At 42.9% G+C, this 265950-nt stretch overlaps 3 protein-coding genes, 3 long non-coding RNA genes, 4 other non-coding genes and 2 pseudogenes across 17 annotated transcripts; 9 read left to right on the top strand and 3 right to left on the bottom strand.

Annotated features, from left to right (window-relative positions):
- Positions 1 to 15203: 15203 nt before the first annotated feature.
- LOC127681968 (uncharacterized) lies at positions 15204 to 15321 on the bottom strand (annotated as a pseudogene).
- Positions 15322 to 29512: 14191 nt separating this feature from the next.
- Mos (MOS proto-oncogene, serine/threonine kinase) lies at positions 29513 to 30544 on the top strand. The gene has a single exon (XM_052175418.1). The coding sequence runs from the start codon at positions 29513 to 29515 to the stop codon at positions 30542 to 30544; it is 1032 nt and encodes a 343-aa protein (XP_052031378.1).
- A 14400-nt stretch (positions 30545 to 44944) lies between these two features.
- Positions 44945 to 45080, top strand: LOC127681951 (small nucleolar RNA SNORA17). Its single transcript, XR_007977287.1, has one exon. It is a non-coding gene; the product is annotated as a small nucleolar RNA SNORA17 (small nucleolar RNA).
- A 5199-nt stretch (positions 45081 to 50279) lies between these two features.
- Positions 50280 to 50386, top strand: LOC127681816 (U6 spliceosomal RNA). The gene has a single exon (XR_007977178.1). It is a non-coding gene; the product is annotated as a U6 spliceosomal RNA (small nuclear RNA).
- A 5481-nt stretch (positions 50387 to 55867) lies between these two features.
- On the top strand, positions 55868 to 56216 carry LOC127679762 (oligosaccharyltransferase complex subunit OSTC-like; annotated as a pseudogene).
- Positions 56217 to 74757: 18541 nt separating this feature from the next.
- Positions 74758 to 75882, top strand: Rps20 (ribosomal protein S20). Its single transcript, XM_052176027.1, has 4 exons — positions 74758 to 74884; positions 75081 to 75180; positions 75387 to 75460; positions 75665 to 75882. The coding sequence occupies exons 1-4, from the start codon at positions 74882 to 74884 to the stop codon at positions 75845 to 75847; spliced, it is 360 nt and encodes a 119-aa protein (XP_052031987.1). The 5' UTR covers positions 74758 to 74881; the 3' UTR covers positions 75848 to 75882.
- LOC127682010 (small nucleolar RNA U54) lies at positions 75242 to 75310 on the top strand. Its single transcript, XR_007977314.1, has one exon. It is a non-coding gene; the product is annotated as a small nucleolar RNA U54 (small nucleolar RNA).
- A 42137-nt stretch (positions 75883 to 118019) lies between the features above and the next one.
- Positions 118020 to 118155, top strand: LOC127681936 (small nucleolar RNA SNORA17). Its single transcript, XR_007977274.1, has one exon. It is a non-coding gene; the product is annotated as a small nucleolar RNA SNORA17 (small nucleolar RNA).
- A 4960-nt stretch (positions 118156 to 123115) lies between these two features.
- On the bottom strand, positions 123116 to 231028 carry Lyn (LYN proto-oncogene, Src family tyrosine kinase). Of its 6 annotated transcripts, none has more exons than XM_052176017.1 (14): positions 230797 to 231028; positions 202396 to 202493; positions 175830 to 175966; positions 172150 to 172195; positions 170676 to 170781; positions 168784 to 168882; positions 168574 to 168677; positions 167015 to 167164; positions 164842 to 164994; positions 157021 to 157203; positions 155198 to 155274; positions 130727 to 130880; positions 128890 to 129021; positions 123116 to 124454 (listed from the first exon to the last, which is right to left on the bottom strand). In XM_052176017.1, exons 3-14 carry the CDS (start codon positions 175959 to 175961, stop codon positions 124252 to 124254), a joined length of 1539 nt encoding a protein of 512 aa, XP_052031977.1. In that variant the 5' UTR covers positions 175962 to 175966; positions 202396 to 202493; positions 230797 to 231028; the 3' UTR covers positions 123116 to 124251. The 6 variants fall into 6 exon arrangements, with proteins under 6 accessions (XP_052031977.1, XP_052031980.1, XP_052031976.1 ...); XM_052176020.1 differs by having other exon boundaries at positions 175893 to 175966; XM_052176016.1 differs by lacking the exon at positions 202396 to 202493.
- On the top strand, positions 139961 to 140286 carry LOC127680519 (uncharacterized). Its single transcript, XR_007976965.1, has 3 exons — positions 139961 to 140128; positions 140165 to 140200; positions 140237 to 140286. It is a non-coding gene; the product is annotated as an uncharacterized LOC127680519 (long non-coding RNA).
- A 126-nt stretch (positions 231029 to 231154) lies between the features above and the next one.
- On the top strand, positions 231155 to 234102 carry LOC127680517 (uncharacterized). The gene is made up of 2 exons (XR_007976961.1): positions 231155 to 231723; positions 232013 to 234102. It is a non-coding gene; the product is annotated as an uncharacterized LOC127680517 (long non-coding RNA).
- Positions 234103 to 245867: 11765 nt separating this feature from the next.
- On the bottom strand, positions 245868 to 252349 carry LOC127680516 (uncharacterized). Of its 3 annotated transcripts, XR_007976959.1 has the most exons (7): positions 252181 to 252349; positions 250714 to 250852; positions 250312 to 250466; positions 249244 to 249398; positions 248233 to 248317; positions 247593 to 247725; positions 245868 to 246537 (listed from the first exon to the last, which is right to left on the bottom strand). It is a non-coding gene; the product is annotated as an uncharacterized LOC127680516 (long non-coding RNA). The 3 variants fall into 3 exon arrangements; XR_007976958.1 differs by lacking the exon at positions 248233 to 248317; XR_007976960.1 differs by lacking the exons at positions 248233 to 248317; positions 249244 to 249398.
- Between the last annotated feature and the right edge of the window lie 13601 nt (positions 252350 to 265950).

Raw genomic sequence — 265950 nt, 5'->3', positions numbered from 1 at the left:
AGTTCCTTAGTGAGTTTGTCTTTTTATTCATGCTGTCAGCAGCCAGGTCTACAACACAACAGAGCTCAATTGTGTGGGCCTATATAAATACCTAAATTGTGTGGTACTCACAGAGCACTCCTTTGAGATTATGCAAGATAATGCCTTCGTAGCAGACACAGATCACCAATAAGCCTTTCTACAATGTTAGCAGCCCCTGGGGATGGAAGGCAGTGTCTTTTGATGAGCTGTTGATCTCTAAAGATGACACAGAATTGTTCCTGATGTATAAGATACTTCATCACCTAAGCTTCAGTGGTGCAGATGAACCAGAATGAATGTCTGTCTTCTCAGAAGCCCTCCTTCAACATATGGGATCATGCTGCTACTGTCACTTGGGATACAACTCTTCATGGTGCTACAAACTTCTGTCTCATTCAGTTGTATTTTTTTATCCATAGGAAAAGGACTATAGAGGTGTAAAGGTGTACAATATATTTTTATACTGTGACTTTAAATTGTCATTAACAAACTTTTACACCACCACAATGTATTCATGTGCGCTTGCAAAAGGAGATCTTGGATGTGCAAATGTTACCAGAACAAACCCAGCTTTTGTCTACAAAGTGACTGTAACTCAGAATGGAAAGTGGTCTTGACATAGGGTGTGGAGTGAAGAACATGCTGTAAGTTACTAACAGCCCTTTGAATTTAACAAAAACTGGGAGTCCATTAGAGAAATGGATTGCATCATGCCTGAACATAAGCTGACTGCTGAATTTTATTTTATTTTTTTTAGCTAATGAAAAAGTGTTTGGACTAGTACTCTAAAAATGTTCTAATGGTAAAGTTTTGAGTCAAATAGAAATGAAAAAACTCTGCATTCCAGACTGAATTTTGTATATTTTTATTGCATTTTAAATTGCTATTCTGTGATATTGGGAAATCAAGTGGCTTATCATGTATATCATGTCCTTAAAATGTATTCACAAACTGCTGTTGTATTTGTATAAAATATAGACAAAGATTGTCTGTGTGTGTGACTTCTGTACAGCAGCTTACGTCATGAAACTTCAGTGACACTGTGTCTTAGAAACCTACATCCAAAGAAGGAGGCTGCTTATTGTCCAGACACCCACCTGTCCATGCTCACTTGCTGCTACTTATCAGCACAGCTTATGGCCTGCAGTGGAATTTGCTGTAAGGGAAAAGATTTATGAATTCTACAGAATATTGGAAAAGAAGTACAGAGTAACTTTAGATACTAGAGATCCACCCCAAATCTTCATAGATGATATTGTACTGTAACATTTTTCTTCTACTGTTTTAAATAGTATTAATTCCTTGAGAATTTACACACAGACACACAGAGACAGACAGAAAGAGAGAGAGAATCAATCATATTTCCCCTTAACTTCTCTCGGAACCATTCTTTACTCTCTCCCGAATATATGTCCTTTTGTTTTTGGGTTTTTTTTTAAAAAACCATGGAGTCTGCTTTGTGCAGTCCATAAAACTCATGGATGGAGGATCATCCACCCACAGCTACTATCTTTTTTCACTCACTGATAAAAGGCTGGAACTGCAGACTCTAAAAAGTTATTTGTTTTATATGAAATAAAACAATTCCGGGACATTTGGGAGAGGGTGAAGAGATTACTCAGCAGCAAGGAGTCTTGCAGAAGACCAAGCTCCATTTCCAGCATACGTGATGGCTCACAACTGTTTGTAACTCCAGTTCCAGAGGATCCAGCGCCCTCTTTGAACCTCCACATGCACCAAACACACATAGCTACTTCTCTGTGTACTTTGATCGGGTAAAGGAAATAGGGGTTCCAGTATTTATAATTTTGCCTTTCATTTAATCTCAGCAAGTATGGAAGTTTCCCACATTAATCCTTAGAATTAACACGATATATTCTTATATCAATCTGATCATGTGAGGCACTTCAAGGGAAAATGTGGCTTTTTTTCCCCTTGATTTTTTTTTTCCCAGAGTATTCTCAAAGGCAGAATACTCTGAAAGGGGACAGCTAAGATGAATTTGTTTAAGGCATGATCTCCGCTGTGAAAACTTCATTAGATGTGTAGTTTTCTTCTTGCATCTCAGACTCAGTGGTGCCAAATCTTTGGAACTAAATGACAAACTCCTAACCACAGCTCATCACTAAGAAGAGCAAAGGCCAATCCAGCTGTGTAGCCAGAGCTGCCAGGGTTTCTTACTAACATTTTCCCACCTGTGCCTGAAGGGCAAGGGCACTCACTGCTTAGCTACATCCTGGAACTCCAAAGAAATCAGTTTCATCAAAAGGAGAAATGCATTCCTTGGTGAAGTATCCAAGGCAGGTAGCAGAGTCTTTCCTGGAATCAAAATCCAAATGTTGATTTGAGCCACTCTGAAGGATCATTTTTCCTAGAGCCAAAGTGATTAAGAATTTGAAATTTTGGCCTAAAGCAAAAACATCAAAATATCTTCATTACAACTCTATTGTCCTCCATAGAGAAATCACATGGTCACTCGACAGTCTATTTGACAAGGCTTGGTAGTCTCTGGTCAACCAATCTAGATGTCACATTGACCATATATACATAGTTAGTATTTGAATTACTAGATTTGGAGTGAAGTTACTCTTCATTATTTCAGTAGTTCTCTTGTGAGGTCTCACAGCGAATGCTGCCCCTGGACAGCGATCAGCCTCCATCAAGAATATGAGCTCCTCCCTGGCTCTCCCTCCTCACCTACCCTATAAATTAGTACTTGCCAGCCCCTAAATGGAGCCAGTGCTTTAACCACACGCCGATTTGTTTTTCTGTAGAACCCTATTACAGCTGGCTTTAACTCAGTTTTTAGAGGGTACCTTAATGAAGTAAGTGCCACTGCTTTGCTCTAATATCCTGTGGCAAAATACACCAATCCCCCAGGTTCTGTCTGCTTCAGAAAACACATAAAGCACAGTGTTTTGTGCAGTTTGTGTGCACAAAGGAATTCTCAGAATTCCCTTTTGTACTGGTCATAGGCTGCCTTTACTGCAGGTGAAAATAATTTTCTCTTAATAAGAAAAATAATATAATGAAATTCTGTCCCTGGACAGCATCAGGTGTGCTCTATCACTTGTTTTCCTCAGTGCTTGGGAATAAACACCAATGTGTATTATAAATATGTAAGTGAAAATGTCTGTGAATCAAATGGTTTTTTGAAACCTAATGATTCATTCATTACAATGCTGTGGTCAAATGGGCTGAGGAGACAGCAGAGTGAAAGTACTGGATAAGCTTGAGGTCATGAGTTCAAGTCCCAGCACCAGAAGGGGAGAGGGGAAGGAAGGGAGGGAGAGAGAGGGACAGGGAGGGGGGAAGGGAGAGGGAGAGAACGAACTGCATGTATCTGTAACCCAACAATGGTAGGTGGGAACAAGCAGATTCTGAGCTCTCTGGCCAGTCAGTCAGCACAGCTGAAATGAGATTTGACTTCAGCCAGAGACCCTGTCTCGAGAGTCTCAAGAGTATAAGGCAGACAGTGATAGAGCACACCTGACGTTTGTCCCTGGCCTCTGAGTGAGTGAGCATGGGCCTGCACAGTCAACATACACACACCTCACATACAACATAAAAATGAACATTACAGTCAAGACCCCAGGCTTTGGCGAGGATGAGAAAGACGCAAAGCTGTTTTCGTTTATAATATTAAAATTTCCAAATGATTCTACCTTTGATCTGTTTATTCTTACAGAACTTTAATCTTCCTTGGAGATCCTTTCAAAATCTAGCCTGTGCTGTCAATCATCTTACACGTTAGCAAACTGCTGTTTCTAAAATAAATTTTCTCTAATGATGGCATTCCTACGCAGGTTCCTGTAATCTGCTTTTTATGTTCTGGGAATGCTCACTGTCTGACAGGTTAAACTCTTGGCTATGGTGCCCTGCGGAAAAATTGTAAGACACAGCAGCCTTCCTACACCAGAATGAGCCCATGGTTGTAACAAACACAAACTATATGCATTTCATGGTGGCTTTAACACAACCCTAAGTACCTTTTGCAAGGGTAAAGTACTACTTAGTACTAAAGTAAATTTTCTGCCGTAAACCCTTCCATGGAGCATGATCATGTGTCTTCCTAAATGCTAGCTAGAGTTTCAAGTTAGTGATTTAAATAAGTCCAGAATTTTTCTTTCATTCTTAGCAATATCTGCCCATTTCTTCTCTTGCTGTCCCTGCATATTTACTGTCATTTCATGGAGTAACTCCCTGGTATTATAATAGACCCTGAGTTTTTCCAACACTTTGTCTTCAGATTGCCTGTTCTCCATCCCTGGGATGCATTCATTCCTTCCTCCTACCCTGGAATTACACATGCTAAAACTTGACTCATCTGCCATCCAAATGATTCTTCTGTAAAGATGCTTCTGGTCTCACCTACTGAACAATGATTTCCCTCCAGACATTACCTATTATCTAATCTTCAGATACTGTACAGCCCAAGCACTTGTCTACACCTATAACAGGTATAGAAGAGAGTGAAGACTCCCAACATAAAGGGCCAGTAAATATCTTCAAGAAAATAACAGAAGAAAACTTCCCTAACTTAAAGAAAGAGATGCCCATGAACATACAAGAAACCTACAGAACTCCAAATAGATTGGATCAGAAAAGAAATTTCTTTTGTCACATAATAATCAAAACACCAAATGCACTAAACAAAGAAAGAATATTAAAAGCAGTAAGAAAAAATGGTCAAGTAACATATAAAGGCAGGCCTATCAGAATTACACCAGACTTCTCACCCAGAGACTATGAAAGCTAAAAGATCCTGGAGGGATGTCACACAGACTCTAAGATAACATAAATGTCAGCCCAGGCTACTATACCCAGCAAAACTCTCAATTACCATAGATGGAGAAAACAAGATATTCAATGACAAAACCAAAATTACACAATATCTTTCCATAAACCCACCTCTACAAAGGATAATGGGTGGAAAATACCAACACAAGGAAGGAAACTACACCCTAGAAAAAGCAATAAAGTAATATTTGAACAAACCCAAAAGAAGATAGCCATGCAAGCATAATCCCACCTCTAACAACAAAAATAACAGGAAGTAACAATCACTTCTCCTTAACATCTCTTAATATGAAAATTAATATTACCAACATATCCTAATCAATTGAAATTCAAATGTTGGTCTTGCTGTGTACCACATAATGGTCTTGAAGTCATGCTTCTCCTATCTCAGCCTCCCTATTAGTTGATTTGATGTTTTTACACTGTACTATGGTTTTCAGAACACTTTACATATTTCAAAATTATTTATACAGCCAAAGAAATCGAAGACAATTAATTTGGGAGGCGGCTTGTAAGAGAACAACAAAGAGTGAGACTGAATGTTTTGCTTGATATTTATAATTATTGTATCAACTTTGGAGAAGACCCTATAAGTTACTCTTTTTTTTTAGATGAATACTTTTCAAAATCATCATAGCCAATGAACCAGAATCTTACCCTCACCTAATGTCTGCGCCACCTTCCAAGCACCCTCCATTGTTCATTGAAATAGTTGATGAATGACTTCATGGATAGACTATCTTAATACACACAACATTTCTTAAATGTAACTTGTTCCCTGTGGGCTGAGAATGATAACAATCACTCAACCAAATTGCTTTGACCATAGCAGGAAATCTCTATCCAAAAAATTGTGCCTACAATTCATTCCTTGGTGCAACAGAACTGTCAACTCTGGATAAACATCACCTCAGGATAGCAAAAACTAAGAACTTCTTGACAGAGGAATCTCTAGTGGCCAAGAACACTTAAAGAAATGTTCAACATCCTTAGTCATTGTGGAAATGCAAATCAAAATGACTCAGAGATTCCATTTTACACCAATCAGAATGTCTGAGATCAAAAAACAAGTGACAAAAAAAAGTGTGGAGCAAGGGCAGCACTCCTCCTTTGCTAGTGGAGTACAGTAACTTTGAGATCAAGTTGGCAGATTCTCAGAAAATTGGGAATAGTTCTTCCTAATGACCTAACTGTACTACTCCTGAGCATAAACCCAACAGATGTTCCACCATACCACAAGGACTTGCTCACTATGTTCATAAATGCTCTGTTTGTAATAGCCAGAAACTGGAAACAACCTAGAAGTTCCTCACCTGAAGAATGGATAAAGAAAATGGATTAGAATTACACAATGGATTACTCAGTATTACTAAGCTATTAAGAACAATGACATCATGAAATTTCCAGGCAAATGGTTGGAACTAGAAAAGATCATCTTGAGTGAGTTAATTCAGACCCAGAAACAGAAACATAGTATGTATTCCCTTATACAAGGAGAGCTTAAGGGTGGATTCTTGAATCTCACTGAAAAGGGGAAATAGATTAGACATGAGGGGTGGGTTGGAGGGAGTGAAGGTACTGGTGTAGGGGAGGGGTGGGAGTGGGAACAGGAGGGAACCAGTTAGGGGAGGATGGGGAAAGAGAGTACTCAAAGAGACAACTGCAATGGGGGGGGGGGGGAGAGGCATCTCTGGGACAAGCTAGAAACCTAGGACAGTGGCAACTCCTGTGAATCTTTGAGGGAGATCTTAGCTAAGACTCCTACCAACAGAGGAGTGGAACCTGAAATGGCCATCGCCTGTAACCAGGCAAGCCTTCCAGTGGAGAAATGAGGACACCAAGCCTGCCACAAAACCTTATTCCTGCCTACAAGAAGTGCAGGGGTAAAAGATGGAGCAGAAATTGGAAGAATGCCCAACCCATGACTAGTCCAGCTTGGGACCCATGACATGAGAGGGAGTCCAGCCCTGACACTATTAGTGATATTCTGATATACTTGCAGACAGGAGCCTAATATAACTGTCATCCGAGAGGCTTCACCTACTGATGGACCCACAGCGAAATATTAGGTGGAGCTTAGAGAATCCTGCAAAAGAAGGAGAGGAAGGATTGAAGAAGTCAGAGGTTGTTAAGGACACTACAAGAAAACCTACAGAATCAACTAACCTGAGCCCAGAGGTGGTCATAGAAACTGAACAGCCAATTAGCATACATGGAATGGACCTAGGCCCTCTGCACATGTGTTCCATTTGTGCAGCTGGGTCCTCATGTGGGACTCCTAACAGGTGCAGCAGGGGCTGTCCCTGACTAGCTTTGGATCCCTCTCTCCTACCTTGGATGTCTTATCTAGCATCAGTAGAAGATGAGCCTACACGGCCAACCAATAGACTGAGCATAGGGTCCCCAATGGAGCAGCTAGAGAAAGGACCCAAGGACCTGAAGAGTTTTGCAGCCCCACAGGAAGAACAATAAGATGTACCAGCCTATACCCCCAGAGCTCCCAGGGACTAAACCACCAACCAAAAAGTACACATGGAGGGACCCATGGCTCCAGCTACATATGTAGCAGAGGATGGCCTTTTCAGACGTCAATGAGAGGAGAGATCCTATGAAGGGGAATGCCAGGTCAGGAAAGTGGGGAGAGGGGGCTGGTAAGCAGGAGGAGGGGGATTGAAATAGGGGGTTTTCAGAGGGGTAACAAGGAAAGGGGATACCATTTGAAATGTAAATAAAGCAAATATCTAATTTAAAAAAAAAGATGAGCCTAATCTTACTGCAACTTGATATGCCAAAGCTGATTGATGTCCAGGGGAAGCCTCCTGATTTCTGAGGAGAAACAGAAAATGAGTTGAAGGTGGGGAAGAGAGGAGAGATGAATGGAATGGGAAGATAGGAGATAGGGGAAACTGTGATTTGGATGTAAATAAGTCATATTTAAAAACAAAATACTCAACAAACATAATTGAATTTGAACATGGAGAAGAGGAAAGATAGATTGTCCACATGTTCTGCATCATAGTAGATTCCTTGCCTATAAAGCACCCATAAAAAAAAATAAAAAAGCAATAACCATATAAATAAATAAATAAATACCTGTACTCCACTAAATGAGAAAATCTAAAAGAAATGGATACATTTCTCAGTACATAACACTTACCACAGTCAAATCAAGATCAGATAAACAATTTAAACAGACTTACAGCCCCTAATAAAATAGAAGCAGTAATTAAAAGTCTCCCAAACAAAAAGGAGGGGCAGACAGTTTTAGCACAGATTTCTATGACTTTAAAACAAGAGTTAATGCCAATACTCCTCAAATTATTCACAAAATAGAAACAGAAAGATGTTTCCCAATTCACTTTATGAAGCCACAGTTACCCTGATAACTAACTATAAATACCCAATGAAGTGAAAGAATTTAGATGAATTTCCCTTGTGGATTCTCCCTCTCCCTCTACCTTGGACCCCCTCTCTCCCCAGGGTTTTTCTGTAGCCCCTGGCTGTCTTGGAACTCAATTTGTAGACTAGTTTGGGCTTGAACTCAAGAGATCTGCCTGCCTCTGCCTCTGCCTCTGCCTCTGCCTCTGCCTCTGCCTCTGCCTCTGCCTCTGCCTCTGCCTCTGCCTCTGCCTCTGCCTCTGCCTCTGCCTCTGCCTCTGCCTTCTAAATGCTTGGATTAAAGCTGTGTACCACCAAGCCCCTCAATAAAATACTTGCAAACAGAATCCATGAACACATCAAAAAGCATATCCATATATATCCATACATAGTCAAGTAGGCTTCATCCCAGAAATTCAGGGATAGTTCAATATACAAAAATCAGCTAATATAATCTACCATATAAAAAACTGAAAAAACACATTATATGCAGAAAAGGTCTTTAACAAAATCCAATACCTCTTCATGATAGAAGTCCTGGAAAGATTAGGGATACATAGGATATACCCAAACATATTAAAGACAATTTATAGCAAGCCGATAGCCAATATCAACTTAAATTGAGAGAAACATAATGCAATTTCACAAAATTAAGGAACAAAATAAGGCTGTCCATACCCTCCATATTTATCCAATATAATACTTGAAGACTTAACTAGAGACATAAGGCATCAGAAGGAGATCAATGGAATATGAATATGAGAAGAAGTCAAAGTACAGTTCCTTGTGGATGATATGATGATATACATAAGTGACCCTATAAATTCTACCAGGGAACTCCCACATCTAATAAACAAAAGCAAAGCAGCTTTACTTTATTAAGATTCACTCACAAAAATTGCTACACCTCTTAAATACAAATGACAGACTGAGAAGTCAGAGAGACAAACACCTTTCACATAAAGTGATCAGGAGATAAAAAGATCCCCCGTGCTCATAGATCAGTAAGACTAATATAGTATAATGGCCGTCCTACTAAAAACAACCAAAAGATTCAATACAGTTCTCATCAAAATTCCAACACAGTTCTTCACAATCCTTGAAACACACACACACACATGCCCATGCCCGTGGAGGCAACAAAGAAACAAAAACAAACAAAAAATTAAAGCAATGGATGGTTTAAGCAGCAATCCTGAATAGTAAAAGAACTATTGGAGGCATTGTCATCCCAATTTCTACTTGTACTACTGAGCTATAGTAATAAAAATACCATGGTGTTTGGACAAAAACAGACACTTGATCAATGGAATTGAATTCCTAGATATAAATCCACATACCTATGAATATCTGTTGTTTTTTTAATAAAGAAGCCAGAAATACACACTAGACAACAGGCCGCACCTTCAACAAATGGTGCTGGTCAAATTGGATGGCTGCAAGTAAAAGAATTCAAATAGATCCATACTGCCCTACACAAAAGTCAACTCCAATTGGATCAAAGGCATTAACATAAAACCAAATACACTGACCCTTATAAAAGGAAACACTAAGATCAACAATTAATAAATAGGACCTCAAGAAACAAAAGCTTCTGCATGGCACAGGACAGGATAATTTAGACATAGCGGTAGTCTACGGATGGGAAAAGATTTTTCCAACAACATATCTGGTAGAGAGCTGCCATTCATCATTTTTTGTTTTGTTTTGGGGGGGGCGATTCCTTAGTGAATTAACAAGTGGGTCTATGATTCTTGTATCATTTCTTGGGCTCTTTTCCTTCTTTTTGTCTCTGTTGTCAATTCTGACGTGTTGGGTTTTTCTTACTTTTATCTTATTTTATTATTATCCCTTAGAAGCCTGTTTGCTTTCTAATGACAGAAAGGAAGTGGATCCGGATAGAAGAAGTGGGAAGTGGGAAGGAACTAGGAGGAGCAAGGGTCAGAAAAAACACAATCAAGATATATTTTTTTTAAAGATTTATTTTATGTATATGCATACAGTATAGCTGTCTTCAGACACACCAGAAGAGGGCATCTAATCCCATTATTACAGATGGCTGTGAGCCACCATGTGGTTGCTGGGAATTGAGTTCAGGACCTCTGGAAGAGCAGTCAGTGCTCTTAACCACTGAGCCCTCTATCTCTCCAGCCCCCAAGGTATATTATTATATGAGAAAAATATTTTCAATAGAAGGAACAAAGGAAAAAAAGAAGAGACAGGAGGGGAAGACAGGGATGAGACCTGTGGGAAACGGAGAAGGGAGAGAGAGGAGGGGAGGGATGGGGAGAAAATTGTTTTTTTTTTTTCACATATAGCTTACCATTATTGATGTTTACAGCTCCTTTACACCTAGTCTCTGATTATTAAGCATTTCTCGCTTTCTCATGCTGTATTTTTAGCAAGTCAGCAACTGGTAACCATCCCACTCACCCTTTTGAATTTTGATGGCTCTTTGTCAGTTTTCAGCCAACCCGGCACTTCCAATCCCTATCCCCAGGTCTTGTCATCCTCCGTGACCAATTTTCCTTTTATTTGTAAGCAAAAGCAACAAGCCACTGATGGAGACACTGCCCACAGCACAGCCCCACTTCACTTCACACCTCCTTGCCCCCTACACAGTGCCAGGGCTTCCGAAGCATCCACTTAACACATTGTTAACTCTCAATGTATATATATGGTAGTAGTTTGGCTTGCTAATGTAGTTGCAGTGCTGAGAACTGAAGCCCGAGTCACATCCATGCCAGGCATGCTCTCTTCCTGACCTGACATCCCAGCCTGTGCAATGGTTCACTCTAGTCGTATAATTTTAGGTTCTAGAACACTTCAGATCTTTTAATAATTTCTTTTTCATTATTGAAATTTACAGCTGCTTATTCCATATACACTGTTTTTTAGAACCCGTTTACTAATTCTGCTGACTGTTCCTTCCCGGAGTCAAACTCCACGAGCCGCCTTATTTGTGGCACATGGGTTCCTGTTTCTTGGTATTTCATTATTTGATTGTTTCTCTAAAGCAGTGAGTGGTTCTCAACCTGTGAGTCGAGACCCGAGGAGATCACATCAGTTATTTATATTAGAATTCATACCAGTAGTGAAATCACACTTATGAGGTAGCAACAAAATAATTTTATGGTTGAGGGTCACTATCATAAAGGGTCCCAGCAATAGGAAGGTTGAGAACCACTGCTCTAATGCGTGTAGAGGGTCATGTTTGCTTTAGACTGATACCTCGGGTAGTGGGCTGCTACTCATACAGAAGTTCTTTTAGCCTACCTGTGGCTGCTTGGAGTCTGCCCAACACAGAAGTATGCCAGGAATTCACAAGAAATTTGGTCAGGGTAAATGCAAAGAATTTGTCTGAGAATTTCCCTTTCTGAGATTTTCCTGCTCAAACTATGCCATCCGGTTTTTCATGGAGGTAAGACTAAATCTTATCTCTATTTTAGTTGCCCATGAGATTGTCTGATACTTTTAAAGTGAGTTTTATTCACCTTGGTTCATACTATCTGCATCTGAAAAGGCTATGGAACCATTAGGTCTTAGGAAAGCTTCCCTGATTTTGTGGGTGTAACCTTAGTCTAGCTTAGCCAACAACATGCATAACTAGATAATAATACTAAATAACAATAATAAAATTGTTTTGTTTCTGTTGTCTTCTGTGTAATCCAGCTTGTAGCAAAGATTCTGTGTCACGACTAGGTTTTAGGACTGTGTTTCCTTTTGTGATTATTTTTTTTATCACAGATTTCCATGCATCTGTTTTCTAAAGCACTCTTCCTTGTCTTGCCCAATAAGAGTTCTTGCTGCTTTGCATCTTTGTGGTGTCTAATAGTGTCGAATGTAAGGATTTCCACTATATTGTCTCATTGTGATTTTCCTTGTAGTTCTCTTTTTTAAAGATTTATTTATTTGTTTGTTTGTTATTTATTTTGTTTATTTATTTATTTTATGTACACTGTTGCTGTCTTCAGACACACCAGAAAAGGGCATCAGGTCCCATTACAGATGGTTTTGAGCCACCATGTGGTTGCTGGGAATTGAACTCAGAACCTCTGGAAAAGCAGACAGTGCTCTTAACCGCTGAGCCATCTCTCCAGTTCTCCTTTGTATTCCTAATTACAAATGATGCCCAGGACTGTCTCAGTTATTTGTTTGCCAACTGTAAAAAAAATAATTTAGGGAAAATGTTTCTTCAGATTGCTTTCCCATTTAAAAATATTTTATTAGATTAATTTTTATTGTTGAGTATTAAGAATTCTTTAACATTGCAGGCATGATCAGATAAGTGATCTGCACATATTTTCTCACATCTGTGGCTTGTGTTCTCATTTTGTCAAGTCCACTTACATGTTTCTTATTCTTTCTTGAAGTTCTATTTGAATCTAAAAGGTCATCACTAAACGTAAAGTTATGCAGATTTTTCCTTAAGTTCTCTGTCGAATATATGTAGTATTATATTTTCAATGTAAATTTATGATCCACTTTAAATGAGTTATTTGTTTATATGTATTGTTATTTTTCCCTACATGTATGTCTATGTTCCATATGCATGCCTGATGTCCTCAGAGACCAGAAAAAGCTGTTAGATCCCCTGGTGCCAGAGTTACAGACAGTTGTTAGCTGCCATGTTGGTGCTGGGAATTAAACCTGGATCCTTTGTAAGAGCAGCCAGTGCTTTTAACTGCTGAGCCATCTTTCCAGCCCTAGGATTCATTTTTATGCAGTATTTATAAGACCTATGGTACATGTTAAGAACCTTTTAGACTTTTTTGGTTAGTTGATTGGTTGGTTGGTTGGGTTTTTTTATTTGTTTGTTCATATTTCTTGTTTGTTTTATAAAAGATCTCACTATGTCAACCTTGCTAGCTTGGAAGTCATTATGTAGACCAAGGTAATCCTCAAAGTCGGAGAGGTCTGCGTCTCCTGAGTGCTGGGATTATGTGCATGCACTAGCACCTATTTTTTTTGCAGTTCACAGGATTTGCAGCTGAGTAGCACTGTTCATTACTTCTCTTCCACAGTACTACACACAGCACCTTCTAGCACTATGAAAGCTACCCATTTAGGATGAAGCTTCCCGGTCATTGTCGGGTGAATTTCTCTGTGTTCCTTGTCTCAATACATGTTAGCTTCAGCAATAAGTTTTTACTATCAACAATTCTGTAGGATAACCAAGAGCAGTGACAATCGCCTGTACTGTTTGTGGAGGTCTACAGAACCTCACTGACCAACAACTAGAAAAGAGGTAACCCACACCTAGCACCATGTTTTTGCTTGGTAGCTACAGAACCTAGCAGAGCCATTATGTCCTATGCAGGGCAACTTTATTTAAAATTTTGTTATATATGAATATGGACATATTTAGAAAACTTGTAAGAGTGTTCATGTGGCTTCTTCAAAGGTCTTCAGTGGTAGTTATCCTGTGGTCCTAAGTTAATGAGCAGAAGAACCTCGTGAATGTTAATGTTAGGTACTGTGACCTTGTGTTCTTGCAACATTAAGATAGAACCCAGGGGCTTTGTGTCTAACTAAGCAAGCACTCTACCTCTGAGACACTTTTCCAGCCACCAGATCATATTCTCTTGCTGTGTATGTGTTTGTCAGAGCAAACCTGGGGCCTCATATATGCTAAGCAGCATGTCGTTATACTTGGGAGTTCCAGGAATTCTTTATGTATATCTTGATTGGAGGTGACGGTGTCATTTCTTACTTTCTAGTCTATCTGCCTCCAAATTCTTTTACGAGCATGTCGCCTAAATTACTTGAAGTTAACACTTTGAGTATGATGTTAAATGTGAATAATTTAAGATTACTCTCCAAATGGGTCATTTAAGGTATTTTTGCCTTGTTCTCCAGGTTTACAAGAAAACATCTAGTATCTCACCATGAGGATTGTTTACTGTTTTTTAAAACAACTATCTTTTATTATGTTAGGAAAATAATCTGTTCATATTTTATGATTTTTATTATGCTGTCGAATAATAAAATGTCGAACGTTCCTATTTTAATTAATATGATTGTGTTTCTTCTCATTTAGTGTTCTATTAATATGGTGAATTATATTCATTGATTTTTTTTTTGAGACAGGGTTTCTCTGTGTAACCCTAATTGTCCTAGAACTCACTCTGTAGACCAGACTATATTCATTGACTTTTGAATGATTGACAACACCTTGAATTCCAAGGATAATGCTGTTGTGAGGTGTTGTCCGTTTTTATACACTGCTAGATGTGATTTCTTAGTATTGTGTTAGGGATTTTTATGTCTAGGTTCATAGATTTTTTTCTTTCACTTTCTTTTTTGTAATAATATATGCAAAACATATGTAGATATTCATCTTAGTTAGGGTCACTATTGCTGTGACAAAACACCATGGCCAGAACAACTCGGGGAGGGAAGAGTTTCTATGGCTCACATTTCCACATCACTGCTCATCATTGAAGAAAGTCAGTACAGGAACTCAAAAAGGACAGGAACTTGAAGGCAGGAGCTGATGCAGGGCCATGGAGGGATGCTGCTTACTGACTTGCTCCCCATAGCTTGCTTAGCCGGCTTGTTTCTGCTAGTGAGGATTCTCATTCTAGATATAGATTTTCTTCCCTGCATTGCTATTGCTAAAGTTACCATCTATGAACTGCAAAATGTTTTAACCACTGCCATAGTGTCTCACATAGTATTGCTTCCGGTCAAAGAACTCAGTTCATAGCAAAATAAACTTGATAAGGTCTCTGGGACCTCTGAATGTCTGCAGTTGTCTCCAAAGTGATGTCAAGAGTGTTATACCCAACTCATGCATTATGGCGATGAACAGAGGTCATCTCAGGTACGGTCTGTGCCCCACCCCCAGGCCTATGCAGCGTTGACTACTGATCATCTCGGGCTTGGTTTCTTTCTTTCTTTCTTTCTTTCTTTCTTTCTTTCTTTCCTTCCTTCCTTCCTTCCTTCCTTCCTTCCTTCCTTCCTTCCTTCCTTCCTTCCTTCTTTCTTTCTTTTTTTCCAGGAATGTCAGGCTACAAATCATTATAATGTTCATAGGTCAGAACACTGAAACTCTCCTCTCTGCCACCTACTGACACTCATGTGACACAGCAGTCACACTTGTAATGCCTCTGGGGTAGGCCGTTAAACATTTTAAAAATGGTTTTATTTGTATTTATCCTTTTTTATTATAATTTTTATTTTATATATTCTTTGTTTACATTCCAAATGATTTTCCCTTTCCCGGTCCCCCCCTCCCCATAAGTTCCCTAATCCCTCTTCCCTCCACCCATTCTCTTTTTTTAATTGTTTTTTTATTTGATATATTCTTTGTTTACATTTCAAGTGATTTTCCCTTTCCTGGATCCCCCCCTCCCCGAAAGTTCCATAAGCCCTCTTCTCTTCCCCTGTTCCCCAATCCACCCCTTCCCACTTCCCTGTCCTGGTATTCACCAACACTGCTGCACTGAGCTTTTCCAGGACCGGGGGCCACTCCTTCCTTCTTCTTGGACATCATTTGATATGTGCATCGTGTCTTGGGTATTACAAGCTTCTAGGCTAATATCCATTTATCAGTGAGTACATACCATGAATGTTCTTTTGAGACTGGGTTACCCCACTTAGGATGATGTCCTCCAGTTCCATCCATTTGTTTAAGAATTTCATGGATTCATTGTTTCTAATGGTTATTTGCATTTTTCCAATTTCATAAATATATATAATGACTTTTGTGCATTTTCACCCCACATTACCCCACTGAACTGCTTTTTCCCAACTAGTCCCTCTTCTAGTTCCTTATCTATTTTTGACAGGAGGGACTGGAGAAATGGCTCAGTAGTTAAGAGCAGGGGTCATAGTCAGTAATGAGTGTCTTCTCTATTGCTTGTCATTTTAGTAGAGATCAGCCTAAATTGTTGAACTTTTTGAACAGCTGCCTTTGTTCTACAGATGTTCCCAGTTGACTTTATATTTCTCTTCTCTCCTTCTGTATTCTCCCTCCAGGCTCTGTTGATTTTGCCTTTTCTAAGTTTTTGTGGTGAATTGTAGATTATTGATCTGAGGCTTTTCTTCTTTCGGGATATCAGCATCTAGTTACATTTTAGCATTGCTGTGCCTAACTATGTCCCACAAAAGTTGATTTACTGCAGGTTTTTTATTAAGTTTGGTGATTTTATATTTTTCTTTGAGATTTTCTTTCCCTCTGACATATAGTATACTTTGAAACGTGATGTTTAGTTGCCACAAGTTTGGAAATTGTCCATAATTATGTCTTCTCTTCTTTTCTATTTACTATTACTTTCTAATTGAATTCCACTGTGATCAAGGAACAAAACTTGCAATGGGTTACCATCATGTGTGCCAAGACCTCAAGAAATTTTTTTCATGGGCACAGATGCATAAAAAGAACATCTCTTCACTTATTGACAAAGTTTAAACATTTTTACAGAGAGCCACCATGCCAACTCACATTATGATGATAAGCTTTTGGCAGAATAAAATTCACAAAGCATGCATAGAAAGAGTTAGAACTCTTAAAAGCCATTTAAACAGCTTATACTCCTGTTGTTGGTGATAATGCAAAGATTAAATGTGTAGATTAGCAAGTCATAGCAAATAATTCTGGATTCCACATAGCTGAGAAGCTGCGTCCGAGTTGCCCAATTAAGAAGACTGAGAACAGGGATAAATAGACTCTATTTTGAGATGAGAGGAAGAACTTCAGAACTTCACTAGGTATTGATAAGATGCCTGGCAAGTATGGGAAACCATGTGGGCAATACACACAGAAGAAGCCTTGTTGAACACAGCTCCAGATGTACATTTCCCTGATACAGGATGGAGAAACAAACAAACAAAATCTCTAAAAAGTAAGCCAGGCAGCCCTGCTAGAAAGAGCCTGGCAATCCTATCTTCATAACAAGCCTACAGCCCTAACAGGCTTTAAACCCAGTCGCAGGTTTTGGTGAGAGAGTGATTCCTCTGTTGTTTTAGCAGTAGAAAGAGATACCACATCACAGAGCTGAATGTTGAAGACAGAAGGAGCCAGATGCTATGTTGAGAAAAAAAAAAAAACATAATGTTTGAAACTGGATCAACTTGCAAGTCTGATAATGGGAACAGGCACAATAGAGGAAGCCTGAATTTAACCTGTAGTCCCAAGGAAAGAAAAAATCCTGGGGTGGGAGACAGTTGTGGAGAGTGGTGGGGTGAACGGAGGATAGCAAGTGAAAAGCATAGATGGCTTAAAGCACAACTTGGACAATGAACTACCAAGGAAAGGGAATTTTGCCGTTGGTTGCTGGGAGATGAGATTAACGCTGGAGTTTAATAGCCCTGTGACAAAATTAAGCAGGTAGACCAACCTCCAGAGCCATCTATCTGCCCTGGCATTAATAGAGAGCCTGAAAACTCTAAAGCTCCAGGGCTCTACTTGATACCTATGGATGCACTTCTATCACGGTGACTGAATTATTTAGGATGTCTCAGAGGTAGGAAGACAGGTCCATTGCCTATAGAGGTCTCAGGACTGTGGTTGCTTCCTATACACATAGCACAACCAGGAAACACCCAAGCTGGATCATTAGCTATCTCAGGGGGTACAACCTGAGGAATCTAGAGAAGATGACAGAACCTGCTCGCCCATGGACCACAAAGCTAAGTGAGGCCATCAGAAACCAGTGATAGGCAGAGAAGGCAAAAGCTACCGAAAGAAGACAGTTCTGGAAGATCTCAGATGCTTTTTGAAATTTGGGATCAATACCAGCATAAACCATAGGGGAAAAAAGAGCCCACAAAGTTCAACTAGCCCTACCCCCATGATCATAATGAGTCTACTATGTCCAATAACCAACTCCCAGACAGCTTGCTCCAGCATCTTCCCCCTTTTCTTGCTCCTGTTCTTCCATTGCTTCATTACATTTTAGAATATTTTCCAGCACCATAGTTAATACTGTTTTTAATTCCCTTCTATACATTCATCTAATTTTATCATACATTTTTTCCTTACTAGACCATCTTATTTTCTTTGCTTTCTTTGATTTTTTTTCATTCTTGACACTTGTGAAGACTCCCTTCTCCCTTTCTGCTATGATTTTAGTAGTGTTATTGGGGGGGGGGGTGTTGTTATTGTTTTCTTTAAAATTCCTATTGTTATTTTGTGTTTCCTTTTTATTGATCCAATCTGAGGTTGAACTTATTGTTGAGAATCTTACTATTGAGATTTTTTCCTTGTTCTTTCTTTTTAAAGATTTTTTTGACAATTACTTTTTCTTTTTCTGTTTAGTCACATTATTCTCCTGTCCCTTTCTCGTGCCTCATTCATGTCCCCTAGCTTCTTCCATTTGGCACCCTTCCCTGCCCCCAAATAAGCCAAGCAATATATTCTACAGAGTTTTGCTACTTTGTTTGTAATCATTGGGATTTCTTGGTGATGTTTAATCAGTGTCACCTGTTTAATATGTCTTGTATAATTTGATGATACTCTTAGAATTGTTTGTCTTCTTCTCACTGAGTAGGCCTGGAGAATGAGACCTCAAAAGAAAGGTGCTCAACAAGAAGACATCCCACTCCCACCTCCCTCAAAAAAATTAAAGAGATAGTGAAATAAACAAATTACTTATACATCCAACAGAGGGTTAATATCCACTATATACAAAGAACACAAGAAGTAGACTCCAGAGAGCCAAATAACCCTATTAAAAAATGGGGTACAGAGTTAAACAAAGGATTTTCACCTGAAGAATATCAAATAGCTGAGAAACACCTAAAGAAATGTTCAACATCCTTAGTCATAAGGGAAATGCAAATCAAAACAACCCTGAGATTTCACCTCACACCAGTCAGAATGGCTAAGATCAAAAACTCAGGAGAAAGCAGGTACTAGCAAGGATGTGGAGAAAGAGGAACACTCCTCTACTACTGGTGGGATTGCAAGCTGTTACAACCACTCTGGAAATCAGTCTGGTGGTTCCTCAGAAAACTGGGCATGACACTTCTGGAGGACCCTGCTATACCACTCCTGGGCATATACCCAAAGGATTCCCCAGCATGCAATAAAGACACCTGCTCCACTATGTTCATAGCAGCCCTATTTATAATAGCCAGAAGCTGGAAAGAACCCAGATGTCCCTCACCAGAGGAATGGATACAGAAAATGTGGTATATTTACACATAGGAATACTACTCAGCTATTAAAAACAATGAATTCATGAAATTCTTAGGCAAATGGGTAGAAGTGGAAAATATCATCCTAAGTGAGGTAACCCAGTCACAAAAGAACACACATGGTATGCACTCACTGATAAGTGGATATTAGCCCAGAAACTTGGAATACCCAAGACACAATTCACAGACCAAATGATGTCCAAGAAGAAGGAAGAGCAAGGTATGGATGCTCTGGTCCTTCTTAGAAGGGGGAACAAAATACCCACAGGATGAGATACAGAGACAAAGTGTGGAGCAGAGTCTGAGGGAAAGACCATCCAGAGACTACCCCACCTAGTGATCCATCCCATATACAGTTACTAAACCCAGACACTATTATTGATGCCCGCAAGTACTTGCTGACGAGCCAGATATAGCTGTCACCTGGGAGGCTCTACTAGTGCATGACAAATACAGAGGGGGACACTCTCAGCCAGCCATTTAACTGAGCACAGAGTCCCCAATGGGGGAGCTAGAGAAAGGACCCACGGAGCTGAAAGGGTTTGCAGTGCCATAGGAGGAACAATAATATGAACCAACCAGTACTTCCAGAGCTCCCAGGGACTAAATCATTAACCAAAGACTTTTTTTCTGTGTGATTACACATGGTGTTACCCATGGCTCCAGACACATAGGCAGCAGAGGATGGCCTTATTAGACATCAAAGGGAGGAGAGGCCCTTGGCCCTAGGAAGGTTCGATTCAGCAGTGTAGGGGAAGGCCAAGACAGGGAAGTGGAAGGGGGTTGATTGAGGAACGGGGGAGGGGAGATGGTCTGGGGGGGAACCAGGAAAGGGGAAATGATTTGAAATGTAAATAAAGAATATATCTAATTTAAAAAAAAAGCAAGTTTCCATATCAAAACAAAAAAAGGTTAAATATTTATATTTTTAACCAATGTATCTGTCAATCTCTTTATCAATGCACTATATCTAGTTTATAATTTTCACAGTGTTTTTGTTAATAAAACTTTTATTTTTTTAATATTTAATAGGAATACATGAAGTATGAAAACCCAAGGAAGTGTAGCTCCTCCAAAGGACTGTAAGTCTTCAACCATTGAGTACAAAGATACTCAAAGAGATAAAGAAGGAGAAAAAAATTAAAATGTTCATAGTAAAAATGATCCATGAGTTCAAAGAGGATACAAGTAAACAAATGGATTCCCTCCAGAACCTGGGCCAGGGGATCAGAATCACACAGAAAAAAAGTCATAGAAGTGAATGAGAAAGCTGACATCTGGATGGAAAAGTCAACAAGGAACGTGGAAGAAATCTCAACAAGGAACTTGGGGTTTTAAAAAATAGAAAACCACCAAATAGAAATGCTAGATATAAAAAACCCAGTGAGCCAAGGCAAAACACAGTGAAAATCACCACAGACCTGATTGAGCAGAAGAAAGACTGCCAGCAAAGGAGACAAAGTGAAGAAAATGTGATACTCAAACTGTAAAGGAAAAAAATGAGCACTGTCCATGTGCCCAGAGAAGCTTTGTTGCTTGGCCTGATTTCTTCCTCAGCAACCCCAGGATGTATCGCTGCCATCTTCTTAGGTGTCCCATCTGTTGTGGCTTAATGCATTAGAACCCATCTCCAGTTTCCATTAAAGTCTTGGAGGTCAGGGCCTACCTTTAACTCACCCTCACTGTTTCCTAGCTGGACCTAGAACACCACCCTGAAGACATCTCAAACACCTGCTGCTTCTCCGGGATGCACAGGCCCCTTACCAGGGATTTCATTGCTTCATGGTTGCCTCACAAAAAGAAACATCATCATCAGAAATGTTCTGGATTTCCAGTGAATAAGGGAACACTAAGGTTATTGAATCAAGTTATTTATATCTGTTCATATTTGTACCACAAATGCATTAAAAACTCAAGTAAAACTTAAATAAAGATCCTTAGAGTACTTGAGTAAGGTAGTTGGGTGACAGATGAGCCTCTATATTTTATTTTTTATATATAGTAGTAGTAAAATCACACATTGCTTCAGAACAGAGATATAGTCTAAGGAGTGTCTGGACAGGTGATTCCATCATTAGAATGTACTTACATAACCCTGAATAGGGTGGCCAATTTTCAACATGGGCTCTTGATGCATTGAAGATAGTGAATCAGCCTTTGGCTAAATTCCATTTGGTTTTACAGGAAACTTCTCTTAGACACAGGCATTATTGCAAACTAATAAGAATAGTATAGCAGCACATGAACAAGAATTGCATGCTGCACCTAACTGTATTGCTTTCATCTTACATGGTTAAGAAGGCAGTAGGCTGCTTTCCGTTAGCATCACCACGGACGTGTGTGCTGTGCTAAGATGTCAGCAAATACTAGGAATTTTCAGTACTTTATAATCCTCTGGGCCCACCATCACATACATCATCTCTCACTGGCCAGAATGACACAATGTAGTGCATAATATAGCTGAGTCCTAACGCTGGAAACCAAGGTCTTTATTTGCACAAAGTGGAGCAAAGGAAAGCCTGAATTCATCCAAAAAAGGCTACAGATAAGCCTGTTGATGTTATAGAATTTATTTTTTTGTATATATATTTTTTTATTTTCTATATTCTTTGTTTACATTCCAAATGCTTTCCCCTTTCCCAGTCCCCCCCCCCCCCCGCCCATATGTCCCATAAGTCCTCTCTCTCCATCCATTCTCCTATCTTTCCCCCTCCCTTTTCTCTGTCATGGTACTCCCCTACAATGCTGGATCAGGCCTTTCCAGGATCAGGGTCCTCTTCCTTCTTCATGGGAGTCATTTGATATGCAAATTGTATCTTCAGTATTCAGAGCATCTGGGCTAATTAATATCCACCTATCAATGATGGCATTCCATGTGTATTCTTTTGTGATTGCGTTACCTCGCTTAGGATGATATTTTCCAGTTCCAACCATTTGCCTAAAAATTCATGAATTCATTGTTTTTAATTGCTGAGTAGTATTCCATTGTGTAAATATAACACAGTTTCTTTATCCATTCCTCCACTGAGGGATATCTGGGTTCTTTCCAGCTTCTGGCTATTATAAATAAGGCTGCTATGAACATAGTAGAGCATGTGTCCTTATTGCATGCCGGGGAATCCTCTGAGTATATGCCCAGGAGAGGTATAGCAGGGTCCTTGGAAGTGTCATGTCCAGTTTTCTGAGGAACCGCCAGACTGATTTCCATAGTGGTTGTACCATTTTAAAATCCCACCAGCAGTGAAGGAGTGTTAAAAAGTGAGAAATTAAAACTTGGGGCACCCCTGGTGTGTCCAGAAAAGGTTCTGGTGGTTACTTCCTGTTATAAACAAACACAAATGGAGGAGCGCTGAAAACTCCCCGCTGGTGTGTGGCAAAGTATTTTTTGTTACTCATTTTATTGAAGTTTTAGAACTAGTTTAACTAGTTAAGTATAAGCCTGTTAATGTCCTAAAATAGCTAGAGAGAAACCACCATGTCAAATAAACTAATTGATGATAAGTATGGAACGATGAGGTTGTAGCAATAACCCTTCCATAAAGCTCCTTCTCCATTTCTTGATGAATGATATTAAAAAAAAAAAAAAAAGTAGATGCTGACAAGATGGTTCAGTGGGTAAAAGGTTCATGTTACCAAGTCTGATGACCTGAGTTCAATCCCCAGGAGCCACAGAGTAGAAAGAGAAATCCTACTCCCAAAAGCTGTCTTCTGACCTACAGGTGGTATTGTGCACTTGGGTGCACACACACACACACACACACACACACACAGAGAGAGAGAGAGAGAGAGAGAGAGAGAGAGAGAGAGAGACTGAGATGGGTAGGGGAGGAGAGAGGGAAGGAGGGACAGAGGGGTGGGACTGGACTGATAGCTCTGCAGATAAAGCACACATACTTGTAGAGAACCCAGGAGGTGTGGTTCTCAGGAACCACATGATGGGTAACAATGGTCCATAACTCCCAATGCTCTCTGACAGTTTCCTGAGGCACTACACACATATGGTGCCCAGACATACATGCAAACAAAACAATTCATACACATAAAATAAGTAAGTCTTTATTAAAGAATTTACATCTACTTATGTTATTATGTGTTGGGGGCACACATGTGCCACACATGTGGAGTTCACAAAACAACTTGTAGGGTGTGCTCTTGCCCTCACCATATGAGTGCTGGAGAGAAAACTAAGGCTTAGTAGCAGCAAGCTGAGCTGTCTCTCCTATCTAAGAACCAAGACCTGATAAGGAGGTCTTCCTTCACCACTCCCCAAGCCCCCTAGACTCCGTGTGGAATTCTAACACATTTCCCAATGCTTGAACTGCCAAGATGCCTGGCATGGATGCTTCAAATATCACTGTGATAGTCCTCTTAATCTTGTACACATTAAACCCCAAATTATTAGCCCTAAAGTCCTCAAGGCATTAAGAAGGCAAACACTACAAACAACTAGAATTGTTTCTTTTGTCTAGTAAGGGCAGTATATTTGGACATTTTAGAAAAGATTAAAAGTAAAATCTCGTCTCAGATAAGTCTATATTGCCAAAAATCAGAAAACAAATCTTTGTGAAGAAAGAAAGGCAGAAGAACCATTGAATGAAATGTTTATGTATAAACACGCAGGAACAGGGAAGGAGAGGAAAAGAAATAAGGAGGGTGGGTGTGGCGAGAGGGGGCTGACATTGGGTTATAATAAAATTAGTTTAGAGAATCATTTTGTTTTCTTCATGGTAACATTTAGTGATGTGTGATAATATTAAATTGAGAAAACCAAGGCATGTGTTAGAAAGGAAACTCAAAAGAAGAAAAAGCAAATTTAAAATGCTTCTTACAGTTCCAGAGATGTTGTTGGTTAACTAGAAGGCAGTTTTGTTTTATTTTTTTTTTTAAAGGTAATGATTTTTAATGGTTTGGAGCCAGATGTGGTGGCACGTCCACAAGTCTAGCACCCAGGAGGCTAATGAAGGATTGCTGCTAGTTTGAGGCCACTATGCGTTACAGAGTGAATTCAGGACCTGGGGTAACAGTTAAACTCTGTGCTTCTCTCAATTTAATATAATCACACACCACCAAACATTACCATAATTATACATGCTGTATATCATGTGTAAGTTATTATGTAAGAAAATAATTTGACTGTACATCTTTAGTGACTTATGGTGTAAAGACAAAGTTACTGCAAGAAACCTTGAACTGTATTTATAGTTTCTGAGATAAAAAGCCGGTAATTATGTTGTATCTTCTTGGACTCAGGATGCTATCTATGACTAAGAACAGAGGAAGAAAAAAATAATAATGAACATATTTAACTGAGAAATATACTACTAAACCTAAATTCAAAAAAATCAATAGGAATATTTGCCTTTAAAAGAAAAAATGACTACGTTTTTCCAACTTTTGTTTCTTAAAGTGAAAGGAATAGAAGGGAGAATATGAACTTACCTCTCTAAAGTTTCCTCTGCAGTCATGATTTCCAGCTGCATTTTGCTAGGGTACACTTGAGAAATGGATTCTACAAGGTACTGTGAACCTTGCCCAACCCGCAATTAGGAGGATAAGACATAATTCCAGTCAAGGGGACAGTGCCAGACAAAGAGAACATCACCAAAGTGGGTCAGTTTGAGCTATAAAAGGTCATTATTACTGTAGTTCATTTAATCACATTGAATGCATGAAAAAGAATCATATGTCATATTAACACAAATGCAAAAAATGAATAAACATGATAAAGTGATAGCCTGTATTAGTTTTGAATCCTTTAATCAGAAATGTTATTATTTTGATTTACTTTCCATCAACAAGAAATAGACCTTATAAATATTAAATATATAGTGTTTTCTGGTTGAAAGATGCCAAAAAAAAAAAAAAAAAAAAAAAACCCTTAAGCTGCGATAAAGAAATTAAGAATCACCAAATTAAAGTCAGGTGTGTTTCCAATATCCATAAATAGCTATTTGTGGTCAAGAAGATGAGAAAATTGGAAGGTATCATTAAACTCGAAAGTCTATATAACAAATGTTGTTATAAAATCTGTAAATGTGTTGAAATCTTAGCAGGTGAAAAGATATCTCAATACAATGTATATCTTCAGAGTTAAAATAAAAAATTCTAGTGATCAGCCCAGATGGAAGCAGGTAACCCCTCCATGAGGGACAAAACAAAGTATTATGCACAAGTTCCAACCCTCGGGCTTGCTTCAGACCTACAAAATGTAGACCAGCCTCTGATATTCGAAATCTATCGCAGGGAAATGCAAATAATTCTATGTGCACTTCACAGTTTTGGAAACAAGTCAGTGTTCTATCCCTAGCCATAAAATTCAAATTTCAGAAGAATATTAATAGCATAATGTTTGTCATAAGTAGATTGAGAAATCAATGATATGTTTTCAAGTTTGACTCGAATCTCTGCGTTGGAATTTTTAGTACCGATGTGTATTTTTCTACGTTTCAACGTTTGGGTGTTTTGAAAAGTCAAGAGGTTTTCAACCGTAATAAGCATTTGTAAAGGGGACGCGGGGCGGGGGAGAGGGGGGCGGCTCCAAGGGCTCCTAGACACCACTTCTTCCAACTTTGCCATTCGGAAATCCTGCTGGATGTAACCTGAGCTCGCTGAGGCCGCCCAGCTCCCCGAGCAGCCTGTGTTCGGGACTGCGCGTGCGCGAACGTGGCGGTGGCCGGCTCCCCCACCCCACCCCACCCCCACCCCTCTCGGGTCTCGAGCGTTGTCGTGACGTCTGTGGAGTTTCAAAGCCTTTTAAAAAATGTCTGTCAACGGTTAGGCGACGACCTTGAGACGCTCTAGCCTGCACGGAAGGGCGGGGAGCTCCTCGGTGGCCTCTGCGGACCCCGGGGCCTTAGCCACTAGCCCCCGGGCCGGGCAGCGGCCATCGGGCGGGTCCGAAGGCGCCGCCGCTCGACTTCCGGAACCCGGAGCAGGAAGGAAAAGCCCGGAGGGGCTCCAGCCCGGGCCGGCGTCCCGGGAGCCGTAGGTGCCGTGTCTGTTGTCACACCTGATAAACGTGCTGGTGTCCGCAGATCTCGAAGACGAAGGAACAGATGTGCACACTTCCAGGGGCGGCCAACACCCACGCTGCCTCCGTTACCTTCCTGCGTCGCACCTGCCCTGTTACCTTCAAATGCTGCCTTTTGTCTTTGGAAATCACAAAGCCTTACTGCATCTGATCAGATTAAAGCTCTGTGAATTGGACTTTTACGGATAATACGGCGTGCTTTTCAATCTTTAACTTCAAAACGAAAGTGCCGGAAAACACACTTTAAACTTTTAACTTAACAATAAAATGAATTTATTTTGCCCCAGTAGATTATTTTAAGCTAGTGATGTTTAACACGTCTGTGTTTCTTACATGGTATAAGCCCCCAAATACCAGAGTTTTATTTCTATGAGTTTCATAAAAAATTAGTCGTTAAGTGCCATCTACTATAAATCCTGAGCAAAGGAGAAATTGGAATCTGTGAGTCTTCCTCACAACCTAAGGTTGGGTGTGCTTTTACTGTCTTTTCCAGGGATGGAAACTGAGGTGGTGGGACAGTGAGAAACCCCAGCCATCTAACCCAGAGCCTTTGTGCTTTATCTCTAAAACTAGGCTTTATGTATTTCTGAGATAAAAATTTCATTTCTAATCTCAGTATTTATCCAAAATGTAAGGTATTTGTGAAAGTACGATTCACATTGCATGCACAAATCTCAAGCCCGTTGCTTGAGATCCACAACATACCCACAGACCCAAGGACATTGACTGCCTGTCTGCTATTCCATCCGCACTCATTCTCCTTTACAGGTATTTGAAACTGCAAATGGGTTACACCCTGATTAGCCAGCCCCATCATAGGTTAAAAATACCAAAATATTGTATACATATGGACACAAAGTTAGCATTAAACAAAGTTAATTGAAATCACAATAAGAACGTATGTGATAAAGGAAAGAAAGTTGATAAATGGTGGTAGATCTTTTCAGAGCAAGAGCAGTAAAGTTTCCCAGCTTTCCATGGTTTGATGTGTAAGACTCCAAGCTACAGTGTTTTAACTTTATAAAGATCTGGCACCCTTATGCACTCAACAGACTTCTCTTGAGCTAAGGCTGCCCCTCCAAAGCACTGCCATGGGATCAATAACCACCTCTGACATTTGCTAGGTAAAGCATTTAATATATGCATTTCCACTCAGTGTTTGCAGCCTGTGATGGGGTTATCAGGGTGTAACCCGTCTGCAGTTTTAAATACCCACAAAAGGAAACACACGGAGAGCAGTGGACACGCCCTTAAACACCTTGCGTAGATGGCTCATGGGCGGAATGAGATCAGGTCTGTGCATACACAGTGACTCATACTTTCACCAATACCTTCCATAAATACTACACTGGACTTCAGAAGCAAATTGTTTATGAAGTTGTCTTAAAACTAGAAATAACGAGATAGTAAATCACATTGTAATGTATTCTGTGTGATACCCAGAAGTTTTTAAGGTGACCTGTTACTCGTATGCTCCTAAAGTCCACAGCTCGGAGTCCTGAACTATAATTTTATCTATGTGATAGCTGGACAAATATGCAGTATAATTCCAGTGCTTTTAAATTTTGTCATGCTCACCATTTTCCTTTATTATTTGAGTTTGATACATATGTGCAGAATGGAGCTTCTATTAAAATGGTCCATGGCTTACATTTTTAATATTTTGTCATCTCAATATGTTCAAAACTACTCAGCTTTTATTCTCTCAAAATGTTTACTTGCATTATTCGAATATCTCACATAAAGCATCGAGGCTCTAACAATTATATACTATGTAAAAGATGCCAGACTAAACCCTATCCTTATCATCAAGTAGAAACCTGGAGTTGGGTGAACTTTGAGTTGTTTATATAAATGGTTCTCTTTTATTAACTTGCCTTCTCAAAAGCTGTGTTTCTCAAGTCAGAAGGACACAGCTGTCACATGAAAAGTGATCACTTATCACCTGTATGCACAGGAAACCTTACCAAGTGGCTAAACCGTGTAACTCCTAGCCACTCTGAGAAACTGTTTTTGAATAAACAGAGCAAGTTTGTTGCTCTTCCCCACTCCCCCAAAGATACAGCATGAAAATGAACAAACGCATCACTACCAAAAAGATGAATGTGTGGCTTGATGGCCACACCCTGAACTTAGTATGTTCAGCGTCTGCTTTCCACAGCACCGATGGGTACCGGGGGTTCCGAGCCATGTCTGTTTCTCCTGGCTCGCTCCTGTTTCCCACGATTGCTGTTCTTTACAGCCATGGTCATCACAATCACCTTTGTTCCTTTCTTCCTCCCTCCAACTCTGCATTAAATTCCAGGAACTTGCTTGCTGTGAAGTCCAGAATGTGTCTTGAAGCAAGCTCACGGGGTGACCTAACTTGCCTTGGAAAGGAAGGGCTGGTAGGAGGTCAGTGTGTTGTTCAGGAGTCTTAACTTGCCGTGTCAACCAAACAGTGTCCGAATGCTCCCCTCTGACTGACCTCTGAGGTATGTGATCTGACTTCTATAAGTGATTGTATTTGCATCAAAGACATTAAAGTTACAGATGTTAATTCTTACGAAGGTTGCATCTAACAACCCTGGCAAGTAGTTCAACAAATGTCTTCTGTTTGTCTTGCAACTCTTGCAGCCAATAGCTGCTGGGAGTGATTTAATGCAGCTGGAGCCTAGCACTAACAATCATTATAGCCTGAAAAATGTGCACCAAGTTCACTGAACCTTTTTTTTTTCTCTCTTCGGTCTAAGGACCGATTAATGATCATCAGAAGGTAATGATTTTTTTTTCATTGTATTGTGATTAAAGAATTAGTTGGAAGAAGAAGTCAGCTTTAGGGCAGGCCAGTCCTGTTTAATGGGTGAGAGGTTGTTTTGCTAAGGATTCACTTTAGCTGTGAGAGAGCAATCTTTTCATCTGAGACTACCAGGCTTCCCCGCCCCCCGCCCCCCAACCCCAGCTGACTTTTTATTTTAAAGAAACACCTTGTTGAGTAGCGAGAGGGCTAGCACAGATGGAGCTGCTTTTGAGAATCAAGGAAGAAGGCGAAGGAGCTGTAGTGAAGGCAGGAGTCTTCAGCCGTGCTTCCCAACTTCCCTGGCTGCTCCTACTCTTTTCCCCCTAGTGTCTCATGTGACTGCCCCATCTGAGGGTGTAATGCCTTCGCCTCTAACCCTGTGTCGCTACCCCCCTCGTGAGCTGTCGCCGTCGGTGGACTCGCGGTCCTGCAGCAGTCCCTTGGTGGCCCCGAGGAAGGCAGGGAAGCTCCTCCCGGGGGCCACTCCTCCTCGGGCCCCTCGGCTGCCACGCCGACTGGCCTGGCTCTCCATAGACTGGGAACAGGTATGCCTGCTGCATAGGCTGGGCTCTGGAGGGTTTGGCTCGGTGTATAAAGCCACATACCGCGGCGTTCCTGTGGCCATCAAGCAAGTGAACAAGTGCACCAAGGACCTCCGTGCATCCCAGCGGAGTTTCTGGGCTGAACTGAACATTGCGAGACTGCGCCACGACAACATAGTCCGGGTTGTGGCTGCCAGCACGCGCACACCCGAAGGCTCCAACAGCCTAGGTACTATAATCATGGAGTTTGGGGGCAATGTGACTCTACACCAAGTCATCTACGGTGCCACCCGCTCCCCGGAGCCTCTCAGCTGCAGAGAGCAACTGAGTTTGGGGAAGTGCCTCAAGTATTCCCTGGATATTGTTAACGGCCTGCTTTTCCTCCACTCTCAAAGCATTTTGCACTTGGACCTGAAGCCAGCGAACATTTTGATCAGTGAGCAGGACGTTTGCAAGATCAGTGACTTCGGCTGCTCCCAGAAGCTGCAGGATCTGCGGTGCGGGCATGCGTCCCCTCACCACATAGGGGGCACATACACGCACCAAGCTCCGGAGCTCCTGAAAGGAGAGATGGCCACGCCCAAAGCCGACATCTACTCTTTTGGCATCACCCTGTGGCAGATGACCACCAGGGAGGTGCCTTACTCAGGCGAGCCTCAGTACGTGCAGTACGCAGTGGTAGCCTACAATCTGCGCCCGTCACTGGCCGGGGCGGTGTTCGCCGCCTCCCTGACTGGGCAGACGCTGCAGAACATCATCCAGAACTGCTGGGAGGCCCGCGCCCTGCAGAGGCCGGGTGCAGAACTGCTCCAGAGGGACCTGAAGGCTTTCCGAGGGGCACTAGGCTGACTCACTCCGTCGAGCCTGTGTGGAGATAAGCTTTTTGTTTCTGTTTATTTTTAAAGAAGTAACGATGGTGTGGAAGAAAACATACCCCTAGGGCATATTTTTTAGGAAATAAAGTTACCAGGAACTAAAGCCTAAAGTGCTTTTCCTAAGACTAATGAGGCTACAGATCTCATGGGCATCGCTGTTGGTAAACAACCCGAGCCTTTGTTCGGGTTCCTGGCCCTACTGTAGCATTTCTGTTGTAAGGTTTGCTTCCTGAATGAAAAAAGAAAGGAGTTCTGGGGAGGGGGAGAACATCCCTGCTCCTAGAAAGTTTCTTGTGAATAAAAGGGAGGCATACGGCATGTCAGAGACACAAACCTGACCCTGAGCTGTGAGAAGAGGTAGAATGGGAAGGGAGAAGGAAGAGAGGAGAATCAGGTGTAGCAGCCAGGAGGCCCCAAAGAGGAGGGGTAACTAGAATGGATTATATAGGAAAGGACAGGGAAGGGCAGTCCAGCCCCTGGGCTGGAGAAGTTTAGGGCAGGGGTGGGGTGTGCCAGCCAGGAGCACCCTGTAACTGATAGAGATTGAGTGATGCAGAGAGAACCTGGTACCAGGTTAAATAGGTACCTCAGTCATTTGTTCTGGGGTTGAACACTAAGTTAGTGATAAAGAACATTTTCCCAAAAAGAGAATGCCATTATAAAATGCCACATTTCCCCCTGTAGATTTTCAGGTGTCACATCCCCCCCCCCCCCCCCCCCGCCCAACACACACACCTAAATTCAAGCTGCGGTTTGCCTGCAACAAACAACAAAACCAACGCTTTTTAAAAGAACAGTTGTTAGCCAGCAGTGATGGAGCACACCCTTAATCGCAGCACACAGGAGGCAGAGGCAGTTGGATCTCTGATGGCTAAATTCAAGGCCAGCCTGGTCTACAAAGTGAGTTCCAAGACTACAGGCTACTACTGGATAGCCAGGGCTACACGGAGAATCCTTATCTCAAAAACAAAAGCAGAAACAAAACAAACAAAAATGATTGCTTTCCTTTCCAGTCCATAAGGAAAGGCCATTTGTAATCACTTTCACATAAATTTTACAAATTGAATTATTTTTTTCAAGCAACAAAATTCTAAATGACTTGTAATAGCTTACATTTGAACGTTGTCATGAGCAGAAACGTTGCAAAACCACTTCTACGCTGGGTTTCTTTTGCCTCACAATTGAGCCCAAAACCAGATGGTGAAAATAAAGTTGTGTGGTGGGGGCAAATAGCACACCCAGTGGAGAAGGGGGATCAGGTTGATAGAAAGAAGACACCAGTGAGATGGCACTGCTTCTTCTAGAAGCCACAACACTGGTCGCTGTGGATGGGGTTTAGAAAAAGGAAACTTGTCATTGGGACAACCGTGGCTTTCTCAAAGTGAGAGGAGTCCATCAGTGTCCACGTGTAGAGGGCCCAGGCAAGGACAATGTCTGGGAGAGCTGGTGGCACAGGCTTGGACTAGAGGCTAAGTGTATTGCAGAAAGGAGCGGAACCCTGAAGGAAGCAAGAGACACTGAATGTGCGGTGTGTGGTTGTTTGGTTCTATTTTAGGATGAAGAAGTAAGTTTATTTGCAGACAAAAGCTGAGGAGACAAAGGTAACTGGGAAGCTTTTCAAAACCAAAGAGATGAAAGATGGAACTATGGAAAGGACTGTAGCCTTGGAGAAAAGGGACCTCTCTCCCAGGGTGGGAGGGAGGTGAGAGTGGGGCAGAGAGTACAGATGTGCAGTACAGGTGTGTAGGGAAGAGGCACTGTGGAAGCTCAAGGCTCTGGGCTTCTATTCGTCCTGTCAGATGGTTCAGTGATGGCTACAGAGTGAAATTCTGGTCTAGAAGAATACTGAGAAACACTATATTCAATAAAATGTGAAAGATGCTCAATACTTTATCATTAAATAGATTTTGTTAGGGTATATGATTTTACCCAACTATAGTCCAAGTTAGTATTCTGAACCTGCTACAGGAAACTACGATGGTCAGTAGATCAGGTAAATTTTCAGTGATATTTTCAATTTATGATAGTTTTATTGGACCTAACACCACTGTAAGCTGTCGAACACCTACACTTCACTCCCCAAGAATAACTCAGGTAAAATGTTCTCCTAGAGTGTGCGTGGCCCAGCCCCAACTTCCAGAACTATAAAACTAATTAATTTAAAATATAATTCCTTCTGTTTATTTTAGCAAAAAGGACTATCATTTGCAAATCCTTAAATAGAATACATTAAAATATACATTACAATGAACCTGCTTCATTCTATGGTGTTAAAATATGATTCTAACTATATTGAATGTCTTATTCTCATATCATTGTCTGAGGTAACACATACCCTCAACAAGGGTATGTTTTAAATGCATGAAAATCCAGAATTGACTTCTAAAAGGAACTTGGCCACAACTGAGGTTAGGATATCTTCCTTTTGTGAAAACCATACCAAGTGACCAGTGAACACAGAATAATTAACTCTACATTCTGTAGCCATGGGTGCATGATAAATTCTAGAAGGCAGTGATACCCAATGACTAGACTAATTGCATAGAAGAATGTAGGGATAAGAGGGAAAGGGACCAAATGGTGACAGTTCCTAGAGATACCGGAAAAAAATAGATATCCATAGAATCAGAGCCCCTTGGGAAGTGCAAACGTGTGTGTTTGTGTGTGTGTGTGTGTGTGTAGGAGATTAACTCTGAGAGTAGAACTGAGCTTCCAAGTGTTAGTAGAGGAAGAAAGAAGTGTTAAGTGTCCTAATCACCACAGAGCACAGACAAAGGCAATGAAGAAAGGCTCCTGGCCATGACAGTCACCTTGGGGCAGGGCAGAGTATGAGAGGCTCAGAGGCCTCCTAGGCCACTTGGTTTTGAGAGAGCAGACCTGTGGCTTCAGTGAGGAGCCCTGCAGAAACACCATGTCTAAAGGAAGCCAGCAGGTGAGGAAGTCTGAGCTTTTGGAGCTCGCTGAGACCGAGTGTGAGCAAGGGCCTCAGCTGCTCCACATGCAGTGACCCAGCCAGATGCTGTCCATATCCGAGAAGTCAGCTCGGCATATCTAACCCAGAGATTTAAGAAAGGAAATAAAGACAAAACTAAATGTGTATCACAGTTAGAGAAAACAGAAAAACTGGGAGATTTTAAAAAAACGAGAATAATGTCAAGCATAATGAGTTTTTTAAAAGCAAAGCAAGTTTGTTAAATAAAAATCGACGTATATTCCACTGTAAAAAATAGTCACAAAAGTGGAGAATACAGATCAAAACAAAAATTTTTTATTAAGAAAAATTATGTTTTCATAACTTTGGAAATAAAACTAAACACCAATAAGGACATACAGCTTTCTAGGCAACGAACCCAAACTAACCCCAATGAACACAAATTACAAACTGAGAGTTTGTGTGGAATAAATAAAGTTATTCAACTTCTGGCCTATTTCTCCTATAAGACACGAAGCCACAAGTGCCACTAGCTTCTTCTAAAGGCTGATTGGCCTTTGCTATTCACATAATTCCAAAACCTTCCATTTCTTTAAACAATATATTTATACCAAAACCTAATTAAGATTATTTTAAGTTAGAAAAAGATAGAACTAGGGGCTAGAGAGATGGCTCACAGACACAATGGCCACAGAAAAACTAGTAAAGATGTCTGTCACTATGACAGGTCAGTCAGTGAAGAATGCCCGAATGTAAAGATCAGACAGTCAATGTACTGAAATAGAACTAGAAAGCATGTTTAAATCTTAGGTAAACAGACCAACAAATGCTTTACAAAAAATTATGGCAGAATCAAAATTCTATTTCTTTCCTCAGATAGCTTTTCTTCCAAACTTTATGAAGTTTGTTCTCTTGGCTGAGAGCTTTCTGGCATCTCCCTTCTTTAAGGAGTTCCAGGTCACCTTCCTCAGCTGATTCTGTTTCTAAATCCAAGTGATTTCCTACGAGTTAAGTAGCCTGGAGAGACTAGTTCTCTAGGATGTCTTGATGTGTTGATAGATCCATTACCTTTCATTTGCCTCAATGGTCGTGGGGATGGATTGTTACTGATGCCTAAAAAGTGAGAGATAAAACGTGGGGGGACTTCAGTGCCAGAAAATCTGTGGGTGCACACACACACCCACACACACCTGTCCCACTCCACAATCCACTCTACAGGGTTCATCCCCACAGCAGTTGGTAGCGCTACAAACCAGCAACCACTTCCACATTTTCACTGGCCGCAGCTCTCTCAAGATAAGTGTGTAATTTTTACAAATGAAATTCAAAAAGAAGAATAAATGAAATTTCCATTAACCTGATTCAACACACACGTATAACCAGTGTTCATTTCTTATTTTTATTAAATATTTCATGATGAGATAGGATTCATGAGCTAGTATTCATGAACCCTAAACAGAAGATACACAGTAATAATCTGTATTGTCTTCACGACTCTGAAATATTTACCTGTACATCTTTTAGATTTCCAAATATTTAAATTTCATACAAAGGGCTCGGAGAGATGGCTCAGCAGTTAAGAGCATTGGATGTTCTTCCAGGAGTTCTGGGTTGGGTTCCCTGCACCACATTCAGCTTACTGCTATCAATAACTCCAGTTCTAAGGGATTTGGTCTACTCTGCTGGCTTCTGTGGACACCATACACATTATGCACACACAAACACAAAATATTCATACACATAAAAAATTCACACACAAATATCAGCATAAGAGCAATTATCTTACCAGGAATCATGAAAGTTATTCTCACCAAATTTAGAAACAATAGACTGCCCACTATGCTGTGGTAGAGTTTTGCTTGATCAATAGTACTCAAAAGGAAGAAAATCTGAATTCTGCAACTCTAGCAAGGAGAAACAAATTCTGTTTGCAGATTCGTTTTTAGGATATGTACCTGGGAGAGGGTGAAATTAAAAAAAAAAAAAAAGCCAGAAAATTTCAGAAAGCAACAAGCAAATGGTAGCTGCTTCTATCAGATGTCAACACATACTATAAAGCCTGAGCTATGAAAGCACCAGGTAAGAAGGAGGACTAAGCAGGGCATGGTGGTTCACACCTTTAATCCCAGAGCAAGCAGGCAACGAAAACAAACAAAAGTTGTCAAAAAGTAAAGACGAACAGATACACACACACATACTCGCGCGCGCACGCACACACACACACACACACACACACACACACACAGGAATTCTGAATATGATAAACATGATGTGTGAAGACAGTAAAGAAAAAGACTAGCTTTTGTCTTAAGACATCTCTGTAGCCAACTGGAACGGAAAAATGTGTCTAGAACTCATACTACATAGCCAGGATACATTCTCAAAGGTCAGAATTTTTAAGAGTTAAAATATGGGGGCTGGAGACATGGCTCAGCAGTTAAGAGCACTGACTGCTCTTCCAAAGGTCAATTCCCAGCAACTACATGGTGGCTCACAACCATCTGTAATGGCGTCTGATGCCCACTTCTGGTATGTCTGAAAATAGCAATGGTGTACTCATATACATAAAATAAATAAATCTTTAAAAAAGGAGTTAAAATATAAAGTCATAAGAAGCACCAGAAGGCAGGTATGAATTCCTTTAAAATATCAGAGAGGTAACATCTTCCTAAAGCCATAAACAAACAAACAAACAATCAAAAAAAGCAACAAACATCAACAAGTAAAATCCTGGTATTTTCAACTACAAGAAAAACATAGGCACATCGGGGGAAAAAAAATCAACAGTGCTTTTAAAGCCAAAAGAAAATAACAAGTTGGGTCCTGCAGGATGTTACTAGTACAATCACAGATGGGCAGGTAGTCTAGGGAAAACGACCTAGAAGCATCTATTTACAATCACAAGATCCTTACTCAGTGACCCAGTAATTCTATTTCTGGGTGTTTAAGCTGTTACACTTCTCACGGACCCAAGTCTGTCTGTTACAGCACCTTCACAGCGGCGGAAGGTGAAGTACCTCTCAATAAGAACTGGCCATGACTTATCCCATCATAAAACCCTATGCACTGACTAAAATGAACAAGCTTTTACTTTGTAGGGAAGCTTTCATAGTTTCAATAAAAAAGCAAGGTAGAAGGCTAAGGAACACAGCTAGCATGCCTTTCTTTTGTGAAAGAAAGAGAAAACGCAACTGTCCCTATTTGTTTACATTTTCATACAAACTCCAGAATAAAACTAGAAAAAGGTAGAACATGAGACTGTTCATTGTGTATCTTTTATGGTAATCTGAGAAATGAACCACAGCTCCTAATTTTAAAAAAATATCATTTAACTGTAAAAAGTATTTACACACAGTCAAAGACCTATTTGTGAAAGCTTGTCTTACAACAGTTCCAACACACCTGCCCTGTTGCTGTTTCCTTTCTCCTCCATCAGCTAACAGTCTCCAATCATGCTCTGAAACAGGCCAGCGGCACCGATTCTGACCCCTTCCTCAGGGTCACAGCTGCAGATCCTCAGCAGCCGACATGTCACGGCCTGTGAAGGAGAAAGAGATGGAGACGTCTGGTGTCTGCCCTGCTTAACCATTGCTGCTGTACTGTCCTCTCCCTCATTCCTTAATCTGCAATCACCTTCTTTATTCTTCGTGCAAATCCCCTGCCATCACATGTCTGAAATGTATTATTATATGCCAAGAACTGTGTTTACTTAAGTAAATACTCAAACCACCAGTTTACTATTATTGTTTTTGGGGTTTTTTTTTTTTTTTTTTGGTTTTGACCTTATATTATTTTCACACTTTATTTTTTTGAAAAGCATGTTCTTTTATTGAAAAAAGAAGTAAAAACATATTATGATAAAATTGAAGATTTACATGGAAAATAGTTCTGATAAAATAGAAAAGATATATGGAAAAACACGTTAAAAAAGACAATTTTCATGGAAAATTAAAGAGTAAAGTGGTAGACATAAAAACATTGCTAAATTAATTGAAAAAAGAAGTAGAAACATTTTATGATAGAACTGAAGATTTGCGTGGAAAATATTCCTGCTCAAATTGTAGAAAAATGTAGAGAAACATGTTAGAATTGAAGACTATCATGGAAAATTTTATATAGATATAATAATGGTAGTTGATTGAAAGTGGAATTATAAACATTTTCTGATAAAGTTGAAGATTTACATGGAAAATATTTCTGATAAAATTCAAGAAATATATAGAAAAAACTGTTAAAATTGATGAATATCATGGAAAATTATACAGACAAAATGGTAGGTATATAAATAATTCTAAGTTGACTGAAAGTGGAATTATAAGTATTTTCAGGTAAAATTGAAGATTTACATGGAAAACTCAAGAAATACGTAGAAAAACATGTTAAAATTGACTATTTCATGGAAAATGATAGACAAAAACCTTTCTAAATTAATTGAAGGTGGAATTAAAAACATTTTGTGATAAAATCGGAGAATTATATGGAAAACATTTCTGATAAAATAGAAGAAATATATAATAAACATGTTAAAATTGAAGATTATCATGAAAAATAATGCAGATAAAATGGTAGACATAAAAAGACAATACTAAATTAACTGAAAGAGGAATTACAGACATTTTCTAATAAAATTGAAGATTTACATGAAAAATATTTGTTAGTCTATATCTTTTTATTGGAAAATTGAGTCCATTGTTGTTAAGAGATATTAGGGAACAGTGATTGTTGCTTCCTGTTATTTTTGATATTATTTTTATGTTTGCGTGGATATCTTCTTTTGGATTTATTAGAAGAAGATTACTTTCTTGCTTTTTCTAGGGTGTAATTTCCCTCCTTGTGTTGGCGTTTTCCATCTATTATCCTTTGTAGGGCGGGATTTGTGGGAAGATATTGTGTAAATTTGGTTTTATCATGGAATATCTTGGTTTCTCCATCTATGGTGATTGAGAGTTTTGCTGGGTATAGTAGTCTGGGCTGACATTTGTGTTCTCTTAGGGTCTGTATGAGGTCTGCCCAGGATCTTCTAGCTTTCATCATCTCTGGTGAGAAGTTCTGATAGGTCTGCCTTTATAAGTTACTTGCCCTTTTTCCCTTACTGCTTTTAATATTCTTTCTTTGTTTAGTGAATTTGGTGTTTTGATTATTATGTGCCAGGAGGACTTTCTGGTCTGATCCAGTCTGTTTGGAGTTCTGTAGGCTTCTTGTATGTTCATGGGTATCTCTTTCTTCAGGTTAGGGAAGTTTTCTTCTATAGTTTTGTTGAAGATATTCACTGGCCCTTTAAGTTGGAAATCTTTGCTCTCTTCTATATCTATAATCCTTAGGTTTGGTCTTCTCATTATGTCCTGGATTTCCTGGATGTTTTGTGCATTTTGCATTTTCTTTGACTGCTGAATCAATGCTTTCTATGGTATCTTCAGCACCTGAGATTCTTTCTTCCATCTCTTGTATTCTGTTGTTGATGCTTGCAACTATGACTCCTGAATTGTTTCCAAGGCTTTCTATCTCCAGAGATGTCTCACTTTGTGATTTCTTTATTGTTTCTACTTCCACTTTTAGATCCTGGATGGTTTTGTTCAGTTCCTTCAGATGATTGTGTTTTCCTGTAATTCTTTAAGGTATTTTTGTGTTTCCTCTTTAAGGGCTTCTGCCTGTTGACCCATGTTCTCCTGTATATTTTTAAGGGATTCTTCTGTTTCCTCTTTAAGGGCTTTTACCTGTTGACCCATGTTCTCCTGTATTCTTTAAGGGAGTTATTTAAGTCCTTCTTGAAGCCTTTTATCAGCATCATGAGATACGATTTTAAATCCAACTCTTGCTTTTCTGTTGTGTTGGTATCCGGGACTTGCTGTGGTAGGAGAACTCCTGGGTTCTGATGTTGCCATGTAGGGTCCTTGTGCTTGTTTTTTGCCATCTGGTTATCTTTGGTGTTAGTTGGTCGTGCTGTTCTGACTGGAGCTTGTCCCTCCTGTGGACCTGTAAGCCTGTGTCCCTTCTCCTGGGAGACCAACTCTCTTCTGGCAGGGTCTGTGCACAGAAGCCTGTGGAGCTGCCTGGCTCCCCGGTGCAAATTTCGGCAGGAAACCTTCTGTCCCAGCTGCTCCACTGATCCTATGCCCTGCTCACTCCTAGCTGTTCCCCTCCAGAGAGAAGGTGGATCTCTGAGCTCAGAAGTGAAAGCACTGCTGGGGGATCACTCTGTCCTGGAGTGCCATGCACAGAAGGCTGTGGAGCGGCCCAGCTCCCTGGTGCAAATAGTGTGGGAGTCCATCCCAGCTGCTCCACTGATTGTATCTATCATCATTATTTTGTTTTTAAATATCAGGATACTGAGACCCCAGTGAGGATAGCTTGTCCAGGGTCACAGACAAAAGATAGGCACATAACTCATGTCCCTAAACATCATATTTTTCCACCTGGGATGGTGGTCTTGGCAGGAAAAAAAAGAGAAGACAACAATTTTTAACTTCATTATTTCAAATGCTTAAAGAATATATCTGATTTACATGAAAATAAGGCAATTTTCTTGGTACAAATATTAAGGTACTTACTAGAAGTAAAACAGAAGGAACATGTGAAAATCATTCACATTATCCTGATCATAAAATCATTTTCCAAGTGTTTATATGCAAGCATGTAATTACCAAATATATATCCTCGACAACATTCGTGTGTGGGAGTGCTTACAGCCTCAGATAGGAAGAGAAGAGAGAGGCTCGGATCTCACATCTCTCTTCCTAAAGAGCCTAAGGAACTCCTAGCAGTCTTCAGGATTCAGTGCTTCTACAAGCTCTACCTAAAAACCACCCTAAAATCACAACGGAGCCACCTGGAAGCTTTGGAAGACACAAGCCACATTCAAACTAGAGAGCCTATCATCATGAAATATAAAAATAGTGGAAACAATGGCAAAGCCCCCAAATTAGATCCCAAGAACCAAAGCAAGAACAAGTCAGCTGCCAAAGATAAAGATGCTGAAAGGCCAATGCAGCTACTGCATCAGGACTCTGAGGAAATACACTGATCTGCATGTTCAACTTAGAACTTAGAACTCTGTGCCTTGTTACCTTTCCAGGTTGACGAACAACCTTTCCAGATGAACAGCGCCCCAAAGATGAACTCATACACATCCTTACTTAGGAAACTACTCCAGAAGATATTCTTCCATCACAAGAGCATGCACCAAGACAGAAGAAGACAAGAGAAGGAAACACGAGGATACAGATGGACAGGTGCTGTCTACCATGCATGGTGCAGCAGAGAAGAGGTCAAAGCAGGGTGAAACGAAGGGACCTTTAGATTTGAGTGAACTAGAGAACATTTCCATAGACACTCTGGGGACCATTTAATGATAAGTAAAAGAAAATAAAGCCATTGCATCAAAAAAGTATTAACTTTAGGAGGAACAAACTGTTTGGACATCGAGAAACAAAGCAAAGATGGAGTAATGAATGTGATCATTCAACACTGCATTGGAGATTCAACAAGCAAAACTGTGCAGTTGTGATTTCCTGCAAATAACAGCAGGAAAAAGTTAACTTTTGAGATGGCCTATTGCTGGTTCAAAACTTGTCTGGAGGGAGCTGGGGAAGATGGTTCAGTAGTTAAAGCACTGGCTGTTCTTCCAGAAGCACCTAGTTTGATTTCCTGTACCCACATGGGAGCTCACAACCGTCTGTAACTCCAGTTTCAGGGTATCCAATGCCCTCTTCTGGCCTCCACAGGCACTGCACACATGTAGGATACAGACATACAAGCAGGCAAAACATATACACATTAAATAAAAATACATAAATGTTTAAAAACCTAACCAGCCAACTCTTGTCTCAAATTTGCAATCTTCCTGACTCAGCCTTCCAAATGTTGGTGTTACAGATATGTGGTACAGATTTGCTTAGGTTTAGAAATGAGGAAAATTCCTCCCTTTTAAAAGAAAGAAGACACTAGATTATAGACAAAAAGGTCAGAGGATATTCATTTCAGTGTGTTGCTTGGAGGTAACCTGAGACACCAAAGCCACCAACTAGCATAGGGAGTGCTGAGCCTGCAGGACTGGTGCGCGCACTGTAACCTGATTGTGATTCTGTGATTCTGGTGTTTATGTATAACTGATGAAATTTTAAAGTAAATTTAAAACAAACAAAACTAAAAGCATAGGTGTGCCTTAAGAACGTATTTCAACACAATAACTTTAACCCTAATTCTGAACTATGAAATACTGTTTTGTTCGTTTCTACGACAGGGTCTCATTCTGTAGCCAAGGCTACCTTCTTTTTCTATAAAAGAATTTTTCACATCTTTTAATGAATGTGTGTTTCCACGTGCATACAGTTGCATATGCATGGGACCACAGATAACTTGCAGGAGTCAGTTCTCTCTTTCTACTATGTGGGTTCTGGGGCACAAACTCAGGTCTTTGGGATTGGCAACAAATATTCTGATCCACTGATCCATCTCGATGGTCCTGAGCTGACCTTTAGTTCAAATTCCTCTTGTTTCAGGCTCCCTGGCGCTGAGATTATCACCATGCCATGCTTGAATATGAGTTACAAGAAACAGATGACACTGCAGAGACAAAGAGCATTCTTCTCCGTTGCCTTGATATAAGTACACTGATCACTGATAACCACTCTTTCTACACATACATACTGCTACCATGGAGCCGGTTCCCTCCTAAGGGGAAAGCCTAAAAGATGAAAAGCCCACACTTTCAACTAAACAAAAGAAACTAAAGGAAGCTGGGGAAAATAAAACAAAGGGAATTGGATTGCAAAGAGGGAAAGCAGAGGATCTATGGGATAGTAGAGGGCATGCAGAAGACATGGAAAGAGAAAGGCAGGGGGTTAGGGAACAAGGCTAGAAGCTTGTGCTCTTCCAAGAGGCCAAGGTGTGGAGCTTCCTTGATTTAGAACTTCTAAATCAAACACAAAAAAATTAGGAAAATTAGGTGGATTTTCCTGCTTTCAGGAGCAGTGAAGCACAGGAGGATATGCGGTATAGTCAGTCCAAGAAAACATTTGTCAAATGCTGCCATAGAACCTTCTGAAGAATAAACCATATATGTTTCCTCTCATACTGTTTTAAAAGGGGTGATTTGGTACATCTTGCAGCCATCATTAAAGGTTCACTTCAGTGTAGTTTCCATAATCACTTATGACTTGCAGCTATTGTGATTTTAGCCATAATAATTCCCCACCAGGGCTATTCTGTACACACAGTCAGTTGAATTAGGTCTTGGCTGTCCAGGAAGAACGTTATTCCAGGGTTTCCCTTGGCATTCTTGGTACTCATGCTTTGGCTTATACTTGTTAGTATCTTTTTGGGATGTTAGAGAAAGTTTCAAATTTAGTCAACAATGTATTTTCTAGAGCAGCATTATCCTTTATTGCCTTTAATTAGGTTCAAACATTAGCTACTAAAGGACTACTAAGTTCTTTAAACTCTCTGTTCTCTGAAAATTTCATAGATTCTTCCTTGTCTAATAAATTCAATTTTAGCACATTTTATGGATCTTGCTTTAAACTCCCAGTCAGGGCTGCAATTGTTACTCACAGCTCCAGACACTGATGTGGGAGCAGAAAGACCATACATAGCACTGGTCACTAAGGAGCTGGGCTTGACAATTTCACCCACAATACTACTCCATATAAAAAATACATACATACATACATACATACATACATACATACATACATACATACAGGCAACCAGAAAATGGTTTCTCCTCGACCGGGGAGGTGCTCTTCAAGTAGGGAGGAATTTACCCATATGGCATGTTAACCCAGACAAAGGAAAGGAAACACCAGGATGTGCTGCTGGCCAGAGGCAGGACATCTCCAGGGGTTACAGGAGCATTTTCCTGAGTCTGCAGAGACCTAGGGTGGAAGGTGCCCCCAAGGCCAAGTGGGAAGATGTAAGGACACCAGTCATGTAGATTGTCATGGATACTGTCTCTTCCACACTATGGACTATAAAAGCCATTGTTCTTAAATATACTCGGGTTTCTAGAACCTAAGAAATCAGAGGCTGGATAGTCATGTTTCTGTCTGAGAAAGCCAAGGAACCCCAAGAGTGAATAAAACACGCTTCCTGTTTTCAAAGAGTCTAGCCTAGCACATCAGTTTTACTAAAAGTATTTTTTTCAATAAATACTTTGCATACCACATACCAAAATCATTTCCAGATGGACTAGAGGCCATATGTAACACTGGAAGAAAACAGAATGAAAGGTTATTATAAAGTCGGAAAGAAAAAGATTTCAGAGTATGAAAGCAATGGAAAAGCTACAGAAGAGATTGCCAGGATTAATTACACAGTGGAGAGGATTTCTGAACATCAAAATACAAATAAAACACGGCGAGTGCACTGAGAAAAGTATTTTGTTAAGATGTGACAACAGGGAAATGGAAATGAAAACTCATCTTGCCCAAAAAAGGGGAGTAAAGAAAAGTCTTGAAAAGTGGGTTCAAAATAAAGAAAATGCATTTAAGAGACGAACAGAAATCATAGGAAAATATCATCTCTCAAGTGCTTGGAGATTTGCACATTAAAAATAAGGTATTTTAAAAGACTCATGCACATATTTCTTGGTGCTGATGAGGCTGTGGTAAAACAGGATCTTCCCCACAGGGCTAAGTAACTACAACTTTTTGAAAACCAACTGCAACTTGGAAGTATGGCAAGGACTCTGTAGTTTTAGTACTCAGGGAACTGAGAGAGGGGGACCAAGAGTTCGAGACCAGCCTGACTATATTGCAAGGTCCTACCTCAACAAAACAAAACAAAAATTACAAGATCCCTAAAAATGTTTTGTACTCAGAACATAGGCTTCAGGAAATCTGTCCTGTGAAACACTAACTTTAACTAATGAGATATTCACCAAAAGCCACCTTATTCTGCCAAAATGAAACAACATAAATACCCAAAGTGGTCCAAGTAGATCAGTTGGTTCAGAATGTGATGGTGTCATAGTAACATAGAAATGGCTAATTTACAAGGTAAACTGAGTTGGGGAGATATTAAGATTATCTATTCAGTGTGATTATATGTTTCATTATTTACTTATTTGTTTTTTGTTTTGGTGGTGGTAGGTGGAGGGGTTTTGCTGCTGTTTGTTTGTTTGTTTGGTTGGTTGGTTGGTTGGTTGGTTGGTTGGTTTGGTTTGGTTTTTGAGATAAGATCTTTTGGTTACTTAGACTGGCCTGGAGTTCACTTTGTTGACCAGACTAGCCTCAAGCCCCAGCCTTCTTAATGATGGAATTACTGGTGTGAGCCCCCAAAGATGGATCTACACAAACATCATTGTTTTAACCTAGTACCTCATGAATGCTAAACCTTCTGCCTACAGAGCGACTTCCCATCTCTTTGCCCTTTTTGTTGTCAGCAGTGTTAATTTATAATTTTCACAAATATTATCCTAAAAGCACATATTTAAAAAATAAGTGACCTAACCCAGAGGCATTGCAGGTGTGGCTACTGTGCCACATGTGCGTCAATAGGTGGCAGATGGGAGAGAGGCTATGTCTATGCTCAGTGTTTTGACCTGCAAACACTGACCTATGAATGATTAGCAGCCTACAATTCCCTGAAAAAGTGAGCCTGAGACGACCAGCAGTCCAGTGCCAAGCAGGCCTAGATGGACTTCAAGGAAGGGGAGCAAGCTGGAAACTAGAAGCATTCCTCCTGGGACTTCCAGCCCCAGGTGGCAGTGAGCCCAAGCCAGACAACCACCATCAAAAAGGGCCACCTGGGTGGAATGGGCAAGTATAGAACCCAAGGTGACCACCAGATTAGCACCATAAGACCACTCCTGAGAAGATCCCAGGCACCACTAAGAGGAGCAAGTAAGTGGTGGAGAGACAGAAGAGAAAGAGAAACACAACAGTGTGTGCACTATGAAGACAGGCAGAACTGGTAGTGAGGAACAGATAATGTGAGTAGCCAATGACGCCACCCGGGACCATGATGGGGCTCTGGCCTGTACTGCAACGAGGAGCCACATCTGTGTCTGTGATGCTGCAGCAGCAGGGCTGTTACCCACAAAGGCCAGGCAGATGTCTCTGGTTTGCTCTACTGCTCAGGAACATGTTGATATCTGAGGACTGTGCAGAACTGGTCCCACCCCTCATCTGGGCATCATGGGAGATCTAGCCCTGAGGACAGGAGAGCTGACCCTGCCCCTAGCCAGCTGCAGTACTCATGAAAGCAGGTGCTGTACATTGTGGGTGTGCTAGCTCCAAGGATATGAGCATGGGAGACCTGGCCCTGGTGTCGTGGAAGCAGAAGAGCTGACCTTGCCCTTTATGAACTATAGCACTCAGAAGAGAGAGTCCTGTACCTGGCCAACACAGAGAGCTAGCTTTGGGTGTGGTGGTTACAGGTGAGTCAGCCTGCAGAGGCTCTTGGGCTCTTCACTGTTGGGCAGTGGCAAAGAGAAAGGTGCCCTTCCCCCCTCCCTTGTCCCTCACCATCAATGGCAGGTGGGAGAGCTGGCCCTGGGATCATGAGAATAGACTTGGCCATAACCCTCAACAGCTGCAGCAATTGGGAGAGTGTGCCCTGCACCTCCCCTGGGCAGCAGAATAGAGTTGGCCCTGGTTGCAGGGGTTGCTAGTAAACTGGCTCCTTGGGTGTGAGAGCAGAAGATCCAGCAGACTGACCAGCTTAGATACCTCTCAGGCCCAGATTCAGGGCTTTGAATCAGCCCACCCCAACATCTACCTCATCGATGAACTGCTGGAGTGCATGAAGGGGCTGGTCCTACAGATCCAAAACTACAGGAACTCTATGATACAGGCAACAACAGGATATACAAGAAGAGTCCCAGTGAGGCTCCAGTAATGATAAGAGTAGCAGAAATGAGAGGCCTTGTACCAGAAGAAGGGGTCATTGTAATGAACTCTTGCAAGCAAAGAAGTGTGGACAAAAGGGTATACTGTGGAATACACTACAGCCTCCATAATGAGACTTTTTTTCGGTTGGTGGGGAGGTTGCAAGGGTAGAGGGCAGGTGTGAGGGGAGTGGGGGATGAGCAGGACTGGGGTACATGTTGAAACTCACAAAGACCCAATGCAGAGTTAAAAAATAAGTGAATTGGGGGGGGAGGGTTTATATATCATAATAAGTAAATGAGCAAAGACTTACTTGTGCCTCTGTATGATAGTAGTGAACTACCAGAAAGAGATTTTAAATCTAGTTTCATTTAGAGAAATATCAAAAAGAATATATTTAAAAATGAACTTGACCAAAGGGGGAAAAAAAAGTCTTTGTTCTTCCTTTTTTAGAAACAGCCTCACCATTCCCCGAAGTGATCATTCTCCTATTGAAAGTGTGTTCCAGGGGCTTTCAGTGTATCCAGAGTTGTGCAACTGGAATGGAACTCAGCATTAGAATGTTTTCCACACTTTCCCAGCCGTTCTACTCCCTTGCCAGGACTAAGCAACCACTAACCCACTCTCTGTCTCGACAGAATTCCCTAGTTTTGACATTGTATATAATCTGATTGCATAATGTATGACCATCTATGACTGGCTTGTTTGACCACTGACTTTTCAAAGCTCATTCCTTTTGTAGCATGCCTCAGCACTCTGCCTTCTGAATATAGCACATTTTATCTGTTCACTGGCTGATGGGCATCAGAACTGTTTCAACATTGGGAGATATTATAAACAATCCAGATATGATAATCCAGACAAATATTTTTATAGGGAAATAGTTTCATTTCTCTAGAGTATATACCTAGGACCTGAGTGACGTTTTTTAACCAGACTCAAAAGGTGAATCATGGTATGCACTCACTAATAAGTGGATATTAACCTAGAAAACTGGAATACCCAAAACATAATCCACACATCAAATGAGGTACAAGAAGAAAGGAGGAGTGGCCCCTGGTTCTGGAAAGACTCAGTGAAACAGTATTCGGCAAAACCAGAACGGGGAAGTGGGAAGGGGTGGGTGGGAGGACAGGGGAAGAAAAGGGGGCTTACGGGACTTTCGGGGAGTTGGGGGCTAGAAAAGGGGAAATCATTTGAAATGTAAATAAATTATATCGAATATAAAAAATTTAAAAAAAATAAAAAAAATAAACAGGAAAAAAAAACTATTTTAAAATGCTTCCAAAGGCAGTTGAACTGACTTATATTACAAGGTATATGTGCCCCTCTAAAGGACCAAATCTTCAGATAATAGGCACAGAAGGAAAAGAAGAAATATTTTTCATCTTATTTCTTTAGAAAGAAAGGAACAAAGACAGAGTGTCGTCCACAAGGCATGCATAGTGGCCAGAGGAAAACTTTTGGGAATTGGTTTATTCCTTTTATCATTGGCTATCAAAGATTGAGCCCAGGTCTTCAGGATTGGCAGCAGGAATTTTTATGCACTGAGCTATCTCACTGAGCCTAAAGACATAGACAACATTTTCTTTTAAAAAGAAATAATTATAACAGAAAACATTCCAGTGTTAGAAAAAGAGATGGCAATCTAGACAAAGGAGACATTTAAGACATTAAGATCATGTCTGATTTAAGACACCAATCAGGCATGATCAGAGAAGGACCATATTATAATTAAAACACATAATATACTGGAAAATTTTTGTGAGCCCCAACAGAGAAACATCAAGTCACAACCATCAAAATAACAACAGATTAATCAACTGAAAATTTAAAAGCCAGGAAGCCTGGGAGAAATTACTTCAAGTTCTACAAGACAACTGCCAACCCCAACTGTGATCTCCAAAAATGTTAACTGTCATAATTGAAAGAAAAATAAAAGCTTTCCATGATAAAAAAAAAAATAGTCTAAAAGAATTCATGACCACTAAGTCAGTGTTACAGAAAATATTTGAAGGAATGAAGAAAAAAACCATAAAGCCACAGAAAAGAACCACATAAAATAATAGTAAAGCAAGAGAGGAAGAGGGAGTAGAGGAGGAACACTACAAAAATCAACAAAATTTCAAGATCAATATACAATATTCAGTTATAATACTGAATAATTAATGATCTCATTTCCCCCAATCAAAAGGCACAGATTAGATCAAAAATCAGGAAACATGTATGCCCCAATTATAGGTCTACCCAACTTCATAAAATAACAAGAAGATACAAATTAGCCATAGCACAAGAAGAGGGGAAATGTCAATATTCACTCTCACCAACTGACAGGTCATTCTAACAAAAAAATAGAGAGATGTGTGAATCAACAGACATCTACAGACCATTTCATCAAAACACTGGAGAAGAATTTATTTTTCTCCATTTAACCTTTTCCAAAATAAATCAAATGCTAGAGGGAAGGAGGGAGAGACAGAGACAGAGATAGGCAGAAACAGAGACAGACAGAGATAGAAAGATGGGGAGAGACAGAAAGACGGAGATAGAAAAAGGAGAAAGAACAGGAAGTTGGTGGGTAGGAGATGGAGGTAGATCTGGGAGAGCTGGGTGGTAACTATAATAAAGTGTATAGAGTTCTTTCAGAAATAATAAAAGTATTATTTAAAAAACAAACCATATATTAGGATACAAAACATCTCAACAATTACTTCAAAATTGAAATAATTACTTGTGTCTGACGACAATAGACAATAACTACAAATCAACAGCAAGAGAAACCCTAGAACATACATGTGGTAGTTTGAATGCAATTGGCACCCATAGACACGTTGGGAGTAACACTGTTAGTAGGTATGTGGCCTTGGTAGAGTAGGTGTGGCCTTGTTGCAGGAGGTGTGTCACTGTGGGGGCAGGCTTTGAGACCTTTTATATAATCAAACTATGTGTGTGGTGGAATGGTCTCCTGCTACCTCCATTTCAAAATGTAGAACTTTTGGCTCCTCCAGCACCATGTCTGCCCGGACACTGCCATGCTTCCCACCATGATGATAATGGACTAAACTTCTGAAACTGTAAGCCAGCCCCAATTAAATGTTAGCTTTTATAAAAGTTGCTGCGATCATAATGTCTATTCACAGCAATAAAACCCTACCTAGATTCATGGAGATTAAATAACCCTCAACTGAATCATGAATGAGTCCTTGAAGAAATCAAGAAGGAAAAAATTTAAATCCTATACTCAAATGAAAATGAAATACACAACATACCAAAACTTCAAGGGATTAAGCAAAAGCAGTCTTAAGAAGGAAGGTTTAGCTCTGAGAGCTTACATTAAGAAATCAGATTCAATAACAAAAGAGAATTCCAGACCAATTTCTCTTATGAATATTGATGCAAAGAGTATTCATTAAAATACAAACTGAATCCAAGAACACATCAAAGATATTATCCAACACAATCAAGAAGGCTTCATTCCAAGGATGCAAGAGTGGTTCAATATATAAAAATCCATCAACGTAATCCACCATATAAACAAACTGAAAAAAAAACACATAATCATCTCAGATGCCAAAAATGCATTTGACAAAATCTAACACCTCTTTGTAATAAAAGTCTTAGAAAGAGCAGGGATATAATAAAAAGATCTAAACATAATAGAGGCAATATACAGCAATATAGTCAACATCAAATTAAATGGAGAGAAAGCATTTAAAGCATTTCCATTAAAATCTGGGACAAGGCAAGGCTGTCCACACACACTCCCCATATCTCTTAAATATAGTACTTGAAGTTGTAGCTAGAACTACAGGAGATCAAAAAGATACAAATAGAATAACATAACAGTATACATAAGTGACCCCAAAAATTCTACCAGAGAACTCCTACAGCTGATAAATACCTTCAGCAAAGTGGCTGGATACAAAATTAACTCCAAGAAATCAGTAGCCATGCTCACTTCTGCAGCACATATACTAAAACTGGAACAATACAGAGAGTATTAGCATGGCCCCTATGCAAGGATGACACACAAATTGGTGAAACTTTCCATATTTTTATCATGGATGGAGAAAACAAGATATTCCATGACAAAAACAAATTTACACATATCTTTCCACAAATCCAGCACTTCAAACGATAATAAATGATAAACTCCAACACAAGGAGGGAAACTATACCCTAGAAAAAGCAAGAAAATAATCTTCTTTTAACAAACCAAAAGGAAGAGAGCCACATAAACATAATTCCAGCTCTAACAACAAAAATAAAAAGGAAGCAACAATCACTTTTCCTTAATTTCCTTTAATCAATGGACTCAATTCCCCAATAAAAAGACATAGACTGGATATGTAAACATTTTGCTACATACAAGAATCCCATTTCAGTGACAGAGACAGACATTACCTCAAAGTAAAAGGCTGGAAAACAATTTTTCAAGAAAATGGTCCCAAGAAACAAACTGGAGTAGCCATTCTAATATAAAATAAAATCAACTTTCAACCTAAAGCTATTAAGAAAGATAAGGAAGGAGACTTCATACTCATCAAAAGAAAAATCTACAAAGGAGAACTCTCAATTCATAACATCTATGCTCCAAATGCAAGGGCACCCACATTCATAAAAAAAACTTTCCTAAAGCTCAAAGTACACATTGCACCTCACATAATAATAATGGGAGACTTCAACAATTCACTCTCATCAGTGGACAGTTCATGGAAATAGGAACTAAACAAGAGAAACAGTGAAACTAACAGAAGTTATAAACCAAATGGATTTAACAGATATCTGAGGAAGTTTTTAATCATAAAACAAAAGAATATACCTTCTCATCACCTCATAGTACCTTCTCCAAAACTAACCATATAATCAGTAACAAAATAGGCCTCAACAGATACAAAAGATTGAAATAATCCCATGCATTCTATCAGATCACCACAGACTAAGGTTGGTTTTCAATAACAACAAAACAATAGAAAGCCCACATACACATGGAAACTGAACAACACCCTACTCACTGTTAACTTGGTCAAGGAAGAAATAAAGAAAGAAATTAAAGACTTTAGAATTTAATGAAAATGAAGGCACAACATACCCAAACTTATGGGACACAATGAAAGCAGTGCTAAAAGGAAAACTCATAGCTCTGAGTGCCTCCAAAAAGAAACTGGAAAAGGCATACACTAACAGCTTGACAGCACATCTGAGAGCACTAGAATGAAAAGAAGCAAATATACCCAAGAGGAGTAGGAAATAAACTCAGAGCTGAAATCAACAAAGTAGAAACAAAATGAACTACACAAAGAATCAACCAAGGGGGCTGGAAAGATGGCTCAGCGGTTAAGAGCACTGACTGCTCTTCTGAAGGTCCTGAGTTCAAATCCCAGCAACCACAATGAGATCTGATGCCCTCTTCTGGGGTATCTGAAGACAGCTACAGTATACTTACATATAATAAATAAATAAATCTTAAAAATAAAAAGAAGAATCAACCAAACCAGGAGCTGGTTCTTTGAGAAAATCAACAAGATAGATAAACCCTTAGCCAGACTAACCAGGGTGCCCAAAGACAATATCCAAATTAATAAAATCTGAAATGAAAAGGGAGGCATAACAACAGATACTGAGGAAATAAAAAAAAAAAATCAGACAAAAGCCTATACTAAACAAAACTGGAAAATCTGGATGAAATGGACAATTTTCTAGACAGATACCAGATACCAAAGTTAAATCAGGACAAGATAAACCATCTAAACAGTCCTACAATCCCTAATGAAATAGAAGCATTAATAGTCATCAATATTCTCCCAACCAAAAGAAGCCCAGAACCAGAGAGGTTTAGTTTAGAGTTCTATCAGACCTTCAAAGAAGACCTAATACCAATACTCTTCAAACTATTCCACAAAATAGAAACATAAATAACACTACCCAATTTGTTCTATAAAGCCACAATTATTCTGATACCTAAACCACACAAAGATTCAACAAAGAAAGATAACCTCAGACCAATTTCCTTTATGAATATCGACACAAAAAATACTCAATAAAATTCTCACAAACTGAATCCAAGAACACATCAAAACAATCATCCATCGTGATCAAGTAGGCTTCATCCCAGGGATTCAGGTATGGTACAATATATGGAAATCCATCAACATAATCCACTATATAAACAAAGAAAAAAGCCACCTGATCATTTCATTAGATGTGGAAAAAGCATTTGACAAAATCCAACATGGAATTTTGATGGGGATTGCATTGTCCCCTTCATGTCAAAAATCTTGGAAAGATCAGGAATTCAAGGCCCATACCTAAACACAGTAAAAGCAATATACAACAAACAGTAGCCAACATCAAACTAAATGGAGAGAAACTTAAAGCAATCCCACTAAAATCAGGGACTAGACGAGGCTGCCCACTCTCTCCCTACCTTCAATATAGTACTTGAAGTCCTAGCCAGAGCAATTAGACAACAAAAGGAGGTCAAAGTGATACAAATTAGAGAGGAAGAAGTCAAAATATCACTATTTGCAGATGATATGATAGTATATTAAGTGACCCCCAAAATTTCACTAGAGAACTCCTTAACCTGATAAACAATTCCAGTAAAGTGGCTGGATAAAGAATTAACTCAAACAAATCAGTAGCCTTCTTATACTCAAAGGATAAAGAGGCTAAGAAAGATATTAGGGAAACGACACCCTCCACAATAGTACCAAATAATATAAAATACCTTGGCATAACTTTAAACAAGCATGTGAAAGATCTGTATGACAAGAACTTCAAGTCTCTGAAGAAAGAAGATCTCAGAAGATGGAAAGATCTCCCATGCTCATGGATTGGTAGGGTTAATATAGTGAAAATGGCCATCTTACCTAAAGCAATCTACAGATTCAATGTCTTCATAGACTTAGAAAATTTGTCTGGAATAACAAAAAACCCAGGATAATGAAAACTATTCTCAACAATAAAAGAGCCTTTGGCAGAATCACCATCCCTGTCCTCAAGCTAACATACAGAGCAATAGTGATAAAAACTGCATGATATTGTACAATGACAGGCAGGTAGATCAATGGAATAGAATTGATGACCCAGAAATGCACCCACATATCTATGGTCACTTGATCTTTGACAAAGGAGTTAAAACCATCCTGTGGAAAAAAGACAGCAGTTTCAACAAATGGTGCTGGTTCAACTGGCAGTCGACATGTAGAAGGATGCAAATTGATCTATTCTTACCTCCCTTTACAAAGTTCAAGTACAAGTGGATCAAGGATCTCCACAGAAAACCAGATACACTGAATCTAATAGAAGAGAAAGTGGGGGCAAACCTGGAGCACGAGGGCTCAGGGTAAATTTTCTGAATAGAACACCAATAGCTTATGCTCTAAGATCAAGAATTGAAAAATGGGACCTTGCCGGGTGGTGGTGGCCCGTGCCTGTAATCCCAGCACTCTGGGAGGCAGAGGCAGTCGGAGCTCTGAGTTCAAGGCCAGCCTGGTCTACAGAGTGAGTTCCAGGACAGCCAGGGCTATACAGAGAAACCCTGTCTTGAAAAAACCAAATTAAAAAAAAAACAAAAAAAAAAAACAGGGGGCTGGAGAGATGGCTCAGGGGTTAAGAGCACTGGTTAAGAGCAGAGGTCATGAGTTCAACTCCCAGCAACCACATGGTGGCTCACAACCATCTGTAATTGAATCCAATGCTTTCTTCTGGTGTATCAGTAACAGGATGCTCATATACATTAAATAAATAACTTTTTTAAAAAAAACCAACCAAACCAAAAAAAAAACAAAAAATGAAAAATGGGACCTCTTTCTTATCTGAGGGATACAGGATGGCTGAGAAGCACCTAAAAAGGTGTTGAACATCCTTAGTAATCAGGGAAATGCAAATCAAAACAACCCTGAGATTTCACCTTCCAGCAGTCAAAATGACCAAGATCAAAAACTCAGGGGACAGCAGATGCTGGTAACGATGTAGAGAAAGAGGAACACTCCTCCATTGCTGGTGAGATTACAAGCTGGTACAACTGCTCTGGAAATCAGTTTGGTGGTTCATTTTATAATTGGACATAGCACTACTTGAGGACCCAGCTAGAAATGGAGAAAATAGAAACGTCTATCAGTCACCTTCAAGAACCACTGACTTCATTATCAGAAGCAGTACTGCAGGATAGGAGGGCTCTGTGCTGCCTTGGCTGAATGGCGTTGCTTTTATATAGACCATTCCGGGTTGTTAAAGAGTCAATGGCCAAGGTGAAGAAAGAGGTAGCCATGCGGAAAAGGGAGAAAACAGAATCAATGATGGTTCGAGACTTGACTTAACTCCTCCCCTACATGTCCTCCCTGTTAGGGTCCTTAATTGTTCTCCTGCTGACCTTTAGCCCTTACATTTTGAACTGCTTGGTCGCTATTGTTAAGAAACACATAGGTACAGTACAGCTAATGATCTTAAAGCAGAGATACAAAGAGCTAGACATAGAAGACAGGGAATATCAAAACACCAGCAATTGCTTCAGGATTGAAGCATGCACAGAGAAAAGGGAGGAATGAACGGGTCAGCTCAGGAACTTTGCAAAGGTCATAGAACACTTGCCCCTCCCAGAAGGTAGAGGCTAAATTGCATTCCTCAGACCACAGAGAAGTGCTTGTGGCTAGGGAAGGCCCAGAATTATTGAGACCATTGGCCACCTCCCTCATTCCCTAACAACCAATTAATTTAAAGGTAACACTGTTCGGCCAATCACATTGTGCCTAATGGCAGCTGCCCTGAGGACTGTATAAAGGCCCGCTGTGTGAGCTGGTGTGGTTTTTCTCTCCCCATGTGCAGGGCAACCCCAGCATACTGGATTAAATAAAATTCCTCTTGCAGTTTGCTTGGGGGAGAGAGAAGGAAGACCAAAGTGTGGGTCCTTCTTAGAAGGGGGGACAAAATACCCATAGGAGGAGATACAGAGACAAAGTGTAGAGCAGAAACTGATGGAAAGGCCATCCAGAGACTGCCCCACCTGGGGATGCATCCCATATACAGTTACTAAACCCAGACACTATTGTGGATGCTAACAAGAGCTTGCTGACAGGAGCCTGGTATAGCTGTCTCCTGAGAGGTTCTGCCAGTGCATGACAAATACAGAGGGGGATACTCTCAGTCAAGCAGTGGACTGAGCACAGGGTCCCCAATGGAGGAACTAGAGAAAGGACCCAAGCAGCCCAAAGGAGGAACAACAATATGAACCAACCAGTATCCCCAGAGCTCCCAGGGACTAAACCACAAACCAAATAGTACACATGGACTCATGGTTCCAGCCACATTATGTAGCAGAGGATGGCTTGTTGAACATCAATGAGAGGAGAGGCCCTTGGTCCTGTGAAGGCTTGATGCCCCAGTGTAGGGGAATGCCAGGACAGGGAAGCAGGAGTGGGTGGGTTAGTGAGCATGGGGAGGGAAGATGGGACAGAGAGTTTTCAGAGGGGAAAGGGAATAACATCTGAAATGTAAATAAAGAAAATATCTAATAAAAAATCAGTAGTCCTCCTCTATGCAAGCAATAAACAAGCTGAGAAAGAAGTTAGGGAAAGATTTCCAGGCAGCCCAGGAGGCTGGAGACCAGAGGGCTGGCCCTACCGCTGAGGACAAGGAGACTCTGTACCGAGTCCTATTCTTAGTACTCGAATGCCCCAAACTGAACCCGAAGAAACCACCCTGGGTGAACATGCCATTGGCTGGCAGTGTACGCCCAGGTGGCAGTATCTTATTTCCTCATTACCAGAGGAATAATCTATGATGATATTGTTGAGCCTCCAAGTGTTGGTTCAATGACTGATGAACATGGGCATCAGAGACCAGTAGCTTTCTTGGCTTACAGGGGCTACCTGATGGGCTTTTGAGAAGAAATCAGTGGATCCCCGATTTGCTCCTGTTAGTAAAGTTTTAAAGGCTGATCCACCCCCTTGTGCAATGTGGATAGAATGAAGAGCAGCATAAACGTTACATTGAGTGACATCCTAGCAAGCATATCAAAGCTAGGACTGGAAGTCATGGTATCAGAGACAAGTTCATTACAGTATTTTTTTCCTGGTGACCTATCCCAGTGTACCATCTATGTTACATGGCATTTTTTCTGAGGTTTTTTATTTCTTAAGGAAAATATACTCCTCCTAAAACTTTGGTATTGAATAAAGTGATTATTTTTTTACACACCTATCCAGAAAAAAAGTTAGGGAAATAGTATCCTTCACAATAGCCACAAAAACATAAAATACCTTGGTGTAATTCTAGCCAACTAAATGAATGACCCATATGACAAGAACTTCAAATCTCTGAAGAAATAAATTGAGGAATATATGAGAAGATGGAAGGATCTCCCTTGCTCATGGATTGGTAGGAGAAACATAGTGAAAGTGTCCATCTTACCCAAAGCAATCTTCAGATTCAATGCAATTCCCATCAAAATTCCAACACAGTTGAAGAATTGTGAAAGAACAAGTCTCAACTTCACATGGAAAAAACAATAAACCCAGGATAGCTAAAATGGTCTTGAACACTGAGAGAACTTCTGGAGGTATCACTATCCTTAACTTCAAGCTGTACTACAGAGCAATAGTAATAAAAGCTGTATGGTGTTTGTATAGAAATATACAGGTAGAACAAAGGAATCAAATTGAAGACCCAGAAATAAACCCACACACTTACTTGATTTTTGACAAAGAAGCCAAAACCATACAATGGAAAAGGGAGAGTATCTTCAACAAATGGTGCTGGCCTAAATGTCTGCATGTAGAAGAATGCAAATAGATCCATTATCTATCACCCGACACAAAACTCAAGTCCAAATGGATGGAAGATCTCAACATAAACCCAGATACACTCGATCTAAAGGAGCAGAAAGTGGGGAATAGCCTTGAACCCATTGATACAGGAGACAACGTCCTGAGCAAAACACCAATGGCTCAGATGCTAAGGTCAAGATTTAATATATGAAACCTCATAAAACTAAAAAACCTTCCATAAGTCAAAGAACACTGTTATCAGGACAAAATGACAGCCTACAGATTGGGAAAAGATCTTTACTAACCCTACATCTGATAGATGACTAATGTTCAAAATAGATAAAGAACTCAAGAAGTTAGATACTAACAATCCAAATAACCCTGTTAAAAATTGGGATACAGAGCTAAACAGAAAATTCTCAGCAGGAGAATCTTGAATGGCCAAGAAGCACTGTGAATGGGGGCAATCTCTAGGATGTGCCAAAGAACTGGCATGGGGAGAGGCCCCAGAGGGTATATGGGAGTTACCCTAGCTGAAACTCCTAGCAGTGGGGGAAATGGATCTGAAGTGGACACAGCCTGTAGCAGGCAGGACTCCCAGTGGAGGGATAAGGACAGTAACCCACCCACAAAACCTTCTACTCAAAATATGTGTGTCCTGCTTACAAGATATGCAGGGAAAAGGATAGAGCAGAGGCTGAGGGAATGGCTAACCAACGAGACCCATATCCTGCCAGGGAGTGGTGGTGCACGCCTTTAATCCCAGCACTTGGGAGGCAGAGGCAGGTGGATTTCTGAGTTCAAGGCCAGCCTGATCTACAGAGTGAGTTCCAGGACAGCCAGGGCTACACAGAAAGACCCTGTCTTGAAAAACCAAAAAAAAAAAAAAAAAAAAAATATCCTGGTCAAGAACCAATCCCTGCGACTATTAATGATACTCTGTTATACTTACAGATAGGAACCTAGCATAACTGTCCTCTGAGAGGGTTCACCCAGTAGCTGCAAAGAGATGCAGAGACTCACACTCAAACATTAGATGGAGTTTAGGGAGTCTTAGAGAAGAGTTAGGAGAAAAATTGAGGGACCCAAAGAGGACAGGGACTCGACAGAAAGACCACAGAGTCAACTAAACTGGACCCTTGCGGGCTTCCAAAGACTGAATCACTAACCAAAGAGCAAGCACAGGCTGGACCTAGGTCCCCTGAATGTATGTAGCAGATGTGCAGCTTGCTCTTCATGTGGGTCCCCCAACAGCTGGAGCAAGGACTGTCCCTGAACTTGCTGCCTGTGGATCCAGTCCCCCTAAATGGACCACCTTGTCTGACCTCAGTGGGAGAGGTTGCACCTAGCCCCACAGTGAAGGGGTACTGGGAGGAGAAGAAGAGCTGATACTGGTTTGTAAGGTGAATAAATAAATAAAATCAGAGAGATCTCAAATAAAGAGCTTATTGATCCCTGTTACTAAGATAGAAAAGGAAGGGTATATGAGACCTCAAATCAGTAGAGAGAAAAATATTAACATCAGGGCAGAAATTAATTAATGGAAAAAAAAAACACCCACAAAGAATCAAAGTAGCAGGAGTTTGACCACTGTGGATAAACAGTGCTTCCTCAGAAGACATTGGTTATTAAATGAAAATCTCAGTGGTAACTATGAGTTATTGGTCAAGGAGACCCCCCAAACAATGTAACCTATTGCTATTACTCTTGGCCGACCACCAGAACTAGATGGTAAGATCTTATTGTTAACAGATGAGTTGGTTTCAAGGTAAAGAGAGATATCACTCTGGAACTAACCTGAAAAGTTGACTCGGTGCTGACTATTTTCACAGTTCCCAAATGTGCTGTGTAGGCTGGTTGGGGGAAAAGCTGTTGGTACCCAATAGAGAACCGAGTGCTGGACTCCAACACAGGAGGCAAGATGTGTTCACTGGTAAAATATGGGGTGAGCAACTGCTTCCTGATTGGTTCTGAGGTCTGCTTCACAGCAGGGAATTTACATAGACTACTGTGAATCCAATCCAAAGCCCCTGACAAGGAAAGTCATAGGTCCTATAGTGGGGACCTACAATTGCTATTGCTAAATGGTCATGTTGTCAAATGCTCTTCTAAATATTTCTGTTTGATCCCATAGATTAGTGATGTGTGCCTTGGTCAGAGAAGCTTCTTTCTGCAGCAGGCCAGCAGTGCAGAGTCCAAGGATGGGGAAGATGCTGTGAGATGCTGTCTTCTGGACACGCATGGCTACTGTGCTCAGGAATTTACAGCAACTGTGGTTAGCTGCTCTCAGAACCTCTTGACTCCACGTAAAAAAGTCAACTGAGAGCTGAGAGGGGTCGTACTGACTACAGGGAAGCAGCTGAATCTCCTAATTTATGAACATAGCTATACATCTGTGTATCTTTGTCTTCTAAACTTCTTTCATAAACAGTTTGTAGCTTCCCAAGAATGACAGTTGGGCGGCCTTCTACAGAACTCACATTAAATTAACTTATTCTTATTGATGCTGTTATAAGTGCTTTTGTTCCTTGGCATTATTTTTGTGTTGCTACTGCTTATGGGGAGCAGCATGGATGACTTCTGAGTGCAAATGTTACAGTATCCATTGTACCTGTCTTTTGCAGTGTCATTAGCATATCCATTAGAATTTTCTGTATACGAGGTTATCTATGGTGCAAATTCAGATGACACTTCATTTCCAACTTTGATCCTGCTTACTTGGTCTTCTCATCTAATTACCCTGATCCGTGTTTCTGGTAAAATGCTGTAAGCAAAGGTCGAGCGTAGCCTCCATGTCTTGTTTCTGAACTTAAGGTTTTTTGCTCTTTTGCTTTTGAGTAGAATGTTCATTGTAGATTCTTTATAGAATACCCTGATGAGAAAGTCCTCTTGTGGGTCCATTTCCCCAGCTTATTGTGCTTTTATCATGAAGGAATTTTTTTCATTGTCTATTGAAATAATTATGTTGGTTGTTTGTGTTTTGTTTTGTTTTAGGTATGGTCATCAATGTCTCACAAGTTCCCATAGTCAGAATATCACTCAGTCTCAGAAAGAGAATTTCGTAACAAGAGGGATGAAGAGAGAGGATCTTGTGCTAAGTGAAATGTTAGATGCAGAAAGAACACAGCGCCATCTTGCTTCTGCATGGGAATCTAACGAAGCAAACACACAAGTACTGTAAGTAGATGAAAATAGAAAGTAGAGGGACTGGGATGAGTGTTCATGGGCATTTACTGTTCATGCAGAGGACCCTAAGACCAGCTCTAAATATCCATGTGGAGTTATTCACAACAGCCTGGAACTCCAGCCACAAAGACCAAGGCCCTCTCTAGCCTCTACAGGTACCTGCATACACATACACACACACATAGGCATGAATAAAAACAAAATAAATTCCTTTAAGAACAGCAACAACAGAAAGTAGAAAGATGGTTGTCAAGGGAGAAGGGGCAAAGGAAATGGGAAGATAGAGATAAAAATTTGATTTTCTGTTGCCTTCCCCATTACATCACAATAAAGCTCAATCTTCTTGCTGTGGCCTAAAACCCGCATGGTCTGAGTCTGACTGCATAGCAAGCAGATTTTGCGTCTTACCTTTCCTGTTGCATTCCCATCTATACGGTCCTGTCAGATGCCAACCATCCTGCCCAAGGAATGCTGACTTTCTCAAAGTTCATGCAAGTTCATGCTATCTTTCCTAGATATTCTTTTCCTAAATAGTTATTCATTTTTCTAAAACAAATTTATGTGCATGTGTGTCCTACCTATATGTATGTATGTATGTGTACCATGTATGATCCTGGTGCTTGTTAAGGCCAGGAGGGGGTGTCAGAGCCTTTGAAACTGTAGTTATAGATGGTTGTGTACTGCCATGGGGGTGCTAGGAACTGAGCCTGGATCCTCTGGAAAAGCAGTACTGAGCCATCTCTCCAGGGCAACATGCATACTTGCCCTGTATCATTCTCTCCTCTGATATCAGTCATGCCGCTGTATTTCCTTCTTATGGTTATGATATTTATCTTGACAGAATTTCATAAAGGCTAGGCTGACCAGCAACTGACTGAGGCTGAGGATAACTCTTCCTGCTTCCAACCCTGGAATATTGGAACTACAGTTTGTGAAACAACAGCAACTTTTATGTGATGAGAGCACTGAATCCCGGGCCCCCTGCAGGCTAGGCCAGCTCTATCAACTGAACTGTGTCCCCTCCTAAACTCACCTCATCTATTCCCTCATCTTTCTCAAAAAATAAAATGATTTCCTCTTCTTCATTAATATAATGAATGTAATTTCCCTGAAACCAGTGGCCTCAATATTGTCTAACTTTGAGTGAGATCTGATATACATCATTGATGTTCAGTTAACATTTGTGGAAGGAAGGAATGAGTTATATTTGTGAAAGATATAAAAGCAGGGTATCTTTCTTGAAACAACTCAGAGTAGAAAGGGAAATGTGTATTTATTTACTCATTACAATTACTTCTGAATGCATAGTACAAGGTAGGCATGGTAACAATCTCAAAATAGGTTTTCCTTATTTTAAAAAAGTCTACAAGATCACACTGTGTAGCCCTGGCTAACCTGGAGCTTACTATATAGACCAGGCTGGCCTTGAACTCACAGATGTTCACTTGACTCTACCTTCCAAGTGCTGAGATTAAAGCCATGTATCACCACAATCTGCCATAATTTTTAAGCTAGCATTTACAATATTAAGCTTCACTTTTAAAAACAAGTGTGGGGGAAGGTGGAGAGAAAAGAGAACTGTGTATGTCTGTGCATACCACAGCATACACACAGTCAAAGGACATCTTTGGAGAGTTGATCCTGAGATCCACTGTGGATTCTGGGGATCAAGCTCAGGTTGTTGGGCTTAACAACAAGCATTGCTGGCCATTGAGCCATTTTGCTGGTCTACATAATGGCATTTTCAAACAAAATCAGTTTGTGTTGGCTCCCTTTCCTCTGCTCCACTGTGCCCACCCGTCCCCACCAACCTTCTGCTTCCCTGCCATGTGTGTACTGTTTCAATGCTACCTGCCTTAATGGCTTTTTTTCTCCCTCTCGTGGCTTCCTTCCTAGTTTCATAGCCCATGTCCATACACACTCCACCTATATACATTCATATATACATTATAAGCTAGATTTTTAAATGAGAAAGACCTCTTTGAGTTTGTGTCTTCTCACTTAATATACTATTTCCTTGGTCCATCTATTTCCCTAATATTTCATTGATTTCCATTTTCTATATAGCTGAATAATGCCACGGCATGTATTACCTCATTTTCCTTATCTATTCATCTGTTGATGGCCATCTAAGCTAGTTTCATTTCCTTGCTATTGTAAATGATACACATTTATGAATACAAGGCTCTGACCCAGTTCTTCTAATAGCTGCTATTATAAACTGTTTAAGATGATTAAGTAACAAAAGGGCCAGATAGTAAATTCATGGTTATATTAGATTCTAATTTAATTATAATAAAGTATTTTCAATTTACTCAAGTAGAAATGGCTGAGAGAAGTTGAGGTTTAATAGTTCAGATATACTTTACATAGATAGTCTTCAAAAACATCAGAAATCCACAAAATGTGATATTTAATTAATGTTATTTCATTATTAAGGATCATTTGACAATGCTGCTCCTGACAGCTTCCCCGTTCCCCTTCAAAGAAGAATTTAAGCATTGAAACCTCCATATAAAGTCACTCTAGTTATGGCAAGGTAGTTACTGGACAAAAATTCCTCTATTCATCTACAGACAAAAAATGCTGTCCAAGAAAGGACACAATGATAGATAATTGACAGTTTAGCTCTGCCAATACAGAGCAAACTAGTCCTTCATAATTCCTGCTTCATTTAAGGTCTGTCAGATGTTTCTCAGCCAGAAGGCTGAAGACACATGGTCCAACCTTGTAAATTAGGGGCTGCCCAGGTAGTCAGCTATCTCTAAAATTTGTTTATGTTTTGGAAGTTATGTTTTTGTGCTTCCTGCATATTCAGGTAATAATTCATTCTCAAATTTCTGACGGGGTCGAAGACCAGTTATAGTCTCATAATCAAACTTAAGTTGTTTAGCATTGAGAGAGATAATGTAGATTTAAAATGATGTTTTAAAGATGGTAATGCAAGCTAAAATTAGAATGTAAGTTAGTTCTAGAATTGTTAGATCTTGAAGTTAGGATAGATGGTACTAATTAACAAATATGATAGACTAGATGTTAACTGTATATCATACTTTGTAATTTACAACTGCTATGGTTTTGTTCAATTTATATATGAGAATAAAGCACCTTTTTAATTGGACATAAAAGAGGAAATGAAGTGGGGTTGGCCTAATGCTACTTGTATTATAATGTTAATTTTGTTTCCCAAAACTGCTTACAGGAGTGCCTCCTGTAAGGCACTGAGGAACCCTGCCCAAGCTGGTTACAATTGGTAAATAAAGATGCCAGAAGCCAGAGCAGACAGAGGCAGGACTTTCAGAATTCCTAGGTGTGGGACAGATAGGAGAGAGAGGAGAAAGAAGATTCACCATGATTTGATGGCAAAGGGATTTAGGAACTACAGAAGAAAAGTCATCCAAAATGTAGGCGGAAGGGGGAAAATGGCCCAATGGGGGAACTGCCCAGAAGGTAACAGGGCAACAAAGATAAAACATAGAATTAGAAGGTGTTAAGCCAGGACTACCAGAGGGAAATATATGCCAACTGTGGGGAAGATTAGAGCTAGCCAACCAGTCTCTCTCTGGCAGGCGGCAGTGCACTGCCAGGACCTCAAAGTGGGTTAACTAAATTACCACTACACCTTATTGCTCACATGAGGTGCAAGACAAATCAGGAAATTTTAATAGTAATTTTTTAAGTCTGAAACAATGGTAGCTGTCTGGGAAAAGTAACTTAAGTTCCCCTTAACATATCAGAATAAACTTAGAATGATCAAAGAAATCAGCAAAAACAATGAAAATAGCCAACAAAACCATGGGGCTTTTACAGACTCTTCTGGAGACAAGCATGACCCCAAAGTCAGAGAAGAAAAGATTGATGGTAGCTTAAACAAAGTCAGAGTCAATTATGTGAGAGATCATTTTTACCAAGTCTGTATAGAAAGTAGCAGCGACCTACCAGAGATATGGTGCAGGATAAATACCCCACAGGAAAGGAAACAAAGTGGCTCCTAAATGTGCTGCTTGTGTAGCACGTAGCACACTCACATTGGTGGAAACAAGCCTTTGGGTGGATTCTGAGGTTAGGGAATAGCAGGCAACATGATTATCCTCGCTAACATAGCGCACATGCAGAACTTTAGAAGGAAAAGCATAGGGATGCCTAGTTGAGGATGCCACCTCTTTCTTCACTGGGGAAAAAAAAACCTGACAAACTATGACTGTTCAAAGAGCAGTATGTATTTGAAACTTTTCCTTTAAAATGCCTAGATGGAGAGCTAGAGGAATAGATGAATCATTAGAGAGTTTGTTCATGTGCGAGCATGAGCAGCTAAGTTCAACTCAAGACCCATGTCAAACCAAACAAAACAAGTGTGGTGGTACACACTTGCATTCCTAGTGCTGGGGAAGTAGAGGCAGGAGGATCACGGAACTCACCGGCTAGCCAACTGATATTAATCAGTGAGCCCCAGGTCCGAGTGAGAAACCTTGTCTCAAAAAACCAAGGTTAAAAGCTCCTGAGGAAAGGCAGCTGACCCTCACATACTTTTTCAGGGACAGATAACACACACACACACACTTGCATAGCATGAGCCTGTCAAGTAATAGGCAATTTCCAATTATAAAATATGAGCTTTCAGCTGGGCAGTGGAGGTGCATGCCTTTAATCCCAGCACTTGGGAGGCAGAGGCAGGCGGATTTCTGAGTTCGAGTCCAGCCTGCTCTACAGAGTGAGTTCCAGGACAGCCAGGGCTACACAGAGAAACCCTGTCCAAAAAAAAAAAAAAAAAAAAAAAGAGCTTTCAAACTCAAGTAAGAGTTTGGAAATGCATTTGCATTTGGAGAATGCATATGCCACCCTGGCTTTACCAGTTGCCTAGTACTCAAAGCTTTCCTCCTATGATCCATAGAGATGATGAAATGTGGTTTTTAAATGTGATGCCACGTCAACAATTAGACATTTGTGATTCAGGGATTCAATATTTACTTGATGACTAGTATTCTGTTAAAATTCCATGGACACGAACTTCCAGATTCTCACAGTAACCACATGTACAGTTTAAGTGTAGTTTGAGTAAGAAGTACTCATTGCTTTCTAAATAGGTGATTATGTCTTCTTCTCTTTGCCAAATACATATCCATGCTCACACAGACTTCCTACATACAGTTTATTTCAACCAAAGTAAAACAACTTGATCCTGAGCGCAGAGGCAGGTATGAAAACTGGGCTGTCTTTTGCAAATCATACAATAAGGAGATTTTCAAAACTATAAAGACAATACCACCCTTCTCACCAATAGTTTTGTCATGGAAGATATTTTAATTTGTTTCATAAAAAGTATTAATATTATAAATATGTTAGTAGTTACTGTGTTTCTTATTTTAAAAATAAGTTAACTTTGAATACATCTATTTCCCCCCTTTTTTAAATTTCCTATATTCTTTGTTTACATTCAAATGCTTTCCCCTTTCCCGGTCCCCTCCCCCCCATCGGTCTCATAAGCCCTCCCTCCTCCGCCCTTTTCCCAATCACCCCCTCCCATTTCCCTGTCCTGGTACTCCCCTACAATGCTGGATCAACTCTTTTCAGAACCTGGGCCCTCTCTTTCCCTCTTCTTGGGTATCATTTGATATGCTAATTGTGTCTTGAGAATTCAGAGCTTCTGGGCTAATTAATATCCACTTATCAGTGATTGTATTCCATGTGTATTCTTTTGTGATTGGATTACCTCACTTAGGATGATATTTTCCAGTTCTAACCATTTGTCTAAGAATTTCATTAATTCATTGTTTTTAATTGCTGAGTAGTATTCCATTGTGTAAATATACCACATTTTCTGTATCCATTCCTCCACTGAGGGACATCTGGGTTCTTTCCAGCTTCTGGCTATTATAAATCAGGCCGCTATTAACATAGTGAAGCATGTGTCCTTATTGCATGCCGGGGAATCCTTTGGGTATATGTCCAGGAGAGGTATAGCAGGGTCCTCCGGAAGTGTCATGCCCAGTTTTCTGAGGGACCGCCAGACTGACTTCCAAAGTGGTTGTACCATCTTGCAATCCCACCAGCAGTGGAGGAGGGTTCCTCTTTCTCCACATCCTCGCCAACACCTGCTGTCTCCTGAGTTTTTAACCTTAGCCATTCTGACTGGTGTGAGGTGAAATCTCAGGATTGAAGTGAACCCACACACCTATGGTCACTTGATCTTCAACAAAGGAGCTGAAGACATCCAGTGGAAAAAAAGATAGCCTTTTCAACAAATGGTGCTGGTTCAATTGGAGGTCAGCATGCAGAAGAATGCGAATTGATCCATTCTTATCTCCTTGTACTAAGCTCAAGTCCAAGTGGATCAAGGACCTCCACATAAAACCTGACACACTGAAACTAATAGAAAAGAAACTGGGGAAGACCCTTGAGGACATGGGCACAGGGGAAAAGTTCCTGAACAGAACACCAATAGCTTATGTTCTAAGATCAAGAATTGACAAATGGGACCTCATAAAATTACAACGTTTCTGTAAGGCAAAGGACATTGCCAAAAGGACAAAACAGCAACCAACAAATTGGGAAAGGATCTTCACCAACCCTAAGTCTGACAGAGGGCCAAATATCCAATATATACAAAGAACTCAAGAAGTTAGACCCCAGAGAACCAAATAACCCTATTTAAAAAATGGGGTACAGAGCTAAACAAAGAATTTTCACCTGAAGAAATTTGGATGGATGAGAAGCACCTTAAGAAATGTTCAACATCATTAATCATTAGGGAAATGCAAATTGAATGCATCTATTTTTAATTTTTAAGAGTGGTAGCCCATACAAGTTCTTTGTAGCCCCTAGCAACTTTTAAACATTCAAAGAATTCCTAAGACCAAAACCTTCAAGAATTGCTGTTCTAGCAAATTTTTTAATTATCAAAACTAACCACAGAAAGAGATACGGTGGGCTGGAGAGATGGCTCAGCACTTAAGAGCACTGACAGCTCTTCCAGAGGTCCTGAGTTCAACTCCCAGCAACCACATGGTGGCGCACAACAACCTGCAATGGGATCTGATGCCCTCTGGTATGTCTAAAGACAGCTAGAGTGTGTGTATGTGTGTGTGTGTGTGTGTGTGTGTGTGTGTGTGTGTTTACCTCTCAATAAAACATACATTCTACTAAATCTTTAAGGCACACATAAACATACTATACACTTTGGCACATAAGGAAATTTTGGGGTTTGTTTCTGTGATGCCAGGAGCACATCAACACCTATACACCTTCTTTATAAAAAACAAACAATTATTGGTTTGTTTTATGTATAATATGTATATGAGCACACCACCATTGCTCTCTTCAGAGACACCAGAAGAGGGCACCAGACCCCCCTCCCTATACACCTTCCTAAAGATCATGTTTATAATATGATATTTATCTAAAAATACATTCATTTCAGGATGCATAAATGGCTCAATACTAAGAACTCTATTGTGAAATGTTATTATTTATCACATTAATGTCCAAAAAATTCCTTCTGGCGAATGATGGTGATGGTGACCATAGCAACAAACATGTCCAGTTTCCAGGGACAGCAGAGGGAGTGGAGTCAGCACAGTATCTGGTGGCTATTGTTCAGCACAGCTGGAGTCAGAAGAGTCTGAAACATCGTCCTTGGGCCCTAGTTCCCACGGGGGATGTGCTCCTGTGATTGAACACCATAGGATTTTATTTCTCAGACTTGCAGCTGATGACAGTGAGCCCTTACTTACACTGACCCTACATCACTGCAGCTAAGAATGCATACTGACTTCTCCCTGGCCCCGAGCTGCCTGTTTCACTTAGCTTCTTCCTAAGTAGAATGTCGCCTCATATCGATGTAAGGATCAAGTGGATTGACACCAACACAGAGTACCTCTGACAGTAGTGCTGCGGGGCCTGGTGAACAGCCTTCTGCATCCTCACTGCAATTCTAGGTGCCCATGAGAGGCATCACTCTGGTCTGCTCCCTGACCTGACTGGGCAGCCACAGAGATTTACATTCTTTTTAGGCTTTTGCTTTTATTTTCAGACTGATTAAGCTTAAAATGTTTACTTAAATTCAAAAATTCATGAAGAAGTCACTATTTACACAGACTCCTCAATACTAATGTGATCATTTGGCCTCATCATTTTATTTACAAAAATATACAAGTGTTCTATGAATTGAGTGGTTTTCAACTGCCTTTCTTTTGGAAGGAATAGGATGATACTGTCATTGCCGCAAAGGCCAGTAGGTGGCAGTTCACAGACCACTGGAATGCACAGTGCAACTCTTCATAAGCATTTTCAAAAAGCATCAAAAAAAAAAAAACTGTTTTAAAAGACCAAGGAGAGATATTGAAAACATTTTCCATTTATCTCAAGACTGTTTCATAATTTAAAATTAAATGTACATTTAAATCTGATTTTTCCCACTTAAAATTCTTATTATGGAAGGATGTGTTTAGGTACAACCTCCTCGGAAAGCAAGTGAGTGATAGCAAACTGATCTAAAGCATTATATATATATAATAATTTATATATAAAATATATTTATATATATTTATTATATAATATAATAATATATTATAAGAATTATATATAATATATTATGCTTATAATATATAATATTATATATATATATATAAACAGTGCTCTCAGTGGTGCAGAGGAAAGCTCCTGTCTGTGTCCCCACAGAAAACAGTGGGCAGTGTCTGGACCTGTCACAGGTTGGGGGGGACAGATTATTGTTGGTATAGGGACAGGAGGTAAAGGACAAATGTATGACTAATTGCCCTGCAAAGACGACTCAGCAGGTAAAGGTGCTTGCTGCCGGGCACTGACAACCTGAGTTTGATCCCTGGATCCCATGTAAATAGAGGTGGACTGACAGCTGGAGAAATGAATGGCTCACACATTAGAGTCTGGACTCACAACCAAAAATAAAGGTGGAATGGGAGAATTGTTCTCTGACCTACACACACACACACACACACACACACATCATATATATATACACCATACACACATATCATACACACATATACACACACATACACACATATACACACATACACATACACACACATCATATACACACATATAAATGAACATCATACATACAGATACCCAGTAATAATTATTATAACAATAATTTTAATTAAAATATAAAAAGAATGAGGGAAAATATATATTATAATTAAATAGCCTTTGAATCATATTGTACATAGGATATAGGCCATATGTTTAAAAAGACATACCAAAGGTATAAATTGTTTATTTTGGAATGGTAAAAATATGCGTTTTCCTTTAGCATTTTGCTTATTGTTTTTTTTCAATATATTCTTTATTTACATTTCAAGTGATTTTTCCCTTTCCTGGATCCCCCTTCCCCGAAAGTCCCATAAGCCCTCTTCCTTCCCCCTGTTCACCAATCCACCCCTTCCCACTTCCCTGTCCTGGTATTCCCCTACACTGTTGCACTGAGCCTTTCCAGAACCAGGGGCCTCTCCTTCCTTCTTCTTGGACATCATTTGATATGTGAATTATGTCTTAGGTATTCCAATCTTCTAGGCTAATATCTGTTTATCAGTCAGTGCATACCATGAGTGTTCTTTTGAGATTGGGTTACCTCACTTAGGATGATGCTCTCCAGTTCCATCCATTTGTCTAAGAATTTCATGAATTCATTGTTTCTAATGGCTGAATAGTATTCCGTTGTGTAAATAAACCACATTTTCTGTATCCATTCCTCTGTTGAGGGACAGCTGGGCTCTATCCAGCTTCTGGCTATTATAAATAGGGCTGCTATGAACATAGTGGAGCATGTATCCTTATTACATGCTGGGGAATCCTCTGGGTATATGCCCAGGAGTGGTATAGTGGGGTCCTCTGGAAGTATCATTTCCAGTTTTCTGAGGAACCGCCAGACTGATTTCTAGAGTGGTAGAACCAGCTTGCAACCCCACCAGCAATGGAGGAGTGTTCCTCTTTCTCAACATCCTCACCAGCACCTGTTTTCTCCTGAGTTTTTGATCTTAGCCATTCTGACCGTTGTGAGGTGAAATCTCAGGGTTGTTTTTATTTGCATTTCCCTGATGACTAAGGATGTTGAAAATTTCTTTAGGTGCTTCTCAGTCATTCAATACTCCTCAAGTAAAAATTCTTTGTTTAGCTCTGTACCCCATTTTTAAGGGGGATATTTGGTTCTCTGGAGTCTACCTTCTTGAGTTCTTTGTATATCTTGGATATAAGCCTTCTGTCAGATGTAGGATTGGTGAAGATTCTTTCCCAATTTGTTGGTTGCCGTTTTGTCCTTTTGACAGTGTCCTTTGCCTTACAGAAACTTTGTAGTTTTATGAGGTCCCATTTGTCAATTCTTGATCATAGAACATAAGCTATTGGTGTTCTGTTGAGGACATTTTCCCCTGTGCCCATGTGCTCAAGGGTCTTCCCCAGTTTCTTTTCTATTAGTTTCAGTGTGTCTGGTTTTATGTGGAGGTTTTTGATCTACTTGGACTTGAACTTAGTACAAGGAGACAAGAATGGATCAATTCGAATTCTTCTGCATGCTGACCTCCAGTTGAACCAGCACCATTTGTTGAAAAGGCTATCTTTTTTCCACTGGATGGTTGTAGCTCCTTTGTCAAAGATCAAGTGACCCTAATTCTGTGGGTTAATTTCTGAGTCTTCAATCCTATTCCATTGATCTACCTGTCTGTCACTGTACCAATACCATGCAGTTTTTAACACAATTGCTCTGTAGTACTGCTTGAGGTCAGGGTCATTTTGCTTATTGTTAATTTTTACTTTTCCTTTGATGACCACCTTACATAATAACATAGAAAATTGATTTTTACATGGAAATTTGGGGGGCACTGTAACTGCTAATTTTCAAGAGAAAAACACAGCAAGAAGTTTGAAATGAAAACTAATAAAATTTAAAATACTGATTTTTGCTGAGCATCTCTCTAGACCTTGCTGTCCCTGGGAGCCACTCCTCTCCTTAGCCTTTGTGAGTTGGACCTTTAAGATGCCACGATCCTGACGCAGCACTGTTTGTCTTCCTGACTTCCCTCAATACAATGCCAACAACCTCATGGGCATACATCAAAGTTTCCTTTTTTTTTCTTTAAGAGCAGGTGATACTCCATCATATCCCTGTGTGTGTGTGTGTGTGTGTGTCCTTTTCTTTATTCATTCATCTGTTGATAGATACTTAAGTTGTTTCCATATCTTGATTATTGTGAATAACACTGCAATGAACATGAGAAACTAACTCCTTGAAATACTGTCTTTGGGTTTCCTTTGCTGTGGAGAGACACTATGATTAAGGCAACAGTTATAAAGGACAACATTTAACTGGGGATGGCTGACAGGTTTAGAGGTTCAGTCCAGTATCATCAAAGCGGGAGCATGGCAGCTTCCAGTGAGGCATGGTGTAGGAAGAGTTGAAAGTTCTGAATTGTTCGAAGGCAAACAGGAGAAGGCTGCTCTCACCTGTCTAGGAGGAAGGTTTCAAAGCTTATACCCACAGTGACACGCTTCCTCCCATAAGGCCACGCTTCCTAAGAGTGCCATTCCCTAGGCCAAGCATATTCAAACCACCACAGATACTGACTTTAAAAGTATTTACTTTTATTTCTGAACGCGTGTCTGTTAGTGTGTGCCACAGAGGTCAGAGGAGGGATTCCTTGGAGCTGGAGTTACGGCTAATTAAGAGCTCTCCAAGCCTGAGTTAGGTTGAACCAATGCTCATGTCTGCTGTGCAGTGCCCTGCAGTCAAGCGACGCTCTCAGGTAGTAATTACAATTTTTAAAATAAAATCGCCCTTGCTTTAAAAAAAAAAAAAAAAAAAAAAAAAAAAACTCTTCTTTAAAGATCTCTCTCTCTGTCTGTCTCTCTCTGCTGTCTGTCTCTCTCTCTGTCTCTCTCTCTGTCTCTCTCTCTCTCTCTCTCTCTCTCTCTCTCTCTCTCTCTCTCTCTCGCTGTAGAAATGTTTTGCCTGCATGCATGCATGAGTACCTGGTATCCAGGAGGAAAGAATTACAGGAGACCGTGAGCTACCATGTGGATGCTGGGCACCAAATCAGGTCTTCTGCAAGAATGCCAAGGCTCTTAACTGCTGAGCTAACACCTCCCTCCCTCCCCCCTCCCTTCCTTTCCCCCTCCTTCCCTCCTTCCCTCCCTCCCTTCCTTCCTTCCTTCCTTCTTTTTTTAGAGACAGAGTCTCTACAAATCCCTCTTACTATGTAGGCCAGGTGGGCCTTGAACTCACAGAGATCCACCTGACTCTGCCTTCCAAGTGCTGGGATTAACTCCACTCACATAACTCTGGGGTATATTTTACCCGTTTCTCACTGAACTTTCTTTCACCGCCCTCTTTCTTTGAGAGGTTCCATTGCTAAGCCACACCCCCAGCTTTTTTTTTTTTTTTTTGAGGTGGGTTCTTACTCTGTAGTCCAGGCTGATCTTGAACATGAGATTCTCCTGCCTCTGGCCCCCCAACACTGGGATTACAGACCCATGCCACCGAGAAGTAAGGAAAGTCTATGATTTGTTTTTGTCAATAATTCTTCCTGGGAGTGATTTTGTCCTCCTGTAATCCTGTAGCACTGGAAAAACAAGGATGGGAAGATCTTAAGTTTGAAGTCAACCTCTCTCTCTCTCTCTCTCTCTCTCTCTCTCTCTCTCTCTCTCTCTCTGTGTGTGTGTGTGTGTGTGTGTGTGTGTGTGTGTGTGTGTGTGTGGTGTGTGTACTTGTCTTTCTCAAGCACCCTGTTCAATCTCTGGCCAACTTTGGAGCATTGCTGTACAGAGCTCTGAAGTTGTAGTTAATACTAATTCAGATCACATCTCAGGAAGCTGGACTATTACATTCTTTATTTGTTGCAGATAACCCTATTAGTACATTAAACAGAATTAAAGTCCATGTCACAGCTAATAAAATAAAAATGCAGGTTTTAGCTATGGTGGTGGAATGCCTTTAACCCCACCCAGCACTCTGGAGGCAGAGGCAGGTGGATCTCAGGGTTCAGGTCAGCCTGCTCTACAGCATGATTCTAGAACTGCAAGGGCTACCCAAAGAAACTCTGTCTCAAACAAAAACCAATGACACAAATAACCAAAAAAAGAAAAAAGAAGTCAGACTTTTTTCTGCTATGAAATCTACTAGTAAAGTCTAAGCAGTCAATGGATTATATTTAAAAAATAATTGAACTTGAAAAATCTCCTAACTTTAACACTTACCTTAATTGTTCGGTGACAGCAGAGCTTGGAGTACATTGTGAGTCAGAAAGCCAGTTACTAGCTAGGTCGAATTGTGACCAAGTAAGTGAGTCAGTCAGTGCCTGTGCACCTAAAGCTCAGAAGAGAACTGCTTTCAAAGGAGTGCTAATCGGAGGGGAGTCTGTATCTGGGTGGCAACGCTGAGAACAAAACTTTCACTTGCAAAACAATGTTATTTCCTCCTGTTTTGTCTGTAACCCACCTCCGGGCTTGCATTCTATTTGACCACAGCCTTATCCTTGCATAGTGGGTAGTGTAGAGGGGAGATTAACCTGCACTGCTCTCTGCGTTTTAGGGCATTTGACCTCGCTTTGCTTTCTTTCTGCTGGACTTGGACACGACTTTTATTATGAGCAGATGCTCCGTTCTGGGGAGTCTTCGGAGGTCTCAGCCAATACACATTGTTCCCTCGCAACATAGAGGAGAGAGCATGTTAAAACTGGGTAGAAAACTGGGTTCCAGGCCACCGCAGGTGCAATGCCCTGTGACCCGACAGAGCCCTAGGCCTAGAGTTCTGACTTCTCTTAACTGAAAGAACAGAAGCTAAACCGGGGTCTTCTCCAGCAGATACAGACGTTCCCGGCCCAAAGTCAGAATATCACAAAAGGGTATTTCAGCTCTGAAAAACAGTTTCCGAATAATTTTTAGAATATAATGTTAGTAATTAATGGGGGGTGGAGGTGGGGTGCCACAGCTCTTGTCAGAAGACAAGAAACCAATCTCTTCTTCTACCAAGGATTTACAGGAACGAACTCAGGGTGCCAGCTCATAGCTGGATTGCTTTTTCCTGCTGTGCCCTGGATTCTGTCTTCAGCACCAAGTAAATAAATGCAAGCCCTTGGCTTGTCAGGATCATTCTTCCCCAAGGTCCGTGCCAGCTAAACTAAAAGAAAAAAATCTTTCCTTGTTAGACAAAAGCAAGTTGATCGGGCATGGATGCGAGGCATATTTCGCACTGTAAAGACCATGGGTGTGTATGCACAGAGCACCTAACAGACGTTTTCTCAGCTCCAGATTCTTCAGTCCTTCAGGTCACGGCAGTGACTCCGCCGAGACGCAAGGGGGCGCGCGCGTCCTCTCTTTTCCCGCCAACTAGGTGGCGATGCAGCCCTGCCTCCCGCGGCGACCTCCTCGCGGGCGGGGCGGTTCCTGTTCCGGGTCACAAAGGACCCGGATGCGAGCGTGCTATATAAGCGCTGAGCGCGCACCGCGCCCTCCTTTCTGAGACCGGGTGGTGCGTGCTGCGGAGCTCTGTCACGTCTGCTCCGTCCTGACTCACCGCTGTTCGCTCCTGCTGAGGAACAAGTCGGTCAGGAAGCCGCGCCTCAGTCATGGTGAGGTGGGGGACGACGCCACGCGGCCTGGGGCGTCGGCGGGGCTCGAGTTTCCGGGGCGCCGGGAGCGCAGACCCCGGGAGAGGGGCCCCCGCCGCGGCGAGGGCCCGGGAAAGGATAGGGTCCGGATGGCGGTTGTGTAGGAGTGGGCCGCGATTTACGTTCGCTGTTTGTTTTTCCGCCTGCGTGATAACAGGCATTTAAAGATACTGGAAAGACGCCCGTGGAGCCCGAAGTGGCGATTCACCGGATTCGAATCACGCTCACCAGCCGCAACGTGAAGTCGCTGGAGAAGGGTCAGTACGGTGCTCTGGGTGGGTGGGTGGGTGGTGCCTCGCGCCGTCGCCCTGGCGCAGTCGGCGATGAGGAGAGAACCTAGTGTGTTGAGCTACGGTGATAGTTGTTATACGCTATTCTGAGCCGATAAGGGTGACTTGTTGAGAACGACCCGAGAGTCGCTCTGGGTGAACTGAAAAGCCGTGCTTTCTTCCTTCGCCCGCAGTTTGCGCGGACTTGATCAGAGGCGCAAAGGAAAAGAATCTGAAAGTGAAGGGACCGGTGCGCATGCCCACCAAGGTGAGCGACAGGTAGTGGTGTCAACGGGTGGGGAGGGGAGAAATTCGGGGTTCGGGTGTCAAATGCTGGTGGTGATTGGGTATGCCTTTATTAAAGCAGCAAACTCTCAAGAGATCTACTGTCTGGTGAAAGTGGCTGAAACCTGTTAACATGCGGAGAGAATGGTTCAGGAGAAATGTACTAGTGTATTTTCTTTTATTGCAGACATTGAGAATCACTACCAGAAAAACGCCTTGCGGTGAAGGTTCCAAGACCTGGGATCGTTTCCAGATGAGGATCCACAAGCGACTCATTGATTTACATAGTCCTTCTGAGATTGTTAAGCAGATTACTTCCATCAGTATTGAGCCGGGAGTGGAGGTTGAAGTCACCATTGCAGATGCCTAAGTCAACTGTTTAAATAAATTGACTTAATAAGTTTTGATGGCGTTTATTCATGGTTTGTTTTTTTTTTTTTTAATGTTTGACTTTAAATGTATGTGTGTGTGTGTCGTAAGTATCCCAGCAGATGTTATTTTGAACCACCATGTAGATTCGGGAAACCCAACCTGCATCCCTAGGGAAAGAACAAAATCTTCAACCACTGAGCAAATATTAAAGCATTAAACGGCTTTTAGAAATGAAGGTGTGCTAACAGATTGGTCAAGTGAGAAAGAACACGTGTTGGATTTCCTAAGGGCACTGAGCCAATTTAAAGGCTAGGTTTGACTAATAGAGCAGATTGCATCCTTGATTATTAGGTCTGGGCAGGTGTTTTGGGATAGGATCTCTACAGAACAGGCTGGCCTCAGCAAATACCAATCTGATTTGATTGCCTTCTGCTTCCAGAGTACAGAAATAAAAGGGACCACTGTATTGGCCATTCTGGGTTCTTTAAAATGGATTCTGTCTTAATTACCAGACATGAGCCACTATGCCTGGTTTGCTTCTGTGTCTTGTAGAGGGTTACTAAAGTCTTTTGGGTTCTTTAGTCAAAAGACTAGTGTACTAAGGAATTAGACCCAAGCTACCCTTTGCTTTTCACAGTACTTAGGAGTATTCCGTTGCAGAGTCACTGCAACATTTGGTTTGGGGGCCTTGAAGCCTTCGACCACATTTACTAATCTCAAATTACGTCTGTTCAACTGGAAAATAAAACAGCCTAGGGAATGCTATGTTGAGTTCCGGTACATATCAAAGCAGGTTTTAGATAGTGAAGTGTGTAGAAGCTGGTTTTGAGTTGAACTAGTGTTGAGGCTAGGCTTAGGTACTGTAGAACTTTAGTGTATTTTATATAGTGGATAAATACATGAACTATTAGAGCAGTTTCTAGAAGTACTAGAAGGTCCTTCTAGTACTTCTCTTCCGAAGGTGCTGAGTTCAACTCCCAGCAACCGCATGATGGCTCACAACCATCTGTATAACTAGTGTACTCATACATAAATCTTGAAAAAATGTACTTAATGAATATGTAAACAGTACTATTTGGGAAAGTTATTTATTGAGGTTTCTCTATAGTCCTAGCTGCCCTCCAACTCTAGATTGGCATCTAAGTCAGAAATCTGCCTGCCTCCTGAATGCTTAAGTTTAAAATTGTATGTCACTATGGCCACCTAGCAAATTAATTTTTTACACAAATTGCTCTTTTTGCATGCCTTTGAATAATGGACCTAGCTAGGCTTTTGCTTTTGGATTATTATTTATTATCTTTACTGGCTTGCTTCCTCAGCTACATTATAGTCTTAAGCCCACTTGCCTGAGAATGGTACTTCCCCATGATGGGCTGAACCTTCCTGTATATCCATCAGTAACAGTGGAAATGTCTAACAGGTTAATCTGATGGAAGTAGTTACCATCCCCCCCCCATGTGTAAATTTGATAGTTGGCAAGAACTCACCTTAAACAGCTATGCATGTTACTCAGCATCTTGAGTTATTTGAAAGATTTTTTTCTATGAAAACATTTAGGGCCAAAGAATGTTTTTGTTTGTGGGTAAAGCTACATCTTTACCCATGAGTTGTTTCCATTTAATATGTAAAATGCATGGATTAATAATGCTTTAAAAACTAGAATTTAGGCCAGGCAGTGGTGGGACACACCTTTAATCCCAGCACTTTAGAGGCAGAGCCAGGGAATTCCTGAGTTTGAGGCCAGCCTGGTCTACATAGTAAGTTACAGGACAGCAAAGGCTACACAGAAACCCTGTCTCCAAGAACAAAAAACAAAATTCACAATTTGGTAACTTAAGGCCTTTAATCCCAGCAGAGGCAGGTGGGTCTCTAGTGTCAAGACCAGTTTGCAGGACAGTCTCAAAACTATTTGGGAATCAATACTTCTTGAAAAACCACTTTCAGAGACTTGAATCTAAGGATAAGCTAACCAGGAAGTAACCTTGAATCCTTGATTCTGTGACTCTTGTATGAGTGAGTTAAAGGCAGAAATTAACTTCCTCTGATTGAGAGCTCTGCTGTTTTAGAAATGCAATTACCAAGGGCATTGAAGCCACTTCTTTGCAGTCTCCAGTTTCTGCATCTGACATTGCTGGGACTTGATGTGTGTGGTTTATGGGTATAAAATAAAACAGGCAAAGGGATGTTGAATGGAAAGCTTTGGCTTCGGAATCAAATTCCAAATTTAGGTTCTTGGATCAGAAGGCCAGATCAAATTACAAGACTTCCTTATGACTAAATTCTTCTGTGACGTAGGATACTAATAGTATCTGCCTCAAAATACTGTCTCAGGCAGTATTTTCATTCTGCCTGAGACACACTTTCCAGTGAAGCCAAGATTGCCTCGCTGTGGGCATGGATTTCCTGAGGACATGCTAGCCTATGGTGTGAGTTACTTGAAAGGATTCTTTGAGAAATCTGAAACCCCCATCTTCGCAGTTTGTAACTGGATTATGCTCAATGGAAATTGGGGCAAGTCTAACTGGAGAGCATGGCACAAATGAGGTTTTATCTTTTGAAACTAATTAAAATGAATATGCCCTCGGACTACCATATCTTAAATCACACATTAAATGAAATTCCTGTTCCTTTTGTTCTATAAACAAGAATTTATTTCGTATTTTGTAGTTACCATTTTCATTAATAGCATACACCCTCCAATTGTGTTGCTAAAATTGTTAATTGTGACATTTTCATCAATCTATAGAAATGTTTTATATTTTCAGGAACCTCACATGTGCTAGGCAATTGGCTTATTTGTACAACACAGCACAGTGTGAGTCTACAAATGTAGACAGCATGTAAATGAAATCCAGGTAGGTTGAATTTGCATCATCCTTATGCTGCGCATCTTTGAATCACTCATACTGCTTTGTAAAATAGCAGTTATTCTGAAAGGGAGTCACATTTTTCTGTAAGATGCTGGAACTTAACTCCAGTATCACATTTGGTTCTGGTTATCCAATATTTTTATTTTCATTTTTCTTTCCCTTCCTAGCCCCTTATGGCCCTAGTCTCTCTCGGATTAGCCCTAGCTTCCACACATGAGAGAACTTGCAGTATTTTTCTGCGCCTGGTTTAATATTTTGTCCTCTAGTTCTATCCATGTGTCCACAAATTTGAGGATTTTTTTAGAATTTAGTTTTCTGGCTAAATACTGGTATGTGTATGTGTATAGTCTGCATGTTATGTTTACCGTTGGTTGCATATCTGATACATATGTGCCACAGTTTTTAATGAATATATTTAATGCATGTCTCTTCGTTGACCTCATTCATTCCTCTTAACAGTTTTGTAGGCATTTGCTATAAGCACGATTTCGATTAAAATGTTTTTTTTAAAAGATTTATTTATTACTATATGTAAGTACACTGTAGCTGTCTTCAGACACACCAGAAGAGGGAGTCAGATCTCATTACGGATGGTTGTAAGCCACCATGTGGTTGCTGGGATTTGAACCCAGGACCTTTGGAAGAGCAGTCAGTGCTCTTACTTGCTGAGCCATCTCACCAGCCCCCAAAATGTTTTTAATAGCATCTTTCCACTTGGATGTGTAAAGAAAGTATTCTTAGAAGTCTGAATTTTTGTTGCATTGTAGATGTGTACACTCAGCTATTAGAATTATAGGGCTGGAAAAATAGCTCAACAGTGGGTAAAAGCAATTTGTTGCCAGTCCTGACAGTCTGAGTTCAATCCCAGAATCTACAAGGTGGAAAAAGAAAACCAGTGCTCACAAGTTATCTGGCTCACACACATATAAATAATGCAATAAAAATTTAACCATTTAAAAACATAAGCATTGCCAGGTGGTGGTGGCACACACCTTTAATCCCAGCACTTGGGAGGCAGAGGTAGGCAGATTTCTGAGTTCGAGGCCAGCCAGAGAAACCCTGTCTCCAAAAACCAAAAACAAAACAAAAGAAAAAAAACCCCAAACCCATCCATAAGCATATAACTTTTGGGGGACATTTTTGGAGAAAGTTTCAGTAAAACAGCCAAAAGGATGCCTTTAAATGACTCAGTGCATTTATATTTCCACCATCGTCAGAGAGTGCATAAGATGGTTCTTTGATTTCTGTCTGTCTGCCACATCTCACTGGGACTCCTTTTAACATCAACCTTGTGGCCATCTAAAACTACCGCTTCCGTGTGTCCTTATAGTTTATGGTTTGTTTGTTTTTTTATTCAGAGAATTTTTCTTTTTGTTTTTTGGTTGGTTGGATTCTGTTGTTGTTGTTGTTTGCTTGTTTGTTGAGTCAGGGTTTCTCTGTGTAGCCCTGGCTGACCTTGAACACAGAGATCTGCCTGCCTCTGCCTCCTGAGAGCTGGGATTAAAGGCGTGCACCACCACCACTTAGGTGGAGATTTTCTTAACTGTCTTACCTATCATTTCTGTTGAGTTATTTTTCAACTTCATTATCTTGATTTCTTAAATATCTCACTGAAAGCTTCAAACATACAAAGAATGCTAAAATGGTTCTTTATAGCTTAGCTTCATAATGGTTTCTGCTATAGCTTAGCTTTATAATGGTTTCTGCTATAGTTTAGCTTTAAGGACTGTCAGTTGCTGCTGCTTGTATGTATGACTATCCACTCCCCTCAGAATATTTTGAATTCAAGTTCTCTCATAAAGATAACTTTTAATTTTATGGGCATGAGAGCTTTGCCTGGATGTATGTCTGTGTACCTGGTGCTCAAGGAGGCCAGAAGAGAAGTTTGGTAGATCCCTGGAGCTGGCAGGAGACTGCTGGTAATTAAACAAACCCCCAACCCTTAGAAAAAGAAATAAGGCTGGGCAATGGTGGCGCCCGCCTGTAATCCCAGCACTTGGAAGGCAGAGGCAGGCGAATTTCTGAGTTCGAGGCCAGCCTGGTCTACAGAGTGAGTTCCAGGACAGCCAGGGCTATACAGAGAAACCCTGTCTCAGGGAGGGGGTGGGGGTGGGGGAAGAAAGAAAGAAAGAAAGAAAGAAAGAGAAATAAGTGCTTCCAACCAGCAGACCATCCCCCCAGTCACTAAAAGATAAACCTAACAAGATCAAGCTAGCCAAAATTCTACAGTATAAAGGGGAGATTCTATCCAGGCTCCATCCCAAACTGAGGAGCTGTTGGCAGTTGATAGCTACTGAGGGAAAGAGAATCACTCTGAAGAGTTTCTTCTGGTAGGTTCCCCATGTTCCAGTAAATGACCCAAGCTCATGCACTGACTGGGTTTAGTGGGTTAGCAAAACATAGAAGGAAAAAAGATAAGGTTGGGAGGTAAATATGGTGGGAGAGATATAAAGGAGTTGGAAAATGGGGGTTAGATATGGTATTCCATTGTATATGAAAATCTCAAGAACAGAATTATAGAGACAAATTATGATTTAAAAAAATTCAGTATAATCAATACAGTGCAACAGATCCCCAGAATTTTTTCTCTTCTAAAATTGAAATTCCGAACCCTTAAGTCCACCTGGCACATATTTTACTTCCTGTTTCTGTGAGTTTGGTCATTATAAGATAGCTCATACCAGTGGAATCACAGGCTACTGTTTGTTTATCATAATGCCATCAAGGTCCACCCTTGTTGCATGGCAGGAATTTTTCTTTCTTTTCAGTGTTTGAGGAAAGTTTTACCGTGTGATTCTGGCAGGCCTCAAACTTGTGGCAATCCTCCTGCTTCAGTCTCAGGAACTCTAGAATTCAAAGCTTGTGACACCATTCCTGAATGTTTAGACACATCTTTGAGATACAGCTTTTCATATTGCATATGTCAAATGAGAAATGAGGTTGCTAGCATGTATGGTCTTCCTAGTTCTAACTTTTGAGAAATCCATGCTGTTTTCCACAGCTGTTGCATCATTTTACATTCTCACTTTTCTTGTTTTCGTTTGCTTTGGTTTGTGTTTTCGAGATGGTTTCTCTGTGTAGATCTGGCTGTCCTGGAACTTGCACCCGCTCTGTAGGTTGTTTTGCATTCTGTTTTCTGTTAACTTAATTGTTTTGTTTTCCCTTTGATTCTGTTTTATGAGCCAGGGTCTTCTATAGCCTAGACTGGTCTCAACTTGCTAGATAGCCAAGGCTAGCCTTGAACTGCTACAGTTCTTCCTGGCTCAGCCTTTAGAGTACTAGGGATAATAGATTATAAATCAATAACTCCAGGCTTGAGGACTCTGCCTTTGGTGTCATACCTAGGAAATCACTAAATATGTTGATGCAGCTTTTCCATGAAGTTGTATGTCTTACGGTTGTTTTGATAACCCATTCAACTAAAGAAAATGACCATTTAAACTTAGACTGTCAAAATGATTTGGGGAAAATTACTAGTCCATGACCTGTAAAATTCTTATGAAAACATTAAAGTGTTTCTTACTATTACTTTAGTTGTAAGGAGAAATAAGAAATTTTTAGAAGTTAATATTTAGTATGCTGTTATCTAAAACAGAACATTTAGGAAATATTCTATTTATAAAGATCTTGTATCTGGGAAGATGACTTAGTTAAAATAAACTGTTAAAGAGGACTTATTCTTGAAGAGGACCTGGGTTTGATTCCCAGTGTCTACATGGTTATTAACTCCAGTTCCCAAGGGCAAAGCATCATTTCTGTGACATGTTTGTCATTTCTGTTTTAATTACAGTTGTCCCCTGGTACCAGTGATGGATAGCTTCTGAAATTCAGGATATACCAACATCTAAAGATACTTAAGTTCTCTATAGAAAGCATACTGTTTGAATTAAACACAGATCTTCTAATATATTTTAGATCAATACCAGATTATTTGTAACACTTAATAAAATAGAAGTGCTATAAAAATAGTTGTGATAGTCTATTATTTAGGAAGTGTCTTAGTCAAGGTTTCTATTCCTGCACAAACATGACCAAGAAGCAAGCTAGGGAGGAAAGGATTTATTCAGCTTACAATTCCACACTGCTGTTCATCACTAAAGGAAGTCAGGACTGGAACTCAAGCAGGTCAGGAAGCAGGAGCTGATGCTGGCCATGAAGGGATGTTCCTTACTGGCTTGCTTCCCCTGACTTGTTCAACTTTCTTTCTTTCTTCCTTCCTTCCTTCCTTCCTTCCTTCCTTCCTTTCTTTCTTCCTTCCTTCCTTCCTTCCTTCCTTCCTTTCTTTCTTTCTTTCTTTCTTTCTTTCTTTCTTTCTTTCTTTCTTTCTTTCTTTCTTTCTTTCTTTCTTTCTTTCTTTCTTTCTTTCTCTCTCTCTCTCTCTCTCTCTCTCTCTCTCTCTCTCTTTCTTTCTTTCTTTTTGTGTTTGGTTTTTTTTGTTTGTTTTGAGACAGGGTTTCTCTGTATAGCCCCGGCTGTCCTGGAACTCACTCTGTAGACCAGGCTGGCCTCGAACTCAGAAATCCTCCTGCTTCCCAGAGTGCTGGGATTACAGGCGTGTGCCACCACCAACCGGCTTCAGCTTGCTTTCTTATAGAACCCAAGATTACCAGACCAGGATGGCACCACCCACAAGGGGCCCTCCCGGCTTGATCACTAATTGAGAAAATGCCCCACAGCTGGATCTTGTTGAGGCATTTTCTCAACTGAAGTGCCTTTCTCTGTGATAACTCCAACCTGTGTCAAGTTGACACATGAAACCAGCCAGTACAGAGAATGAGGACAGGAAAAAGTTTATGCATGTTCCGTACATATGCAGTGTTTTATTTTCTATCCAGTTGATTGAGTTCACAGCTGTAGAATCCACGGACACCTGGAGCCAACTCGAGTTTACTCATTCTTGTTTGTCACAGTTAGTCACGATGCACATAAAGTCTCCTGGATGTTGGCAGGGTCAACATGTTCATGGCTAACTATTTCCTATATAACAGCATTTATGACTGATTTAAATTTTGCTTCCAGAATTATCTGTTGTTTTTTTTTTTTTTTTTTTTGATGTATTTACATCTTTGTTGGCTGATTTCCTGTTCTGGCTGTCCATTTTTGTAAAGTGTCATATACATTTATGACTTGGAAACAAAGAGGCCTTACAACTCCACACTTTGCTGGCTCTGCTTTTCTCTGTAGGAACTGGATAGCAGATGCGTACAGACCTATTATCTGACTGAAAGAAGTGACGTGATCTATATGTGCATACTGTTTGCTTGAACGAAATAACTAGCAGTAAAGGTTGTCCTTTAGGCAGTTACTCAGTGTGATGACTGTTCTTGGTTGTTAACTGGAATGCATCTAGGATTAACTAAAAACTAACTGACTGGATACACCTTCTTAATTAAATCATTTGAAGTAGGAAGACCCATTTTAATATGGACCTTTTATTTCTTTATTTTGGTTACAATTTCATATATATATTATAATTTTACTCATATTTAAGGATTATGTTTTGGGTCTGGAGAGATGACTTAGTAATTAAGAGCACTGTCTGCTCTGCAGAGAATCTGGGTTTGGTTTCCAGCATCCATGTCGGCTTACAACCCATTGGTAACTCCAGTTTTAAGGACACCAGCTCCTTTTCCTGGCTTCCTTAGGCTCTAAGCATACAAAGAGCTCATACATAATACATACATACATACATACATACATGCATACATACATACGTACATACATACAGGCAAAACACGCATAAAAATAAATACATTTTTTTCTTAAAAGAATTGCATTTTGCTGGGAGCAGTTGCTCCAGGAGGCAAAGGCAGGTGTATCTCTGTAAGTTCGAGGCCAGCCTGGCCTAGAGAGCTAGTTCCAGGGCAGCCAATACTACACAAAGAAACTCTGGAGAGAGAGAGAGAGAGAGAGAGAGAGAGAGAGAGAGAGAGAGAGAGAGAGAGAGAGAGAGAGAGAGAGAGAGAGAGAGAGAAAGTTGAGTTTTTATGGATATGGTTGGAATCTTCCCTGTTCCTATGTAAATAGACCAGCTTTTCCTACAAACTTGTACTCTGCGTGGACTTCACTTTCAAGACCTCACGAGAACACACCTGCACCTCAGGAAAACACGCCTGCAGTAAGAAGCTTCCATCCTAATGTAAACCTTCAGCCATTCTTCCCAGTGGCCATTCAGTGTTGTAGATGTTCTCCCTTTGCCGAGTCTCGGGCCCACAGCATAGTTCTTTGGTTTTGATCTATAGTACGAGAACTGACCCCTGACCCAGTTTTGCCTTCTTCCAACTCCTCCATTTTGAACCCTACTTCTACCCCGAGCAGCCAAAGATCAGAAAGTGCAGTTTTGATCACCACTGCTGGGCAGCCTTCCCAGCCGTGGCCATTCTTATCCTTTTTCTTCCTTTGCTCAGCCTGCATTCATTTTCTGCGTTCCGGAATGGTGTGAAACTCACCACCAATCTGTTTATATTGTCTCTTTGCCACAGCTTTATTTTTTGTTTTCTCTGCATGACATTTCAATGTGTATAATCATGGGCTGAAATTTAATTGATTCCTAAAACTTCTCAAGCATTGTTTCTATATAATGTATAAATAGCCATCCAGGAAACTTTTTACTGAAAGTCAGTAGCACAGTGTCTCACCACCATAGGGCTCTTGGGCCAGACTCTGTATTAGACAGTCAATCCCGAACACAGGCTTTCCTGGCTGTGTCTCCAGTTATTATGCATCTTAAGTTACTTATTAATCTTTTCCCCCCTGACTTTTCAAGACTGGGGTTCTCTGTGTAACCTCTGTCCTGGAACTCTATAGACAAGGCTGGCCTGGAACTTAGAGACCTGCCTGCCTCTGCCTCCTGGAGGTGTGTGCCACAACTGCCGGCTATTAATTATTCTCATATCTCACTTTTCTTATCTGTAAAATAACAAAAGTACCTCATGGGATTACCTGAAAAATAGGTGAATTTTTTTCAGTATTCTTAACTTGAAATTTCTAGAACTATAACCTCAGTATGCTTTTCTTGGTTTTGCTTTGTCTTGTTTTCAAAAATTGCAGATATTGCCTGCTATATAAATACGTGAAAATGTATTAATCTAAATTTCAGGAAATGAAACACATTTGCCCTAACAAGACATTCAGGAATCTTGGTAGAAACTGAAATGACTTCACCATATATCCAAGGGAGAAGCATGAGAAACAACACAGAAAGGAGAACGGAGACACTCATGAAACAATTCCCAAATATCTGCTTCCTCTTGTGTTTATTGATCACTGCTTCTTCACATTACTGGAGCCATAGCTTGAGGAAAGTTAGGAACTTCATCTGTTTAAAGTCCAACAAAAAGAAGTTAAGACATTCAGCAAAAGGATGTGTCTAGCAAAACTATTTAAAAAATGTTTTTGGCAGAGTCTCTCTCTATAAGTCAGTCTGACCTGGAACTAACTACTATTCTCCTGCATCTGACTTCTGAATGCTGGGATTTGAGGTATACACCACTATGCCTAGCATCAAACTGCAATTTTTGAAAACAAAACAAAACTAAGAAAAGCATACTGAAGTTATAGTTCTAGAAATGCCAAGTTTTTGTCTTTCACTTATGTTCCTTAAAGTTTAACACTTTATTTATAGTCAAGTCTCAAGTGTTTTCATTTTTGAAAGGACTCAACACTGGTAGTTTAAATCTTTTTCAAAGATAAAAACTATTAAGTTTCACATAAGGAACCAGGAACAATAAGTATTTTCTCTTAAAATTGAGAAAAAAGATCTAGGTTAGTGTCAAAAAACTTTAAGTGCTATTTTTCATAATCCATTCAATTGTTGGCACAGTGCCAGAATATACTGGCAAGCACATGTGGTGGTTTGAACACATAGTCATAGGGTGTGGCACTATTAGGAGGTGTGGCCTTGTTGGAGGAAGTGTGTCACTGTGTAGTAGGTGGGCTTTGAGGTCTTCTATGATGAGGCTCTGACCAATTGGGAAGGCAGTCTTCTCCTGGCTGCCTTTGGATGGAGATGTAGAGGTCTCAGCTCCTTTTTCAGAATCATGGCTGCCTGGAAGCTGCCATGCTTCCCACCATGATTAAAATGAATTGAACCTTGGAAACTGTCAGCCAGCCTCAGTTAAATGTTCTCATTTATAAGAGTTGACATGGTTCTGGTGTCTCTTCACAGCAATGAAATTGTAACAAAGATAGCACATGCTCCTTGAATATCTTTTGTTTGTTTGTTTGTTTGTTGTTGTTTTCAAGACAGGGTTTCTCTGTATAGCCCTGGCTGTCCTAGAACTCACTCTGTAGACCAGGCTGGCCTTGAACTCAGAAATCCACCTACCTCTTCCTCCCAAGTGCTGGGATCAAAGGCGTGCGTCACGACCACCACCCAGCCCCTTGAATATTTCTTAATGCTTTTAGTTTGAAACCATCTCAGCTCACATAAAGTTACGTGAACAGTTCCCTATTGTTTTTGTTAGTTTTTTTACCATTTGGATATGTTGCCAACATGATGCACTGTTAGCCCCAAACATTTGTATTCATATGTTGCTTACCCATGGAGGCACATTCTGAAAGCTGCATTGGCACTGGTTATTGTGCAAACATTACAGTGTGTATCACACCCCCCTAAGGAGGCCATCTTGATCACCCCATTTGGCTTTTTGATGCAATCAAAAGACTTTTAAGGAACCTGGAGAGACCACAGAAGCTACACAAATACTTCAAGACAGATGATAGATTCTGAATGAACATGGAATCACTGAAGAAATCAGGAAGTAAAATGTTAAGTTCTTGGAATCAAATGAGAACAAAAGCACAATTTACTATACCCCCTGGACACAGATAAGGCCACTTTTAAGAGGAAGTTTATAGGTAAGAATGATCATATTTAAAAGTCAGATTTGGGGCTGGAGAGATGGCTCAGCAGTTAAGAGCACCGACTGCTCTTCCAAAGGTCCTGAGTTCAAATCCCAGCAACCACATGGTAGCTTACAAGCATCTGTAATGGGATCCGATGCCTTCTGGTGTATCTGAGGACAGCTACAGTGTACTTACATATAATTAATAAATAAATTCTTTAAAAAAGTCAGATGTCAAATAAATGATATAGTGTTATACTTTAAGGTCCTGAAAAAATAAGAACACAGTGGGATTAATTTGGGGATAGAGGCATGTTTAACATTTGTGTGCATGTTTAACATGTATGTGCTTGGTTAACATGTTGGTCCCCTAAATTCAACTCCCAGCAACATAAAACAAACAAATCATGCCAAACTGACACCTCAAAGAAATACACAGCAACAAGTAATAAAGAAATTTAAGACAAGAATAAAGAAAACTAAGGACAAGGAGACTAAAGGAAGATCGGCCAGAGAGTCAGTCTTTGAGTAAGTAAACAAGACTGATAAACCCCACTAGCAAAGAGAAAAGAAAAGAAAAACCCAGATTAATAATACAAGAGATAAAAACAGCTACTTAACCAGAGTCTAATAAAATCTAGATAATCATGGAATACTTTGAAAACTTATATTCCCTAATCTTGCAAAATATAGAAGAAATGAATTATATAACACTACATGACCTACTAAACTTAAGAGGCTATAAACAATTTGAATATCTTTCTAACAAGCAGTGCGATTAAAGCAGTAATAGGCTCTTAACAAAGAAAAGTCCATAACTGGATAAATTCATTCCTGAATTCTATTCAACTTTTAAAAAAAAGTCAACCAACTAGAAACCATGTAACAGAAAGGGAAGGAACACTGTGAGACACACTTACAAAGTTAACATTTTCCTGATGACAAAACAAAGAAACAAATCTCTAGGCCAACTTCTCTGATGAATACAGACATAAAAAATTTCAATAAAAGTCTTGCAAACTGGATTGAAGAACATCATACTACATGGCCAGGTTGGTTTCATTATAACGAGGTACAAGGATGGTTCAACATATGCAAACTGATAAATGTTACACAAAATAGACTAAAGACAGAAATATATTGTGTGAGCAATCAGTGGAGGAAAGAAACGTTCATCATTCTTCATGGTAAAGGACTTTAAAAGTCTAGGAATAGAAGGAACACACCCAAGTATAATAAAACCTACATACACTGAACCAATAACCAGTGTTATACTAAACAGTGAAAACTTAAAGCATTGCCTGTAGAGTCAGGAACAAGATGAAGACATTCACTTTGTCTGTCTTTATTTGAAATAGTGCTTTGAATATTTGTTAGAATAAGAAGAGACAAAATTAGAAAAGATACAGATAGGAAAAGAGAGTTAGAGGAAATCCTTACCAACTATACCATAGGGCATTAAGATCTGATACATCAGCCAGGCAGTGGTGGTGCACGCCTTTAATCCCAGCACTTGGGAGGCAGAGGCAGGTGAATTTCTGAGTTCAAGGCCAGCCTAGTCTACAGAGTGAGTTCCAGGACGGCCAGGGCTACACAGAGAAACCCTGTCTCGAAAAACCACAAAAAACAAAAACAAAACATACTGATACATCGGAGGCTACACCTTCCCATCCAATCAATAAATGAGTTAATGAATTGAATATAAGAAATTCAAATGGGGCCTAGAGAGATGGCTCAGCAGTTAAGAGCACTGACTGCTCTCGCGAAGGTCCTGAGTTCAATTCCCAGCAACCCCATGGTGGCTCACAACCATAACGAGATCTGACGCCCTCTGCTGGAGAGCCTGAAGACAGCCACAGTGTACTTACATATAATAACTAAATAAATCTTTGAAAAAAAAAAAGAAAGAAATTCAAATGGCCAATAAATGTTTGAAAAATTCTCAATATTCTTATTCCTTTAGGGAGATGAAGATGAATACTGCTTTGGAGGCAGAATGACTATTATAAAGAAAGCAAACAAGTGATAAAACCTGAGCAGTGTCAAGCGAGAGAAGAGGAACATAAGCAGCCACTGTGGAAATCAATATGGAGCTTATCAAAAACTGAAACTTTGACCACTATATAATGTAGCTACACCAGAAGTAGGAAGCAGCTCAAAGATTCTGTCAGCATCCACATTTACCGTTGTACTGCTGATGATAGCAAAATATGGAACAATGTCTTTCATGAGAAAATAGGCCAAAAAATTGTAGTGCACATACAGAGTTTTATTCAGCTGTATAAAGAAACTTTAAAGTTTGTAGAAAAATGGGTTAAATACATGGGACTCGGTAACTGTTTACAAAGCATGCGTACAAAATAGCTACAGAGAGGATGGTGAGGTGGTAGATCAGAAAAGTTAGAGACTGTGATGTAGGAAAGAAAGAGGATAGTGGAAGGAGGGCTCAAACCACAGGTGAGGCTCCAGGAGGGAGAGGAAGAAAGACATCTGAAGTTTTATTTTTGTTATCGTTACAATGAAGAAGCAAACGTCAAGTGTTGCTGGCAAGCCATTTCCCTTTTGGAGTCACTAGAGGTCAGTAGGTTTCTCAAGGATGCATTTGAGAGGGAAGGGGATCTAAAGCTGAAAGAGAAGAGAGAAAGTCTGAAAAGATTTAGGGGACAACAGAAGACAACTGACCATGAAACAAAAGACTTACTGAGGTAGTAAACCTTTGAGTTCTTCATGACACCAGTCTGAGCCATTTTTCTATTTTTCTTTCACTGCCTGGTGAAAAAGCAAACTGCTTAGTGGATCCAGAGTGAAGGCTTGCTTAGTCATGTCATGATGGAAGATATGACAAGTTGTTGGGAATACTGCAAGTGGGCTGTGAAAATCACTGAATGAAAACAGACTCATAAAGTGTGTATTGATAATGGTAACTGGAGAACGTGTGTGTGTGTGTGTGTGTGTGTGTGTGTGTGTGTATGTGGTTGATATATATATATATAATGACAGGGTATAGCATTCCCTTTGTCCAAGTGTGACCTTGAACTCATGGCAATCTTTTGCTTCTGCCTCCTGAGTGCTGGAGGGAATTACAGGTATAAGCCACTATGGACAGCTCAAATTGAGATGTTATATACCTATATCTTTACCTTTACCTTATATAAACAACCATTCCATAAGCATCTAGAAACGTAATAAGACTTGGCACTAAAAGTGTGAGTTCTGTCTCCAAGACTTTGCTCTGGACTCCCTGCAGTTCTCCTCTGAGACACAAACAGTGTAATGTAGACAGACTGGGTTTATTATAGAATAAGGTTCATTCTAAAGAGGTGAGACAACCAAAAAACCAGTGTGTCAACCTACATTTTTTCTAGACAGTTCTATTGACAGTAAATAATATATGTCAACTTATTTTTTATTTTAAAATATATGTAGCACTTAGGATAATTCTAAACTGGGACAAATATGTTTTCCTGAGGGCCATTTTTCCTGTCCAGGTAGTTATCAGACCAGTTTGATTTGACCCTTACAGGAGGGGTAATGACATGTCTGTGTCCTTTTCCAGAAAAAAACATTTACTGAATGTTAAGAGTTCAGTTTCTAGGAGTTGGTTTAGATAATTAATTAATTAATAGTGACCTTCTTGGCAGTTCAAGATATCCACCTATGGCCAGAGACTTCATTCCTTTGGGCAGTAATTAGGAGGCCGTGGTTTCATAAGTTGTTTACTATGAGGGAGAGGTCTATGTCAAATGTCCTCTAACAGGTAACATGTGTAACTCTAACAGGTTCTGTTCTTGTTCTACGCTCCCTCTCCCTCCATCCCTCCCTCCTTCCCTCCCTCCCTCCCTCCTTTCCTTCCTTCCTTCCTTCCTTCCTTCCTTCCTTCCTTCCTTCCTTCCTTCCTTCCTTCCTTCCTTCCTTCCTTCCTTCTGAAGTTGGTCAAGGCTGCCTTCCTTTTCTGCCATTTGTCTCACTAAACCTGGTGTTCCCTGATTGGCTAGATTGGTTGACCAACTCCTCCCCACCCCTGCTCCTCAGCACTGGGATTGCAGTCACTTCCAGGCCCAACTTTTTACCCAGGTGCTAGTGATCTGAGCTCAGCTGCTCATCCTTGCAAGGTGGATGCTTTGCCTACTTAGTCCTTTCCCCAGACCCTTTGTGATTCTTTTTCTTTTCAAATATATTTGTAATTATTCTTTGAAAATTTCATACATGTATACAATGTACTTTGATCATACCTTGATTAAATCTCTTAACCTTCGGCTTTATGATAACTTCCTCCTGTCATTTTAAGTATATAATTGATAGGAGTGATGTTATGATATGTAGTTATGAGAGGGTCTTTCTCTTGTTTTAGTTATTTTTTATTGTCTTGTTTGTTTGTTTGTGTGTTTGTTTTTGACACAGGGTTTCTCTGTGTATCCTTGGCCATCATGGAACTCATTCTGTAGACCAGACTAGCCTCAGACTCATAGGTCCTCCTAGTTCTGTTTCCTGAGTGCTGGGATTAAAGGCCTGCACCACGATGACCAGCAAAATTAATGAGTTTTTTTTTTCTTTTCCAGCAATGAATTACAGTGTCATCTTTTGTTTTATTTCTGTCTTGGTTTGTTTTATTTTGTTTTGTTTTGTTTTGTTTTTTGAGACAGTGTTCACTATGTAGCTCTGACTGTCCCAGAACTCACTCTGTAGACCAGGTCTCAAATTCACAAACATCTGCCTGCATCTGCCCTCCAAGAGCTAAGATTAAAGTTGTGTGCCACCACTGGGTTTTAGTTATGTATGATTGATTTTGAGACAAGATCTTGCTTGGCCAAGGCTGAATTGGGACTCCCTTTATAGTTGAGACTGACCCTAAATTCCTAACTCAGCCTTTAAACTCCACTCTGAGTACTGGGATTGCAGGTGCATGTCACTATAGCAGGCTCTTATACACAGGCCAGTGCTCTCAACCTACAGTTCAAGGTCTACCTGAGAAAGGAAATATATAACATAGAGTGTAGTTCAGGAATGCAGAGCCACAAAAACAGGGAAGCAAAGAGAGGGTCAAACGAAGGATAAACAGATCCCATACACGCTTAATGCCAACTGACCTAAAGACAATCTGGGGATGTTTATAACAGATGGGTAAATAAGACAAATGCAGGCAATATCTCATGGGGGAGGAGGGAGGAGCTGTGAACATTGTTCTGAGGCATCTGTATTTTACAGGAGGTAGTGTGATGTTACTAAAAAATGGATTTAGATTGATTGCAAAAGTACATTTTAACCCAGGTAGTGCTTAAAACTACCTTTCTGTTTTTCCTTCCTCCTGCTCTACTTCCTTTCTTTTCTTCTTCTTCTTCTTCTTCTTCTTCTTCTTCTTCTTCTTCTTCTTCTTCTTCTTCTTCTCCTCCTCCTCCTCCTCCTCCCCCCTCCTCCTCCTCCTCACCCTCCTTCTCCCCCTCCTCCTCCCCCCTCCTCCTCCTCCTCACCCTCCTTCTCCCCCTCCTCCCCCCCCTCCTCCTCCTCTCCCCTCCTACTCCTCCTTCTCCTCTTCCTCCTCCTTCTCCTCTTCCTCCTCCTCCTCCTCCTCCTTCTCCTTCTACTTGTTAGTTTTTTTGAGACAGGGTTTCTCTGTATAGCCCTGGCTATCCTAGAACTCACTCTGTAGTCCAGGATGGCCTCGAACTCAGAAATACGCCTGCTTCTGCTTCCCAAGTGCAGGGATTAAAGGCATGTGCCACCACTGCCCGGCCTTTCTTCTTTTTTTAAAGGGAATCTCACCCTTAGCCCAGGTGGCATGAGGGTCTTTTAAAATGTTTTTAAAAGACACGAGCAACATGCCAGAAAACAGAAATGAAACTTGGCTACATAATTATTCATTTAAAACCCGAGAAGACATAGAGAGAAGAGGAAAGGAAACAGAACAACTGTATATGTAGAAACGTCAAATGGTACCTGGGTGCATGTGTACATGTTGTAAGGGTCCATGATTCGCTGAATATTGATACCCCAGACTCAAATAGTATGTAATCACAAAGAGTGTCTTATTCTGTAGAAGTCCAGCATGCTGAGGTCTACCATCTACAGAGATGGAGAGACCCTGAAGTGAGCTAGCAGGCTGAATTTAAAGCACATTAGGGGAATTCCAGGGAACCACAGGTGACCTCTATCCTAATTTTGGCTCTGTCTCTAGGGACATGGCAGAACCATTGCTGGGACTGGGGTGGGGGGTGCTGGATACTGTTGTGGGGAAGTCTGGAAACTGTTGCACTACCTGGCTCACCCTAATTAAATTTGTGGGCCATTTGGCAGACTCTTGGAGGTCCTCCTTCCGAATCTGACAGTAGACCCAGCCTCTCCTTACCTTAAGTACTGTTAAAATCCCAGTTGGGTCCAGTCAAAGGCAAGGCTGCATCGATATCAGCCTGGACTTGAGTAGGCAGCCCATTTGTTCCCAGAACCAATTTCTGGGCAGCTTCCACGATCCCCTCTCTTTCTTCTGTCATAAAGAGAACTGAAGTGGAAACTTAAGTTAGATAGTGTTTTGCTGGGGCAAGCACATGAAGGAATGTTTCGTTAAAGTAGACACAGGTGTGAAAGACTAAGGCCGACTCATAAAGGAATGTTTTACTGAAAAAGACTCAGGAGAGAGGATGCTCTGCTAAAGCAAACACATGAAAGGACATATGATGAAAGATTCTTGGTAACGACACCTATGTATTGGTCTGCCTTACACTGAGTAGTTGAGCTGCATTTGTCAGGATACCACAGAGAGAAATGCACCAAAAATCTTCTGGTGGTGTATTGAAGTTTGCTGCCACTTCCAAGGACTCAGGCTGATTAGATGTGCATGCTGAGGCAAGACCTGTATGGAGGCAAGACACATGCTGAAGCAAAATACACGGAGGACACATGATGTTTGGAGGATATAAATAGGACTCCACTGAGTGACAAAGACAGAGCTTTGCTTGTTGGTACAGGTAACGGTGCAATGCTTGTGGGTCTTGAGTCTTCGCTGATCTTCTATTACCCTGAGAGAGGCACAGCTGAGAACTTCTGGTGTTCCTGTTGATCCCTCCTGCTGACTTGAGCTGAGGCTGAGCCTGGCTGTTTCTGCTAGGTTGTATCACCGCTATTGCTAACCCTGCTCTATTTGACTCTACTGGTGTAGCCACTAAGTGTTTGCAAGTGGATTGAGCTGCCACTACCTGCTGACCTGTGAACCGAACTGCTGATTTCCAGACAACACAGATAGGAATTGCTCCAAAGAACCTTTCGAAACGGGTCCACTTTCCTCACATCCTTTCTTTTATACTATCTCTGGTGGGTGGTGGGCTACAAGGAAGGTTAAAAACTATCATTAAAAATAGAACTTGAAAAAATTAAAGTTACAGAGGGCCTGGACCAGTTGCTGACAATCATCACATATGGGCTGGTGACTCAGCCTGATTGAATCTAGAAGACTTGTGAGATAGCTGATGATCTTTGTAAAAATGGGGGAGTTCTGCAACTTCTAATTGTAAAGATCATTACTGGCAAATAACACATATGTCAGAAACTGTCTCCTCTGAGCATCTGGGCATCCCATAGTCCGGAGGTGTAAGGCCATGGTAGAGTCGGCCCTCTGGGCCCCAGGTAGACTTTGAGTAGAGTCAGGAGAGTCAGAGGAGTCGGGGTGTCAGGGGATGCTCCACCCTCTAATTGTGCTGGCTGGGCAGGGACAGTGGCAGCAGGAACAGGAACACAGGAGGGGGACAGAGATCCTTCTCTGAAGCAGAAACGGGGAGCAAGGCAAGGGGCTGAGGCTGGCCCTCCTTCTGAGGAAGAAGGGTGGGGAGCAACAACGCCTGTGACAAAAAAGTTCTCATCCAAACAGGGAGGATGGGGGGACTTCTTGACCAGGTGTGGCCACGTGGTGATATATGGCACTTGGTCCTGGTGGCCCCAGGCCTCATAAACTAAATCTTCACCCTCTAATTGATGGGCTGATGGAAAGTCCCCTCCTCAGGCATTCTACATAAAGTATAGGTGAGCCATTCATTCAGACGAACAACCAGACCAGAGTCTTGGCAAAAGTCCTAAAAATGGTTCAGGACCAAGCCCAGTGAGGTGCTTTGTGCCAGTCCCATCCTAGGAATCAAAGAAAAATTGGTACAAGAGGACAAAATGCACAAACAGAATACACACAGACAGACACAGAAGGACATTCCTGGGAAAACAAAACCAAAAGCAAAAGTCTGTCTCACACTGTCTTCCACCCTGTGCATGGGGGGTGAAAGGATAGAAAATAATACAGCCTAACTCTAATGACCCCAAGAAGTCGGAAGTTTACAATGCTATCTCGCTTTGTTAGAAACTAGGTAAAAGGTCACATTCCAGAGCCCGCCCTTTGTTTAGACCTAGCAGAAAGGCCTTGAATAGGTGATCCTACCCCCACAAGGTAACTGGAAATGGGCTAAGCTTATCTTGCTTAAGCCATTACCCCTATACAGGAGTTCACGCAGCTATAGATATTCAAGAAAATAGGAAACTAATTGGTCCACTGAGCATGGGCTCCGATAATTTAAACTGATTGGCCTAAAAACTATGGAGTGGTACAAATCAATTGGCTTGCATTTGCGGACTCTCCATGCTAAGTAATGATTGGTTTGTGATTCTCGGGCTTTGTCATAAACTTATAAAAGCTGTCGCAATTTGGCACTCGTGGTCCACAGTCCTCTAGCCCTGTGTGGTGTATGGCTGTGGAACCCAGAATTCTGGAATAAAGAAAACCTCATGTTATTGCATCGAGACCATTTCTCGCGAGTGATTTGGGTGTCACCTTCCGGGGCATGGGGTGCTGGGGCACCCTCAGTTTTTGGGGTCTTACAGAGGCCCATAGAACTATAGCCAGTTCAGCATTCTCAGATGAAAACTAGTAATTTCTGCTGTTTCTGGTAGGGGGTCTGGAGTCCATGGCCAGTTGACAAAATATTCATCTCCTTTGTCCATCTCAGCCTCCAGATTAAACCCAAAACAGAAACACAGAGATGAACAAAAGACAACCAGGCACCCAGACTTACTGACTGGAAAAACACTCCACTATTTGGGTCAGAAGGTCTCCAGTGAATCCAGGACAAACGCCCCCAAATGTTAAATTTCCATGGTTTGCTGAATATTGATTCCCTGGATTCAAATAGTATGTATTTGTTTCATTATGCAGAAGTTCAGCATGCTGGTATCTACCATCTACAAAGATAGAGACTCTGGAGTGAGCTTGCAGGCCAAATTTAAAGCACATTAGGAGAATTCCAGGGAGAGGCAGGAGACCTCTACTTAATCTTGGCTCTGTCTCTAGGGACATTCCAGAACTGTTGCTGGGGACTTGTGGGGTAGGGGTGGGTCTGGAAACTGTTGCTGAGAAAGTCTCGAAACTGCTGCTGACCTATTGTCCTTGCCTCAGGCCAGTAGGCGGGCAGCTTCTAAGACCTAGACTTGACTGGACTTGCCCAGTTCTTGGAAATATATTTAGGTCTAGTCTTCTGAATTGTCAATTTGAAGCCTGCCGTGGAGTCAACCTAGCCTCTTCAGTGTGTGTACATGTGTGTACTTGTGTCTCTCTCTCTCTCTCTCTCTCTCTCTCTCTCTGTGTGTGTGTGTGTGTGTGTGTGTGTGTGTGTGTAAAGTGTCATAGTGGACAACTTTAGGTATCAGTCCTCAGGTAACATCCGTCTTTTCCTGGGGCAGGGCCTCTCAGTGATCTAGAACTTTGAAGTAGGTTAGACTAGCTGGCCACTGAGCCTCAGGCTCTTCCAGTCTCTGACTCCTCAACACTGAGATTATAAGCATGTGCGACCACGCCATTGTTTTCTATGTAGGGGCTGATGATGATAGATATGAATCCAATCATATCCATAACATTTTAAACTCTGAAGTGTTAAACATATAAGCTAAAAGAAAATTTACATTAGATTGAAAGAATGACATCAAATCCATTTTAAAAAACTAAGACTTAACTTATTTTTATTTATTTTTTAAACATATAATTTATTTATTTTATGTACATGGGTGTTCTGGCTGCATGCATATCTGTGTGAAGGGGTCTGATCCCAGAGTTCTAGACAGCTGTGAGCTGATAAGAATTGAACCCAGGAAGATCAGCCAGGGTCTTAACCAATGAGCTATCTCTCCAATCCCAAGACTTACTTAAAGGACTGGCCTCATTTGCATGTCTGCCTCATAGACTAGGCTTCCTTCCTCCATCTTTACTTTTCTTCCTTGTGTCAGGAATTCAAAAAAAACAAAACAAACAAACGAAATCACAAACAAACAAGCTCTAACCTCAAAGGTGAATTTATTCTGGAGCTAAACATGAGAGCTCGTAGTCAAGGAACAGATTCACGTTACCCAAATGCCATGTTCCAATACTGACCCAGTTTCATGCAGCTTTACAGTAACAGAACAGAGGAAGTTATAAACCAAGACTTTTTCAAACTCATTAGAGGAAGCATCAGGTTGACAGTTTCCAGAAAACCTGGGAAGCTCATCTATAGGCCACAGATGCTCGCTGACAGCCCCTTTAGGCTTCTGATTGGTGGGAGCTAGGATCTGTTCATGCATTCTGAAGGATTTACCTAATGGCCACACAGATGTTAGGTCCGGTACACAGGACTATAATAGCTGGCTATTAAGGAGGCTGAAGATGGCCCAACATAGTTTGCCTCTGGACTTGCAGCATTCCAGCCTCACCACATCATTGAAGTTCTAACCAGTCAACAAGGCTTTGCAGTCACAGTGTCTTCCCAGGAATTCTTGCTCACACTTGGGAGTTTTCAAGAGGAATCCAGCAAACCCAAATTCACCTATCCCCAAGCCCCAAGTCTTCACTCAGGATTTCACACCCCACACCACAGTCTTTACCGTGACTACTCCGTGGCCGGGTACTAGAAACCGTGGAGAACTTACTGTCGTCAAGCTGAGTAATCTCTCATCGAGTAGCCAGTCCTAAACCCACTTGCCCTGCACCAGCTCTTTTAGTCCCCATGGTGCTTCATCTCAAGGTGTCTGATTGCCAGGCACGACTCCACTGGGTCACAAAACTGTCTTTGTAATAGTAGGCACCCCCTCACTTGTTGGACTGACTGCTTTTATTAAGAAGTCAATTTTAGAATACTCATATATAAAATAAATACTAAATAAACGGAGAAGGGTAAACTCTGTTATAGTAATATGATCTAGAGTCACTATATTAAGTTTAGACAAATTGTACCTAAAAAAGATGAGGCTTATCAAACATTGTACAATGCTTTTTGTTGTGTTTTTGATTTAAAAATGTTCTAACTCTTTAGGCCAGGATGGCCTCAGATTCATGATTCTCCTGCTATCACCCCTTGTGCGCTGGGACAATAGGTGTGTGCAGCCACACCCATCTCCTCTGTAATTAAGGCTTCAACAATAACAGTGGTCTTTGTAATGTAAAGTTCCTGCTTTCTAACATAAAGCATTAAACCGGAAAAAAGATAATGAAAGCTTTGTAACTTAGACTTTCTGGTCTCCCAGCGTAAGGCTGGAAGACATACTGTGACTTTGTTTTACATTTATATATGCTGTGCATGAGTAAGAGCAGAGCTTCCTAGAGACTTCTCAGGCCTGAGGAATTCAGCCTGAGAACAATGGCACCTGAACAAGCAGGTGACCTGCAGAGCCATTGGAGGCCTATTAATCACACTGACACAGCCGGTGGGAACAATTGCCTTTTTATGTCTTATGTTAGCTGAGATTCAAATCCAGAAACAGAACCGAGTTTGACAGTGTCCTCTGTCTTGTCCTGACTTTCTGCTTGACATTGGTCAGGGACCCTAGCCAGACCATCATAGTGCCAAAGAGATAAGATTGGCACTATGTCTTAGATTTCAGCTGTTTTGCACCCCCTTTTATACACTCTGAATTCTTCAGACCAGCCCACAAAGGACAAAGCCATAGTTTTGTACATTTGATTGAGATTAAAGAAGCTGAGTATTTTACACTGGGAATGGTTGTATATAAGATTACTGTATGTACACGGGCATTAACTCTTGCAATAATGATCACTTCCATTAAATACATAGTACTAACATGTTCCGACTCTATATTCTATATATTACTGAGGCTATGTTGTACGTGCAGACAGGATCCTAACATGGTTCTCCAGTTTTATTTTGTAAGGTTCCTTTTCATTCCCAAGTCAATGGAGAGAGGGGAGAAGTAGGTAGGTAGGTAGGTAGGTAGGTATGTAGGTAGGTAGCGTTTATGGCCTGTCTCTTTTTCTGATAAGAACATGATTACAAAACTGAAGGAAAGCCCAAAGGCACCGCTGCCCACTGTCTGGCTCTCTACTGACACCCTCTGGGAAGAAAGTGCATCTGTAAGACTAGGAACAATTCTTCCCGTTGGACTTCATGTGGCTCCTCAGGTCTCCTAACAGCTCCTCCTTCAGTCAGAGCATGCGGCTGCAGTTCTGACAGTGGAGCCTCTCCTTGGCACCACCTGGCTTCAGACCTGCCCCCAAGTCCTCTCTTCTGTGTGCCATCACTCTCAAGCACCCTCTTGAGGTCCTTAGTCCTGGGAAAGAGCTCTCCCAACCATCATCTTCATCCATGATAATTACTTTTGAAAGTCCCTTTAAATTTTTCTCTGTTCCAGCAGACCTGATCCCCTACTCTCATTCCCTAGCACTGCAAGAGAACACAGCAGCAGCCTTCCTCTCCACACCCTGCCCACAGCTCCAGTGGATTCCACAGACCATGCCTCCCTAACTTCTCTCTCCCTACTTGTCATTATATCCCAACCCCCAACTCCAGCAGGCAAACCCTGCTTAAACTCAGACCATGCCTGCCAGAAAACCAGGGAGGTTTTCAGCAGACCTCTCCCCTCTGTCTTTCTCTCTCGGTTCCCTCAGACCCAATCTCCTTCTTTGCATGACAACAGAATAGGAGCTATAGCCTTCCCTCCCTGGTGCTCACATCTCTTGTGGATCCCACAAACCAACCCCCCTAACCTCCCTCCCCAAACTTGTAGCTTTAGTCAAGATTCCAATTCCAACAGTCACTCCCTGCCAATCTAAGGGCTGCTTCTCCCAGGATAACAAGTATACTGAAGGCAGACACACAGTTCTACTGCTCCTGAGATCCAGTTCCCCCAGTCTCATCCCCAACTCTGTTGCAAGCTTTGCAAACAGAATACGAGAGAGAATCTCAGGTATTGAAGGTACAATAGAAGAGATGGAAACATCGGTCAAAGAAAATGTAAAATCTGGGAAAACAAAACAAAACAAACAAACAAACAAACAAACAAAAAACCTCCTGACACAAAACATCCTGGATGTCTGAGACACTTAGAAAAGACCAAACCTAAAAATAAGAGGAATAGAGGAAAGAAATCCAGCTCAAAGGCCCGGAAAATGTTTTCAACAAAATCATGAAAGAAAAATTTCCTAACCCTAAGAAAATGCCTATAAAGGTATAAGAAGCTTGCAGAACACCAATGGATTGGACCAGAAAAGAATGTCCTCTCAGTACATAATAATCAAAACATTATACATACAGAACCAAGACAGAATATTAAAACTGCAAGGGGAAACATATAAAGACAAAACTATTAGAATCTTAGATCTTCTGGAGAACCCATGAATTAATCCTTGAAGCCCCAGACTCCAGTTATATCCTTCCTAACTGGACCCTATGTTATTCCTCCACTCGCTGTTCTGCTGGGACAGAAAAACCCTTCTCGTCCTCACTCTGAAGCCCACAGTAGTGATGGAACCCAGGCCGTGCAATGCTTGTGCTCCTGCACCCACCTGTCTGAGAATGTCCCTCAGCCTTTGTCACATCCCAGAACTCACAGCACAATGCACTTTTGTATGGTTTTATTAATCCCACAGATTCACGATTGATATAAAATTTATTAGAGTGAATTAAAAACATTACACAACTTAATTTTGACTTTGAAGAGATTCCTAATGGGAATTGTTTTCCTTGAAAAATGTATAAACTAACCCGTTGGCTGTTAGTCTGCTGCACGGTGGGTGGGACTGTGTTTGCACCTGCACGGTTCTCCCAGCCTTATTCAACTCTACACCTCTGTGCCTTCACTCCCGATCCCAGAGCATGAAAGTTATTGAAGAAGTTTAGTGCTACCCATTTTTTATTTTAGTTACATATAAAACTTTGCAAACTCAGTGACTAACCCCCAAAGTTATTATAACAAGCTCTAAAGTGATACATTATATTAAAACTAAAATAGGAATTTTATTTTTTTACTGAATCAGGAAAACACTTTTATTGTATAAATATTTCAATCTTCTTCTAAGTTGATCCAAGAAAGAGTGTATTCATAAGTGATTTCATGAATGTCTTTATGAGATGCCATTGCTTAAAGAAAATTATATTAAATCTATTGTCTCTTTTAAATCCAGTCGTGGGAGGAGCTCCACGGGTCAGAAACTGTCTTGCTCATAAGACCACGGGAGTAAAGCAGACATCTGCAGTGAGTTCTGTTAGCTGAATCAGGATTTATATATCACAGACATAGGCCACCATGTTGGAACCATAAGACTTCTTATTTCATAATAAAACTTCTCCATGAAAAAAAAAACTTAAGGTACAAAGAAAGACTTTACAGTCATCCTTGGAGACAGCAACAATGGAGGACCTGGGAAAAACCTTTGTGTGTGTGTGTGGAACAAGACCACAAAGGTTGGACCCACTTAGGCTGCAATTGAGAGGAAAACATCCTTGGGTTCATGGACCTTAAGAAGAGAGCTTGCAGGATCTGGCCTAGATGCAGGGAGTAGTGGGATGTCTCTTGTGTTACCTAACAGGAGTGGGGACATTGGCTGGAGTCCCACCTAACATCTGGCCAAACACACATAATGGTTGGCCTATTAATCAGGAATTTCTTGAGAACAGAACCAATGGCACATATGTGCATGTGTGTGTGTGTGTGTGTGTGTGTGTGTGTGTGTGTGTGTGTGTTTGCGCGCGCTGAATAATATAAAGTACAAAAAGTTCTATAGTTCTCTACTCAAAAGGGAGAGGACAACTGTTACTTCAGGGTCTCAAGGCCCAGAAACCAGGAGCTCTGACGTTTGCGAGCAATAGAGAACAGTTACCCCAGCTCAAGCTCAAGCAGAGCTAGTGGAGAGCAAGCTGCCCTTGCCCACCATTTTATTCTAGTCTGGCCCTCAACTGGTGGGCTGGGGACCACCTGCACCTGTGAGGGTAGATTGTACTCAGTCTAGTTATCCAAATACTAACAGCTTCCAGAAACACCTTCACAAATGTGATCAGAAACAATGCTTTACTAAGCTTCTGGGTTAAGTTGGCACCTCCAATTAACTGTTACAGGCCCACCTCTTTCAACTTAGTATACAGGTTGCTTACTCTCCAAATAAAGGCAATACAAGCCCACACAATACTATTATCCAGCCCACAGGCAAAAAGCACGGACTCCTTCCCCAACAGACACATGGTTTCAATACCATGATGCTTAATCAACGACACTTAAAATACTGACATAAAAACCCGACACATTGAGCATCACATCATAGGAGAGTCAGAGAGGAGACACACTTCCTTCCACTGACCTGCTTCCAAGTGGAGTTGAGTTCTATTTGGTTCTGCCTGACTTATGGGTCACTCTGTGCTCGAAACATTTCTCCACCAAGTTTAGTTTGTTTGAAGCTTCCCCAATGACAGAGATTACAGTGTAAACTTCCCATGGCGGTGAGGTCTGGGAAACACTTCAATATGTGCTATGGGTTTAGGCACATATCAGAACCTCTGTCAGTTAGACTACAGAGGCAACTGTCCCAAGCTGTCATTTTCTCAAATAGTCATTGCTTTCTTGTATGTCTTCACTTTGGGTTCTTTAATAGCAGGAGGGGAAAATTTTACTTTTTCTTTCTGAAACTGGGGAAATCAGATTTGTTTGTGTCTCTCCGTTAGTGCCACTGGTGATGGGATGAAGCCACCAGCTAGGCTTTACTGACTAGGGTTGTGACAGAAAATGGAGTTGGTACAGTGACACCCTTTGCCACCAAGAGCTTTGCATCCCTGATTCCAGTACGGCTCCATGCTAAGTAGGAACACCTCTGAAAAAATGTGAAGATTCAAGCTTCCCAGTAGGAAACATGGTTGTGGCACAAAGAGGAGGATGTCCCAGAAGCCACCAAGTCTATCATTGGAATGACTTATGATTAAGATTTTGGGCTGTGGAAATACCATTGTTCTTTTGAGTCTGAGATATTTAGCAATGTATATGCTATAATTCTTTCCTAGGAAACTTGTGTCTCAGAATGCTTTCTGTTTCCATCCTTTCACGTTTTCTTTTTTTAAATAAGATGTATTTATTTATTATATGTGAGTAATACACTGTAGCTGCCTTCAGATACCCCAGAAGAGGGAGTCATATCTCATTACAGATTGTTTTATGAGCCACCATGTGGTTGCTGGGATTTGAACTCAGGACCTTTAGAAGAACAGTCAGTGCTCTTAACCATTGAGCCATCTCTTTAGCCCCCATCCTTTCACCTTTTCCTTCCTTTCTTCCTTCCTTCCTTTCTTCCTTCCTTCCTTCCTTCCTTCCTTCCTTCCTTCCTTCCTTCCTTCCTTCTTTCCTTCCTTTTTTTCTTTTCTTGAAAAACAAGGTCTCACTATGTATTTCAATCTGGACTCAAATTTACTTTCTTCCTGCCTCAGTCTCCAGCACTCTGGAATTGTAAGTGCTTACTTCCCGCAATCTGGCTTCAGTGTGTTTTAATGCTGGATTAGTTTAATATTTCCAGGCAAAGATTCCAACTAATGGAGCAAATTACCAGCAGATACATCATTCCTTGTGTAGCATCATTGAAGTTGGGCAGTAATTTGTTTGATTTCAGGAAACAATATAAACCCCAAACCTAAAAGAGGCTTTTGTTTGGAAAGCCAATAACTTGGATTTATTGTCATCATCTTTAGTACAATTTAACCCTAAACGAAAACTTGAGAAACCAACCCCAAACCATCACAAATCTGATCTTGCCTTGAAAAATCATGACTTTTATTTACTTATTTTTATCCTTATTTTATGTGCCTGTTTTGCACGTATATATGTCTAGTGCGCCTCGAGATCAGAAGAGGACTCTGGATCCCATAGAAATGAAGTTATAGATGGTTGGGAGCCACCATGTGGGAGCTGGGAATTGAACCCAGGCCCTCTCCAAGAGTTATCGGTACTATTAACTCTGAAGCCACCTCTCCAGATCAGACACTGCCCCCCCACCCCACCTCCCGTGTCTACTCTTTCTCTATTATTGTTTTTATTTCCTCTGTATGATGTGCATTTATATGTGTTCATGTGTGTGAGTGCAGGTGCCTGCATGCCACAACCCCCCCTCTCTCTCTCTGTGTGTGTGTGTTCAACCTCATGTATCAGTTCTTGTCTTGCACTTTGCTTGACAGAGTTTTTAAATGGTTCTCCACTGTGCATGCCAATCTAGCTGGCCCAGATGCTTCTAGAGATTCTCCTTCCCTTTCCTCTATCTTGCTGCAGGAGTGCTGGGGACCTAAACTCAGGAGACCATTGCAGAGTCTTAGTGCAAGAACATACCTCTTACCCAGAAATGGTGAGAGCAATATCTTTTTAGTCATAAGAAGTGGCATTCAAATTAATATTAAGAGTTTCCCTAGCTCTGCACTGGTCCTACTGGGGATTGGCAGTGCTAGGTTAGCAATGGACATCTCAGGCTGTTGTGTTGCTTAGTGGCTGTAGATGACACTCCTTATTTCACCTGCTTCTTTCTTTGTATGCCATGTTTTGAAAAATCATTCAAATTCAAGGAATTATTATTTAATATTTTTCACTTTCAAATACTAATTAATCTTCAGTGAATACAGTTTTTCTCTTTTTATCTATTCTTAATAAAGTCATGACTTTATGATATTAAAGCAAACACGAACTCAGGCAGGAACTCATGTAGCTGTTGGATTAAAAAGAAGTGATAGTGCTAGGTTTTCTTGAACTGACACTTGGAACTGAGACCTGCTATTTTGTAAAGCGTAAGTTATTTTTTATCTTTAAAATAAAAAAAATGCCTGTTAGGCGTTTTGGCGAGTTTGTATTTTAGATAAAATATCCTTCATAAACATTGTTTCTGGACTGCATTTCTTGGAGATAGAAAAGTAGGCGTGTCTGTAGACAGATATTCTGGAGTGAACTCATAATTAAGCTGTTCAAATCTAATTCCTCTGGAACCCTTAACAATTGTGAGTGCTCTTTAGAAGGGCTATGGGATTTCAACTCCTTATTCTTTTGTGTTTTTTATTATAATTATGAACACACATTTCAAAAGCTGATGGGATTTACAGTGGTATCTTCACATGAACAGACACCTGGTGTGAACCATTTCGGTTTTGAGCTAGGACCAAGTTTTTGTGGAAAGGGAAGTAGCCAGAACCTTTCGTGGGTTATTCATACAACAGGACACTAGATGGTGCTGTTTCTTGAGGAATTAAGAAGAACTTACTAGTATCCTTCAGAAGTGGGTTTATTGTGCTTTCAGAAGTGAGGAAAATACATTTACTTTTTGTAGTTAGTGAAGGCTTAACTTTCTGAATAAACCCCACAATTAAAATGAAAATGCACCCAGCGAATAAGTGGCATGTTGAATGAAGTATGTATGCTTTGTCATGCAGGAACCAACTTACAGGACAGACTGATGTTTGCGTTTTGTTGTTACATGTAATTTGATTTTATTGAACAGTTTTAGGTTTTCAGAAAACTTTTGAGTGCAGGGATTTCTCACAAAACCTCTATATAGTTTCTACTATTATTAGATGTACATCTATAACCCCAGCTACTCAGGAAGCTAAGGCAGGAGAGTGGTAAGTGAATTCTGGGCCAGCCAGGGAAATTCATATGACCTTATCTCAAAAATAAAACCCTAAATATCTAGGACTGTAGTTCAGAAGTAGAGAACTTCCCTAGAAAACAAGAGATGTTAGGCTCAACCCCTCCTCACCCAAGACACACACATACTCAATACAGTGGTAAAACATTTGACTAACATGTGCTAAGTTCTGGATTCTATTCCCAGAACTGAAGCACAGAAATTCACAAATCTTGAATACATAGCATGAATCTATATGGGCACTGTGATTGCTGTTCTTTGTTGTGAACTTTGAAATTTGTAGGCTTCAATTTTTTTAAAACCTACTTTTAATAAAGATTCTCAAATGCTTCAACCCCCTTTTAGCTCATTGTCCAAAGGGGAGAAAAGATGGTAAATAAGACAAGGGGATGTGGACCTGTTTAGAAGTAGTTCTTTGAGGTGATTCCAATCTCCATTTGCCAGGATATGGGCAATCCAGTTCAGTAGTGTCAGGATACCAAACAGGAATCAGCAGCAGTGGCATGATCCAGCAGAAACCACCAGGCCTCCACCAAGTCTGCCTGAGTCAGCAGGATTGACCAGAATCAGCCAGAATGTCAGAATTTCTCTGCTGTGCTTCTCTTAACGAATTGAAGATCAGTGAAGACGCAAGACCAATGAAGTGTTGCAAACCTGGGCATGCAAGCTTAATATCACTGACCACTGAGTCCTATTTATACTCTCTCCAAACATTATGTATCCTCCCACTGGTCTTGCATGCCTTAGCAAAACATGAGTTTGCATCAGCAACTATCACATGACATATCCAGAAACTTCCACTTCAGGAATTAGTTAAAACCCAAATGGCTGGATATACCTGTGAGAGACTTTTTCTTAATTCAGTAATTTTAAGTAAGAAGATTCAGGTTTTTTTTCTTAAAGATTTATTTATTTACTATATGTAAGTACTCTGTAGCTGTCTTCAGACACCCCAGAAAGGGCATCAGATCTCATTATGGATGATTGTGAGCCACCATGTGGTTGCTGGGATCTTTGGAAGAACAATCAGTGCTCTTAACCGCTGAGCCATCTCTCCAGTCCAAAGATTCAGTTTTAATCTTGATCTTTTGAGGTGGGAAGAGCCACCTTTATTCTGGCCCACACATCCTTCTGGCAGCCTATACAAAGGACACGGGAAAAGGAAGAGTTTAATCTTTGCCTGCTTGGCTTCACTCTTGCTGGCAAGCCTATTACTTCATTGACATTAGGATTTACTTCTTTGGGACTCCAGCATATACTGAAGACCAACTGAGACATCCAATCTCATGAAGTGAGCAACTACTGGATTCTTGGACTTTCTGTTGGTCGACAGCTATTGTTAGACTAGCTGGACCACTGTTAGATAGCCTGTAAGCCACTCTACTAAATGTTCTATCTATCTATCTATCTATCTATCTATCTATCTATCTATCTATCTATCTACATACCTATCTATCTACCATCTACAGATTCATTCTATAAGTTCTGTTCCTCTAGAGAACCATGACTAATACAACTACATTATTTTTTTCAAGTCCATACTTATTTAGTTAGATTTGCTTAATTTGCTTCTTATCCCTTTAGTATTTTGGAACCCCATCCAGAATATCACATTCCACTTGGTTTCTCATCTCCCTTGCCTCCCCTTGACAATGGCAGTTAGTTACTTGATGTAGCTAGTTTTGAGTAAACCTGAAGGTGTTGTGTATTCTTGGCCAGTCACTCTCCTTTTGAAGTTGGTCTTCTTCAATGATAAACATGAGGCTACAGGGGCATAGCTTGAAGGTCACCCCCCCCAGCAGGTGCTCCCTGTTCATGCTGCCCCTTAACCCTCAGGCATTGCCACTGTAAAGCCTCCTCCTCCTGCTTTCATGTGTTTCTTCAGAAGGAAGTACACAGTGAGCCCTTGTGGGGACTCGGGCTTCACTTCTACCTGCAGGAATTATTTGAAATTATTTGTCATGAGAAAATTGCTTCTTTTGTTTATTTGAGGACTCATTTGTGCATACCAGTATAGACTTATGGATATTTTTCTACCCCCAGTGTGAACTTACGGATATTTATTTTACCCCCAGTGTGGACTTATGGGTATTTATTGTACCCCCAGTGTGAACTTATGAGTATTTATTGAACCCCCAATGTGCATGTATGGGTATTTATTCTACCCTCAATGCAGACTTACAGATATTATTTTGCCCCAATGTGCACTTATGGATATTTATTCTACCCCCAGTGTGGACTTATGAATATTTATTCTACACCTACGGTGGACTTATGAGTATTTTTTTGTACCTCCAGTGTACACTTACAGGTATTTATTCTATCCCCAGAGTGAACTTATGGGTATTCATTCTGCCCCAGTATGTACTTATGGGTATTTATTGTACTTCCAGTGTGGACTTATATGGGTATTTATTCTATCCCCAGTGTGGACATATGGGTATTTATTCTATCCCCAGTGTGGACATATGGGTATTTATTCTGCCTCCAGTGTGGAGTATGAACATTTAAGCTTCTCTGGGGTTATATGCTAACACACTATGCGGTTCTGGTGCTTGCATTGTCCCTATGTGGGCTCTCCACTCTTCCACTTGGCTTCAGAACTTCTTATGCAGACTCCATTCCCTGTGGCTCTTTTTTTTTTTTTCAGCAACTTGTTTATTTTTTAATATGCAAATTTCTTTCTCACTCTTCTAATAGGATTTAGCATTAGTGCTATCTGAGCACCTTCTCTTTCTTGTCTTTAAGTTAGTCTATAAAAATGGAAACTGAGAGATTATATGAATGTTATGACTTTATTGTGTTCTTTTGACATATTTTGACATTTTTCTCCTTTGCTTTTTGCACTTTTTTATTTTACATATTTTCACATGTCTTTTTAAAGTGACTCTGAACATTCTTTGTAAATAATTAGATGTTGTGATTATATTTTAATGATGGATCATGGGCATTTCTTAGTTTCTCACATATATCATTGGACATGATTCTATATGATTCTACATGATTCTATTACCTTTTTCCTTATAATATTCTAAGCTGTTCTGTATTTTAATTGCATGGCACATTTCTGGATGCATGGCAGTCTTGAATGTATTATGTTGTTACAAATTAGTTATTTACAGGTGTGTGTGTTGTGTTTTATAAAAAGATAAGGATGAAGACATGTTTGGTGGGGGTGTGGTAAAGTATGGGGGAAGGGGGTGACTCTGCAAACCCCATGCTGAGGCATCCCTTCCCCATGAGAGACCAGACACATGACGATAAAGAAATAGAGTTTATTCAGGTCATGGGGACGGGAGTCAAGAGAGTAGTAGAGGCAGAGAAAGGAGAAAGGCAGAGAGCGATTGAAAGGGAGGGAGAGAAAGAGAGAGGGGGGAATAGGGCCATGAGCATGTGGAGAGAGGGGGAGGAGCAGGAACAAGAGGAGAGAGCAAAAGCAAGAGGGTAAGAGCTGTTGCCAGGTACCTGTAGGGTAGAGCCTAGTCTAAATGCCAACAGTGTGTGTGTGTGTGTGTGTGTGTGTGTGTGTGTGTGTGTGTCTGGGGATTGAACAGGAGCTCTACTGCTGAGCTATGTCTTGAATGTAGAGTTATATAAGGCTTTTTGCCTTGTTTTGCATATTTAAGATTTCTGAAGGTCACACTGGGTCCAGTTATATTAGCATTTTAAAGCTCTTGTTACACAATTAGATTTTACAGAATTGACTCAACAGCACGAGGATAATGTCCAGAAAGGAAGAAAATGATATAATCCAGGTTATACAAATGGCAAAGGGGCTTTGGCTGAGCATGTAAACAAAATTGGTTGGTTCATGAAGAGAAAGTTTTTTCTACAAACAATAAGTCTGACTCAGATCCTGGATACCTAAAATGCGGGCTTGTTAAGGGCAGCACAGCCAGCACCCACCTGGCAGCGACAGACCACCTTCCGGTGCCTCCCAGTCTTCCCTGGGTCTTGCTTAGTTGTACTGTGTTCTTCTACCCAGCAGGTTCAGTTAACATCGGTGCTGGGACAGACCAGAAAATGCCAGCTGATAGGACAAAAATAGAGTCCTAGATCTTTTCAAGCATTGAAAATATTTTTCCTCTAGGGAGACCTGCCCAATCCTTATTTTGCAGGTGCTTTGTGGAATCATCCATTTATATTTTAAGCCTCTGCACAGAACTGACAGTTGAATATTAGTCCAAGAGGAACTGATCACCCTCAAACTCCCTATAAGTAGATCCTGAACTTCTTCTTCAGGCTCATGGGGGGGTGGGAAGGCTAGAAAGATGGCCTTGATTTTATTCCCTTGCCCTTGTTCTAACATTTTATCTACATGTGAATTTATTTCCCAAAGGGGTGCTTTGTTATATTATTGATGAATAAGGAAAAATGGTTTTTGATCCAATTCTCTGAAATGAAGAGTTTTATTGATTTTTTCACATTTTGCCTTTATTTCTACTGAGAAAGGAGAGAGAGAGAGAGAGAGAGAGAGAGAGAGAGAGAGAGAGAGAGAGAGCTCCTAGCCTAAGAGTGTGGCAGAAGCCTCTCACCAGTAGAGAAGCAAGAGGCAGGGCTGACAGCTGCTCAAAGCCGTTCTCACATCCTCACATCGCAGCTCCAAACCTGCAACTTCCAACTTTCCACTAATCGCTCCAGAAATCCCACTTACAGGGAAAGAACACACTAAGCATGTTGTGCAACCATAATGGCTTCTGCTTTCGTTCTTTCTGGTTTAAATTCTAGTCTTGCTTGTCAGTGAAAGGAGGGAAAAGGGTTACTTTGCAGCCTTTTTAGATGTAACTTGAGAACCACCTAAATGGCACTGGTGGCTAGTTAACTGTGACTCCATTGAGTTACCTATACTTGGCTGTCTCTCTTTCTAGGCTCCTCTCAGTCTCCTAACCTTTGTGTTTAAGTCTATAAGGACCCAAGGAGCTGAAGGGGTTTGCAGCCCATAGGAGGAACAACAATACGAACCCAACCAGTACTCCCAGAGCTCCCAGGGACTAAACCACCAACCAAAGAGAACACATGGAGGACCCATGGCTCCAGCTGCATATGTAGCAGAGGATGGCCTTGTTGGACATCAAAGGGAGGAGAGGCCCTTGGTCCTGTGAAGGCTCGATGCCCCAGTGTAGGGAATGTCAGGACAGGGACGCAGGAATGGGTGAGTTAGTGAGCAGGAGGAGGGGAGATGGGATAGGAGGTTTTCAGAGGGGAAATGAGGAAAGGGGATGACACTTGAAATGTAAATAAAGAAAATACCTAATTAAAAAAAGAATAAATCCATTCGCCCATTGGAAAAAATATCTTTAATAAAATCTCCCACTCCACTTTGTGTACACCTGAAAGTCTTTTTTGCTGTTGTTGTTTTGTTTTGCTTTGTTTTTGAGTCAAAGCTGTGAATCTCAGTTTGGCCCTGAGTTGAGGTCCCTGAGAGGTTAGGGGAGCTCCTCCCCATGCTTCTGAGGGTGACTGCATGGAGCTGTGTCCAGGTCCCCTCACCACTGATGCCTGCACGTAGCTCTTTGTTGAGAAAGACGATGACAACGGTCACTGTAGTTCTACGGGTGTGTTGGGAGGGTGAGGCTTATGCCCAGATAATCCATATATTTCAGCTATCCGAAGCACGCACCTAGCCTGGTGTCTGCTCTACAGCAGATGATTTGTAAATACGACTGATGTGGCGACGAGTGAATGAGAGTCTAGTGTCTTGATTCTCATAGTTGAGAATAAATTCACTCCTCTTTTTGTTTCCCAAATTCTGGTTTCTTTATGAGAAAGGAATGACTTCACATAACAGCTTCGGCAACGGAATAAGACAATCTTGGGCTACGAGTATGGCTCAGGGGCCAAGAATTGATACGACACGTACAAGGCCTGGGTTGAATCTGGCACTGCATAAACAAACTTCAAGGATTTTTCTAGACAACAATGAACACCACGGAGAGTTTGTCTCTAAGAAGCATCAGCAACAAAAAGGATTCTGTCCCCTGAAATTATTTTATGTTAAACAGAGCTTGACTTTGGCATGCCTACATGCCCCTTAGAATAAAAAACGTGAACCATCTTCCTCGACGGGATTGCTAACCAGGTATGTGCATGTAGCTAAGAGCTTGAGTGCAGAATGCATTTTTACATCATGAGAATTGGGATGAGCTTGGTTGTCCTTTGCCAGGAAACAGTTCTCCTGACGCTGATCTACTGCTTGAGGAGCTGTGGGGTCCAGCAGGGCTGGCTGGCTTGGCAAGGCATGTGCTTAGGGTGCCCGGGGAGTCTCTGGAGCTCTGCTGCCCCTCGCCTATTTTTTTTTAATTTCATTTTATTTTATATGTGCGAGTGCTTTGGCTATACACTTCATGCATCCTTGGTGCCCAGAGGTTTGAAGAAGGCATCAGATCTCCTGGAACTAGAGTTACAGACAGTTGTGAACTCCCATCTGGGAACTGAACCAAGGTCCCGTGGAAGAGGAGCTGGTGCTCTTAATCACTATCTTAGGGTTTTACTGCTGTGAACAGACCACATGACCACGGCAATTCTTATAAGGACAACATTTAATTGGGACTGACTTACAAGTTCAGAGGTTCAGTTCATTATCATCAGGGCGGGAACGTGGCAGCTTCCAGGCAGGCATGGTGCAGGAGCAGCTGAGAGTTCTACATCTTCATCTGAAGGCTGCTAGAAGAATACTAGCTTCCGGGTAGCTAGGATGAGGGTCTTATAGCCCACACCCACTGTGACACACGTACTCCAACAGAGCCACACCTTCTAAGAGTGCTATTCCCTGTGCCAAGCATATACAAACCATCACAACTACTGAGCCATCCGCCCTTGTCCCTCATCTTGATGCTTTTTGCTTATGTCTTTCTGGTAGAATACTATATATAGGCTCACATGCAGTAGCTAGTCCAGCCCTTGCACCTGCCTCCACTATTTCCTGCTTACTAAGACCTCACACCACACTCGGTCTGTGTGGTTTTGTTTATGTGTGAAGGGAGGGCATCCTTTTCACCTTCTTTTCTGTACTTTACAGAAATAGCTGGGCCCAAGGAGGCTCATCTAGGTGCTGTGGGTGGGGCCTCAGGGTACTAGGGATTAGTCCTAGGGTCTCACGCATGCTTGACAAGTGAGCTTAGCTTTGCACGGTGATTTTTGATGACAGCCTTTCCTACTTCTTATGACCAGCACAGCCCAGTTGCAGACTGGATTGTATTTTTAAACAATCTCCCCCAGTCGGAAGGCAATAGCTCCAAAATTCAGGAGAGTAGTGTCTGAGCGAATGCTCTTTTGCTGTGAGGAGACATCATGACCACAGCGACTCTTATAAAGGAAAGCGTTTAATTGGGGGCTCACTTACATTCAAAGCTCTAGTCCATTATCATCATGGGAGGAAGCATGGCGGCACTCAGGCATGTGCTGGGGAAGAGGCTGAGCTGAGAGCGCTACACCTTGGCAGGCAGCGGGAAGAGAAAGGAAGTCACTGGGCCTGTCTTGAGCTTCTGAAACCTCAGAGCCCATCCCTGATGACACACATCCTCCAATGAAGCCACATGTCCTAAACAATGACACTCCCTATGAGCCTATGTGGGTTGCTTTCATTAAAAACACCACAGGTAGGCTGTGAATAAATTCAGGCTTAGAAAGGTTCAAAGGCCAAGGGAGGCCCATAAAGCTTTGTACAGCGTCATCAGGCCCAGTCTCCGTGTGCTGTGTCTGCCCATCATTGTGCAGGCAGCAAAACAACCCAGGCCCTGCCTTAGTAGAGTACAGGAAGTGAGACTGTTCCTAACTGAGCTCCACACTGTCACTGTGGCTTCTTTTCTTTTTCCTTTTCTTTTTTTTATTTGATATATTCTTTATTTAAATTTCAAATGATTTCCCCTTTCCTTGATCCCCCCTCCCTGAAAGTCCCATAAGCCCTCTTTCCTCTCCCTGTTCCCCCATCCGCCCCTTCCCACTTCCCTGTCCTGGTATTCCCCTATACTGTTGCACTGAGCCTTTCCAGAACCAGGGGCCTCTCCTTTTTTCTTCTTGGACATCATTTGATATGTGAATTATGTCTTGGGTATTCCAAGCTTCTAGGCTAATATCCACTTATCAGTGAGTGCATACCATGAGTGTTCTTTTGAGACTGGGTTGCCTCACTTAGGATGATGTTCTCCAGCTCCTTTTTTTCTTTTAATAAGGCCAATGCTGGCTCATACTTTCTATTTCACAAGAGTATAACGGGCTGCACAACAGCTCCAAATTTATATAGGGAAGTCTTTACTCCCAACACCTTACCATGTGACTGTATTTGGAGATAGAGCTTTTATAGAGATAGGATAAATGAAGTTATAGGGGTGTACTCTAAATCAGTAAAACTGATGCCCACATAACAAGAGGGAATTTGGACCCAGGTGTGTGCAGAGGAGAGAACACACAAAGGCAGGAATAAGACTTCAGGGTGCCAAACCAGACACTGGCCTTAGGAGGAAGCCACTCTATCTGTGACTTGATAATAGCTGCTGGCCCCCTAGTGGTGAGAAATCTATTTCTTTTAAGTCGCCCAACTTTGAAATGGCAGCCTTTGCTAAAGCTGCTAGACCAGTAGCTTCTGCAGGAGTCCTTCATTTAACTCACATTCTATACCTGAAGCATTCAGAAGGCGGAGACAAGCTTCGTTCCGAGGAGACCGGAGCACACTGTCAAGGTTGGTGGTGTATGGAGCATTTGCTACTCGCTGAGAACAACTATGGAGAAGGCCTAGGATGAGGTGCCTGCTAGACCCCCGTGGCTGGCCTTCCTGTGAGCCACTTGAGAGGCCAGTGAGGATTTCCGCTTGCTTGTCTCCTCCACAATTACTTCCTCTACTCTGTGCTCTCTGCGTGGTGTTCAGGTTTTGAGTCCGCAGCTTCTGGGAGGCTACACTGCCACCTGCTTGCTGAGCACGAGCCCTCTCTGTCTCCCCTACACGTCTCTCATCAGGAAACACCCTCTTTCCCTTCCAAGTGCTTTGGTGGGTGCTGGGATGTGCACCAGGGCAGAAATTTCCGTTCTTCTTTGGAATGTGCAAACACTGTCTCACTCTGCCTGTTTGTTCTGTTCCCCCCACCCCCAACTTGCTGTTGACTTTGACTCTGTGCCTCAGCATGCGTATTAATTCTCTGTTCCCAAAGCTTTGACATCTGGGACCTTTGTGACCTTAGAGGGAATGTCCCTTCCTAGCTCAGTTCTTCAGAAGAACCACACGCCTCCTCTCATGCATACATATAGTGAGAAGATGACTGTGTTGTCTTCTTTGCTGTCTCTGGGAGGCCCTTAATCACTGGAGCCTATGTGTATAGATACATATATGTAGACACCTGCCTGTTTGTGTGCATGTGAGTGTAAACATGAATGTGTGCATTTGTCCCTGTTTTCAACATGCTTATTGGTGTGTATGTGCACATTTATGTGTGTGCTATGTCCACATATATGTGAATATATGGGTATACTGTGTGTGTATGCAAGTGGGTATGTTGTGTGTGTGCAAGTGTGTGCATACATGCATGTGCCTAAGCCTTGGGGCCTGCTGCTGTCTGTACTTGAATGCTTATCCTGAAAATCGTCACACCCCGTTCAGCTTGTGACTCCTACTGTCCCCTCTTTAACCTCTAATGACCACTTACACTTCCTCTGCCCTGTCGCTGATTCACCGCTTGGTTTTCATGAGAACTAATTCATCCTCAGGTGTGATAACAAGTTGCTTCTACTCGAAAACAATTTTTACTTTTTAGCTTTAAAGATTAAAACCAAACCAAACCAAAAAAAAAAAAATGGCTAATGGTGGTTCTGTGTTACCAGTGACTCCAGCTGGCCTTTAATATGCAGACCAACCGAACAGGAGTTTATGCCATGTCCTACCCACCCTGGGCCGAGTCCTAGACAACTAGGAATAGTCCCCATCGGTCAGAACCGACTGCAAAGATTCAAAGTCACCAGTGCACAGCCTTTCCCTGCTGCCTTGTCTTCCTACAGACGCTCAGGTTTTCCTTCATGCTGTCTGGCGATGTGGTTGCAGTGCATGCTGCAGGCATGGGAGGCTTCTCCATCAGATGGTGCTGCCACGTCTCTGTCCATGGAAGGCCCACTCCTAGCCTGACCTTCTCTGAGCCATGGCCTGATCCAGGCTCCTTGGCCTCTAAGCACCTGTCTTGCAGCAGGTCTCAAAGAGGTGCCCCAGGGCTGCCACTCTAGAGCCCTGCCTGAGCCTGGGGACCCAATGAGCCACTGTAAGGGGCCTGCCAGGAAGTTCCAAAAGGCAGTGTCTGTCTTTGATGTGTCCCATCCCCCACTGTGCCTCTTCCCTTGCTGCTGTCTTGTCCCTGAAGCTCCTCTACCTCACACTCTAATCCCTTGCTTGTCCCTTTTCTAGTGGGTTTCTTGTTCTATCTTGTCCTTGCTGTGCTTATCACCATTAAGCAGGTAAGATAAGGCTAAATGTGTCTGTCCCTCATACATCCACTGTGGCTTGAGATGGCTCAGCGGATAAGAGCACCGACTGCTCTTCCATAGGTCATGAGTTCAAATCCCAGCAACCATATGGTGGCTCACAACCATCTGTAATGGGATCTGATGCCCCCTCTTCTGGTGTGTCTCAAGACAGCTATGGGGTACCATAGCCAGTGGGACCAGTGCAAGAGGGAGAAAGGGAAGAAAAAATAAAGAAGTAGTTTCTCAGAAGAATGGTGTCTGTTGAGACAGTGCTGAGTGAATACCATTGGCCTAGAGAGATCCACAATCCAAGGGATTAGGGGTGATCACTTAAACATTTTTTTAACATAAAAAAATTAAAACAATGTGGTATAAAGCTCAAAACAGTTTCTTTGCTCTATCTCATGCATTCAAGGGATGTCTGTGCTGTGGCTTCCAAAGGCTTCCCGTCCCTTCAGGAAAATCCAGTCACCCACTCTGCTCAGTTACGGTCCGGGAACCTGCCAGCACACGTGCAGCACAGAACATTTACTCTTCTGTGGCCAGACTTGGGGTGACAGAAAGCATGTCTCTGCACACAGCCCTTCCAAGCTCCTTTCGTTCCTGGGCCTGCACTTCATCTTGGCCCCCAAGAGATAGCTTATAGCCAATCCATATGACATTTCCCCCTATAGATCGGTAGCCATCGATCAAACCTCTCACAGAACCGTCATTGTATCAATAACAACGTGTTGGTTCAGCGGAGCGCAACTGTTTCGCATCTCCGAACGTGGCTAACTCAGACGGGTTTGGAGCATCAGCCTCTGCTTGATCCATCTGACTCCAGGATGGCGCTGACACTAAAGCTCCTGCATCCCCCAAGGTTCCTCATTCAAATTCTGAAATCCCCAAACCCCACACATAAAGGTTGCCAAAAGCTCACCTGGTGGCAAAACCAGATCTGAATTCTACCTATAGGATACATTCACTCCACCTAGTCTGAATGTCTACAAAGGTTTTCCCCTACCGAAATGTTTTATTTGATTAAAAGTTTGAAGTGTTCACAAAAGGTTTACCAGTAAATATTCTGCATATTAATTGTATTACAACAAACAAAAAGACAACAAAACAAAACAAAACAAACCCCAACTTGCTGTCCCTAGAAGCATTGCAGGTGTGGCTGCTGTGTCACATGGGCCTCAGTAGGTGGCAGAGAGGAGAGAGGCTTTGCCTGTGCTCCAACGTGTGTTCTAACCTGTGAACATTGAATGATTAGTAGTCTAACATTCCTTGAAAGAAAGCAAGGCCGAGACAACTTCCAGGAGGCCAGACAGGGAACTAGCCTGATATGATCACGAGTCCAAAATCCCGAAGACCCAGACAAGCTCCGGTGGGCAGGGCAGGGAAGCTAGCCGGAGACAAGATTATTCTTGCATGGGGACACTTGGGTGACCAACCACCGGACCAGCACCATGGGGCACGGACAGGGTAGTAGCCTGTGACGACCACCAGTGCAGCACTACACAGGCCTCGGGGGGAGGGGGAGTCAGGCAGACCAGGCCTGAGATGACTCCTGCCTGGTGCCATAATGTATGAATGGGGCACAGCACTCCTGAGACCACTGTTGAGATGACCCCAGACACTCAGAGAACCCAGGCACCTTTAAGGGGAGCAAGTAAATGGTGGAGGAATGGAAGAGAAAGAGAAACAGAAGGATGTGTGCACAATGAAGAGGTAGAACTGGAAACCTGAGGGTAGCGAGGAACAGCCTGAGTAACTGTACAGCCTGGGACCACAGTGGAGTCCTGGCCTGTGCTGCCACCAGGGGCCATATCTGGGGTCCACGGCCCTGAAGCAGCAGGAGTCTATTACTACCAAAGGCTACGTGGACATCTCTGGTGTGGGCTGCTGCCTGGGAACATGCTAATGTCTGAGGGCTGTGTAGAACTGGCCCCACTCCTCACCTGAGTATCATGGAAGACCTGACCCTGGGGGGGGTGAGAGCTGACCCCACCCTTACCCAGTATTGGAGAGAGGCCCCCAAAATTTCAGGTATCTTGGGTGAATATATGAGTGTGGGAGAGCTCATCATCTTCCCAATGACGGCAAGGACAAGTGAGAGACACCCTCCTCCCCTCTTGCCCCTCACCACCTGTGGCAGGTGAGAGGCCTGTCCCTGGAATCATTACAGAAGCAGAGCTGTCCCTTCTCTCACCAGCTGCAGCACTCAGGAGAGCAGGCCCTGCACCTTACCTGGGCGTCACAGTAGAAGTTACCCTGATGTAGGTCACAGGTGAGCTGATCACAAGGGTGTGAGCTTGGGACAGCTGACCCTATATTGTCACTCGTCAGCCATGTGGTAGTATGGGCAAGTGAGAGCTGGCCCTCGACATGGGGGTTACAGGTGAGCACAGGAGAGCTGGCCCTGCCTCTTGTCTGACATATGATGATGCCGAGAGACAAGCTCCTCCTCTCCCTCACCCCTCAACACCTATGGCAGGCAGGAGAACTGACCTCAGTCAGGAGAATGGCCATATCTCTTGCCAACTGCAACACTTAGGCGAATGGACCCTGTACCTCTACCAGCAGGGTAGAGCTGGCCCTGGGTGTTGGTGAAGGGGGAAATAAGGAGGGTGTGCTTGAGGGCAGGAGAGCAGGAGAGACAATGGGCTGATTAGCTCAGATTCCTCTCAGGCCCAGATCCAGAGCTTTGAATTGGCTTACCCCAACATCTACCTCATTGATGAACTGCTGGAGTGCAGGAAGGGGTCCGTCCATTCCTACAGATCCAAAACTACAGCATCTCCATGACACAGAATGACAACAGGATATCCAAGAGGAGTCCCAGTGAGGTTCCAGTACTGATAGTGTAACAGAAGCCAGAGGCCCCAGGCCAGACCAAGAGTCATTGCAATGAGTATTTGCAAGCAAAGAAGTGTAGACAAAAGGGTGTGCTGTGGGACACACTGTGACACACTACAGCTTCCACAATAAGATTTTTTTCCTCTGTTTTAGGGGTGGTTTCAAGGGTGGAGGGTAGGTATGAGTGGACGGGCAGATGAGTGAGATTGGGGTGAAATTCATGAAGAACCAATAAAAAGTTAGAAAAAAAACCAACCTGAAATGACAATCTTAATGACTCTAGAAGCTAAGGGATAAGACTAAAATTAAATAGAACTTGCAATCATCCCGACTTTCTGACATGGCATCTCCTTTGGTGCACATCAGCTGTGTACTATGACTATAGTTTGACAATCTAGATTATTCCAATTGTCTTTCCAGCAACCCAGAGATGAACGCCATGGGGACTTCCACTACTGTTTCCACACTCATGGAAGTGCAATGATGCTGTGGCCATCCCGGGAACTCTAGGTACATTTAACATGTCTATCTGAAGCACTCAACAGACTCATAAGAGCATAGGAAAGAAGGCGGTGGAGTCACTTAGCAGTTAAAGGTCCTTGAGGTCTGATGATGCATGCCTGAGTACTGGAGTTACATCTATGGAACCTAGAAAGGGTGGCAGAGGACAACACAGAGCTGTCCTCTGACCTCAGCACAAAAGCACGGCCCCTGTCCCCACACACATCACACACTCTTGAGTGCACACACACCACACACACATCACACACACATACACACACACATATGCACTTGTACATCACACACACACACACACACACACACACACACACACACACACACACACAAAGCACAGAAAACTAAATTGGAAAACTTTCTACAGAGTGGTCTAGAACTTGCTGAATTTTTTTTTATCAGTTTTAATATACTATTCCTCATAAAATGGACCAAAATATTATCAAAACGTTTAATTTTGAAGGCTACAATCTCTACAAACTGTGTTTTAAAAGTATATTGGTGAGTTTAATTCTTTCGTGACATTTTATTAACTTTGAGGCCAAGTCTTGGTACGTAGCTGTGATGGTTTGAATACAATGGCCCCACAGGTCCATAGGGAATGGCATTATTAGGGAGTGTGGCCATGTTGGAGGAGGTCTGGCCTTGTTGGAAGAAATCTGTGACCATGAGTGGGTTTTGAGGTTTTCAAAGATCAACCTAAGCCCAGTGACTCACTCGTCCTTCCTGCTGCCTGGGGTGTAGAATTCTCAGCTACCCTCTCCTGCACCATGTCTGCCCATCATGCTTCCTGTGTGATAAGAACGGACTAAACCTCTGAACTGCAAGCCAGTCCCAATTAAATACTTTCCTTTATAAGAGTTGCCATGGTCATAGTGTCTCTTCACAGGAATAAAACTCCAATTAAGACAGTAGTCAAGGCTAGCCTCAAAACATGGCTTGTATATTTTGTATACACAAAAAATTACTTAAGGAAATATCTCCTCATACCTATGTGGACTTTAGTGGATCCTTTTGAAATGTATATCCTTGGCAATCGGAACATCCAACTGAATTAGGGCTAGCCTGCTTCCAAAGTTCTTCCGGATTTGATTTTATAAAGTGGTCTCGAGGTTGGAATTAAGTGTTCTCATTTTATCTCACAAGGAAACAAGGAAAACAAACAAACAAACAAATCCCAGTACAGCATTGAATGTACCAGATCTTTCAGTCATGAAATTAGATCTTTCAAAAATTTCAGGGCTGTTGTGTGAACTGGAGAAAATCTTGATAAAGTGCCAAAGTTAAAAAAAAAAAGCAAGCCATGACTAAACGGCAGATGTGATTAGAATAAACTTTTCCTTTAGCAAAAATAGCAAGGCCTGCCAGCTCTTAATCTAAAAGGGTTATGCAGGAAAATGTGGAGTTGTCCTCCCACTGGGCGAAGGGAAAGAAGGAAGGGAGCCCAGGAGGTGGGAGAGCAGTGTCCCAGAGGGAGGGGCAGTTTCCTTAGGGGAAATGGGAGACTGTTCAGCTGGTTGTGGATGCAGGTGGTAAAAATAGGGACCTTGGAGCCAGCAGTAGGACCAGCATTTCATTCAATTCAGCGGAGATGTTGAGGACATTTCCCTCTGCAAACATCTTCGCAGCTCTTGTTGATTATCAAGGAATCCAGGATGGAAATGAATTTATAACTGTAACTCTTTCCTTGCCATGGATGTAACCACTAGGTGAACATTAAAACAAGTCTTGTTGTTTGTTTTTGAGTGTGTGTGTGTGTGATGTGTGATGTGTGATGTGTGTGTTATATATATGCGTGTGTGATGTGTGTATGATGTGTGTGTTATGGTGTGTGTGCATGTGCATGTGCGTGTGCATGTGTGTGTTATATATATGCGTGTGTGATATGTGTATGGTGTGTGTGTGCACGTGTGCATGTGCGTGTGCCTGTGTGTGTGTGTAAAACCTATGGATGCATGTGTGCATTTGAGTGGTCAGAGAACGAACTTGGGCACTGGTCTTTTTACATTTATCTTTTCGGATCTCTTGTTTGTTGCTGCATATGCCCTGCTAGCTGGACCTCAGGCTTGTGGGGATTCCCCTGTGTCTGACTCCTGTCTCCCAGTAGGAACACTGACGCTGCAGAAAGTACCTTTCTTTACCCAGTTCTGGGGCTCTGAATGTAGGTCCCTAGACTTCACAAGCATTTTACCTACTGAGCTGCCTCCCTCGGCACCCCCTGCACACCTGATATCTTCTGGTGAAGCAAGCTATGAAGAAACGATCAAACACTCAATGACAGAGGGCAAACGCCAAATGGGAAATGGACGCAGGATTGAGAGAAGGAAGACAAGGTGACAATGAATTCTTAGCAATGTTTCAATGACTTCCTTAAGGATTCTTCGCATCTCCTTTCCAAGGAATAAATGCAGCTGAGTCTGAAAAGAGAGTGGGTAGGGGAGGGCCTCCAGAACGGGCTACTGTCAATCAAGCAAGAGACCAAATGTGCACAAGCTGTGTTTGTAAATAAGGCACTTGGAAATGAAGGGCTTCAGAATACTTTGAAAGTATACTAATTTAAAAAATCATGGAAAAGACAAATTAAAGACTGAGAAAAATGAGATATTCAATCCCTTCCCCTAGACCTCCAGGGCTTCAAATGAACATACAAATTACTATTTTAACCGTGCCTGCAAAGCCTGTTAAAAACAGATCCGTGGGCACCCAGGCCACCAACTCCTCAGCCCTCCAACCTAAAATGCTCCAGCCATGAAGATGCAACCTCGACAAGTTCACACAATGTACAGAATGACTCCCCGCCCTTTCCCCACCAGCTGGCTCTCATTTATACATAGACAAGAGTTGAAAATATGATACACAAGACAACAACCTCAAGATGTTATTGGGTGTATTAAAATAAAATCAAAAATAGAAATATTAAGTATGTACACAGTAGCATAAGTGAAAGGGGCAGACACAGCAGTTTCCAGTTGGCGTTTACAGTGGAAAAACCAGGTAACAAAACTGCTCTGGTCACCAACGGCTTCTCCGTGATCACTTGCTTCCTACCTGTAAATAGTCTCTCACACATCTTACACATTTCAGAAAAGATGACTGAGTCACAAAAATAGCCCCAAATATGGCATTTTAACTTTTTTAGAGTACAACTAAAATATATGATTTATAAAATGTTCAAGACATTTGAGGCAATGAGAGAAATTGTCGGTATTCTTGGAAGGTCTGGTAAAGTCTTGACAGGTTAGATAGTTGCTTGCCTTTCTCCCAAAGGACACCATCAGAAAAGCCTTTAGAGAATCCTGTAATTGAAATACCTGGACCATTAAAAACACTCCTCTAGAGCTTGAGGCTTTCATGCCTTCGCTGGGAGGTCTGGGCACTGGTGTGACTCCAACGGACTCCAGTTCAGCAGTGGTCCTTCTGCGTGCCCATGCACGGTGCTCCTGCAGGGTGGGCACGTGCTGCCTCCTGTCCAGTGATCTTATCACACAGGAAGATGTTTAATAGTCTCACTTTCTGGGGGTGGGGTAGAAGGTGAGGAGAATCAGATTTCCAAAGCAAAAAAACATTCAGATTTAGAAAAGGCATTTTAAAGCTGGTGGCTTCGCCTGTAAAATCTAACAGGCTGGATTAGTAGTTTTTAAGAAAGTAAGCCAAAAGCATTGAGAAGGTAAGGGAGCATCTGTTGTGCATGGGGTTTTATTTTCGCTAAGTGAGTTTAGTCCTTGATGCATCTGGGAATGTGTTGCAACAGTCTCTGAACCTGAGTCACTCAGCCCATGTAGAGCCAGTGTGCATATTGGAAAGAGCGGGTGTTTGTTTTCTGACTGTGGTCCCACTGAGCAGTGGGCACCCATTTAAGAAACAGCATCCTATGTCAGAGTGTTCTTCCTGAGTTAATTCATCATATCCACCAGGAACCAGGAACACAGAGGGTCCTGGCATGAGAGAGTTGGCTCCACCAAGGCTGCTTTTCCTACTAATTACAATGGGCTGGTCGCCATGCCCACTATGGTTGCTGCTGATACTGCCCTTCTGTGGCTGTGTAGAAATCATCCAGGACACTCTGTAAGTAGTCAAAAGTTGGCCTCTCCTCTGCCTTTTCTTTCCAACACATTTTCATGATGTCGTAGAGCTCATCTGGACAGTTCTCCATGCGCGGCATGCGGTATCCCTGTGACAGTGCACTCATCACGTCTGCGTTGGTTCTCCCTGAGGCCAAAACAAGCAAGAACAGTCGTGCTGAGTTTGGAAGCCCAGGCCAATGGTGGAGCACTGCATGAGTGGCTCGTTACTAGCATTCTGCCGCTAAGACTGAAAGCTTGAAAAAAACAAGCTTCCTTGTGTCTACTTACAAGTTGGGGTAGGTTCTCCCCAAATTCACAGAGCCTACTACATCAAAAGCCAAGCAAGGTTGGTACACATTGGATCCCACTCTCAGGGCGGTGGGGGTTGGCAGGCAGTGGAAGTAAGGCAATCTCTGGGGCCTAGTAGCCAGTCAGCCTAGCCTACTTGGCAAATTCTAGGCTGAGAGATTAACTCAAAATCAACAGACGGAACAGAAGAGTGACACCCAGTGCTGTCCTCTGGTCTCTACAAGCATGCAAATACATGTGTGCACCTGTACCATTCACACACATGCACCAGCATGCTTGTTAATAACTCCTTCACATTAATATTCATGCACATGCTGGGCAGTGGTGGCACACACCTTTAAACCCAGCACTTTGGGAGGCAGAGAGAGGCAGGCAAGTTTCTGAGTTCAAGGCCAGCCTGGTCTACAGAGTGAGTTCCAGGACAGCCAGGGCTATAGAGAGAGAAACTCTGTCTCGAAAAAAAACTAAAAAAAAAAAAAAACCAACCAGCCAACCAACCAAACAAACAAATTCACACACATACTGTCTGAAGATGGCCAAAGAATGACCCGTGGTGAAAATACCTTGCGGAACTGTGAGAGGGGCTCCAGGACAAGAGGCAAAGGGCCTTTTACTTCAAGAGCATTTTCATCATTTTATTGTTCTTGGATATGATTTTGTGCCTACTGTGTTAAGCGTTTGCACTCAATTTATAAGACATGATTATGCTTGTTGGATGCAGAACATAGCTATAGAATCAAATCTGGTCAGGATACATTGTCTCTAGATATAGCTTTCTGCCTTGCTTTCTCAGAAATAATCTACAGTATTTGCCAACCAATAGTGTTTAAATTGATCTGTCCTGAGAACGTTCTGGGAAAGGGCTACTCTGTTCATATTTAGTATGTGCTTACTGACATTTATTTACATATTTTTCTGAACTCAAGCAACCCTCCTTGGATCGTTGCTTTTTTTGTTGCATTCCTGTATAAAAGTATGCTAAACTGAAGTAAGGTTTCCACAGCCTCAGAAGTCTGCCCCATTCTTTCAGGTCTTCAAACCCCATGACCAGCAGAATGATTTGCACAGGTAGTCTGAAAAGTCAACAGCATGCACCCAAATCGATATCAGACCTGACCAACCCTTTACGTCAACCACATCTGCCCAATATTTACCTTTAGTTTCTCCTTTGGTAAGACAAATTCTTTTTACCATCCAAAAATTAAAAATATATTCACATATCTTATACTTTGAGACTCCCTGCCTTCCTAGGTTTCCTTCACAGAAGATAGGTGCTAAAGAATATCCCCTGATGTAAACCTCTGAAGAATGATTGTTCTTGCCTTACAGGATCTCTGGTTGCTAAATAAAAAGAATCAAAATAAGATTTATAATGTTTTGTATCGATTTTTCTAAAATTTCATTTATTTATTATGTGTATTAGCATTTTGCTCAAATGTATGTTCTGTGGCATCTCATGTATACAGTATGCCTGAGGAAGTCAGAAGAATGTATCAAATTCCCCATGACTGGAGCTATAATTAGTTGTGAGCTACCATATAGGTACTGGGAATTGAACCGTGGGACTCTGGAAGAGCAGTCAGTGCTCTTAACCAATGACCCATCTCTCCATTTGTATGTCTTTTAAGTTGTTTACCTTGTAAATTAACTTTCCTCAAGCATACTTATGAAATACTACTTTCAAGTCTGTCTACTGAAATCCTCTGACTAGAAGTTTTCACTCGATCTTTGCTATCCAGCCAATGAGCAGATCGACATCACTTTCTTTAGCTGAAACTAAAGATTATAGTTCTTTGGTCTCCACAAAATTATGTAACTCTGACTATTGGATACATTTCTGAGGAAATGTCTGGTTTTACTTCTCCTTGGTGCGGCTGTAAGGTAATGCACAGGACGGTGTAAATAGACATGGGTTTGCGAGCTTGGTTAGGAATATCTCTTTACGTCCTAAAGAATCCTTGGTTACATAGAAAATCAGATGCCCATAGAAGATAAACTTTGTAGGAGTTCTTGAGCCTCTCTGAAGACATTTTCTTCCTCATTCTAGTATATCCTCTCAATTCTGAAGAACACACTCAGTGGTGCAGACCAAGGGCAGGTATGCGCCGTCCTGCCTGGGAAATCTGCTTTGGTAAGAGAAGAAAGAAGAGAGAGAGTCTGAAGCCCACCTTTTTATTCCTGAGTGAGCCAACACACAAAGCAAGCCGTGATATGGCAATCCTTACAGAAGAAAGGAATGGCTGGGCACTGGTGGGCACATGCCTTTAATCCCAGCACTCGAGAGGCAGAGGCAGGTGGAGTTCTGAGTTTGAGACTAGCTTGGTCTACAGAGTGAGTTCCAGTTTGCCTGTTTCTTTTTGTCTATGACTCATGTCCTTTGAGGAGCTAAGAGCAGGTCTGGTCATTTTTAATGCTGTGGACTCTTGAGGTTGTCAATACAGACTTCCTTGACACACACACACACACACACACACACACACACACACATGTTGTGATTTCATTCACTCACTCACTCAGTCACACAGAATCTTTCCAAATCTGGAATACTAAGCACACCAAGGCAAGGGGAAGTGGGTGGTGCTTGGTCATAGTTTAGAAGGATCTTTGCCACTGGCTTGGGCCCTGTCATTTTTCCAAACTTCAGAGGCCTTGACTGAATATCACATGTAACAACATATTACACATAATACACATATATATAATGTTATATTATTATATCAACTATTATATTTGCATATATATGAATATATCGTCTTTTATTTGTACAGGTAGATAGATGTATATTTGTAGGGTTACATAGATATAGGCTTAAGTACAGAATGATATCTGTCAGTTTAGCTACTGTGGATAAGTATTTTCCTAGTTTACTGCAGTGTTAAATCACTAACTTCAACACCAGCATCTCATCTTCCTGAGTGAGACAGTGGGTTCTCCTACAGCCATCAATACTCTGTCGGACCACTCTGATCCCAGGTCCATGGCTGCTGCCACTCTCTGGCCCTGATTCTGTTGTATCCTCTGCTTTTCTGGCTTCCTAGTATCTCATCCATATTATGGAGACCATCTTAAGGTTAAATAGCCTATGTGAGTTATTCATTCATTTGTCCATTATTTAGTCATCAGGTATCAACTAAGGTCCACATCGAACTGGCCTCCTTCCTGTGGCCCAGGTCCAAAGCTGGCTGTGCCCACTGTGGGATGCTCAGCTCTCAACTCCCAAGCCTTGTTCCCTCGTGCCTTTGAGTCCCGGCCACTAACAACCATTGGGTAAAGACAGTAGCTCCCTTATTTGCAAGAATTCCTGCTAGTCCATAACCGTCCACATGCTCTCTCCAGCATCCCTTACCCCACCACAAGCTGAAATCATCTGTTAACCATCAGTTTCTTCCATGAAGGGAAGGGTGGAGAACCTGTATCCTTCTGGCCTTAGGTGTGGCCCATATGCCCAGGTATTTCTAAATGAATAGGGGCAATTAGAAACTTTAATGATTGATCTGCAATGTTCTCCTCTTAATTTACGTTTTATGTTCATGGGTGTTTTGCCTACTTGTATGTCTGTGCATTATCTATCAGCAATGCTTGTGGAGGCCAGAAGTGGGTGTTGGATCCCCTGGGATTGAACTTGGTAGGTGGTTGTGAGGGACCTGGTAATGAAACCTAGGTTCGCTGCATGAAGAGCCAGTGCTCTCAACTGATGACTTATCTCTCAAGCCACTAAAAATTTAACTTTAAATTCATCTTACCCACCCATTTGACTGAAAGACAAATGGAGAAAGTGGGAATTTGAGAGGGACCTTTCTTCATATCAGTATAGACTCTGGAGGAAGGCAGGGCAGGTGAAACCTGGCGTATTGGAATTTGGATGTGGATGTTGAACTAGGTCCCCACTGATGTCCTAAGTCAAGATCAGAAGAATCCTTCACCACTGAACAGTAGCAAGTACACCCTGAAGGGGGAGAGACCCACCACCCTGTCCGCCACTTCAGTTCTCACAACCAGCAGAAGACATTGAAGACCATTGTTCCTTGTACACGTTCTGCCCCATCTGGAACCCTGCTTTGACAGAGGGGCACTAATGTCTAATCTGCCTCACTGAAACACCCAGAGCAGCGCCAGGTGAACAAGGCGAACAAGGGAGAGTGAGGTAGAGACTTAGGAAGATTTGCATCAAAGGTAACCACCCCCCAAGCTCTGTCAGAAGCACAGATCCGGCATTGTCTTTGGGATGCTTGCTTCTTCCCTCACACTAGAGTGGGGTGTAGGGCAGATACCTGGGTAGGGAATCTTCCCATAGGTGACAATCTCATACAGGAGAATTCCGAAGGACCACACGTCGGACTTGATAGTGAAGCAGCCAAAGTTGATGGCCTCTGGAGCCGTCCACTTGATGGGGAACTTCGCACCTGAGGAGGAAGACGTGGGCTCTTACTCCGAGTTCAAGCTAACGGGTTATGGATAATTTTCTTCTTTGATTTTTTTTTTAGAAATTCAAGGAATTTACTTGGCATAGAACAGATACACACACAACATGGACATGGTGTCAAACGTGGTTCGTTCACCTCCCTTTCCTGCATTTCCCTTTTGGGTCCTCCTTTCCTTAGAAGCAGTTTCTTCTGGAACCTCTAGGGGGCACTGTAACCAGTTCAACTTTAAACACAAAGGTGTACAGTGCAGTTTTCCTTATATTGTTGGCCTTTCAGACGTGTTGAACTTTTACCTGTGGAGTTTAGTATGCTGGCATGCACCTGTATTCTCAGCTGAGGCATGGGGACTCTCTTGATGCAAGGAATTTAAAGCTAACCTGGAGAGCGACGCAGGTCCCCATCTCAAAAAACCAAACCAAACCAACCTATTGAAATGTCGTACCAAACCTTCTCTATAAACAGTTCAGGTTTTCTGTAATGGGCCCATTCTAAGTTTGCATGGATACATCTCTTATTTAATTTAAATTTACCTACTTAACTTTTAGGCTGGGGACGAATGCAAAGTACACATTTGACCACTGAACTATATCCACAGCCAGAATCATTTCTAATTTCCTTTGAGGAAAGCAAGACTTGGTGCAGACTGTAGCTCCATCATCGTGGGACTGCTAAGGGTTCAGAGCCATTGCTTGAGAACATTACCTTCACTATGTCTTTGCATGAGTTTACTTTTACAGTGCCTTCCTAAAACTGGAAGCCCCTTCAAAAGCAAAAAAAGATGATTGTGTACCCCTGTTGTGTGCTGGGCCGTGTCACTGGTTCCTGCATTATTCCCAGACAGTCTGGAACAGTGGTGCATGATGGGAGGACAGACATGCAGAGACTGGGAGCATCTCCACATGACTGCTTTCTATTTGGTACAATCCTAGCATGTTCTTTACGGTCTCTCTACCTTTCCGGTATTTTTCAGACTTTGTGCTTGTTGGTGTCAACAAACCAGTGGATCAGTTCTTGCTCATGTACTCAGAAGCCAGATTCCCTGGTTTGGATCCCGACTCAGCCCCTCATAGAGGGGTCTCTAGAGCTGTAGACCCTCTGAGGCCGGTCATCAGGTGTCTGTAGCATAGAATGAGTGTAACAAACATCTCTGTGGTTCAGGGAGGCACACATACTTTATTACTGAGAGAAAAAAAAATCTACCTTACAGGGTAAACAAGGAATCTTAATTTTGATAAATTTAGTTTTGTTTTAGTTGACGAACTGAAATACAAGGCTGGGTATATGGCGCACACAGCTGTAATCTCAGCACTTGGGAGACTGAGGCAGTGGGATTTAGAGTTTGAGGACAGCCTGGGTTACACAGCAAGACTGTGCTACAACTCAGTAGTTGAGCTCTTGCCTTGCAAGCATGAGGCCCTAGTCCATTGATTCCCCAGTGCCAAAGAGTAAAACAGCCCCTCTTATTCAAAAACCAGCAAAGACGAAGACAGATCCTACTGTTTCTGAACCTTGCTATATAGCAACGCCCTGTCTTGAAAGTAGAAGCAAGGGCTGTGAGAACAGAGAGAACACATGGCGGAATTGGGGGTGGACAAACAGGAGGGCATCAGGCACGGGGGTCAGCGGTGCAGAAAGCACATCGCATGCCTGCAGCGAGCCAGCCTCTGCGGCCCAACACACATACCTTCCCTTGCTGTGTACTCGTTATCTTCAATGACTCTTGCCAGGCCAAAGTCTGCAATCTTGCACATAAGTGACTCCGAGACCAGGACGTTAGCAGCTCGCAGATCACGGTGGATGTAGTTCTTCCGCTCAATGTACGCCATGCCTTCTGCAATCTGCAAACAGAAGGGGCTCAGGTTGTATTCTAGACAGGCTGTCATGGTTGGACATCAAGAAAAACAAAACAAAACAAAACAAAACAGAACAGAACAGAACAAAACAAAAAACACAAAACTTGGGTTTTTGAGATCCTTTTTTGTGTATTATTATTCTAATTCTTCAAAATTTTAAGACAGTGCTAAAGTCACCCTTAGAATCCTTTCTAAAATCTGTCCTTAACATCTGTAACTATGATAACTTAAAAAAGTGTTTTATTTTATTTTTATTTATCTGTGTGCTCTTGTGTCTATGTGTCCATGTCTCTCTCTCTCTCTCTCTCTCTCTCTCTGTGTGTGTGTGTCTTTTGTGTGACAATGTAAATATTGCATGTAGTTGCTCATGGAGGCCAGAAGGGGGCATCAGATCCCCTGGAGCTGGCAGGCAGGCATTTGAGAGCAGCCCAACATGAATGCTGGGAACTGAACTTGGGGCCTCTCTAAGAGCAGTTCATGGTCTTAACTGTTGAGCTATCTCTTCAGGCCCATTGTAACGTTTAAAATAACAACATATTTCAACATTTTTAACAGAGTGAAGGCTATTTTTAAGACATGTAATACCACCGGGCAGTGTTGGCACAGGCCTGTAATCCCAGCACTTGGGAGGCAGAGGCAGGCAGATTTCTGAGTTTGAGGCCAGCCTGGTCTACAGAGTGAGTTCCAGGACAGCCAGGGCTACCCAGAGAAACCCTGTGTCAACAAACAAACAAAAAACAAAATAAAAAAACCCCAAACAACAACAACAACAACAACAACAAAAGACCTGTAATACCTGCCCATGCTAATATGCAGATGTCATAATCTTAGTTTCTTAAGTGAAGAAATATGTTATTCTCTGCATGCTGCATCCCCCAAATTCATATATTGATACCCTGACCCTCAATATGATCGTTATGTGCTGGCAGTTGTAAAGTAATTAGGTCACGGGGTCAGGGCAGACTTGGTGTCCTTACATAAGAGGCCACAGAGGCCTTCCTGGTCCCTTCCACCTTGGGTAGCCATAGCTATCAAAAGGCTGTGAAGGAGAATGGGCCTGAGCCAGATACCGACTGTGCTGGTGCTTCCTCCTGGATGTCCCTAGAACTCTGAGAAATAAATGCCTGTTGTTTGAGCCGTCCAGTCCATGGTATGGGGGTAGATACCAGAACTAAGACAACACGAGTGAAGAAAGTGACTTGCTAATACAAGTTCATTAAGAGGCACCGGCAACAGGACATGTTAGTCAGGCCTTTTCTGTCAGGATCTTGCTAAGGAAGAAATGTGGGGCCAGCTCTCCAGAGCCTCTGAGCACAGTCCCTCAGGATGAACAGAATATACTCTGACATCTAAGCAACAGCATGGAGTGGAATGAAGGATTCAAGTAGACAAAGGCTCAGAGAGGAGAAGGTACCACTTAGTGCTGGTAGGAAATGTGGCAGAGCTCTAAAATCAGTAAAAGGATTGTGCCACCAAGTTACACAGTCAAGGATAAAGAAGAAAGGAAGTATGTGTGCTTGTGTGTTTATGTATGCAAGCATGTGTGCATACATGTGTATGTGTATGTTTAGGCATGTTTGTGTGCATGCTTGTGATGTGTGTTTGTGTGCGCTTGTGTGTATTTCTGTGTGGTATTTCTTGTGTTTCTGTGTGTTTGTCTATATGATTGTGTGTGTGTTTAAGAGAGTTAGAAGAAGTCACCTCTAATTAGGACTATTCAATAGAGTGATTGTCCCCCACATTCTGCCTTAAATTGCAGCAGCTCATTTGGGAGGACCGTCTGGGAGGACCGGCTCAGCAAGGGAGCAGCTCTTTAGCACTCCCTTCCTTCCAGACCTCGTCCTGGGTCCCCTTCCAGAGTCAACCAAGTCACTTCCTCAACTTCTCTTCACCTGTCCTACAGTGCTGGTTTGCACAAACCCTACTGTCAGTTAAGGGCTATAGCTTTACCATTGTTTTTATTCTGTTCACGGTGATTGCTGTTGTAAGCACCAGATAATTAAACACCTCTAAGGCAAAGGCCTCACTGTATGTCTTTTCTCACTATTATCTAGTGCAACTTTGCTGCTGTTACTAATCTCCCTCAGTTAAAACAATCTAAGGCTTTAGTTTTGTTTTTTAAGATTTATTTATTTATTTTATATATGTGAGTGCACTGTTACTCTCTTCAGACACACCAGAAGGGGGCATCAGACCCCATTACAGATGGTTATGAGCCACCATGTGGTTGCTGGGAATCAAATTCACGTCCTCTGGAAGAGCAGTTGGTGCTCTTAACTGCTGAGCCATCTCTCCAGCCCCTGAGCTAGGGTCTTACTAGCACCAGGAAGCTATGCTACTAGCACATAGGATTTGGCAGGTGTCATTTTTCTGATCACAAAAATTTGAGAATACTCAATATGACTCCAACCTACTTCGAAGTCTAGTCAACCCAAAATTTCACTCTCTGTGGGCACCAAGGCACACTGTCCATACTTTAACAATGCTGCCAAGGCTCTGGCTTTGCTTCAGCATCCTGCCACCTCACCATGACCCCTCCCACAGTCTCCTGGCGACCACCCTCAAACCTCCGCATGGAACATTCACTCCACTCTTATGTGACCCATTCGTTTTGTAGGTCTCAGCTGAGAGGCCACTTTTTTTGCGAAGCCTTGGTAGCACAGTGCTTTCTCCAAGGAGTGCATCTCCACAGCTCGCCACGCTGTTCATGTGCCCACTTCAGATGCCCGCATCCCTGGGCCCAGGTGAGCTGCATGTGCTGCCTGCATTCAGCTCTAAACCCAGTACAAAGCATGATTACAACGACGATGATGACGACGACGACGACAAGGACGACACGGGAGCCTGACCTTGTAAAGCATTGTACAAATCTGACAATTGGTAAACACACAGAGCAGAAACCACAGGGCGGCAGGGGGAAATATGAGGCTGATCTAGACAGCAATGGCTGCATGGTCTCTGCTTTCCCCCACTCTCAACCACTCAGAGGATGTGCACCCATATCTGAAAACATTCAAAATAGCTTCAACAGGAAGTCCACAGAAGGCGGTAGGTGGTGTGTGTGTGTGTGTGTGTGTGTGTGTGCCCCTGGTGAGGGCATGCTGGTCTGTGTGACTTCCTCTAGAAGACTCTGCACTAGACCAGTGAGGCATGACATAGAGGGCAGAGGGTGATGTAATATGAGAAACTGAGGCAAAGCCGGGAGTCATGCCTCAGTTTCTCATAGTTTGTTGGCACAGCAACCTCAGCCAAACTTACTAAAGGCAAGGAAAGTGGAAGGGTGCAGAGCATGCTGGGACTAAGTGGAAGAATGGGCCAAGCAGTTGTTACACGACTGGATTGAAGGAGACAGGGCGATGCCTTGCTGAAATGAGCCAGCGGCAGGTTCTAGAGCCCCAAAGGGACACAAACAATCGCGCAGTCATTACTGACGCTCTCCAAGCCATTTCCAGTCCTCCTCAGGAACAGCCTTTTTGAAATGCTGGTCACACCTAGCTAACAGTCTAATAATTATACAGAACCTGGGCCAGGAGGGCGGAGAAGCTGAAGCTGCCTAAAATCCCAGCTCAGGCCTAAACTGCAGTTAACTACAAACCTGCGTGCGACCGACAGATGCGAGCGTCACAGCCAGCCAGGGCTCAGCTCACTCTCATGCTCGCCCATGGAGCCCCACAGTCAGCTCATGCTAAGAACATTCCAAGAGCTTGCTAGGAGGGGACCACGCACATCTACTCAAGCTAGGCACCTGTTGGAAGTGTTTGGAGGCGACTCTGAAGCAGCAACAGTCCTGAACAAGCCTTGTGTACTTTGGCTTTCTGTTCCAGTTAGAGTGCTTTTCCGAGCTAAGCTTCCCAACAGTGATGAAGATGGTGGTGGTGGCGGCAGTACCAGTGGTGGGTAATGATTACAATGATGACTGTTAGGTAGTGAGAGAGATAACAACCACTACCAATTCAGTATTTACTGTGTTTTACAATCTTTATGCTTAATTCATATTCGACCCTAGTAACAACCACTAGGCAGGCTTTATACTCCCACAGAACACATGCAAATGGAGCTTAGAGAAGTTAAAGGCCACATAAAACACCAGAGGGAAGGAAGCCCACGGAGGTACATGACAACCACACTCCGTGACCACACTCTGTCCAGCCTGGTGCCTGCCACGTGAGAATGTTTCTGACTGAAGCAAATGCTGTGAAACACGCCCTTGCCGAGTGTGCTGCTCTCCTGGGAGGACGGGCAGAGCTGCCAGGCCAGGTGGGGGTCTATGCACCACAGGGTCCACACCAGCCTAGCAACCTAGGCACAGAAGGGAATAATGATGCTGCCTGGGGTGAAGGACTGCCTTGTCTTGTTAGCTGATAAACACACTTGCAGTGTCAGGAAATGGGTCCTGAGATGCAGCCTCTCTAACTCGCCTTGGGAAAGAAGAGAGGCTACGGGGATGCTCTCACTCATTCACCCGTCAGCCGGACTTTTCTCAGGTGACAGCCAGTCAGCTGATTACCTTCAATAACTAATCAGCTGAAGAGCTTGCCCTCCCACAAGCCCAGAGCCACAGGTCTGGCCAAGCACACAAGTCAGAGATGGGGCGGATCAGCTTCTAACAGAAGTTGTGCCAGGAGCCGAACATGCAGAAAAGAAACACTGCTTCTTGCAAGTGTAGGCTCAGTTTTGGGGTGTGTAGGGTGAGCTGGATCAGGGCTGAACCTTAGATCGTGGTCAGAATCCCAGAGGCCACTGTGGACTGCGAGCCTGTTGTCATGCCTTAGTAGGGATCCATTCTTCAAAATCTATCATTAAGTGACTTTGCTATTGTTCAAGCATTGTGTGCTGTACTTACTTGTCCTAAGCTGGGAACATCATCACTAGGTATTATAATCTGACATTACAGTTGTATGTGCAGCCAATGGCTGGCACACCATTGGAGTTTGATAACCATGGGTGGTTTTTCACACAAAGTGGTTCTTATAGCACAACAGCCTTACACACACACACACACACATGTGGGCTGGGTGTCGATAGAATATAAACTCCAGGATGTTATTACTTTGCACATAAAAATTTTTGCCCAGGATACGACATCAGGAATGTTAAATTAGACTAAAGAAGAGTCTTGCTTGGGCATGCTCACATAAATTTCCTGTCCACTACCAATGCTTACATAGAGAGTCTGTCTTCCTATTCTGCAAACAAGGGGCACACACTATGATCTGTCTTATCACCCCCAGCTGTGCCAGGACCGCTCTGAGGAAGGCAACACCAGTCCCTCTCCACTATGAACTCAGCTTGGCATCAGCATTGCACATATTTAGCAGCATGCTGGGGGCTCACAGCCCAGTTACATCTGTGTGGAGAACATCTAAGGCCCGCAGCGAGACACAGCAAGCCTTCTTCATGGGGGATTTAACTCTAGCTGGAAATATCAATTATGTCTGCAAACCCAGGCAGAACCCAAATAATTCTCCTTGCGGGTAACTGACTTACTAGTGAAAACTGCTCCCAAGTCATTCATCTGCCTCTCTGTGTGGAACTGGTCAATCCCAGCACCCCACAGAGTGTTGCTTCCAGCCAGATACCACAACAATGCTTGGAATCCAGGCAGCGACTCACTGTGGCTCGGATGGCACTACCCAACTTCCAGATGCTTTGGGCAGCTAAGGAAGTGCCTCTCAGGTGACCTGGCTCCACAACTGCTACTCCAGTGCTCATGTCCACTAATTGCTATGGCTTTTGGGAACATCAGCAGACAGCAGGCGAAAGGTTTTGTTTCTGTTCTTTAATAAGGAACACCCACACCAGAGTCAGGTGACTCAGGGAGGAAGGAACTCGGGAAAGCTGGCTGTGATCTCTCCAGCAAAGCTAAACTCGATCCCAGGAAGCTCCAGCCTGAAAGAGAAGCCGAAACGCAGCCGGCCTTAGAATGGGATGTGGGAAAACATCCGTCATCCAGACAAGCGGGAGAGACACTAAAGAAGGAGCCACCAGAGGGCAGGAAGACGGACCACCACCCTGCTGTCACACCTGCTTGTGGAGCAAGTGCACCCCACTCTCTAGTGTTACTTGCCTCCTATGGCTGAGCAAAGGGTTCAGAGTTAATTCTGCTCCAATGTATCAAGAGACCATGGATGGAGTAAGGACGACTCTAGTAAAGTGGGAGGGAAAATGAGCAGCAGCGGCTACACATGAGAGTCCCTGAAGTCTTTCCTAACTGGGAGAAGGGGTAATAATAAGAACAGGAAGCAGAAGCTGGGCGGTGGTGGCGCACGCCTGTAATCCCAGCACTCTGGGAGGCAGAGGCAGGTAGATTTCTGAGTTCGAGGCCAGCCTAGTCTACACAGTGAGTTCAGCCACTCTGTACAGGACAGCCAGGTCTATAAAGTGAAGCCCTGTCTCGAAAAAACCAAAGCCAAAAGCCAAAAGCCAAAAAAAAAAAAAAAAAAAAAAAGAGAAAAGAAAAAGAAAGAAAAAAAGAACAGAAAGCAGAGTTTGCAAACCCAGCAAAAGAAGGATCCACATTCCTCTGCATCTCCGACCGGGCAGCATTTGTCCATTGGCTCTCTGTTGCCATAGAAACAATAGATAGCAATGGCCACCGATTCTCCATACTGGGTCCCTACACTGCAATCTATAATGTACGTGGAGGAGGCAGGGATCAAAAGGCCCACTCACTGCTGCTGGGTCTCTTGAAACTCCTAGTTTTAGTTAGTTATAATATCTGTATTTTCCCAAGAAAGCACAGCTAGACATAATGATCTACGCTTGATGTTGACGATGCAGCTGCCATCTTAGCTTCTCCTCATCCTGACCCTGCTAGACTTTTATAACAGTCAAAACTAGCCCACACCATGGGTGCCATTCATAACAAAGAAGAGGAGCTGGGGTCCAAAGAAGGTCTCCTCCAAGGAAGACCAGGATTGGAAGCCACGTCCAGTGGCTCCTCCTTCCGCACACTGGCTTCTGCCCTTAGAAACAAAAAAAGGAGGGAAAGGGAAAGAAGATGATGAGATCATTTAAAACGCAGCCAAGACAAAACCGGAAGTCTGTTGGCTGAGGATGAGGGAGGAGAGGGGAGCCCACACACATACAAAGGCACATCTGTGGCTCGTCGGAAGGTAAGCAGCCAACAACAGACAAGGCTTCCTCGGGGACACAGCTTTCCACAGGTGGCTCCACCAAGGCACCGACTGCATTTAAATTAGTATGTTCCCAGGAAAAGCAATCGCTCTTGCTAGGGGTGGAGGGAATGGTCAATTCTTTTCTTAGACTTTCTCTTGCACAATGACCCACACGGGACTACGTCACTCTGCTGAGAACTGTGCGAACACACTAGAAAGGAGAAGTTGGGCTAGTGAAGGGCTAGGGGCCAGAGCAGATGCTCTGCAAAACTATTATTAAAAATAGAATAGCTACATGTTTCAGAAATTCTCGTTCTTAAAAAGAAAGATGGACAGACAGATCTTTGACTCCCAGAACCCACATAAAAAAGCATGTGCTTCTACTCCTAGTGCTGGATAGGCAGACAGCATGATCCCTGGGCGTGCTAGTCAGTGAGAGACCCTATCTCAAAAGGAGGTAAATTGCTCCTAAGAAATGACACGTGAGGTTTATCTCTGGCCCTTCCTACATACATGCACACATACTTTCACATGTGCACTTGAACTTAGATGAACACACATATACACACAGGCATACACATATAAACATACAATAAACCATTGTAGGGCTTGGGAAATATTTCAATATCTGGTGCAGTAATTTTTTTTTACCCCAGTAAGACCATATAAAAAATACACGAGTTATTCTATTTATAAGTTATATGCCTACATTGGGTAGATCTATCATTATACTAGTTTATTCTCCAGCTATGAGACCCCTTGTTTCCTGTGGCTTCTCCAGGCCATGTGGTTCTACTCCATCTTCCTTCCTCTTCCACTCTCTCTCTCTCCCTCCCTCCCTCCCTCTCTCCCTCCTCTCTCTCTCTCTCTCTCTCTCTCTCTCTCTCTCTCTCTCTCAGACCTCCACTCCCACCTTTCCCTTCCATTGTCTAGCCATCCGCTCTAGCCTTTATTTGGCCAGTCAGAATGTAGAGAAGGTTTAGTGAGATCACCTGAGATTGTGACCTACTTCTCATCAGGGGCAGCCCTTCTTAGGAGAATTAACGTCAAAATACAGACAGCACCAGGGCAACACACAACGCACATCTATGCTTAGAGAAGCACTATTCACAATAGTAACCCAAATATCCACGCATGGTTGAACAGGCAAACAAAGCGCAGTATGTTTGTATCATGGAACATCATCCAGTCAACAAAAGGAAGGAAATTTGATACATGCTACAACACACATGAACCTTATAGATATTAATCTGAATGAAACAAGTTAGGAGCTTTAATTGGTCAAATTCAGAGCTACAGAAAGCAGAATGCTGTTTGCAGGCTGGGCTTATAAGGAATATGGAGAGTTAGAAATGGGTGTCAAATGAAAGACTCGGTGGCTCAGCAGCCGCCAAGATCACGCTGTCTCTGCCTTAATACCAGATATAAGAAGAGAGTGACAGGCCATGTGGGAGTCCTGCGCAGCAGGACAGGGCCTGGAAGAAAGTGTCCAAGAATCTCTTCCGGCTCATTCAGTCCAGTCTCAAAGCTGCAGCTGGGTCAGCAGGGTGGCCGGGGGGATAAAAGCACTGCCACAAGACCGACAACACGAGTTTTGTGGGAAATCCGAGTGGATGACAATTATTACTCTTAAATTTTCAGGTTTATTTATTTTACATGATAACTGCGGTGCCTGCATGCTTGAGTATATGCACCACTTCCATGACTGTTGCACAGAGAAGTTAGAAGATGGGCTCAGAACTCCTGGAACTGGAGTTCTGGATAGCTGAGGCACCACGTGGACTCGAGCACCAAACTGGGTCCTCTGCAAAAGCAGCAAGTGCTCTTCATCACTGAGCTACTTTCCCAGCCTGAATAATTGTTACAGTGATTGAATTACCACCCCTGCACTGTGTGTGTGTATGTGTGTGTGTGTGTGTGTGTGTGTGTATGTATTACTGGGTGCTAAGCCCAGAGCCCTGATATGCTAAGTATGTGCTGTGACACTTAAACCCTCAGCCCTGCACTGTGTCGATAGGAAAATGACTGACATCAGTAACGTGCTTACAGCAGTGAAATTATAAACTCTGGAGCTGGTCCTGGAGAGGCCAGGTGGGAAGCCAGGTGAGAAGCCAGGTGGGAGGCCAGGTGGGAGGCCAGGTGGGAGGCCAGGTGGGAAGCCAGGTGAGAAGCCAGGTGGGAGGCAAGGTGGGAAGCCAGGTGGGAGGCCTGGTGGGAAGCCAGGTGGGAGGCCAGGTGGGAAGCCAGGTGGGAAGCCAGGTGGGAGGCCAGGTGGGAAGCTAGGTGGAAAGTCTGGTGGGAAGCTAGGTGGGAGGCCAGGTGGGAGGCCAAGAGGGCACAGCCTGGCCTCAGGCACACTTCCTATGCAGGTTGGCTACCATGGATTCATGGAAATGACTTAGCACTTCGGTATACACGGGATAGGGCAGAAAGTGACAGACATGTTAGAAATCTTTGCACTGCCACAGCAGTGGTGGAAATGCCCCAACTCTGGTCTCTCTCTAGTGAGCAAAGGCCACCGAGAAAGAGAAAGAAGAGGTTTTCCACTGACCCCACTGAGGGAGGAAACAAGAACAATGCCAGTGGCCATGAATGAGGCTTCTTCAGAGTCAAGACTGTCCCAGTTGTGGAATGTGTACTGACGCAACAGGGGCCTCCCGATGCCTCCAGGCGAGTAATGATTCCTTCAGCTCAGTGGGAAAGAGCTGTGACTTTGACAAGAGCTAAGACAGCTGCCCTCTCATAAGGAGCCCAGGCCAGCAGAGCCTTGTGCACCGCTGTGCTCTGTGCTGCTGTTCACTAGTGAAGAACTGGGCACGACCTAAGCGCTGTTGCTAGGTAAATGTGAAAGAAATGGTCAGGAGAAGACTACATTGTGATAGGTACACACACATTTATAGACTTATGATAAAAATGGAAAAAGTATAATACCTTTTCTAGAACAGCCTGTGCACACTCAGCCTCAGCTTGTTGTTGTTGTTGTTACTGTTGTTCCTGGGACTGAAACCAACTGAGCTATAGTCGCTTGGTCTTAGAGTGTTGAAGGACTAAAGGTCAAGGTCCTTCTGAAGCAGGAGTCTTCCTTGTTTGAGAGAACTACATTTATTCATCCATTGACCCCGCCCATCTATCTATCCACTGACACAGTCGTCCCTGCCCACAAGCCCCACCCTGTTCTCAAGGCAGCACCCTTGTCTATCACGTTTACTTTCTAATAAGTAGAAGGTAAGAATCTGTCAGACACCAAGCCAGAAACTAAGGAAACAGATCGAGGCCTCTCTACATTTTTCATTTGGTTAAATTGCTCTACAAGCAATCACTAACTCACACACCTGGGATGAGCTTCAAGGAAGTTTGTAACAAGATCTAATACATTCCAGAAACAGAGTCGGGGTTCATCTCTATTTATATTTCATTGCCTTTGAAGTGAGTTTTCAAAATAACCTGTGTTTATGGATGGAGCTGGTAAAGGTTTCCTTCCAACACTCCAGCTTTTCCTTACAAAGCGGGAACAGGTAGAGAGGCTGGAGCGACACTGGGAGAAACATGTCCCCTCACCAGTCAGAGTTTGCCTGAACCTGCAGGATTGGGCAGATGAGTCCTTGGCTTCCCTGACTTAATGAGTATGACAAAAGTCTAGTTCCTCCAGCAGATGCACTTCAGAGAGGAAAAGATGTGGGCCTCTGGCAGGACAGCCTACAAAAGCACCACCCAGTACTTCCCAGGCTCACATGAACCCAGAGGACTCGCGAAGCTTGTCCTTAGTTACAGATAACCAGACCAGGTACACATAGGTTTAAACAAGCGCTTAAGAGGAGACTCGGGATTTGATATGTAAGTGAGACTCTGCAATGCAGTTTTCCAAACAAGTAACAGACAGAGTGCATACGCCTGGAACATCGTATATTAAAGTGCAGACCAATGGCCTTTATCTGGGCTCAGTCTGTCCCGAGCGATGCATAAAGCTCTGGAGGTCTCAGAGCAAGGTGACTCAACTCTAGGTCATCCCACAGTGCTCTGGCTCAGGAGCAGGGAAACCAGAGGCGAAGAGCAGCAGGCAGTTATTCTGTAAGTCACCAGGAGGTGGCGGAGGTAGCCATGTGAGTCACCTGTGTAGGACTGCATTGAGTGAAGGACTGAGGAGAGGGTCAAGGTTTGGCAACCCTGAGGACCACGTTGCCATGAGTGTGAGTGGACCAGCTGTGAATGGGAATGGCTCCAGAGCGGAAAGCAAACGCAACTCAGCTGGGTGTGGTCAGTGTGATGGGACTAACATACATCCATGTGGAGAAGCCAAGAAAGCAGTGGACTGGAGGGAACCATTGGAGCTGGAGACAGGGCTGCAAAGTGCTCAGAGCCGGACAGTTTTACTCGATCTACAGTGCCCCCAAATGATGACCCTTCAGAATGCAAAAGTTGACCCTGTAGATCAGTGATTCTCAACCTGTGGCTCATGACCCCTGGGGTGTGTGTGGAATGACCCTTTCACAGGGGTCATCTAAGACCACTGGAAACACTCATGTTTATATTATAATTCACAACAGCAAAGTTACAGTTAGGAAGTAGAAATTTAAATAAATTTATGGCTGGGGGTCACCACAGCATGAAGAACTGTATTAAAGGGTCGCAGCAGCATTAGGAAGGCAGAGAAGCACTGATGTAAAGAAACTCTAAATTAAATCTAAAATGTAAATTGAAGATCTTGAGATGAAATGCCATCCGAGGCTCAGGGTGGACCCTGTGCCCAATGCCTGGTGGCCTTTTAAGGAAACAACAGAGGGAGGCTTTGCTTCTCCTGCAGAGAAGTCTTGGCAAAGACACGGGGCTGGGGTAGGCAGGACTTACAGAGCCCTGCCTCAAGCCAGGGAGTGCCAGGGCCACCAGAACGTCGGAGAGTCAAGGGGAGAATTGGTGAACCTAAGGAACTATTGTATTCCCATAAATCACAGGGATTTAACCTGTACTTACACCAGAGGCAAATGTCTAGAAACAGCAGGAGAGGCAAGGCTCAGTAACACAGTGTATCACATTATAATGCACTGTATCAAGTCAGGCAGACGGTGGGGGACTGAGAGCCCCAAGGGGGTGGGCAGTGTGCTGTGCTGTGCTGTGCGGATGAAGGGGAAACACTGTTGCCCAGGAGCTGAAAAAGTATGGGTTTGGAACTTGTAGCAGGATCCACATATGAGTGGTCTTAAATCAGAAATGGTGAAAAGCCAGTTGTCATATTAATACATAGCTGAAAGTTAATGGTCCAAAGGTGAAGATCTGGTTTTGCATGAGGCCAGGAAAGACTTTACCAGGAGGGTGTGACAGGGATGTGCGGGCTAAGGAGGGACTGTGAGGATGGAGGTAGTGTGGGTACCAAGAATGTGTGTGGAAGCAACGCTACAACAAAATGAGGATATTGGAGACAGAGCAGGAGCCAAGGTCCAATGAGCATCTCTTAGCATCCAGGGCTCCGGAGAGGAGTAAGACAGAGGCCTGGAGGGCAGGAAAGAAGAACAGACCTTCAAGACCTCACCTTGAAGGTGAGGGTTGCTGGGAACAATGGGAGGTGTGCTTAGAGCCAGTGCTCTGTGTCAAGGTGAGGGAAGCATCAGGGCCCCCACGACAGCAAGCACAATCTGAGGGGGAGGGCTTCAAGGGAGTTAAGGCTCTGGGGATGAAGCAAAGGGTCTACAGTCAGCAGGAGGATCACACTGTGTAGGAATGTACCAAGAAAAACTGGAGCTAAGAAACGCGTTTGTACCTGTAGACGTGTCTTAAAGGAACAAGGAGTTGGTATGAACCAGGAAATGATGACAAACACTTTGGGAGGCAGCTGGAAAAATTTCTATCAGCGACAAATCATCATGTGGTAGAGAAGTGTTCCTTCACCAGGTGAATTCCAGAATCAAGGCGTGGTCAGTGCCAAGGAAAGGCTCAGACTTAGGCCAAGAGAGAAAAACACCTGCTCCACTGTGCACCCCCACCCCACGCTGCAGTTTCAACCGGTTCATTTAGAGTTTTTCACTTTTCCTGGAGTTCTTTGTGCCACAAGGAATGTGAAACAAAGCCACCCTTTGTTTTCTCTAACAGGTCAGATCCTCACATTCTATTTCCTTCTTCTCTTGCTTTTGTTTGACCGATTAGGCAACTTTTGCTCAAGGAAATAACCACGCAGAAGATGAGGAATGTGAAAATGCTTTGTTTGCACCTGAGCCTCTGACCACCTTCAAGGTGACACGCATTCTTCCAGTCACCAATTCAGCACTATGTGAAGCAAGACAGGCATGCTCCAATTTAAAGGTCAATAAAAACGACTCTGTGAGTTTTGACTTCCTCTCTCCAAGGTTCTGCTGCTGTGCACTGCTGATAGGAACACAAACGAGAACTCATGGAAATAGTATAAGGAAGAAATGCTCAGAGGTGACTATCAGGAGCCACGGAGCAGGCGGGAGGGGAAATGGCTCAGGCTGGAGGGCAGATGGTAGCAGCAAGGGTGTGGGCCTGAGGCATAGGACGGCAGCTCCCAGGAAGAAAAATTTGGGAAAGGCACTGAGCCCAGAAAGCATTTGTGAGCTGCAGAGCTGAGGAGGAGGGTGCTGTGGACCACGGGAGCTCGAGGTCCGGTTGGAACCCACGGAGGGGAGTTGCCAGGCAGGAAAGCCATCCAGGTGGAGAGAGAGACAACGTGCAGACTTAGAAAGATGGGTAATAGAGGGTCACTGCTGGGGGTCATGGGGAGGGCAACAGGGGAGCTGGCTCTGGAAGTTCTTTTGGTTTTCCAGCAGAGTAAATGGACTTAATGCTGCTGGCAGCACCGAACACAGTTGAACTGGTGCGTTTGGTGCTATGCATGTTTCAATCACAGTTGTGTATGTGTGCCTCATGTGTGTGGGAACTCGGCACGGACATGCTATAGAGCACATGTAGAGGTCCAAGGGGAACCTCAGTTGCCCTTTCCTTCTACCCCAGCTTTCCATGGGACTGGGGGATTTGAACTCACTCTTCCCTCAACGTGGCAAGCGCTTTACATACCAAGCCATCTTTGAGGCCCTATTTAACCAACATATTTGAAAACCCAAGAATAGGAAAGGAGAGAGAAGCGAGGAAGAGGAGGAGAGTGGGCAGAGGGAGAAGAGAAACTCTGTAGCTGGCCTGCCTAGTCAGTGAAACTTGGAAAGAAGGAAGCTGAGGAGAGAGGAGAAAGAAAGAAATAAGAGCTGGCAGCCAACTCCCTGTCCGAGATTTCTGGGTGCTGGCCAAGTTTTCAGTCAGCTTGACACAAGCCAGAGTCATTAGGAAAGAGAAAACCTGAACTGAAGAAGTGTGCCCAACAGGTTGGCCTGGGGGCAAGCCTGTGGGCCACTTTTGAAATTAGCGACTGAGGAAAGAGGCCCACTCACTGGTAGAGAGGGCCCAGCTCACTGCAGGCAGTGCCACCACTGCTTAGGAAGCTCTGGAGTATAAGAAAGCAGACGGAACATGCCACGAGGAGCAAACAAATAAGAAGCACCCCTCCATGGGCTCTGCATCAGCTCCTGCCTCCAGGTTCCTGGAAGTAGGAGCCCCAGGTCTAAAGGGGTCATGGAGAGCAGCTGGGGCGTGGCACTATGTGGCAGGGTCAGAGTCCCCAATGAAAGGCCAGGAGAGGCTACTGGTGTAGGTGCAGCCCAAGTATTTTGGAGGTGCTGGTACCATGGGACAACGGCCAATGACAACAGTAGCCATGGAGTGGAGCTGGCTTAAGTGTAGCTGTGCATGCTACAGAAGTTCTGCTGCCTAAGTCCTCTAGAGCCCAGAAGAGCATGAGTTAGTACAAAATATCAAACACTGAGCTTCTCATATCGTTGAATTCTGTTTTATGTTGATTTGATTGTAACTATGCAGATGGTCCTGGTGTATAAGAAAGCAGGATGAGCAAGCCATGGGGAGTAAGCCAGAAAGCAATGTTCCTCCACGCCCTCTGCTTCTGCTTCTGCCTCGAGTTCCTGTTCTGATTGTCCTCAGAGATGGAGACTAGACGGACACTTGCAAGCATAAGATAGAATCAACCCTTTCCTCCCCAGGTTGCTTTTCTTTATGATGTTTCGCCAGAGCAGTAGAAACCCTAACTAAGGCAACTTGTGACTATGTTGTTTAATGCTTAATGACCTTGTTGTTTAATTTTTTAAACACACACAACTATATTTATTTGTAGGTATAAAGTGATAGCTCATTATATGTATGCAATGTGCAATGATCAAGTCACGTCTGTCAGCATACCCATCACCTCAAGTGCTTGAAGACAAGTGCTATACATTCTCAAATGGGCAAACCGGAAATGACCTCACGGGTGTGGGGAGTAGTGTGGCAGCTGCGGACACTGGGGAGCGTAGAGGAGATGGGGAGAGAAGGAAACAGGCCGGCTGCTGTGCTGGGTCTAGGTTTCTTGCACAGGTGTTCAGTGCTGTGGAGCAGATTGTTGCCTGAGAAATGGCAGTAAAGCAGAGAAAGAATGTTCCAGAGGGAAACGCAGAGCTCAGGAATGCCCCACACCTCCCACACACTGCATCACCTTAAGGAAACCCAAGAGAAACAAGATGACTTTTAGGTTAAACGTTTAAGTCAAATGGTCCTTAAACTGGGGTGAAGGCTACTTTCAGTGCTTCCACTTTCCTGTGCTTTCCAAAACCCTGCCCCAGGGTCCAAGAGATGTCTTGAAGTATGATGTTCTGGGGTAGAGGCAGAACACGCTTCTCTACAAAAGCCAACATTTTTTTCTTGTTTGTTTGCTTGTTTGTTTATTATAAAGATCAGTAGCTAACATGTCACTCTCTGTGTAATCTCACTTCCATTTCGGCCTTCCTAAGACTTAACATAAGCCTACTCAAGAAATGAAGAGTAGACAGTTCCCTCTGTGTGCAAACAGAAAGTGTGGTGTGGGGAATGGCCCGGGGGAGGAGGGGTTGGGGGTGGGGAGTAGGGGGAAGTACGGAGACCAGGAAGAGCAGGCAGGCAGAGACTAGGAGGAGAGAGGAAGTCTAGGAGTGGGGGAGAGAAACAGCCAAGAGGGACTTTCTCCCAAACCAGCACACTGAGAAGGATCTAGCAAAGCTCTCTGAAGGCACTTTTACCTCAAAATGCAATGTAGGTTTCTTCGCTCTCAGTGAATCGCCCCTCCATAGGTAGCTGGCTCTATGGCCTTGCTTGCTCTACAAAGCATCCGACACAGTTTATGCCTGCTCTCTGGGTACCATTCCTGTGCATCCCTCTCAGGACCATCCCCTACCTCTTCACTCGTTCTCTTGAAATCCCATTTAAGTCTGTCTACAGCCCCACCTTGCAGAGCTCTTCAGTTCCATCCATCTTCCAAGTCTCGGACCCCATAGCGAAGCATCTGAAACCCAGGATGGTTGTAGCCCGTGCTCACAGCATTCCAAACCTATTCCTACTCCAGGGCCGGTGATGACACTCCCACAGATGCTCGGTGTAGACAACTGAGCATGTTCTTCATCTGCTCTTGACCACAGCCCCCAGACTCTAGTTCTTCCTGTATAACTCAGTCAGTTTTCTATTGCCATACTGAAATACTAGAGGCAAGGTAAGTTTGAAGCAACGAAAGCCCATGTAGCTCGCGGATGGCCCGCTCTGGCAAGGGCTCCTTATTTCTTAGATAAGAATTGTCTCTTACCATGTATAGTAGGCAAATACGCCACCAGTGAGCCAAGTCCCCAGCCCTGAATTCACAATGGCCATGGACATCATTATTGGAAGGTGAGGGAAACTTAGGGCTTGGGACCTGGCTAGATGTCTATAGGGATATACTTTGAAGGGCACACTCAGGACTTTTCCTCTCTCTCTCTCTCTCTCTCTCTCTCTCTCTCTCTCTCTCTGCTTCCTGGCAAGCATAAAGTAAGCAAGTTTGAAACAAGCTGACCAAGGACTGAAACGCCTAGAGTCACGAGCTAAAATAAGCCAAAATAACCCTTTCCCCCTTTTCTCTTTTTAAGCACTTCTTTCAGATACTAGTCACGGTGGCAAATAGAAACTAGAGTGCAGGAGGGGCAGTCTTGTGATTCCCCCGGGCGAGCCCACTTGGTAAAGTGCTCCCATCTACACTCACTACCCTTGGGCCCTCGGCAGCCATGGTCAAGTCAGACCCACACCACGAACCCCCCTTTCTAATCACTCCTGTACCCAACATGTCAAGGCCAGACTTGACAGCACATCCCTGCGGCAGAGTCTGGCCAGCGCAGTCATGCCAAGCAGCCTGCCAGGATTTCATATCTCAGGAGACAGCTCGCTGTGGTGTCACCAGGAAGCCACCTGTCTAGGGTTTTATGTGGTTGTCACAGTGACTGCAAACACCATCTATTAATCACTAAGTGGCAAATATTAACGAACAGAGCAAAACTGCCTCCGTCCAGGCGGGACCTTTGGCTGAGTACACATGCTCAAGTTGTTCAAATAAAGCTTTGAACAGTGGAGTTATCTACAACGTAGTTACTGCGATCGACAGACACGGGCAGGTTCCTTACATCTATGTCCTGCTCTCATTGGCTCCTCTCATTTCACCACATGCTGCATTCGCAATCCTCCTGCTCTCTTTTCTAGGTGCAGCTTCCTGTAGTCAAGCTCCCTTATGCAGTCTGCAGCTTTTCCCAAGCTGATGGAGCGACCCTGTCTCCAAAGCCAGCTCTCCCTGCTTCTGTGCTCCCTGCTCCCTATGCTCCCTGCATCTGTGCTCCCTGCTCACTGTGCTCCCTGCATACTGTGCTCCCTGCACAGTGCTCCCTGTTCACTGTAGGTGAAAGAGAGGAGAGACAGAGCCACATGGAGAAGGTAAAAAGAGCACAGATAAATCCCAAGAAAGGCTGTCCCAGCGTTGACATGGCGGCTTCTTTGAAAGTGCCTTCTACCTCTGCTTTGAATGTAACTTCTGGTGAGGACCCTCTCTGGTCCCAAGCCACTCACTCCATTAAGTCTGGCCCTGTGGGGTGCCATGACACATTCCCAAAGAGGAAGCTGGATTGTGACTTATGGTAACACAAACTAGCAGCTATCATCCTGGACAAAACAGCATCAAGATTTGAGGCTGATCTGACTCATGGGTTCTTTCTGAGGCTAGGATGATTTCCGAGCAGGTTCAAGCAATACAGACAGCTGTGCTATCACACTCCTGTAATCCCAGCAGTAGTAACTGGAAGCAAGGGGATTGAAAGTTTGAGGCCAGCTTAGGCTTAAAAGTTAGGCTCTTTCTCAAAAAGAAATAAAGAAATAAAACAATCAAACCCTAAAAACAAAACAACAAAGCCAAAAGAAAACAAGACAAGGCTCCTCCGGACTCCTGGCCTCATTTGCGTCTGTGACCACAGTTCCTCTGCCTAATATGCTAACCTCGCTCCCCGCCACACACACAGAGTTCCTGTTCTGTATTATTTTTAACTGACAATTAAGTGTTTTTTTTCTATTCTTCCCCCTAGAAGAAAACTGCCTATTATCTAGTTTTGCAATTCCGACATTGGCTCCAGTTTCACTCCTTCGTTTTTTGTAAGTTTTTGTGCCCCAAGGGATAAGTCACATGCTTAAAACAACTTTTGAATGAAACTCATTATTCAAAATGGATAAAAAGAAATGGGATAAAATTTACAGTAAAACATATGAAATGAATTCTAGTGTTCTAAAGTGCAAAAGGGTGGCGACAGTTACCAATAACGCACTGTGTCTGTCTATCAGAACAGGTAAGGCAGTGATTTCTGAATGTTCACTGAGATAGCTCAGCGGATGATGGGGTTTGCTGTGAACCCTGATGATTTGATTTGGATGCAGGGACCCACACAATGGAAGGAGAGAACAGATTCCTGCAGATTTTCCTTTGAACTTTACATGTATGCACGTGCACAAACATGTACACACAATAAAAATGTGCTCATTTTTAAAAGTCACACTGAACTAGGACAATAGCACATGCCTGTAATCCCAACGCTTTCAGGGCAGAGGCACAATGATGGTGAGCTGAGGGCAGCCTGGACTATATAGCATGGTTCTATCTCAAAAACAACCGATAAAAATAATCATGCTATACATTATCAATATGGACAATTATCAATTAAAATATTTTTAATTTTGAAAAGAAAACATTGCCATGCCTCAGTCTGGTTACTAAAATAATGCATTTATGTCCCTTTGTTTAGAACATGAGAATCTTTAATTATTATCAGAGTGACAATTCATGTAGTCTCAGTAGAGGAGGAGTTTCTGTGTCATGGAATATTAAAGCTGAGCCCGTGAAACACCTAACCTGGTGTTATTTACAAAACTGCAGCAGCACATCTTCTGTTTAACAGGATGAGGCAACCACCAGCTATGCAGGCTTGCATGCACTGGGAAGTCATGATTCCCAGGCAACGATGCCGTCTTGTCCTGATCACCATGACCCCTTTATCTACAGCAGCTTTCCAATTACAGTATTCTCTGGGAATTAATGAATGCCCACTTCATTGCTGCTCCTTCCCATTCCTGTGCCATCAAGTGGACATGGAAGTGCAAGGGTCGCAATAGAGAGGCACACATGAGACGTGCCAGGAGAGAGGAAAGACTGAGAAAGTGGGAGTCATTGTGGTTTCCTAGTAGACGGACAAGCCAAGGCAGCTTCTAGAGGCGCCCACTTGCCTCCGCACTGGATCCCACATGTCAGTGCCTCTTCCTCTGTTGAAATAAACTGAAGTTGGAGGCACTGGCAACCAGGCCACAGACACTAGTTTTGAAGGGTTGATGTGTACAATGGTGGCACAATGCTTGCCTTGCAGGAACCTGTCAAGCGATCGATTCTAAGTGCTGCTGAATTTATGTTTTGAATCTGAAATAAGGCATTGAATATGAGGTAGATCCTTTATGACGATGGTTCTCAACCTTCCTAATGCTGTGGCCATTTAAAGCAGTTCCTCATGTTGTAGAGACCCTCAATACAATTATCGTCATTGCTACTTTATAACTGTAATTTTGCTACTGTTAGGAATCATAATATAAATATTGGTATTTTCCAGTGGTCTTAGGTGACCCGTGTGAAATGGTTGTTTGACTCCCAAAGAGGTAGCGGCCTATGGGTTGAGAAGAACTGCTTTGTTAGGACATTATGGGAACAGTGATGGTGAAAGAATGAGGCTGCGTAACAGCCATGAGCCGGGAAATGAGAACCTGACGTGACTTCCCTTGGTTCCTCACAAAGGCAGAGTAAAGAGATAACATTAATATCATATTGTATTGTACAACATTGTCAAAATCTCTGGATGCTTCCTAAGGATATTTCTATCCTGTACCTTCCAGCTGACCTATCACAGACAGATTAGTCTCCTAGCTACTCAAAGAGCTTGAGAAACAGTTGAATTGAGGTTTGTTCCCTTCCCCGGTTACTAATTTCAGACTTAGACTGTGATTTCAAATTTAATGCCAAAGGCAAGATACATCTTGAGGGCAATTACTATATCATGCAATGACTTAGTCAGGTATGGTGGTACATGCGTGTGACCCTAGTGTTAGGAAAACAGAGGCAAGAGCATCAGGGGTTCAAGGCCAGGCTTAGAAGAAAGATAAATGGTGACAATAAAGATGAATGGAAAGAAGAAAGCAGTGGGAATGCCAGGACAGGGCAGAGGGAATGGGTGTGCTGGTAAGTAGGGGGAGGGGAGGAGGGATAGTAGGAGGGATGGGGGATGGGTGTTTTTGGAGGGGAAACCAGGAAAGGGGATAGCATTTGAAATGTAATTAAAGAAAATAGCTAATAAAAATGTATTGCTACAAAAAAAAAAAAAGAAAGAAATCATTAGCTTATCATCAAGGCAAAGACCTGCAAAGGAGGCAAAAGACCCGCTGTGGCAGGCAAGGTACAGAATCATCACAGGATGAAGGTTGACCACCAGTGCCAATGCAGTACAGGTGAAAGTGCTGATTGATTGTTTGTAGTCAAAAGACCCTGGACTAAGTCCTTAGCAATTGTACCTGCAAATCTGAGTCTACTCTCGCATTTGTAAAACATATTAAACAGGGATATCAATACATCAGAGTTGCTGGGCTCTCCCATGGTAAGGGGGATTGCTTCATTGACTAGAAGAAGCTAAAACAAGCATTAATTGTTGCTATGATTACCTGATCATAACAGATGGGCTTTTGCAGCTTTGCTCAGACATAACCATGTTTCTCTGAGTGTGAACTGTGTTTGCATTTCAGAGATGTTGATGCCAAGTAGCAAAAAATGCTTTGCTTCACTGGACTAGAAAGGCGGGGGGATTTTATCTGATCACCGTACGGTCCTTCAAGTTTTGTATGTTATTCTCTCCTCCGTTTTATAAGCTTGTGATTCCACATCTGGTTCTGTTCCAGGATGTTCTCAACTAATTACAACCTCTTTTACCAAGTTTTTTTTTTTTTTTCATTTATTGCCTGGAATTTAGGTGAAGGTCATCTGCTCAAAAACATCAAACATCTCCCGAGGCATCCCTTTCCTCTCTTAGCAAAGAAAAGCATGAAATGGCTCCAGTAAGGCAAGGAGAAAAGTTATGAGGAAATCTGTTCCAGCTGAAATTCCTTCATCTCTACCAGGTGAGCAGGAGATACGTGGGCTTGGGGGAGGGGCGGTGTTGCTGAAGAGCATGGATTACAGCTATGCCCCACAAGCCTCTACAGGGTTTTCCTGAGACAGGAAGTGATGAAATCAGTTCTCATATGAACTGGGGGGTGGGGTGGTCATGTGCATCATGGGTTTCCTGTCTCAACTGGACGCCCAGGGAGGGTGGGAAAGAGAAAGCAGAGGAGAAGTAGGTCACGGGGAAGTCCCAGTTCTGCCCCCTAATGCTTTTCCTTGTTCCTCCGAGGCTATGATTGTTAGCAGACCCATCTCCAGTCCCAAAAACCAGTCTCTGCTATTGATGGTAATGGTATCCATGATGAACACTAATTTTCTCCACTCTTGACCATTCATGACTATGGTAACAGGACAGAAGGACGGACCATCAAAATATTATATACCCTGCTCACTGATAAAGTTAGGGCTTAAATATCAAGTGGATTCATCCAATTTCCACCCTAAGAAATAAGCAGGAGAAAAGATACAGGGTGGTAGGGTGGATTATCTAAGTACACGGACACCCACTGTCTACTTGGATTACTCTCATTCATATTCACTGTTCTTGTGTGATTCATGATAGGAAGTGGACAAAGTTAACAGGTGAAAAATTAAGAGGGGGCTTGAGAACTATGAAGACTTTAAGAAAAACACATGAAAGACGAGACAACCCATTGCAGAACGCCGCCATGAACGGAACCCCGGGCATCATGGTGGCAAACAGGACCATTGTAGAAGTCAATGTGTAAGACTGTTGCCAGGGGTGAGTCCGCCCGCCACCTCAGGCACAGCAGGAAGAGGCTCAAGCAAATGGAAGAAATAACCATAAAGGAAGGAAGACAAGGGCCTTCACCAGCTGCACCCCTAGGGAAAGAGCAGAGGAAAGTCTGGGTGGGGCTTGTGTTTGGAACAAATATGAACTCAGAAGGAGCTGGAGCTTAGGTGTGAAGGAAACAAATTGCCTCGGGGTGTAGCTGAGTAACAGGCTTCATATATGCAGGGCGTGGGATCTATGTATGAAGAAATGAAGGGAGAGAAGGAGGGAAGAGAGAGGAGAGAGAAAGGGAGGGGAGGAATAAGGAGGAAGGGAAGGAAAGGAGGGGAGGAAGGAGTGAGTTTGTTCTAGGCCTGCACGCTCAGGCTGTCCCTGGCTGCCACTGACTGTGGCACTCTCAGTAATAATGGCTTTCGCATTTACATGCATGATTCAACAGTTTACCAGCGGCGCCTCCCTGGAAAGATGCTCTGGGATATGAAAATTAAGAGCTCATGTGGCACACGCTGGAAAGGACAGGGGTGGTGTCTTGATTGCTTCTAGCCTCTCCAGTCACCAACAGGATTTAGTCTAGTTAAAGTGGAGTCCTGTAAATGGACTTGGTGGCCAGACGCACAGCCACAGTTAGAGTGGACTCTGTGGACACTATGTCCGCCCACAAGCTACAAGGCTCAGAAAGCAACTATTCCATTGTCTTATAAGTCAGCGAAAACTACCCTTTATATGCTAGTCTCAGACACCCAGACTTAGACCTTATAATTTCAGCTACAGGATAATGTTTTATCAAACAAGATGTATAAAACCAAATACAGATACCCATGAAAAAAAGAGAAAGATGGCCTTTAGATTGAGGATAAGCCCTGCTGTGTGCAAAGTCTGACCCTCAGCCAGGATGGAGAGTTAGTCTGTGTAGGCCTTAGGCCTCGTGCACCATGTTGCCTTATCCCTGCCCCCATGGGACCACTTTACTGTGGCCCTCTAATCGCCAGCCTCGTAGGAAACCCTACACCCATTACAGCACAGGGCCTCGTTATCTGTGTTCAGTGCAATAGACATTTATCAGACTTCTGCTTTCTCCACTTCCTGTTCTGCTAGCTTTGTGGGATCCACAGCTGCACCCGGCCATGTTGCCTTTACTACAGGGCAGTCATCTTCATACTGTGGTCCTGAATGTATGGAGCCCTGCAGTGGCACCCAAGGCAGGGCCAGGATAGGAGAGAAGGACGGCAAAGAAAGCAGGGCCTCTGGTTCCTTTCCCTTCCTCTCCTCAAATGCACATTTCCTTACTGTACCAGGCATATAGCTTGGATTCTGGGTAATTTGCTGTGGCTTATAAACACACTTCAGGAAGTATGTGACTCCAAAATAAACGGCTAACTCTTGAGTTAGTATTGGAAACATTACAAATGAATGCTTCTCAGACTCCTAAGGAGATATACAATAGGGCTTAAGAGAAAGAGCAGGCAGGGAACCCAGGTCTCCCTTCAAGAATGCCGGGACTCCAAAGTATCAGTATACTAGAGTCACACTGGATTAAACATATGCATGATCTAAAAGCTGCTGTACTTACACAAGATGGATTCGCCTTCTCAAAATGCTAAACACCATTTCTATGAATTATAAGAAAGCCATCCAGAATAAAAAGGTGAACCAGCTTCATAGAATGTGATATATTAGCAGGTCTGAAGACAGGCACACAGACACACAGACACACACAGACACACACACACACACACACACACACACACACACACTCCTTCTCCCAGGAAGAGAAGACATTCCATCTGAGGAACACACATTCACTGAGCTTTCTAATATTCACCTGGGCCGAGAAGTCGATGAGCTTTGGGAGCAGCACTTTGCCACCTTCATCACTCTTGAGGAAATCCAGCAAGCTACCTGCAGACAGAGGAACGAGAGGTCAATGCAATGCAAGCACACGAGGAAAGAACGTTCCACCAAGGGGTGTTCGGTGAAGCTCAGGCGTGGAGTGCTTATCCAGCATGCTCAAGACCCTAGAATTTATCTCCAATACTGAGAAAGAAATTGCTCTTTGGGAGAAGACCCCATAAAATGATGGGCTTTGTAGCTCTGGATGGTTATAAAACCTTTTCCTGAGGTTGGTCAAACCCGTCCTCTTTCAGTCTGTTACTTTCAGGGTAGAGGGGAAGATGGTGGCCTCTTTTCTCTAGAGCTTTGTGAAATCATGTTTCAGAGAACTAGCCAGTGTGTTAACATCCTGCAGCTGCCTCATCACTGGTCAGCTTGTCTGGGACGGGAAGACAGGAAGCATGTCTCACGGAAGGCCTTTCCCTCCCAGGCATCAGGCTAGGCTTGCTCTGACTTGTTCCAGCAAAAGCACAGACCTCAGAAGAAGCCCAAGGCTCTGGAGAGCTGTTGCACTGGAGACAAGTCAGTTCCCTAAATACAGCGCTGACAGCAGCACCCGCCCACTTCCTCTGGTTTCATATCTCTGAGACCTCGCTCTCCCATAGAGCTACAAGCACCGAGCTCACAGGTAGCTTTTACTTGTTATCGTCAAGTCTTTGCAAAGTGGGCCCTGCAGCTCTAACGGAGTTCTTGTAAGGATGCAAGGAAGGAGATTTAAGTTGTACACTGTGGGGCTTGGTGGGTGGTAAGTGCTTAGTATCACGGAATAGCACTTAGTCCTTGGACACGGAAATCACTGGTCAAAGTGATAGATAATAAGCACTCAATGAACATTATTATTATAAGGACACACCACACTTATAAACGACAAAGCACCTAGCCCTGAGTCTGGTTTCTCAGTTATAGCAACCAAAGTCATGTACAACATCGCTGAGGCTGTGGACACAGCTCAGTGAGAATGCACTTACCCAGCACTGGGAAAAGCAAAACACAAGGCAGCACATGTCCCCTGCTGGGGAATGCTTTGAGTGAATGCTGTTCTGAATAGCAATTAATAACAGAGATTAAGTTAATATCCATGCTTCTAATCGGCTGGCTAATAGGACTTCTGATCTATTAGATCAATGCTAGGGTGCTTGTCTACCTTGAGTGAGGACCCAGGTGTGCTCTCTAGCATTAAAAACAATCACTAACATATTAGCTATCACAGAACACTCTAATTCGACTTGCAGGAGCAATTACTAATTTAGGATTATTACTCATGTTGCTTTCTTCCCTACATTCATTTTTCCAAAAACGTTTAAAAAATGTGAGAGTTTATAAATGTCTCTACCAGACTGAAGGTGAAGGAAAAATTTGTGATTGACAGCCATTCTCAAAGGGCTAACAGGGAAAGATGGCTTCTTAGAACCTCTTCTTCAGGGATTCCAGGGCACAGGGATTGAACCTCCATGGGTTAAAAAAACATTAACTAAACTTGTGCACTACATAAGCTATCCCCCTCAGCCACCCCACATCCTTTAAATTAACAATTTAAAGTAACACTCAGAAATTAAAATCCCGGTGAAGAAGAAAAACTAAGTCATTTAGAATTATGACTACTCACATTTTAAGCATGGAAGAAAATGATTATGAAATGTCCTCTTTCTGTTGCTTTCTGACTTCCCAGTACTGAGTGTGCTTCGCCTCAGTGCTGAGTGTTCTCTGCTTTGGGACCTGTGTCCTTTAGGGGTACAGACTCGGGATAACACTCACCCTTGGCCATGAACTCGGTGATGATGTAGATGGGCTCCTCTTTGGTGACCACAGCATAGAGCCGCACTAGCTTGTCATGCTGCAAGGTCTTCATGAGGTTGGCCTCTTCCAGGAATGCCTGCACAGACATGGTCCCGGGCTTGAGGGTCTTCACAGCCACCTTTGTGCTGTTGTTATAGTAACCTGGGCAGACAAAAGAAAACAGAGCATGCTGGTCAGATGGAGAACTCAGGCACTGCACCTCCTAAATGCAGAGCTAGGAAGCTTATTACAGACTAAGAAAGCTTAAGATGAAACACACTGTGGTGTTAAATACCAAGGGCACAATAACTCGAGGGCATGTGGGAATTCTTTGTACTATTCCACCAAGGGCTTAAAATTTATTGCAAAATCTAAAAGGTTTTATAAAACAATAGTTGTGAAAATTCTATTTGCATTTTACCATGAGGAATAATTTTGCCCTCTAGTCAATAAAATGTTATTCAAGGCAAAATAAAGAAGAAAATTAAAACTTTATAATAAAAGTGAGAGAGGGAAATTCCATGCAAGGGACAGTGTAAAAGAAAATACATCAACATACATTAAGCACTGGTTATTATTAATGAAATAATACAGACAATTTTATGAAATGGGTAAATAGATGGTTTTGTTTATTTGTTTAGACACTGTGTAGCCTTGGTTGGCTTCAATCGTGTTCCTCCTGCCCCCATCTTCTGATTTCTGTGCTTTGAGTGTGGGTCTCCATGCCTGGCTTGAATCGCCTTTACAATCAGGGAGAAGTATATACATGCTTAAAAGTATAATATCCCAGGGCCAAATACATATTTTCCAAGGGTTTCAGAGGCCTGGCCTTGGGTGGCTATCTGCTACTGAAGGCCAGGGTCACACTTGGCCATCTCTTTGGGAGCTCTTTGGGCAAGAAACCTGAATTTCTTCAGCGTTCTATCCCACGTCCTCAGGAACTCTGGCTCATGGAAACAGCTGGGAAATGGCAGCTCCTTAACGTAGCTTCTAAAGGTCTCACTATTTTGCAAACTGCTTCAATGAAGTGGCTGAGTTTAATGAATATTTTTTTTAGGCAGTAATCTGGCAAAGCAGAAATATAAATTATAAGTAAAATTCCCCTTTCTCTGTCTCTGCTCCCAAAGTTCTCTTGGAAGTGTGGGAAAAAAATAAAGTTGAGGACGGATGTTCAGCTGGTAGCACCCTAAAGATCTGTTGGGGTGTCACCTGGTGGCTTGGGTGTGGACAGGTCCCTTCATAGACTAGTGAATCAGCTGTGGTAAGCAGCAGACTGGAACAACAGTGGCTTCTGGGTGACAGCATTTGGGGCAGCTTCTACTTGTTTTATTTTTATCTTTTCTGTTTTTATTAAAATTAACAATGAATATGCATATTCTCACAAAAGGTAATATTATTATTTTAAAGTATTTTCAAAATAATTAGAAAAACAGGCATTAATTTCTATGAGTACCCTTAGCTAGTGATTTTCTTCTGACCATTGAGAATGAGCTCTCCATGTGGGGGTGTAGCTCAGTGATAGAGTATCTGATGTCCACTTGTGAGCACCTGTGTTCCATCCCCAGCCTTACAAAGAAAGGGGGAGTAGGAGAAGAATGGGGGGGGGAGAGGAGGCAGTGGCTGATCTCTATTAAAATATTTCCTTTTTATTATACTATATAACACTTTACAGTATAATAAGATCAACAAATGTAAATTCGACCACAAAGAAGAAACATGAAGAATGTAGTGGAAATGAGTTTTAAACCAACCGAAGACAGTAATAGAAAATGTAACAAAAGCTACCTCCTGCACATCACAGTGCTGGATAAATTGTGTTGATTTGCCACTTAATGTGAAAATAATGACTTTTTATGTGCCTTAAGGGCAATTTAAAAATAGGTCTCATCAATTAGCCTGTTAAATTATATTTGAGGGGCTTAGAGGTAATGAACACTGATTGTTCTTGCACAGGACCCAAGTCTGATTCCCAGCACCCACATGAAGGCTCATAACCAACTATTCATTCAAGTCTCAGGGGATCCAGTGCCCTCTCATAATCTCTGGGAGCATTAAGTCTGCATGCAGTCCGAGTACATACATGTAGGCCAAGCATTCACACATTAAATGAAATGAATAAATCTATAAAAAAATAAATTACACTTAATCACAGATTCCATTATGAAAGTTTTGTTAATTTATACACAAGTCCCAAGTTATATGAGCATACTGGTAACAAAATGTAAGAAAATATACTCATGGAATAGGGAGAGAATCAGAGGGTGAAGCGATTACTCCGCAAGTATGAAGACCTGAGTTTCCATCCCAGCACCCACAGAGGCAGGAGGATTCCTAGGGCTCACTGGCCAGTGAGTTAGACTAGTTAAGGTGCCAGTGCATGACAAATACAGAGGGGGAAAATCTCAGCCAGCCACTGAACTGAGCACAGGGTCCCCAATGGAGGAGCTAGAGAAAGGACCCAAGGAGCTGAAGTGGTTTGCAGCCCCATAGGAGGAACAACAATATGAACCAGCCAGTACCCCCCCCCCCCCAGAGCTCCCAGGGACTAAACCATCAACCATAGAGTACACATGGAGGGACCCATGGCTCCAGATGCATAGGCAGCAGAGGATGGCCTTGTTGGACATCAGCGGGAGGAGAGGCCCTTAATCCTGAGAAGGTTCGATGCAGTAGCGTGGGGAAATATCAGGACAGGGAAGTGGGATCGGGTTGATTGGTGAACAGTGGGTGGGGGTGGGTTAGGGGATTTTTCGAGGGGGAAACCAGGAAAGGGGACAACATTTGAAATGTAAATAAAGAATGTATCTAATAAAAAAAATGTGGAATACTTCCCCAAGTTAAAAAAAAAAAAAGTGCAGTAATTCCCCTGGCTCAATAAATAAGGTGGAGAGCGATGAGGAAGATACCCAGTATCGACATATGACCCTGCCTCCCATCCCCCCCTTACCCTCCCCCCCCACACACACAGAGGGAGAGGCAGACCAGGAGAACATTTTCCACGACTTTAACAACTGACAAGACACTAGTATCTCGAATCTGTAGCTCCTACACATCAGCTAAGTAGCAAATCAAGAAGTGGGACAGTGACTGTAGGTAGATGCTGGGGAGCGAGGGACAGTGTGGCAGCTCACTCAGTCCCTTCCTTAGCTATTTTTTTCTGAGCAACACTGAATATTAATAGAGAAGCTTTGTGATGAGATCCCAAGGGGCCTCCAAAGGTTGGTGACAGCAGCCTCCTTCTGAGTCACCCACCACACAGGCTGTGCTGCACTGTGCATGCTGTAGACACTGTTCAGGAGAAGGTGTAGTGGGTATTGCTAGGAACAGGGGAAGCTGGGATGTGTTGACAGTATTCATAGAGCAATGATTCATAAATGGTCTTCCCTACATAATCCATAGGGATTGGTCCAGCTCTATTGTCCATAGGGGATTGACCGAGGAGCCTGGAGCATACAAAAATCCAAGGATGTCTTTCCCAGAAAATGACACAGTATTTGCATCCAACCTGTGCGAATTTTCATGGATACTTTTAATTACCTCTAGGTAACTTAAGATACCTAGTAAAATGTAAATGCTATGTACATAGTTATTAGACTGTATTGATTAGGTATAAAGAAAAAAAACCTGTATTTATTCAATGTAAGTGCAACCCTCTCCCCTATTATCATCCAACATAGGTTGACCCCACAGACATGGAGCCTGACTGGCAAATCCACTACTCCTAGAAAAAAGATTTCATGCACACTTGCACCACCAAAATCACAATAAGAGCAGTGTTCACAGCAGCCACAGCCCAGGACAACTGATGCACCAGTGACTGTTGAAATGCATCACACACAAACAACACTATATAGCCACATTAAATGTTCTGACACCCCCAAACATGGATGAATTCATTAAAAATGTCTAATAAAAGAAGCAAGAAATAAGATAATACATTCAGCATGACTCATCCATGGTAAGCCCAGACAAAGCTGGACTATTTTGTCTGATGCATGCTGTACCATACAGAGAAGTAGTTAGACTATATATAAAAGACACTGCAGTACTGCCTGCATGCCCAAGCATCCTGAACCCTAGGGGGAAAGACAGGGAATTATGACAAAGGTCAGAGCAGCAGCTGTCCCTGGGGGCAGGTGAGGCTGTGATAGAGAAGGGACAAGAGGAACACTAGCTGTCTGACAAGTTTCTTCTGTGGACTTTGTAATTGCTTGTTACTATCCTTGCCATAGCTTGTTACATCCCCTAGAATCAAAGTTAAAGAAACAAAGTCACTCCCATTCATCAACCGGAGAACAATGGAGCCTGGAAACTTCTACATCCTTTGAAATGATAAAAAGTATGCTTTCCAGAGGCAGAGCAAAAGTTGCCAGGAAATGGTGCAGCTGTTAAAGACATTGAAAATGATGATAAGGAATTTGGATTCAACCATGACTTAATAGTGTGTAGGCAGCTCCAGAACACCGGCAAACCCACCAAAAGCCAGTCATTTGGGGGTCCCAGTAGCTTAGTCACAGCATTTGTATTGTTGGTCTAGATAGATTTTTTTTTTAAAGGGCAGAATAATAAAGGACTGCTGTGGAGTGACAAGTGACACTTTGTCACAACGAGAGAAAACAATAACTTGAGAAAGTTTCAATTCTAGCCATTCCTGGTTTGCTAAAAGGTATGCATAGAGCATGGAATGGAGTTACCTTTAAAAAGAGCATCTAATTGATTTGAGAAGTTGGCTGATAATTAGTTTTAACTAAATGTAAGAATGTATCAGGTGGAGAGATGATTCGGAGGGTAGGAGTACTGGCTGCTCTCCCAGAGGCATAGGGTGGGTTCTCAGCACCCACACGGCAGTTCACCACGGTCTGTAACTCCACTTCTCAGGGGTAGAGGCCATTTTCAGGCATGCTCATAGTGAGCACACATACAGGCAGCCAAGCACTCATAAACAAATAAAAGCAAATCAATTAAAGAAAAAAAAATACAGCCAGGCAGTGGTGGGGACACCTTTAATCCCTGCCTTGGGAGGCAAAGGCAGGCAGAGTTCTGAGTTCAAGGCCAGCCTGACCTGCAGAGTGAGTTCCAGGACAGCGGGGCCTACATAGTGAGACCTGTCTCAGAAAACCAACCAACCAACGACTGAATCGAACAAAACTCAATTAAAAAATTTCATTTCTTAAAATAAAGCCTTCCAGAGAACAAGCTTTTAAGAAGTCACTTCCTCCCTCTCCTCCCTTTCCAGTCAGATCTCTGGGAATTTTAACAATGCACAGAGGAAACAAGGCACTCACAGCAGATGCACACATCACACAAACAAGAGGAAACAGCTTGAAGCAGAGGCAACTTTCGCTTTTATCCCAACAGCCTTCTTCCTGCAAAGGGCAGGTTACATCTGAGAATATCTTCCCTGTGTTTCAGATCTTATAAAGTGAGAGGCAGTCTGCGAATAACACATTGTGATTAACAAAAACTGTAAGTTACTCATTTAACAATGATATAATTTTAATTGGCTGGATTTTGTTTTGTACCCATGTGAAAAACTAGTTCCCATGTTCCTTGAGGATTAAAAACTAAGTCTGGGGGCCTGGAGAGATGGCCCCGTAGTTAAGACCACTTGCTGCTCTTCCGGAGGATGCAGGCTCCATCCTCAGCACTGACATAATAGCTCACAACCATCTGTAACTCCTGCTGGGGTGGGGGTGGGGGAGTCCAGTGCCCCCTTCTGACCTTCCTAGGTAACAGACACTCAAATGTTCCACAGACATTCATGTAAGGAAACATTCAAACACCTAAACAGCTCAAAAAAATCTTTACAAATCAAAACCAACCAATGAAATGTGGACAACTTCACAGTCTCACTGTGAGACGGGGGGGGGGGGGGGGGACCTCAGATGGGTGGACAGAGGTGTGAAAATGCACAGGGGTGTGAGGCAGGGCACCTCTGACTGCAGACACTCCGACACTCCGCAGCACGCTAAGTCACTCACTGTTCCTTTGGCTTACTCCCAGTGCTACCTGCTAAAGTTCAGCAGGGTGAAATCTTCCAGGTGCTAAGGAGATGCCAGCAGTCAAACTCAGATTCAGGTCGTAATTTCTGTTTCTTGTTCTTCCTTTCCTTCCCTTTCCTCTCAGTTCCTCCCTCCCTCCCTCCCTCTCTTCCTTGAAAGCATAATCTATAAACAACTTGGCTTCATGGTGGCTCCTAGCACCCAGGAGACCTAGGTGGGGGGATTGAGGGGAGTTCAAGCCCAGCTTGGGTTACGCAGTGAGTTCTGGAGAAGACAAGACTGTCTCACAAATGAATGAATGAATGAGTGAGTGAGTGAGTGAGTGAGTGAGTGAGTGAGTGAGTGAAAACTATTGATGCCACTATTTTAGTAGGAACAGTTTGCTAGAATTTGGTGAGCTGTTTCTATGGGGGGCTGGATAAATGGTACCCGGAAGCTCACAATATTGTTTATTTCACATACATGCCAACATTGTTGAAGCAGAACTCATATGTCACGCTATTTGTCTATTTAAAGCATACAATTAGTCATAGTTGTGAAGCTGTTACCATAAGCTACTTTGAAACATTTCCATTAATTCTCAAAGAGTTCCCTCAGCAACCAGACACCTACTTTCAGTCTCCGTAGCTTTTCTGTTCTGGGCCCTTCACATTCTGCTGAGTGCATAGAATGGCACCCCCGTGACCAGCTCCTTCCAAAGGGTCATCCACGCTACGTGTGCACCAGCTTCTATTCGATCGCTTGTTCCTTATACATTATTATTATTATTATTATTATTATTATTATTATTATTATTATTATTTTGATAAAGATTCAGGTTGCTTATCCTTTTGTTTTTGAGACAGTTTTGCCATGTAGCCCAGGCTAACTTCAAACTTAAAGTTCTGCTTTGTCATAAATGCTGGGATTCTCGTCCACTTTCCTGCTGTTGTGAATAATGCGGTCATGAATGTTCCTGTTCAGACTTTCGTGGGGCATATTCATTCACTTCTGCTCTCCTTCTCTGTTTCCTCTTCCCTCCCTCCCTCCCTCTCTCCTTCCCTCCTTCCTTCCCTCCCTCCCTCTCTCCCTCCCTTCCTTTCTTCCTTCCTCTCTCTTCCCCTCTCTCTTTCTCTCCCTGCTTCCCTCTCCCTCTTTTTCTCTTTCTTTTTTCATAATTGAACTTTTTTCTTAAGTGTATCACTGTTTTACTTTGACTTGGCGTTTCTTTCTTTTTTTAAATGTTTTCATGTGTCTGGGCGCTTTGCTGGTGTGTATATCTATACACAAGTGCATGACTGGTACCCAAGGAGATCAGAATGAAGGCGTCAGATCCCCTGGACCTGCACTTACCCACAGCAGAAAATTACCCTGTGATGCTAGACGTTAATCCATGTGTGCCAGAAGAGCGGCCAGTGCCCTTTCACCTCGGAGCCGTCTCTCCAGAACCTTCTGTGTTCTTTCACACAATCACATGACTGCCAATTTATCTCAAAAATTACTTAAAGAAACAAAAAAGGTCCTAAGCCTGCGTGAAGCTTTCACTGAGTTGAGGCTTCAAGTGTGTGTCCAGAGTGTGAGAATGAGGGATGGACGCCAGGGGAGAGAGGATTTGGACAAGCATCCATGTTCCTATCCCGGAAAGACGAAAGGAATTATTGAGTCCCATGGGAGAGCATCAGACAGGCAGAATTTGGCCCAAGACAGACAGGAAAGCAAGCAATGATGCTTCTGAGAGGCCCAGTGCCTGGCTCTGTGGCTGGCTGAGGCTAGAACCCTTGGTCTTCCCCTCCAGAGGGACACACTGTTGGGCGCTCACCCATCCAGACTTCCCCGAACTGCCCGGCGCCGAGCTTCTTCACCAACTTAATGGACTCCCTCGGGATCTCCCAGGCATCTTTATCCCATGGCTTCTGTGGTTTGGGACTAATGCACGCCTTCTCCAGTCTTCTGCATAGACCGTCAGACTGCTCTAAGGTGAAAGGAAGAACGAATGTTAAGGAACGCTTGCTGGGCTGGAGAGATGCCTCCCTCTGTGGGGAAGAAATCTTGCTGTCAAGTCTTAATAACCTAAGTTCGGTCCTGGATTCACCAACATACACGCACAATAAATGTCCAGAAAAGGGGGGGGGGAAAAGACAAAGAAAAAAAGTAATACAAGCAATACAATCCCCCCAGGGCAGATGGGGGCCAGGGTCCCCTTAAATCCTAAACACCAAGTCCCTTATATAAAATGATGTAATACTTTATATGTATGCCTTATTGAAATCATTCTTGTATTGCTTGTACTTTGCAAGTACAATGCAAACACCATGTCATAACCCTGTATTGTTTAGGGAACAGAAAGAAAGCCATTTGCTCGTGCTCAGTCAGACACATTTAAAGGTACTTGGCTGGGGCTGGGGAGAGGCTCAGTGGTTAAGAGCACTGTTGGCTTTTCCAGAGATCCTAAGTTCAATTCCCAGCAACCACATGGTGGCTCACAAGCATCCCATACCCTCTTCCAGTGTGTCTGAAGAGAGAGATGGTGTAGTCACATGCATAAAATAAATAAATCTTTTTATTTTATTTTTTTTTTAAAAAAGAATATAGAACAGCAACTAAGGAATCTCTGTTTTTAAAAAAAGATACTTGGCTGGCTGAATCTCTGATGCAGAACTGATATGGTACATTCTTTTTGTTTTAGAAGTGTCTATCTAGGAAATCTTGAATAAGCTGTTATTTTTATAATATCCAACCCGACACCACCTAAAATGCTAATGGGGATACCTTTTCCCTAATCACAACTTTAAAAATTACCAGAAGACAATTTGAAACATTTTATTTTATTCATTAATGCTGCCACCATACAAAAACAGCAAAGACAGTGATGGACTGTCACATTTAGCAAAAGGTACTCTGACTACTGTGTCCTTATAGGCTCAGTGGTACGTGGGCAAGAATATAGTTAGATTACCCCAGCACTTCAGAACAGGGACACGGGATTGTGTCCCCTGCAATCCCCCACCCTACCCTTCCACCCCCACCACAGCACCTCAGTCAGAGCACAAGCAAATGGAAGTGCGAGAGGAAGGGAGGATTCCACAAGCCAGACCCTCGTTCTCTCCACACTCCCCTTCCACTCCATGCTTTGGCACCCAGGTAAAGCTTTCTCACAGAGCCCCTTCGAGCAGGAGGAGGAGCCAGCCACAGCAACTCCGTGTCAGCCAATGTGAACGGACCTAAGGCCACAGAGGTGAGCCTCACCAGGCAGACACTGGTCCTGGGCATGGGGCATTGACGTTCTACTTTTAAATATGCCCATGGTGCTATGCTGTGCACTCTTACCACGGGCACATAGTTTTACACACATGCGTTACACTCAGAGATACAAATCTGTATATCTTGTACTTTGAATATTTACACACATTAAGAGTATGTATTGTGCAAAAATAATATATACTTTCCTCCACAGGAAGGGAGAAACACTGGGTGTTAGGTAACTCACACCAAGCAAGGAGGCCCTGATGATCACAGCAGCAGTCTCACTGTGAATGTGGTGATAACCCCTATTAAGGGCTCTGCTTAATGTTTCCCACTGTACCATGGTATGGAAGTGTGTCTGCACAGCCAAGCTGTGTTCATCTCCAGCCAAGCGCTTGGCAGCTAGCCTGAGCCAATAGCACATGTAGGTTACAAAGGTGAGAGACTCTGTCCAACTGTAGGGAAATGTAAGTTGCTGAGCGCACTCACTGATGGCCACATTAAGCTAGGGTGTTCAGAAGATAAGGTGAATGAAATGTATTTTCAACTTATAACATGTCAAGTCACAATAGACATTAGAACACACAATCACTGGAAGTCAAGGACTAACTACATTAAGATAAAACTACTTGTAGAGTACTATCTACCGCATTACCTGAAAGGAAAAATTCCTATAAAGTAGTATCTGTTACTTTACACAAATCATTACAAAGACAATCTACCTCTCCTGGCCTTCAGTTTTGACTTACTTTGGTAATGCTTAATCATGTCACTGATACAGGGGAAGGTGATCCGTGGCGAGATGTAATAGCCACCATTGTCCAGACTTCTAATTTTGTAGTGCTTAATGACGTCGCCGTGCATGGGGTCATAATCTCTGACAGAAAGAGAGAAGCTTCCTGTGGAGAAAAGTTAAGAGAAGGCATGCTTATATGTTATTAATAAGGTCTACATCATACCCCACTGTGGCACGAATTTTGCCATGAAACACACACACACACACACACACACACACACACACACACACATCACATCACATCAAAGCTCTGCAGCCACGTGCAGTGATGATTTTCATCCAAGCACTTGGGAGGCAGAAGCAGGTTACTCTTGGCTGATTCTTGGCTAGCCAAGGCCTCAATGGGAAAATAAAAGGTACTTTAAATTTTTGACTTAGTACATGACAATAGCATTTTGTTTGCTAGACAAGTAGGCAATATAACACTTTCCTTCTTCACTGTAGTCTTGCAAAATCATTTAGCTGAATAGAAAAATTATTTTGAGTTTCCTCTTGACACTTAGGATTCACTTTCATAATAACACAACAAAACAGGAAGTATGACCCGGCCACAGTTATGGCAGTTTCCCGTTTATTAACGTTTATCATTTGAGTTTGTCATTTGCTATCAAAATACAAAGCTTTACTGTTAGAGGGTTTGCATGATGGCTAGGCAGGTAAAAAGAGCTTTCTGTATAAGTCTGATAGCTTGAATTCAATCCCTAGATCCTATGATGGAAGGAGAGAACTGATTCACACAGTGCCTTCCGACCTCTACATATGCACCTTGCCAGGCAGGCATGTACACAGACACACACACACATACATACATACATACATACATACATACATACACACACACACACACCACCACCACCACCACCACCACCACCACCACCAATAACAACAACACTAACAACAACAACAAATTTAAAATTAAACCATGTCAGAGAGGTGGCACAAGCTTTCAATCCCAGCACTCTGGAGGCAAAGGCGGGGGATCTCTGAGTTTGAGGGCAGCCTGCCTGGTCTACCTATTATCTGGCCTACCTATTAAGCTATAGGTAAGTCAAGGGCTACATAGGGAGACTCTGTGTCAAAACCAAAGAAACACCCAACCCAAACCCAACCCAAACCAAAATAACCCCTTCACTCCCAGAACCTACTGTAGTCTTTATTTTATTCATTCTGGAATTGTTTTCCAAATTTGCGGCTATAGCTATAGCTTAGTGGCAGGATGCTTACCCAGCATGCCAAGGGTCTAGGATCTACATCTAAGGAGATTGCCCAAATTCCTAAGCAGTCTTTTTTTTAAAAAAGATTTATTTATTTTATCTATGTTAGTACACTGTTGCTATCTTCAGACATCCCAGAAAAGGGCATCAGAATCCATTACAAATGGTTGTGAGCCACCATGTGGTTGCTGGGAATTGAACTCAGGACCTTTGGAAGAGCAGTCAGTGTTCTCAACCGCTGAGCCATCTCTCCAGCCCCCCAAGCAGTCTTTTGTATGGTCTTTAACCTCATACCCACCCTTTAAAGTTTCGCTTTCTCTGATAAGGAAAGATCCTGCACTGTTCCCCGGTGCCAGAAGCTGTCTCTCTGCATCTTTCCTCGTTATGTCCTTGAAGAACCACCTGTGAAGACATGCTCACATTTCATAGGTGTTGTGGCAGGGATATAAAAATAAGCAATCCCATGTAGAGTTCAGAAACACCAAGATGGTTATGTAATTGGACTCACTCTTCGGTTTCTAAGGTGTTGACCTTGGCCACGTAGTTGCTGGGGATGAAGCCTTCTCTCTTTGTTGAAAGGGACTTAGCTTTCCACCATTCCCCGTGCCTGGAATAGAAACTAATGTTAAGAGTCTTAATGGCAACTGTCCTAAGGTGTTTCTTTTGCAGAGTGAAAGCAAGAGGGAGCATTCCTGGAATTCCTAAATCCAAGGGGGAAAAATGTATTCCTTTTCATAGAAAAACATATTTATTGACAGGTGCAGAAATAAAAAGCATCCTTACAACTTCAATATGACTTGCAGTACCACATAGAAAAGAATTGGCAAAATGGCTGACCTCATAGAAGCCAAACACCTCTCATTTCCCCAGGTGCCTAAGAAATGTTTTAAAGGATCCTTACAGCAATGGGAGTCGATGGGAGTTAAAATTTATGTGTTATAAATTTGTTTATACAAACATCCACTTTACCCAGAGATAGGTGCCATGAATAAAAAACAACAACAAAGATACATAGACCAAAAATAATTAAGAGAAAGTAAGCCTCCTCACATGATACTGCACAATGCCATACCAACCCAGAGTATACCAGGAAGGAGCAGGTGAGCGCTAGACAGGGCAGTGTGGAATTAGTCCTTGAAAGTCTCCATGTTACTCTTCAAATGCTTGCACACAGATCAGGTTCTTGTCTGTGACTAAGTCTGAGCTGTACTTATGGACTGTTTATCCACACCGGCAGCCTGTGTATACTACTACTCAAACTGAGCAAACTGTAGATGGAAATTATTTAAAATATTTAGGCTGATTTTTTTTTTTTACATGTAAGGGTATTGAACTTAAGACCTTACATATGCTAAGCAAGCTTTCTCTCACCGAGCTACTTTCTCGGGACCTAAAACTTTGATATCTATGTGTCTTCTTATTTTCCATGTAAGTGTAGCATAAGACTATTTCTGTAACAATCACAGCCATATCGTATCAGACAGGGGAAGCCATTCAGAGATGGTTTGAAGTACGGAGGGCAGTTACATAGCATAGACCGCGCTCACGGGCCAGGTGGTGTGATTTCTAAGGATGGAGTGCTACAGCCATGTTGGGAAGTCCTGCCCAGCTGCCTCGGTGGTTCCCTGTAGCTGCTTGGACGTTTCGCTTCCTTAGTGCCATAGCGTTGACTCACATGCGTAACCCAGCTCAGGCCACAGGGCAGTGAGGAGGGAGAACAAGGAAGTCCCAGCACTTTCAATCTAACTTTCTTTCTGTACTGAATTTGCACAAAGCTCACCCTGACCCTGACCTGACAAAGAGGGAGAGACAGGAGACCCCTAACTGAAGATAAGGCACTAAGATAAGGCACACTGTGGACATGCCAGAAGACAGCCTCATAGTCATTCTTCAGATGCTATAGATAGGGATAGATAGGTACAGGTATAGAAATAAGTATAGGTATTGGTATAGGTATGGGAATAGGTATAGATTAGGTATATGTATAGATTAGGTATTGGTATAGTTTTTTTCTCCTACTCCTGGAACTTGCCAAGCAGATTAGACTGGCTGGCCAGAGAGTCTTCAAGGATCTGCCTGTCACCACCTTCCCAATGCTGTACCACCATATCCAACATTTTCTTTTTTAAAATGTGGGTCCTAGATAACTACTTCAGGATACGACTGAGCTATCTCCCAAACTCTACAATGGCCATCTTAAGTAGCATGCCACAGAGTCAAACATCTTAGGTAGCATTTTGGCGAAGAAAGGAACAGTGTCTACCCTTGTTGGGAAAAACAATAGAAGGGCCCACCACCACACTCGAAAGGGAAGCTCCTTTGCCCCGCTCCTTCTGGTACTGAAGCAAGCAGCCTGCAGGAGCTGGGACCACCATGCTGCCGTGAACCGGGCACACTTACTCTTCCAGAACTTTCATCTTTTCTCCTTTCTTGAAGGACAAGTCATCTGGGTGGATGCCATCATAGGGGTACAAGGCCACCACAATGTCCCCTTGCTCCTCTGGATCTAAGAGCAAAAGATACAAACAGAGCCCTTCAAAACCTATCAACATTAACACAGAGGAAGAGAGGAAGCAACGGAGAGAAGGCCACAGATTGAAGCTCTGTGCTCCCCACCTATGAATGACATGTGGTGCATCCCATGTACACCAAGATCCACGGGAATCTACTATAACTTTAAAACCATGTTTAGGAAAGGATATATGCATGATTATGGCAACACTGTCGTGGTTTCCAAAGGCAGAAGCCACTCTAGTGTCCATTTGTGGAATGGACAAAATGTGGCAGATGCACAGAATAGAACATACATCATATGCACTGAATAGAATATACACATACACAGAATAGAATGTACACATACACAGAATAGAATATACACATACACAGAATAGAATATACACATACACAGAATAGAATGTACACATACACAGAATAGAATATACACATACACAGAATAGAATATACACATACACAGCATAGAATATACACATACACAGGATAGAATATACACATTCACAGAATGGAATGTACACATACACAATATAGAATGTACACATACACAGAATAGAATGTACACATACACAGAATAGAATATACACATACACAGAATAGAATGTACACATACACAAAATAGAATATACACATACACAGAATAGAATATACACATACACAGCATAGAACATACACATACACAGAATAGAATATACACATACACAGAATAGAATGTACACATACACAATATAGAATGTACACATACACAGAATAGAATATACACATACACAGTATAGAATATACACATACACAGGATAGAATATACACATACACAGAATAGGATATACACATACACAGAATGGAATGTACACATACACAATGTAGAATGTACACATACACAGAATAGAATATACACATACACAGTATAGAATATACACATACACAGGATAGAATATACACATACACAGAATAGAATATACATAGAATAGTCAGCCTTAAAAAGCATTGATGTTCTGACACACAATGGACTATAAATGAACCTTGACAACCATATGTTAAGTTAAATGGTCCAGGCACAAAATGGCAAAGACTCTATTTCCAGTAATATGTGCTACAGAGAATCAAATCCACAAGGACGGAGGGTGTAATGGTGGCTGCTCAGAGCAGAAGGGAGTGGAGAGCAATGGATGAGTGCTTGGTGCTAACATCCTGCTTGGAATAAAGAAAACCTGTGACGTACGTTGGTGATGCTTGCACAGCAATGTATACTTCCTGTTCTGAACTCAATATTTAAGAAAATGACTGAAGCGGTGATAAATTTGTGTTACATGCATTTTCCCACAACAACAAACAAAATATGACTTATGTTGGTAAGAAAACATACCTTTTGTTTGAAATCTCTGTCCTGGTAAAAGTTGAGAATCAGGAACCTACGGGAGAGTATTTGTTAGAGAAACAAAAGTCATGGTCATCTTTTTCTTCTTGCATGCATCTCATTTCCCTAACAGCGGCAAGGCAAGTGAGGTTTAGATTTGCAGCCACTAACCGAGAAAGAAGAGCCAAACAGAAGCGTCCTGTTGGGCGATGCCAGGGCTCCCAGCGGGGCTCTAATGCTTGATGACGTCATTAGCAGGGTCTTACCTGCAAGTCACCTCCAGGGCGTTTCCTGGACATGCAGCCCTGGGTTTGTGCCAGCAGACCAAGTGGATAGGGCTCCCTGAGATGCGGACTAGATGCGAAACCACCAGGACTGGTTTTCATGTTTTTAACAGGACAGTACTATTTTGGGGAGGCAGTTTGCCCAGTGTGATCCCTGCTTCTAGACTTACAGCCCTCTGAGATGCTTGGGGGAAGGAGCATTCCTTAAGCTCACTGGTTGGGTAGAGCCTTGGTAAAATGTGCCTCTTTCTGCCTAGAAAGAATTAAAAGCTGGAGGCACAGCAGTTACAGAAACCAAATGGTGGGAAGGACCAGGGCAACCAAACACAGGAGGGATAGGTCCCTGGGGACTTATAGAGGTTGTCACCAGCCCATCTCCATGCTTCCTGCACTTATTTAAACATTTGATCAGACCTGTTGCTAACAGATAAACACAAGTGCAACCGAGTTAGGCTTTCTTGTATGACTCTGTCCAGGGGCTAGTGATGTCCCCCAGTTATGGCAGCAGCACGGTGCATCACACGAGGTACCTTCTGTTCCAAACCCTTTCCACACAAGATCACTGTGGGGGTGGGGGTGGGGAGATGGGAAGGGGGGCTGGGGGGCTGGTGACCTCTTCTAAGAAGGTCCTCCTGGGCTCATATTTTAAATCACCTCATCCCTCTGTTTTTCCTTGAGTGGCTACTAAAACTTTGGTGAGCATTTAATAAAACATGATCAAAGTGGATTGCACTAAAATAGAAATTTCTGCTGGAAGCGAGCTTCTAAAATCTCAAATTCACTGAGGGAAAGGACTGAAGGAGCGGGCAATCATGGGTCCGCACGAACATTCGAGACTTAAAGCAGTTTGATATTGCTGTTTTAGTCATTTATAGTTGCATAATTAGGAACCACATTCTATTTTATATGAATTGGAGGAGACAATTAGGTGAGAAATTAAATAATTTGGAAGGCAGCAAGCTGATCTGTGAATACTAGAGAGGTTAGTCTACAATAGAGCAAAACACATTTTCATATGCAACCTGCTGGCCAGCTAGGCTGCTCGTGAGATGTGTGCACTGAAGGTCTCCAGCCCATCTTGAAACACTTTTGTAAGACTAAACATGCGACCCCATGACATCACTCTAGCTCTTTCTTGAACAGTTGCACTTCCCTCCTTCCAGAGCCCGTTGTCATCAACTGGGAGCGTATTTTTCACATGTGGCAAAGGCAAAGAGTCTTCTTTTGGTCATAGGATGAAGCCAAGCTAAGCAGCCCATGGAGGGCATCTATGACCACAGGAGACCTAAACTAATTTTTTTTCTAGTAAGCATAAGAGAACTAAAAGATTTTAAATACACTCATTGTTGCTTTCGACCTACTTGTAATCTTTTTTTTTACACTGCATATTTGAAGTTTGTTTGTTTGTTATTTTAACTAGTCTCCTTTGCTTTCCTAAATATATAACATCTGGACAAAACAAAACAAAACAAACAAAAACCCAACAAAACAAAACAGAAAATACCAGATCCAAGCAAACAGAAAAAAAAAGCAAAACAAAACAAAAAAAAATCTTTAGGTTTTAAAGCACATAAAAAGCTGTAGTATTTGCTACGAGAAATAAACAGAACTTTTAATGAGAATTATGAAGTCTACAAGAAAACTACCTTTTACCTTTTCTTTACTCTTGCATTTCTATCTATTAATCACATTTGTTTAAGGATATAACTCTATTTCCATGTTTATTTTAAGAGCTTTTAAATTTCATATTGATATGTATTCAGCATCACTAAAGTACTAGTATAATCTTGTACATTTTGTGTGAGTACGTTTTCTATACTTTTTTTTCAAATTAATTTTTATAAGAACGGCATTGTGCCTGCACAAATATCTGTGCACCATGTGTGTGCATGGTGTAGACATAGGCGAGAAGAGGTGTCAGATGCCCTGGAACTGGAGCTACAGAGGGTTGTGATCTGACATGTGGGCACTGGGAATTGAACTCAGGTCCTCTGGAAGAGCAGCCATTGCTCATAATCACAGTCATCTCTCCAGCCCCTCTATGTGGAATTTTACATGGTGTATTGATAATGTATCTATACAGAAACACATTATAAAATAACTTAATAGTACAATGAAGTCATCATTCATCACTTCTCTTTAAGTAACCCTGACCTAGCAGTCTAAGCGATGACAGTTGATTCTGATAGGTTATAGCTAAGGGAGATGGGCTGGGCAATAGCCCTCGGCAGCACTAGACAATGACAATATATTTCTAACATGTCAAGCCATTTAAAAGCATGGGCCAGACTGGAGAAACTGCAAATTCTGTTTTGTTTTTTGAGACAGGGTCTTACTATGTAATAACCTTGGCTGTCCTGGAACTTGCAATGTAAACCAGGCTGGCCTCAAACTCATGGTTCTGCCTGTCTCTGCTGCCAACTTGTTGTGATTGCAGGTGTATACCACCATGCTTGCCAAACTGATAATAAAGGCATTAGGGCTAAACTGGAATAACTTGTTTTCAGCTTAAAGGCCAAGACAGTCCATAAAACCTAGGTAATGGGACAGCACACAGACAGCCAATGAGAAACTGCTTGCCACATTACAAGCTCCAAAGTAAAGCCAGTTTAAATATAGCTATCCTATGTCCTGAGCTCCTCTGTCCCTAAAATTTGGCATCTCTTCTTTTCCAAGGACAGCAGGTGGCATATCACTCTTAAAGCTTCTAGTGGGGACACCTGTGTAAAATGTTGAGGCAGAATCAGATATGTTTTTTTCTTAACCTTTTACTCCACTATAACAAATTGTAATGATCTTAGTCTTCCGTACCATTTAAACCAGTTGAAGAAAAGACAACAAGGAATAAAATGTAATCCCTGAAAGATATACTAGCTAGCCTATGTTTTAGTTTCTGGTTTAAATCCAACAAATCCTTTGTCCCTAGAACATCTATCTTGAGCTGGGCGGTGGTAGTGCACGCCTTTAATCCCAGCACCTGGGAGGCAGAGGCAGGTGGATTTCTGACTTTAAGGCCAGCCTGGTCTACAGAGTGAGTTCCAGGAAAGCCAGGGCTACACAGAGAAACCCTGTCTCGAAAACAACAAACAAACAAACAAACAAAAACATCTGTCCTGAGTCACACAAGCCTGGGTACATGCTGGGGTCTTTTCATTAGCAGCATTAAAGATACTTTCTTCATACTTGAAAATGCAACTCAAGATCTATTTATCAACTAGTAAGTAGTCAGTTTATCCCTAAAATCTCTACACATTTTTCAAAGGATTAAGTTATAAAGAATATAAAATTATCTGGGGTCTGTATAATCAACACGAATTTTTTTAGCATGCAAGGATTGGGATTTAGACTGCACAGCCATGCTCTGATCCTGCCGTGGGATTTCTCCCCTGAGACTAGTCTACTTACTGGCCTTTGCTGTTTATTGGACGTTGGATCTCTCACATAAATAGTTCGGTCAGTATTACGTACTGGTTGAGTCTTCGAATCTACTCCATCGTCATTCAGATTGTCTTTCCTTTTTGATTTAATACATCCCATATTTCCTGTTGGGATAGAAAAGCAATGGCATCGTTTTTTTAATCAACCAGGATTGGACAAAAGCTACTCAAATCTCTTGTATAAAGAATATCAAAAAAAAATATGGTTTTATTCCTTGTTACACACTGGTTAATATCCTCAAAGGTGAATGCTGTTTGGAAACAGGACATCTTGGTGGTTTCTTTGTTTCTTGCTTCATTTATTTAAACCTACTTCCTGGGCATCACCTTTACATCAACCCAACATAATTCCTACCATAGAAATGCTCATATTTTTGTGGCAAAACCCCTGAGAATTGGCATTAGAGTATGGTCTGGTGAATCTATGACACAGGACTCATGTGTCCCAATAAAGGCAAGGACTTCTAATTCAGGCAAGAAGACAAGGGGCTGCTCCAGGATGCTTCCTGAAGTGAGCTGAGACAGATTTAAATCTGGTGGCAAATTGGCAAAGAGGCTCCGGCAAGAGTTTTCAGATGCAGCCACAGTGACTCTGGATCATCTGGCGCCAAGGACTAGTGCAAGAAGAGGTAGCCCTTTAGTGAAAGAGCTGGCAGGAAAGGCCAGGAGTCAGGGGTGGAGAGAGGACCGCGATGAGCATGATGATATCAGTTAATTTGTGTTCTCTAAAGACAACTGAAACATCCCATCTGGAGTATGCAAGGGAAAGATAGAGGATTTGAGGCTTCACTGGCTGGTGTGATGGACAGCTGGAGTCTACTGTGTGGGGAAACTACAAACATGGCGGTGCCTTTGTTTGTCAAGACTTGAAATAAAAGAGACACAGGTCTGAGAGTAAAAATGCTTGAAGGATCACTCAGACAATCCAGTGCGGTAGGCTTCCTATTAAGATATCCAAGCCTGCAAACCAAAAAAGGTGGCAGTGCTTAAGACACAGTGACATCACCTACAAGCCATGACTACAGATAGAGCTGAGGGGTGAGGTTTGTTTGTTCTGAGTCTCCCCCACCCCAATCTGAGCCCCAGTGCCCCCAAAGGAGTGAAAGACTGGTATAGAAACTAATTTGACTCAGCCTTTGAGAACATGCCTGAAATGATGTATATATTACAATCTCAAAAAAAAATTAAAACAACAAAAATGAGAAGTGCCTGTGGGTCCCAAACAGCACAGAATGAGTGAAGAGCGTAGGGATGGAACCAGAGGCAGGGACGTCACAGATCAATCAGGAACTTGGTTGCCAACTGGACCGTTGAGACAGGACTGAGCTCTGGATTACTGACTACCTTTGTTTGACCTCCTCTCTCCAATCTGCCAGCTGGAGATGAGATGGAAGAGATTTTTCAGGACATTAATTAACCCACTATCTTCTGATATCGCCAGCTCACTGAACAGGGTGTGGCTTTACAATTCAATTCCTGGCTCTGCTCGGTGACTTCTTAAGTGGCAGCAGGAGTGGACTCTGGGTAGCTCTGGACACTGTCCTGACCCTCACAGGCTTTGGCTAGCACTGAGGACTTGAGCTTTTTCATCTCTTCAACAGTCTGGGTGAGAAGTCTCCAAAGCACAGCCACGTCTTTTCTCAAATTAGCCAGGTGGCAAGTGGCAGTTCCCAGAACAAAGGGGAAGTGAGCGCTTGGCTTCAAAACAGACTCTTCTTCTTTTCAGAACCTAAATTTCTGAAATGGAGATGTTTTTTCCCCCTTTAAGTTGATCTGTAAATAAGCATGAGTTTGTTCCCCTTATCCGTTCTTCACCCCACCATTCCCAAAACTGCTGTCCAACTGACCATCCCTTATAATGGTGTTCTACACATGGTGACAGGAAAGCCCTGGATCCCTGAACATACAGAAGGTCCAGAGAGTGGCCTTCTCAGATCCCAACAGGACCCCCCCACCCCTCCCATCCCCACTGCTAAGTTTGCCGTGCTGCTCCCAACACCAAAACAATAGTGCTGCTCCAGTTGGGGCTCAAGGCCCATTCTGACTTTCCTTTCTATCCCCCTCCTCACCCCCTACCCCCACTTTTTAAAATTTTTTGACGGTTCGCACTCTGTACCCCAGGCTGGTCTAGAACTCACTCTGTCCTCCAGGCTAGCCTAGAACTCACTCTGTCCTCCAGGCCTCACTCACTCTTAACCTCACAGTGGCCTGTCATTTCTGGGTCCTTAAAGCTGGGATCATAGATGTGCAGCCACGCCCATCTCAAGCCTGCAACTGAGAGAAGGCATAGGTGTACCACTGCAGAGAGCAAGCCTTGTGCTAACAGACCCTGTGAGTCTTTGCTGGGAAGAAACGTCAGAGGAAAGGAAGGGGACAGGGTGAAACCCTTCTTAGGCTCTGTTTCCATGGGAGACGGTATGTGTGGTAAAAGACTCTAGATAGCCCTTTCCAAAACTGCAGTTTGGAAGCAGGAATGGTGGCTCACCTCTAATCTCAAAACTCAAAAGGCCAAGGTAGGAAGACAGAATTCAAGGCCAGTCTGAGCGACTCTGTGCGATCCTGTCTCATAAAAATTAATTCATTATTAATTTTGTTTTAAAAAGAAGTGTCTCTGGAGTAGAATTAACACAACAGTTTGTAGAAAATATGGGAGGGGAGGAAGACAGATAAAGTTAGAGAAGTTTAAAATGTGCCCTGTTCTAAAATGACTGGCCTGGAACTTCTCCAGGGAAAAGAAGGCAGAACTACCCCATACTAAAAGGGACTAGGGGGTGGGATATAGCTCAGGGTACCCATGAGGGCCAGGGCTCCATCCTAGCACTGCAGAAAGGGACTAGAATGACATAAGAACCCCATGTGGACCTTGACCGAATGCGGGGAGGGGACTGAGGGGACACAGTGCACAAAGCCAGAAAAGTCTGGGGGAATTGTGTCGGTCCCAGAACAGTCTTATGAACTGTCTCAGTTTTACAGATTCAGTAAAGGTACCTTGGTAATGTAGGATATGAGGCATGTAGGAGTAAAGGCGAAAGTCTTTGCAATTCCAGATCCTTCCACCACAATGAGAGGAAAATGGAGGAGAGAGATGGTATATAGATACATGAAAGTTAGGGAGTCTACAAAAGGACACGCCTTTCTATCTTTTTCTATAGATTTGAAATTTTCAAAAAGGTAAATTTGGTAGGTGGATATTATAAAATTCATTGATTTTTTTTCTCCAGATGGTGCTGGGGCATGCCTGTCATCCCAGGAAGCACAAACAGGTGTAGAACCAGGCCAGCCTGGTCTACAGAACGAGTTCCAGTACAGCAAGGGTCACACACAGAAACCCTGTCTCAAACAAACAAACAAACAAACAAACAAACAAACAGAAATAAGAAGATACAGAACAAAGTTTATTGATTTTCAAAATGTTAAAAAAATAAATAACTTGGTGCGTGTGTGTGTGTGTGTGTGTGTGTGTGCACTTCTGCGCACATTGACAGATGCTATTAGGAATGTTTACTGTAGTGTGCTGAATAGTCTCGCTACAGTGCAATCTTCGTTCCAGCAGGGAGCTACAGAAATTTTTTAATTGGACTGACGCAGAGATGTGGAGAACTCTTCCTGAGAGATAACTTTATGGGAAACATTTAAGTTGGGCTCACAACTAGCAGGGGAACTCTTATTCTTCAGGCGCTTTGACCTGGGGAAGACCTGAAGCAGGGGTGATTGATGGCTGTTGTCAGCGGAAGACAGACATAAAGCAGCAAGTGGCAGAGTGCAGGGTGTCAACCTGGACCGGGGCGTCAGGTTGCTATTTGCTTGTATTTTGTGATTTCCCCCGTTCACCGTCACCACAACCAACCCAGAACCAAATGTCCATTTTGCATGGTGGACATACAGTGAAAAGAAAGACCACGGAGAGCAGCACAGCACAGGGCCTGGGCTAAGCTCTCTAGCATGGAGCTCAGGCCTGGGCTCCTGCATGCAAACCCAACAAGGTCCTGCAACTCCTTGTGCCATAGGAAAGAACCAGAAAACCCTGAGATGCAATTGATTCCTGCAAAACCTGATGGCACTGTTACAAAACTCCTGAGGATCTGAACAGCCTGAGCTGATTTGCACCTTTGATATATTTTACGAAACATATTACATGCTAGAGTTTCTTGTTTAATCCCTGAAGAAACTCACCGTCCCCAGCATGATCGAGCTCCCTTTATAGAGGCGAGAACTCGCGCTGGGAGAAGTTACAGATTGGCACACAGCCGCAGCTGGGGAGTAATGCAGCCGGCTTGCCCTCTGTGTGACCTCAGGCTGGCCTCAGGCTGGGCACACAAGCTGACACCATAGCCTGTGCCCTTGCCATTTTCCCACATGATAACTGCTAAAAAGCCATTTTATTAAATCACACGACACACTATTTTAGTACAAGTTAATTACACTAAAATAGATCATTTTCATAGGCTGCCTCTTAAAATGTTATAAAATCCTTCACCATAAGAATCAATAAGATCAATACAATGAAATCAGAGAGTCAGGCCAGGGAACAGAGGTAAACACAATGTGCTTTTGTCGTGGGTGACTTACCCAGCGGAGCTGCATGCTTACCTCAGGGACAATGTGACTCACCAGGAGAGAGGAAAGGGACAAGTCTTATTCAGGAACACTGTGGGTCCCTAGCAAGAATTCTGATTTTGTACTCAATGGACTTAATTAAATATGGTAGATGATGCTATGTGCATCACTTCTTCTTGGTATTATACATTTCTCTCTCTCTCTCTCTCTCTCTCTCTCTCTCTCTCTCTCTCTCTCTCTCTTCCTTCCTTCCTTCCTTCCTTTCTTCCTTCCTTTCTTTCTTCCTTCCTTCCTTTCTTTGTTCTTTTATACTGCTTACTATGTAGTCCAGACTGGACTTGAACTTGCAATCCTCCTGCCTAAGGTCCCCCAGTGCTGGGATTTTAAGCATGTACTATGATATCCAAGTCTGCCTCATAACATTTCTAATGGTAAATAAGGCACATTTAATATGCAGATACTTTACTTAAAATTAATGTATGGGGGCTGGAGTATTAACTAAAATTGAGAATAGATAAGAACGCTTAAGAAAAATCATTATTTTGTATGTTAATTTAACAATATAATAATTACATAAAGAAGACCAGAGGCAAAAGTGCATGTTCCAGCCTGACAGTCAAGTTTCATTCCTGGAACCTACTCGGTGAGAGAAGTTCTATTTGTCTGCTGCAGCATGCAAGCACACACCATTTTTTAAATGTAATAAAAAATAGTATGTTTTTAAGAGCAATTTTGAATGCAGATATCTGCTTTGGATAGATAGTACTTCTCCAGGAAACATTAGTTAGTAAGTAAAAATCCTACTTAGTGCCAAGTATGAGCTACTTCCCTATGAGCTATTGGTCAAGAAGGTCCCAGAAGGCCCTCAAATAGCACAGGCTATATATAGTCATTGTTCTTGGCTCCCTACCATAGCCATATGTAAAATCCTATTGCTGAGACATCACCCCGTAGGGTGCAGGACATAGAGAAATACAGCTTGAACTGACCTGAAAACTTTCTTTATCCTGGCTAGCTCTCATGGTCCCAGACGTTGTTATGAAGGTCTTTGAGGGAGAAGAAGCATTACTGAATCATCCTGTGGTAAACCCTGAATGCTACAATTCCCATCTACCAGGTGCTACCACCTGTGCAAAGTGGAATGTAGGTCGTGAGGGAATGAACATCCTTCTGATTGGACTTGAGGCCTGCTCCTCAAGATGGAATTTTTGTATCTCGTGCTATAAACATGGTCAAAAGCTCACATCTTGGGGGTTCATAGGCCCAAGTCAGGGAATGTACTCCCATCGTTTTGCTAACTGGACAAGTTTTCAAACTGTCATCAAAATATTTACACTTAGTGCTATTTTCAATCTTGGCCAGAGAATCTCCTTTTTGCAGTGTGTCTCAGACAATGCTAAGACTGGTGACTAGTCAAAGTGTTGAGACGGAATGACCATTGAATGACTTACACCCTAAATGGGGTGTCTATATCATCCCTCCACAGCTCAGAAAACACCATGGAGCTGGAGATGGAAAGAATGTCAGAGGTCAAGGATGGTGTGGCCTTCTAGAGACTCCTAGCAGCTTTGGTTACCTGCATAAGACCGAGTTGAGTCAACAAGACCCACCAATATTTCACAAAGTAGACTCAGTGGATTCCAAAAGAAAGGATTCCTCGCATGAAGGTGGGAGGAAGACATGCTGGGGAGGTTAGTCTGTGGAAAGGAAGAGGAAAGAATTTGGAGGTGGATAGAATCAAGTTACACTGTGTAAAACTGTCAATAAATAAAAAATACTATTAAAATAGTAAAATGAAAGTATGCAGCCGGGCAGTGGTGGCACACGCCTTTAATCCCAGCACTCTGGGAGGCAGAGGCAGGTGGATTTCTGAGTTCGAGGCCAGCCTGGTCTACAGAGTGAGTTTCAGGACAGCCAGGGCTATACAGAGAAACCCTGTCTCGAAAAAACCAAATCCCCGCCCCCCCCAAAATCCTTATCATTTAGGGTTTGACATGTCAAAAAGACAAGTCTAGATTCCCTGTAAAAGTTCACCTCTGGTCTAGAGATACAAATGGATAGGCAGCTCTTTGTGCACACAGGAGCACACATCAACACCTAAAAACTGGTAGGTTGATGACATCTCTTGCTAGAAGATTCTTTCATGAGAACAAGTATTCATCTGTATAGGTAGTCTTCAGTTAAAAAACAGAATAGTAAATGAGTGATTTTTTTTTAAACCAAAGACAATATTCAAGATTACCAGACTGTAAGTTATGGTTATCAGCCTGTATCCTTGGGCTCTGTCTGTAATGTCGCCTAAGGGTTGCTGTCTGCAGATAAGAAAGCCACTGTACACATAGACATCTTGGACTCTGATTCTGGGATCTCCAGAAATCCAAGAGCACCTCAGGACATTCACAGCAACTTCATTTATATTCTAAACAAAAACCAATAGACCACTAGGGAACTTCACTAAATTAGAGCAAACTAACACGTTTTCCATTGTTCATATTAGCAGAACTTAGACTCCAAATAGGAAGTTAGATGTCTGTTTCTCCTTAAGGAATCTGACTGTCAGTCTTTGCATGTTATCTCATGTTCAGAATCCCAGCACCTTAGATTGCTGGAGCAGAAGGAATGTTGTGAGTTTGAAGTCAGAAAGAGAGTGGGAGGGAAAGTGTGTGTGAGTGTGAGTGTGTGTGAGAGAGAGAGAGAGAGAGAGAGAGAGAGAGAGAGAGAGAGAGAGAGAGAGGGAGAGGGAGAGAGGGAGGGAGAGAGGGAGGGAGAGAGGGGAGAGAGAGAGAAGAGAGAGGGGAGATCTGAATATTCTAGATTTTTTCTACTTCTATTATTGTATTCTTCTATTGTATTCTAGTCTATTCCATTTTACAGTCATGATTATTATAACCAAATATGATTCTCTGAAGGATCCACACAATCCTACAACTTAAAAATTAAAGACAAAACCACTAGAATTTGACTTAAATATTATGCCGGTATAAACTAATATAAAAGAAACTGTGTTGCTAGCTGAAGCAGCACAGACCAGAAAGTCTAGTCCTGGGTAAGGCAGGAAGGTCATGAGTTTGAGACCTGTCCTCACCTAAATGCTCCTAGGGAGCCCTGAGGTCTGGCTTTCTCTTACTTAACCTTGCACTGTAGCAAACACTTGCCTTAAGGCAAACACAGAGGAGGAAACAGGGTTCTAAGGTGTGGAAAGGAAAGGGATGGTCATTCCAGCCCCAGGAGGATCCATCCCCGGCCATCCAAGGTCTCAGAACTCGCTTCATCTGGCCTCAACACTGCATTTGATTTACACCCACCACAGTCTCCTTGCCTCTCTGTGCACAGGCCGCATTTCTGAGGGTTTCCTGAGTTAGGAGCAGAGACGGGAAAAGAAGACAGAAGCCCAAGAAGAAATCTCATCCTTCAAAAGTCAGGTTTGAGTTTGGTTCAAGCGTCACGGGCAGGACTTGCTCACCACAGCGAGGCCCTATCCTCACCCTCCTGGCATTGCAACAACCAGCTTAGGAAGAGAGGGCCCCACCAGAGCAAGCCCTCAGACAGCATGTTCCTTAACCCCAAACGAAACTGGCACAACTCAGTAATCATCCCAATGTCTCTCATCTTTTCATCCATATCCCAGAAAACCAGGGCCACCAGAGTGGCTGAGCTGGAAACCTTACCTGTGACCCTGATGGGTGAGTTGGGGCTCTGAGATAACTGTCGGTATCGCTCTGCTGACGAGGATGCTATACGGATGCTGAGAACATTTGTGTATCCCGAGGACTGTCCACAGAAGCAGAAAGAAGAGCCTCTGGACAGTCTCTAACTCCCTTCCTTAACTGCCTTCCAGCTCCCATGAGACAGGAAGTGAAGAGAGAGAAAGAGGAGGTTCCTCCTTCAAACCTAGAGTCTAACGAGAGAGCTGACTGGACTTCTGTTCGTCCGGTTGCAACATCAGACCCTCCCTAGGGTTTAAGTGTTATAGCCGAAGGAAGAGTAGAAAGCGAGATGGGCTGGGTTGGAGGTAGAGGGGTGGAGGTGAGACATAGTGTTGGTGAGGAGACTGGGAGTGAGAAGAGAGGCAGTTAGAACTTACAAAAAGTGAGAAGGGGAGGAACAGAGGAAAGGGTGGATGGCTGGGATAGAGCCTGCATTCACACAGCCCACACCTACCATTACATGGTTTCACTATGCTCTTCTAAGACAAGGTTTCACTGTACAGCCCAGGCTGCCTCAAATTTTCAAATCTTCTCCCTTATCTCTCTCTCTCTCTCTCTCTCTCTCTCTCTCTCTCTCTCTGCTTGGGCTTTTTTGGAGACAAGGTCTCACTATGTAGCTCTGGTTGACCTGGAACACACTCTGTAGACCAGGCCCGATTTGAATTCACAGAGATCTGCCTGCATATATCTCCAGGTGCTAGGTATATGCCACCACACCAGGCTTCCCTTAATTTCTCAGCACTAGAATTACAGGATTGTGCCACACACTGTCCCTATTGGTGGTTACTTGGGAAAGGGAATCATGAGAGAGGAATTTACCTAAAGAATATCTGATATATACTGGATGTATGTCTACATATAAAAGAGAGGTGTTCCAGTTTGAAGTAGTGGCTGCTTCTTTTCCTCACAGTGTGGAAAGAATGTCAAGACCAAAGACCCGGGGTTTATTTTCACCTCTCCTTGCTGAGCCTGTGGAAGTATTTCAGGGGAGTCCAGAGGTCCTTATCATCTATACAACTTCCCCAAATCCGCAGTATTCATCAAAATCGCAGCAGCCACTCTATGCCCACAACCACCTCAGTAAGTGCACAGACCATGCAAAATGTGGAAGAATCCAAGGCTCTTTCCCCAAACAGTATGAGAACCACCCTACCTCAATGTCAGATTGGCAAACCGTGAGAAGAGGCCATAGGACTTGGCTGCTATCCTAAAGAGATGGAGTCACCTGAAAACACCTGAGTTCCATTGAAAGACTGTCAACAAATTGAAAAGCTTACCCCACTGACTGCTTCTCAGAGGGTCAAGAAGAGAACACACTCACAAAAATGTAGTTTTTTCCTGATGCTAAACTACAGTGCATAAATTCCTGTAGAGAGCTACACAGAAAACACAATGGGTTCCAGGATTAGGCAGTGGTGATGGTATGCATTGTGGAAAATATATTAAAACCCACTGAACAGGAGATTTTAGTTTTGTGTGTGTGTATGGGGGTGTGTGTGTGGGTGTGGGTGTGGGTCATGTGGATATGAGTGCAGTGCCTTCAGAGGCCAGCAGGGGGGGGATCAGATTTCCTAAAGCTCGAGTTACAGGGAGCCATTAGCAGGCCAACTTGGATGCTGGGAACCTCTCTTAACTGCTGTGCCTCAAGAATTTGATACTTTAAAATGGAGAGCTTCTTTGTATAAAACTTGCAGAAGGAAACTTGACTTTAAAAATGCCCCCACCTTAGGACTATGGAAAAATGGCTCAGCAGTTAAATGCACTTGGTGCTCATGGAGAAGACTCTGGTTAAACTCCTAATGCCCATGTCAGATGGCACACAATTGCCTTTAACTGAAGCTCCAGGAGTCCAATCTGGCTCCTGGCATCCTAGGTCACTTATACACATGTGTACAAATCAAACCATATAACAATAACTGAAAATAATAAACGAAATATATTTTAAATATCCCTACTTCAAATTGAGATATTGGATCAGTGAAACTTATGTCTAGTTTATTTAGTTTTAGTAGATGCAGGGATTTAACTTAAGGCTTCAAGTCTGTCAAGAAAATGCTGTAACTCTAGTTTCAGTCTCAATCCTCCTTTTTTTTTGGGGGGGGGGGGTTGGTCCTTGCAGTGTCACAGCCAACAGGGAAACAATGCAGGTGAGGTAAGAATAAAATCTGGCTTCATCTTGACTTAGTTAGCTGCTGCCTGCCCCAAACTTCTGGAATCTGATTCCAAGTGGTTTATTTTTCACACATTTAAACACAGCAGAACTTTGGAAAGAGAAGTTTCCACATGACTATTATCACAACAGGGGTACCAATTTTTAGCAGAGATGTAACAGAAAACAATGTTCAAGAGTCTGAGGGATTCAGTGAGGGCTGGCCTTACAGAATAGCGAAGATCAATAGGTATTAACAAATCCATTCCCCGTCATCTGGATGGATATAACCTGACTATTTCTTTCATTGAAGGAAACCACCTGTGTGTTTAGCGGCTCTGGTTTCTCTGGTGCTGTCTGTGAGTACATGAGCCATGTGTCCTTCTGTACTCTTATAATTTTGAGATAGTGTCTCACCGAGTTGCCCTTGAACTCTGGAATGAGAGCTGTCTGTGAACGTGCAGTCCTCCTGAGTAGCTGCCATTGGTAAGAATTCCAGGAAATAAGCTGTGTCTGCAGAGATCTACTGACTGATAGAGCTGCAGTGGTGTCGGGAGGCTGGAATGCTGCAGGTCCAGAGGCTTGTCTTCCTCCAGCTTTAGCCCCTGGGCCCGCTGTTCCTTGACCACCTCTGTATCAGAACTGACATCCTTTGACTAAGAGGTAGAAGCCTTTTGGAATTTATTAACATAGCAGACTGTTCACCAACCCCAAAGCTATGGACGTCAACAGATTGCATCTTGTTCTAACTACCTCTCTGGTGTACATAGAGAGGTACAAACTGCCCTTGATTTATGACTTTCTTGGTTTTGGTTTTGTAAAACATTAAAATTTTGATTTTGGGGTAACCTAAATCTGTGTTTCTGGGCCATGGTCACTCAAAGTTGGCTCTAGAATAAACTTTTATCTTAAGTGTTAGAATTGTGTGTGTGTGTGTGTGTGTGTGTGTGTGTGTATTTCAGTACTGGTATTATAAGCCTGTATTATAAAGATCTGGCATTTGGGGGAAGAGAGTTGTGAGATAGTGACCTTGAACTTGTGACCCTCAAGACTCTACTCTCCAAATGCTAGGATTATATTTTAGCTAGGTACTACCATTTTCAGTTAAGTTTTGTTTCCTCTTAATTCCAAAATGATGCAGTTGACAGATTGTAAATGTTCAATTTGGGTTTTTTAGACCAAAGTCAGATCTTCTCTCTAGAGTCTATTGTGTGAGCCGCAAGACTCACACAGACCCAGAACTGTGCAGGTAGCTATGCCATGGACAGATTACAGGAGCTGGTGCTGAGGTAGTTTGAAAATATAAAACGTAAATGCAGCAACTTATCTGCCTAGCAGACTCTTTGATAAATCCCTGGGAGCACTGCTTCACTGGATTTGGTAGGAGTTAAAGAACGAATGTCCCAAAGAAAAAGCTATCCATTCTGGAGGCGAGAAGGGACACCTAGACAGTCAGGAGAGGGCTGAGCAAAGAAATAAAGGGCAGTGAATCGGACTTCTAAATCCAGCTTGAGAGTCACTTATAAAGGAATCTGCTCTTCTCCAGACTCTTGTTTCTTCAGCTTAAAATGATTTCTGGGCGTGGCAGGAGGCGCAGATGAGCTATGGTCAGATTGGCCAATGCAGCAAAGTCTTCTAGAATGTGAGCCTCTCTTAGCCAGACATTAACAATTCTAGAGATAAATTATTTCTAAGAAAATTCCTGCGGGAAGGGTGCATTACACAGTGTTCAGTGTAAAAGAACATTTATTTGGGGGCTATTTCCAATACCATACAGAAATGACTTGCCAGATAACTGGTCACTGGTTATAGGAATGTAGACCAGTCCTCACACTTCATTTCAGTAAAAATCAGTTCTTTTAGACAACCGGTTCAGTGCCTGCTATTTTTCACCTGTAAGTTTTAGACACTTTCATATTAGATGCAAGAGAACTGTCGTTACTTTAATAGCTTGAGAATGTTATTCTTACCAATTTTAACCAAATTTCAAAAGCTCTTGTCTATTTTTTATTCACTATGTATATGAGTGTGTGTGTGTGTGTGTGTGTGTGTGTGTGTGTGTAGGTCTGTGAGTGTGTGTGTGTGTGTGTGCGCGCACGCGCGCGCGCGCGCGCGCGCGCGCGAGCGTGTGCCCACAGAGGCCAGAGGGAATGGATATTCCTGGAACTTGAATTAAAAGCATTTTGTGAGCCATCTAACATGGATGCTATGAACTGAATTCAGGTCTTCTGCTAAGGGACTCATGCTCTTAACTGCTGAGCCATGTTCTCTTGAGTATTTCTATGATCTTTCTTATGGAATGTCTCATGGGTGGGGGTGAATACAGGGCCACAATGTAGCCCAGCACTTCTTCCCAGGTGTGGGGTTCTGTGTAGACCACCACATCTGGCTCAGAATGTTCCACCTTTCTTTTAGAAGTTAATGTTACTGAGCCTTCTTAAGGCTTTATTAATAATTCTTAAGAGCAATTGTAGTTTAAGTATTCATGTGAGATCTACTCATTTCTATGATTGTTAGCTTGTTTCTTACTGTATCCTGGCTCACATTTTTGGACTTGTACTCTTTCTACTGATCTGGCTTTAGGGCTGTATGTTTATTGTATTGCACATGTAGCTCTAGACTTTGGCTTCTTCTTCCTGTTTCTCCTCTCACTCTCACTTCCTTCCACATCTCAGGATAGAGCTAACCTTTCACACCGATGAATGCTCACTATAGTCTCTCTGTCTGTCTTTGTCTGTCTGTTTCTGTCTGTCTGTCTGTCTCTCTCAGACAAGGTTTCTTTGGTTATCTTGGAACTTCCTCTGTAGATCAGGCTGGCCCTGATCTCAATAATCTGCCTGTCTCTGCCTCCCAAGTCCTAGGATTAAAGGCATCTCCTTCTAAAGACCCAAGTTTCAGCATGTTGTATGTGTTGGGAATTTTTGCTTCACCTCCTTCTTTGGTCCAGTTTCCTTTTAATACTCCTAAGTATAAATTCAAATTTAAATTAAAATTTTATTTTTTCACTGCTAAAATATGTATTTCTGTTGACATGGCCCATTTGAAGTTTTGTCCAAAGTACCTTTAAAATGCATAGTTAGGCTGCGGATGCTCAACACAAATAGGACATTTACATCACACTCCGTCCCCAATGCTCAGGGTCCTTTATGGGAGATGGGATGGAAAGAATGTAAGAGCCAGAGGACAAGAAGCAGCAGTGCCAAGCCGTGTCCTCCGGACATAGCAGGAGCACACACTCCTGGGTGCACAGCCACTGTGGTTGTCTGCTCAAGACCCGCAGAAGACCATGCCAGCCAAACTTACAATATGGAGAGGGGAAGACTCACAAGCCACCACCTTAACTGAGCAGCTATTGGCAGATGATGGCTTCTGGGGCAGGAAGGATCTTTTATTAATGATATGCCTCCTGGGTCAACCAAAGGTCGTGGGTGTCCCTGATATATGGGTAGCACAAGATGAACTCATTGGATTATTCAGAGGAAAAAAGGAGGTCGGGAAGTTGGGGAAGATATATAAGAGGAGTTAGGGGGGAAAGGGGGATGAATGTCATGAAAACACACTGGATACATGTGTGAAGTGCTCAAAGAATGAATGAAAATCATTTATGAAGAAGGAGATTGAGGAGGAAGAGGAGGAAGAAGGACAGCAGCAGGAACAGCAGGAGCAGCAGCAGCAGTAGCAGCAGCAGAAGGAGCAGCAGCAGCAGGAGCAGCAGCAGCAGCAGCAGCAAAAGGAGCAGCAGGAGCAGCAGGAGCAGCAGGAGCAGCAGCAGCAGCAGCGTGGATCCAGCAGTGTGGCCCAGCAAGTACATTTGCTTATTGAGAAGCCTGAGGATCTGACTTTGATCACTGAAACCCATATAGTAAGTTTTGAGCTTTGCCTTTCCAAATTTTATGAATATACATATGTATGTATATGAATATACATATGTATATGTAAAGAATATATACATAATACACATATGTATAGCATTGATGTTATATATGTGTGTGTATTATATATAATATGTATATTATATATACCGCATACACATTACATAACAATCTATATCTTATATACCTTATAGATCACTATATATTTTTCATATAGCATGCTAAATGGAAATATATTAAATCTTTATCGAAATAATTTGATTGAGAATGCATAAAGCTATCATGTATTTTCTGGCCTGCAGCTCTGGTAGTCTGTAGGACAGAACCACTTGGGATGGATGAATACAGCTGCAGCTGTAGGCCTTGCAGAGAATTTAAAAGAAAATGAAATTCAGTTATGACGATTTGTTATTAGTTATAAGAAAAATCTCTGGCCATGCTGGCAATGAGCCCAAGTGTGCTCTAGAAGACTGACAGTCTCCAGTGGGGAATTTTGGAGTGACCATAGAAAAAAAAACAAGCTGCCAGGCAAAAGCCTCCTGCCTGGAAGGAGCTGAGGAGCAGAGGAAGCCCAGCACAGCTGCAGAGAAGCAGGGCGTAGGTAGAGGACAGCGCACGACAGAGTGCAGCTGCCCACAGACCTGGCCGAGTTTGGAGTGATGGCCCAGGTCAGCGTGCAGGAAGCAGCCCCTCCAACTTGGCTTACCCCGATTGATCGTGGAACTCTTCATTACAATCTCACTGAGGAAGACAGCAGTGGATTGCTGAAACCAAGTACTTTTTTTTTTAAAATTTTGTTTCTCTTAATAAAAAGCAACAATATGAAAAGAAGATGAGTTCATGGAAACATATGCACATAGGGAAATGAGTCACTTTACAGTCGTAAGGGGGAAATTAAAGGCAGGACCAGAATCAGCTAAATGAACCGAGACGCACCGCTAAGCATTAGCTTTGTTTCTAGATCAGACTTTATGATCAACAACCCAGACATCTATATTTAGATGCTGTTGACGCTGTCTCACTTAAGTAGTTAAACCGAAACATAAAATGGATGTAAGAGATGAGACCAGGAAAGAGGGAAACTGAGGCCTGAAAGATGGCTTGGTTGTTACTTTGGATACGTAGGCATTTGCACAGTTCTTAGGTGTCGACAGCAAATCTACACAACTCACACTTATCTAGAGGTCAACCCAAGGAGGAAACACGTCTGGGGTGTAAATACATTCCCCTGTCTGCACCAGTGCTTCTCAGCCTCCAGAGAAGGCACAAGCAGCACGAGCAGTTCCAGCAGGACAATAGCTCGAGAGGAGGCGGTCTTGTGCATCGCAGGACCTTCTGTAGCAAGACTCACGTGAAGCTCGTAGCTCTCCATCCCCACCCCACTGCCACTTGTGACAGCCACAAATGTCAACTGACATAGCCTAATGTCGAGTGTCGCCTGACAGCTGGCATCTTATCGCTGATAGAATCCCTCAATATTTATGTTATAGACTGGGCAGAACGCATATGTTCTCCTAGTCCTCAGTGAAACATGGGTTTAATATAGCCAATAGAAGAAGCATGACCAGAGGACCTGTCTAAACTGATGTCCGACACTCTGACAGAGGTGTCTTCAAGATAAACGGGCCTGACGCCTGCTGAAGAGAATCTTGAAACATTCAGTGACAACTTTGCCATCCTGCCTGTGGCCTTAAACATAAAGCAGGCTCAGGCTAATGATAGATGGAACAGTATGAGTGACCCAGTGTGCTTCTGAATGACTCAGTGTATCTATTTCCCCTCACGGCAAGGCTAAGGGGCCCCGAAGCCAACCCAAAATTAGCAACTCGGATTTCATCTTCACTAAAAGAAACTCATTCAAAATGACATAGTAGGCCAAAATAGAAGCACACACACATAACTAGCTGGTCTCTGGCAGAGGAATAAGAGTGGTTCAATAAACAGAGGGCAATCTTGTCAACAAACAGTATAGAGCAACAAAACATCACAATGGGACTGACAAAGACAATGACCCAGACCCAACCCTTACTCTAGTCTCAACTGCAGATCTAATGTAAAATGCAAAACCAGAAGATAACACAGAAAAAAAAAATACAGGAGAACATGAGCTGGTGCTGAATTTTAAGATACAAATTGAAAATAAGATTTGCAAAAGAAAACTGTTGAAGTTTATTAAAATTAAAAACTTCTGCTCTGCAAAAAAAAACAGTGTTAAGAAAGTGAAAGATGGGGGGGTCAGAGTGGTGCATGCCTTCAATCGTAGCACTCAGAAGGCGGCTGCAGGTGGATCCCTGCAACTTGCAGGCCAGTCTGGGTTATTTAAAGAGCTCCAGGGTGATTTGGAAAGATCCTATCTTAAAAAGGAAAGATAAAATAAAAAAAAAAGAAAGAAAGAAAAGAAAGCTAAGCCACAACAGGAAGGAAATCTTTTTAAATGTTTTTCTTTAATAAAACACTGGTGATCAAATTATAAAAGGAAGTCTTAAAAAAATCAATACTAAGAAAACAAGTAACCCATTTTTAAACTATACGGAAAAACTTTAGTGAACATGTCACCAAAACAAAAACAAAAACAAAAACAAAAAAACAACCAAACAAACAAACAAAAGCAACAACAACAACAAAAAAGAGCTCTTCCCGGGAAATGTGCCTCAGGGAGCAAAGCACTTGTGTTTAAGCCTGAAGACTTGAGCTTGGCCCGGTGATCCTATGAGATGGAAGGAAAGAACCGATTTCCACAAGTTGTTCTTTAACCTTCAAGAGCTCCCCTTGCCAATAAAAAGTGTGATTACAAAATCAAGAGGCAAACAGGTGGCACTTGAAAAGATACACCACATTACGCATTGGGAAACTATAAATTAAAACAACAGTGAGATATCCCTAAATGCAGGAGACCAGCAAGCTCCTAAAATACCAGCACTACTCAATGCCTAGAGAAGGAGCAGCAGGAACTTTCATGCACTGCAGGGGACATAGAGAACAACTCGGAGCCTCTGGGCAACCGTTTAAAAGTTTTTCTTACTGTATGGTCCAACAATGACACTCCTGGATAGTTATGCTAAAGAGCTGAAGAATCTGCATGTGGATGTTGACAACAATACAGAAGCAACCCTGATGCCCGAGGAGGTGCTGTTACTGCTTATTACTAAGGGAAATAAGCTGAGGAGAGTGGGCCTCCTAATGTGTGCTCCAACCACGAGACAGTTGGGAAAAGGCAGAGTACAGAGACAGTGACTGAAGGGTCAGCCAGCGTTTGTCAAGGATTGGGAGGACGAAGGAATGAGCAGATAAACCAGGAGGTTTGCTGGCTCTATTTCATGGAGCTTATGGTGGAGACATGTTATTATGTATTTTCCAAAATCCATAGAATATATAACATGGAAAATGATAAGTGTTGCACTGGGCATGGTGGTGCATGCCTTCAATCCCAGTACTTGGGAGGCAGAGGCAGATAGAGGCTAGCCTGATTTACAGACTGAGTTCTGGGGGAGCGAAGGCTATTACACAGAGAAACCCTTGGGGGGAGGGGAAAACAAAAGCAAAAAGCTGAACCAACCAAACAAACAAACATGGAAGTGACAACTGTGGACTTCAGTAACATTGTATCAGTACCAGCTCAGCAACAGTAACAAGCACTGCAGGAATGCTAGATGTTCTTATGGGAATTTGGCTAGTGCGGAGGAGGTTTCCTGTACAGGGACTGTGCTTTCTGCCCAATTTTCTACAATTCTAAAACTGGCCTTTACTCTACCGAAGCTTTTAATATGTTGTGACAGAATAGGCAACAATCTGGTAACTTTTACATCAATTTGTAAAGAAATGAATTTTACAAAGACTGTTAACTTGAAGCATTTCTACTAGGAAAGTACTGCAGCTCAGCCTGTGGCACTCAACACCCAACAGCCTTTGAAGTTTCCAAGGTCACAGGGCTACTCAGTTTAATCTGAAACCCTTGGGCTGAGTCTAAGAAGTGGGGTGGGGTGGAGGAGGAAGAGAAAAAGGAAGAAAGGGGGGGAAAAAGTAGAATTTCACTGAATCTTGAGATATGTCTCAAATGTCTACACTTCTAGCTTGAGAAAATACCTGATAAGAGTAAGGAGTGCTATTAATGTTTAATTATAATCATTATTCCTAATATGTTTCATAGTTGTTCATAAGAAAACATACAATTAGACGGGGCTTATAAAAACAATAAAGCAAAGTACATTTGATAACGTAGCCTTGAGATTGTTCATATAATCAATAAATTCACATAGTGAACAGGACTTTATCAGCAGTTTGTAACCTGGCAGAGCAACTACTTTTTATGTACACTTAACAATTTTTTGAGACAAGGTTTCTCTGTGTAGAACTGTCCTGGAACTCACTTTGTATACCAGGATGTCCTTGAACTCAGGGATCTGCCTGCCTCTACCACCCAAGTGCTGAAATTAAAGGCCTGTGCGCTATTACTGCCTTGTTTATTGTTCTGATATTTTTCAATGTCTCTCTCTCTCTCTCTCTCTCTCTCTCTCCCTCTGTGTGTGTGTGTGTGTGTGTGTGTATGAAGTCAGAGGACTATGTCTGTTTAGAAATAGAGTCTCGTGTTTCTTTTGCTTTGGACCCCAGGTTAGCTGGCATGAGCTTCTGGCCACTCCCCTGTCTCTGCCTCCAATCTTGGTGTTGGAGCACTGGGATTATAGACAAGGATGTCTGCATTCAGTGTTACATGGATTCCTGGATCTGAACTCAGATTCCCCATCCTGCATGGGAACTTTATCCACTAAGCCATCGCCTTGGTTCCTGGGATATAAATTATGTGCAAGCTTTCCTTTGACAGATCTACGAACTACTTTCTAATTAATGTTATCAGGGCTGGGTGTACTCAATAGTGTTCTACATGCTCAAGGTTCTGGGTTCAATTCCTAACAGTAAAATTAATAATAATAATAATAATAATAATAATAATAATTGATAATTAATATACAAAGCATAAAAATTGTTCTTATTTGTGGGGTACTATATATTTTGATGCATGTTTAAGAATGCTAAAAATTATATAATTATATAAAATATTAATTGAATTTTGTACAAAAGTGTTTTAGTATACATTATGCTTTAATAAAAAGGTGACAAGGCATGCTAAGAGCAAAGGAAATTGAAATAAAAAATTTAACCCTTACTCTCCCATGATAGATCAGGTTTTATTCTCTTATTCTCATTATCAAGGTATCCACATGAGCTACAATGTTTTATTCTTATTTTTCTTTATTTTTATTTTTATTTATTTCTTTTTCTTTTTTTTTTGAGACAGGGTTTCTCTGTGTAGTCCTGGCTGTCCTGGAACTCACTCTGTAGACCAGGCTGGTCTTGAACTCAGAAATCCGCTTGCCTCTGCCTCCCAAGTGCTGGGATTACAGGCGTGTGCCACCACCACCTGGCTGTTTTATTCTTATAAAACACATGGTTATGCTGGGTGTGGTGGCACACGCCTTTAATCCCAGCACTCAGGAGGCAGAAGCAGGTGGATCTCTGAATTCAAGATCAACCTAGTCTACAAAATGAGTCCAGGACAGCCAGGGCTACACAGAGAAACTGTCTCAAAAAACCCTGGTCTTGGGGCTGGAGAGATGGCTCAGCGGTTAAGAGCACTGACTGCTCTTCCGCAGGTCCTGAGTTCAAATCCCAGCCACCACATGATGGTTCACAACCATTTGTAATGAAATTTGGGCCAGAGAGAGCAGAGACTGAGCGAGCAAGTTTAACCCGGGCAAGCGGGGCTGACCGCAGTGAGCAGAGGTCCTAAATTCAATTCCCAGAAACCACATGAAGACTCACAACCATCTGTACAGCTACAGTGTGCTCATATACATAATAAAATAAATTAATCTTTAAAAAAACAAAACAATACCCTGGTCAAACTCACAGAGATTAAAGGTTAACCCTAGCCCATGAACCTGGCTCGAGATTCCCAAAGCTTAACAAATAAGGCACTTATTTAATTGACTACGCAATGCACTGCAGGACACTGATGCTCTGGAGAGACTTTAACGGATCCCAGGAGTTTAAAATGAGAACTATGAAGCAAAATCTTTGGCAGATTCAGAGATGTTCCTCTTAAAAATGAGTTCAAGAAGAGCTATGAGAAGAGATAACGTAAGGGGTGAAGCCACCTCAGGACACCAAGGGACGGCACAGAGCGCTCTACGCAACTTCAAGCTTTCACAGAGAAACGTTAGTTCCAGCACTGCCTTAGCTATGTGAGCTCCCATTATCCACATCTTAGCTTTATGAAATCAGGTTGGCTGTGTCTGGTGTGATTCAAAAACATCAAGTGTCAACTGCAAATCAGTGGAACAGAAACAGGACAGTGACATTGAGGAACATTCCCACGGCCTGAGAAGTTTCATGTCAAGGTACACATGACCCATTCGTGAGCAACTGTGATATTAAAATATAACCGAATTAGGATTTTTCCTTCCAGTGTATGACATCTTTTCAAACAGCACGGGTGTCCTTACGTCCAAAACTTACTCCAGGTTTGGACTTTACTACTCACAGAATTTATTCCGTTCTAGGACTACTAGAGAAAAATTGTAGTTGGAGGACCATGAACCAAGTGTGTGGCAGAGGAGCTGTGACCCAGTACTTGGGAGAAACAGGAAACAGCAGCTAGCCTGTGTGGGTGAGGTGAACAGAGGCTGTATACCTTGAATTTGTCATCAGGAACACACAGCATGTGACCATCAGCCAGCACTGAGGCAGGGGCTGGCTCTGAACAATTCTGTCATCACTTTCTGCATTATAGTCCAGATACACTACTGGCTTTACAGGGGGCTAATACTCTAGGGAAGACTATCATTCAGTTTCAGACCGTATTTTCCTATAAAATGTAAAATATGCCCAGTGGAATGCACACGCCTGTGGTCGCAGCACTGGGATAGAGGCAGGAGGGTCAGTTCAGTGTCATCTTCTACTACTTAAATTTAAGGCCTGCATGTCTCATAAGTAATAAATAAATAAATAAATACATATATAATTTAAAAATCAGTAAGGTAAAATTAAAAGGAAAGTTAAAACACAAAACACAAACAAACATCATGCAATATTACCATAAAAATTCCAACACTAAAATAAAATACAATATTTTGTACCTCTGTAGTATGTTGGAAGTTTGAAAAAGTTTCTTTCTTTCTTTCTTTCTTTCTTTCTTTCTTTCTTTCTTTCTTTCTTTCTTTCTTTCTTTCTTTCTTTCTTTCTTTCTTTCTTCCTTCCTTCCTTCCTTTCTCTTTCTTTCTTTCTCTCTCTCTTTCTCTCTCTCTCTTTCTTTCTTTCTTTCTTTCTTTCTTTCTTTCTTTCTTTCTTTCTTTCTTTCTTTCTTTCGACAGGGATTCTCTGTGTCATTCTAGCTTTGCTGGAACTCAGTCTGTAGACCAGGTTGGCCTCATGCATCCCAAGTGCTGGAATTGCAGGCCTGTGACACTACTCCTGGTAAGAAATTCTTTGACATTATTTACTTTACTTATGTACTTGAACAGCATATAGCAGAATTCTACTGAGTTTTCATTTTTTTTAATTAAATTCCTCACCACACTGGCCACTGAGCATGGGAAACCTCATCTGTCCAGTGTTGTCATTTCTTAGTCAAATCCAGTCCCATCAGGTCCTGTCAATTCTGTGATAGGATTCTTGGGTTCTGAGCTCTGGGAAGGCATGCATGAGAGAATGGTAAATTTTGATTTTCTTCCCTATGTTGATAGTTGCCCCAGCAGACCTCATGATATTAATGATTTCAAGATCTATCTAGAGGCGAGTTTGCCCACCAGCTGGTGCCCGCGGCGTTGGTCTTCCCTCTGTCCTTGTACTGCGGTTATGACTAGGAACATTATTTTACATTTAAAATGCTCCATAGACTTCCTCACATCTATGACCTTCCTGGTTTAATACAAAGGACACACAGAGAAAGAAGCTTTAAAACTGTGATGTCTTCTCCCGAGTGTCCTCCCAACTCACAGTTCTCTTTGTTCTTCAGTAACACTAGTCTGAGAATTTACCTATTTTATCATCAATCTATCTCACATGTAAATGTAGGCCATGAAAGCCATGCTTTCTGTCAGTGGTATACAGTACTGAATTGTCAATGAAGGGCATTCTAAACATTCTATAGATAGTGTACAATAAAGGTTACTTGATAGGATAAATACGTAGTAAGTATTCAGTATCATCCTTGCTATCACCTGTTAGATCTAAAAACACCATTTTCTTTGCCAGCAGTACACACTCACACAGACACCCTACTGCTCACGGTCTGTCAGCACCTCTCTCCAGCCTTTCATTCATCTGAGTGGCTCCAGTAGAAAGCTTCTGTGAGGGGCAGAGATTTCAACTCATGAACATGGTGGTCACCTTGCGTCCCCATCTCTACTTGAGCAAGCTCTTCCCAGGTTGGCAAATCTAACCAGCCCTCCAAACCGCGTGCAAGGCCTGGCTAGCCGTCCACAGCTCACAGATTCCTCTGCCTCTTATTTCGTCTCTCCCCAGTCACAAGTCCCAACATTAATGACTTGCAACGTGACTTTATGAGCACATTGAGTCGTCTGCATTGGGAACAGGTGCGACTATTTCCTCAACCCCACTGCACACACCTCAAAGGCCGATACAACTCTACCTTTGTCACCTCTGTGACATCATCCTACTTAAGTGAAGAGAGGCATCTTGATCTCTTAAACAAACAAAACCACTAATTTCTAGGCCTCTGGGCAAACAACTGTCTGCTTCCATGATCCTTGGATTTACCTCAAACAGAGAAAGGAGACCATCCAGTCTGCACCACTATAATGGCTACCTGGTCACCAAGGCAGTGGCCAAGCACTATTTGTTGAATCAAAGCAGACTGACTCAGAAATTCTATGAACTAGGTTTTGTGGTTTATAACACACTCATAAGTAGAACCCATTCTTTTTCGGCCATATTTTTTTGGTTTATAATAAATGACCAATAAATGTTAGACCCTAAAGTTATTTTACCTTTAGACATAGCTACTCCATAAACTGAGCCAAATCCCACCCTACTTCGTCAAGAATTGGGAAACACTCAAAGGATTTGGGCTAAAAGACTCACTTTAAAGCAACGATTTTGAGTTCTTTTTATATATTGGATATTAGCCCTCTATCTGATATAGGGTTGGTGAAGATCTTTTCTCAATTTGTTGGTTGCCGATCTGTCCTTCAGATGGTGTCATTTGCCTTACAGAAACTTTGTAATTTTATGAGGTCCCATTTGTCAATTCTTGATCTTAGAGCATACGCTATTGGTGATCTGTTCAGAAACTTTCCCCCTGTACCGATGTCCTCAAGGGTCTTCCTCAGTTTCTTTTCTATTAGCTTCAGAGTGTCTGGCTTTATGTGGAGGTCCTTGATCCATTTGGAGTTGAGCTTAGTACAAGGAGACAAGGATGGATCAATTCCCATTCTTCTGCATGCTGACCTCCAGTTGAACCAGCACCATTTGTTGAAAAGGCTATCTTTTTTCCATTGGATGTTTTCAGCCCCTTTATCGAGGATCAAGTGGCCATAGGTGTGTGGGTTCATTTCTGGATCTTCAATCCTGTTCCATTGATCTGCCTGCCTGTCACTGTACCAATACCATGCAGTTTTTAACACTATTGCTCGTAGTATTGCTTAAGGTCAGGGATACTGATACCCACAGAATTTCTTTTATTGTTGAGAATAGTTTTAGCTATCCTGGGTTTTTTGTTATTCCAGATGAATTTGAGGATTGCTCTTTCTAACTCTGTGAAGAATTGAGTTGGGATTTTGATGGGTATTGCGTTGAATCTGTATATTGCTTTTGGCAAAATGGCCATTTTAACTATATTGATCATGCCGATCCATGAAGATCCTGCTATACCACTCCTGGGCATATACCCAGAAGATTCCCCAGCATGTAGTAAGGATACATGTTCCACTATGTTCATAGCAGCCCTATTTATAATTGCCAGATGCTGGAAAGATCCCAGGTAACCCTCAACAGAAGAGTGGATGCAAAAAAATGTGATATATATACACAATGGAGTACTATTCAGCCATTAGAAACAATGAATTCATGAAATTCTTAGGCAAATGGATGGAGCTGGAGAACATCATACTAAGTGAGGTAACCCAGACTCAAAAGATGAATCATGGTATGCACTCACTAATAAGTGGATATTAACCTAGAAAACTGGAATACCCAAAACATAATCCACGCATCAAATGAGGTACAAGAAGAACGGAGGAGTGGCCCCTTGTTCTGGAAAGACTCAGTGTAGCAGTATAGGGCAAAACCGGAACAGGGAAGTGGGAAGGGTTGGGTGGGAAAACGGGGGAGGGAAGGGGACTTTCGGGGAGTAGGGGTCTAGAAAAGGGGAAATCATTTGAAATGTAAATAAAAAATATATCGAATAAAAAAAAAAAGAAAAAGGAAAGCAACCATTTTCCTGAAGTAAAGCAGAAGAAGGTGGGAAAAGGTGGGGAAACTGGGTCAACCTGGACCTTTCATTTATTAGTAGACACATAAACACCAGAAAAGTTTCTTAATATAATGTTCTTTACTTTATCTGTGAGTTCAGATAATTCCACTCTTTCAAAGGTTATTGAGAGAATTAAATAAAATACCAGATGCTGAATGCTTCTCACAAAGCAGGTAAACAATGGGTTGTGTCCCAGCTTCCTTCCCTGTCCCCTAAAAGCAAAGAAAGCCAGAGTAGAGTGACTTAATCACACTTGACGGAAGAGAGGCTCCTTCGACTTTTTGTACAAACAAAATCATTAAATGAAACGTGCTAAGGGCTTTGGGAAGCGGAAGTGGTTGGGGGTGGGGCAGGAAAGAAGATGGCGCGGACAACATGGGAAAGAGTATGGAGGGTGGAAGCAGTCTCTCTGTGTGTCAAAGTGTCACACTGGGGTTGGAGAGATGGCCTGGTGTTTAAGAATACAGGCTGCTCTCCCAAAGGACCAGGGTTCAATTCCCAGCAACCACATAGAAGCTCACAAACATCTGTAACTCCAATTCCAGGTGTCTGACGCCCTCTTATGGCTCCCGGGTGGCACCAGACAAATACACAGATATGCATGAAGGGAAAACATCCAAACATATCAAATAATAAAATGACTTTCAAGAACAACAAAAATATGCTCATAGTTTTGATGTCAATTCCATGCATATTAAAGTGTCTAGAAATGAAATATTTCATGCCTGAAAAAAAAATGCTACTAACAACTGCAGCACTACATCCCAGCACTTATCAATTCAGAATACGTTCCCTGCATTCCTTTTCCTGAAACCGAGTGGTTGAAATGTCAGGTCTTCAGCTCACACTGGCTGCAGGAGACTCTTCTGCTGTGGGGCGTCCCTGTTTTATAGCTCCTGCTCAAACACTTGGCCGGAAAACATTTCATATTCATAGATTGCTCTTTATCAATTGACTTTCACATTTCTTGATTGTATCCACAGGGAAGTAAAAAACAAAAACAACAAAAAAAAAAACCAGACTTCTACTTTGTACCCTCAGGTATTGGCAAGCATCAAGAAGCAGGGGAGACAGGAGGCCCCAGGAGCCCTCCTCCCTTTTCTCCTGTGGATGTAGAATTAACGAAGCTTAACAAAGCTCTCTCAGCCCTTAGCCTGCCACCTCAGCAGCATGTTCAGCTTCTCATTCTCAGGGCAAGGCCTTCCTCTCCGGGACCCCATGGCCTCTTGGCCGACTCCCCAGATACTTCATGCTGAGCAGGAAAGGGACTTTTCTCAAGCAGCCCTAAGAGGAGGAAGCTACTTGTTCCCAGGGGCTCGAGTTTTTCTTTTTTGTGTGTGGGTATGTTTTCTCTTTTTGAAACCAGGAAGCTAAATTGGCCTAATGATTAAGCGCAAAAGGATTAATTCTTGAGAGAGCTCACAGTCGCCTGTAGTCCACCCTTTCCCTTCCTGCTAAAATCAGCCCATTTCCAAGTCACTCAGGCAGAAGAAAAGGTTGTTAGTTGTCTTGGTGAGGCCTGTCTTTTTCCTCTCTTCTCTGTGGAGGTTACAAGGGAACCAATCTTGGTTTCAACATGCTAAGCATGCACTCTACCTCTGTATGCATCCATCCGCCCCAATTCCTTCACCGAAAGCATGCTTTTACCAGGTCACCGAATTTGCATTTTACCCTATTCTCACCAAACTCTAGACATGTACACACTCAATCAGATCTCCATTTCCAACAAGACAAAAATAAAAATGTCACTTGTTTCTTACTTATTTATTGGTCTTTTGTTCTCAGGGATGGAACTCAGGATCCGTGCGAGCAACGTAAGAACTCTTCCACTGAACTGAATGCCCAACTTCTTCCTCCTCTTAAAAAAAAAACCACAAAAAACAACACTATGGCGAACCATGCACATACATTTTTCATACTTCCCTTAATCAGCCCTGAAGACCCAGCATGGCCCATCATTCTTCCTGTACTTGAAATTCTTTTTCTCCCATGGATTCTGCCAAGACGCGTTCTTCCTTGGCCACATGGCTAAAATTCTGATGTCAGGAATGTCTGGCATCAATAAATGTCTGGCTGTGGAAATCCACACACCTAGTATTAGTCTCCACGAAGGCAGAGAATTCTTGCCAAGTCACTGCATAGTCCACATGGGCACCAACCAGGAGGAGTGGGTCAGAATCCTGCTGGGTGTTGCAACGGTTGTGTTTGCTGAGAATTGCAATCAAAGGCTAAATCACAATCCTAAACTTTGGGAAGACACTTAATCCTCCAGCCTCAGTTGACTCATTTGGAAAGTATGGATATTGCTACCAACTCCATGAGGACTGGGGAAAAATATATATATACCCAGAACACCTACTAAGCACACAATCTGGGAGAATTCTTGGAGAATGTCTTATATGCGCTGGCCTACAAATATTCATCTTCCCTAGATTCATTATCCTTAGTCCATTGAGACATCTTTTTTAGCCAACCTTTTAAAACAGAACATCCTCTGTCAGTGCAGAAGACCACAGGCCTTTGTTTTAGCCCTGTATCTGAATAACATCAGATCTTTTAGATAAATGCACAAGTCCTGGCTCCACCCCAGGACAAAATAAATTCGGGTAGAGAATGGTGTATCGGGCTGCCCTGGTGGGAGAGGCTTGCTTCAGCACATCCTGATTATGCTGAGGCCCGTGTGGAAGGAAACAACAGTCTCCTATTTAGATGAGCGAGACAGAGACAGCTGCTCGGAGAGTGTTGGTACCGCCCCACCCTGCAGGTCCGTTCCCATCAGTCTTGCTTGGTCAGCTCTTCCTTTAGTTTTGTGCAATTGTGTGCAAAACTTCAGCTTCCTTCCAATAAATTCCTCATTTTCTCTAAAGCTAGCCAAGGGAGGTTTCGGTAGAAACCCAAAGGCCTTTTATGGGTGCACATGTCATTTCATTTAAATTAGACTTACTGCATAGTTGCACTTGACAAACTGGTGACTTCGGCTTATGAGGCTTGGGGGAATCTCTCAAAGCCTTACTCCTGAGCAACCTAAACACATTCTGACTAGATGTAAAACAGTTGGGTAACTCCAGTACCCATCTATCCCTTGAAGCTCAAAAATCTTGGGCTCTCTGCATCTGGGGTAATTTTCACTTCTTAGACACAAAAGAAGACATAGGAGCAAAAACCCACAAGATGGGCTGAGGATATCACCCCCTCCCCCCAGTAAGTGGAGGACAATGGTACAGAGACTGAGAAATTCCTTTTCTTCCTTTGTACTAGCCTCTGCATATTGGGTTGTACTATCCACCTCCATGAAAGGAGAACTTTCACAATAACAATAATCTCTCGGATTTTTGACCATTACTCTAAATTAGCAGCAATCTGATAACCTGATATTCTACTTTTCTGTCTAATGCTATACACACACACAACCCATATATAGTTCTTTCTCTATTATTACTACTATGAAATATGTGAAGCTGAGTAGCCTTTGAAGAAAAGAAGCTAAGTTTGACTTATAATTATTAAGGTCCAATGGCAAAGGGCCACATCTGGTCATGGTCTTTGGCTGCCAGAGCTCCAACGCAATGTAAGAAAGTGGAAGACAGGGACCACATGTAGCTCCCTCTCCCTCCCTCCCTCTCCCCCTCCCTCTCTCCCTCCCTCCCTCCCTTTCCCTCCTTCTCTCCTTCCCTCCTTCCCTCTCCCTCTCTCCCTCTCCCTTTCTCCCTCCCTCCCTTCCTCCCTCTCCCTCTCTCCCTCCCTTCCTCCCTCTTTCCTTATAAAGCCACCAGAGTCCAGGACTTGCAACCTGACAGCCTAACAACAATCTATGTCCCTCCCTAGAGCCACACCTCTGAGCATCATCAGGTCGGTTGATTTCCACTCTTTTCTTACATCACATCAGAGCTTAAAGGTCAACACACTGTCGCCACATCCAAAAAAAAACTGCACGCACACAACCCAACGCTGCACTTCAGTTTGGTTCACCATTCTCATGAATATGGAGGCTGGAGCAACAGAGGTCTGCCTGTGCTCTGCCCCTGCATGAGCAATGGGTAGATATTGCCAAAAGCAAACATGACGAGGGATTTATCTCTTCCTCAACATCTGGCACTCAGGAATTATCGTCAAAGGAAGGATACATATCTGGACAACTGTCCAAGTCACAGTCTGCACACATGCCCTCTCTGTTGAAGGTCTGTGCTCACACACACCCTTTCAGACCACACTGTGAGGAATCGCCCACAGCATGTAGTCTGATAGACTTCAGAAGTAGGAGGTGTTGCTCTAACAGTAGTATTTTAAGCATACTTTTAAAGTTAGAAAACAGGGTAATTCCATACTATGTTGGAATTGGGAACATACATGTTCTAATCAACATTAAACACATCATTAACACTGAATGCATGTCTTAAAGCCACCTAAAACAACAAAAATCTGTACATATTTCTTTAACCTTTCCCTCTAAAAAATAATTTTAAGCCAATGATCAATTTTTTTTTCTGAAAAATTAGTTAACAAATGGGGCCATTGCAGGAAATCATGTGCCAAATTCTACATTTAACTGGAGTAAAATTGCTGATCACTACGCCATTATTTTTATACACCATTTAAAAGGACACTAGAGTATTAGATACACTTAGCTATACGCCTGTACTTATGTTAGCCAGGCATGATGTCTCGCACCTATAATTCCATTTTTCGGAAATAGAGGTAGGAGGATCAACAAAAGTTTGAGGTCAACCTAGTCTACATAGTGAGTTCCAGACCAGAAGGAATGATGTAAGGAGACCTTGTCTCGAAAATAAGAAAACCAAAGACATACCCAACAGCTTGTGAGACAGTAAATACATGCTTACCCCATTTTCATTTATTTTAGGTAGCATAACCAGTTTTACTTCCCCTCCAGGAAGGAGAGCTGGCCCTGGGGTCATGAGCGTGAGAGAGCTGACCCTGTCCCTCACAGGCTGTAGTATTGGGTGAGCTATCAGAGGCAGTGCTGGAGAGCTCGCCCTGCTGGTGTGGTATGGAAAGCTGGCGGGCTGACCAAGTCAGCTACCACCCAGGCCCAGACCCAGGGCCTTGAGTTGACCCACCCCCAAATCTACCTCATCTATGAACTACAGGAGTGCATGAAGGGGCTGGCCCTGCAGACACAAAGCTGTAGGACCTCCATGACACAGAGTAACAATAGAATATCTGAGAGGAGTCCCATTGAGGATCCAGTATTGGTAATGTATCAAAAGCCAGAAGCCTTGAACCAGGCCAATGACTCACTGCAAGGAACATTCACAAGTACAGATGTGTGGACAACGTAGAATACTGTGGGACACACTGGGACACACCGCAGCTTACACTGGATATGTTTTTGTTTGTTTGTTATTGATTTTCTTTTGGTGGAAGAAGTTGTGATAGCAGAGGGCAGATAAGAAAGGATGGGAGATGAGTAGGATTGGGTTGCATAGTGGGATATTCACAATGAATCAATAAACAGTTAAAAAAATTAGTTCTGGGGACCAAACACTGGGTCTCATGCATACTAAGCAAGAATTCTACCACCTAACATCCCAGCCCTTCCCAGCCCTTCCTTTCCCTCTCCTCATTTAGCTGAAGAAAATTTGCTTATTATTAATGTTAAGTTTAATAGTCACAAGTAAGAAGCAGACCCATCTTTTTCCTGTTTAAAGGAAATCCTGGCCCCTGGTTTATGGGAGCAAGGTAGCATCTGTTTTATTCTGTACTGGGCTTCTAATGCAAACTTTCCTTGGCTGGGCATTGAAGCAGGAGAATGGCTGCAAGTTTGAGGACCCCATAGAAACAGTCTGTTTCAAAACAAACAAAACTCTACCTGGCTGACAAGGGATAGATAAGTAAGCAGTGAAGAGTGCTGTGTAGTCCAAAGGACCTGGGTTCAATTCCCAGAACCCACATGGTGCCTCACAAGTCTATAACTCTAATTCTGGGGGATGTGACAACCCCTTCTGGACCCTGAGGGCACCAGACATATGTGTGTGTGCAGACATACATTCAAGCAAACACTCATACATATAAAATAAATATTGAAAACAAAAGAAAACTATAGTCATGGAAGTGAGGGTCCAAGTAGATGATAAGTGCAGGAAGGAACATTCACTGGGCCCACCTGGTGAAGGTGAGGTGTGGATGTAGCACAGATACAATGTATACAGTGCAGACACAATGTATACAGCATAGACACAATGTGTGCAGCACAGATACAATGTATACAGTGCAGATACAGTGCATACAGTGCAGAGACACTGCCTACTGTGCAGATACAATGTGCACAGTGCAGATACAATGTGTACAGTGTGGATACAATGTATAGAGTGTGGATACACCACATACAGTGCAGATACAATGTATGCAGTGCAGATACATTGTGTACAGTGCAGATACAATGTATGCAGTGTGGATACAATGTAAACAATGAGGATACAGATCTGGTACAGGAACATCATGGGAGAGGAGAGCAAAGAGGCAAAGGGAGCTGGGGATGACTTTGGCCGTCATCCAACCTACTGATGTAGCAAGTCCTCAGAGCCTGGTAGAAATGCAAGCTCTCAGGCACCCCAAAGTGTGAGTCTGAGCAAATCCTCAGGGGTTTCAGTGGCTAGCTCAACTTCAAGTTCCACGTCCTTGATTTACAGACAAGACGGGAGGCCCAGGGTCCAGCCACAGGGCCCACAGAACTTTAGCCTTCAAGATGTGAATCTAGGAGAGCAAACTTTCTCACTGCTTGGTTCAGAGTCACAGCAGTATCCATTTTCCAAAAATCCAAACTTAATAGTAAATATATTTAAACAAACTATAGGTGACATAAACCTGGAGACCACAGACTCAATAGCTCCAACTTCACTGTGCATGCTCACAAAATCTCATACAGAAGATGGAAAGAGCTGTCCAGGGGAAGGCACCAGCCTCCCATTCTAGACTGGGCAGACTGGCCACAGATGTGAAAACGGCTTTTCCAAGGGAACAACAGACAACAGACAAGGCTTTGATGGAGTACAGTCACTGGTCATCAACCTGTGGCTAATTGGATGAGAATTATAAAATGGCACTTTTTCATCTAATTAACAAAGCCATTTGTACTCTCCCAGTCTGATTGACTACAATTACATCACCGTAATTGAAAGCAGATGAAACCAAGCTCACAGATGGCTCAGAGCCACTTCAAATTCAGCTGTCCCTGACCGAGATTTGCAGCCTTCACCTTTTCTACATTTGTTTGGAACTTGGCTCCACCGCTGCAAACAACAGAACAGGGAGCCAGGAGCCAAGAGAACCACCACTTCCTTGGCCTTTCTTACTGAGTAGATCCACAAGACTGTGTTCTGAGGTAGTGAGGTCGTCACATCTGGAAAGACAGCGGTGGGTGGAAATAGAACCTGAACCAGAAAAGCATGGTGATCCTGCTCTCAGAATTCCACCCAAGCTCCTGGCAAAGGAGATCTGGGAGAAAGGCCTTGAGTTCCATGAGCAGAACACCAGGGCACTACGGTGGTGGCAGGGCTATGGTCAGGCAGCCGCAGGCAGAGTCCTGGGCTCTCAAGTACCTGAGATTGCACAGAAGCAGGCAAACAGCTCAGCTGCCTCCTCAGCCTTCACACCAGAAGGACATCAGAAGCTGTGCCAATACAGTTGTTTCTCAAAGACTAAATTATTTCACGTATGTGGGTGTACAGCACGTGTGTCTGGTGCCTTGGAGGCCAGAAGAGGTCACATCACCTGGAGCTGGAGTTAAAGATGGTTGTTGAGCCTTTATGTGAGTGCTGGGAATCGAATCTGGGTCCTGTGGAAAGTAATCAGTGCTCTTAACCCCCAAGGCACCCTCCAGATCCCATTCTTTCTTCTTTAAACTGATACATAAAACCACAAAAATTGTACAGATTAATAGGGCACCGAACCATGTTTCATATCAAATACATAAACTGTTGCAAGGAAGCAGAAGGACTGGCCTCCTCAGGACACATTCCTGTACACCTGCTCTGCCTGCCACAGAGACCGTCCCTGAGCGTCCACTGACATCCCTCTGGTCTCTACGTCACTATGCTGAGTAAAACGCACTGCCTCAGGCTCCTTCCCTAGTGCACACCTGGATCCTTCCCCAACACACACACCAATCCTCCCCACAGCCACGGCTAAGCCAGTTATGGTTCCTCACAGCAGCTCTGACTCTGCCTCCCGTTTCCTCTCTGCCTGCGGTTCCTGCAGTGGAACTGGATGACAGCTGTCCACGGTAAAGGCATTCTGCTTAGTTACGTGCTGCACGTTCCTGTCAACCCACCAAGGGAGCAGACATGGGGAGCACAGCTCGGCTCCTGCCAACTTCCTGGAATACTGCACAATGTAAGCAGCCTCCGTCCTTTCAAATAACCCAGTCTGAATACCACATCCTCTGTGGAACTTGCCCCCAACCTCCCCGGCCACAGACACATCCCTCGTACTTTATGCAGAGCATTTATTTTGTGCCTCATTTCACCGAGTAGCTTCAGTAGCCCGGACACTGCAAAGTTCCACACACGTTGTGCATGTACAAACTAACTAACTAACTAACTAACTAACTAACTAACTAACTGTAATTAAATAAAAAAAAATTCCTCCCTTGTTACTTACTGTCAGGTGACTTATACAATATATTTCATATGTTTGAGAGTATGGGGCGGGCAGAGCCTAGGGCTGTATACATGTTGGATAAAACTAAAGCACTCAGTTGCAATCCTGAGCCTACAAGGCAATTCACATGCTGATTGGTCTTAGATGATATTTTTGATATTTTGTGAGTACTTTGGCAAAGAGAGATCTGGTAAACGTTATCAGGTGTCTACACTTTAATGTGAACTGCTCAAGAATGCTCTTTAGGAAGCACCTATCCTCACAGAGACTAGAAGCACCAGGGTGGGGGGATTCCCAGGGGAGCCCCCACCTACTCAGAGGAGAAGAGAAGGGGACGTGGGAGAGGATAGTGGGAGGGGGGACCCAGAAGAGGGCAGAGAGCAAGACGTAAAGTGAGTAAGTAAAAATTAATTAATTAATAAAAAAATAAAAGAATGTTTAATCGATGGGGACGGAAAATTTGCGTACCACCAGATTCTCTCTGGACTTTTGATAGAAGACAATTTTCTGTAACAAGGTCATTCTTAATCTAAACCTTCTGAAATCAATATGCTTGTGGGATGAGTCAGCAGTTAGGAGAAACTGGCTGCTCTTCCAGGGGAGGGGTCCTGAGTTCAAATCCTAGCTCGGACATGTTAGTTCACAGCAATCTGTCACTCCAGTCCCTGGGAATCAATATCAATGCCATCTCTGGCTTCCATGCCCACCAGGCATATGGTGCGCAGACATAAAAGCAGGCAAAATACTCATACACATAAATTAAAATCAATGAAGAGATTATCTAATAGCGTTTCTCCTACAGGCAGGTCTTCCACCAACTATGCCAGAGGACTTGGAACTTGTACCATGGGACATCACGAGAGCTCACAGTGGTTAAACGCAAGCAACACCTATGAGCTACAAACCTTCATTACTATAGGAGAATAAAGTCAAAATGAATAAACCATTTGGAAGCCTTCTTCGTGAGTTTTAGTACTATTTAAGATTTGTAGAGCCCACCTCACTCTTTGGGTGGAGAGGGCAGGAGAGGCTGGAGAGACCCTCTTTGTTCTCCAAATTCAGTCAACAAAACCTTAGCAGACACTCGAGCTTAGCCCTCTCTACTAGTTATACATCCATCTCGAATCTTCTCCTCCTCTGTTATAGCTCAAAGACACACAGTCCCCACCATCAGCGTAACTAAAGAAGCATCTATAGTACTTATATACTCCCTTTTTAGGACTCAGTGTAATATATGTTATATATATGTATATGTGTGTATACACAAATACGTATGCTTATGTGAGGCCTTGTTCAGATGAGTGGTTTTCAAATGGGGCAGGTGGCCTGGACGGAAGCAGGAGACAAGTTCATGGAGAGTGGTTCTGAGGAGCATTGCACTAAATTCTTCGAGTTTCTAAATGCTCCAAGTCATTAACAGCCATGTATAACATTGTTTAAGAAAACCTTGAAAATACGTTCTGCTGTCACAGCAGTCCACATGTCTCCCTACATCCAAGGCCAGGGAAGGCTTGCAAGGCAGCCTCTGCTCTATGCTCAGCCCAGGGAGAAGCAGCAGAAACAGGCGAACCCTTGTGAGCACTAACCAGGCACGGCACGTACAACTCCTGTCTACACAGCAGGTGAGGGCTTAATGCCACCTCAAATGCTGGTTCATTGATCTCACCTGGGTGCTGTCTGCTTTCCCACTGAGGCAGGTGTAGTGTTCCTCACACAGACGGTGGCCATGTCTGCAGACCACTGTGAGTCCACTGAATCCCTCAGAGCCACACACTTACAAATGGGTAAAATTAAAATGTTTTTATTCTTTTTTCCTAGTGTCCAAAATGTATACATGGTGAAAGGCACAGGCCCTAACTGTTGTGTGGAACTCGTTTTGTTGTGTATACAAGCCCAGGTAACCACCTTTCAAACACAAGCCACACATTGCTATCACCCTGCTTCCATTCTCTCCCTTACCTGGTCATCCTCCCTAGAAGCTGGGTCTTGAGCTCCACACATGTGAAGCAATAGCAGGTATATTCATTCCCATGTGGCTTATTGTACTGAAGAAAGGCTTGTGGAACTCAAGAGCACCTTACTTGGGCTGAGTCCCACGATCTCATGTCAGGAATATTTCAAACTTCTTCAAACACTCTTCCAATAGTGGAAATCTGGTGTCTGTGATGTTTTTAGTTTGACTGGAGCTTACATTTATAGCATTATACATTTTCGTGGATGTGTGCTTTCACTTCTCTAGGAAGGGAATTGGCTGGGAGGGCTGGTCTGCGGAGTTTTACATGAAGATTGCAAAGGTCTTCCAGCAGCAGCCTCTACCTGTTTACATATGGTCTTCCTGTATCCCAGACAGGATGATGTGTTGGTCATCGTTTTTGTCATGGGTGGGGAGAGATCATTGAACAAACATTGAAGGCTATATCCCTGCCTCAGCTGGAGTCTAAATAGGTTAGTTTCGTCCCAATTCTTTTCCTTTTTTAAACATTCATTCATTCATTCATTCATTCATTCATTCATATAATAGGTGTTTTCTGCCACTGAGGAGAGCACAGATCGGAGGGCAATATATGGGAGTTGGCTCTGTCCTTCTACCATGTGTGTTCCAAGGATTGAACTCTGGCCATCAGACTTGGTGGCAAGTGTCTTTATGTACCATACTGGCCACCTATTTCTTTGTTAACAAACAATTTTCACTTAATCTGTCATAACCAACCCTAGTTTTCAACTGGGGTAAGGAATTCACAAAGATTATGAAAGACCAGCATTGAGATGAGGAATCTTGTCCAATGTTCACAGAGTGGCTTTCTAAACTCAGCCTTTGATGAGACACGTACCCTATCTAGACTGAACTCCTACATGTAAAAGAAACAAAACAACAGGAAAAAAAAAACCTATAGATTGATGGAGCTGCCAGGGACTGCTTCATGAATGCCTGCTGTGCACATCTCCTCCCTCATGGGCTGCTCAGCACCTGAGACACTGGGTGGCACATGACTGCGTGTATCTCTAGCTCCAGGGCATCTGATGTCCAAGAACAAGTACTAAGTACACGACCTGACACAGTCATTAGGCACATCAATCTTTTTTGTGTCCAAGTCAGTGTTAAAACATTCATACTTGTACTGACTTCATTGAGACAAGAGATTGAGCCTTTACTTAAATACATTATCTGATATGCTGGTAGTCAAAGACAGTGGGGAATTAAATACATCGCTCTTTTCTAATGCAAAGGTGTGGTCTTAGTCATTATTTAACTGTTATCCTAATTAGAGAGTGGCCACTGAAACACGGAATGGCCACTACCCAACATCAGGCGCACCAGACACGAGCCGTTTAGCCGTTGAGTGCACGCGGCGGCCACAAAGCTCACTTCATTTCTTGGGAATAAACTGGTTTTTGTTCAAATATTCTAGACATGTTGTCACAGGTCCTACCAAGAAACCAGGAGGAAGACAAACTATTCAGTCATAAGACCACATATTCTTCTTTTCGCTGTTAGGAATCTGCTAAATAAAAATCTAACAATCTTTCTATGTTTAAGATTTTTGTAGTACCATTTCAAAGGAAAGCATTCCAAATACATCAGGACCAAAGAGCATCTGTCGGGTAGGAAGGAAAAGACAAGCCAGCCAAGGAAAAAGGTGAGAGAGACATCCCCCAAAATACTATTTGTTCCCAACTAACGGTGGCAACTGTAATAGGTAGAAACTAAGTTGTCAGCTGAAGTCAACACAGATGATGTTAATCACAAAGTAGATTCCACTCAACATTTCAATTTTCTGTTTAATTTCATTGAGTTTCGTTTTCTTTGTCCATTTGATTTGTGACTACGATAAGCTGGCACGTACTGGCAGGAGTGGAGCTCTCTTGCCTGATGGAGTGTCTGGGCCTCTGCCTTCCCAAGTCAGTGACTGAACTTCCATTCTTGTAGCTCTGGAGCTAAGCCTGAGGACAGACTCCTGGGGTCAGGTTCCAAGTTCAGGTTACTTATTGAGCAACACAACAGTGGCACTTTAACCTTTACTGTCTGCAGAATAGACTAACTTCACCAATTTCATAAAGGCACCATGACCAAATGGCTCAAAGCTTGGCTAGTATTTAGAATAAGCAATGCACCCAGGGCATGCTCAAAAAATATATTCTCTACCTCATATTTATTATGAGTTTTTCAAAAGTCAACTGATAAGCTAAAGTCAAGGACATTACCTGCTACGTATGAGATTGCTGACCCATGCTTCATCTTCTTAGTAACTACCTCTGCATCCCAGCGCCCTTATCTATAACAAGACTGAATAAGACACCATCGAAGAATCTAGTCATCGAACAAAGTATGCTCATTCAATAACTGACTGCTGCTTTATAGATCTTTGAGTAAAAGTTAATTATTATTTTATATGAGGGTAAGACAAACAATCACAACATTGCATCATTATAAAATTTTTCCAACTAAAGGAGAAACTTGCTTTCCCATCTGTGCCCACTGGGTCAAGCCCTGGCTCCCTTGCTCTCTGGTTCCTTGAAGAATGACCATTCACGGAGGGAGAGGGCTTCAGCTTGCCTTTGTGTGAAGCTCTCCATCAGCTGGTGTTCAGAGAGAAAGCAGGAGGCACCCTGCCTCCCCAGCAGGGTTCAGGTCCCCTGGGAAGGATGTGAGGAACCCAGAGCCAGGAAGGCCCTTTCACTTCCTAGTGAGACTAAACAATGCACAGAAAACAAATCACCCTGGTATGCATGTCTCCCTTGTCCATCTTGGTTCGTCCAAACATTCTTTCCCTTTAGCAAACATTTCAAAATATAATGCTAGCTCAAGTCAAAGCATCTGGGTTCAGACCACTATGGTCCACACAAATGGCTTTATTTTGTGCAAATGAGGAAGGTATGAGATGTAGGGAGGAGGATCAGGAGCTCAAGGCCAGCCTGGCTTTATAGGATGAGAGTCTGCACTTAAGAAAGAAAGAAGGAGAGAGAGAGAGAGAGAGAGAGAGAGAGAGAGAGAGAGAGAGAGAGAGAGAGGGAAGGGAGGGAGGGGAAGAGGGAGAGGGACAGAAAGAGAGAGAAGGAAAGAAAGGAAAGGAGAAAGGAAAGAAGGGAAAGAGAAAGAAAGAAAGAAAGAAAGAAAGAAAGAAAGAAAGAAAGAAAGAAAGAAAGAAAGAAAGAAGAAGGAAGGATACATAAGAGGAAGAAAATTTGTGGTGATGGGAGTTAGATCAATTATAGAATGTCTTCCTAGCATGCATGAGTCCCTCCCTAGGTTCAAGCCCCAATATTAAAAACAAAACAAAACAACAACGACAAAAAAAAAAAAACACTCAAGCACAGTGGCACGTGCCTGTGGTTCCAGCTTCTTCAGAAAGGACAGGAGGACTCCTTAAATCCAAGGAGTTTGAGAGTGGCCCAGGTAACATAAAAGGACCTTGGCTAATAAAATAAAATAAAATAAAATAAAATAAAATAAAATAAAATAAAATAAAATAAAATAAAAGTGCCAGAACTACACAGAAAAAAAAAACAGTCAAAAACTTCTATGGTCTAAATAATTACTAGTTTCAACAAAAACAAAAGTAAATGTTAAATGTTTACCTAGCCTCTGTTATGTTTAGAAATATCCACAGAATTACAGAAAAACTTCAAAACGAACGCCTGTCATTAATCACCAAATCCCACAAGGCTACAGAAGATGTGACACAGTGGCTTGCTAATGTTACATGTCTCCAACTGTGGAGCTGGGCCCTGAGATGGGTGTGTACCTACCTAGTAGTCCTCCCTGGTGCTGCTTGTAGAGTCGGAAAGGGTATTGAAGAAGCATCAGGCAGCCCTCACTATGTCTTGTGAGAACCCCAAGAAGCTGTGGACCAGTCTGTTTTCTAGGTGGGGAGCCCAAGGCTCACTAATACCTCCTCTAAAGGAAACCTGGGAGGGACATCACTGCCACCATCCCCACAGCACAAGTGGACATTAGAAGGTAGCAAAGCAAGATAGGACAGAGGGCACAACTCCAAGGTAGGGATTGAGCCCTGGGTTCCATGTCCAACACCAGATAAGAACTGAAAACTTGGTTTCCCCTGCAAGGCTCCCTCCTAGTGATATTCATTCTGGGGTAGACGACACTACAGTATAAATCAGACCTGAAAAGTCTGCAAAGTTAAGTGAGTTACAACAGAAATAGTTCAGTCTGAGATACATCAGAAACTCTGAACAAATCATTCAAAGCACTTGCCTGGCACTTCCAGGCTCAAGGGGTCCTACAGGTGGGTGAGCCTAGAGACAAAAGCTATCACATGTGGCTTATGTAAGAAAATGTAAACACTGATTGAGAGAACAAAGCCAGAAAACAATATCGGTATTTCTTAACATTTGTTCTTCATTTTGAAAGTAAAATAACTATTTGCTGGTTATGATGGCTAATCTCCACTGTCAAGTTGACCTATTTTTACAATCACCCAGGTAACACACCCCAGGGCCCAGGAGGGTGTTTTCAGAGGCTTGGTTCAAGAGGGAAGACCTTCTCTGTCTGTGAGAAGATCTCTCCTATTGGTTGAGATGCTGGACTGAATAAAAAGTAGCAGCAGAGCAGAGCCTCATCTATCATAACCGGAGCTCCATCAGTCCCTCAGTCCCTCACTGCCACCCTGTTCCCCTCACAGTGGACAGGCTAACCATGGGACAAGTTAAACCATCTCTACCTTAAGCTGCGCCCACCAGGTATTTTATCACAGCAATAAGAACAGTAACTAGCATACTGACAGCAAAAGCACTTTTGCACAGCTAGAGAGATGGTTCTAATGGGTAAGAGTACTTACTGCTCTTGCAAAAGATCCCAGCATTTCCTTACCCATGGCAGGTGGCTCACAACCAGCCAAAAGTCCCTGAGCACAGACACATACACGCATAATTAAAAAGGAAACTTTTTTTTAAAAGGTTACTTTGAAGGCTTAGAGTATTGTATGCATCTCTGGTAAACTGAGTATGTTGGAGTGTTATGAAGCCCTGGGTTTTCCATTTAAGTCAAGGGATATCAGAGCTGAAGACTAATAGAGAAGGAAATACAAGTCAACTGCAGCCAGGCTACCAGGATCTTTACAGTCAAACTCCCAAGAACCACCTCATAGGAAGCCTGATGTCTATTTACATGGAGATACAAATTTACACTTTCTCTGTAGAATATTAGTTTTGGGCATTTTAAGAAGTGTGAACAGGGTAATGAATGTTTCTAATTAAAAAAGAAAAAACCTGAAATGCTTCTAAGTCTGAAATATCCATGCACCAATAAAAGCCACAGGAGGAAAATGTTAGCCCTGATCTCATGTGATGGGCTGCAGTCAAACACAGGCCCACTGAGCACCCAGGTTACAGAAGACACACGTTGAAAACAATGGGTTTCATGTGCAGGATTTAGAGCCTGTCTCTAAGGCATCTCACAGGTGCATATACTTCAAAAACAGAAGCAAATTCCAGAGCACTCTGTCCTAAATGGTGACTCAGATGCCACACTTCAACTGTTCTTTACGTGTTACGGAGAGGGCTGGGCTAAGACACAATAGAGGGGCTGGACAGAGGACTCAGTTGTTAGAAGCACTGGCTGCTTTCCCACAAGACCCAATGTTGCATTCCTAGCACACACGGTGGCTAACTCCATTTTTAGGGAATCCAGTGCACTATTCTGGCCCCCTTGGGCACCAGGCACACAAGTGGTGCACAGTGATATATGCAGCCAAAATGACCATTCACAGAAAATGGATAGGTCTAAAAGATAGAATAGAAAAACATTTCTTTCCTTCATATATAAAATCTGATTTTTCTTTATAACAACAATAAGAATCAAATGAATCAGAGTTTTTTTGTTTGTTGTTTGTTTGCTTGCTTGCTTTTTTGTTTGGGTTTGTTTTGTTGAGACAGGATTTCTCTGTGGAGCCCTGGCTGTCCTGGAAGTAGCTCTGTAGACCAGGGTAGCCCACGTGTACCACCATGCCTATCTCAAATACACTTTAATACACTGGCGGTTGTTCTTTATCATTTTGTGAGGAAAAAATTGGTTAATAAGGTCAGTATATAATCAATCAGCGAAGCTATGTGGTCCTTGAACTTAAGTAAAGCCAATTCTCTGATCAAGTAGTGTGGTTCTCCATTTAACTACTTTAAATAGAGGTGAGAAGCCCAGAAGTATACCTTTGTTATATTAGGGGTGTGTGCATGTGTGCGTGTACGTGTGCGTGTGCGTGTGCGTGTGCGTGTGTGTGTGTGTGTGTGTGTTTATACAATGTGCAAACAAAATGAAAACCAAAACAAAAAACAGAAAAAAAAACCTACCGTCCCCTTCACACAATGCTTGAGAGTCATCTAAGAACAAAGCATTTCCTGTCAGGCTTGGAGACACACCTGGGCTAAGGCAGGGGTAGCCTGAGTTAATGGCCATCCTGTGCTGCCTAGTGAGACTCTTTCCAAAAAGAAAGAAGGGCCTGCAAGGTGGTTAAGTAGGCAAAAGGTGATTACCACACAAGCCTGGTAACCCGAGTTTGAGTCCCAAAAGCCACATAAAATGGAAGAAGAAGAACACCTCCATTGACCCCCATGCACAACACCCCCCACACACACCTCTAATTCTCCCCTAGTCCATCTCCTGCTCCACTGTGTATGTGTTGGGGGGTGTTATACATGTACACAAGCTCACGTGAGTGTATGTCTGTGCATGTGCATGCCCCCATAGAGACCAAAGCTTGACATCAAGGCTTTCTCCTTTCGTCCTCTCCTCACAGGACCTGGAGATCACTGCCTAGCTAGGCTGGCTGGCCAGCGAGTCCCAGGATCCCCATCACTGAGACTGCAGGTGTGCAATGGTGGGCCAGTTTTTATGTGGGTTCTGGGGATCTAAATTCAGTTCCTCACGCTTTCTCAGCAAACACTTTTTAGACAGAATCATCTCCCCAAACCTGCCCTAACCTTTCCACAGTGAATTTCCCTTGAATTACATACACTTCAGTTTCTTCAACAGGATGGTTATGATGTCAAAATGCAGGACAGGGCAAAGTGATGTGTGCAGGAGGAGTCGGGGAACTGTTACAATGGAGAAAAGGCTGGGGAATACTATAGTTCAATCAAACCACAACCTGTAGTCCCAACAACCTGACAGAGTGAAGTAGGAGGATTGCTTAAACCCAAGAATTCTAAAACACTTCAGGCAGCACAGAGCCCATCTAGAGACAGACAGAACAATTGAGTAACAGCCAACCAACCAATAGCCAAATGTTTGCAGTAAGTTAATAGTCCTCAAAAAACTCCCAGGAATTAGTACAGTTTGGATGAGTGTCCCCCAAAGACCCTCACCCCCAGCATGGTGATACTGAGATGCGCTATACAGATCTTTTAGGTGGCTGAATCTTCCATGAGGTCATCAGGTCGCTTGGGGATCATGGGATATTGTTTCTCTCTTTCTCTTTGTTGCCCATGAGGTGTGATTGACTTGATCTATCATGCATTCCTCATCAGAGGCCCAAGCAATGACATCACTGGATCTTAGCCTAAAACTTCCAAACCCAGGAAGGAAAGTAATGTTTTCTGTGTGTACTTTGGGTACTTTGTCACAATAAGAGGATGTTCACATAGTTTCATTCCATTTTTATAACAACTACATGGAAGTAGTTGTTATACCAGACAAAGCTTTGTCAGTTCTATTTTTTTTATGACAGAAAATGAAGCCTGAAGAATTAAAGAAACATCAGCCAATATTCCAATATTAGTGCCAGAGCATGCACCACTCTCCAGTCACTGAATCTTAGCTATGACATCACACACCCTACTGACAATGGACATTTATCACAACTTATCTTGGTACTAGTCCACGTCCTACAGTCTTTGCCAAGATAAGCAGGAATCCATCTAAGCTGCTGTTTCTGCTGTCGTCCTGATATGCAACTGTGGCTTCGCTTGGAAATCACTCTGTTCTGCTCAGAGTCCTGGGTCCCACACTCTCCTCTATTCTAAGGACTCACTCCTTGCTCAGTCCTTGGCAGCACCTGTGGTTGCCAACGTGCCCTGGCAGTCGGAATGCAGATGCTAAACCTCAGCCTCTCAAGTGAAGAGACGTGAACTGAAGTCAAGGACTGACAGCCATCCACTCACAGCCTCAGCATCCAAGCAGGCTGGCACTTTGTAGCGTTGCACAGCCAAAATAGCTTTCCCACAACCCCACTGCCTACTATGCCCATATTTTATCTGAAATGAAAATTTAGGCTTTTCATTCAATTTTTAGAAACGTTTTAATTTTCTGAGTCTAGTTGTCTTTTAATATCAGTGGGACCACAAGGTATAAAGTCTGTAGTTGCTCAAATCTTTGGATGTTTAAGTCTGTTATGTAACATAGTATAGTATTTGCATATAGTCTATGCACATTTACTATCATCTCTTGATTATTTATGACACCTAATGCATTATAAGTATTATGTAAGTAACTAATATACTGTGTAATTCAGGGAAGAACAATCAAAACATCTGTAGTTGTGTGTACCAGTGTAAATTTTAAAAATATTTTCAATCCAAATTTGGTTACAAATGAAGATACAGAGGCAAGGGTGTGGAGACTTGGCTTTATATATGGAACAACTCCGCTTTTGAGAACCAGTGGCTATAACTGCCAGCTAATCCCATGCATATTTATGAGCGTCGAGCATCCAAGAAATGTTTTCTGAATGATGAATAAATAAAGCACAGCTTCATGGATTAACAAATTCCACAGGTTAAATTATGCTTCTCACCCTGCAATGAAATCAAATATGCAAAGTAGCCCACACAGAAACCCAACAGCCAGTAATGAAGATGCTGTGTTCCTTGACATCAGAATATGGATCCGATTTAACCTCAGAAGAAGATTTCTGAACTTGCAAAGCTTCAAAGGCTGGAGCAGACACTGGCGCTCTGTCATTCATAGGGTGCCTGATGTCAGTGAGTTGACAGAAACCACCCTGCCACATGGGCACATCTGCATTTGGGAACTAGCTTCACTGTGAGAACTGGGTAGGAGAATAACCTATGCACACATGGCTGGTGCCAACTAACTTTACTAGTTAATGGATAAAGTGAAAGCATTTAAATAAGGCACGGATCAAACTGAAGTGTGAGAAATACAACTGCATAGCCCGAGTGTGTAGCAGGGCAAGACCTGCTTCCTTCTCAAATGGCAATAAGCCCAGCATGCCGGGATTCTGGCACCAGCCAGACACGCAGCGTGAAAATCTGTTTAGTTGTGAGACCAGCTGGCTTTGTTTTGCTTTTCAGTTCCTTACACTGTGTTGTTAAAAAGCTACCTGCCTTAGAAACTGGACTAAAAGGAGAAGCAGGAAGGTGGATGGATACCTGTGGGACAGCACTGTGGCAGATAGGCAGTCCTGTGTGGGGAAGGGCAATTCCATGACAGCATGACTGATTCTTGGTCAGGCTGTCACTATCCCAAAGCCTACACTGCACCAGACATATCTTCTGTACATATCTACACTGTGTGAGTCAACATAAGATGTTCCACCATGAAAAAATTCCCCCTGAAGTCTACAAGGAAAACTTCCAACAGGAATACTCTTTCAAGGGGTTTGGGAGATATCTTTCTACATTTCTAAGAACTGAGTTCATATCTGTAGTACCCATGAGAAAAAAAAAACAGGTGAGGTGTAACCTCCCTGCAACTTCAGTGTTGGGGGGACAGAGACAAGAAGACCTTTGACTAGCCAGTCTAGCAGAAGCTATGAGCTCCAGGTTCAATGAGACTCTATCTTAAGAATAAAATCTGTGTGTGCATGGATGTGCAATGAACCCCTCCCAATGCACCCTCGCACGTGAGCACCCACATAAACTAAGAAATAGTAAGAATGTATATGTGCATTCTTTCAAGCTGTTTATGTAGCTCAGTAGTAAAATGCTTACCAGAGAGGGGGAAATGGAATCAATGAGAAACAGCAAAGCCATTAGGTCTGAAGACACCTTTAAGAAGCCATTAACCCAATGAACTCTGTGGGGTTCTCTAGGGAAATCCATGACAAACCTCAAAAAGGAAAAGAAAAGAGCCTTTCTCCTTACCTTCTATAGCATAGGCTCTATCTTAGCAAACCTCCCTCATTATCTTAACTTTTCTCTACTCATTGACAGCATACTACTTTGTCAGAAATCTGCAGGGTCTTTCACTGAGTGAGGTGATCATGTCTTCCACCGTGGTAGCTGGTTTGTATCAACTTGGCATAAGCCAAGACATGATCACTGAAAAGAGAAACTTTTGAGAAAATGCCTCCAAAACATTGGCCTGTAGATAAGTCTGTGAGAGTATTGTCTTGATTAATGGTTGACTTGGAAAGGCTCAGCTCACTATAGACAATGACATCCCTGGGAAAATGGCCCGGCGTGGCAGGGAGAGAGTAGGCTGATTAAGCCATGGAAAGCAAGCCAGTAACCAGCCATCCTCCATGGTCTCTGCTTCAGTTCCTGCCTCTGTGAGTTCTTGCACTAACTTCCTTTGATGATGGGCTGTCGTATGGAAGTATACAGTCAAGTAAACCCCTTCTTTTGGGTCATGTTTGTTTGTTTATTTACATCAATAGAAGCCCTAAGACACCGAAGACAGATACACAAACCAGCTTGATAGGCAAGCCTGAGTCAGAAGAAAGATGATTTGTCAAACTCAGTGGTGTACCTCAAGACCACTCTCAGTCCATATTTCTGCACATACACTTATTAAAATGTTTTTTTTTAGTAAAAATATACATAGTATAAAATTTACCCCTGAACTATTTTAAGGCTGTAACTCATTGGCACAATCATTGCTATCATCTATCTTCAGTACTCTTTTTATCTTGAAAAATTTAAGTTCCCTGCCCATTAAACAATATCTCCCCACCCCACCTCCTCAGAGCCCCTGGAAGCTACCATCCTACTTACTGGCTAGTCCACTGTGGATTGACTAGTCCATGAACATAAGAGCAATCACACAGTATTTTTCCTTTGGTAACTGGCCTGTTTCACTCTGAAAACATCCTCAGGGTTCATTTATGTGATGTCAAGAGTTAGCATTTCTTCCCCTTTTATGCTGAATAGCCTACTATACATACAGCACACTTCCCTTTGCTCCTTGGCTATTGTGAATTACCCTGCAATGAACATGGATGGCCATACATCTCTCAAGATCCCCACTTTTGAGCATACACCCAGATGTGGGATTGCTGCATCATTTCTTGAGGAACTGCCCTTAGTGGATACCCCATTTGACTTGCCTAGAACAAATGCTAAAGGACTCACGTTTCTCCACATCCTGAACATCAGTTTCTTTTCTCCTTGATTTTTTTTCCTTGTTTTTGAGTAGCCATACGGAGCAACTTTTGTCCTGTTTACATTTCTGGGATACAGCTCACAATTACTCTCAGCCTTGGTATCCATGATTTCACATCTGCAGATTCAACCAACTTCTGACAGAAAATATTCATAAAATGTGCCACTACTGAGCAAGTATAGACTTGTTTTCTATGTGCCTGGAGAGATGGTTCAACAGTTTAGAGGACAGACTGCTCTTCCAGAGGTCTGGAGTTCAATTCCCAACAACCACATGGTGGTTCACAACTTTCTATAGCAGGATACAATGCCCTTTTCTGGTGTGTCTGAAGATAGCTACATATACTGATACACATAAAATAACAAATAATTTAAAAAAGAATATCATCTAACAAGTATCTTTGCTCTTTCTGTATTGTTTTAGGCATGATAAGTAATCTAGAGATGGTTCCCTGAACTCCAGATGTGAGTTCCTTGAGTGGTTGTGGAACCAATTGCCCACAGATCACTAAGGACAACAGTGCTGTCCTTATGAGCAACCTGCAGATCACTCCAGTTGCCCCGTAGCCTGGGCAACTTAGAGAGACCCTTTCAAAATAATATATTTTTAACCCCAAATCCATTTATTGAGAGGGTTTCCTTTCCCATTATCCTGATTTGGGATGCTTTTACTCCTGTTTTCTCATGAAAGAACCTCCTTTGTCAGCCTTCTTTTTCCAACGTAGGCTGACAGCACAGTGGAGCAGACAACACAGCAGGCTACCCTTTGTGTGTGTGATTTAACAGCATCCTGGCTTTTCACATCATCTTCCAACCAGGAACTGGGTCTCTGCACCAGGAGTTTCTTCAGTGTTTCCTCTCCTTTTTCTGGCAGGGATTAGGAGATCCTTTGTGTGAGTAATATAATCACCTCTGAGTATTTTTAAAGGGACAGAGATTTGGCTTGGTGAAAGAATGCTTGCCTGTATCACACAAATATGTAAATAAATAAATGTAAAATAAAATAAGGATGAGAATTGGAAGAGGTAAGTACGTTGTAGAATGATTGCTTAGTATATGCAATGCCCTAAATTTAACCACAACAAATAAATAAATCATCACTCATTCATCCTCCAGAAAAAAACCACTATGAAGACTTTAGAATAAAAAAAAATTGATATGTAAAGCTTTTAAATGCTATTTTTCATCAATGAATTATTTAAGGAATGCTATCGTGTTACCTATCAGTTTGTATTTAGCTATCTTGATATTTATTTATTTATTTATAATGAAAGGAAGCATTTTGTCTTGGCATCTGATTTGGAGTGGAGCAGTCCATGATCCATTGGTGCCTACACTGTGGGCCTATGACAAAGAGGCACACTGTGGATGAAGCGTGTGGCCCAGAAAACACATTCGTCTCATCACTGTGAAGTACAACAGAGGAAGAGGGAAGCCTGAGAACCAACTACGGCTTCTAAGAGTGCAGCAAAAATGACTGTGAGATCTCCCATGAGGCCCTCTGGGAATTCCCACTTCCTCCACACAGCACCAAGCTGGGGCATGAAGCCTTAAACACAGATACTTTAGAGAACATCCCAGATGCAAATTATGGCAGGGACAGATTGATACCCACTTAAACATTATAGAATGTAGACACACCTGTATTAAAACAGTTCAGGGTACTTCATAAATGTATACAATTTTAATGTAATCAGTTAAAAATGTTTCAAAGTTTAATATTTTTATATATTTTTTTTGGAATTATAATTACAGTTTCCTCATTCTCTTTCCTTCCTTTAATACCTACCATGCATTATCCCAAATTCATGGCCTTTTTTCTTTAATTGTTGTTACACATGTGTGTGTGTGTGTGTGTGTGTGTATTCAACTTGCTCAGTCAGTGTAATGTTATCTGTAAGCATCTGATCTCAGGGCCTACTGCTGGTATTACATAAACAATTAGGGGGCTCGTCCCTGGGGAAGGCTATTTCTCCCACTCTCAGCATTCCTCAGTTGTATTCAGCTTTTAAAGAACACTTTTGGGCTGGGGAGATGGTTCCACGGCTAAAGCAGTTGCAGCTGAAACAAGAAGCTACAGGATCATCCACCTACATGTGATTCCAGTCTTGAAAGGAAGACAGGATGCCCAAAGACATTGGCTGGCTAGCAAGACTAGCTGTACTAGTGAACTCGTGGTTAACCTGAGAAACCCTACCCTAAAAAAATGATCTAGAAAAACTGAATAAGGAGTCCCAAACTCAGGCCTCCATACATGTTCCCCTCCCCGTTCCCCACCACACAGACAAACACATGAAGGGGGTGGGCATTTTGCCATATAAGGAAGCATAATCAAATGCTATGCCAGGCGTTTACATTTGGAGGCATATTCCTTTGTCCGGACATGTAACAGGTGGTGCTGATGCAACAGGTGGTCCTGCTCCCCAGTTGGTTATTGATCGATCAATACAGATGCTATGAGCCAATTTCTGGGCGGAAGAAAAGAGGCTGGAGTTCCAGGTCCCCGAAGGCAAGCTAGCAGAAGCAGGAGAAGAGGGAAATTTTTGCCATGCTTTGGGGGGAGAAAAGGTGACCAGCCCTGTTGAGATCTTGGGCGGAGTGAACATAGGCCATTTCCCCAGGCAGAGATTAGAAATGTAACTAAAGCTGAGGGAAGCTGTGGGTTGCTGAACAAGGAGAAAATAACTGAGCAACTAAAGTTGAGGGCAGATTTAAGATGCTGATCTAAGAGTATTGGAAAGGGCACCCTAGCAGCGGGAGATTAGACACGCCCAGCAATTGAGCCATAAGGCAGGTTGAAAAATAAGTTAGTCTCTCTCTCTCTCTCTCTCTCTCTCTCTCTCTCTCTCTCTCTCTCTCTCCTCTCCCTCTCTCTCTCTCTCTGCTTCTACATGCGCGCTTCATCTGCAGATCCAAGGGAACCTGGGTGGGGCTGGAAGAGCCATTTGCCTGTAGCAAAAACTACATGCTACATGGACACATGCCTCTTAATTTGTATTTGGATTGTTTGGTTTGGTTTTTAAGTGGGATCTCATTGTTTTGGTCATGCTTGCCCTAAACTCCAGAGCTCAAATGACTCTTCCATCTCAGCTTCTTGAATAGCTGGTCCTAGAGGTCTGTATCAACCTAGCCACCTGAATATGTATTTCTTTAATAAGCCAGACCCAGGTTCACCTCTGCTCACTTGCAGCCCAACATAGCTCTTCCAGCGGGCTCAGGAGGACTCCCAGCCACCCTGAAACAAAGGGAAAGTGCCTCCATTGTTTTTTTATGTCCTTTTGTTTGTCTGCTTCTGTTTTTATGTGCTGTAGGCATGAGTTAAGTATATTTCCAAGACAGAGGTTGTGCTTGTGGAGTTTTGACAGTACTGCTGTATTCCAAGTGTTTAACAAAAGACTGTGTAATTCAGGAACTTTAAAAACACCTTTAAACTACTATAGCCAAGATCATGTATTGTGAGAACATTCAAAGATTGAGAAATCTTCGAGTTTCCACAAGGGGAAATTTCAAAACTTGCATATCTCTGGTGCTAGAAAAATTAAGACTGTATATTTCAAAATATACAACTTCCTGCTGGAGGCCTTTGCCTGGGAAGAGTCTGTACCCTTCCCCCCTCTGGTTCACTCTTTCTCGCTCTTTTCCCTCCTTTCCTCCATCCATCCCCCTTGTCTCCCTCCAAAGAAAGCTGGCAATGAACCTGCAGACCAAGCAAGGCTAGTAGAAGGAACCCCAAAAGAAAAGCAATTCTGAGTGGTTTGAAGGGAGGGGCCCCACAGGCAAATGACTGGATGGTGTAGGGTGTGGGGGGTATCACTTCCTTTGTGCCTTCTCCCTCCGGCTGAGTTCTGTTCTCAGCAATACAGCTTTCCCGTGGAAAGCAGAAGTGGCCCTCCCTCTTCAGAGAGCCTCTCAGAGACCAGTTTCTCCATTCCCTTGGCCTCATGAGAGTTAACACTTACAGGAAGAGTGGGGTACCTACTTGGATCAAGCAACAAGTAGCCTTCAGGACTTCAGGAACCAGAGTGACCCACCTCTGCATGCTCCCCCGTGGACTCTCTGCACTCAGAAGTATTACCTTCAAATTGGTATAGCTTCACAACAAATGTTTTACTAGTACGGAGTGAGGAGGGAAGTAGAGGAGGCGTGTTCAAGAGTAGCTTCCAATCAGGAAGGTGAGTTCCTGGAATCAGAAAGTTGACCAACCAGGGACATTTTGGATGCTTACAAAACGGTGAGATTGGGCACAAAGGGAAATAATAACTTTGAAGTTTAAACTGTAAGAAAGAAAATAAAACAAACTGAAAAATAGTCCAAGCTACACACATAGGAAGGTTCCTCCTTGGTCCATAAGACATTTAGGAAATTGTCTCTCAAACTGATGTGTAGTCAGACATGGTGTCACACACCTGTAATTCTGCACTTAAAAATAGGCAAGCTATATCAGGAGTTCAGGGTTATCATCAGCTTCATAGTATGATTGAGGTATGTCTGGCATGTTTGATGCCAGGTCTTGAAAACAAGACAAATGACTGTATTTTCGCATCTGTGTAGTTTTATAGGACACTATTTATAACAACACCAATTAGGAATCTCAGCCTTATGAACTGTGATTGTGGGTACAATAATGAAAACAAGTATAATCTCTTCGAATAATTGGTCAACTAGCATCATGCCAATCACAGGGGTTGTGGGGAGAAGAATGTTTTTGTAAGATGGCAGGAGTCACCCTGGAAAGGTATCAACAGTTGATAAAACACAGTAAAGTCAGCAGGACTTCCAGAGAACTGTCCCAACTGTGAATACGACTTTCAAGAAGCAGTTTTATGGCAAACTACAGAATCAGTGGCTTATCCAATAAGAAGGATGGAGAAGGAGAGCCAGAGAAAAGCGAAGACTGACTGACTGAGAATGCAGGGCTAAGGCTGTGGCACTGCACTCGCCAGAATTTGATATAATTACGTAAGCTTGCTATTCGATATTACGAGAAACTCCTTCTAGCTATCTCAAGAGAAAGACAAGAGAAGGCGTAAGTCTTGACACTGACCTGTTACACACTTTCTAATCCCTCAGTTAACACCCCATTATCTATACTTGAGTGTCTTCCCTCAAATGGGAACTTAAATGTTAGAAATGACGACAGAGTTCAGTTTCACAATGTAAGCATCAGGAAACGAGGCAGCTGTAGAAATAGTTCAGTAGTTCTGACTGGAAAAGGAGCTTCCTCTTCCATTTCCTTCTCTTCATTAAAAGATAGGAAGCAATGACTATACATGAATCCCGAGATGCTGGCTTGCCCACAGCACACGCCCAGAAAGTCAGACACATGGTCTTCTACATGGGTCTTAAGGGTTTTCTATCTTCATCGTGAATGGTGCTCTTATCCTAACAAGCACAGAGAGCTGATAGAGTTCATGGTCAAGATATTTCTAGACATGGCAGAGAATTCTTTTGACAGTCCTTGGACATTTCTGGTTAACTATCAAGTGTTGTAACCAAGGCAGTTACAGTAGATACACAGGTTGTCAGCATAGCAGTTATTATAGACTGTAAATATAGAAGATGGCTTCCTGAAGACCTACTTCTGCATATCCCCACACTTAGTTTTAAAAAAAACTACCAGATAAGTAAATTACTTCATAATTCTCTTTCACAAATGTGTATTAAATAATAAATTTATTTTAAGTAATTGACTACTGGGAAAGTAGGAAAAACCTATATACAATATCCAAAGACCATTTAACCTCTTAATTGAGACAAGCTCCTGAATCTCTTTTTCATGTCTGCCCTGGCCTATCCTGTAGGGAAACATGAGGAGGATCCAAACGAAGACAACACTGAGAAAGCCTCAAAAGTCATGAACAAGCAAGCAAATAAACAAACAAACAAATAAAATGACGTCTCATCTTTATTGCTAAGAACTTCTCAAAAGGCTCCAGACTGGTTCCATTGCCAATATGTCACCTGTGAACGTCTTCAGCGTCGTGTTAGTCTATGTATCCGAGGGATCCTTGGTCCCAGTGCACTGTAACGATGTCTTATGCTGTATATGTGTGTATATTGTATTTCTATTTATGAAATCAGTGCAGGTTTATATATAATCATATGGTTTCAAGTAGTGTCTCTGTAAGAACTCTAATCTCAGGTGTTTCTATAATTTATTTCTGAACAGAAACACTGCAGGAACTAGTAGGTCTTGAAAGTGTCTGACTTACAAAGATGTGCAGGACCTCTTTCCCTGCTCAAAGGAAGGCCCTAGCCATGGAAAGGTAGCATCACAAAGCACCCAAAGACTCTAAGATAAATTAGGGTGACTACTTCCTCAGAAACTGCTTTACCTCCTCCAAGCCACACAGAGAACAGTCCTGACCATTTCCATTGAGAGTTCTGGTGCTATTCTAAAATTCCCTCCTACCCTTGTTACAGAAACCAAGACAGAAGCCCCCAGCTCAGTGTATTCAGAAGGCAGCCTTCCTTCCTCCTTCCAAGTAATCTTCACTGAATACTTATCAAGCACCAGGCACCGGGACTTCATGTGGGACAAGAGAGATAACATTGTTGTCCCGGCGTTGACATTGTCAGGATGAAAAGCCCGTGAACATGGACATATATCAATATAACTGCTGCTGCCCTGAGGAATGCTGACCCAATCCATGGCCCAAGTGACTGGTCTGAAAGTTCAACTCCGGTAAATGGTGACTGCACCACAGCTCAGTGTTCCTGCCTCCTGACCTCTCTTCGTTCACGTCTGTTGTCCTGTCCTGTTCTGTGGCTGAGAAGGTTACTCCACTTACATACAGACTCATCACCAGGGTGAGCCAGCTTTTAAAAACAACAACAAAACCCCCAAATCACCCTGCCTTTCTCCAAATGGATAGGCAACAGTCTTAGGGGGGGAAGAGAGTTTCCTCTCACTTAGGAACGGCTCAGGAAGCACACACACAGAGTCTATTTCCCTAAAACATGTTATGGGTGGTGACTGCACAGAGAGAAAACACCCTACAGCCACCCACTGAGCTTCAGAGCAAGTCGTCCACGGTCTTCCACGTTAGGTCATAGGGCCTCTTGAAGTGAGGGCGCACCTTTCTATTTATTAAAAATTTCTATTAAATAGATTTTCAAAAGTCAGCTAGCTCATTCAGACATGTGGTCTCAGGTTTAAAAATCACCAAACTGCCAACCACCAACGACCTCCGTCTTTATAATCAGTTGTACCAGGTAACAAGGAGAGAATGTCCGAGGACCTTCAGTGTACTAAACCTACAAAGTAGGTTCGTTGTCAATCAGGACGAAACCCAAACAGGGAACTTCAATAATCCGCGCAGTCACATACAAACTGAGAGACTGCATGGCCTAGATTCCCACCTGCTTTCTGAACAGCAAGGAAGTTGGGCGGATTAGCATAATAATTAACAAAACACGGGTACACCAAGAAATGAAGAGACAACCACAAGCGCCCAAAGTATTGGGAAGAAAACACTACACCAACAGCATAGGGAAGCCACTACAGTCAGCCAAGATAAGCAGGCGAGTGGGAACTGTCTCACACACCCTTCCCCCATTCTGAAGGAAAGGCATCCCTGAATTCTTAAAATAACTCTAGCTTCCTCTTGGCCACAGCGTCGGACTACTCTGCCGGCTGACAGAAGCCGAGCTCCGCGGGAGGTCGAGCTCCAGCCTCGGTGGCAGTCTTTCGACGTCACCACCTTGCCTCAAATCACCAGGGACCTCAGCCATCAGGCAAACTTAGAGAGGCTGGGGTCAACCCCCTCCCCATCCCTGGGAACTCAAGGTCCGGCCAGGAGACTAGATACTGGATCCCAGGTGACTTTGAATCCCCACCGCGCTCACTTTCCAAGTGGACTCAGGCTTTCCTGCCAGGCAAGAGAAGCTAAAGCCGGACATGCGAGGGACTTGACGCCAAGGACTCAGGGGCGCCCACCCTGTGCGCACTTCCCACCACGCCTCCGCGACGCTCCGCTGCGGACACCTGCGGCGTCGCCGCCCCCGCGTCCCCGCTCGATCGCGGCTCCCCAGGCTGGAGGAGTCTGGATGCTCTCACCACCCAGGGCGAGCACCAGCGCCACCAAGAAATAGTGGGCGACTTCTGCTGCGGGCGCTGTGGCTGCACCGAAACCCTGGCTCCCGAGCCAAGAAAGAGACCTGTGCTCCGGTCTATGACCCAGCCCCGGTCAGTCCCTGCCCGGTCCACCCTACGCACCCACCCTGCGCTCAAGTCCCTGACTCACTCGCTCGTGGTGGAAGTTTCGGGGCTGCGGAACTCCACGGTGACTTCAGTTAAAAGCTGCTCACGCGATGGGATAGCCCTGCGGGGCCCGCTGGGAAGCAGCTGCGGGCCCGGGTCTTAGAACGCGTGGCCGAGGCTTGCTGGCACACTGCTCCGGGGACCGTGCCCGGCCTGCAGCAAGCTACTCGCTGCAGAACGTCAGCCGGGAGGCGCCCAGGCCCGGCTCGGTGGGAGAGGAACTGGCTGTCGCTGGGCTCTGCCGAGAGGTCCCAGCTACTTCCTGGTGCTTGGATTTGCATACTGTGCTGGGAGGGCGGGGAAGTGACCGTTTGGTTCCTGTCCAAGGTTTGGTATTTGGTATGGCCGTCGCACAGGGTTTTGCAAGCAAACAGACTCTGGAGACCCAGCATGCAAGTTGGGAGAATGGGAACAGCCTCGGAAACAACATTCTCCTTTAGGGCTGCATGGAAGATCTAGGGGTTCTCAAGGGTCATGAAAAACGTTCACCCTACTTTGCTGTTCCTTAGGACCTTCCTTAGGTTCCTTCCTCAACGCACTGTGTGCCTAAGTAGCATGCTCTGGTCTCTGCAAGTGTTTGGAGCTTTCCAGAGAGAAAAGGGTACCAGCGAGTAGATGTTTGGAGGGAAGGGGAGCACAGCGTGGGGGGAATCTTTTCTTTAACAGCCAAAACATCAGATTCCTTAAAGGTGTACAAGGAGTGCCCAAGATCTTCACTGGATGAGGAGAACTCGCTATGGAGTTAAAAAGCGTGTCAACAGCTGAAAACCTCCAGGGAAATGGAGCTAAGACTACTTATCAAGAACTGCTCTCTGTAGCAGGTTTGCATTGTGGTCCTGGTCGCTGTTACCGCATTCCTAACAAACGCTGTGTCCTGGCGTCCCTACGTGTACACAGTGCTTGGCATACCGTAGGTATACAACCAGTGCGTGTGGTAAGATGGCTTGTTCAAATCAGAGTTTTGACTTGATAAATGCCCCTTACTGAACCAAGGTATACAATTAGCCTCAGTCACCATGATACTCACTTAAGCTAATCTGACTTCTGTTTTCTGGGATTCCCTAATTGCAGTAAACAGGTCAGAACAGCTGCCTTGTAACAAAGTTCAGTACAGCTGTCATTTGTTACTAAGGAAGGAAGACTAACATTTGCAAGCATAATGATACATCCGATTTTGTTGTTTTTCTTTTCTTTTTCAGACAGGGTTTCTCTTTGTAATGCTGGGTGTTCTAGAACTCACCCAGTAGATTATGCTGGACTTGAAATCAGCGATCTGCTTCCGAGCGCTGGAATTAATGGTGTGTACAGCATTGCGTGGCCCCTCTGTATTTCACACAACCAGGGACTACGCAGATTAAGATGGTGCCAGAGATTATAATGGAACTGAAAACTCTGTATCAGTGATGTCATCGCTCTCAGTGTGACAATGCAAGACAGCTCTACAGAGTTTGTGATGATGCTGATGCCAACAAGCCCACTCTACCGTTGTTTACTATGACTCTTGGTGGCATCAAGAAGGACATAAAGTGAATGACCTGGAGCACTTAGGTTTAAGTGTACGATGTCCACCAGAAGACAGAATCATGCAAGAGCACACTGCTTAGAGTGTCCCCATCACTAAACCACAGGAATACCTCTTCAACCAAAACCCGTAAGAAGGGGGTTATCCCTATAATGAACAGTGTTACTGTCAACTGTCCTGCTGAAGAGTAGCCCAGTGGGTTCTCAAGTTCCCTAGATGACTCTAGAACAAGATGCAATTGGGAGCCAATGGGAGAGCCTCAGCCAAATGCAAGTTCCCCATTTTAGTACAGCTGGCATAAAACCTATTGGTTTTAGAGGACTGTACTTCGAAATGAGAAAGTTCACTTTGCTGGAAGGGTGTGGGAGAGTTTTCCAAGGGAACCAGGAGTTCACCCAGATTTTTCTGGGAAGGAGGTGATTAGTGGCTTCTTTGTCATAACCACCACCAGGATAGTCCTCATGACCATGTCCTGCTTTTATACTACGTAGGGGAAAAAAGCTCAACATTAATAGGCAGGTTGCCCACATTCGCTCTGTGAAGTCCATGTGTTAGATTTGAACCTTGTACTGTGTGGGTGACATTGAGGCTTTTTACTCAGTCACTTTCCCAGCCTGAGATGCCACAGACAGAGCCTCAGCTAAGAAGCCCCAGCCCTGCTTTGTGTCCCAAAGCAAACACGGAAGCCCAGCTCCAAACCATGCTAGTTCTCTGACATTATGAGGGGGCAAACAAGCTACCTAAACAGTACGTTATTACAGCTGAGCCGCATAGTGATGATCATGACACCAGTTACATAATTATTGTTTGAATCTTATTAAGTTAATCTGCCATTTGATGACACACAGAAGGGTACTTCACAGTAACTGCACCAAAACAGTCAACTACACATTAAAGATTGCCTCATCCAGCCAGATTAGAGGTTTCCAAAGTCTCTCGGTGCTGTCTGGAAGGGAAGGAGAACCACTGTGACCATGCGTCTGTTCTCTCTGAGGGAAGGAGACTCCACTGGCCTCAGATCTTCACCACGGATGCTCCTCTCCTTATCAAGCTGGTATCTCCTCACAACCTTAGCATCTGCTCTACCCTAAGTTCAAATTCTACAAATGCCAAACCAGGTTTCTAAGTGGCCTTATGGTCTCTACGTGTCTTAAGTTTTAGGTAGACATAATTTCAGAATTATAGGACTGTATCAAAAATAACATGGATATAGTTATATGTATGGAATAGTGCATATTCTTTGCCCAATTCCCCTGCTGTTGACATTTGACCATACTTTTGTTCCTCAGCATTCTCCCATCTCTCCATGTCTTCCATCCATCTCTCTACTGCTAAATGATCTGAACTGTTATCTGACAATTAGAGGAATAATAACCCTTGCCCTCTAAATATTTCACCCTCTATTTCCTAAGATAAGATGTCTGTGGCTGGAGAAATGGTTCTGTCATTAAGAGCACTAACTGTTCTTGCAGAGGACCCTGGTTCGGTTCCCAGAACCCACAGGATGGCTCACACCAACATCAGTTATTTCACAGAACTCTCTGAGCTCAGGATTCCCTCTTGAGATTCAGACAATATCTTTCTGGAAGGGCATCTCTATCATAAAGTGTTATTTTCATTCTTAGTACAAGAGGGAATCTGGAGGCAAAAGGGGCCCATCTCTCCATCTGTCCCCCTACTAGGAAGGTTAACTTTGATCCCTTGGTTAAGTGGATCAGTTAATTTCTTTCTGTTAATTACTTTTGAATAAAAAAGAGCTTACTGGAATTTGATTGTTGATTTAAAAAAATACTGGATAAAAATCAAGGAGAAAGTGCCCCGACCCCAAATCAACCCATGCTCAGAGTAGTTTGCCAGTGCTGTTTAGTCAGGAGGCTATCCGCAGTGTGAAAACAGCCGGGTAAAGCAGGAATCATCCTGAAGGAAGCTGGCACTGGGAAGAGGCTGGCCTCTCTAGCTACAGAAAAACACTTCTCTTAGGAGAAAGCGTGGCCACTTCCAAAAGTAACCCTAATAACGCAGACTTTGATCTGAAAACATGGAGAGACACTTGATTCCTGCTGGAAGAGGTAGCTCCAGTAATTATTGCCCTGCAAGTTGAAAACAGCAGATAAGTCTGTAAACATGCAGAAATGGGGTGGGGCAGAGAGTTCAGGGAGAGACTCCATGGGTGAAGAGAGGATGGCAACCCCATTCTCAAACAAGACCAGGAATATTGCACAGATATGCAGGGTCACAGCTACAGAAGGGAGTAGCCACTGAACCCATCCTTCCCTCCATCTTCTCTCCTTCTTCCTCTTTATCCTTTTCAACCTCCTCCTTCTTATCATCCCCTCATCATCTTCCTCTTTTTCTTCCTACCTCGTCTTCATTTATTTCTTTTGTTCTTCCTCTTTCCTCCTGTGTCAGAGATCAATTTCAGGGTCCCATGCAGGTTATCTAAGGCTAGCCAATCACTCTACAGCTGAGCTCCATGCCCAGTCCCAACTGTGTCCTTCCAAGTTCTCCTCCTCCTGGGTTGTTATGTGTAGTGGTGGCATGAGCCAAGGATCCAATGCAGAGCTTGGCAGCAAGCTGTGTCGTGCTCGCAGATCTCAAGGGGATGGCCTTGAGTCCAGGACCCCCCTGCTTCTTCCGACCTCAGCATAAGCCTCCGGCTGCTGCTCCTTTTTACAGTTCTAAAAACATAGTTTTCTGCATTCTATCCCTATCCCTCTGTCCTCCCTTTTACTTCGTGTTCCAGAGACTAATTTCAAGTATCTAAGAGCATTCCATCATCCGTGAGCCTAAGTACCACCCACAGGACTGCAGCCACCCAGGATGGCTTTCTTAGAAAGAATGTGTGTGTACTTACCCATGTCCAACATGGTAGTAATTGGAAAACACAAACCTGCATTTGTTTCCAGGAAAAATAGCAGTCTTTAGCATAAATTACTTACAGATGCAGAGAATTATTATTTTTTAAAGGAAACAACAAACATTTTGTAATAAGTATTATAAAATATTATCGGTGCTGGCTAACTTTATGTCAATATGCTAACATTATTTAGGAGGGAACCTCAATTGATAAAATGCCTCTATAATATTCTGATGTAGGGCATTTTCTAATTAGTGATTGATGAAGAAGGGTACAGCCCACTATGGGTGGTGCCATACCTGGACTGGGGTCCTGGGTTCTATAAGAAAGGAGGCTGGAGTGATGGCTCAGATGTTAAGAACACTGACTGTTCTTACAGAGGTGCTGAGTTCAATTCCCAGCAGCTACATGGTGGCTCACAGCCATCTGTAATGGGATCTGATGCCCTCTTTTGGTGTGTCTGAAGACAGCTACAGTGTGCTCATATATATAAAATAAATAAATCATTCTTTAAAAAAAAAGAAAGAAATAACGGAGGCTGAGCAAGCGATGGGGAGCAAGCCCGTAAGTGGCACTCCATGGTCCCTGCATCAGCTCCTGCCTCCAGGTCCCTGCCCTGTCCCAGCTTCTCAGTCATCGCTTTGGTCATGATGTTTCATCACAGCAATAATAACTCTAAGATACCATCTATGCATGAGTTTATCAAATACTGATTTTTAGCAGGAAATCAATGATACTGTTCTGGTCTTCACAGGGTTCTTTCCATGTGTGTGACTCGGTTCATGTGCCCAGACTACCGGCGTGCTGTGACGCACAAAGAAGAAACACTTCTCTAGTGTTCCCCAAGCATGGAAAGGGATGTCTTGTATCATGGTCACTTGGCACTGGCATGGCATCTTGTCTGAAATACCAAGAACTGTGTTCTCCAATTGCTGCTGTTTGGCCATTGTCATAAATATGGCAGTAAAATAACATCAGCCATAATTCAGAAGTGATGGGCATGGATGCTTACGCCCCGTTTCCAATGTGAACACAAGTCCAGCCTTTTGCTCTGAGGTTGGATGACTCCATATTGATGTCAATTTTTATAGCAATCATTTTTTGTTGTATTTTGTTTCATTTATTTTTAACTTCACACTTATTGAATAACTGTTAATACAACCTGAAACTACTGAATCCCAAATAGATGATTTTTCACTTTTTAAAACTTGAGTTGTTTAGGTTTCAGCACCAACAGACCTGATAACTCCCCAATGAAAGCCTGACAGTAGTTTGACAGCACTTTCTCCACTAGGAGTCCACCTGCTTAATAGCAGGTTTCTTCTCCCAAGGGACAGTTTACTGCCCTCCATTTGAATATGCTGGGCAAACCAAGTGGTGACAGCAAGAGAGTCATCTGTGCCGCAGTCCATACAGCTGTCCAGGAGGCAGTTTTCAGTACAAGAGTCTAGACAATCTTCTGGTGTTTCCATAACCATCCCAACTTAGCTCCATTAAGCAGTGCACCTGTACTGTGAATCATGCCTTCTGCTGTGCTGGGGCCAGCAGGCACTGAAACTCCATTCTGTGTGCTTCACCCAGCTTGGTCATTGTTGGTAGAGGTAGACCCTGGCCTGTTGCTTTCTGAGACAAGGTCTTGTGACATAACCAAAGATGGCCTCAAACTTGCAATTCTCCTACCTCTGCCTTCAAGGTACTGGATTTACAGGCATAAACCACCATATTCACTCATAACAACCTTTCATGTTGAGCCACTGAGTCTTTTAAGAGTCTGGTCAGTGCTGCTGTCTCTCATTCATGGGTCCATCTTCTCAGGCAGTCCTAGGTCCACTCATTAATAAGAAGTGTTATATTAATTAATTTTTTCCTTTCTCTTTATCTCTTTCTTTCTCTGTCTCTTTCTTTCTCTTTCTCTCTTTCTCTTTCTTTCTTTTTTTTCTTTTTGAGACAGTATCTCACTACATAGCCCATGCTAGCCTTGACCTCATTGTATAACCCAGTCTGACTTAAACTCATGACACTCTTCCTAAGTCAGTATGAGTTATCACATCCAACTTGTATTCTAGTCTAAATAAAGTTGTTGACAGCTATCAGGTGAACATGGCCAGTTGAGGATGTTGATAATTACTTTCTTTATCTTAATAGTTTGGTCTTCATTAGCCAGTGTTATAACATTTATGTGTATATGTATATTTGTAATGGCTATCTGTATATGCCCATCTTGAATGTTCAGATTCACAGTCTACAGCCTCTTTGAATAAACTTAGCATCTTATAGCACTTATGATTTTGTTAGAAGACACAAAAAGAAAGTGGATGGTGGTGGCCCACACCTTTAACACCAGCACTCAGGAGGTAGAGGCAGGCTGATCTAAGCCAGCCTTGTCTACAGGTTGAGTTCAAGGATGGCTAGAGCTACACAGAGAAGTCCTGTATCAAGAAACAAAACACACTCAACCAAAATAAAACATGAAATAAGTCCAAGAAAGATGGAAGCCAGTTGAGCATGCTTTGTTTGCTACTAGTTCCTGCACTTGGCCAGCATTGATGTGAGAGAAAAAGCATGCTTCAGAAGTGGATAGACTCAACTGTGTGGGCAATGCTGATGCGCTATAACCTGGTGCTACATACTGGCTTGCTCACCATGGCTTGCTCAGCCTGCTTTCTTATAGAACACAGGACCACCAGCCCAGCAATGGCTCCACCTATAATGAGCTGAACCTTCCCCATCAATCACTATTTAAGAAAATGCTCCACAAACAGGCCCATAGCCTGATCTTATGGAGGCATTTTCTCAATTGTAATTTTGTCCTCAGAAATGACTATAGTTTGTGTCAAGTTGCCATATAGTAGCCAGCACAACAACCTTCACAGCAAAAGTTAGTTGTTTTGAATTTACTTTTTACATTTACTTATTTATTTGTGTGTATGTGTAAGTGTGTATTTGTGCACATGCACTTGTGCTGGGAGATGTTTTTGTGCACTGTGTGTTCAGATGCTGATTGCTGTACCCAGAGATCTGGTTGTAGTCCAGACATTGGCATTGCCATGATATTTGGAGCATCTCCTGTCTTAAGGATATGTAAAACTTCTTTTCATCACCTCTGATTGGTTAATAAAGACCTGATGCAGACTATGAAGGGTCTGAAGAAAATAGGGTGCAACTTCTGATCCCAGTCAGGGGATCCCAAGCAAGATGAAGAAAAAAGAAGAAGGAGAAGGATAAGAAGGAGGAGGAGAGGAAGAGGAGGAGAAGGAAGAAGGAGAGAAGAAGAGAAGAAGAAGAAGAAGAAGAAGAAGAAGAAGAAGAAGAAGAAGAAGAAGAAGAAGAAGAAGAAGAAGAAAGAAGAGAAGGAAGAGGAGGAGGAGGAGAAGGAGAAGGAGGAGAAGAAGGAGGAGGAGGAGGAGGAGAAGAAGAAGAAGAGGAGGAGGAGGAGGAGGAGGAGGAGGAGGAGGAGGAGGAGGAGGAGGAGAAGAAGAAGAAGAAGAAGAAGAAGAAGAAGAAGAAGAAGAAGAAGAAGAAGAAGAAGAAGAAGAAGAAGAAGAAGAAGAAGAAGAAGAAGAAGAAGAAGAGATTCATCCTAAGCAGGTGGTCAGGGGATTCTCCAGGAGGTTACCACGAGGAGAGGATGGATGGAGCAGGAACAGCCAGGGCAAGAGGAAGATGGCAGCCAGCACCAAGTGGCTGGGAGGTGACTAGGCAGCAGGCAGCCTTAAGGGGTTAGAATAGATGAGTACCTGTCTAGTACAGTACCTGAAGCTTATTAATACATTTTTTAGGTCTTGGTGTTCTTTATTTGGGAGCTAAAACAGGCTAGAGCAGGTGTACAAACACCATCATTACTTGGGAACAAAAGAAGTGAAGACACATACCGGGAATTACATTTACATGTCCGTGTTGGCCTGTGGAAGCCAGGGGGCCACCTGAGGGAGTTTGTTCTCTCTTTCTACCATGCTGGCACAGAGTTGAAATCAAGTCATCACGCTTTGTAACAGTTGCTTTCACCTGCTGAGCTATCTCACTGCCCAAGGCATTTGCCCAGGTTTATTGCTACATAGAGTAGAATGATATGAAAAATACTGAGTTTCATGAAGAAAGAAATTTTAAGCCAGTTAAGAACAACGCTGAAGAAAAGAAAGTTTCTGTAATTGTTAGAGAGTAGGATCGTTGCCAAATAATGCTGGGCTTTACCGAAGGTGCATTGAGGATGAGACCTGACTCACAGAAGGCTCCAAAATTATAATAATGCGAGTTCATTCATAAAGGGAGTGTCTGAGAGCACCCAGCCTTCCATGTTCTCTGCTGGCATCAGCTGCCTAGGAAAGATACAGGCTCCACTCTGAAGGTATGCAGAGGTCACTGTAGCTGTGGCCCAAGAAAGCCAGTCTGCAGGTGACATCCTTTCTGCTGTTGCCAGGGAGCCACACACATGCATGTATAAAGGCGTCATGAAGCCTCACACCCAGGCTCCTAAAGCTGAAATGTGTAACAGAGCTGTATAGCTCATGTTATAGGCTGTGCATGGAGCTCCGATGGTAAAACCGAGTTATAGTGCAGATCCCAGGATATCTTCTGAAGGAAGGACGCTGAAGGCTCGAAATGGTGCTAGCTTAAGAGAGCTGTGTTAGTCAGGTGGACAAAAGTGAATAAATGGATATATGTATGTATCAAAGGTAGATTTACTAAATTGGCTGACTGTGTCTACTAAAGTCCAACCCTGGCTGTTTTATGACAGATTGGTGAAGAACCTGGTAGCTGGTAAGACCATGAGCCTGCATGTCTCAGCCTCAATCTGCTGCAGGAGTCTAAGAAGGTTCCTGGAGAGCTGATGATCTTAGGTCTATGTTGGCATTTCAAAGAAGTTAGCTCTAAAATACAGGCAATGGGATGCTTGCCAGCGAGAGGCAGAAGCAAAATGCGAAAGCCAAAAGCTTCCTTTTCCTTGTCCTTTTATGCGGGCTACTCCCAGAAGGTGTGCCTTATATTAGGGTGGATCTATTTGCCTCAATTAATCTGATCAGGCAAATCCTACAGAGTCATGTTCAGCAGTTTGGGTATTAGCTGATTTCAATACTGGCTAGTAGACAACCAAGACCACAAGAGGTCACTTATGATTCACGCCCTAATGCTGGAAGATGAATCTTCCCTACATGATTAAAAGCCAGATGATCTCATCCCACGCCAAGATGCCAGGCACGGAGTTGCAGGGGGTTGTGTTTGCCCTGCTAGGTTTGGGTCTTGCTTTGGTCTGCTCTTTCCGTGTTACCTTCTGACTCCTCTCCTCTAATACACATCGAAGATACACAACAGTTTTTAAGAACTGGTACTCACAGCTATGAGTTTGTCTTGAGTCTCAGAGTGACTCTGGACTTTCAAACGGTGTTGGAAATCTAAGACTTTTGAATTTAGGGTGAATGCATTTTGCATTATGAGATGACAATGAGCCTAGGGGGGCTAGAAGCAGGCTATGGTTTGCATGTAAAGTGTCCCAATGGGCTGAGAGATTTAAACACCTAGTCTCCAGTGGGTGGTACTATTTGGAGAGGCTATGGAACTTTAAGAGGTGATAAGTAGGCCAGTGGCAGTGCACGCCTGTAATCCCAGCCCTTGGGAGGCAGAGGCAGGCAGATTTCTGAGTGTGAGGCCAGCCTGGTCTACAGAGTGAGTTCCAGGACAGTCAGGGCTACAGGGAGAAACCCTGTCTGGAAAATCCAAACACAGGTGGTAAGGAGGAAGTGAGGTAGCCGGAGGTAGGGAGTCACTATGGGCAGTCCTTGAGGTGTGTAGCTCAGCTCTGGTTCTTGGTCCCCCGAGATGTGAGCAGGCAGTCTCCATGTGCTGGCACTGCACGAAGCATCCTAAACCAAGCTCTCCAGGCCGCAGGAAGCAGAATATCTTCAAGCCAAATCCTATGAGCCCAAATAAATCTTTCCTCAGGAAAGCAGCAGGAATGGTAAGCAATAGAGAGCTGGTGTCCCAGTATGGCCAGAGACAGAGGGAGGGGAATGTGTCAAGCTAATATTCAGAGAGTCTAAGATCAGAAGGGTATTTTTGCAAGGTTTGCCATACCGAAACTCACGTTTACATTTTTGCTCTCATTCATGTCTCCCTGTGTGTCCAAGTCCTACGCACTTTTTGAGGTCAAGTTTAAATGCCACATTATAAATGAAATTTTTTTCCAAATGCATAACTTTTTAAAAAAAAAATCCTGTGGTAAGTTGCCTTTATGTCTTGTCACCAATAGTTACTCTATATCCTTATTTTAATCTTGATGTTTACCTGCACACACCAAGCAATGAAGAGGTATGCCAATCTCTTTTATTTACTAACCTAAGTTTTAAACTCAGTACACATGACTTTGTTAAATGATTGGGTATAAGATATATGGGATTATCACTGCTATGTTGAGATTCAAAGAAGTGACTGCTTTGGTTCATGGGGGTAACCTATGTTGTTGTTGTTGTTTTTGAGACAGTGTCTCTCTATGTCATCCTGCAACTATGTAGATTAGACTGGCCTCTAATTCATAGAGGTTCACCTGCTTCTGACTCCCAAGTTCTGGGAATAAAGGTGTGTGCCACCATGCCCTGTTCTAGTAAATTATTTATACCCTGGCCTGGGGTTTCTATCCCACCTTTGGTTATTGAAGTTCCTGGATGAAAGACACACTCTCAACCTTTATATTTACAATAAGCCTCAAGGCGCACAAGAGTTGGACAGATACCCAGCCTCCATGCTATTAGAACCTACTTTCCTATTGATAGCCCCGAATTATTGCTTACTGCTTGCTATGTTTCATTTAAGCTGCTCTTAACTCCAGTTGGCTAGCCCATAGGGACATGTTTTTATGGCTCAGTTAACCCGTGGCATCGTCTCCTTCTCCCTCCTGCATGTTCTTCTTCTTCTCTTCCTCCAACCCAAGCCTCAGCAAACCTAACCCCACCTATATCTCTCTGCCCAGCTATTGGCTGTTGGCATTTTTATTCGCCAATCAGAAATAACTTGGGGGCAGGATTCCAGGGGCTACATACAGACTCTGGGTCTTGGGGGACACACTTAGCATTTGAATAGATAGTAAAAGACAAAACATCAACAATGCCTGGCTCCTGCAGAAAACCTAATGGCAATTCAGTCTCTGTTCTGATTCAAGAGCTGGATTAGTCACTAGTATACACCAAATCTTCACATTTCACAGCAGGTTTCTAAAAAACACTTTCTTATAACATGATCTTACATTCTATAAAATTAAGTCTAAAGAATTAAGAAAAGTTTCCAAGGTCTCCTCTCTCCTTTCTGCATACCCCTTGCCAAGATTCCCCATCCAATCACAAGGAACACCTCCAGCAGTGACTACTCCCATCAAGAGCAGTTGGCCTTCTGATTCCAAAAGAATGTGCTCTGCAGAAATTACTGAATCAGCCCTAATGTTTCCAGAACCATTTTTTTTTTGAGAGAACAAGTGGAGTTTAGTATATGCAAATTAGTGATGAGAAATGAATGAAACTCCAACTGTTCCCTGACCTGGAAAATTACGCCTTGTATTCAAAGGTATATGGACCATTCAAAGGTCCAGAGAAGCAGAGTCAAGAGAATACATGTGTGTGTTTGCGTGTATATGTGTGTGTCCATATATTCAATATTCTCCATCTGTCTGTCTGTCTGTCTGAGAAAAGGAAACACTTACTCCTAGGAGTTGACATGTGGGAATAGAGAGGTTGAAGCACTGAATCTCATGCTATCTGCAAAGCGCCCAGTATAGTGAAAAATCTAGGGATGTGTCGCCAGTCTGAGTGAGTCCAGGAGCATCCTGCTGACGGCATTTATTTTTTCTTCGTGGAACCTCAGGTTGTTTCTCCCTAAAATCTTAAACTGGATAAGTAAGACGCGCCTACAATGTAAATGATAATCTCCTTTTCATTAAATCTATTGAATGAAATATTGATTAATCTACAGAATGACTGAAACTGAATGGAGACTTCAGGGGTTTTGATACTTGAATTACAGGCTGGAAGCATTCATGGGCTCAGTTCCCTTTCTAGGGAGAAGGTATGGCTACAGCACCTTCCTTCTCTACATGGGTAATGTACCTAGCATTATTTTATTTTATTATTCTTTGAGAATTTCATACTTGTACACAATGTATCTCAAAGATATCCTCTCCCTCCTTCACATCCTAGAGCTCCCTAACATGTCCTCCCCCAAATTCTATGCCCCTTTTCTTAATTATTATTTTTGATAACCCACTGAGTCCAATTCAAACCCATACGTATATGGGTGTTTGGCCAGCCACTAGGATATGGGCAGCCTAACAGAGGCCACACTCCCAAAGAAAATGACCCTCCATCTCCCAGCAACCATCAAGGTTAACAACCAGTAGCTTCCCAGTTAGGGATTGGAGATCATAAACCACTCCCATATTCATGCTGGAAATGTTGTAACGTTCATTGGCTCAGTCATATATAGCTTTCATGTAGATACCTACAGGTACCATGAATTCATGAGCTGCCCTGTCCCTAGCTCTGCATTTCACAACTCTTTTCCCCAGTCCTGCCGTTACATTCTTTCCATTCCCTCTCCTGTGGTGTTCTTAAGCCTGTGAGGTGAGGGATGGAGGGGTATTGATAGAAATGCCTTGCCTAAGGCTGAGCATGTCCAGTCACTTGACCAGTTATGAGTCTCTGCATTAACCAACGGCCACACAAAAAGAAGCCACTCTGATCATGGCTGAAAGCAGCATGGGTCTATGGGTATAAGGATAAATAGTTAGGGCAGTTCTGCCAAATGCCATGGATCATGTCAGTTATGCCAGAGCAACGCTCATGTTACACACAAAATTGAGACATGCTCAAAATCACATCACTGGTAAGTGGGGCACCAGGAGTCCGTGCAGAACCCGGATTCCTCATGACCTCAGTTTCCATTCAGCGATGGTATATGTTTTCGTCCGTCTAGACCTCGGATGCAGACTCAGGTGGCCACATGCCAGGCTGATGCTACAGGGCCACATCCAGGAGGATTCTGTGCCTCTCAAACTTGACGTCTTGCTTCTCTTCACCAGCCCGTGCCTCGGTCAGTGAGTGGCCCCTACAGCATCCAGTGAGTGTTAGGTAAATAAATGGTTCAATATAAATCTGACAATTATATCTATAATATTTTGTTCTTAGGAACAAATACAACCTAAATTCTAGAGAAATCTCCTGGCCACACAAATCACCTTTTTGGAAGAGAAGAAACCTGTATAGAAATTCCAAGGTCTCTGTGCCAGTTGTAATTTCATGGTTTCTCGGCCATGAAATGCTGGCTTGTTCATTTCGTAAAGCAGGGTTTGGTCCAGTGGCTTCTGTAATAACATCGAGTTCTCAGATTCAGTGCTTTGTACAGTACCATGACAGCCTTTTGCTGTCAATTCAAGGCATTTACCCAAGAAAATAAATCATTGCAGCCCGGAGCCAAGTTTAAGGAGCACAGCTGTAGTCCCAGCCCTCAGCAGGCTAAGGCAGGAGCATCACAAGGCTAGGGCCAACTTAGTCACCCAGAGAGGTCTTGTCTTGATAAAACCAAGGGTTTCTTTTTTAAAAAACCAACCTAAGGCTGTTTTAAATAAAGATTAAAGAGTAATCAATAAACCAGTAATCAAATACTTTCACTTTAGTAAGAGGAGAAATCTTTAAATATTTAGGCAGTTTTTTACAATGAAGAGGCTAGATAGATAGATAGATAGATAGATAGATAGATAGAAATAGAGATATATAGATATATTAGGCCTGTGTTTCATGTCTCTCTAGGGGTTTGAGCATTCAGTGTGTCCCACAGCCCATCTGCTAAATGCTTAGTTACAAGTTTATGATGAGGCTGGAAAGCCATGGAACCTTTGGAAGGTGTGATGGTCCTCTTGGCTGTCAATGAGATTTAGATTCTTCATATCTCTGAGTAGATCTGTGAAGAATGATTTGGATTAGGTTTCTGGTGATGGGAAGACCCACCCTAAATGTGGGCTGTACTGTTCTACGGGTTGACTCTGAGACTGATTAGAGGAGAAAATGACCTGAGCATAGGTACTCATTGTTGTTTCCTGACAGTGGAGGTCATGTGACAAGCTGCCTCCTATCCCTGCTGCTGCGCCTTCCCTGCCTTGATGAACTATCTCTTGGAACTATAAGTCAAATAAACCTTTCGTTCCTTGGGGTCTTGTCAGGTATTTTGTTGCAGCAATGAGACAACTTTGTGGAAGAAGAAGACAGGTCCTTAGTAGCATGTCCTTGAAGCATTTTTGCGACCCTGCTTTCCTCTGATTTGCTTCCTGGATACAATGAGGTGAGCAGCTTTGCTTTGTGTGCCTGCTGCCAGCAACACTACCTTAGCATTAGCCTGTAGCAGTGCAGCCAACCATGGTCTGAAGCCTCAGAAGCCATAAGCCAAATTCAATCTTTCTTCATTTTGAATTTACTTTTATACTGAGTTTGTCTGGATAACAAGGTGTTGACTAATGCAATATGTGTGTGATATAAATCTGGAAACAGGAAATAGAAATGGGAGCACCTGAGTCTGTTCTCCGCCCCCACCCCCGAATCTGCTGAAACATTCTATCTGTCCCTCTGAAGTGGTAGGATTTACACCCTACAAAAGTTTGTCAAAGCTTCCTAGGAAGGAGTGGAAATTCACAGACAACACAAGCTTTATGATTCTAGATTCTCTTTCCTACTTTATTAATTTATAAGCAAAATATAAATAATTTATTGTTTTGCAATTATTCATTCTTTTTATTCCTATTAGCATCCCTTTCTCAATCTTTGCATATGTAGCTGTCATTTCTGGGGCCTGGTATGTGGCTGTCTAGTGGCTGCTGATTCTTTTCCCATTCTACTGGGAAGAAGACAAAACCATTTGACAGAAGATGTAAAAGTTGAGGAAAAACAGTTATGCCACAAAACAAAGTATCTACCATTTCTCTCTGTCTCTCTGACTCTCTGTGTCTGTCTCTCTCCCTTTTCAGAGAAGCTTGATTTCTATGAAGAATAAAAACTGGAGCTGAGAATGGCGGTCCATTCCTATAACATGGGAGAGAGAGGAAGGAGGGTCACCAGGTCTAGGCCAGCTAGAGTTGCAGAGCCAGACCTCCATCTTGATGGCAAATTAACAAAACCAAGCAATAAAAATAAAGAGCCAGAATCCAAACACGAGTCAAGAGTGGGGGTTCAAGGAAATATTGAAAATATCAATAGGTTGGGATGGGAGTGTGGGGAGAGAACGAATGGAAATCTGTAGAAGATCGTGCCCTGTAAAACAAAAAGCAGGACCTGCTGGCGAGCCTCAGACCCTGAATGCACGAGGCTTGACCTTCAGTCCTGCAACAAACAACAAGAAGAATTTTAAAAATCCAAAAGGAGATATGTTATCAGAGAGAGTAGTGATGCAAAAACACTTAAATTATGTGCTTTTATGTGAAATTGAAGCTCTAAACACAATGTGTATTTGACTAAAGTTCTGTGTCTTCTGCAGAGCCAGAAAAGAAACAAAACATCGAGGTGCTGGAAAAAGTGCACAGCAACTACAGGATGTCCTGTTACATTATCTGGTCAGGCAGACCCATGACTCACTGTAGAGTTTGACACATCGGAAATGGGTTTATTGTGCATCAGTCTTCTCCCTCATAAATATTAAACACATAGATGTGATGATAACAAGCTATCTTTGTCCTAATATAAAGGTTTCTGATGTGCTTTCTTTTTGAAAAGGAAGAAACTTCAGACATATTGATGTTGATAAGAAAAAGTACAGGAACCTCACGTTAAACTACACCCCAAATTCCTGCAGCTCCCCTTCTGAAGGTGAGATTAAAAAAGTTGTCCTGTGCATTTCACCATTGGCTTCCAAAGACGGGATGGCATTTGCCCAACTTCAAAGTCTCTAGCCCTTCTCCCATAGCAGAAGTATGCATTGTGGGTGGGAGTGTACTTCAGGGGCAGAGTGCTTGCCTAGCATGCGCAAGACTCTGGGTTCCATCCCAAGCACAAGAGGGATATATTTTAAAACTCAACAGTAATTGAATAATAATAAGCATAAATATAAGTTGAAGAATAATAATTGTTTACATTATCATAAAAAGGGACCAACATATTTTCTCACTGTGTAGATGTAGAAACAAATTTAATGCAGTCAGTTCTGCAGTCCTTTGAGAAATGAAACTAAATGAAGAGCCCACGGAGGAGGAATCCTCTTCCTCTTTTTAAATGGCAGTGCTTTTTTTAGGAGCCTAAAATGTCTGCCGTACACAGACACCCCTTGATGACATTGCGTCAGAGAATCTCAGTGTCTACTTTCAGTATATGCTAATCACTAAGCCATGTTGTTGTGTTGCTCTGTATTTAAGACAGGGTCACACTCTGGAGTCCAGACTCACCTGGAATTCACTACGTAGCTCAAGCTGGTCTCAGACTTGCAGACATCCACCTGGCCCAGCTTCCCAATGGCTGGAATTGCAGCCTGGAGCACATGGGGCCATCAGACCACATCATTTGTGAAAACAAACACTTCTGCAAAGAAAGAAAATGCCCTTCAGTCCTATCACTGAGCTTGCTAAATGATAAAAATCTAGCCTTAGTTTTAGATCTGTCATCATCCATTTGCAGATTTTGACCAAGTATTGTGTGTGCAGGGTAGGATGTGTTCAAATCCATGTGTGTGCATATGGGTATGCATGTAAAGGTATGTGAATGTAAGGCACAGTGTATATAGAATGGCACATGCACACAGATATGCGAGTGTATTGTATTTGTATAGGGAAGATGTGTTCAAGGGTGTTTTTAAAGGTAATAGTGTATATGTAGAAGTGCATTGTAAGTAAACATTGTAAGCTTGTATATGTTTATGGATTAATATAGCGATGTACTTGGCTCTTAAGACACCTGTGTTAACTTTATGTAAATGCAGATACTTGTGTGCATAGGTTATTACTGGGAAATATATTCTGGGTTAATGTTCTGGAAGCAGATTGGCTATGTGAAGGGGTTATGATATTAGAAGCTAAAGACACCACTCACGGAAGCTGGACTATGCAGAACCTTCTGATCAAGGACAAGCATTTGAGACATCACTGAGAACAGTGGAGAGTTGCTGATCCCCCAGCTAGTAGGACAGAGAGGGAGGAGGATCTACATGAGATATGTTGAATAATCACAGCAGCCACAATGCTTCTGCTGGACTGAAGGGTTTATTTGATGGGTGGGTGGCATCAGGGATAAAGGGAGGACAAAGAAGCTGGTTATCAGTCTGTGACATCCCATTCCACGTAGGACAGGAACTGGACTCCTTTAGGCACAGGAGTTGCTGCTAAGAAAAGCATAGACTCAAATTTCTACTCCACCTCCTATTAAATTTGATGGTATCTCACTAGGTAGCTTTTGATGGTCTGAAACTTTCTCTGTAGATTGAGCTAGCCTTGAACTCATAGAAATCTACCAACCTCTGTCTTTCTAGTGCTGGAATTAAATGTCTGTGCCACTGTGCCTTGCATCTACTCTAGCTCTTAAAAGCTTGGAAAGTGACAAACGCAGTAAAACTTGAGTATATTTTAAAACTTTTGTTTCTATCATTTATTTATGGAACCCAAAGACTTACTTGTGCTTGGTACATAACTCTGTTACTGAGCACTAAGTGTCTATTTTTAAATGGAAATAACATGTTATTGAACTGACCTGGTGATTTAATCAAACAACACAAATGACTTACTATAACTTGATTCATGGAAAATTCTCATGGAGAAAGTAGAAGAGGAAGAAGAGAAAAAAATAGTGATTTATGAGGACTGCCTTGTTTGGTAGAGAAAAAGAGTTTATTTTGACTCCAATTCTTCAATCCATTTCTAGGGTATCTAATTCAGAGTCTAAGTTTGAACATTTTCAGACTGCAGAGAATAACACTTTCTATACACACAGATAGGGGGATATGATGCAGAATATTATCCATATACCACATCCATTTGTGTGAAGGCATTAAGTAAGTAAATAACCATGCATAAAAGTGATGAGCTTGTGATAGGAAAAAGAGGGTACCTGCTTGTTGGCAGGGGATGGTGAGTCAGCTGTTCCACAGGGATGTCTACCCAGGGTGACTCTTTCTTCGGTGGCAGGCAAAGGATAATTCTTTGAGGTGTGCCATGAACAGCCAATTCAACTCTATGGCTAAGAGCTGTGTGTCGTGACCCGATCTCAATCAAGAATGAAAAGCAAAGTAAAGATAAAGTACAAAGAAATGGCGGCCCGTGTGCTCTGCTCTGTCAGTGTAGGGGTCAATGAAATGTTTCTTCTGCAGGAAATCCTTACAGTTTGCTGTGGTTTGCATTTTTGTAGGTTTGTATGTTGATAGTATCTGAACAATGGGCATTTACTTAGTAGAGACTTAAGGTTGGTTGAAGTCTCGAGAACAGGGCATCTGTAATGGGATTAGTGGCTTTATAAGAAGGTAAGACATAGTGGAATTGCTTAGTTGAATTGACTAGGACGTGCGAATGTGCATGCCTCTCTCTCTCTCTCTCTCTGTGTGTGTGTGTGTGGTGTGTGTAAGTCAGAAGACAACCTCAGTGTTCATCCTCACATGCTTGTCACCTTCGGTGTGGCGTAGGGTGGGAACGGGGTCTCTTATTATCCTGGAGCTCACTGATCAGGCTGAGCTGCAGGGCCAGTAAGCCCCAGGCATTCACTGTACTCTGCCTACCCAGCATGTGAAGATTAAGACCTGAGATTGTCTTCCGACTCATACACACACACACACACCACCACCACCACCACCACCACCACCACCACCACCACCACCATATCTGAAATTTCTTTTTACTTGAGAGCTGGAAATAGAATACAGGTGTTCCTGTCTGTAAGAAACGCACTCTAAAGATTGAGCTACTCCCTCAACCACTAAATTGGGAATTCCTCTGAAGCTGATTCTGATCTGGAATTTATTACTTGGAGCCCTAGGGCTGAACTCCCATTTCCCATTCTGCCTCAGTCTCCAGAGTGCTGGGATTACAGGCAAGCACCTTCATGACTTAATCCACACATTCAGTCAACATATTCTGACAACAGTCAGAAGTGCCAGCTTCTCTGATAGGTGGGAATAATCCCTACTTTTAGCCATGGAGGTCGAATCTCATGAAGACTGAGCTCGCTTCAGTGGTGTCTCTGGGTGTGGGTGGAAAAGGCCAGGCTCCAGTCTTCAGGCTCCAGCCTAGTCTCACCCACGGCCTAGGGGCTGATCCAGGGAGACTGTGTAGAAATCTCTCCTGACAAACAGAAACTAGACTTAAGAGAGGAAGAACAATTAACACATTTGTTTTGTGAAGTACAGAATTCAAATGAGTGTGTGATGTCCCCCTCCAAATTCAGCTAGCCTTATATAATTTTCTTCATTACTAATGCCGATGTTTTAGAATACTGAAACCTAACTGACAGAAATAACTCTCTGGAGTTTTTCAAGCAGTGTGCCACAGAAAAGAGAATAACACTTAGAGAGACAATAAGTGAAAATACCTGGCTGAGCAGTAAACCAGCTTTAAATTCACAGTAAGAGGAACGGTCTATGTCTGGCATGATCGTATGTAACTGTAGTCCCAGCTTCTTAGGACGGTGAGATAGCAGAACTGCTTCATCCCAGGAGTTCGAGGCTAGCCTAGGCAACAGAGTGAGAGCTGGTCTAAAAACAAACCAACCACCAAAAACAAAATAGACAAGACCCAAAACAAATCTAAAAACAGCTCAAGCTAAAGACAAACAAAACCTACATGGATTTTTCCCCCTCTAAATAGAACTCTCTAGTTGAGTTTGAGGCTGGTAGAAAGTTTCAGTCCAATGAACATCTTTGTGTGTGTGTGTGTGTGTGTGTGTGTGTGTGTGTGTGTGACAGAAATAAATAAAAAAAGAAATTTGATTCCGGTCTAGTTCAGTTTAAATAACAAAAACTTAAAGTGGAACTTTCAGTCAAACATTGAAACTGACATTACTGTGAAAAAAGGCATTTCTGAGTGAAGAAATCTCTCTTGCTTAGCTTACCCTCGAAATCAATGCAGTGTGAATGAATTAACATGTTTCAGATGAATTACTCTAAAGGGATGTTGCTCAAGATAGTAAAAATAAATTGAATACAACCATGTTGTAAATATAGAAAAAGAAAGAGTCCATGAACTGAAGGCAGACTCAGCAAATGTAAGGAACCTTAGGCTGATGGGGTGGGAGATATGACAATGTTTTTTAAGTATATTTTCTTGTTCATTTATTTTGTTTAAATCTAACATCTCTTGATTACATTGATCAACTGTAAATGATCAAAATATAATTGTACAAAGGTCACTAAGGAAGGACAGAGACACTGCAGTAGTCTGATACTGAGACATCTTGACTCAACATGATGTCTCATGCTGGTTATGGGATCTGTGTTTTAAAAGACATTGGTTGGGATGGATAACTGGAAAAGCTTGAAAGACCCATGAAGTTAGTTTAGGTATGAGAAAGGTATTTATTCTGATTTCCCAGGGGCCCAGGCCTCCAGCATGATAAGCGAATTTTATCTCTGAGCCTCTGTCCTAGGAACTATATATGAAGTAGTCTAGGGTAGTACTATTTTAGGGCAGACCTTTCCATAATTTAAATGCACATGCAAGCAGAGAGAGAGAGAGAGAGAGAGAGAGAGAGAGAGAGAGAGAGAGAGAGGACCATCATTGAAAAAGAGAGTTGTGCTGAGCACAGTGGCACATGCCTATGACTCTAGAATTGAGGAGGCTGAGGCAGGAGAATTGGAGGCATAAGGAAGAGACATTAGAGGAGGAGAAAGAAGAGAAGGAAGGTGAGGAAGAGGAGGAAGATATGTGAGTTCCCAAGATGAAGGGCCAGGCAATTAGGAGGTAGTGGGTTGGGCACACAGGGAGCCACCAGGTTAGTCAGGAGGCAGAGGGAGTAGGAACATGTGTATAGTATTCTGTCTAAGCTCTACCCCACACTTACCTGGCTAGAGATGGTTTCCATGGAAAAGAGCAAACATGGCAGGACCAGAAGGCATAGAAAGGACAGGAGTAACAGTCTCAGGGGAATAGAGTTGTCCCTAGTCAGTTGCCTGGACCTGGGGTGACAGATCAAGGATTTTGGCCCATAGAGGAAGAATTATACTCTTGGTCTTAGATTGGTTGTTTGAACAAGAAAGGGAAGCTTCATGGTTAAGCAGTGACTCTTGCTAGGAACTAGCTAGGCATGAAATCAGAAATCCTCTCACAAACAAGGCCCCAGATGTCACCATGTGAGTATGCAGAAAAGAAAGAACACGGGTGACACAGACAGGGTAACAAGCCAGCAACCCAGTGTCCAGGGCCTGGGGCGGGATGTCTCTGTGTCCTACTCTCAAGTCTTCCTAGACATTTAAGATTTTTATTTCTTATGCATTTATTTGAAGACTTTATTGATGTTGGAAGAAAGAAACAAGAAAGAATAATTTACAGCAATATCCCCTAACTGCTCCTCCAAACTATTGAGAATGCTGGACATTAAGAAGGACATATTTTCCCCTGCTCTGTGTACTTCTAGAGCCTGGAACATTACAACGCATGGCATGAGTTAAACGTGATTAGAACAAGAGAGTAGCCTGCTAATGAGTGGACAGGCCTGTAGCTCACCCTGTGAGCTCCCCATCAACTCTCAGCTCACCTATACCCATGCAGGACACTGCTTTTTCCTCTCATGTAGAAATTCCTTATACTCTGAGGATTTTCAATCTAGTATGAGCAGGAACAGAGAAGAACAGAACACCTTCAGGGTGAGGGGCTGAGGAGATAGCTCATTTGGTAAAGAGCTTGTCACAGAAACATGAGGACTTAGGTTTGGTCCCTAGCACCCACACAAAAATCCACGTGTGGCCCTGCTTGCCTGCAGCTCCAGTGCTTGGGAAGGCAAGAGGAGGGTCCCTGGGGCTCACCGGCTAGTCAGTCTAGTTCAAGGTTCAGTGAGAGATCTTGGGTCAAACACAAGAAGCTTTGTATCTACCTCCTGAGAGATGAGGATTAGAAGAAAGCTAAATCCCCACAGGCTGGTTTTCATAGCATGGCGATGAGAATTCCCCAACTCAGTTCACAAGAAAGGCAGCTGGAGGGTTCTGAGGTTGACTGACATTCTGAGCGTAATTATCTCTATAAAGATCACAATTTTAAAATGGCCAGTCTGGCTTTTGTCCTTTCTTTCTATTTCCCTCAAACCTTCTCTATATAAAACTAACCCATTTAGCATACTGTATTTTTGGGAGTAAAGTATTGCCCTAGAAGAGAGAATGAAGTCAATAAACTGAACCATTGTAATTTAATATGTTCTTGGGGTTCTTAGGCGATCAACAATAAATACTCCACCTTGATGCTCTGGTGTTGACCAAAATTTCATGTGGCTCACGAATACAGAGTGAAATAACCTGGCATGAGCTGAGAGAGAGTCTGACTACAGTATAGGCTGGTCTTGAACCTAAGATTCGGCTTCAGCCTCCTGAGGGTGGGGACTACAAATGTGGGCCACCAAGCTCAGCAAGAATGAGATCGTAAAGAAAAGTGATTTTATGCAGGTGATATCCAGAGCAGGTGATGAGAGATAGACCAGTACAAAGAGCTAGGAGGCTACATGACCTCTGCTGCCCAGTGACATTCTTTCTAGCATTTTCTGCTGATGCTTGAAAGAGCTTCAAAGATAGTCCCTTTCTAGTGTCTCTAAAAGGACTTAAGTGAGGGTGCTTTGGTTCCTCTAAGAAAGGGAACAAAATACTCACAGGAGCAATAAGGGAGACAATGTGTGGAGCAGAGACTGTAGTAAAGGCCACCCAGAGACTGTGGGATTCATTCTATAAACAGTCAACAAACCCCGACACTACTATGGACGACAAGAAGTGTATATCAAAAGGAGCATGCCATGGTTGTGCCCTGCCAGAGCCTTACAAATACAGAGGCAGATGCTAACAACCAACTATTGACCTGGGCATGGGGTCCCCAATGGAGGAACTGGAGGATGGTCCAGAGGAGCTGAAGGGGTTTACAGTCCCATGGGAAGAACAATGATGTCAGCCACCCAGATGCCCCAAGAGTCCCAGGATCTGAACCATCCACCAAGGGGCACACATGGTTCCAGCCAAAAATGTAGCAGAGGAAGGCCTTGTTGGGCATAAGTGGGATGAATGATCCTTGGTCAGGTAAAGGCTCAACAGAGGCCCCAACAAAGGGAAACTGATAGGGGGGGAGGAGGGAGTGTGTTGGGTGGAGAGGCATATACTTGGAGGCAGGGGAAGGAAGAAGGGGAGGGGTTGGAGGTGTTAAGGGAGGGGGGATATCAGGGAAAGGTTTTACCATTGGCAGTGTAAATGAAGATATTCAATAAAAAAAAAGGAAAAAGTGAGATCTTGATAAATGTTGATAAAAATAGAAAGAAGGGGGAATAAAATAAATAGTAATAGGTTAAAAGGAAAGACATACAAAAGACCCCCTGGCGGCTAATTCCTGAAATTCAGTATTCAGGAGTTAGAGGCAGGAAGATCCTGAGTTTAATGTCTCCTTGTGCAACAACGATGACAAAGCCAGAAACACCACGCTTGTCTTTTGTAATACAAAGCTACAAGCAAGGACTGTTGCTTAATGTGGCATGAACAACTGAGGGGTGCTGCAAATTACTGACAAGGAAAGGGAGGCGTACACCACCAATCACCAAGGAAGGAACCCTGTTGCCCGCACCTCACTGAGGAACAACCCAGAGGCTTCTCCGGGCTATTTTGCAAGATTATATCCCAGGTATCCCCACAGCACTGACACCACACCGTGGCTGCTCACCCACCAGAGAGGAAATCATTAGGTTAAGCAGTTGAGCAGAGCAGTCTTTCGATACCGCTTTGTGAAGCAAAATGGTTTAAACAACATAAAGTACAAAAACAAAATTGATAAAATGTAACTCTACTTAGGGCAAAAAAGTCCTTTTTGCTCAAACCTCACTGTGCACCAGGCGTTTGAAAACCAACGCAAAGCCGGGTGGTGGTGGCGCACGCCTGTAATCCCAGCACTCTGGGAGGCAGAGGCAGGCAGAATTATGAGTTCGAGGCCAGCCTGGTCTACAGAGTGAGATCCAGGACAGCCAGGGCTATACAGAGAGACACTGTCTCGAAAAAACAAACAAACAAAAAAACAAAACAAAAAAACAAAAAAAACCAAAAAAAACCCCAAAAAAACAAAAAAAAAAACAAATCCAGAAAACCAACGCAAAACTAAATGGACAGTCATTTCAGGTTCTCCTGGAAGCAGGAACTGGGATTAGAGCACTTTTAAGAAAATAGCAATTTGGTGCTGTGGTAACTTGTTCCCGGGTTCCTAGGCAGCCAAGGGACTCCAGGTGCTGTTAAGCAGTCAGAGACCTACCCGATCTTCAGCCCAGGGAGCGGAAGGTGTTAGTATTCTGTCTAAGCTCCACCCCACACTTACCTGGCAACAGCCAGGTATGCCCAGCCCCATAGACCTGGCCCACTATAAAAGGGGCTACTTGCCCCTCCTCTCTCTCTCTCTCTCTCCCTCTCTCTCTCCCTCTCTCTCTCTCCCTCTCTCTCTCTCTCTCTCTCTCTCTCTCTCTCTCTCTCTCTCTCTCTCTCTCATAGCTCTCTTTCATCGAACTCTCACCTCTCTGTTACTTGGGCTCTCCTCCCCTCTCCTCTCTCTCCACGTGGTTATGGCCAGCCTCCACTTCTCTGTTCTCTCTCTCTCTCTCTCTCTCTCTCTCTCTCTCTCTCTCTCTCTCTGCCTCTCTAACTCCCATTCTCTGCCCTGAATAAACTCTATTCTATACCATGTCTGTGTGTGTGTGGTCCCTCAGGGGGAAGAGGTGCTTGGGCATGGGCCTGCCTGGGCACCCCCTTCCCCCACACCACACCACCGTGCCACATTCTCTTAACCTCCCTTCTCTCTTTTTAAGCCCCCTTCAGAAGGCACATCAGTGGGTTTCCTCTAAAGCCTGTGAACATGATCTTGGATTCACATGACACCTGGCCCTTCAGCTATGCAGAAGCTTTCTCAAGAGCACCCCTTCCTTCACACTGAATGGGGGAACAACAGAGCCACATTTGGTGACTCCATGTAGAGATTGTGGGGGTGACTGGGATGCTGTGGCACCTTGTTAGAATTTTCCTTCAGACTCATGCTAGTCTCTGAGCAAAACCAGGAACTAGGAAGATCTCTAGAAGAGTGGGCTGCTATGGAAAAGCCATACAGACTCCTGCCCTGTCTTAGATGATCCTTGTCACTTCTGTGAAGCCCTCAGTCTTCTTCTCAAAATGGTAAGAGGCCATTTGAGTGACAGCTAGAGCCCTCGCTTGTCCTCATTGTCTATCTCAGCCTGCCCTTTATTCTTCAAGAGTCCAAATGAGGCCGTGAGATTAAATGCACAGACCTCTGCTCTGTAATTACCCTGAATTCAAAGCTCTACACATTGGGTACATGTGCTTGTAGTTTTGTTGTTGTTGTTGTGTGGTTTGTTTTTTTGTTTGGTTGGTTGGTTGGTTTTTTTGCTTTTTGGGTTTTTGTTTTGTTTTGTTTTTTGAGACAAGGTTTCTCTGTGCAGCCCCAGCTGTGCTGGAACTCACTCTGTAGACCAGGCTGGCCTCGAACCCAGAAATCTACCTGTCCCTTCCTCCCAAGTGCTGGGATTAAAGGTATGTGCCACCACTGCCTGGCGTGCTTGTAATTTAATAATATAAAATATTGTGTACTTGTGTGGACTAGACTACTAGGAGCCCATGGAGACGGACGCAGAGCAAGAAGCACACATGATTATAACACCACATGTCCCTTTGTTCCATGGTTGGAAAAGATCATGGGCTCAGTTCCACTGACAAGATCCATTTTATTGTGGGGATCATGCCAATCACAGGTGATCCAAAGGCAACTTGGTAAGAAGCCAGCTTTCCAGCCACCAGAAGAAGGCTCCAGAAATTGAGGCTGGGTACAAAGGGCAGGTAGCACATTGCAGATAATGTTGGTGAAGATTAGGTTGAACATCATTATGTCATTATTATGTAATGGTGGAATACCATTTAAAGGGATATGTAGAGAGGACTTTTAGATTTGACCTTTGAGAACACTTGCATGTTTCTAGCTATGGTTGGTTTTTGTCAACTTGGCAGAAGCTAGAGTTAGCTGGAAAGAGGGAATTTCAACTGAGAAAACACCTTCATAAGAGCAGCCTGTAAGCAGTTCTGTAGGGCATTTTCTTGACGAATGATCAACTTGGTTGGGGGCAAGCCACTGTGGGCGTTCCCGGCCCTGGGCAGGTGGGCCCGAATTGTCTAAGAATTTGCCTGAGCAAACCATGAGAAGCAGTCTAGTAAGCATGTTAGTCCAAGGCCTCTGCTTCAGTTCCTGCTTTCCAGGTTCTGAAGTCTGCCTTGGCCTAACTCAGTGGATTGTGACCCCAGATATGAAAGCCAGGTAAATCCTTTCCTCCCCAGTTGCTTTTGTTCCTGGTGCTTTATCACAGCAATGGAAATTCTAAGACAGTTCTGAATACTGGACTGTGAAGACTGGAGCTCGCTATCTAAGAGGTTATTGATTCATTTAGTGATAACCTGTGGGCACCACCCACATTCAGAACAGAACTACATGCAGAAGAAGAGGGAATGAGTTAAGTGTTGCTTTATAAGCACTGGATCTGCCACCATCGACTCTAGGGCACTGTCAGGCCTATGAGTGCCCACTTTACAGTAGGCACTGCCCTACTTTGTCACACTTCTTGGGGGCACAATGCCACATTGGTGGGAGTCTCAGTGGGGGGGTGGGAGTGTATTCTCACATCTCTTTCCTGGATTAGAAGCAGAAGTCTGGTTTTCATTTATTTCTCCAGATGGTAAGTTATTGGAGAGAAAGCCTTTCATGGCCGTGTCGAATGTTTCTTGTTCCTTCTTCTTAGCAGCTATCCCCAGATCTGCCATCTACTGAGTTTGCGATGAGAGAAAGAAGGTTTAGCAGGCTTCCTCAGAGGGCGCCAGAGATTTAGGAGAGAGGATCAGCAGCTCACCCCTCCACCAAGAAAGGGCCCTGGGCAGGCTGGCAAGCGTTTGCACTTCACTGGGTCTGCTGAGAAGCATCCAGCTGAAGGCAGCTGGTCAGCAGGAGGAAGCCCATGGAATGGAGAAGTGAGAACGCAGCTGAGTGCACAGCCCGCCCTCGTCGTGGCCGGAAAACCACGAATGGAAAAAGAAAGACTGCCCCAGAAGCTCTCTGAGAACTTACAGAGAGTACACAGTGTCAGCCAGGGCTTCATTTCCTTACCTGAACCCCCTCCATGTTCCTCTCACCCACAAGCGCGTGCACACATACACACACACACACACACACACTCACACACTCACACACTCACACACTCACACACTCACACACTCACACACTCACACACTCACATACTCACACTTTTCTTTTTCTAAGTTGCATGCCCCTGTTTCTGAGTTGGACAGTGGTTAGGTATTAGTCAAGGAATTCAAGCTCTGTAATTTTCTTCAGTTTGTGGGTTTGCTGGTTATCATTTTTTTTTGGTAGCGGTGGGATTCAAACCAAGAGTGATATATGTCAGGTAAGTGCTTTCTCTCTCACTGGGCTTCACCCCAGCCCACATTCTTTCTTCTTCTTCTTCTTTTTTTTTTGTTTTTTGTTTTTGTTGTTGTTTTGTTTTCTTTTTTGGATTTGGATTTTTTGAGACAGGGTTTCTCTGTGTAGCTCTGGCTGTCCTGGAGCTCACTCTGTAGACCAGGCTGGCCTCGAACTCAGAAATCCACCTGCCTCTGCCTCCCAGATTGCTGGGATTACAGGCATGCGCCACCACCGCCCGACTCAAGCTGGCCTTGACATCCTGGCTACAGAGATCCTTGTTCCTCAGCCTCCCAAGTAGGGGGGACAGGATGACAGTCTGGAGCTGAGCCATGACATGGCCTTAAGCAGGACATGGGTGATCTCAGTGGATACATCTTAGCACGTGAGCTTGGATCTCACAGTGAAGGCAGCATGACCCTGGCTCCAGGTTCCCCTGATTGTGGATACCCTTAAAGTGACAGGACAGCTCTGAGCTTGGTTTCTCCATGTACAAAAATGTAGTTAATTCTAGTGCTCCTCTTCCAGGTTGCTGCAAAACGTGAATGTGATTGGTCCACGAAAGTTACTTCAAACCCTTGGAGTACCACTGAGTCTTTCCTTAACTGTGAACTAGACTAATCATTCAACAGCAACATCAGTGTCTACACCAAGCTAACTTTCCCCTCTTTTTTCTTACTTCCTCCTTTTCATAGACCCTAGTATATAGTTTGTTATTAAATTAGATCAACCAACATCCACCGAGTTTCACATGTGACTCTGAGCTAAATAGGTTTAAGCTGAGGTATCCTCAAGCAAAACACATGGTGAGCACATCAAAAGACCTTAAGTGATGCTCATGGGCATAATAAGTGAGGCAAGGAGGAGGCCTCTCTCCCCAGAGCATGATGTAATTATTCAGGACTCTCATAAAATACCACAAAGTGGGAGACCTACCCAGAGCTGTGCTCTGTCACAGCCCTAGGGAAGTCCATGATCTTGATGGTGGCTGGACTGGCAGAGGGAGGTGGGGTCTACCCCCATGGCCTCATTTGTGTGGTTGACTTTTATTTTTTTGTCTGAGATGCACTATGTATCGAAAAATGATGTTGAACTCCATGCTCTTCTGAGAGCTGAGATGACAGGGTTCCACTGAATTCAGCCTCCGTGGAGACTTTCCTTTCCTTTAAGTGCTGGAGATCAAATCTAGAGACCTGTTTCCACAAATCAAAGGCTCTCCCTAGAGCTTTTCCCATAAGCCTTTTTGGAGTCTATTGACTATGAGTACCCCATGCCGTGGTACCATTAGATGTATATAACAAACCCTAAGTAAGGGGCAGGAGAGCTTGAGGGTAACTTAGTGTGATGAACCCTGAAAGGGGAATTCACAGATCAATGTCAACAAATCATCTGTACTGGACTTTGGCTGCAGAGGACATTGTCACTGGGCTTCATACCCTCTCTTTAGCATGGTTCTGGGCAGTGTTTCTTCTGTGTGTGTGCCACAATCTTCTTAAACATTTCTTTTCCTCAGATGTTTGTTTTAACTCTTTATTCGGAAGTGTACTGCAGTGAGCATCTAAGTCTTTTTGGTTTTTGTTTGTTTTGAGGCCAGGTCTCTCCAAGGTGTATCCCTGGCTGTTCTGCTAAGTCATCCTTAATATGCGGGCCACACAAAGACGCGGAGGGTGAACTGTGGCCCCTAGGCTGTCCTCTGCTAGCTTCTTACTAGAACTGGAAAAGTTCAAACACACTGTCCTCTGGTTAGAGTTACAGGAAACTGAAAATCAGCTGCTCAGTTAGAGGGAAGTTAGATGCGGTACACCAGCCAGGGGTGACGACTCATCTTCCAAGGGCTTCTAGAGATGGGCAGTGACTAGAGTTCATCAGGAAATGATGATGGGCTGTGGCCTTGCACTGCCACCTGTTGCCTGAGGGTTTCCAACCAGGGTGACAACATAACAAACAAACTAAACCAAACCACCTACTTTACACTACCCCAACACAAGGCCGAAAACACAGCACGAGGCGCAGCACCTTGCCACCTATCCACAAGGACATGATACCCTTTCATTTGCCCAGGCTTTCCCTGGAGATAAACTGGAAAGTAACAGCTTACATTGATGAGCCCATTTTCCAATTTCTATCAAAGGCTCCATCTGGTCACTGCCTGGGCATGCTTCTATCCTGTGTGACAGAATACAAGAAGCTTCATGCAAGTGGGCCTGAATCACGGACAACTCCCTTAACTTCGGTTCCACACTGTCTCTTTTGCCCTTTCCTCTCCTCTCTCCCTTTCTTTCCTCTTTCCTTCTCTCCCCTTCCCCTCCTTTTCCTCCCCTTTCTACTTCCTCTTCTGCCTCCTTCTCCTTCCTTCCTTTGTCCCTTCCTCCCTCTTTCCCTCTCTCCTCCTTTCCCTTCTTCCCTCTTTTCTTTATTTTTTGAGACAGGGTCTTGTGATGCTGTTCAGGTTGACTGGAATTCCCCTTGCAGCCCAGGCTAACAGGGAAGTCACCATCTTTCTGCTTTAGCCTACTGTGCTGCCTTGTTTTGTGTCAATTTGTCACAACCCAGAGTCATCTGAAAGGAGAGAACCTCAATTGAGAAAATGGTCCCGTAAGAAATGGCTGTAAGGCAGTTTTTAAAATTCAAGGTCAGTTGGGGAGAGTCCAGTGAATGGCGAGTGGTGCCATCCTTGGACTGGTGGTCCTGGGTTCTATAAGAAAGCAGGCTGATCAAGGCATGGGGAACAAGCCAGTGAGCAGCGCTCCTCCATGGGCTCTGCATGAACTCCTGCCTCCAGGCTCCAGGCATGTTTGAGTTTGTCCTGACTTCCTTCAGTCATGAACTATGATGTGGATGTGTGAGCTGAATAAGTCCATTCTTCCCCTTTTGGTTGTGGTGTACATCATCACAATCATAACCCTAACTGGGACACTCACCGTGCGCTGGGAATACAGGCATGGGGTGCCATGGGACTCACCTGCACCTCACCTCTTAAAAGTGTTGTTTGTGAAGCAGAAGAAACCAGAATTTGCATCTTCTTCTTAACACTTTAACAGCACCATAGCATCACTATTGGTAGCATCCTCCAAATAGTTCTTAGTTTTTGAGGGTCTGCAAAGAGTTCCTGACCCATCAGAGACTCCGAACTACATCCATTTTCATTTCACTATGATCAGGGAGACGCCAGCTTTAAACACAGGTGCGAGTGACTCTAGGGCTTTCTCTACTGGGGACTCTTCGCTGGCCTTCCTGGTTGTTTTGTGATGCAGGAATGGCTGTCCACATTTTATATGGTGGCCAGGCACATAGTTGCACACGCTTTATCCTCAGAAAGTCAGCATCAGTGACAGGAAGTCTGGGCTACGGTCTGGGTTCTAGGCTACCTAGGGCTAGGAACTTAGCCTGTTTCTTTACAAAATATTCCCAAGTAAAACATGACAGCGGCAACAAGTGAGTTGTCTACAATTAGTTTGTACCCAAACTGAATCAGATTATTATCTGGGACTGGCAGTTTAGCTGAGTACTACAGTGAGTATTTGGCATGAGGCTCCAGGGTTGGCTGTTAAGTAAAAACAGAGATAATTAATTAATTAGTTAATTAATAATTAACCCTCTGTTGTGCTCAGACCTAGCATCAACACTTTTGTTTCTGGTTAAAACAATGGGATCACAAAGATAAAATTTAATGAGAAGAAAGAAGAATGCTTATTTTCTAGCCTATAAGTGATTCATTGGGGATGAAGAAAATGCATTTGTTGGGTAATGGAATGCAGGGCTTGTTGTTAGAACTCTGACAGCTATCATCAACCTCTCGTTCCTTCTCAAATCTCATGGTGTATCAGTGTCGCCTTCACTTTTCAAATGAATCAGTGAAGGCGCAGGTCTGAGGCCTGGGGTCCCCAATGTGTTCAGCCCCATTGCAGTAGAGGAGTGCAGCAGCTCTGGAGACAGCCTAGGTTCAAAGCTCAGCTACCCCACTTTCCAGTGCTTCAAATGTGGACAAATAACTTGATATTCCAACCTTAGTTTCATGACCTGCGAAACTAAACAAATGTCACTGATTTCATATCGGTCTGTGAGTGTCAAGTGAGTCAGGGATACAGACCAGTTACTGTCTGTAGTTACTACAATGTTCCACTAGGAGAGTCGGTCTTATGGAACTTAGTTGTTGAACCTGATGACCTCTAAGTTTGTCCCTAGTTAAAGGTCAAAGCTGAGTTGACAAGGTCACTTAATGACGACAATGCAGGCAAAGCTGTGTTACAAATTGTAGCCATAAGACACATAGTGTCTGTAGCTGTACTACCAGCTACCCAGAAGCTAAGGCACAAAAAAAAAAAAAAAACAAAAAAAAAAAAAACCAACTTGAACTCTTGGGCTTTTAAGACAAATTTGGACAACACAATGAGACCTCATTTAAAAACAATGATTAGTACTAGAGAGGTGACTCAGCGGTTAAGAGCACGGGCTGCTCTTACAGAGGGCCTGGGTTCAATTCTCAGCACCCACATGACAGTTCATAACTGTCTTTTTAAAAAAGATTTATTTATTTATTTACTATATGTAAGTACACTGTAGCTGTCTTCAAACACACCAGAAGAGGGTGTCAGATCTCTTTATGGATGGTTGTGAGCCACCATGTGGTTTCTGGGAGTTGATCTCAGAACCTCTGGAAGAGCAGTCAGTGCTCTTAACCGCTGAGTCATCTCTCCAGCTCCATAACTGTCTTAAAACAATGATTATACACTTAAAAATGAACATTGATATGCATAGACATATTTGTATACCCAGATGTTTCATCTGTTTATGATAGGCACATGTTTTGATAAATCCCTTTGAAAACAGAAAACATAAGTTGAACATATGCGATCTACATTCTATTTCAGAAATGCAATGTGCTTAGGGTCAACCCCCAACCCAACATTGCAGAGTGAATGAGAGTTAGGGCTTAGTGTCGTGAGCACATATAGAGCTATCACAACGCTTTATTGCTAGCTCCAGAGCAGGCCCCACTCGACGTCTGAAGCACGGCGTCTACAGAATGTACTGTTTTTCCATCATTAAAGGTCAAGAGATTATAGAACCATCATGAATTTGGTATCTGGATGTGTGTATGATTTTTTTTTTTTTTACTGAAAATACACATAACATTTTCTTTAAAATGTGAAACTTATTGGCATTAAGTACACAATCATGCAGCCAATATATCTCTAAAACTTTTTCACCATCTTTAGTGTGACCTCCTGAAGTGAAAATTTCTTATTCTCCACTTCACTGAGCCCTGGTAATAACTACTCTACTTTCTGTTTCTATGAACTTGACTTCTCTAGGTCACGTATATAAGTGGAGTAGTCTGGTGTTTCAATGTGCTTATGAGCAGATATGAATAGAAACTGAGGCTGTGATGTCTGTATGACCACTCACTCCCTTTATCTTCCTTAGCTTTTAAAGACTCTGCCTGTCTTGTTCTTAATGTGGAAAAACCCCCAAGGGAAAGTACATGGACTTCATGATTGAGATGCTGTGGAAAAGAAGAGTATCAGAAGGAAGAATGAGGATTCATTAAGACAGTTATTTTCCGACTGCGGGTCTCGGCAGCGGCGGCGGCGGTGGCGGCGGCGGCGGCGGCTGCAGCAGTAACTGGTCCAGCTGAAGGGCCATCAGCGGTGGAACCAAGGCGACACAGGGTCCAGTTAGGCCCTGCGCCCACGACCACTGACCTTCGCTGACCAGCCGGGCGGCAAGCAGTTTGCGGTTCTGCGGAGCCTTTCGCTGCACGGAAGCCACTTCAGAACTCGGCTTCCCGCCAGTCAGGAGAGACTCACCTCCACCTTGATTCCGGGCTCCAGAGATCGGACAGACTAAGGTACACAAACATAATCCTAGGCCCAACACCGCAGGCCAACCCAGCCAGGAGTTTTTTTTGCCCTGGCCGGCGCACAGGCCGCCATTTTGCCTACAGGACCCAGAGTGCTTGGGAGGGAAGAGACTGCTAACAAGCGTAGCCTGAGGCTAACAAAACGGGGGTCTAGGCCCCAAAAGGCACAGGACTGACCCCAAGAACTGGGCGGCTTGGTGGGCCATCTGTGTGTCAACCCGCCCAGGAGGTTATTAGCACAACAGACTCTCCCGGTGCTTTCAGGGAGCGCGGACGCGCACGCCCGCCATCCGGGTCACCTGGCGGACCCAAATAACAGTCATAGCCCTAGGGGAACTTTGCTCGGACCTTGGCCTCCCAGGCTTTTGCCTGGACTCAGGGCCTGGGCGACAAGGCTAACCTAGTGTGCACCAGCCCGGTTGGGGAAATCGGCTGCCCAGCGGAGTGAGCGGAACACAGGGGAGGTCACAGCAGCATACACCTTCAGAGCTCCCTGAGGGTGCACACGGGTTCCATCTGGTCCACAGACACAATCTGGGGCAAAGCCTCAGGCAGAAGCCCTCAGGTCAACTCTCTCCGCTTCAGATCAGCCTGGGTGGCCACACCACATCTCCAGGTCCCTCAAGAGGCTAGTGGGGGCTTCCGGGCGGCCAGCTGGGAGAAGTCGGTGTGCTCCAATAAATCCTGCGGGCCCCAGCGGGAGCCTTCAGGTGCCTGCTTCGGGATCTGAACAGCCTGGACAACAGCACCCTGTCTACAGGCAGTGCAGGGTGTAAGCTGTGCACCAGAGGCCAACGGGGAAGGGGCAGCTTGCACTGGTGAGTCCAGCACTGACAAGACCAAGTAACACCAGTGAGAGCTAGATGGCAAAAGGCAAACGCAGGAACATCACTAACAGAAATCAAGGCAATATGGCAACATCTGAACCCAATTCTCCTCTACCAGCAAGTCCTGGATACCCCATCACACCAGTAAAACAAGATTTGGATTTAAAATCACTGGTCATGATGCTGGTACAGGAACACATGAAGGACATTCAGGAGAAAATGGATCAAAAGTTAGAAGCCCTTGCAAGGGAAACACAAAAATCATTGAAAGAAATCCAGGAGAATACAAAAGCCAACAAGGAGGAAATGCAAAAAACACTTAAAGAAATACAGGAGAACTTTGGCCAACAGGCTGAGGTCATGAAAGACAAAACACAAAAATCTCTTAAAGAAATACAGGAGAACTTTGGTCAACAGGCTGAGGTCATGAAAGAAAAAACACAAAAATCTC

The sequence above is a fragment of the Apodemus sylvaticus genome, chromosome 3 (genome assembly GCF_947179515.1).
Source record: "Apodemus sylvaticus chromosome 3, mApoSyl1.1, whole genome shotgun sequence".
Taxonomy (NCBI): Eukaryota; Metazoa; Chordata; class Mammalia; order Rodentia; family Muridae; genus Apodemus; species Apodemus sylvaticus.
The sequence above is the reverse complement of the archived record's forward strand: the minus strand, read 5'-3'. Positions and strand labels throughout refer to the sequence as shown.

Excerpts from the sequence above, each read along its gene's own strand:
- Mos (XM_052175418.1), top strand. The coding sequence starts at position 29,513 with ATGCCTTCGCCTCTAACCCTGTGTCGCTACCCCCCTCGTGAGCTGTCG.
- Rps20 (XM_052176027.1), top strand. Across the intron at positions 75,181-75,386 it reads CGTGAAGTCGCTGGAGAAGG|TTTGCGCGGACTTGATCAGA; the intron begins GTCAGTACGGTG and ends CTTCGCCCGCAG. Across the intron at positions 75,461-75,664 it reads CGGTGCGCATGCCCACCAAG|ACATTGAGAATCACTACCAG; the intron begins GTGAGCGACAGG and ends CTTTTATTGCAG.
- Lyn (XM_052176017.1), bottom strand. The coding sequence starts at position 175,961 with ATGGGATGTATTAAATCAAAAAGGAAAGACAATCTGAATGACGATGGA. Across the intron at positions 168,678-168,783 it reads AACACCTTAGAAACCGAAGA|GTGGTTCTTCAAGGACATAA; the intron begins GTGAGTCCAATT and ends ATGTCTTCACAG. Across the intron at positions 130,881-155,197 it reads TCATCGACTTCTCGGCCCAG|ATTGCAGAAGGCATGGCGTA; the intron begins GTGAATATTAGA and ends TTCTGTTTGCAG.